Below are 288,358 nucleotides of genomic sequence, written 5' to 3'. Positions count from 1 at the left end.
TGCAGCCACACTTTAAAAAAAAAAGACTTTGATTACATGTCTATGGAGATTCTCAGTCATCCAGGTCGAGGTTGTCCCAAATGTGCTTTTTCAAAAGGCAACTGGACTTTCTTAGGGTTTTTTTTCCCTTGAAGACATTTTGTTTCTGGGCCTTATAAGTTAAGGGTACCTTCAAAAAGTCAATTGCTTTTGAGGCATTGCTAAGTGAATGGTGTTTATTAGCAAAGGCTGCCATCTTCCTCCTGCCCTCTGAAATCTGCATTGCTGCGAATCAGAAGCTACCCAGTAGAATTATGTCAATCAAAGGTTTTGTACAGGATAGATGGAAATGGTAGCAGTCTTCCAATATCTCAGGGGCTGCCCCAAAGAAGAGGGAGTCAAGCTATTCTCCAAAGCACCTGAAGGCAGGACAAGAAGCAATGGATGGAAATTAATCAAGGAGAGAAGCAACCTAGAACTAAGGAGAAACTTCCTGACAGTGAAAACAATTAACCAGTGGAACAACTTCCCTTCAGAAGTTGTGAGTGCTCCATCACTGGAGGTTTTCAAGAAGAGACTGGAGAGCAATTTGCCCAGAATAGTATAGGACAGTGTTTCTCAACCTTGGTAGCTTGAAGATGGGTGGACTTCAACTCCCAGAATCCCCCAGCTGGCTGGGGGATTCTGGGAGTTGAAGTCCACCCATCTTCAAGCTTCCAAGGTTGAGAAACACTGGTATAGGATCTTCTGCTTGAGCAGAGGTTGGACTAGAAGACCTCCAAGGTCCCTTCCGACTCTGTTATTCTGCTATTCTGTTAGATTTTACCCCACTAAAGAGTTTTCCATGGAGCAGAGCATAACCTCCTTTGCTAGACAAATATTATATTTCAGCCCCCGTGCAGCTTCTCGCTCGTTTTTTTAAAATATTTTTTTTATTATCATTAAAGAAGTTTTCAACAGAATGAAGACAATACAATGGTGAATCGAAGAATAGGGAAAAGTCATAAAAAAGGCGACAAAGAAGTAAAGCCTAAGAAAAAGAAGAGAAAAAAAAAGTAACAAAGAAGTGGCTTCTGATCTTCTTAACAGCAATTATAAGTACATTTATATTTTACTCTCTTGCGCTAGACTTACATCGTAATTTGCTTCTTTCCATAATCTACCCTTTCTAATCATCAAATCCATAAATCACCAATTCGGGGTTTTTGTTTTTTTTTTCCAAGCAGAAAAAATCCACAAGGAGTTTCCAGGCACTAATAAATGTAGTCACTGAACTTTCACTAAGCAAATAAGTCAGTCCCTCACTCATTTTTGAGAGCCCTAGAGCCCCCACCCATAATTTATTTTCTCCTGTTATTTTTTAAAAAAAATTAAACAAAAGCTTAAACAGCTACAGTAGTGGCCAAAATTGGGGAAACCTTTTGGGAAAAGTGTATTTTCGAGGTTTGATGGCTAATAATAGAGCCTTGGTAGTACAGTGGTCTAAGGCACCCTGTTATTAAGCTGGTTATTAAGACCAGCTGCCTGCAATTACTGCAGGTTCGAATCTCGCCAAGGCTCAAGGTTGACTCAGCCTTCCATCCTTTCTAAGGTAGGTAAATTGAGGACCCAGTTGTGGGGGCAATAAGCTGACTTTGTATAAATATATACAAAAGGATGAAGGCTATTGCTTAGCGCATTGTAAGCCGCCCTGAGTCTCCGGAGACGGGCGGCATATAAATCAAATTAAAAAAAAAAATCCTATTCCACTGCTGGAATAGCCCAGACCTTAACCCGATTGAAAATCTACGGAGCCGGCTAAAGAAACTTGTTAGTCAAAAGCGACCCAGCAATAAAACCCAGTTAATAGAAGCAATCTTTCAATCTTGGTTTCACATTGTAACAGCTGCAAAACTAAAAGACTTCGTTCGCTCCATGGGAAGAGGTTATAAGGCTGTAATTCATGCTAAAGGTTACCCAACTAAGTATTAACTGACGTGGTGATCATTTTTGTATATCTCGTTTTTTTCTATGGTGATAGTTTTTGCATATCTTGTTTTTTTTACGTGTTTCATTTTTCTTCTTTATACCGTAACTGCTATTCTAATAGCAAATCCTTCATAAAAGTTATTGCATTACATTCTTGATTAAATTATTTTTCCATTGATATATAATTTTAGAGTACTACTCCCAAAAAAAGTGGTGTTATGAGCTAGTTTTAGAAAATACACTTTTCTCAAAAGGTTTCCACAATTTTGGCCACTACTGTATGTAAATTCTTTCCTAGGCTTAACTATCCATACTGGTCCAATTTGGTACTTTCTTATGACTTGTTCTTTTGCTAGTTGAGAAGAGAGAATTTCCTTTTAAAATTGAAACCGTCAACCTAACCCTTACAAGGGAACCTGGGGAAATTCTCACAAGTGATGCTCTCGCATGGAATTCACTGCATTGGAATGGACTATATAGGCCACCTATATACGCTATATGTTTCTCAGCCTCAACATGGCAGACCTGTCCCAACTTGGTTCTCTAGGCATGAAACATCCTTGGCTCAGGGGTGAAATGCTCCCGGTTCGGACCGGATCGCTCGATCCGGTAGCGATGGTGGTGGGTGGGTCAGAGAACCGGTAGCAAAAATCCCTGCCCCCCCCAATGCCCAGCTGAGCCGCGCAATCAGCAGAGACTTTTTTTTTTACTTTTAAAAGCATTTTTTCTTCAGCCGAAAAAATGCTTTTAAAAGTTAAAAAAAAAGTCTCTGATGATCGTGCGGCTCAGCTGAGATCGTCAGAGCTTTTTAAAAGCATTTTTTCTACAACCCCGCGTATGCACGGCAAAGACCCGAAAACCAGCTGGCTGGTGGGAGGCACGCGCGCATGCATGATGGAACTGAGCTGGGGCAACAACTCGCGTGCCCGTAGAGAGGGCTCTGCGTGCCACCTATGTGTGCCATAGGTTCGCCATCACGGCTATAGGGTCTCCTGCTAGAGCAGGGGGTTGGACTAGATGATCTCCAAGGTTCCTTTCAGCTCTGTTATTCCATTAAGAGCTCCACCCTATCCCTCAGTTCAAAAGCTGAGTTTTAACTGACTCAGTTAAGCATGTTGCGTAGAGATGAAACTTTATAGTACATGAATATTATATATAATACATGGTCTACGGAGTGGCTGGGATAGAGCTGGATGGTAGTAGAAGGACTTGGTTACCTAAGAGCATTTTAACCTTCCAGGGCAGCCCTTTACTGAAGCTGTTCTTGTTCTTTTGTAAAAAGTTGGGCGCTGGCAATTTCTGAAAATGAGAAAAGTACTATGTATGTTTTTCCTTCCGAACTCACTAAAAATCTTGCTGGAACAATAGAGTGAGCCACATCTGTATTGATTCACATATTTCTACAGTACATTGACCGTTGCCAAGTATTTCCAAAGCGCATACTTGATGTAATCCTTAGCAACTGCATTTTTCTCCAAGCAAGTTTTTTCCCTTCAAATACTCTATAAAATCAGGTTTTTTTGTAATATAACAGCTCTGTGTGTGTGTGTGTGTGTGTGTGTGTGTGTGTGTGTGTGTGTGTGTGTGCCTGCCTCATGTAAAGTGCTGTGGAGCATTTTTAGCGGGTGGCTTTCAAATGCAACAGCAGGAGCTGATTTCAAGGTGTCAGTAAGATAAGTACTCCACTTATCCATAGCTTGAGATATATGTACAGTATGTGTATATTGAATGGCACCCATCTGAAACTTCAACCATACCAAAATGCCACTATAGTGAAAAATTAAATCTAAATTCTGCTGGAATGGATCCCGGGGAAGGCAAGAGAACAATGTTCTAAAGAAGTTTCTCCTTGATATTTTGTATTTCAAATCACCGGAAACTTCTCTTATTGTCACCAGCAATGAGATAACTAGGAATGTTCCCTTTAATTGTATTCATTTTATGTATTCCATACATGCTTATACTTATATATATTATCGAATATGTACTCAACAAAATAAATAAAACAAATGAAAAAATGCAAGAGAAAAATAGCTTTTCAAAGTGGTTGGGTAAACTTATTTTTGTGGCAGATTGTCTAGCCCAGATGTGTGAGACTCAATTTCATTGAGGGCCGCATCAGGGTTGTGTTTGACCTTGGGGGGGCGTGGCCAGGTGAGCGTGGCCAGCTCGACGTCACACCTGTCGGGGGCGCCTGTGGCAGCCTGAGCTCTCTGCCAGTGAAAACAGGATCCTGAGTTCCATTTTCACTGGCCGAGGGTTGCAGGAGGCCGTGGTAGCCGAAAATGGAGCTCGAGGAGTAAGTAAGTAAGCTTTTATTGTGGTCAGAGACCAAATTAAAATATACATAGAAGGGGAGTATATTTTACAAATATGACTAGATCATGCGACAGTACACCATCTACTGCCTCAGATACAGTCTGTACTGTCAGTACTAGTGATCCTCTACCGTAGGGGTTACCCGTCTCTTCCCCTGTTTTTTTTCAGCCACGACTGCAGCAAAAAATTTTGCCACCTTTGGAGTTATATTGGGGTCTGTGTCCTGGAGTAGGAAATAAAGGCTGAACAAATCGGGTGAACCAGGGAATCTCTGGGAAATAGGAGAAATGAATCTTGATCTTATGTCTCGGTAGTGGGGACATACAAATGTAATGTGGAACAGAGATTCCGGGGATCGGCCATCACATGTACAATAGATGGATTTTACTCTATCCACCACGAGCTGGTCCTTTGCTGTTTCCAGGGTGACCCCGTAGGCCAGATCTAAGTATCCCGTGGGTCATATCCAGCCCCCTGGCCTTAAATTTGATACCCCTGGTCTATCCTATTGAAGAGAAGGAAAGAGGAGGACATGATCGCTGTCTTCCAGTGCTTGAGGGGCTGTCACAGAGAAGAAGGGGTCAACCTATTCTCCAAAGCATCAGAGGGCAGGACATAAAGTAATGGGAGAAAGATCATTATAGAGAGATGCAACCTAAAAGTAAGGACACATTTCTTAACAGTTAGAACAATTAATCAGAAAGCTCAAATTGCCCAAGGAGCTGCTGATTCAGTTCTACAGAGGAACTATTGAGTCTGTCATTTGCACCTCTATAACTGTCTGGCTCAGCTCTGCAACCCAACAAGACAGACACAGACTTCAGAGGATAATTAGAACTGCAGAAAAAACAATGGCTACCGACCTGCCTTCCATGGAGGACCTGTACACTGCACGAGTCAAAAAGAGGGCTGTGAAAATATTTACAGACCCCTCGCATCCTGGACATAAACTGTTTCAACTCCTACCCTCAAAACGACGCTATAGAGCACTGCACACCAGAACAACTAGACACAAGGACAGGTTTTTCCCAAACGCCATCACTCTGCTAAACAAATAATTCCCTCAACACTGCCAAACTATTTACTAAGTCTCCGTTACTATTAATCCTCTCATCGTTCCCACCACCCATCTCCTTCCACTTATGACTGCATGACTGTAACCTTCTTGCTTGTATCCTTATGATTTATATTGATATTGTTTCCTGATTGCTTATTTGTACCCTATGACTACCATTAAGTGTTGTACCTTATGATTCTTGATGAACGTATCTTTTATGTACACTAAGAGCGTATGCACCAAGACAAATTCCTTGTGTGTCCAATCACACTTGGCCAATAAAGAATTCTCTTCTTCTCTTCTCTTCTCTTCTCTTCTCTTCTCTTCTCTTCTCTTCTCTTCTCTTCTCTTCTCTTCTCTTCTCTTCTCCTATTCTATTCTATTCTATTCTATTCTATTCTATTCTATTCTATTCTATTCTATTCTATTCTATTCATCAGTGGAATAGCTGGGAAGCCACTTGTCTGAAATGGTAGAGGGTCTCTTGCTTGAGTAGAGAATTGTTCTAGAAACCTCCAAGATCCATTTTGTTATTCTCCTGCCTCTGTTCCTATGAGCCATGGTGGCACAGCGGTTAGAGTGCAGTACTGCAGGCTACTTCTGCTGACTGCCAGCTGCCTGCAATTTGGCAATTCAAATCTCACCAGGCCCAAGGTTGACTCAGCCTTCCATCCTTCCGAGGTGGGTAAAATGAGGACCCAGATTGTTGGGGGCAAGAGGCTGACTCTGTAAACCGCTTATAGAGGGCTGTAAACACTGTGAAGCGGTATATAAGTCTAAGTGCTATTTCTTCTTCTTCGTCTTCTTTTTCTTCTTCTTCTTCTTCTCCTCCTTCTCCTTCCCCTTCCCCTTCCCCTTTCCCTTTCCCTTTCCCTTCCCCTCCTCCTCCCCTCCTCCTCCTCCTCCTTATGCTGACTCTGTAAACTGCTTAGAGAGGGCTGTAAAGCACTGTGAAGCAGTATATAAATCTACGTGCTACTGCTATTGCTGTAAACCCTTACAGATCTGAAACCTTTTGAAGATATCCCTGGAAAGAAGAAAGGAAGAAAAAATACAAGTAGTCCTCACCTAGTGACTTTCAAAGTCACTAAATGGTGCCAAAAATCCACTTAGCAACCAGTCCTCGCATGTATGACCTTAGCAGGTCCCCCCACTCTCATTTTCACTTGCTCATTTACCCCATTCCCAGATGCCCTCAAAGAGGAAAAACTAAAAACCTCAGTTCAGCCGAAGAAAGTAAGGAAAGCTGCCAAGGAAAACTGAAATAAAATTGCAAGCACTGCCGTAGTCACGTGACTTTCACTTAGCAACAGCTTCGCCTTGTTTCATAACAACTTGATTAAATGTTCCAAAATGTACACCTAAAGACTAACATGAGCTAAGAATCAAGCAAAAAAGATAAAGAGGAAAGAGACAGAGAGAGAAAAATAGCAGTGTGGAAAGATATAAAAGGGAAGGGGGAAAAAAGGAAAACAAAAATGCATACCGAAAATGACTTCCGGCTTCTTCCAAGGTGATTTTAAAATATATATATATATCAAACACAGAGTAGAAGAGCAGAAGGGATCACCACATCAATGACCCCGATGTGCCAAAATCTGGAGACCCTCAGGATTGGAGAAGATTGATTGCCAGTCCATTTACTTAGATGCAGCAAGAGGAAAAACAGTGCCCATATTTTCCATGTCATGATGCCAAAATGCCCAGAGCAGGCAATGCTTCCTGCCACCCATCCAGGATTTATATAGCATTGAAAGATTGGATTGAGTTCCTTTGAAGTTGCCAGCAATAGGTTTTTATAAATATTAGACTCTGGAGAAGTTTAGACAATGCCAGGATGCTATTTGTCAGAATCTTGGAGCTTAATTGTTTTGTTGGTTGTGTTTGGATGGAGTCACTCTGCTCAAACTATGCAGTCCATGCGTGACCAATCACTGAACACTCCCAGATTATGCTGCTGGTTAGTGGTAAAAGTGCTGATTTTGGGTAGCAATAGCAATACCACTTATATACTGCTTAGCGCTTAGACTTATATATCGCTTCATAGTGCTTTACAGCCCTCTCTAAGCGGTTTACAGAGTCAGCCTCTTGCCCCCAACAATCTGGGTCCTCATTTTACCCACCTTGGAAGGACGGAAGGCTGAGTCAATCTTGAGCCGGTCAGGATTGAACTCCTGGCAGGGGGCAGAGTCAGTCTGCAATACTGCATTCTAACCACTGCACCAGCATGGTTTCCCATGCTTTGAAGCATGGGAAGCATTTCAAAACAGACAGAACCTCCCAAGTTTTCTGAAGACTAAAAAAAGAGGGTGGGAGGGGGGAAAACTTTCCATCTTGCAAGTTTCTGTTAACATAATCTTACAATAAAGTAGGATTAGTTTATCTGGGTGTCCATCTGATCTGGATTACTTTGCAAGACTAACTCTTGGGTTACATTCATCTGAATTTGTCTCACGGAATTTAGACATTACTGTTACCCTATACAGGTAGTCCTCAATTTACGACCCCCAACTGAGCCCAAAATTTATGTTGCTAAGTGAGATATTTGTTAAGTGAGTTTTGTCCCATTTTACATCTTTTCTCGCCGCATTGGCTAATCTGAATCCCTGCAGTTGTTAATTTAGTAACACGGTCGTTAAGTGAAACTAGCTTCCTCATTTGTTTGTCAGAAGGTCGCAAAAGGAGGATCCCGTGACCCCAGGACATTGCAACCATCATAAATGTGAGTCAGTTGTCAATCATCCATAAATCACGTGACCGTGTAAATTACGTGACCATGGAGATGCAGCAACGGTCATAAGTGTGAAAAATGGCCGTGTTGCTTTTTTCAGTGCCATTAGAACTCCAAAACGGTCACTAAATGAACTGTTGTAAGTCAAGGACTACCTGTACTTTTGTAAAAATCATCATCATCATCATCATCAAAAACCAGCCATGTTAAAGGTAAACTGTGACATTTAAGAATGGAGATAATTCCCCAAGAATTTTGTGAGGTTGCTCTACTGTTGGAAGATATGATTCACTCTTCTCCTAGAAAAAGGAAAAGAAACTCAAGAAATATTAAAAGAACAGGAAGATTCCCCTAAAAGAAAATAAGCAGAAACTCAGGCAGAGTTTCAGCCCCCACCTTTATCAATGGGCCATTAAGAAGCTGAAGCCACCCTATTTTCCACAACAAAGGAAGGACAAAATTACAGGGGTCTGCAACATCCAAACAGGTATGGGACAGAGGGGGGAAAAAGGAAACACCCAAAAAGGAAAAGAAATCAAGCCGAAGTAATTAGAATTTTAAACTCATGAGAAAAGGAGATATTCACTGAAACACAGTAATAGCAAACTGAATAATTATAGGGAACGAACAGCTACAAAGGGCTAGGAAAAACAGAGGTTGGACTATAAAACAATTACTTATTTGCCAGATCCAGGACGGAAGAACCCAATCACAAAAAAGCAGGATTTAAACACCATAAAACAATCACACACACAAATCAAAGGATTCACATGCCAAATCAAAAAGAATTTCAAAGGACTTTAAAAGGTCGCATAGAAAATCAAAAGACGCTTTAGGATATTAAAAAGGGTTACTCTTACAGTTCAAACAGGCTAGCTTCAGAACTGTGCTTGTATTTGTTTCTTGCCTGCCTTCCTATAAACAATAAACTAATTCTGCTCTCAAGCAGCTGACCTCCAATCATTTCGAAGTTATCTCCCAGCTGGGAGTTTTGAATTCAAGAAGGGAAAGCTCTGCCTTCCAACAATCCTTAAAGGGAAAGGCTTCTTTTTCCTGCCAACACTACCTTAAAAAGGTAAAGGTTCCCCTCGCACATATGTGCTAGTCATTCCTGACTCTAGGGGGCGGTGCTCATCTCTGTTTCAAAGCCGAAGAGCCAGCGCTGTCCGAAGGCGTCTCTGTGGTCATGTGGCTGGCATGACTCAACGCCAAAGGCGCACGGAGCGCTGTTACCTTCCCACCAAAGGTGGTCCCTGTTTTTCTACTTGCATTTTTTACGTGCTTTCGAACTGCTAGGTTGGCAGAAGCTGGGACAAGTAACGGGAGCTCATCCCGTTAATGCAGCACTAGGGATTCGAACCGCTGAACTGCCGACCTTTCGATCAACAAGCTCAGCATTTTAGCAAACCCTCTAATCATCCTGCTTTGACCCATGACTTATTCTTAATTACCTGAGGGGTCCTTGATGCTCTTTTGAGCTTGGTTATTTTCTTGCAAACGTTTCATTACCCCAAACTAGGTAACATCCTGCTCTTAATTATCTTCTCAGCTATTAGAGAAGCACAGAGGGGGAAGAACAGGAACCAAGGATATGCATATTGCAGTAGACTTATTTTATTAACACAGATGTTACCTTTAGAAGATTTAATAAAACAAAACTGAGACATAATTTTTTTACCTGTTTAGAGACATAGGGAGGGGACAGATTCCTTGCTTTTAAAAATACATATTTTATTTTACTGGATCCATCTTGGGATATCCACGAGATCTGTTTTAATAGCAAAAATGACCTAAGTGACAGTGAAGGGATCATTTTGTGACCCTTCCTGGAAAGATCAGGGATTTCTGACATCCCATCATCCTATGAACAGATGCAGCAATATGGTTGTGAGGTGGGGGGGAGGTAAAACCTGGTTCCAATATTTGAGGGGCTGCCCGAAAGAAAAAGGGGGGGGGCAACCACTTCTCCAAAGCACCTGAAGGTTCGGACAAGAAGCAATGGATGGAAACTAATCCAGGAGAAAACTAACCTGGAAAATAAAGAGAAATTTCCGAACAGAAATAATTAATTAATGGAATGGTTTTCCTCCAGAAGTTGTGGCTGCTCCAACAATGGAAGTTTTTAACAAGAGACTGGGCACCCATTTGTCTGAAATGGCATAGAGTCTCCTGAGGGATGGGCTTCAAAAATTTTAGCAAGGGGTTCTCTGCCTGGTTGCTGAGTGGGCGTGGCCATGGTGAGCGTAGCCTAGTTGGCCTCCTGCACCACGACGGGGTGTGTGTGCGTTTTTGCCCTCCCCGGGCTCTAGAGGCTTTCCTCAAGCCTCCAGGAGGGCAAAAATGGCCTCCCCAGGCTCCGGAGGCCCTCTGGAGGCTGGAAACGGGCCCGTTTCTGGCCTTCCTGAACTTCCGGTAGGCCTGTTTTTCTCCCTCCCTGGGCTTCCGGATGCGCCCTGTACTTACCTGCATCCAAAACGGGCCGCGTGGCGACTCCTAGGAGAGGAGGGGCAGGGTGGGCAGAACCAGCCAGGAATGGGATTTGGGGGGTTCTCCGAACTGCACAGAATCTTACTTAGAGGTTCTCCCGAACCCCTGCAAACCCCCAGCAGCCCACCTCTGGGTCTCCTGCTTGAGCAGGGGGTCGGATTAGAAGACTTCCAAAGTCCCTTCCAACTCCGTTATTCTGTTATTTCTGTTAACCTCTGCGTTTTGTTTTTTTTTCAGTATGAAACAGGAATGATCCATCCCAGCCAGACTTCTTTCTTGTTACCAATATCACGTCCTCTCCGCGCACATTGCTGCTTGATTTAACCTGCTTACATCCTTTAGCAGCTACCATCAGTTGCAGTATTGCAAGGAGAAAAGGTGAGTTCTGCAGCACCCTCTAGCTTTCTGTTTTTACTCTCCAGGAGGGCCCACAGTGCGAGCTCACAAGGCCAATTTAGTCAAAGGCCGCTAATGGTGAAACAAAAGGAGTTATTCAACTTATTTTAAGTCTGCTAAAACCCTGGCTGCAGACTGCAATTTTCTGTACAACAGCCCTCCTGCCGATTCTTCTCATTTGGCCTGCAAGCACCCTGCTGATTTTAATGGATTGGGCTTGGAATCCACAAGGGTGAACTAGGAAACTCAGCAAGAAAACACCCTGGCAATAAAGCTTTAGATCTAATCAAACTTTGCAGAGGCCATAAATTAGCCCTTTAAATATATTAAGCTTTCAGGAGCTATTAACATAAGCATTCATTGCTCATTTATTGTCTGTTAGCTTGGAGCCTTGCCTTACCAAAAGCTTTCATTTTGTTCTTTTTTAAATATATATATATTATTTTATTAAAAGTTTTTAAAACAAAAAAGTAAAGCAAATTAATATAAAGTAAGGGAGGAAAAAAAGAAACCAAAGGGAAAAGTAAAAGGACAATAAAGAAAGAGTGGGAAAAAAGAGATAGAGAAATGGCTTCTAATCTTCTTTCCAAGCAGTTCTAAAGTCACATTGTGACTCTCTTCTCTCTATAATAAATCCCATCTAATCATCAAAAACATAAATCAAAAGTTCCTTTTTTAACACCAGAAAAGTCCGTAAGAGGTTTCCAGCCGGCAATAAACTGAAACTTCGTTGTTGTCTAATCAAAGAAGTCAATTTGGCCATTTCAGCAAGTTCCATCATCTCTTCCAATCACCCTTCCTTTGTTGGTAGCTATTGCCAAATCATTCCATCTTTCAAAGCCCTCCATTTCTGAGCGGCTTCTTAATTAGGGGAAGGAGGGAATCCAAGGAGGATTAAGCATCGCTAATGCTTGGTATAATCAAAGAAATGTTTCATTCGTTTCTGGAGAGAAATGGCAAAAAGAAAGGAATGAAAGAACATCCAGAAACTCAAATACATTGAAAACAAAGGGGATTTATTTCCAGTTAACTCCTGGACTGTTGCCTAAATGTTTTAGGAACTTTGCTACACGTATCCAAAAAAAGCAAACAAATGGATTGTCAAAAAAAAAGCAACCCAGAGAAGGTCTGTTTAGGTGGTTGCTGTGAGGCCATACCAGTGGTGAAATCTAAAATTTGTTACTACCGGTTCTGTGGGTGGGCGTGGCCAATTTTTTTTTTTTACATATAAAACCATTTTTTCTACAACCTCTTTGGCGAAGAGGTTGTAAAAAAAAATGCTTTCAAAAGGCTCCGACGATCCCAGCTGAGTTGCCTGATCGGCAGAGGCTTTTTTTCTTTTAAATGCCTCTGATGATCAGGCAACTCAGCTGGGATCGTCAGAGGCATTTAAAAGAAAAAAAGGCAATGCCTCTGACGATAAGGCAACTCAGCTAGGATCATCAGAGGCTTTTAAAAGTATTTTTTCTACAACCTCTAGAGAGGTTGTAGAAAAAATGCTTTTAAAAGTAAAAAAAAAGCCTCTGATGATTGTGCTGCTCATCTGGGCATGGGGGGGGGGCAGGGATTTTTGCTACCTGTTCTCCGAACCACCCGCCTCCATCGCTACCGGATCGGGAGATCCGGTCCAAACCGGGAGCATTTCACCCATGCGCCACACCAACTTGATGGCATATACAAATAGTTCTCAACTTACAACTGTTCGTTCAATGACCGTCCAAAGTTATAACGGCACTGAAAACAGTGACTTAATGATTGTTTTTCACACAACCATTGCTGCATCCCCATGGTCACGTGATCAAAATTCAGATGCTTTGGCAACTGGCTTGCATTTAAAATGGTTGCAGTGTCCTAGGCAGATGATCATTTGTGACTTTCCCAGGAGATTTCTGAGAAGCTAAGTCAATGGGGAAAGCCAGGCTCACTTAATAACCATGCAAGGGTGGGACTGAAAAATTTCGGCAACCAGTTCGCTGCCCAGTTGCTGGGTGGGCGTGGCCATGGGGGCGTGGCCTACTCGGCCTCCTGCACCACAGGGTGGGGCACGTTTTCACCCTCCCCAGGCTCCAGAGGCTTTCTTGGAGCCTCCAGGAGGGCGAAAACAGCCTCTCCCAGACACCGGAGGCCCTCCAAAGGCTGGAAGCATGCCTGTTTCCAGACATCCGATAGGCCCATTTTTCACCCTCCCAGAGCCTCCACACACACCCTGCACTTACCTGGCATCCAAAATGGGCTGTGTGGAGACTCCTGGGAGCGGTGGGGTGGGGTGGGCGGGGTCAGCCAGTCCTTGGAACAACCGGTTCAGCGAACCAGATTAAAATTAACATCCGATTCGCCCGAACCAGTCTGAACCGGCTGAATCCCACCCCTGCAACCATGGCAAGAAAGGTCATTGAATTGGGCACAACTTACTTAACGCTCGCGTTGCTTAGCAGCAAAATGTTTCAGTCTCAATTGTGGTCATAAATTGGGGATTACCTGTATGGAAACATTATGCTCTTATGGTTCAATCTAAGAGGGTTAGCACTGAAGACTCTTCTCAGATGTCTGCCAGGTTCCAAAAGGCATGTCAAGTCTACCGCAGGTGCCTTGTAAATGGGGTTTAGTGGTCTCCCCCCCCCAAAAAAACCCCAGTAGACCAGTGTTTTTTAAAAAGGGACTTCTGCTTTTTGGAAAAATTGTTAGTTCATCCCTGCACAAAAGGACAATCTGAACAGGAAAAGTTCTGCCAACTGTGTGTTGCCAGTTCTGGAATAAACACATCACAGATGTTTCATTGCTTCTGCTGATAAGAACAGCACGTGGGCTTCGCGCAGCTTTTATTACCTGGGACGATGGGTAGAGGAAATCAGTTAACAGTTTGCCTAGCCCAGAGGTCCGCAACCTGCAGCTCTGGAGCCACATGTGGCTCTTTCATCCCTCTGCTGCGGCTCCCTGTCGCTCAAAACATGTGTCACAACCACCAATGTCCGACACCTGCCCGCAGGCGATTTATTGAGCTTTTCGACGCATCTTTTTTTTGGGGGGAGGGGGGAGTTCAAAATGTTTTTGTTGCATGCAGAAATGAAAATGAGTTTTCTCTGTAGCAGTTCATTGATTACATAGCATTTTAATAATTTTAATATTTTTTAATATTTTTAATACTCAAAGTTTAAATTTGTTTTAAATTGATTGGAGTTTTAATCTGTCTGGGCCAAATTATTTAATTCGATTTTAATTCTGCTTTTTAAATTTTGCATATATGTATTTTATTGTTGGCTGTTCACCGCCCTGAGTCCTTCGGGAGTAGGGCGGTATATAAATAAATACAAAAAAAAAAACATCAATGCCATGCACTATTGTTTTTTTATACATAGCATAAAAGTAAAAATGATATATGCAGTGTTATCTTCATTTTAGATGTCAAAAGGTTTTTGTGGCTCCCGGTGTTTTCTTTTCTGCGGGAAACGGGTCCAAATGGCTCTTTGAGTGTTTAAGGCTGCCGACCCCTGGCCTAATCCATTCCAGCTCTGTCAGCACCACTGTGCTGTGCATGAGCAAATCACAACTGTGTGTTTTTCATGGCTACCCACTGGCAATTTCTAGGTGCCATCAGCTGTAAGGTCAGCTGCGTAACTTAGCACAGCCCTTCTCTCCCAGAAACAATGCTCCCACCTGCTTCACCCCATGCTTCTCCTCCTCCATGTCTGTTTCCATGTGAGCTAGCTTGGAATGTGGGTTTAGCATTCTTTCAAAAGACTGCTGGACTTATATTCAAAAGTAGCCCAATAGGCATGAAGGACGAGCATGCCAAGCAGCAATAGCAGCAGAGAGAGACTTTGTTATCATCCATGAATCCAGAATAACAGAGTTGGAAGGGACCTTGGAGGTCTTCTAGTCCAACCCCGTTTAGACAGGAAACCATTTCAGACAAATGGTTATCCACTCTCTTCTTAAAAACTTCCAGTGTTGGAGCATTCACAACTTCTGGAGGCAAGTGGTTCCACTGATTAATTGTTAGGAAATTTCTCCTTTGTCCTAGGTTGGTTCTCTTCTTGTTTAGAATAGAATAGAATAGAATAGAATAGAATAGAATAGAATAGAATAGAATAGAATAGAATAGAATAGAATAGAATAGAATAGAATAGAATAACAGAGTTAGAAGGGACCTTGGAGGTCTTCTAGTCCAACCCTCTACCTAGTCAGGAAATTCTACACCACTTCAGACAAATGGTTATCCAACATCTTCTTAAAAACTTCCAGTGTTGGAGCATTCACAACTTCTGGAGGCAAGTTGTTCCACTGATTAATTGTTAGGAAATTTCTCCTTTGTTCTAGGTTGGTTCTCTTCTTGTTTAGAATAGAATAGAATAGAATAGAATAGAATAGAATAGAATAGAATAGAATAGAATAGAATAGAATAGAATAGAATAGAATAACAGAGTTAGAAGGGACCTTGGAGGTCTTCTAGTCCAATTCCCTGCTTAGGCAGGAAACCGTACACTACTTCAGACAAATGGTTATCTAACATCTTCTTAAAAACTTCCAGTGTTGGAGCATTCACAACTTTTAGAGGCAAGTTGTTCCACTGATTCATTGTTCTCACTGTCAGGAAATTTCTCCTTAGTTCTATCTTGCTTCTCTCCTTGATCAGTTTCCATCCATTGCTTCTTGTCCTGCCCTCAGGTGCTTTGGAGAATAACTTGACTCCTTCTTTGTGGCAGCCCCTGAGATATTGGAAGACTGCTATCACTTCACCCCAGTCCTTCTTTATTATTATTCAGAGGTGGCAAAACTTTGTGTCTTAAATCTGTCGTTGTAAATGCCCACCTGCCTTCACCCAACCCAACCCTGCTTCTGATTGGGCAGAACGATTGGTGATAGTTTTCCTGCCCGCAGGTGGCAAAAGAAGCAAAACTGGGGGAAATCCATCTTGTCCCTTCTTTAACTTAACTTTAATGTGCCACCGTAGAGAACACTTAATGGTGAATGGTTAGGATGCAGTATTGCAGGCTAATTCTGCCCACAGGCAGGAGCTTGATCCTGACTGGCTCAAGGTGGACTCAGCCTTCCATCCTTCTGAGGTCGGTCAAATGAAGACCCAGATTGTTGGGGGCAAGAGGCTGACTCTGTAAACTTAGGGCTGTAAAAGCACCAAGAAGCGGTATATAACCCTAAGCTCTATTGCTATAGCTATTGCTATTAACTTGCAAACGATATGTAAGGATAACAATACCTTTCCCAGCCTTGTTATTGTTGTAGAACAGGGAACACCAGTGGAGGCAGCACAGTTTATGCCAGTGCTGTCTTAGGGCTGCTGCAGAGCCCTTTGATATAGCTGGCTGAACTCCCTTTTCAGCAGTTTTCCTTGGTTCTTATTCTGACTGTCAGCCGGAGAGTTTTCATGATTAAGGACATCAGAGAGATCCGGAAACAACTTTGGGAAGCTTCAGGGACAGAAGCCAGGCAATTATTGTCATTTTTAAAGCAGGGGGAGATGGGGGGGGAGAGATTGAGAGGTGGGGAGAGAGGGAGGGAGGGAGGCAGGGGGAAAGGGGGGAGAGAGAGAAAGAGAGAGGGGAGGGAGAGAGGGTGAGAGAGAGAAAAAGAGAGGGAAGGGAAGGGAGAGAGAGGGGTGGGAGGGAGGGAGGGAGGGAGAGAGAGAGAGGAAGGGAGAGAGGGAGCTAGAGACTGTAGATAGATGATGGATAGATAGATAGATGATACATAGGGGGAGAGAGAGAGGAGGGAGGAAGGGGGGAGAGAGAGATTGAGAGGAGGAGGAGATAGAGGGAGGGAGGGAGAGAGAGAGGGAGGGAGGGAGAGAGAGAGGGAGGGAGCTAGAGACTGTAGATAGATGATGGATAGATAGATAGATGATACATAGGGGGAGAGAGAGAGGAGGGAGGAAGGGGGGAGAGAGATTGAGAGAGGAGGAGGAGGAGATAGAGGGAGGGAGGGAGAGAGAGAGGGAGGGAGCTAGAGACTGTAGATAGATGATGGATAGATAGATAGATGATACATAGGGGGAGAGAGAGAGGAGGGAGGAAGGGGGGAGAGAGAGATTGAGAGAGGAGGAAATAGAGGGAGGGAGGGAGAGAGAGAGAGGGAGGGAGGGAGCTAGAGACTGTAGATAGATGATGGATAGATAGATAGATGATACATGGGGGGGAGAGAGAGGAGGGAGGAAGGGGGAGAGAGAGATTGAGAGAGGAGGAGGAGATAGAGGGAGGGAGGGAGAGAGAGAGAGGGAATGCTGCAACGGTCGTGTGAAAAATAGTCACAAGTCATTTTTTTCAGGGCCACTGTAACTCCAAATAGTCACTAAGCCAGTGGTGAAATTCATTTTTTTTTTACTACCGGTTCTGTGGGCGTGGCCTGGTGGGCATGGCAGGGGAAGGATAGTGCAAAATCCCCATTCCCACCCCACTCCAGGGGAAGGATATTGCAAAATCTCCACTCCCACCCCACTCTGGGGCCAGCCAGAGGTGATATTTGCCGATTCTCCAAACTGCTCAAAATTTCCACTACCGGTTCTCCAGAACCTGTCAGAACCTGCTGGATTTCACCCCTGCACTAAACCAATGACTGTAAACCAAGGAGTACCCATACAAGGCTTGACAAGAGGAACATCGAGTGTTATAGTACCAGAGTACGAGATACCTAAGTACCACAATCAGGATCTGATGGATGGTTAGAAAAATAAAACCCCATTCTGGATAGCCAGACCCGCCACAAAGCTCTTTCCACAGTGCTCCCAATTTAAATCCAAGTTTGTGATTATTTTAAATGCCTTCTAGCTAGAAGTCCCTGGTGGTTTTCCAGGGACAGGAATGGTTTGCAAGGTTAAGCTGGATAGGACGGCTCAACAGCAGATGATTATCCGTGCATCACGAGATGGTGGTTTTTTTCTTACTTTTCTTATCTAAGATCAGCTGTGATCCACTGCAATAATTTTGTAATACTGCTAGTGGATGCAGCCATCAGCTGTAGCTGCTTCCCTTGGAGAATTCTTCCAAAGGCTCACTCACATCCCAACCCATTCACAGTAGCATCCTTGCATTTCGATCTAAGCAAGGTGTACTTCATCCAGATGTACAACAAGACTTTTTTTAACTTTCACAACCCAGAGGAACATTATTGTGCGCCACGGTGGTATAGTGGTTAGAGTGCGGTACTGCAGGCCACTTCTGCTGATTGCCAGTTGCCTACAATTTGGCAGTTCAAATCTCACCAGACTCAAGGTTGACTCAGCCTTCCATCCTCCTGAGGTGGATCAAATGAGGACCCAAATTGTTGGGGTCACTCTGTAAACTGCTTAGAGAGGGCTGTAAAAAGCACTGTGAAGCGGTATATAAGTGCTATTGCTATTGGATTTAAGGCAGGGTGGGTAAGACACCAGCAGAACCTGGGTAGCAATATCTCCCAAGCCTGTTTGTGGCCCATCAAACCTGCTGACCATTGTGGCTGAAAATGGCCATCATAAGATCCTACCATTTGAAGCTAGCAAAAAAATAACAATAAAAATACAGAAAGTCCAGTGTAAGTTGTAAGTGTAAAAGTTGTTAATGCCTGGAATGCACTACCAGACTCTGTGGTCTCATACAGGGGTGGGTTCTACTTATCTTTACTACCGGTTTGCAACGGGATTGCACGCGCGCGATCGCTTCTGATGACGTCAGGGTCAGTGGGCGGAGCCTCCCACCGGTTTTACTACCAGTTCTATAGAACCAGTCCAAACCGTTTCTCATCCCACTGGTCTCATCCCAAAACCCCCAAAACTTTAACCTAAAACTGTCTACTGTGGACCTCACCTGATTCCTAAGAGGTCTGTAAGGGGCGTGCATAAGAGCACCAGCATGCCTACCATCCCTGTCCTAATGTTTCCTCTATTTGTATCTATTTTACGTATTCAATTCATGCTTATACTTATAGTTATTATCTAATATGTACTCGACAAAATAAATAAAATAAATAATAAAAGTTCAGCACACGATAAACACAGAGGACTATCCTGCAAAGTTCTTTCCCAAAACTTGGAAAATAGAAAATCCTGTTTCCCCCAAAATAAGACATCCCCTGATAATAAGCCCAATCAGGCTTTTGAGTGCGTGGCAATAAGGGTTCAAATAAAATATAAGACAGGGTCTTATTTTCGGGGTAACATGGTAGTTCTATCCATCTACACAGGAAGGCCCTCACCTCTTTGTAACACTGCCTCTCCCGTTATAGCCCACTTCTTCCCCATATAAAATCTTTACCTTCCCCATTAAAATTCCCCCACCTTGTAGCTCCAGCCCTTAAGGGCCGCCCAGGCTGGGAAAGATGATACAAAAAGAAGATGATCAGCCAAACGGTTTCTGCAAGGAGGCTAGAAAAATCTACAACCAACGCTGAGCCTCAGGATGACCCATTTGGTCTGTAATTTATTGCAATCTCATTGCCCGACATGAAATTCAAGGTGACGGGTATGCATTCTAGGGAGGTTGATATACAAGATGAAGTAGGGTTGGTTTTTTTTAGGACGAGTGTCTAAAGGAAGGTCAGCGTGGATAGTGATCGCATCTATTCAATAACACGGGGTTTTGTTTGTTTTTTCAGTGTACACATAACGCTACGGCTATAGGTCCCCACAATTAGCGGGTAGCTGTATTAATACACAAGTTGCAGGCTGGGTACAAAACAAGTCCGTAGAAGTGCAGGAGAACATCACAAGAGGAAATGGGAAGATTCAGGTCTGGTTCTGGAACCCATCCATGTCCATATTTTTGTTTCCCTAAGAATGGACCAGACCCTATGGCTTTTGGATATTTAAGACAACGAGGAGGAAGCAGCTGGGATCTCAAGCTCATTGAACAGATGCCAGAGAATGCTGTACATGCATCAGCTGGACAGTATGCAACTGAGTCTTATCTATGCCATAGGTATCATTATGGTTATGCTGGTCTTGGACCGTAACTGAGATTTGATTGTGATTTGATTGCTGTATCCTTACATTGAGAGGCGCAGGGTTTTGATTTGCTTGTTTTCATTTTTATGGCATTTTCTCTGAGGATGGCTTCTTTTTTTCCCCCTGATTTTTTATTTTTATTTTTATTTTTGAAGCAATTTTGTCAATGATAGCAGAGCAATAGATAGATAGATAAGATAGCAATGTCAGCAGCAAGTCTTCTGCAAACTGCCTACAAAACAGGATGTAAGGATTTTGTGAGAAGTCTTTGGGTCCTGGCGCGGATGAAGATTCCTGAAAAGCATCCGGTCGATCGCTTTCTCATCTCAGAGTCTTCCTGGACGCCTTGGCAATAAGTCCAAAGCATGGGTCAAAACTCCACATCCCCAACTGTGGGATTGCATGTCTTCAGGACAGCCGTAAAAGTCACTCTGCCTTTTCTTGGCAATCACAATCTCTTGCCATCTCCATCCACAGACCGCGGGCATCTCGATAACCTGAAATATGTCTTTGCCCTATACATCAATGTTGACTTCCCTCCATGCCTCCTAAAATTGACCATGGCATGGAATACTTGAGAACAAGACAGCCTAAGCAATGTCAGAGTTACAGGCTTCCTCCTCCCGAAAAATCTTTTTTTCCTCTAGCCGATGATGCATTTTCAGTCTGTACTACAAAGAAACTTTTAGTAGCCACGGTCCTCAGAGGATGGAAAGGACTGTGCCCCAATCTGTACTTTGCATTAATTCCAGTTAAATGGACATCTATCAATAATTCAACTATTGCCACGCATTCATACGGCTATAGTGCACAATAATTTCCAATAGTTTTATGTTTTCTACATTGATGAATTAAATCCTTGCCCTTCTTCGTGGGGTAGAGGAAGGACATATTTGGTTCTGGAAAACAGCATTCAGATGGAACCGATTCAATCAAAGACAGCAGCAGAAAAACAACTCATTTTGTAGAAATATTGCCCAATAGAGTACTAGAATACTGTCCAATGGGTTAAATTAGCATTAGTAGCACTTTCTCTTTCTACTTCAGAGTCCATTACAGGGATTAAAATATCCATGGGGAAAATTGGAAGCATTCTGCTTTCTTTGAGACCATCAATGAGAATGAAATGGGTTGTTTATTCAGAGTACGTGTGTTGCTGTGTATGGGTGTGTCTGTGTGTTTACATGCATACTTCAGAACAATGTTTGTGTGTGTGTGTTTGCTTGCATGTGCATATATATAATATATATAATGCAAATACGGGCCAGACTTTTTCAAACGGAATACAAAATCTAAATGACCTGAGTAAAGGATTGGACTAAATGGCCTTTGATTCCTCCAATTCCATAAAAGAAGAACGAGATTTGTTTATTCGGAGACAACAGGAGAAGAGGCTGAGCATCCCTCCCTGAAAATATAGGAAGGGTTACTTTAGGATCCCCTAAATAAGACTCTACCTTCTACCAAATGTGGGGCTGATGGCTGACATTTTTCCAAAAGAATTCTCTGAACCTTAGATGTGGGGTTGATGTTTCTCAGCTTTGGCAACTTTGAAGATGTCTGGACTTCCATTCCCAGAATTGAGTTTGGGGAGTTGAAGACCACACATCTTGAAGTGCCAAAGTTGAGAAGCACTGGTCTAGGGATTCAACTGCATGTCTAGTGCCTGGGACATCCAGGTTCAAATGTCTTCTCCGTGGAAATGCATGGGGGGACCTGAGGCCAGTGAGTCTACCTAAGCCCAACCTAAAAAAAAAAGAATTGTTTTTTGTGGGGGAAAATTGGAAGGAGTGTTATGTATTCTACCTTGCTCTTGGAGAAAGGAGAAGATAGATAAATGATGGATGATGGAAGATAGATAGATAGATAGATAGATAGATAGATAGATAGATAGATAGATAGATAGATAGATAGATAGACAGACAGACAGACAGGTAGATAGATAGATAGATAGATAGATAGATAGATAGATAGATAGATAGATAGATAGATAGATAGATAGATGATGGATGGATGGATGGATGGATGGATGGATGGATGGATGGATGGATAGATTAGATAGATAGATAGATAGATAGATAGATAGATAGATAGATAGATAGATAGATAGATAGATAGACAGACCATAGACAGATAGAGAGATGGATTAGATGGATGGATGGATTAGATGAAATGGATGGATGGATAGATAGAGAGAGAGAGAGAGAGAGAGAGATATGGATTAGAGAAATGGATGGATTAGATGAGATGGATGGATGGATAGATAGATAGATAGATAGATAGATAGATAGATAGATAAAAATTTCCTGGAAAACTCTAGAAATACAGATATCAAGCTATATTGATATCTACTGTAAATTGATGTTTATACATTCCTTTTAATGTAGAATTTCTCCAATCTAGTAGGCTGTGGTGGCTACTGATTAGAACTTTGCACATATTTGTCAGGTAAGGGGTGTATCATGCATTTTGACTGGCTGTGTGGGCTCCACCATCACTACACAATAGTCCTAGAATCAGGGTTTTAACCTTCCTTCAATAGAAGGTCTCTTCTTCTCCCCCTTTCCCCACAAAATATGAGGTATTGGCAGAGAAATATCGGTAGACGTTTTGATTTTCTTCTAAGCAGGTCTCTTCACCGTAGGCCGGTGTTGCGGTTCATCCTCCAGCTGCTCACATCAGGACTTGGTCCCGCGTGTCCGGCAGCCGCAGGGATAGGAGGCCCCCTACTACTAGAGCAGAAGAAGCCAGAAGAATGGGGATCACTTTGGTGATCCCAACAAAAGAGGCAAAGATGGAGTTTCCCAAGATGGCCCCAACTTTACAGACACCGGTGAGTATCCCAAAGGCTGTGGCTCTAGATAAGAAGGAGAGAAAAATCATAGAAAGGTTTCAGAATTCAAAAGTCAGAGATCCAAGGCTCAATTATTTTAACATATGAACATTTCAATTCCTTTAAACAGTGGTGGGATTCAGCCGGTTCGCACCACTTCGGGAGAACCGGTTGTTGACTTTCTGAGCAGTTTGGTGAACTGGTTGTTGGAAGAAATTATTAGGGCAGCGAATCGGTTGTTAAATTATTTGAATCCCACCACTGCCTTTAAATATTTATAATGAGTATTTCACCCTCAGGGGCATATAACTGGGCACACCAAGGAAGCCAGAACTAACTATCCAGACTTCAATAGGCATCTTACGTCAAGCACAGGAATCGTGAAACTTGCAAAAGGGATTTCCTAACTTTGTTTATGGTGAATTCATTATAGCGGATTGATCTCTTTGAACCAGTGGTGGATTTCATTTTTTTTTACTACTGGTTCTGTGGGTGTGGCTTGGTGGGTGTGCCTTAGTGGGCATGGCAGGGGAAGGATACTGTAAAATCTCCATTCCCACCCCACTCCAGGGGAAGGTTACTGCAAAATCCCCATTTCCTCCTGATCAGTTGGGAATTGGGAGGCAGAGAATAGATGGGGTGGGGGGCAGTCAGAATTTTTACTACCGGTTCTCCGGAACTGGTCAGAACCTGCTAAAACCCATCTCTGCTTTGAACGTTATGAAACATTTGTACAGAGGCAGGAACTGCAGACAGAGAAATTAAGAAGGAGATGACACAAAAGAGGAGGAAAAAAAGGGTGGAGAAAGATTTGAGGGTCCAGTAATAAACTAGACCCAACAAAATACAATGAATAGCTTTCAGAAGAGTTTGTATAGTACATAGAATGAGATGCCAGCGTTAACATTCCTGTGAATAGGCTAACTTTGTGTTATCACTGGTGGTTAAAAATGGGTTAATGTATAGCTTATCAATAGGTAGATTAGACTAGAAAATCAACTCTTACAGGAAGAGTAGAACAATGCTTTCTTGAGAATGGCTACAATAACAGAGGAAACAGTCTGTTACATGTCTGATCGTGTTGGACCTCTTCTCCCTTAGAACATAGAACAATAGAGTTGGAAGGGACCTTGGAGGTCTTCTAGTCCAGAAGACTCCTGCTCAAGCAGGAGACCCTATCCCATTACAGACAAATGACTGTCCAGTCTTTTTTTGAAAACCTTCAAGTGATGGCTTCCAGTTCTACAATTCTGTGATTCCAAAAGTCCAGACAGACATTAATCAATGGGTTAATCAATTAATTAATCAATGAACTGGTGGAACAGCTGGCCTCCCAGATTTTTGGGTGCTCCATCACTGGAGATTTTTAAGAATAGATTGGACATGGTGCCATATGTCCATACTGTCCATAGGTCCAAACTCCATAGTGATGGAGCACCCACAATGTCCATGTCAATTAGGGAGGCATCTGTTTGATCCACTTCCAACTATTATCTTGTTCTTCCTGGACTTAGAAAATGCTTCAACCCATTTTTGTCTAGGCAATGGTTCCTACACATCTCCATCAAGGTCATCTACCTTACCCTCTAGAGATGGATGTCATCTTATAACAGTTTAGAACAGTTCTTGAATATTTCCACCAAGGTCATCTCCCTTCCTCTCTACAAGAGTTAAATTAAGGTATCCCTCATGTCAAACTCAACCGTAATGTCATTACTGAACCCATCTGTAGTTTTCCTGGCAGCAAGAGGGAATTTGCTATTGCGTTCTGCCCAGGATTTTTGTTGTTGTTGTTGTCCAATCTAATCTGCAAGTGTGGTTTCCTCATCCATATCTACTATTGCTTGAGATCTTCCAGCATCCCTAAGTTTAGAAGGAAATAGTTTGGCTTTGTGGGAGGAATTAGGTGGATTAAAGAAATACGACTCCATTTTAATTAAAGGTAAACACATTCCAAATAGGACCACATCCATCTAATCTCTACATATAGTTTTGCAGCTGTAACTGGACAAGAATTGCACCAATGTTATCCAGCCTTATTTTTATCTATGTTTTGTTTTGTTGCAAATATCCCTACCTTTTATTGCACAGCTTACGTTTCAACTTCAGTTGCATGATCTTTACTCCTAATTCCATTAGCACATTTCTCAGAGTTCTAAAGGTTAGCTTTTGATCTCTTTTCCCAAGAGAAAAATGTCAGTTTTAGCCAACATTAGAATTTAAAAAGAAAGAAAAGGATGATCCCGTGTAATGAAAAGAAGGACCGGGGGTGACATGATAACAGTCTTCCAATATCTCAGGGGCTACCACAAAGAAGAAGGGGCCAACCTATTCTCCAAAACACCTGAGGGCAGGACAAGAAGCAATGGGTGGAAACTAATCAAGGAGAGAAGCAACCTAGAACTAAGGAGGATTTTCCTGACAGTTAGAATAATTAATCAGTGGAACGACTTGCCTCCAGAAGTTGTGAATGCTCCAATGCTAAAGGTTATTAAGAAGAGAGTGGACAACCATTTGTCTGAAACAAAATAGGGTTTCCTGCCTGAACAGGGGGTTGGACTAGAAGACCTCTAAGGTCCCTTAGAACTGTTATTCTGTTCTGTTTCTCTGTTATTCCTTCTATGATCATGTGTACCCATCCCACAAAACCCAAAGAAAGTCTGGAATAGTATGAGATCTCCTGCTCTTGGGCTGGGGGTTGGACTAGAAGACCTCCAATGTCCCTTCCAACCTTATTATTCTATGTTCTGTGTTCTTTTCTGGGATAGCAAAGTAGATGTGGGAAAGGGGAAGTTGGCCAGATTCCCGAGGGGAGCTTACAAGCAATACATTTTGCATGACTCTAATAACTATAGTCTAGGATAGAAGTGGCTGAAAGCTGGAAACTAGGATTCTCCCGAAAAGAGGACAGCGAAAGTGAATCACCTTTTATGTGTGGGATACAGCTCTACGGTGATGACGTTCAAAGCGTTCCAGGCAGCGATGCTCGTGCCGCAAAAGAGACACTGCCATCCGATCATGGCTGACTCGCTGTGGCCAAAGAACAAGAAGAAACAGCACACTGCCGAGATCAGCATGGACCCCCCTGCAAGGGAAAGCAAGAAAGAGGGGAGAAATATGAGCGTGGCAGTCAACAAAGTCAAAGATGGCATCCAGATCAGTGGTGCATTCAATTTTTCCCCCTACCGGTTCTGTGGGCATGGCTTGGTGGGGGGGGGGGGTTTCCTGTGACAGTGGGTGTGGCCAACTCAATGTCACTCACGCCCACACCCAGTCACATGACCCCCCCACCAAGCCACGCCCACAGAACCCGGTAGGAAAAAATATGTGTATGAGCACCAGAAGGGCTCATAGTGAATGCTGTGGCAGAGAGAAGCTGAACTTTTCTCCCTCCATTCACAGTGGAGCTGCTGCTCCCTTTATGATCCTCCCCCCCCCCACTGGTCCCCTCCCTCCCGAGGGTTGAAGTACCTTAAAGGGACAAGCTGCAGTAGTTCCGCTCTGAATGGAGGGAGAAAAAATCGGATTCTCTCTGCTGCAGCATTTAATGTTGAATGGGTCGAGCAGCCGGAAGGGGTGAGTGGTGACCGGGAGACTGGGAGGGCATGGGAGGGGCCAACCAGGGGTGGGTTTTACCAGTTCGGCGAACCGATTCAAATCGTCCCTACCGGTTCGTCCAAGCCAGTCCAAACCGGTCAAATTTCACCCCTGATCCAAATTTAGGTAATTAAAAGCCCGTCCTTTTAAAATGTGCACTGTACAGAAGGTTTAATTGCATGTTGGCTGTTTTGATGTCCCTGCACACACTTCTGTTGTGTCTGTCCAAAATTGAGTAGAACTTGCCATGCCCTTTCTGGATCAGGCCACTTCAAAGCAAAGAAGGTGGGATGAGAATTCAATGAGGGGGGGAAGGGGCTTAACGATGCAAAAACTGCCATCCAGAAATTATTTGCACTTCAACGGTTCGAGCCTGGCTCCAAGAGATTGGGTGAGCTCCCACCGCTCACTCCCTGGCTCCTGCTCACCCAGCAGTTCGAACAATTTGCAATATGGCAAGTAGATAAATGGGTACCACTTCCGTGGGAAAAACATTAGCTGTATTTGTGTGTGTGGAAAGCAGAAGCTGGCACTGGACTAGATGGACGTGAGGTAACGCAACATGAGGCGAGACAAGGCGAGACTGGCAGAGGAGCCTGGAACTGCCAGCAACCTGAGTGCCGCTAGTCAGCTGAGGAAAGTTAGTTCACTCCCTGCGATGCACCAAGGATAGGCACGCAAGCATAGAGCAGAATAAACTAGCAATTTAGGCTATCAGGACTGCATTGTGTCTAGCATTTGTAGATTTCCCTTATTTAGGTAAAGGTAAAGGTTCCCCTCGCACATATGTGCTAGTCATTCGGGACTCTAGGGGGCGGTGCTCATCTCCATTTCAAAGCTGAAGAGCCAGCGCTGTCCGAAGACATCTCCGTGGTCATGTGGCCGGCATGACTAAATGCTGAAGGCGCATGGAATACTGTTACCTTCCCACCAAAGGTGGTCCCTATTTTTCTTCTTGTTTTTTTTTTACCTGCTTTCGAACTGCTAGGTTGGCAGAAGCTGGGACAAATAACAGGAGCTCACCCCGTTACGTGGCACTAGGGATTTGAATCGCTGAACTGATGACCTTTCGATCGACAAGCTCAGCATCTGAGCCACTGCATCCCTATCTCCCTTATTTAGCCATACGCTAACTGATAGCTAGCTAGCTAGATGAGAGAGAGAGACAGACAGAAAGACAATAGATAGATAGATAGATAGATAGATAGATAGATAGATAGATAGATAAGATAAGATAAGATAAGATAAGATAAGATAAGATAAGATAAGATAAGATAAGATAAGATAAGATAAGATAGATAGATAGATAGATAGATAGATAGATAGATAGATAGATAGATGGATAGATGGATAAATAGAGACATAGAGATAGATAGAGATTGACAGACAGACAGACAGACAGACAGACAGACAGACAGACAGACAGACAGATAGAAAACTGATGGCAGCAAAAGTCCTAGTGAGCCAACAAGTCTGCCCTTTGAGGGTTTTTTGTTTTCCTTTTAATTTATGTATTTATGATTTGTTATTTTTATTTATTTATTTATTTGTCAGATGATGGACATGTGTTTGCCCCAAGGATGTTTAAACTCAGTTACTGACGACTGATCCACTACCTCTGGTTCCAAGCAACCATTCCTCTTTCTGTGAAGTTATACGTTCTAACATTACTTTTGAACTTCCCTCCTGTCGGTTTGAAGTTATGCAAATCCCACCCCCCCCCCCCAGTGTTCTTGATTTTTACTTAATAACTACCAAGGAGGAAATAGTCCTGTGGAAGATGATCGTTCCAGGAAGACAAATGTACAGCTCCACCTTCTTAGGAAGGTGCCATTTTTTTTCACCCAGAAGGATTTTGCATTGTTTTGTCGATTGTTTTAGAAAGGCAGGGAGATGTCTTCAGCTAAATGCAACCCCCCACCCCTTATTTGAAACCTGACTAGTCCCAGGAGGCTCTGTTGCTTGCCACCTCTAGATGCCTGGCTCTTGAACCAAGACATGGCAGTCATCACACGAAAGGACTGCCAGACACATCCTCCTCTTTTGATACCGTTCATCCCAGTGGTGAAATCCAATTTTTTTTAGTACCGGTTCTTGGTGGGCGTGGTGTGGCTTGGAGGGCGTGGCGGGGGAAGGATACTGCAAAATCCCCACTCCCTCCCCACTCCTGGGGGAAGGATATTGCAAAATCTCCATTCCCACCCCACTCCTGAGAGAAGGATATTGCAAAATCTCCATTCCCACCCCACTCTGGGGCCAGCCAGAGGTGGTATTGGCCGGTTCTCTGAACTACTCAAAATTTCCGCTACCGGTTCCCCAGAACCTGTCAGAACCTGCTGGATTTAACCCCTGGTTCATCCCCACTCACCGATCATCTTGATTCTTCCTAATTTGTCCATCAGCAGAGCTGAGATGATATTACCAGGCAAGACGGAAAGGCTGCCCAAGAAGCTGACAAGGTAAATGAGGAAATCGTTGTCTTCCTCAAAATCCAGCTGGCAACCCCTCTTCTCCCCAACGTAAGAGACATTCTCTAATTGGCAGTCAATGAATTTGTACATGTAGAGATCTGTGAGAAGGAAACAATGGATGGCCATCACTAGAACAGCTTTCAATGTGAGTGACAAATCACTAATGGCTCAGATTTCTGGAGACAACCGTTCACAGCGAGGGTGAGAATTATTGGGGAGGGGAGTGTTTATTTCTCATGGGGAGGGTCACAACATTCTGAATTTCTGAGAGAATTTTGATGAATGAGGGGATCGTGCAAACGATCTTCCAGGAGGTCTTGTGGAGTCTTGGAAAAATAGGTCTCCAGAATTCTTCAGACATTTATAACCTTTACCTAACTTCACAATTTGGCTGGCATTGCAGGACTGGTATTTAAAAAGATCATTGGGACCAGAGCTTCGTCAATCCCCAATCTAGAACCCTAATTCTATACGTTATTCTGAGAAGGAACGTCTTTCCGATTGAAAGTTGGAAAGCTAGAAATCATGTCATGGTGTGGCTGCAGGGAGGTTTCAGACCTGACAAGATGGTGATCATGGGTTCCCAATTCCAGCCTAACTCATGTGCACATGGCTTTAAGGCTACTTTGATTTAGATTTAGATTGTCCTGTTGGAACCTGAATCCTCTGCCCTGGTCTGATGGTCCTAAGTACCGCTGAATCAAACCCTTAGCATGAAAATTACAAGTAATGACATGGCCTTTCCATCCTTCAAAAAGAAAGAAAAGTGAATGTTTTGGACTCAGTCTCAGACCTGCCATGACGTAAACCTCTAAGCAGAAATGATCCTTGGCTCCATTTGTTGAGAAAGGCATAATTTTATGAGAGACCAAGTGTATTGCAGTCATGCATAGCCAGAACTGAGAATCACTAAGTTCTATTTCCTCCTCCTTATCTGCCCCTCTCTGCCCACCCCACTATAACCAATCAGGTCCATGCAAAATGTTTTCACAACAGTCAGTCTGACCACAGGTTGGTATGCAGCTTCCTTTTTCTTCCAGCTGGGTGACCTTGAAGCAGCTTCTCGGGATGGCACAGTATCTACTTTCGTTTCCCCCAAGCATTTCCCCCTCCGCCATCATTCCCTCTCCCCACAGTTCATGGCAGTCTGACACTGCATAATAAAGTGAAGTACAGCAAACGTAAAGTGGCAGCTGACATTAAGTCCAGGATTGTCTGTAGGGTTTAATCAAATTATTCAACATGGCAGCCATGATAGTGTCATCCAAATTCTGCTTAATTATGGGTTGCAGGTAGAGCTTGGATTCCACCACTGGAGCTGCCATCTTAACTATTTTGGCCACACTGTAGACCTTCCACTCCCCGGCTCTGCGGAGGGATTATTCTGCTTCTCTTACATGTTCTGCTCTAAAGACTTGGTTCTGTGTCCTCTGCTTTTACAGGGGAAAAAAAGCTCCCCTCCCCACGCATGCATGCCCAGGTGCTCCTCCACAGTACCTGTGTCATAGAAGATGGTATTTACAATAGTGCACTTTTTGAAGAAGGTCTCGCTGGATGTCACATCTTCAAAATGACAGTCCTCAAAGAGGGAGTTGTCAAAAGTCACATCACGCATTTTCATTTGAATGAACCTGAGGATGGACAAGAGCAGTGGTGGGATTCAAAAAAATTAACTACTGGTTCTGTGGGTGTGGCTTGGTGGGTGTGGCCAGGGGGTGTGACAGGCAGCACTTGGCCTCCTGCACCCCCCTGGGAGCAAAAATGGGTCGCAGGGGGATGTGTCGCCCCCCATGCCCCGTTTTGGGCCTAGGAGGCCTCCCTGCACTTACCTGAGAGCCAAAATGGGGTATGTGGGAACTCCTGGAAGGGGCGGGCAGGAAGGGGCAGGGTCAGCCAGCAATTTAACTACCAGTTCGCCCGAACCTGCGTGAACCGGCTGAATCCCACCACTGGACAAGAGCTATGACCTTGACATCATACTTCAAACCTTTTCATTAGCCAAGGGCAGAAGGTAAGAAATACAACAGGCTACTACAAATCTATCCAAGATGCAATGAGTTAAAACCAAGACTAGGAGCATCTTTAACCTTAGAATACAAACCTTCCCCCCGCCCCCCAGTTTTAGAAACTTTAGGTACTCATAGGCATTTTTGTTAGTGGAAGAGTTGGAGAAAATCGATGTAAGGAGGTCCATCAAGCCTTGCTAAGACTTCCTTTCAAGGCGTGGGGGGGGGGGGGTGTTGGGGAAATAACTGAAATCATTCCAGAAGAAGCTGCTGGGATAGGAAACCAGATGATTCTCAGAAGCTCCCATTTCTGAAATTATTTCATTATACATGACTGTGGCGATATTATTATATGCATAAAGGTGGAAAGATTCGACACGACCTACTGCGGAGGAATGGATGGTGAAGTTGATCGATGTTGGTGGAAAAGATAAATTTCTCGGTTAGAAAAACAGACACTCTAATGTTTATTGGTGACTAGAAGCCTCTTATGGTCTTTGTGAGCAAAAATGAGCTTGTGATCTATGATTTTAATGATTAGACAGGATAGATTATAGACGGAAGAGAGTCATGAAATGCAGCCCCAGCCATAAATTTCAACAGGAAAGGGCTACCTGAACTGCTTTCCCTCATATTGCCACAAGAGGTCAGCATGCCCCCAAATAGAGACCAACAAGTAGTTTTAAGGTGCAAAGAAATGGGGAAAGAAAGAAAAAATCTGACAACTAGAATAAAACAGGGGTGAAATCCAAAATTTTCCCTACCGGTTCTGTGGGCATGGCTTTCTGGGCATGGCAAGGGAAGGATACTGCAAAATCCCCATTCCCTCCCCATTCCTGGGGGAAGGATATTGCAAAATCTTCATTCCCACCCCACTCTGGGGCCAGCCAGAGGTGGTATTTGACAGTTCTCTGAACTACTCAAAATTTCCACTATCAGTTCTCCAGAACCTGTTAGAACCTGCTGGATTTCACCCCTGGAATAAAGGTAAATTTCCTTCAGGTTGAGCTTGATTTCTGGTGCCTCCTGGTCTCAGCCCAGAAATGACCTGGCAGTGAGATTCTCTGGAGTCCAGATCTTTAGTTCCTTACACTTAATACAATCTTGCCAAACTAAAGATATAACCTTCTAACTTAATAGATATACCCAGTGGTGAAATCTAAAATTTGTTACTACCGGTTCTGTGGGTGTGGCTTGGGGAGGGGTAATGTGACCAGGTAGGCGTGGCCAATTTTTTTTTTTACTTTTAAAACCATTTTTTCTACAACCTCTTCGGCGAAGAGGTTGCTAAAAAAATGCTTTCAAAAGGCTCTGACGATCCCAGCTGAGTTGCCTGATCGTCAGAGGCTTTTTTTTCTTTTAAATGCCTCTGATGATCAGGCAACTCAGCTTGGATCGTCAGAGGCATTTAAAAGAAAAAAAAGGGTTTTTTTCTTTTAAAAGCCTTTGACGATCCCAGCTGAGCTGCGCAATCATCAGAGGCTTTTTTTTTTTTTTTTTTTTTACTTTTAAAAGCATTTTTTCGGCCAAAGAGGTTGTAGAAAAAATGCTTTTAAAAGTAAAAAAAAAGCCTCTGATGATTGTGCGGTTCAGCTGGGCATGGGGGTGGCAGGGATTTTTGCTACTGGTTCTCCGAACCACCCACCTCCATCTCTACTGGATCGGGTGATCGGGTCCGAACCGGGAGCATTTCACCTCTGGATATACCCTTAGAGATTTTAGATTTTTTTTTAAAAAAAAATAACCTTTTCTTCTCTACATCAGACAGAATAGGACTCTACAGTCTCTTGTCTTGGGCACCTCAGAAAAAACAGAATAACAGAGTTGGAAGGGACCTTGGAGGTCTTCTAGTCCAACCCCCTGCTTAGGCAGGAAACCCTACACCACTTCAGACAAACGGTTATCCAACATCTTCTTAAAAACTTCCAATGTTGGAAAATTCACAACGTCTGGAGGCAAGTTGTTCCACCGATTAATTATTCTCACTGTCAGGAAATTTCTCCTTAGTTCTAAGTTGAAATGTGCTGCTTTCCTCCCTGGAAAGTTGCAGTGTGATTGTGGAGATTTCTCCCTCCCTCCACTCCTTCTCCTGCTGCACATTGCATCGCACATGGTTGGGTCCATGTGGCTTCTATAGCAATAGTATGGAAGTGCTTTGCTTGTCTTCCTCTGGGAATTTTTTTTTTTCTTTTAAACTTCTCAAATTTAATGGAGAGCTGCAGGATTTCCCAGTGGGGATCGTCAAAAAAAACTAAACTGATCTGACCTTGCTTGCTTGACCCATCTGGATTGAGATATGAAATAATCACATCTAAAAACCTCTAAAGCAGTGTTTCTCAACCTTGGAAGCTTGAAGATGGGTGGACTTCAACTCCCAGAACCTCCCAGCCAGCAACGCTGGCTGGGGGATTCTGGGAGTTGAAGTCCACCCATCTTCAAGCTTCCAAGGTTGAGAAACACTGCTCTGAAGCAATTTATATTTCATCTCTTCTGAACTAAAATAGTTGGGAGTGACGTAGCGTTATTTCTCCTGTTTTGAACAAACACGTGACATCAATCAGCTTACTCATGCAAGAACTGAGAAACTGGCTAGTACGAGTGAAACATTCAGATTCGGAAACGTGAGCTTCTGCACAGTTTCCATTAGTGGTGTGTTGCAGCTGAACAAAGGTACACAGCCAGGGGTGGGCTCCTGGGGGTTCGGCAGGGTTCGGGCGATCCTCTAGCCAAGGATCGCCGGGATTCGCTGAACCCCTAAATGCCACCCCTGGCTGGCCACGCCCACCCTGTCCCACCCCTCCCAGGAGTCTCCACAAGGCCCGTTCATCATTCCAGCTAAGTGCAGGGGATGTGCAGAGGGTCCGGAAGTCTGGAAATGCGCCTGTTTCCAGCCTCCGGAGGGTCTCTGGAGCCTAGGGAAAGCTGTTTTCGCCCTCCCGGAGGCTCAAAAAAAGCCTCCAAAGCCTGGGGAGAGCGAAAAACAGGCCTCCTGAAAGTTCTGGAAGTCTGGAAATGGGCCTGTTTCAGCCTCCGAAGGGTCTCTGGAGCCCAGGGTCAATGAAAGCCTCCGGAGCCTGGGGAGGGTGGAAACCCCCATCCCCACCCCTCCGCTGTGGTGCAGGCGGCCGACTAGGCCACACCCACCATGGCCACACCCACCCCAGCAACGGGGCAGCGAACCCATTGTTAAAGGATCTGAAGCCCATCCCTGTACACAGCATATGTCCCCAAATCCTTGTGTGCAAACTCCAGAGAGTCCTATAATGGTGCATGAGAATGACCTTGGGAGACAGGAGAAAGAGCTGCAGAGAGGTCAGGCAAGAGATAATCTCAGCCCACAGAAGAAATGGGGGTGGAAAAAGCATCTCAAATGGAACCCTTCCTAGTTTTCACTAGATTAAAAAATAAGGGAAGGCAGGATACTTCCCGATTTGCAAATTTCTATCACTAGAAATTTACCCATAAAGGTAGGCTTGGTGTTCATGGTTGGTGCTTCTTGTCTGGACTACCTCAAAGACCTGATATCTGAAAGTACCTCTCCCCTCCCTCCCTCTCTCCATTTCACTGTCCTGAAAATTAGGGAGGGTTCCTTCTGAGATGGGTGGCGTAATGGCTTCGTGGTGAAGATGCTGGGCTTGTTGGCTGGAGGTTCGAAACCCGAGCATTAGGTGACAAGATAAGCTCCCGTCCTTGCCCCAGCTCCTGCCAACTGAACAGTTCAAAAGCATGCAAATGCGAGTAGATAAATAGGTACCACTTCGATGGGAAAGTAACAGTGCTCCATGATGTCATGCTGGCCACATGACCATGGAAATGGACAGTACTGGCCTTGAAATGGAGATGAGGACCAGTCCCTATAGTCGGCAACAACTAACGGAGTCCCTCCTTCTGAGATGTTTTCTCCACCCCCATTCCTCCTTTGGACTTAGATTTCTTTTATCAGACCATTGTCTAGGCTGCAGCTCTTCTTCCTATCTCCAAGGTCATCTCCACCTTCAAAAGCATCACTTAATGGAACCAAGTCTCCAATTTGTGGCAACCTTGGGTGGTCTCCCAAAGTACTAAGCCACTTCAAACCTAGTTAGTATTTGGGTAGGACAGTCTGGGCAAAAGGCCAGACAATGAAGGAAGCAATTAAGAACCACTTCTGTATTGACAAAGAACTGTTCGTGTAGCCCCAAGAGTTGAGTTCAACTAGAAGGATTTTTTTTTAATCAAATAGAAGGGGGAAAGTATTACATCCATGCAGAATAATCACATTAAGTGGAGTTAAATTAATTTAAAGGCCTAATAGCAGCCCTTAACCCCTAAGTGGTCGCTGGCTGCATATCGGCCAAATGTGCAACGTATTTCATTAAAGATTTTTCTGACCATCTTTATTTTTGTTATCAGTTATATTATTATGTAATATACTGCTTTCTCTTCTCTTGGAATACACCGTTTGTTAAAACAGCAAATAGTGTCTACGTTGAGTAGGATAAAACCATGACAAGGTATGAAGACCCCCTGGAGGTCTTCATTTCTCCCTCCCACCCCACCCCCCAATTTAAAAATGAGTATCTCCCTGTGATCCTTAATTTATAAATGGGCTTTCTGGAGCCATTTTATCAATCTGGAGATAATATGAACCTTCTAAGTACAACCCATCAACTCATTCCAGCTCATTTTTCACACTCAAGCCTTCTCTGTCATGGCAGGAAGAAAGTAATTAAGTACTGTGTTTTCCGAAAATAAGACCATATTATTTATATTATTTTTTGCTCCAAAAGATGCATTAGGGCTTATTATTCTGGTTAGGTCTTATTTTTGGAGAAATACGGTACTAATTGCATCCATCTGGGTGATGATCTTAGCTGGGGCTTAGTTTTGGGGTAGGGCTTATATTACAAGCACCTTGAAAAATCACACTAGGGCTTATTTTTCCAGTTGGGTCTTATTTTCAGGGAAACAGGGTAGTAAAATTGATGGGATGCCTAAGAAACACACACACACCTCTTTTTTGTGGGTCCTTTCCAGGGCTTCAACCTCTATATCAGGACAATCAGGAATTAGTTAGCCCCTTGGTTAGTAAGATATGGCTGCTGGGGAGAAGTTGGTTTAACCAACTGGTTCCAGCTGAGTTGTGTTTCGGACAAGATCTAATTGCTGAACATGAATTGATTGGATCAATGAACTTCTCCGAATTGGACCCTATAGTCAGTGACTTCCCAAGAGCTGGGAGAGGATTCACATACAAAGGCTGATCTCCACCCACCTTGTATGAGTTCCACCATTTGGAATATTGGACAGAACGTCGGTCCAGCCCTAGAAGCTCAGGGGGCTGATCATTGCAGGCTAGGGCACTCACCTGTCATTCTTGAATGTCCAATTCAAGTAGAGCTGGTTTCGGAGATTGAAGTCAAAGGTGAAGTCCTTCACTAATTCTGACTCGAATATCTTCCTCTCAGACTTATATGCTTCCTCTTGGTAATACCGTATCATATCGGGGAACCAGACAATCAGGCCATAATAACTGCGGAGAAGTGGAAATATCAGTTGCATTGCTTTTCTTGGTGACTCAAAAGAAGTCTTCCACAGTTTTAGGAGTGGAAATAGAAGCTGGCTACTTGTCTAAATTCTATGAGTTCACTCCCAATCCTCCATTGTACACAAATAATAATAATAATAATAATAATAACTTTATTGTCATTGTAGGTGTATACACAGTATACCCATACAATGAAATTCACTTAACACCCAAAGACCAGGTCCAACACATATAACAATCCCCAAACACACCCCCACCCACCACCAATTCCCCACCCCTAAACCACCCAAACATCCACACAATAGACCAAGTCATGCTGTCCAACAGCTCACTGATGGTGGCCCTTTAGTTCATGGTTGAGTGCCATTATAGCTCTGGGATAAAAACTATTCAGAAAACGTGTGGTTCGAGTTTTAGTTGTTCTGTATCTTCTGCCAGAAGGCAACAGTCCAAAAAGATTGTAAGCAGGATGGGAAGAGTCTCTGAGAATGTTATGCAACTTTCTCAAACAGCCAGATTCGAAGATGTTGTCCAGGGCTGGTAGCTGGAGTCCGATGATATTCTGGGCAGTTTTAATGATTCTCTGAGCTTTTTTGTCTGTTACAGAGCTGCTCCCATACCATGCAAGAATGCCATATGTCAGGACACTCTCAAGGGTGCTGCGATAGTAGGACAGAAGTAGATGCTGAGATAGATTTATCTTCCTGAGCATTCTCAGGAAGTACAGCCTCTTTTGTGCCTTCTTCACAAGTATACTTGCTGCCCTCACCTTCATAGGCATTTTATTTTGTTATTATGGCTAATGGCTATAAAATCCAACTACGGTACATATAAAGAAGCTGCCCCCCCCAAAAAAAAACCCAGTTCAACCTTCCAAAATATACTGTATGTGTGAATCTTCTGTTTTTCATCATCCTATCCCCTCTACAAAAGCTTGGCTTCCCTTCCTTCCCTTCGATCCCAGAGAGTGACCTCAAGAAGGAACTCCTTGCAAAGGGATTTATTAGCTGTACTTATTAGTAGTGGTTCTACAGTAACACTAAGTAGGAGTCATGCCCTTAAGGGATGGTTGGAGAACTTCCTCTGGACATCACCATCATCATCTTCATTTAACGACCCCATAATCCCTTGCGGGGTGGAGACTGGGCAACTGAATGGAGCAAGCAGAGCGTTTGAATGGCCGGATGCCTTTCCTGTTGCCAATGCAGAGTTTTGTTCAGCAGATATATTCTCATTGTGCCCAGAGAGAGAAATATCTGCCTCTACCTAGCATCGAACTCACAGCCTCCTGATGGTGAGGCCAGAGCTCCACCTCTAGGCCAGCACACCACTCTCTCCTTCCTCTGGACATATGTAGAAAAATCATCCAGTCAATTTTCCTGTCCACTGATGCAGGGCAGAATTTTGAAAGGTTTCAATTTTGAAAAAATATGTAGGGATGCATCAATTAGAGTTGATTTCATAGCTGATATGTTGGACGTACTGACTGTAGATCAAAGAGCAAGGATAATGTTCTACAAACCTTAAAAAGCTTCTAAGACACCTACCTTAATGCCATTGAAAACCAGATAACTGACAGTAATAGTGTGTTCATTCTGTACTGCGCTGCCAGACAATAAACCACATTGTCTATTACCTAGAAAATCAAAAAAAAAAAAAGTTATCACGAAAAATAGCTAACTCTTGGTAAAACCAGTGACAATCTCAAATTAGTTCAACGAGATGGGTGACCTTAATTTATTCTATAATTTGTTGTGTTGTTTCTTTCATATTTCAAAAGGCATGTTCAGCTAAGCTATTCAACTAAGTGAAAATTCTTGTGTTTAATCAACATCACTCATAGGCTGACAGTTTTGCGTGAACTAATGTTTGTTGGATCACACACTGTGTTAGGATATACCGTATTTTTCAGAGTATAAGACGCACCGGACTACAAGATGCACCAACCTTTTTTGGTGAGGAAAAGAAGAAAAAGAAATCTGCCTCTGTCTCTGCCTCCCAGCAATTTTGCCTCGTTGCAGCAAACAGCAAACAGCCTGCTTTACTTTCATTTTCGTTTCAGCATAGCTTGATTAGCAGAAGGAAAAAAAAATCTGCTCCAGCAATTGCAGCAAGCAGCAGAGGCCGGGGCAAAACAGCTGAGAGCAAAACAGATGAGAGTCGGGAGGCTGATTCAATCAACTTGTGCTAATTAGGCTGTGCTGAAGCTGAAAGGAGCTGTTTTTTCTTGCTGTTTGCTGCAAGGAGGTAACTGCTGGGAGGCAGAGGCCAAAGGATGGGGGCCAGTGGGCGGGCGGGGCTACATTCAGTGTATAAAACGCACCTAAATTTTCAACCCCTTTTAGGGGGGGGAAAGGTGCGTCTTATACTCCGAAAAATATGGTAATTTGATTTGGTTGATCTTAGTTTAAGGCAATATATGGACCACAAGGACATATTCAACAAATCATGGTTAAACATTTATCATCATCATCTTCATTTAACAACCCCATAATCCCTTGCGGGGGTGGAGTTTGGGCAACTGAATGGAGCTACCAGAGTGTTTTAATGACTGGATGCCCTTCCTGTCGCCAATGCGGAGTTTTTGTTCATCTTATATATTCTCAGAATGTCCAGAGAGAGAAATATCTGCCTCTACCTAGGATCAAACTCACACCCTCCTGATTGTGAGGCGAGAGCTCCAACTCTAGGCCACCGCACCGCTCCTATGGTTAAACGTTAATGACTAAGCAAAATATGCAACCGTGTGGTCATAGATTTTCAAAATGCATTCCAGAATAGTTTCATCCCAAGGATTATTCATTGGAAGGAAAGCAGAATAAATTGTTGAATTAGGACATCATAGATAACGCACTAGATTGTGACTCAAGATGTCATAGGCCAGTGATGGCTAACCTTTTTGCCGTCGCTTGCCAAAAGCGGGGGGAGTGCGGGGGGTGTCGTGCGCACACGTGCCCACACCCATAATTCAATGCCTCCCCATGCCGCGCCCCCACCCATGTGTGTGCGACCCCCCCCCCGGACTCCCACCGCTTTTAGCACACAATGTCAAAAAGGTTAGTGGGGGGCCCAGTAGGCCCGTTTTTCGCCCTCCCCGGGCTCCAGAGGCTTTCTTGAAGCCCGGGGAGGCCGGAAACGGCCCATTTCCCAATTTCGGAAGACCCAAAAATCAGCTGGCCAGCACACTGAGCTCAGGCAACGCTCATGTGCCCACATATATGGCTCCGTGTGTCACCTGTGCCACGCGTGCCATAGTTCGCCATCATGGTCATAGCTACTTAGCCATTGTCTTCATATACTAAATGGGGGGGGGGGAATGTTGTTTCTTAAGCCATAAAATGGCTTGTTTGTTGGAACATTGCATGTTATGTGACGGTGGTAACTGTGTTTTGCTAATGCAGGTTGTTGGGTTGTACGAATCGAAATCCTGGATGTGTTTTGCGTAGTTACCCTTATTCCATACCTGTCTGATGGTGGTCATGACTCTAACAAAGCAACGTTGGTACCATGTTCCGGTGGAGCTCTGTATTTCAATAAATTCATCAACTTGCTTGGGAGTTTTTATCTGAGCTACCTGAAGAAGAAGAAAAAAAAAAAAGTGAAGTAGAATTTACAAAACTCATCATCACTAGGAGCCTCTTCAGACAGAGCCTTGTTTGTGTTAGCCACTTCACAAAGGCTACAGAAGGCAGAGGAGGGCCCATTCCCATCTCTGAACTGCTAATCCTCTGGAAGCCACAATTGTTTGTGTCACTACACAAAACAAAATGTTGCCATGTTCATTGAGGCTTTCCCCAAGATAAGCATATACATCTCTCTGGATCTATTCCATCTTTTAGAAAGGATGGATATGTGGCCAAGATTCTGTAGAGATTCTCAGTCATCCAAATCATGGTGGTCCCAAAAGTCCAAAAAGTTTTTTCTTTGAGGACTTTTCACTTCTCATCCAAGAAGCTTCTTCAGCTCTGACTGGAGGGTGGGAAATGGAAGGATTTATATTCCTTGCAGACAGCGGATCATTTGCATCCTTTTAGAGGGTCGTTGAAGCACTTGGAGGTTTATTTATTTTATTTATTTATTTATTTATTTATTTAATTATTTATTTTATTGGATTTATATGCCGCCCTTCTCCCAAGGACTCAGGGTGGCTCACAACAATAAGAAACAGGAAATACAAAAGTTAAAAGACAAATTAAAACAGAGTATCCAATAAATAAAGTTAAACGTGGAAATACCAATTCAAATTTAAGATTTAAGAATATAAAAAAGCCTAAAGAGTCTGGTGGCGCAGCAGACTAATAGCCTGTTATTAACATTCAGCTGCCTGCAATTACTGCAAGTTCGAATCTCCCCAGGCTCAAGGTTGACTCAGCCTTCCATCCTTTCTAAGGTAGGTGAAATGAGGACCCAGATTGTGGGGGCAATAAGCTGACTTTGTATAAATATACAAAAGTATGAAGGCTATTGCTTAACGCATTGTAAGCCGCCCTGAGTCTCCGGAGAAGGGCGGCATATAAATCAAATTTAAAAAAAAAAAAAAAGCTACAAAATTAGTATAGAATCAATTATGTGTTCTCAGGGTCACTGGAGTCATGCTCCTGGTTCCTGTGATCCTCAGGTGACCCTGAGGATATAGATAAACCTCCAAGTGCTTCAATGACCCTCTAAAAGGATGCAAAGGACCTGTTGCAATATTTTCAGGATCAGACTCAATAATATTAATGAGAGTTAAAGTTTTAAATATACTTCCTTTTATTTACAATAGGCATTCTATATTCACTGAATATTCACAGATAGAAGCAAGGAAAAGGGTGTAGGTGGCTCCTTATATATACAATGGGTGGAGCTATAAGTGGGAGTGGTGAATTATGAATACATTAAGAAGTGAAGAATAAGTTAACCCCTGATACCCCATTCTTATACTATTTACACATTAGAGAATAAGGCATTTACATCTGACAAATCCCCCTCTAAATGCCGATTCGTTATACAACACCAATTACATTCAGATTCAGGACAATACAAGACATACAATTTAGATGTTAAATATTTGTGTTGCTTAGAAGGTAAAGGCTTTGTCAATATGTCAGCTAATTGTTCTGAAGTATCACAATGCACTGCTTTAATAAATCCATCCTGAGATAATTGTCTTACATGTTTAAATTTTATATCTATATGCCTGGACCTTTGTCCAATGGCATCAGATCTAGATATTTCAATGGCTGCTTTATTGTCTTCATGCATAACAAAAGGCAAAGCAGGTTTTTTCCAAACATCCGAAATTAAATCATTAAACCATACAAGGTTATTTGCAGCTTTGGATAAACAAACATATTCCGCTTCTGTCGTTGAAGTGGCTACTAGTTCTTGTTTACCAGTATACCAGTAAACTGGACAGTCATTTAAAAGAAAAATATAACCAGATGTACTTTTTCTGCATGATGTGTCTCCAGCCCAGTCCGCATCTGCATAACATGTAAGCTTTGGTTCTTTATTATTACTAGGTTCTAATACTAAGCAAAAATCCAGTGTACATTTCAGATATCTTAAAATTCTTTTAACAGCTTCCCAGTGATACATTGTTGGTTTGTTGACGTGTCTGGATAATAAATTGAGTGGTAAGGCGATATCTGGTCTAGTCCAATTAGATATATAAAGAAGTGAACCTATGATTGATCTATAAAACGTGTTATCCTTGAATTCAGGTGAAGATTCATCAGTATTTCTAAGAAAATCAGTTTGCATAGGAGTATCACAGGGTTTGGCATTGTTTAAATTGCATTTATTTAAAAGTTCTATAATCTTATCTCTCTGAGTAAGTTTGAATCCCCTTCTAGTCTTATTAATTTGAACACCGAGATATTTGTTCACTTTACCTAGAGATTTCAACGAGAAATGTTCATTTAACTTATTTACAAAAATTTCTCTCCTCTCTTTGTGTTTTCCTATATATAGAATGTCATCTACATAAATCAACACAAATTCAGTGTAATCATCACCCTTTTTGACAAAGAAACAGTTGTCAGCAGTGGTAGCGTTGAAATCCATGGTCTTAAGTACTTTTACTAAACAATCATACCATCTTTTACCAGATTGTTTTAATCCGTATAAACTCTTGTTCAACAGCCAAATTTCATTTTTGTTGGTGTATTGACTGTGAGGTGCTCTTACGTATATTTCCTTATCTAGTTTTGCGTGTAGATACGCAGTTTGTATGTCATATTGAAATACATCAAGGTTGAGTGCTGATGCTACCACTAGAGCTGTTTTGACACTCTCTGTTCTTACAGTGGGGGAATACGTGTCAGTATAGTCCTCCGGATATTTCTGTGCGTAACCTTGTGCAACTAATCTAGCTTTATATAGAGTATTGCCTCCTTCTAAGTTCTTAATTTTATATATCCACCTGGTACCAATAATCGTTTTATCTTTAGGTGCAATTGCAGGTGTAAATACATTTAATCCTTGTAAACTTTCCATCTCTTTTTTCATAGCTAATTCCCATTTTTCTTTTTCTTCACGAGGGAGTTTTAAAACTTCCTCATAAGTATTAGGCGTTATTGGCTCACCATCCATATGCATTATGTAATCTCTGTATTTATTTGGCATTTGATTTCTGTTGTTTCTAATGGCTCTTTCAGGTTTGCTATTGTTATCATGCAAATATCTTGCTTCTTTTTTTGTTAGTGTGTCTGTCTTTATTTTGTGTTGGCTATTTGTCCAAGTTTTGGTTTTGCTTTTATATTTGTTGATATTCTGTTTTTCTATGGTCCCTTCCTCATGAGATTTTGTATCTTTACATTTATTTGGAAATATTTCATTAAGATGTAATTTAGACCAGTTGGCCTGTTCATGGAACACAGCTGTTCTGGAAACTATAAATTTGTTATTATTATCAATGAATCTGTACCCTTTGGTGCCAGTTTCATATCCCATAAATCTGAGTCTTCTGGATACGTTTTCTCCCTTTCTTCTCAACTGTTTAGGTATGTGTACGTCTGCAGTGACTCCAAATATGTGCATGTGTGCTAATTTTGGTTTCCTATTATACATTACTTCATATGGTGTCTTATTTACAATACTGGACCAGGTTCTATTTTGTGTGTAATTTGAATAATGTAAGGCTTCTGACCAAAATTGTTTGCTTAAGCCAGCATCCTCCAATGTGCATCTAATCATGGTTTGTAATGTGGAATTCTTTCTCTCTGCAATCCCGTTCTGAAACGCAGAAAATGGACTAGACGTGTAATGTAGCATTCCTCTATCCTTTAACCATTGGGAGAATTCTTTAGACATGAATTCACATCCCCTATCTGTCATAATTTGTTTTATTCTGATATTGTGTTGTGTTTCTATGCGTTTGTAAAATTCCTTAAATTTTTGAAAGGTTTCATCTTTGTGTTTTAATGTATAAACAAACCCATAACGGCTATAATCGTCTACTATTGTCAGGAAGTAACGTTTTCTATAGGTGATTGATGGAGTTAATGGGCCAACTAAGTCCATGTGTACTAAGTCAAAAATTTTGTTAGTTGATCTAGTAGATTTTCTTGGTCTGGGACTAGTTTTTAGTTTTGTAGATTTACATACTGAGCATTCCAAATAGTTTTCACAATTTTTTATTTTGACACCTTCTGCGTGTTCAGTCATTTTTTGTACTACAGGAAAACTGGCATGTCCTAACTTCCTATGTAAGATGTGAGCACACTCATCATGAATTGGTTTACCTATTTTTGGTTTTTTTTCATTGTGTGCATCTGCGTGATCATGAGATATTTTACATTCATCATTGTCACTGTTACTAATATTTTCATCATCTGCTTCAATACAATCTTCCATATTTGAATCAATGTTATGCAACCATTTTTCCTTTGCTATCAAATAAGGTAGGCCTCCTTTAATCATCACAGTGCCTATATTTATTTTATTCTTCTCCAAAGTCGCTTTTCCCTTTGAGAAAACTATATTAATGTCAGAATCTCTACTTAGTTTTATGGCACTTAGTATGTTATGAGGTATTTCAGGTATTAACAATACCCCCTCTATTTTTCCTAGACCAGGCAAGGTTACATTTCCTCTGCCTAACACTTGAACCTTTTCTTGGTTAGCTACTTTTATTACAAATTTATCTTCTGTAAATGAAGACAATATATTTTTGTTATTAGTGGTGTGATTAGTTGCTCCAGAATCAATAAGCCAATTATTGTTCTCATTTTGCTGTATTTTAATGTTGTCTTGTTTATTTAATCCATTCAGTGAACCAGATTTTCTATCCTTTGAATTATCTCTGCCCCCTCTATTCTCTTTGTAATTTGGTGGGCTTCTATATCTATGTCTATCTATGGAAGACTGTCTATAATTGTATTTGTTCCTATATTCTGACCTATGTCTTTCCTTTGAAATTTTGGGACAATCTCTTCTATTGTGTTCCCTGGATCCACAATTGTGACATTTAAATGTTTCATTATATTTTTCTTGGAAAGCTACTTTCCTATAAGGTTTGTGTTCTGTGTGATTGCTAGAACGATTTCTTCTTGAATTGTCTTCTGCTATCAATTTATTGGATAGACTTTCTATGGATAAATATCCTAGATTGATAGTGTCTAAATGTGACATAAAACTGTCCCATGATGAATCAAGTGAGTTGATAATAACACTTTTCATTGTTTGGTCTGAAATTACCTCCCCCCTCAAATGCAGCTCAGCTCTTATTTTGTTTAAAGATATTAAATGCTCACTTATGGAAACCCCTGGTTTCACTCTAGATGAAAAGAAATCCTTAGACATTCTTGTGGTGGTAGCCACACTATCGCTGTGAAACAAATTAAACATGCATTGAATAATTTCTGAAACAGTCAGATTAGGTTTGATGCTATGATACATTGCAGGAGACACACTAGATATTATTAAGAAAAATGCTGTATGGTGTAAACAATCTATTTTTAAAGTCCAAGGTCTTTTTGGGGGACTAGTGATAAAAAATAGTAAATTTTCCTTCATAAAGACAACCTGGAGTTGTTGATACCATTCTTGCAAATTAATGCCATCAACCCTTAGTTTTGGGAAGTCACTGGGTAAATTTCCGACATTATTTTGTCCATTACTTACGACCTGGGGCAGTCCGTGATCTCGCAAGTGTAGAAAATTGCAAAACGGCATGGGGATGCTCGCAACGAGTCTGCGTGGTTCTCTCGCCAGTTCATGTCTTCCCGGACCGTCTGCGTAGTTTCGCGCATGCGCGTTGTCCATTTCTTCTTTGTAGTCGTCGTGGAAGGTTCTCTCCATTGCGGCTCGCTCGCTCTGCTCTGCTTCAGACGAGTCGGTCTCTGGTTCGACCTTGGGAGTTCTGACGACGGCTGCTGCTCTCCTTTTTCTTTTGGGAGCGTTGGCACTTGCTTCGGTCTGTGGTGTAGGGCGGAATCGACAAGGCTCTCTGGGTTCGGGCGTCGGCGCTTTCGAAGTCAGGATAGGAGCGGGCAGGTCTTGAGGTATCGGCTTGCTCGCTCGCTTCTTCGGTGACTCTTTGGTAATTTTTAGTTTTGGCCCAAATGCAGCAAAAAGTGTTTTCATTGCTGATTTTATTTGGGATTTTGTTGAGTCATCTTCACTTTCTGATTCTGATTCTTCTGAGGAGTTCGAATCTTCTTTTTCATTTTCGTTGTCTGATAACGTTTTTCGCGCCAGAAATTTTGAATTGAGCATTTTGATTGGCTCTGCTTCGCTCACCTTGGAGGCCTGTTGAAACCAAGATGGCTGCCATTCAAAATTTCGCGCGGGATCACTGTTTTTCTTCTTCGTAATGACTTTTTCTGCAGTCATATCACTCACTATTTTTGGGTCTTTAGACTTCTCATTAGCGATGTTTTTCTCTCTCGCTGCTCCGCTGTTCTTCAGCATTTCTTGGAGGTTCGCGATGAGGCTTTCATCATTCTTCTGGCTTTTTAATAGTTTTAATATCTCTGACCTGAGTTCGTTGTTCTCTATTTCGATTTCTTCCTGGTCATCATTTTCGTCTATTATTTCTTCGTCTTCAGTGGTGTATTCTTCGGATTCTCTCGAAATTGCGTTTGTGGATTCGTTGATTATTTCTTGTTCTGTTTCCATTTCTTTGCTGTAGGCCCTGGTGTTGGGCCTATCTTTCTTAGACATTTTTAAGTTTTTATTGAGTCAATTAACCATCCTCTGCTACCAGCTTGTTGCAATATTTTCAGGATCAGACTCAATAATATTAATGAGAGTTAAAGTTTTAAATATACTTCCTTTTATTTACAATAGGCATTCTATATTCACTGAATATTCACAGATAGAAGCAAGGAAAAGGGTGTAGGTGGCTCCTTATATATACAATGGGTGGAGCTATAAGTGGGAGTGGTGAATTATGAATACATTAAGAAGTGAAGAATAAGTTAACCCCTGATACCCCATTCTTATACTATTTACACATTAGAGAATAAGGCATTTACATCTGACAGGACCTGCTGTCTGCAAGGAATATAAATCCTTCCATTCCCCACCATCCAGCCAGAGCTGAAGAAGCTTCTTGAATGAGAAGTGAAATGTCTTCAAAAGAAAAAACAAGAAAGTCCAGTTGCCTCCTGAAAAAAAAAAAATCACCTTTGGGACATGTGGCCAAGTTCTGCAGGAAAGGGGCATGTTTACCTCTCTTAGTTATCTCCTACTATCTTACAGCATCTTCTACCATCAGGTTTGATTGGGATGTACAAATGATAATGGGAGAAAAATTTAAAGAAACTACTCCAAGAGAGAGTTTGCAAATCTGTATATGTACACAAAGAATAATGAACAGGAAATGATAATGCCCGATGTGGCCAGTTATTCAGGTCCTGGGTGCCATCTCATTGTAATTTCCCATGTTGGATTGGATGCTCAAAATAATAATGATATTAATAATAAAAATACCAAATTGGAGCCTTCCCAAGCTCCGTTTTCATTGGCAGAGGGTTGCAGGAGGCATTGCAGCTGAAAACAGAGCTTGATGGCCCATTTTCACAGGCAGAGCGCTAAGGCCACCATAGGTGCTCCTGACATGAGTGATGTCAAGCTGGCCACACCCACCCTGGCCACGCCCCCCTGGCCTCCCAAGGTCAAACACAACCCTGATGCGACCCTCAATGAAATCAAGTTTGACACCCTGATCTAGAAATCACGTCGATCCAGCTCACCGTAAATACCCTTTCTGGCTCTCCCTTGGCCCTCATGTTGACATCATGGACTTGCTTAAGGATCATCCATGCTTCATCATGCTTACCAATCTAGAAAAATCAGAGGCGAGGAAGTCAGAAGTCCCATCTGGTACACCATCCTCACCCAAACGACTACTATCCAGATGAGATGAAACTGCAACTCCAGATGTCCACAGCTGAGGGAACACTGCTCTGGATGGAAATCGCTTCCATTCCTGAATAAGCAACTTTTACAAGTGAAGGCCAATATCCTGGGATAATGTTGGAGGATCCAATATGAGTCAGTTACCAGAACCAGAGGTTTATTCTTTCAAGCTTTCTGATTTGTGCTGGAACCCATCCTCAGGGATCATCTCTCTCTCTCCAGAATGACACATTCCTGAGGATGAGCCCTACCAGGAATCTGAAATCTTGGAAGAATAAAATTCTGGTCCCAGTGACTGAATAACTTGTACTTAATCAGCATTCTCTCCTCCCAGCTTTATGGGAATCGGGTGCGATTCAAGGTGTTGGTCACCACCTTTAAAGCGCTCCATGGCATTGGACCTGGATACCTTCGAGACCGTCTTCTGCCACCAATAACCTCCCACCGGCCAGTCCGCTCCCACAGAGAGGGTCTCCTCAGGGTGCCACCAGCCAAATTATGTCGGCTGGCGACACCCAGGGGGAGGGCCTTCTCTGTGGGAGCCCCAGCCCTTTGGAATGAGCTGCCCCCAGAAATTCGTAAAATCTCTGATCTCCGTGTATTTCGCTGTGCCCTCAAAACCTTGTTGTTCCGCCAGGCTGGGCTATCAAGGTAAAGATTTTAATTGGGTTTTTAAAAATGGGATTTTAAATTTGGGGTTTTAACTTGAGCCTATCATTTAATAATTTTAATTATTTTTAAATTTTGTCTGTCTTTGTGCTTTTAATCAGGCTGTACACCGCCCTGAGTCCTTCGGGAGAAGGGCGGTATAGAAATAAAATGAATAAATAAATAATAATAAATAAATATGGGAAGCCTCTACTTCCAGAGAACAACAAAGCTGGAGGAATGCTTGAAGAATTGTGGTTCTCTGGGGTTATCATGTCTCCCTTTTTTTCTGTGAGTATAATTTAAATGCAGGACTGTTTGCATTTCCATGAAATGTTGGAAATACCTCCAACAATATTTTAAGGGAAGAGAGAAAGAAGAAATAGAACACTGCAGAGCCATAAGACGTAATCATGTTCATCCTATTTAATTTGCTTTCATGTTAACTCTATCAATTGTATTTTACATTAAATCAAAATTAATCCGGCTTCCCCAGATTTGTTGAAGAGTGACAGTCAAAGGACAAGTAGGAAACTCACCACGAAGCAGTCGTGCACATGGCTTTGGTGTAAATTCAACTCAACTGCTGCCCTCCAAATAAACTCTCCCAATTTTCCTTATACCCCCAGCCCTTGGACATGGTGGACGAAGATCATTGGGAGCTGAAGACCAACACATTTGTTCTCATTGTTCTCACTGTTCCTATCACCCATCTCCTCCCACTTATGACTGTATGACTGTAACTTATGTCAACTTGCAAAGCTTTCAAGTTGCCATGAGCAGGAGGGAGAGAGAACTGAAGTGAATTCCATACATTCTTTCTGACCGCAATCAGAAGGAGGGTGTTAGGTTTCACAGCCAGCCAAAGCGGTTAATTGGAGAATGTGATTTATGACATGGCCAGAGAAGAGGGGAGAGACAGGGTCATAGGGGAACGTCAATCTACGTAGGATCAGTCCTAACTGCATCCGAGTATTGCCGGAATGTTGCTCCTAATAAATGGCTATATTTCCTTTGAAGTTTGGATCATGGCTCATGAATTAATTAAGGCATCTTTCAGACACTTGACAACGTGTTGCTGTTTCCAGTATGATTCGATTGCTTATTTGTACCCTATGACTATCACTAAGGGTTGTACCTTATGATTCTTGATGTATGTATCTTGTCTTTTTATGTACACTGAGAGCATATGCACCAAAGACAAATTCCTTGTGTGTCCAATCACACTTGGCCAATAAACAATTCTATCTGTCTATCTATCTATCTATCTATCTATCTATCTATCTATCTATCTATCTATCTATCTATCATCTATTTATCTATCTATCATCTATCTATCAATCATCTATCTATCTATCTATTATCTATCTATTTATCATCTATCTATTTATCATCTATCTATTTATCTATCAATCATCTATCATCTATCTATCATCTATCTATCTATCTATCTATCTATTTATCTATCATCTATCTATCTATCTGTCTATCTATCTATCTATCTATCTATCTATCTGGAGAGCTCACATCTGAATTTGTGGTAGCTACCTGAAATTAAAAGCGATTGCTTTCCAAGCATGATCATCTAAGAAATTCTCTTAAGTAAGACTTACTGCCATGCATACATGGGATTACAGAAATTCCAGCAACTGAACTATTTGTCTTTAAGAACCAACAAGTCATCGTGGAATTTGGAAGGAAACTTTCCATTTGTCCTGCTAACAGTCTTCTGCTGAAATGGCAAGGAGATAGACCTCTTCACAAATAACAAGGGAAGTTTGACACTGATGGTTTAATCATGGTCTCCTGAATTGTTACCATCTAGAAACCAACTCCTATAAAACAGGTTTTGAGGGGTAGTGTTTTTCTTGGACAGTCTCGCAGGGCTCTAAAGCAAATTGTAGGTCATTGAAACAAAGTATGTAACAAGAATGAAAACTGTGTGGATTGCCGCTGTTGACTCACCACACTTTATAAGCCTCAGCACAGAGTTATCCCCGTTTTTCATCCTGCCGTGTATCTGTATCTTTAGCAGCAAGAGAAAATCCTACATAACGATCTCTCTTTCTGACATGGAGAAATTCTGTGCACAGAACTTTCCATATTTTCATAGTTCGCGTAGAGTTTAAAGTCTGGTTATTTTTAGTCTATGTTAAGCCTTTTTCTGGGCTTCAGTCTAATTGTGTAGCCCTTTCAGCCTCAAAATAGTGAGAAAGCATGCTGCTGCTGCTGCTGCTTTGTAGCCCCGTTTTTTAAAAATCTGTGCCGAAAAAAGAGGAGAGGATTCCGAGTGATCCTGGGGTTGCCCACTCTGTGCAACTGTCTCCTTTCCCAGATCAGATGGGCTTACCTCTAACAAAAAACGTGGGCTTTCTGGCATGAATTTCAGAGCCACAAGGGATGCTATGCAAGGCAGGGAACAGACCACCACAAAAACCCTCCAGCTGTGGAAGTGGTAATGGGCCCCCATACTGAAGCCCCAACCTGTAAGGGAGAAAGAGGACAGGAAAAATAGAATACAATAGATCAGTGCCAGTACAAATGTCAGGCATCCTAGGTTGAAAATTCAAGGAGATGATAGAAACAGACGAGAGAGATGACAGAGATGAAAGGGAGAGAGAAGGAGAGAGGGAGAGAGAGGGAGAGGGAGAGAGGGAGGGAGAGGGAGAGAGATACTGTGTAGATAGATAGATGATGGATAGATAGATTACATAGAAATAAAGATAGACAGACAGACAGACAGACAGACAGACAGACAGACAGACAGACAGACATAAACTAAGTTCTCCCTTGCTCCATTGAAAGGCAAATTCCTGGGAAGATAGAGGACTGGCTGGATCGATAATAGATAGATAGATAGATAGATAGATAGATAGATAGATAGATAGATAGATAGACAGACAGACAGACAGACAGACAGACAGACAAGAAGATGGACGATAGATAGATAGATAGATAGATAGATAGATAGATAGATAGATGAGAGAGAGAGAGAGAGAGAGAGAGAGAGAGAGAGAGAGAGAGAGAGAGAGAGAGAGAGGGAGGGAGGGATATTCAGCCGGCAGGCTGGCTGGTTGGCTGGCTGGGTGGGTGGGTGATACTTATTGTGGTCAATGACTAGATAAAACAGAACATATATAAATTAAATAGAGCAAAGAAAAAGAATTTAACAAACCTCTAGCTATAAGATATGAGAAATAACCAGAAAGATGTCCAATCAGCATCAGATTTTTTTTTCTTCAGGTTTATTCACACTATGTGCAATGTCCAAGAGCCTTAAATTTAGGAGCTGCTGATCCAGCTCATTATTTTGCTGGACTAATCAAGAAAGCCACGGACTATCATTATTCAGCATTACGGCATACAGCATAGTCCAAGAGATCTGTTACATCCCCCTTTGTGAAGCAAAGCAGGTTTGGGTGGTCTAGAGATAAGATGACCTGTGGATGCTAGGTACATGTATATGCAATAAAATGCACCAATACATTCCAGATTATTCTAGAATCCATCCAGAATCCCAGAAACATCCCACAATTGGCAGGTTTAATTTGGGTTTAAACCTATAGCATTCCCCCAGGCCAGTCTACCGGATTGGCCTTCTTCAACTAGATTCCTTCCACAAACGGTTGGACTATGATACCTGGCTAAAGAAGGTGAGAAGTCTCATCATCATCTTCATCATCATCATCATCATCATCATCATCATCATCATCATCATCCTTTGAGTCAAGCATAACTCTTGATGATTTGATGGACATGTCCATGAAGATTTTGTGGTAGCTACTGTATGGAAATAGTCACAAAGTTTCTTCCAAATTCTGTTATGCAGAAGGTATTGGCCAAAACATGGAGGCCACCAAGTTGAATAAAGGTAGATTGCAGCCTGTTTAACCTAGTTTGGTATCCTGGTCCCACTAGGTCAGGGGTCGGCAACCTTAAACACTCAGAGAGCCATTTGGACCTGTTTCCTACAGAAAAGAAAACAAGGGGAGCCACAAAATCCTCTCCATGCCTGACTATTTCCTGAGCGGCCACAAAACTAGCATATATAGTTGAATTAAAGATTCTGTTTTCTTCTGAAACTTTTCTTTTCTTGGATTTATCCATGGTTGGCTTACCGGGGGTTGAAAAGCTTAATAAATTGTGTGTCAGTGGGTGTTGCACATTGGCAGTTGTGATGCATATTTTGAGCGACAGGGAGCAACAACAGAGGGATGAAAGAGCCACATGCGGCTCCAGAGCTGCAGGTTGCTGACCTCTGCACTAGGTGATTGGAAGCACATAATTTCAATGAAATAAAAGCTAGCCAACCACAGCCTGGAGACAAGACACAGAAGCAGGAAAATTCCCTCTAGGTCCTGGAAGCAGTTACCGTAATGTGGGATGATGCTCCAGGCCATGACCGAGGCGTACAAACCACCAATCATCCAGAACATGCAGAGCCAGCTCAGGTGTTCTCCTCTCTTCTCACGGGCTAAGAATTCAGAGAAATAGGCAAAGACGATGGGCAGGGAACCTCCGACACTGAAGAAAGAAAAGGAGGAAACTGGAAGGATAAAACAACTTAGAAACCATAGAAAGGGTTTCACAGTCTCTGTGGGGGCACCTACCCTCTGGAATCAGTTGCCCCCAGAGATAAGGAGAATCCAAGACCTCAGTGCCTTCCGCCGTGCCCTTAAAACCCACTTTTTCCAGCAAGCTGGGCTGGCTTAAGAAGAAATTTTTAAATGTTTTAAATGGTTTGTGATTTTTAATTTTTGGGCCAAATTTATATATATTTTAATTGTTTTTTTTTAATATTTGTATTTCATGTTCTTAATTCTGGCTGTACACCGCCCTGAGTCCTTAGGGAGAAGGGCGGTATATAAATTGGGAATAAAATAAAATAAAAATAAAATAAACAGTAACCTAGTAATATCAACTATGTTGTCTCTGTGTTCTTTTTTTTCTTTTTGTAAATCTATGTTGGACTTAACAGAATAACAGAATGACAAAGTTGGAAGGAACCTTGGAGGCCTTCTAATCCAATCCCCTGCTCAGGCAGGAAACCCTATACCAGTGATGGCAAACCACACCCGCACTTGTCTGGGACGCAACCCGGAAGAGGAGCTGCCCAGGGAGCATACGCACGCTGGAAAATGAACTTCCGGTTTCTGGGACGCACATGGGCAGTAACCAGCTAGTCTTCCGGTTAATGGCACGCATGCGGGCATGATGATCAGCTGGCCGGCACGCATGCTTGTGCCGGAAAATGGAAGACTAGCTCTTCCAGTTTCCGGCACTGCCGCACACATGAAGGCCAGCTGATTGCCGTGTGCACATGCACACCAGAAACCTGGAAGAGGAACGGGCAATGCCCCACGTGACAGGTGACATGGCTCCGCGTGCCACTTTGGGCAGGGGTGGGTTCTACTTATCTTTATTTATTTATTTTATTTATTTTTAATTTGATTTATATGCCGCCCTTCTCCAGAGACTCAGGGCGGCTTACAATACGCTAAGCAATAGCCTTCATTCTTTTGTATATTTATACAAAGTCAGCTTATTGCCCCCACAAACTGGGTCCTCATTTAACCTACCTTTACTACTAGTTTGCAACGGGGCTGTGCATGCACACTTCTGCGCATGCACAGAAACTTTTGCGCATGCACAAATCATCATTTATGACATCTGGGTGGGTGGGCAGAGCCTCCTGCCAATTTTACTACCAGTTCTATAGAACCAGACAGAACCGGGAGCAACCCACCACTGACTGCCATAGGTTTACCATCACGGCCCTGTACCATTTCAGACAAATGGTTGTCCAATCTCTTCTTAAGAGCCTCCAGTGATGGAGCACCCACAACTTCTGAAGGCAAGCCCTTCCACTGATTAATTGTCCTCACTGTCAGGAAGTTTCTCCTTAGTTCCAGGTTGCTTCTCTCCTTGATTAGTTTCCATCTTTTGCTTCTTGTTCTACCCTCAGGTGCTTTGGAGAATAGCTTGACTCCCTCTTCTTTGTGGCAGCCCCCGAGATATTGGAAGATTCCTATCATGTCTCCCCTAGTCCTTCTTTTCACTAGACTAGACAAACCTAATTCCTTCAACTGTTCTTCATTTGTTTTAGCTTCCAGCCCCCTAATTATCTTTCTTGCTGTTCTCTGCACTCTTTCCAGAGTCTCCACATCATTTTTATGATGTGATGACCAAAACTGGATGCAGTATTCTAAGCGTGTTCTTATTAAGGCTTTATATAACAGCATTAATACTTCACATGATCTTGATTCTATCCCTCAGTTAATGCAACCTAGGATTGCATGGGCTTTTTTTTTTTTTTTTGGTTGCCGCCATGTTCGTAACATTGCAAAATTTTACACTGCATTGTAAAAACTGCAACATGTTCAATTGCGGTTCCAAGGACCTTGCTTGGGAGTGAGAAGTGTAGGAAGCCAATCGGTTAAGCATTACTGTCAAATATCAGATGTCTCCCTTGGCCTGGAATAAGCTTGTCCTTCTACAGAGCGTTCAGTACATACCCAAAACCGGAGATCAGGCGGCAGAAGAGGAAGAAGCCGTATTGCTGAACGAAGGAGGAGAGGAACGCGAAGCTGGCGTTGATGGAGAGGGATATGATCAGGCACCGCTTCCGGCCCAGTTTGTCTGCCAGGCCACTCCAGAAAAGGGCCCCCACCATCATTCCAAAATAAACAATGAGTCCTGTATGACAGAGGGACACAAGACCTATTAGTCCCTGAACTTATTCTTGTCAGCAGCGGCATCTCTCCAGGTTTCCAGAAACGCCCACTTGCCAACTCTGCAGAAATGATGATCCAGGTACTACACTCCCCCCCCCACCACCACCAACAACAAATGCCACCAAGTAGCTTGTGCAAACGGCATCAAAAGCCTCCCTTCATCAAGTCAGCAAATGTCTATCACTGATTATTGGGGAAAAAAGGAAGGAGAAACAGTCATCCTCAAGTCCAATGCAGCTCATGGTGATGGTGATGGTGACACATCCGTCAGTTTTCTTCTGGCCATGAAATAGAAGATGTTTTTCATTGCCTTTTTCTGGAATATTTTCCCCCAAATTTCCTACTCTAGCCTGGAGGTTATGATGACCTGGTGATCCTTGATTAAGATGTGGAGGAGGATCAGCTACAGTTAACTAAGTGCTACCCTCTGATGTAATAGGAAAGGAGGGAGGGAGGGAGAGGAAATTGAGAGATGCTGTGGAAGAAAGAGAGGGAGAAACCAAGAGGGAGGGAGGGAGGGAGGGAGGGAGGGAGGGAGGGAAGGAAGGAAGGAAGGAAGGAAGGAAGGAAGGAAGGAAGGAAGGAAGGAAGGAAGGAAGGAAGGAAGGAAGAAGGAAGGGTGAGGAAATTGAGAGATGGTGGGGAAGAAAGGGAGAAAGAAACTAAGAGTGAGGGAGGAAGGAAGGAAGGAAGGAAGGAAGGAAGGAAGGAAGGAAGGAAGGAAGGAAGGGGAAATTGAGAGATGCTGTGGAAGAAAGGGAGGGAGAAAGCAAGAAGGAGGGAGGGAGGGAAGGAAGGAAGGAAGGATTATCTATATAGGCAGGTGCAAATATAAGTGACCAGCTGGGAACAGGACGGAATAATATACTGTAGTCCTTTTTTTGGCTCTAATCTCAGTTCTCATAGGAAGCAAAATATGCACAAATTGGCCAAGACAAAATGTACCGACTCACCCAATGTTCCAATGAACATCCCCAAAGCAGAACAAATAAACTGCCACCACAACAAGGTGCCTGGCTCATTGCAAGATCCCCAGTTTGCTAAACAAGCTCCTAGAAAGTCACAAATTCATGGCTGGCTCCCTTATTTTACCAAAGGAAAGTGGGGACTTGATTCATTCCCTCTCGTGGTAGACCAAAGGCCCTTGTGACATTAAAAGGCACTGCAGCATTAACAACAGCAGCAGCAGCAGCCTCCAGAATCTTTATATATCTATGGTAATCAGCTATCGGAGGAGTCCATAAATACAGTTATTTCTCCTAATCAAGACAAAAGCAAAGGCTTTGTAGTGAACAACACAACATTTAGATGAATTGGCTTCAAGGCTGCAAGCCAGCTTTCATGTGTATTCATTATTCCTTCTTTAGCTTAGTTTTCTTTTGTTTCGGAGGAGATGCCTTTTCTTTTCTTTTCTTTTTCTTTTTTCTTTCTTTTCCCTATTAAGCACGTGCATAACACACCAACACATATAAACACACGCACACATCATCATCATCTCCTTTTAAAGACCCCATAATCCCTTGCGGGGTGGAGTCTTGGGCAACTGAACAGAGCTGAGTGTTTATTGGCCGGATGCCCTTCCTGTCGCCAATGCGGAGTTTTGTTCAGCAGATAAATTCTCATTGTGCCCAGAGAGAGAAATATCTGCCTCTACCTAGGATCGAACTCACAGCCTCCTGATTGTGAGGTGAGAGCTCCACCTCTAGGCCACTGCACCAATCTATAAACACATGTACGCATGAATCACTGAGTCAAACTATAAACTCTTAAAACATACAGGGTGTCAATAGAATTCCTTTCTTGATGACCATATGGATTATTGGACTCCAGGGAGAGACTGTAGACGGTCCGGAAGCTGAATTTACCCTCAGAAGCATTGCATCTGCCCTGCAAGGCAGACACGGACTTCAACGGATAATTAGAACTGCAGAAAAAACAGTTGCTACCAACCTGCCTTCCATTGAGGGCCTGTATACTGCACGAGTCAAAAAGAGGGCTGTGAAAATATCTACAGACCCCTCGCATCCTGGACATAAACTGTTTCAACTCCTACCCTCAAAACGGCGCTATAGAGCACTGCACACCAGAACAACTAGACACAAGGACAGTTTTTTCCCCAATGCCATCACTCTGCTAAATAAATAATTCCCACAACACTCTCAAACTATTCACTAAGTCTGCATTACCATTAATCTTCCTATCACCCATCTCCTCCCACTTATGACTGTATGACTGTAACTTGTTGCTGGAATCCTTACGATTTATATTGATTGTTTCCTAGTATGATTTGATTGCTTATTTGTACCCTATGACTATCACTAAGTGTTCTATCTTATGATTCTTGACAAATGTATCTTGTCTTTTTATGTACACCGAGAGCATATGCACCAAAGACAAATTCCTTGTGTGTCCAATCACACTTGGCCAATAAATAAAAATACTGTCAAACTAGTTACTAAGTCTGCATTACTATTAATCGTCTCATCATTCCTATCACCTATCTCCTCCCACTATGGCTGTATGACTCTAACCTTCTTGCTGGAATCCTTAAGATTTATATTGACTGTTTCCCTATGACTATCATTAAGTGTTGTACCTTATGATTCTTGATGAATGTATCTTTTCTTTTATGTACACTGAGAGCATATGCACCAAAGACAAATTCCTTGTGTGTCCAATCACACTTGGCCAATAAAGAATTCTGTTCTGTTCTGTTCTGTTCTGTTCTGTTCTGTTCTGTTCTACTCTACTCTACTCTACTCTACTCTACTCTACTCTACTCTACTCTACTCTACTCTACTCTACTCTACTCTACTCTACTCTATTCTATTCTGAATTGTATCTATCTTTCTATCTATCTATCTATCTATCTATCTATCTATCTATCTATCTATCTATCTATCTTGTGCTCCTCTGGCATCATCTCCAGAGCTTTGGATATTCACAGCTCCTGGCTATTTCAAGAGACCTCGGGCTGAAATTTATCCTCCTTTTTCCTACCAGTTCCTATTCAACAGCATGAAGGAGGATTTTGCTTAAGAAAGTTCTTCTAAAGATGTGGATATGGAGATATTTTCCTAAGTGGATTTCAATGTACTTCTGCTTAAATAAGGACCAGACATTTGAAGAATTGCCTATTAATGTCACCTCATCCGCTATACCGTCATCCCTCCAACCATCTGCCTCCTCTCTGTATTCCAATGTTTCCATCCCATGCCAAGATGAGTCATCAGGACGAACCTCTACTAGGAAGTTCTCAGAGTTAACAGTATTGATCTCTAAGGTGGTGCCTTGTCCTCAAAAAAAAAATGATTGAGGTTCTCCTGCTCCTGGGGCAATTTGGAGAAATTATTCCACCAGATTGACTGCCTGTGGATTTTAGGAGAACTTCTTTTTTTTAATGGAATCTGGCCTGATAGTTGATGGGCTTCTAGCCACTGAAGTTATAGTAATAGCAATAGCATTGTCTTAGACTTATATACTGCTTCATAATGCTTTACATAACAATAGCAATAGCACTTAGACTTATATACCGCTTCATAGAGCTTTACAGCCCTCTCTAAGCGGTTTACAGAGTCAGCCTCTTGCCCCCAACAATCTGGGTCCTCATTTTACCAACCTCGGAAGGATGGAAGGCTGAGTCAACCTTGAGCTGGTCAGGATCAAACTGCTGGTGATAGGCAGAGTTAGCTTGCAATAGCAATAGCACTTAGACTTTTATACCACTTCATAGTGCTTTTACAGCCCTCTCTAAGTGGTTTACAGAGACAGCATCTTGCCCCAACAATCTGGGTCCCCATTTTACCCAGAATGATGCCACGAGGGGGGGGGGGAATTGTCCTTGTGTTGCGTTGTTTTGGCATGCAATGCCCTACAGCCCCGTCCTGAGGGAAGGAATTGAAACAGTTTATGTCCAGGGATGTGAAGGGTCTGTAGGTATCTTCTCGGCTTTCCTTCTGACCCATACAGGCCTTCTATGGAAGGCAGGCTGGCTGCAACTGTTCCTTCCGCTGTCTTAACTATCCACTGGAGTCTGTACCTATCCTATTTGGTTGCTGTACCCAGCCAGACAATTATAGAAGTTCTATCATCATCTATCATCATAATCACCAGTTGCAATGGATGGCTGTGAAAGTTGGACCATAAGGAAGGTTGAGCGCCAAAGAACTGAGGCCTTTGAACTCTGGTGCTGGAGAAGACTCCTGTGAGTCCCTTAGACTGCAAGGTGATCCAACCGGTCAGTCCTAGAAGGAGATCAACCCTGACTGCTCTTTAGAAGGCCAGATCCTGAAGATGAAATTCAAATACTTTGGCTACCTAATGAGAAGGAAGGACTCCCTGGAGAAGAGCCTAATGTTGGGAACGTTTTGAGGGCGTTTTGAGAAGAAGGGGACGGCAGAGAATGAGGTGGCTGGATGGAGTCACTGAAGCAGTTGGCGTGAGCTTAAATGGACTCCAGAGGATGGTAGAGGACAGGAAGGCCTGGAGGAACATGGTCCATGGGGTCGCGATGGGTCAGACACAACTTCGCAACTAACAACAACAAACCATCGTCTCCTTTTTATGACCGCATAATCCCTTGCAGGGTGGAGTCTGGGCAACTGAATGGAGCTGAGTGTTTACTAGCCGGATGCCCTTCCTGTCGCCAATGCAGAGTTTTGTTCAGCAGATATATTCTCTTTTTTTTTTATTGAAAAGTTTTACAAAAAGTTTACATATTTCCCCCCCCCCCTTCCCTGCCCCAGCCTCCCTCCTCCCCCCTCCTCTTCCCAGAACAAATTACAGGGTATAACCTTCAACAATCATGATCAATCCTAGTCTAAATAATAATTATAACATTCCACATCTCTTGTTCCTTCAATTCCCTAATTACCCACCTAACTTGATTACTTAAAGACACACCAAATATCTATATAGTCATTCATAACCTATCTGCAATTTCTTATTCCGGTATTTATTTTGAATATAATCTATCCATCTTCTCCAGTCTCTTAAATATCTTTCATTTGAATGATCCTTCAAGTACGCCGAGATTTTTGCCATTTCCGCTAGGTTTGTAACTTTCATTGTCCACTCTTGGATTGTAGGTAAATCTTGCTTCTTCCAATATTGTGCCACCAACAGTCTTGCTGCAGTTATTAAATTTAAAATCAATTTGGTCTCTATAACTGTACAATCCATAACTCTACCCAGCAGAAACAGCTGTGGTGTAAATTTCAACCTCTTTTTAAGAATATTTTATAAAATCCACCAAATTTTTATCCAAAATGCTTTAAGCTTTTTACATGTCCACCAAATGTGAAAATAAGTGGCAGATATATTCTCATTGTGCCCAGAGAGAGAATGATCTGCCACTACCTAGGATCGAACTCACAGCCTCCTGATTGTGAGGCGAGCAGTCCATCTTCTAGGCCAGTGCACCACTCCAATTATAGATTTATTATTTAATAATTGATGTAATATTTATTTAATAATGATTATTTCAAGGCAATTATTACAGACAAAAGAAAAGTTTTGTTAACTGAGAAGAAGGTTTGTTAACTGAAACATCAAGCCACGTGTCTCATCGTTCACAACCAGCATGGTCCATGTAGATCAGAGGTCCCCAAACTTGGCAGCTTTAAGACTTGTGGACATAGCTGGCTGGAGAATTCTGGGAGTTGAAGTCCACAAGTCTTAAAGCTGCCAAGTTTGGGGACCTCTGATGTAGATCAATGCATCAGGTTAGCTAAAATATTCTTGTAAGATCAATACAATCCCCAGGTCACAAACGGGAATGATTAATGCCATCAGGAAAGTACAGATGCCCTGCTTTGACTCGAGCCTTCGCTGACAGATTAAAAAGGGAAGGGGGGAGGGGGGGTAAACAACCTTTTCTGCAGAGAAAATCCTTCATGCCAGCTGTTCTCCAAAGCTTCTTAAAAGCAGAGGCCATTCTCCTCCTTCGCCCGGCACATATATAAATGCCTGTGATCCAACTTTTCCACGTCACTTTTAATAGGGACACATCATCATTCCATTGCTCTCTGCAAACACGCTTGATTAACGTAACAAGGGACATAGGGCTCCCTCAACCATTCTGAACTCTTGCCAAATATATTATATCCCAGTTATGGGACATAAAGGGACAGCCCCCATCCTAAAAAAATTTTTTTAATGCTCTTGAAATGAAATCCAGGTTATGCTGTTTCAGATAGTGAGTATAGTGAATTAGTTACCATATTTTTCGGAGTATAAGATGCACCTTTCCCCCCCTTAAAAGGGGGTGAAAATTTAGGTGCATTTTATACACCGAATGTAGCCCCGCCCACTCACTGGCCCCCACCCTTTGGCCTCTGCCTTGCAGCAGTTACCTCCTTGCAAGCAAACAGCAAGAAAAAACATCTCCTTTCAGCTTCAGCACAGCCTAATTAGCACAAGTTGATTGGATCGGCTTCCCGACTCTCAGCTGATTTGCTCTCAGCTGTTTTGCGCAGGGCTCTGCTGTTTGCTGCAAAGAGGTAAATTGCTGGAGCAGATTTTTTTTCCTTGTGCTAATCAAGCTATGCTGAAAACAAAAATGAAAGTAAAGCAGGCTGTTTACTGTTTGCTGCAACAAGGCAAAATTGCTCAGAGGCAGAGGGAGATTTCTTTTTCTTCTTTTCCTCACCAAAAAAGGTAGGTACGTCTTATAGTCCGGTGCGTCTTATACTCTGAAAAATATGGTACCTTAAGAATTAAGAGCTGTATGGGGAGGTGCTCATCTCTGTTTCAAAGCCGAAGAGCCAGTGCTGTCCGAAGACGTCTCCGTGGTCATGTGGCCGGTATGACTAAGCTCCAAAGGCGCACAGAACGCTGTTACCTTCCCACCAAAGGTGGTCCCTATTTTTCTACTTGCATTTTTTACGTGCTTTCGAACTGCTAGGTTGGTAGAAGCTGGGACAAGTAACAGGAGCTCACCCCGTTACGCGGCACTAGGGATTCAAACTGCTGAACTGCCGACCTTTCGATCGACAAGCTCAGCGTCTTAGCCATTGAGTCACCGTGTCCCTAATAAATAGTAATAAATAGTAAGATAGCTGCCTACCATTTCCTTGCAGCCAGTTTCTTTACATTTCTGCCACATGTAAAATATGAAACACTCAGCCTGCTCTTTGTAACAGTAACAGAGTTGGAAGGGACCTTGGAGGTCATCTAGTACAACCCCCTGCCCACGCAGGAGATCTGTACTAGGGATTCGAACCACCAAACTGCCAACCTTTCTGATCGACAAGCTCAGTGTCTTAGCCACTGAACTGCCTAGTCTGGCTTTGCTGGTGGCAGTGACCTAATAATACTAGACATTTGAAGGGGCAGGAGAGGGAGTCTCATAAATGCTAGATTATCACCAGCTACCAAGTAAAGAATGTTCTTGTATTGGTATTCCTCACTCTGTTTAAAAAAAAAATAACATCACCAGTCTTCATTCTCCTTTAAAAATGAAAGTAGAGCTTGTTTTGAATACTGTTCAGCCGATGGAGGAACTGCAAGAATTGCACCCAAGGTGTTAGATGAAGTTACTTCCTTAAATGGCCCCTGTTACAAGCATTCCTATGAACCACACCTAGATTTTTCTCCGATCTCTTAGCAAATGTTTCTGATGTCTTGGCAAAATGGATCTCCATTCTTTTCTTTTCTTTTTTTTTCCTTCGTCCATCCTTCAGGTTCAAAACCTAATGTCAGCATTCAAATGCTGCCATAGAGGGAAGACGAGGCTTGACTTTTCACCTACTTATTTTCTCTGTAGATAATATCTCCTAGGAGATGGGATGGGAGGGGGGAACATTCCTGTGGGTTGAAGTCAGGAGCTGGGGGGAGACTGACTTGGAAGATGGCCAATGAGAAGATGAGAATTGGGGAACGGAAAGGGAAGGGGTTGGGGTCAGAGGGTTAGTATCGGCTACGATGAGTCGAGGCCAGATCTGTCATACTCAATAAATGGAATATCTCAGCAAAAATTAATTGTTTGGGGGTGCAATTTATTTGAGATGACATCGAAACCTGACACCTAAATTCTTGCTGATGGGCATCTACAGGATCTGGTCAAAAAACTCAAGATGGCAGCTGAAGCTCTACTCCGTTGGGTTGCACCTTGATCACAACATTGGGGTGTTGTATTCAACACAACACATCATTTTTTATTTTTTTTGATGATACCATGTAGTCCAGTGGTGGGTTGCTCCTGGTTCGCACCAGTTTGGGAGAACCAGTAGTAGCAGTGGTGGAAGGCTCCACCCACCCACCCGGAAGTCATGAAATACACTCTGCGCATGTGCAGAAGCTTTTGCGCATGCACAGAAGTGGTGCAAGCACGAGCGAACTGGTAGCAAAGGTAAGTGAAACCCACCACTGATGCAGTCCCTCTGCTTACCATTGTTGTGACCCAGGCCCAAGTGAGTAGTAGGAAAATCAGTCAGTGAAAAAACAAACTTTATTCGAACAGCTGGGAATGACTTCATTCCCAGCGTCGTTCAACTAAATTAAAGCAAATTCCTCCCAACACAAATTCCTCAGTCCTATCACAAACCTTGGTCCAATTAGGCAAACTGCCAAAGGCCTTTCTTGGCAAACATTCAGAAGTCACAGATACAAAAATAAATGCAAGATGTAGATGCAGAAGACGAAGCTACCAACGTTGTTTTCCGGCAAAGCCCAAGAGCCGTTGCTGGTCTGTTTTAAGCCTTATGGGAGGGGCCAATCATCTCTTGGCCCTACTCCCGAGTTGTCCTCTTTGCTTGAGCTGCTCTTGCCTTCTGGCAGCTCTTCTCATGCGTGCATTAAGAACAGGCTCCTCCTGTTCCTCTGCCTCACTCCTATCAGTCTCTGGAGGCTCTGGAGTCCGCACCTCACTCCCCGATGGCCCTGGCCCCATCTCTGCCTCTGATGCAGAGCCCTCATCCGGGCCTTCCCCAGCCTCCAAGACTGGCCCATGTTCTTCCTCAGCCTCATTGCTGTCCAACTCCGCTGCCAGCTCCACAGGCTGCTAGCAGACCACAACAACCGTTGTCTCTTCCACCTCCTGCTATGCAGCCATGGCTTATAATTGAAAGAGACATCTGGACAAGAGGAACAAAAATTATCCCAGCTGGGACACAAACACCACATTGAATCACTTTCAGATCCTGCAGTACTGCCTGGATTTCGATTTACAAGACAACAGAAAGACATTTAAAGAAAAAGGAAAATGATGCTTTTCCAGTATCTATCAGCAGAAATAAACCAAAGTGAAGAACAAAATTAATGCAATTCAGGGGAAATAAAATTACATACAAATCACTTGAGGGGAGAAAACCAAGTCAAATGGTTTTCTGCTTGGCCCAGCAGAGTTTTCCTAATGTAATTACTGCGTAGTTTCATCTGGCAAAGTGTTTTCTCCAGAAAAGGAGACGTCATTGGAACTCAACAGACCTGCCAAGTTGACTTTCAGAGGGGCAGGGAGTCGGTGAGAAGAGCAGCAAATCTATTTTCACATATAGAAAAATGTCCGACATTTAACCACGTGGAACACAACATCTAGGACAACAAACTTCTCCAATTATGTGGATGTGCCATGGCCCAGGGGTGGGTTCTACTTATCTTTACTACAGGTTTGCAATGGGATCGTGTGCCATGCTTCTGCACATGCACAGATCACCTATGATGACATCCGGGGCAGTGGGCAGAGTCTCCCGCCGTTTTACTACTGGTTCTTGCGAACCGGTCCAAACCGGGGGCAACCCATCACTGGAGTGGCCTTAGTAGGTTTTTTAATTTTTCAATTTCAATAGTGGGTCTTTCTTTCTTTCTTTCTTTCTTTCTTTCTTTCTTTCTTTCTTTCTTTCTTTCTTTCTTTTTCTTTTTTCTTTCTTTCTTTTTTCTTTCTTTCTTTTTTCTTTCTCTTTCTTTCTCTTTCTTTCTCACTCTCTCTCTCTTTTTTCTTTCTTTTTTTGCTTGTACAAAGGGCAATTCCCATTAAAGCCGCTTGGTCTTCCTGGAAACCTACAGACTATTGCAGGGAGACTTATCCAGAAGAGTTCATCACTAAGTCCAAATTCTTTTTTTTTTCCCCTTTTAAGAAAATTCAAAAGCAAAATCTCTTTCATCCAACTAAATGAGAATTGATAGACCAAAGTGCAGAATTGCTCAGGATACCACTAGGAAATTCAGTGGCTGCTGGCGGCTGAAAGGATGCAGATTTAAATTTGCATTAAATTTCCCAAACCTGATTGTATGTCTAGATGCGTGTGAATGAATTTGGTTCTGTGGTCCAGCCTGAACCCCCTGACATATACAGTGGCTAAATTCACACAAGATACTTAACCAGGTTGGTGTCGCGTCAGCTTGCTGAATTCATGCAACAAGCTAAATTTATTTCGTTTTAATTTCAATGAGATTCCACATGCCTGCATTTGGGCTAATGTTGTGCTTATATTATGATTCCACATTGAGCAAACCCAGAAAATAGACTAAACAATAATCAAATTGAATCATAATCAGGGCAATCCTTTCAAACAAATGTGTAAAATAATTTATAGATAATATAACATGTGGAAACCATGCCTGAAAGTCTATGGATTCTATGGCTTCCGTTTGGTAAGATTTAATTTTTCTGGTTTACAAGTGATGTATTGTATTGATCCTACCCCCCGTCATCTGACAATTAAAAAAAACTATTCACATTTTGGTACCCTCAGATGTGGGTAGCAAGAATTCTCCAGTCTCAGCACTTCTTAAATAGATTGGGGAAGACTTAGGTAAGGTTGATCTACAATGAGAAATATGGAGAAGCAATTCACCTAACAGTCTTCTGCTTGTTCAGTTTTACCTCTCTATACTTCCACCCAAGAATGAGAGCAGGCAATGAAATTAGAAACTAAATATATAATCATCCCAAAGGTGCCGCTTCAAAAAACAACTGGGCTTCCTTTGTTTTTCCTTGAAGGTGTTTTGCTTCTTATCCAAGAAGCTTCTTTAGTTCTGTGGTCTTCTTTAGTTAGCTCCAGGGGTGAAATCCAGCAGGTTCTGACAGGTTCTGGAGAACCGGTAGCGAAAATTTTGAATAGTTCGGAGAACCGGCAATTACCACCTCTGGCTGGCCCCAGAGTGGGGAGGGAATGGAGATTTTGCAATATCCTTCCCCCAGGAGTGGGGTGGATATGGGGATTTTGCAGTATCCTTCCCCCAGGAGTGGGGAGGGAATGGGGATTTTGCACTATCCTTCCCCTGCCATGCCCACCAAGCCACGCCCACAGAATCGGTAGTAAAAAAAATTGGATTTCACCACTGGTTAGTTCTCTATTCTTCTTTAGCTCAGAACTAAAGAAGCTTCTTGGACGAGAAGCAAAACGTCCTCAAGGAACAACAAAGAAAGTCCAGTTGCCTTTTGAGAAAGCATCTTTGGGACCACCATGGAAGATCGAGAATGGAAGATTGAGAATCTCCATGGACATTTAAATATATTTAAGTGTAAATATATAATCAGGAAAAGTATACAACCTCCTTCCTAGTTCCTTAAGAGATGTAGGACAATTATGTTTGCACAAAATTGGAAGACAGAAAAAATTCCGTCAGAAGGTGAAGTAATAAAAAAGATTTTAGACTGTGCGGAAATGAATAGATTAACTCTAAGAATAAGAGATAAAGAGGAATCAGTGTATTTCAAGACATGGGGAAGATTTTATATATGGTTAGAAAAGAAATATGAAGATAAGAGGATAGATAAATGATTTAGATAATAGAAAGTTAAACGAGGGAGAGGATAAAAAAGAAATAGAAACCCAGATGACACCAGAGTAAATGAAAAATGGGGATGGGAGGGGGGAAAAGAAAGAAGATAATAAGAATAAGTGTACAATTATGATGATAATACTGATAGAATAAATCAGAAAAGAAATCGAAAGAAAGTATATACTATTAGAATACAGGAGTTGTTCGGATATGAAACAAGGAGAATATTCCACAGCAAAGAAGATAGAAAGGAGAGAGGAGGAGAGGGTAGGAAGAGGAGAGGAGAAGGAGGAAGAGGAATGGAAGAAAGGGAAAAGGAGAGGAAGGAAGGGTAGGGGATAGGAGTAGGAGAGAAGGTGAGTAGGGGGGAAAGAAGAGAGGAATGGGGGAAAGGAAGGGGAAGTAGGATGAGGTAGGAGAGGAGGGAAGAGAAAGTAGGAGAGGAGAGGAGGGAGGGAAGGAAGGAAAAGAGGAGAAGAAGGGTTGTTGCAAAATGAGGGAAGAAAGGGTAGAAGAGCAACTCTGAATGTAATTAAAATGCCTTATTTTAATGCTTTCTTTAAGGAAAACATGTATATGTAGGATTAATTATGTATTAGAAAATGTACATTTTATATTATGTGTATAAGAAATAAAACTGAAAAACTTTTCCAAAAGAGAGAGAGAGAGAGAGAGAGAGAGAGAGAGAGAGAGAGAGAGAGAGAGAGAGAGAGAGAGAGAGAGAGAGAGAGATGTAGGACTCACCTAGCATTCCTTTGTTGGAGCTTGATAAGCACATGTCCTTCTCAGCACTGGGCAAGACAAAACCAACCACGAACACTTCCACTCCATCCGCCATCAGGGCTAAGCCCAGCACAATGAAAAGCATCCATTGGAATCGTCCGTGCCCGCATTCCACAATGATATTCTCATACTGGTGAGCCAACTGCTCTTCATCTTCCATCTTTTCTGCTATAAGCTCATCATGATCTCTGAACTCATTGGACAGGCCGGCTTTCTTCTTCTGCTTGGGCTTGTCATCTGGGTGAGGAATGCCCTGGTACTCTCCTTCATAGACTTCATCGTCTTCATCGTGGCCTTCGGTAGCATCGCTCTGAGCATCTTCTTCCTGATTGGGCTCCTCCCCAGTGTGATAGGTTGGGTCGTTGGGGGCATAACTTGTGTAGCCACCATCCTGGTAGCGATAGTCACCAAGCCCATGGCTCCCCTGGTTTCTACGGCCATCATCCATTTTGAGCAAATACGTCTGGATGGACGGCTATATTTTATCAATGTTTGTTCTGTGTTTTGTGCAAGTGGATATATTTTAACCTGTTCAGTTAACTACATGGGCATAACTGCCTCTTCCTTTGAAGATGTGCTTTATAAGTGATCAGGCCACCACAATTCAGATGAAGCTTGAATTAAGGAACTGTATCCTTCCTGAAGCATGCCATGGTATTTTAGCACTGCCTTTTCGTGTCTTCTGGATCCTTCAGCTGTCAAGCGATGCTGCGGGAGGAAACCCAAGGGATCAGCGGCTCTTCTCATTCAGGCGCTAGTGAGTTTTGGCAGATCGTCTGCTTTCCTGGTCCATCTTCCTGTGGAAAGTCACATCCTAGAGAAGAAAAAAAGGGGGGAAATACACAATTAAATGCTTTGAAAGAGAGAGGAAGGTCACGCCGTGGTCTATTTTCTGACATATTTCTTTCAGAAAACCTGGCGGAAATACCAGAGGTATTTCAATAAAAGACATTTAACGCATCTGGAAACATCTTATGGAAGGGGAAAAAAGAGCAGCTAAAACATATTTAAAGACACCGTGGTCCCTAGAATGACTTTGTCTGTTCCATTCAGGGGTGGGCTTCAAAAATTTTAGGAAGGGGTTCTCTGCCTGGTTGCTGGGTGGGTGTGGCCATGGTGGGCGTGGCCTAGCTGGCTTCCTGCACCCTGGTGGAGGGGTCATTTTTGCCCTCCCCGGGCTCCGGAGGCTTTCCTCAAGCATCTGGGAGGGCGAAAACAGCCTCCCCAGGCTCTGGAGGCCCTCTGGAGGCCGGAAACAGGCCCATTTCTGGCCTTCACGAACTTCTGGTAGGCCCGTTTCTCGACCTCCCCAAGCCGCCGAGCATCTTGCAGTTACCTGCATCCAAAACGGGCTGCATGGGGGAGTCCTGGAAGGGACGGGGTGGGGTGGGAGGGGCCAGCCAGGAGTGGGATTTGGAGGATCTCCAAACTGCCCAGAATCTTAGCTAGAGGTTCTCCCGAACCCCTGCAAACCCACAGCAGCCCACCCCTGATTCCGTTTATATTCCATATTTTGTTCAGGTGCTCAGGCTTGGTTAGCCCTCCATCCTCTTCCTGCAGGGAGTTTCATGGCTGAGGATGGGCTAAAATCCGAGTCGCTATGCTCCTAGTCCAAAACTTTCACAACAACATCGCCTCGGTGCACAAGAGAATAAAAGCAAGTGATCAAGGCCAACAGATTTCTTACAGGTTTCTCCCACAAGTGGAATTGTTTCAGCTGAGTGCATAACAGCTGCCCTCTGAACCCTGGGAAAAAGTCCAAGTTCTACCAGAAAGTCACATTTTGTAAAGCAGGCTTTTGAAATGCTGTGTAACCCCCTGTATTCATCACATTTCTCCCTTTGTAGATGTGCGAGACCCTCTCCAAAATTCCTTAGCACAATCCCAAAACACTAGCATTGCTTCTCGCACTTTTGGGATGGTATAGTTCCTGAAACAACTATACCCATTGAAATGGATCTTCAAATTCTATTTGCTGCCAAGATAAGGTGGGGAAAGAACTGAAAATTCAAGCGCCACTCATGTGCCTCTCACTAAACACCAATTCCCAACTCCACCACACACATATTTGTTGCAATATTTTCAGGATCAGACTCAATAAAGATAATAGAAGTTATAGATTTAAATATAATTCTCTTTAATCATAATAGGCATTCTATATTCGCTGAATATTCAAGATAGAAGCAAGGAAAATGGGGAGGATGGCTCCTTTTATATACAAGGGGCGGAGCCAGGAATGGGAGTGGTAAAATATGAATACATTAAAGCTCAAGTAATAAGTTAACCCCTGATGTTCCATATATACATTATTTACACATTAGAGAATAAGGCATTTACATCTGACAAATCCCCCTCTAAATGCCGGTTCGTTATACAACACCAGTTACATTCAGATTCAGGACAATATAATACATATAATTTAGAAGTTAAATATTTGTGTTGTTTAGAAGGTAAGGGTTTTGTTAATATGTCAGCTAATTGTTCAGAAGTATCACAATGTATTGCTTTGATGAATCCGTCTTGAGATAGTTGTCTCACGTGCTTAAATTTTATATCAATATGCCTGGACCTTTGTCCAATTGCATCGGATCTAGAAATTTCAATGGCCGCTTTGTTATCTTCATGCATAATAAATGGTAAAGTAGGTTTCTTCCAAACATCTGTGATCAAATCATTGAACCATACAAGATTATTTGCAGCTTTAGATAAGCAAACATATTCTGCTTCTGTGGTAGAGGTGGCTACCAGTTCTTGTTTACCAGTATACCAGTAAACTGGACAATCGTTCAATAGAAAAACATAACCAGAGGTACTCTTTCTGCATGATGTATCACCAGCCCAATCTGCATCAGCATAACAAGTAATTTTTGGTTCTTTGTCATTATTGGGTTCCAATATTAAACAAAAATCTAATGTACTTTTCAGATATCTTAAAATTCTTTTGACAGCTTCCCAATGATACAAGGTTGGTTTGCTAACATATCTTGACAATAAATTGAGAGGTAATGCAATATCTGGCCTAGTCCAATTAGATATATAAAGGAGTGAACCTATAACTGATCTGTAAAATGTGTTGTCTTTAAACTCAGGGGAAGATTCATCATTGTTTCTAAGGAAATCAGTTTGCATAGGTGTGTCACATGTTTTGGCATTATTTAAGTTACATTTGTTTAGGAGTTCAATGATTTTATCTTTTTGAGTAAGTTTGAATCCCCCTTTTGTTTTGTTAATTTGTACACCAAGGTATTTATTCACTTTACCTAGTGATTTCAATGAGAAGTGTTCGTTTAACTTATTTACAAAGATTTCCCTGCTCTCTTTATGCTTTCCAATATATAAAATATCATCCACATAAATTAATACAAATTCAATATGATCATTACTCTTTTTTACAAAGAAACAGTTATCAGCAGTGGTGGCGTTGAAATCCATGGTCTTTAGTACTTTTACCAAACAATCGTACCATCTTTTGCCAGATTGCTTCAATCCGTACAGACTCTTATTTAGTAACCAAATTTCGTTCTTATTAGTGTATTGACTGTGTGGTGCTCTTACATATATTTCCTTATCTAATTTTGCATGTAAGTATGCAGTCTGTATGTCATATTGAAACACGTCTAGATTGAGTGCAGATGCTACTACAAGAGCTGTTTTGACACTCTCTGTTCTCACTGTGGGTGAATATGTGTCAGTATAGTCTTCTGGATATTTTTGTGCATAACCTTGTGCAACTAGTCTGGCCTTGTATAAGGTATTACCTCCTTCTAAATTCTTAATTTTATAAATCCACCTGGTACCTATAATTGTTTTATCCTTAGGTGCGATCGCAGGTGTGAATACATTTAATCCTTGTAAACTTTTCATTTCTTTTTCCATAGCTAGTTCCCATTTTTCTCTTTCTTCACGGGGAAGTTTCAATACTTCCTCATATGTATTAGGTGTTATTTGTTCTCCATCCATATGCATAATATAATCTTTGTATTTATTTGGTATTTGGTTTCTGTTATTTCTAATATTTCTTTCAGGTTTGCTATGGTTGTCATGCAAATATCTGGCTTCCTTTTTTGTTAATGTGTCTGTCTTTATTTTATGCTGACTATTTGTCCAAGTTTTGGTTTTGTTCTTACTTTTGTTAATATTTTGATTTTCTGTTGTTCCTTCCTCGCAAGATATATTATCTTTGCTTTTATTAGGAAAAATTTCATTAAGGTGCAACTTAGACCAATTGGCCTGCTCATGAAACACAGCTGTTCTGGATACTATAAATTTGTTATTATTATCGATGAATCTGTACCCTTTGGTTCCAGTTTCGTATCCCATGAATCTTAATCTCCTGGATACGTTTTCTCCCTTTCTCCTCAATTGTTTAGGTATGTGCACGTCTGCAGTAACTCCAAATATGTGCATGTGTGCTAATTTAGGTTTTCTATTGTACATCACCTCATATGGTGTCTTATTCACAATACTGGACCATGTTCTATTTTGAGTGTAATTTGAATAATGTAAGGCTTCTGACCAAAATTGTTTGCCTAAACCAGCATCCTCTAATGTGCATCTAATCATGGTTTGTAGTGTGGAGTTCTTTCTCTCTGCAATCCCATTTTGAAAGGCAGAAAATGGATTGGACGTGAAATGTAGCATCCCTCTATCCTTTAACCATTGGGAGAATTCTTTAGACATGAATTCACATCCCCTATCTGTCATAATTTGTTTTATTCTGATATTATGTTGTGTTTCTATGCGTTTGTAGAATTCCTTAAATTTCTGAAAAGTTTCATCCTTGTGCTTTAATGTGTAAACAAAACCATAGCGACTGTAATCATCCACTATTGTTAGGAAGTAACGTTTCCTATAGGTAATTGATGGAGTTAATGGACCAACTAAGTCCATATGTACCAAATCAAAAATATTGTTAGTTGATCTGTTAGATTTTTTTGGTCTAGGACTGGTTTTTAGTTTGGTGGATTTACATACTGAGCATTCTAAATAATTTTCACAATTTTTTATTTTTACACCTTCTGCGTGTTCAGTCATTTTTTGTACTACAGGAAAGCTAGCATGTCCTAACTTCCTATGTAAGATATGAGCACACTCATCATGAATTGGTTTACCTATTTTTGGTTTCTTCTCATTGTGTGTATTTTTGTTATCATGAGTTAATTTACATTCATCATTGTCACTGTTACTGACATTTTCATCATCTGCTTCAATACAATCTTCCATATTTGAATCAATGTTATGTAACCATCTTTCTTTGGTTATCAGATAGGGTAGACCCCCTTTTATCATCACAGTGCCTACATTTGTTTTGTTCTTTTCTATAGTTGCTTTCCCCTTTGAGAAAACTATATTGATGTCAGATTCTCTGCTTAGTTTTATAGCACTTAGTATGTTGTGAGGTATTTCTGGTATTAATAATACCCCCTCTATTTTCCCTAAACCAGGCAAGGTCACATTTCCTCTGCCTAATACTTGAACCTTTTCTTGATTAGCTACCTTTATCACAAACTTATCTTCTGTAAATGAAGATAATATACTTTTGTTATTAGTGGTGTGATTTGTTGCACCAGAATCAATAAGCCAATTATTGTTCTCATCTTGTTGTGTTTTGGTGCTGTCTTGTTTATTTAGCCCATTTAGTGACCCAGATTTTCTCTCTTTTGAATTTTCTCTACCCCCTCTACTTTCTCTGTAGTTTGGTGGACTTCTATATTTGTGTCTATCTGTGGAAGATTGTCTGTAATTGTATTTGCTCCTATATTCTGGCCTATGTCTCTCCCTTGGGACTTTGGGACAGTCTCTTCTACTGTGTTCCCTGGATCCACAATTGTGGCATCTAAAGGCTTCATTATATTTATCTTGAAAGACTACTTTCCTAAAAGATTTGTGTTCTGTTTGGTTACTGGAACGATTTTTTCTTGAATTGTCTTCTGCTATCAATTTGTTAGATAGACTTTCTATTGATAAATATCCCAAATTAATGGTATCTAAGTGTGACATAAAGCTATCCCATGATGGATCAAGTGAATTGATAATAACACTTTTCATAGTTTGATCTGAAATCACTTCCCCCCTCAATTGCAGCTCAGCTCTTATTTTGTTTAGATTTATCAAATGTTCACTTATAGAAACCCCTGGTTTCACTCTAGAAGAAAAGAAATCCTTAGACATTCTTGTGGTTGTGGCTACGCTATCGCTGTGAAATAGATTAAACATGCATTGAATTATTTCTGATACAGTTAGGTTTGGTTTGATGCTATGATACATTGCAGGAGACACGCTAGAAATTATTATGAAAAATGCTCTATGATGTAAACAGTCTATTTTTAAAGTCCAAGGTCTTCTTGGAGGACTAGTTATAAAGAATAGTAAATTTTCTTTCATAAAAATAACCTGAAGCTGTTGGTACCACTCTTGTAAATTAATGCCATCAACTCTAAGTTTTGGGAAGTCACTGGGTAAGTTCCCCACATTATTTTGTCCATTACTTACAACCTGAGGCAGTCCGTGGTCTCTCAAGTGCAGGAAATTACAGAACGGCATTGGGATGCTTGTAACGAGTCTGCGCGGTTCTCTGGCCAGTTCAAGTCTTTCGGGGCCGTCTACGTAGTTTTGCACATGCGCGTTGCTCATTTCTTCTTTGGCGCCGTTGTGGAAGGTTCTCTCCATTTCAGCTCTCTCGATCCGCTCCTCTTCAGATGAGTCGGTCTCTGGCTCGGTTTTTGGGGCTTTGGTGATGGCGGCGGTTCTTCTCTTTCTCTTGTGTGTGCTGGCACTCGATTCTGTCTGCGGTGTAGGGCGGAATCGGCATGGCTCTCTGGGCTCGGGTGTCGTCGTTTTCGAAGTCAGGATGGGAGCGTGCAGGTCTTGAGTTGTCGGTTTGATTTCTTGCTTCTTCGTCGATGTCTTGGAGATTTTCAATCTTGGCCCAAAAGCAGCAAAAAGCGTTTTCATTGCTGACTTTACTTGAGACTTTGTTAAATCGTCTTCACTTTCTGATTTTGGTTCATCTGAAGAGTTTGAGACTTCTTTTTCACTTTCTTCGTCTGATAGTGTTTTTCGCGCCAGAAATTTTGAACTGAGCGTTTTGATTGGCTCTGCTTCACTCTCTTTTGAAGTTCGTTGAAACCAAGATGGCTGCCGTTCAAAATTTCGCGCGGGGTCACATCTTTTCTTTTTTACAACTATTTTCTCAGTAGTCATTTCACTCACAGTTTTTTGATCTTTGGGTTTTTCTTTAATGACGTTTTTCTCTCTCGCTGCTCCGCTGTTCCTCAGCATCTCCTGGAGGTCCGCGATGAGGCTTTCATCATTCTTTTGGCTTTTTAGTATTTTTAATATTTCTGACCTGAGTTCGTTATTTTCTATCTCGATTTCTTCCTGGTCGTTATTTTCACTCATCAGTTCTTCTTCTTCAGTGGTGTATTCTTCGGATTCTCTCGAAATCGCATTAGTGGATTCGTTGATCATCTCTTGATCAGTTTCTATTTCTTTGCTGTAGGCCCTGGTGTTGGGCCTATCTTTCTTGGACATTTTTAATTACTTATTGAGTCAATTAACCATCCTCTGCTACCAGCTTGTTGCAATATTTTCAGGATCAGACTCAATAAAGATAATAGAAGTTATAGATTTAAATATAATTCTCTTTAATCATAATAGGCATTCTATATTCGCTGAATATTCAAGATAGAAGCAAGGAAAATGGGGAGGATGGCTCCTTTTATATACAAGGGGCGGAGCCAGGAATGGGAGTGGTAAAATATGAATACATTAAAGCTCAAGTAATAAGTTAACCCCTGATGTTCCATATATACATTATTTACACATTAGAGAATAAGGCATTTACATCTGACAATATTGATGCATGCAATTTCACCAGCATGTCTACATCCATCCTCATGTACTCTAAAATGGTATGCATGGCTCAGTGGAGAAATCCAATTTTTTTTACTACTGGTTCTGTGGGTGTGGCTTGGTGGGCATGACTGGGGAAGGATACTGCAAAATCTCCATTCCCACCCCACTCCAGGGGAAGGATATTGCAAAATCTCCATTCCCACCCCATTCTGGGGCCAGCCAGAGATGGTGTTTGCTGGTTCTCCAAACTACTCAAAATTTCTGCTACCGGTTCTCCAGAACCTGTCAGAACCTGCTGGATTTCACCCCTGGCATAGGTCTAAACAGCTGCTCGGCAATATTTGAAAAACCCACTTTTTACATTGTAAGCATAAAGTCATATTTTGCTCCTTCCATGCCAGATTATGATTGATGATCCTAGAATCCTACGCATACACCCAGATAAAATTCAGGAATTTGATCTGATTTTGGCTGATGCAAAGATCAACCACTGTCAGCCTAAGTCACCTTAGACCATACTCTTACACCATCTGAATGTTATCTTGGCACCCTTGAAAGCATCTTGCATGGGAGGGAAGACATCCCAGAAAGCAAAAAAAGTAGGAATACCAACTCCTTGCAGGTGAGAAGCATAGTCATGTTGTCCATTTCAGTTATTCGGAGATGGCTGCAAACTCAGGCCATCAGGATGGATAAGAGGAACTTAGTTTATGTCTGTCTTTCTGTCTGTCTGTCTGTCTGTCTATCTTTATTCCTATGTATCATCTATGTATCCATCATCTATCTATCTACAGTGTGTGTGTCTCAGTCTGTCTGCCTGCCTGCCTGCCTGCCTGCCTGCCTGCCTGCCTGCCTGCCTATCTATCTATCTATCTATCTATCTATCTATCTATCATCTATCATCTATCTCTATCTATCTATCTATCATTTATCCAGCCATCCACCTATCTTCCCAGGAATTTGGTTTTCTATTTCTGCCTTTCAAAGGAAAAACATTTAAATTCACATGTTATCCTGATTTGAAGGTCTATTACAAGCCTCCCAATATAGGAAGTATGTTTGAAATATTAGAGACACCTAAGCTTTGCAAAGGGAAAGAAAATGGGGCAGCGGTTGGGATTTTCCAGAAGTATGAGCTTTGCCAAGTATCCACTTATGCCAATCTCTGGCACTGCCACGAGCAACACGTACAGTACAACAGGATCGGTTTTCTTAACAGGCTTTCCTTTTATTTGCTCTTTTGGCATTCGCTTGCACACATAATTGTGCATTCCTGTTGTCTTGCATTCCCTGGCCCGCATTATTGTGCATTCCTATTACATTCCCAGGATCCCGGAGTCCCCCAAATCATGAATTTCAATCAGGATGTCGAAAAAACCTTGGAAGTGAATTGCACAGAAAACCAGTGAACAGCTTGCGACTCTTACAGTACAGACTTTTGGAAAGACAGAGGCACAAAAATTTATAGCTCTGACTTTCAAGATTTCCTCTCTCTCTCTCGTTCTCTGTGTGAGGAAGGGAGCATTAGCTAATGAGCCGTGATTCTCTTTTTCGATTCCACTTGGAAGGATAGTCATCTTCTGGATCCTCTTACAGAGCTTCAGGCCATCTTTTCCATTTCAATGAAATGGGGGGTGGGGGTGGGGGAGGCTCAAATGGTCTAGTTTGACTCAGCAATTGCAATGTTGCACTGAAATGCATTCCAATCCATGACGACTCCTGCAGAAAACTGTGTGAACTGCAGCTCACTTTATTCCTGCCTCTGATGAAGGGAGCTATCTACGGTCCCTGGAAATGGGTGCCTTTTTATAAAATAGGTCAATATAAAAAGTTACTACCAAACTCCTCCCAGTCTCTTGCCTTTCCCCTTCCTAGCACTGACTCCTCGCCTGCACTTTTGCATAGTTCTGTGGATGCATCTGGATTGCATCTGGATTAAGAGCATTGGTGGCGCAGTGGTTAGAATGCAATACTGCAGTTCTGCTGCCAGGAATTTGGCAGTTTGAATCTCACTGGCTCAAGGTGGATTCAGCGTTCCATCCTTCTGAGGTTGGTAAAATGAAGACCTAGATTGTTGGGGGCAATAGGCTGACTCTGTAAACTGCTTAGAGAGGGCTGGAAAGCATTATGAAGCAGTATATAAGTCTAAGTGCTATTGCTATCTTCCTTCCTTCCTTCCTTCCTTCCTTCCTTCCTTCCTTCCTTCCTTCCTTCCTTCCTTCCCTCCTTCCCTCCCTCCCTCCCTCCCTCCCTCCCTCCCAGTGGTTAGAATGCAGTATTGCAAGCTAACTCTGCCCACTGCCAGGAGTTTAAGCCTGACCAGCTCAAGGTTGACTCAGCCTTCCATCCTTCCGAGGTCAGTAAAATGAGGATCCAGATTGTTGGGGGCAATTCACTGACTCTGTAAACTGCTTAGAGAGGGCTGTAAAGCACTGTGAAGCGGTATATATGTCTAAGTGCTATTGCTATTGCTAAAAAAAATCTACTGTACTGTGATACGTTTAAAGAGATAAAGCTTCGTTGAAAGGAATCCGTTGCAAGGTGGCATTTCCTGTGACCTTTGCAAAATCAAATCTGTACTTTAAACAGATGGTTTGGTGGTGGTGATGCTTGTGATTTTAAAAGTGAGGCAATGTCTCAAAATCCATGTTATTTCTTTGGAACAAAAACTATCAAAAAAACCAGATTGTCCCATCTGAAAACTGGATTAGATTTATTTTTTTTATTTATTTTTTTTTAGATACACACTCCCATTGCACAGGAGAAGCTTTTTCTGCTGGCATCTCTGCTTCTCTCTCCAGGAAGATATTCAAGAATAATAATGCTCATTAACACCTAGAATGAGAAACTTTACTCAAAATTTTTACTATACAACACAAGGAATGTAATATTTCTATTATAAATCTAATACCAGTTTCGTCTACTGGTGAAGGCACCAAGCTAGAAACTGGGAGACAGTAATTTCTAGTCCCACCTTAGCTATGAAACTCAGCTAGGTGACTTTGGGCCAATCATCAAGAGACTTATGAATTCTAGTCTCACTTTAGCCATGAAGACTAGCTGGGTGACTTTGGACCAATCACTAGGAGATGTGAGTTCCAGTTCTGCCTTTGTCATGAAAGCCAGCTGGGTAACTTTGGGCCAATCACCAGGAGACTGTGAGTTTTAGTCTCACTTTAGCCATGAAGGCCAGCTGGCTGGATGATCAGGAGATGTGAGTTCCAGTCCCAACTTAGTAATGGAGACCAGCTGGGTGACTTTGGGCCAATCACATTCTCTCAGCCCAGCCCACCTCACAGGGTTATTGTTGTGAGGAAAATAAGAAGAGGAAGGAATATTAATTATGTTCACTCCCATTGCACAGGAGAAGCTTTTGAGTTATTTACAAAAATAATAAAGGAAGAATATAAACAAATAAATAAAATATCAATAGAATTGTACTTTGGAAACAGCTTATGGCAAAAACTCTGAAAGGCACATACTGTATATGTTCATGATGCCTGAGTTGGCTGTGAAGAAATAAGAAGACAACTTGTGGAAAAAAAATGTATATGCTGGCATAACTCTAAAAGGCCTATGAGGAACAGGAAACTACAACAATAGCAATTATATTGCTATTGTATATAATAGAATTATATACCACTTCACAGTGCTTTACAGCCCTTTCTAAACAGTTTACAGAATCAGCATCTTGCCCCCAACAATCTGACTCCTCATTTTACCTACCTTTGAAGGATGGAAGGCTGAATTGACCTTGAGCCAGTCAGGATCGAACTGCTAGCAGTGGGCAGAGTTTGCCTGCAATACTGCATCTTAACCACTATGCCACAATGGCAGAACTAGAATTATAAATCTGCTATAGATGAAAGATTGCAACGTTTGAGAATTTTGGCTCAGAAAAAAAAAAGGGAGGAAGGGAAATCAGAATTCTTTCTGAGCTTCCCCTGAGCATTAAGAGGCTAGAAAACATCACATTTTTTTTTCAGCTTGTGAAATAGTAACAAGAGCAAGAGTTTGGGCCAATGGATAGAGTTTCCCTTCCTTAAAGCCCCACCTCTTACATCATCTGATTGACAGGGGGGTGAGCAGTCAAACCCAGTCCCAGAGTAGATTCAATCCCAGCTCCTGGTTTTAACACCATCCTATAACAGTCCTCAATTCCAAGTTAGGTTCCTTCTCGATTCATTCAATATCCATTTCTCATCAGTGTTGACGTGAAATTACTTATTTTTAGTATTGTGATCCTGACCGAGTCTTAACAGATATCAATGTAAAATATTTGGTACCAAAGAAAAATACACAGAAAATAAAAACACACAAACAAGGTGCTTAAAAACAACCCAGGGATAAAAGCACATTCATACAGAATGGGTTTGACGTATTTACAAAAAATAAGCATGGTTGAGGTGATGTGCAACTCCAAGACTAGGTGATTGCCTGGCCTAGATTCCACAAATCTCATAGGAGGCCTTCGAATGTTATGCTCCACCCAGAATCACTTACTTGTGAGGTGGCCAACTCTATAAATTAGATGAATAAGTAAATAAATATCTTCCTTGCCATCTCCCTGTCGATCAGCAGATGGCTTGAGGGGTTTTTTTTTTGCTTTTCTGACTGCAGATGGAATGCTAATGCATGCACACACATTCCTTGGTATCAGCTTCACTACTACCAGCTTGTAATCTTTCAACTAAGTTGTAAAAGGCCTCTTTAAATCCTCTGCAGAGGGAGAGGATTCACTATCAGGGTTAACACTGAGGGCATCTTCCACAGTTGTTCACCCAAACCCAGGCACAGGGAATATAGATTTTAATAGTTGCAGGTTAAGGCACTGAATATTTCCATTCCAATATCTCCTGCTTGAGCAGTGGTCTGGACTAGGAAACCTCCAAAGTCCCTTCCAGCTCTATTCTACTCTTATTATTTCAGTCAGAGTGATTCTTTTTAATAAATAAATTTTTAAAAAACCACATCAACTCCTAATATTCCAAGAGAGCTTGAAAAGAAAAGAAGCAAAGAAATAAAATGACAGATGTGGCGTTGCAAGCTGCAGGAAATCCCAGTGGGGCTTATTAAGTGAGCTACCTGTAGATTCTATGCTAGGAGCTAAAAGGCATCTGAAAGTCATTGTAATGACAGGAACAGATGCTGCCGAACTGATTTCAGCACCATGGCCAGCGCCTACTCAGATTGAGAGAACCAGATAGGCTCCTTCCAAGTCCCAGTAATGTTACAACTTACTTTATGTGCAACTAGAATCTGAAAATAACATTTAACACAGCACAGTATTTAAGCAAAATGGTTCAGTTGAGATCTGCATAGGCGGGACTGATTTATTTTTATTTTATTTTTATTTTTATTTGATTTATATGCCGCCCTTCTCCGAAGACTCAGGGCGGCTTACAATGTGCTCAGCAATAGCCTTCATCCTTTTGTATATTTATACAAAGTCAGCTTATTGCCCCCACAAACTGGGTCCTCATTTCACCTACCTTAGAAAGGATGGAAGGCTGAGTCAACCTTGAGCCTTGGCGAGATTCGAACCCTGCAGTAATTGCAGGCAGCTGGTCTTAAGCAGCTTAATAACAGGGTGCCTTAAACCCTTGTACTAGATTGTAGTAAACCCTTGGGGTAGATTGTAGGGTTGACATCGAAGTATAATTTTATCATATTTTATCTATGCCTTAAATTACTGTATTTTATTCTAATTTCATTTTAGACTGTATTTTATTCCAATTTCATTTTAAATTGTATTTTATTCTAATTTCATTTTAAACTGTATTTTATCCAATTCCATTTTTAGATTGTTTTTATCAAAGTAATAGTAATAATTTGCTTCTGGAACGCTGCGCTTTGATATGGCCCAAGGGCTAATCAATAAATAAAGATAAGGAGGTAGTCCTTGACTTAAGACTACAATTGAGCCCAAAAATTTCTCTTGCTAAGTGAGACCTTGGCTAAGTGAGCTTTGCTCAATTTTACGACTTTTCTGGCCACCGTTGTTAAATGAATCACTGCCGTTTTTAAGTTAGTAATAAGGTTGTTTAAGTGAATCTAGCTTCCCTACTGACTTTGCTTGTCAGAAGGTCGCAGAAGTTGACCACACGACCACAAGATACTGCCACCATCATAAATATGAGCCAGTTGCCAAGCATCTGAATTCTGATCCCCTGACCGTGGAGATGCTGCAACCAGTGGTGGGTTGCTCCCAGTTCTGTCTGGTTGTATAGAACCAGTAGTAAAACCAGCACCCACAACGTCATCATTGGTGATCTTCACATGCCCAGAAGCTTCTGCGCATGTGCAGAAGAGCGTGCGTGCGATCCCGCTGCGAACTGGTAGTAAAGGTAAGTGAAACCCACCCCTGGCTGCAACAGTTTTAAGTGTGAAAAACTGTCGTAAGTCCCCTTTTTCCAGCCCCGTTTTAACATCAAACTGCCACTAAGTGAATTGTGTAAGTCAAGGACTACCTACAGTCACCTATTTCCTTGATTCAGATTGTGCATTTGGCACAAAGGCCCAAAAAAACCCCATTCATTTTTTTTTTTTGAAAAACAAGCTAGAAAGGGGGGTGGGGGAAAAACGCAGCTCCATGTCTGCAGAAATCCATGCAGCCACTGACCACGTGAATTATTTAAAGGGACCATTTTGCTGCCAGTTGTATTGTTGCAAAAGTTTTCCTTTGCGTGCACAGGTAAAAGGGCAAATGATGCTATTGCTTCGTTAACAAGCATCTGTTTTCTCCGAGGAAAAGTGAGCAGACCTGAGGGTGAGTAATTTCTTCCTATGAATAACTGAGGGGAGGAGTTACTTCTCATCTCAACAGGCTTTGCTATTTTAAAAAAGAGAAAACCGTACTGTAAGCGATGAGGAAGTCATACATTCTTCTACGGTTCTACTAAAGTCTACTGAAAATAGATAATAGTGGAGGTAGGGTTGCTGTTTTCTTTAAGAGAAGGGAATAAAAATAGTTTCTCAAATGGGTAGCTCTGCCCCTTAGATTTCTGAAAAATCCTTTGATACGCCAGCTGACGTATCAAAGTGGGTGGGTGAAAATCTTTTTTAAAATATTATATTTTAGCATTTGCTCTTGTACCAACAAACAGTATTAGAATAGAATAGAATAGAATAGAATAGAATAGAATAGAATAGAATAGAATAGAATAGAATAGAATAGAATAGAATAGAATAGAATAGAATAGAATAGAATAGAATAGTTGGAAGGGACCTTAGAGGTCTTCTAGTCCAACCCCCTGCTTAGGCAGGAAACCCTACACCACTTCAGACAAATGGTTATCCAATCTCTTCTTAAAAACTTCCAGTTTTGGAGCATTGACAACTTCTGGAGGAAAGTTGTTCACTGGTTAATTGTTCTCACTGTCAGGAAATTTCTCCTTAGTTCTAAGTTGCTTCTCTCCTTGATTAGTCTCTACCCATTGCTTCTTGTCCTGCCCTCAGGTGCTTTGGAGAATAGCTTGACTCCCTCTTCTTTGGGGCAGCCCCTGAGATATTGGAACACTGCTATCATGTCACCCCTAGTCCTTCTTTTCATAAGACTAAACATACCCAATTCCAGCAACCGTTCTTCATATGTTTTAACCTACAGTCCCCTAATCCTCTTTGTTGCTCTTCTCTGCACTCTTTCTAGAGTCTCAACATCTTTTTTACATCGTGGTGACCAAAACTGAATGCAGTATCCCAAATGTGGCTTTACCAAGGCATCATAAAGTGGTATTAACACTTCATGTGATCTTGATCCTGTCCCTCTGTTTATACAGCCTAGAACTATGTTGGCTTTTTCTGAGAGAGGAAAGATTGGGCTCAGTGATTGGCAGGCCAGTTAAGTCCCTTCCAACTCTATTATTCTGTATTATATTCTGGTGTGTGTTTTTTTCAAATCATCATTATTATTATTATTGTCATTCCCTTTTTACTCATTCAGACCTTAAAGGAAAATGTAACACTTACATGCCAATTTCTGTTAAAAATTTCATCCATTATCAATGATCTAACTTTCCAGCAAACAAGCTTAAAAATAAGAGTTTAACAAAACATGTAGCTAAGAACCCCTGCTCCAGTTTCTGAGATTTGCTCTACTTCTTGTCCATGTAAATCCTATTCCGATAAACCCCCAATTTCTTTACGTTTTTCTCATGCTAAATTAGGGAAGGATGCTCAGGAATTGGGCCAAGACCACCAACCCAAGGCTGCTTTCCAAAACTATAAATTGGAAGGAATGTGGGTGAGGTGTTATTCGCAGAAGATTGCAAAAATAAGAAAAAAATAGAAATGAGAATTTAAAGAATGCAAGTATAACTTGGACATTTTTTAGAAGAGCTTCAACCTGGCCTGACGTACAATAACAAAGAATGGGGGTAAAATATCACAACTGCTTCTATCGCACAAGGAACATTGACTTGAAAACTGTGTGTTCCCATATTGATGGGCTGAGTTTGCACAACACACACGCGACCGTTGTGCAAAATAGGGCTAGAGCAGTGGTGTCAAACTCGATTTCATTGAGGGCCGCATCAGGGTTGTGAATTGTCGATCAGAAAGGTCGGCAGTTCGGCGGTTCGAATCCCTAGCATAGGTCTCCTGCGTGAGCAGTGGGTTGGACTAGATGACCTCCAAGTTCCCTTCCAACTCTGTAACTGTTACAGTGGGCGTGGCCAGGGTGGGCGTGGCCAGCTTGACATCACTCGTGACGGGGGGCATCTGTGCTGTCCCGAGTGCTCTGCCAGCGAAAACAGGCTCCCGAGCTCTGTTTTTGGCTGGGATGGCCTCCTGCAACCCTCTGCCAGTGAAAATGGAACTCGGGGGGGCCTCAAGTTTTGCGGTGGCTGTGGGAGGCTCCACCCCCCTGCCCAGATGTCATCACATCACATTTTTGATGCTCTGTGCATGCGGGGAAGGCCCTGCGCATGTGTGGAGGTGGTTCAAGCGTGCCCTCGCGCTCGCATTTGCAAACCGGTAGCGAAGGTAAGTGAATACCACTCCTGCACCAGTGATGGGTTTCAAATTTTTTTACTACCAGTTCTATGGGTGTGGCTTGGTGGGTGTGAAATAGTTTGGTGGGCGTGCTTGGAGGCATTGCAGGGGAAGGTTACTGCAAAATCCCCATTTCCTCCCGATCAGCTGGGATTTGGGAGGCAGAGAATAGATGGGGGCAGGGCCAGTCAGAGGTCGTATTTACCGGTTCTCCGAACTACTCAAAATTTCTACTACCGGTTCTCCAGAACTGATCAGAACCTGCTGAAAACCCACCTCTGCCCTGCACCACAAGCCAGTCCTTCTCTGTTTCCAGGGCAGCCTCGTGGGCCGGATCTGGCCCCCGGTCCTTGAGTTTCACACCCCTGGGCTAGAGAGTTTGAAATTCCAGATATTATTAGTAAGAGCAGCTTCTGTACTTCCATATGGTTGCCAAAAACATGGATCTGTCTGATATAGGCATTCGGATCGGAGCTCAGCTCAGCTCAAAAGAGACGTTTCCTTTCCTTCAGGGCAACCCAAAAGCCACCCATCTACCTGGGGAAATGATGGGAAGACTATCCTTTTCTCCAAGAAAACAACTAAGCTCAGAGAGCCCCCCAAAGGACCCCTCATTTCAATCCTGAGCTACAGGCATTCTCCTTCATTGCTTTTGGTTCAGCATTTCCAGGTGGCGCAGTGGTTAGAATGCAGTATTGCAGGCTACTTCAGCTGACTGCCAGCTGTAGTTCGGCAGTTCAAATCTCACCGGCCCCATTTAATGACTTTAATTGCCACCGTTGTTAAGTGACTCAGTGCAGGCGTGAAGTGTTAACACTTGTTAATTGAATCCGATTTCCCCCTTGACTTTGCTTGTCAGATAGTCGTAAAAGGGGATGATGTGACCTTGCGACTGTCATAAATATAAGTCGGTGACCAAGTGTCTGAATTTTGATCACCTGAACATGGGAATGCTTGAATGGTCGTAAGTGTGCCATTGTAACTTGGAACGGTCACTAAATGAACTGTTGGAAGTTGAGGGCTACCTGTATCACACAGGATTCGAGTGTCTCATTCTGCATAATGTGTATGCATTATACAATAAGCATGTACTCTCTCTCTCTCTCTCTCTCTCTCTCTCTCTCTCTCTCTCTCTCTCTCTGTGTGTGTGTGTGTGTGTGTGTGTGTGTGTGTGTGTGTGTATAAAAGTAAGGAACCCAAAATCCAGACAAGATGCAGTAGGAAAGATGGATAGATTGTTCCTTCTGCATGTGATTGAACTTCCCCCAGCAAACTGCAATGCTCAGAGTTACTGGTTTGTACTTGGAAAAGCAACTGGCAATAAAGCAGGGAACAGCAGCAGGCTTTGCCTCCTCCCTTTCAGCTTCTCCCCCCACACACACACACACCCCTACCTACACACACACACACACACACACACACACACACACACACACACACAGAGTCCCCTGCAACTGCAGCACTGAGGGTGCCTTCCTAAAGGAAGAGCTTGGTTAGCAGGGCACGTGGTGGGTTCTTGCTTTCCAGGCTGCTGGCCCCACCCTCTCCCCACGGTTGCAACCTCCATCCTACAAAGCAGCTGGTGCTTTCCTGTTCCATGATGCTGTTTAAATATTGGAAGGAGCTGTCATCTGGGACAGAGGAGAGCTGCAAAAGGATGAGTCACACCTAGCGGGAGCCTCCAGGCTGCCACCTGGAAAGCTCCATCATTTGAACAGCTCACTATTCAATACTCCAGCCAGCCCCAAAAAGGACTACAAATCAATCTCTCTCTCTCTCTCTCTCTCTCTCTCTCTCTCTCTCTCTCTCTCTCTCTCTCTCTCTCTCTCTCTCTCTCTTTCTCTTTCTCTCTCTCTCACACACACACACTTCAACTTAGCTCTTTCAGTATTGCTGGACTGGAGAAGAAAGTTGAAGTGCTTATACCTGCAAGAGAAATCTATCTACTTTGGCAATGTTCAAACACATTTTTCAAGGATTATTGTTCAAGATTCATCTTTTCTGAATTTTGCATTACATTTTCCAGCCTCAGTGAACATATTTCAGGGAAAAGTTGGCCTGTTAAGTGATCAAAAAGGTCTCGTGGCAATTGCAACAGTGCAATCAAAGCTCTGCCTGGATTTTATGTGTCTGTGCAAGGAGGGGATCCCACCAAAAAAGAGGGGGTCAGGGCTTTGACTGCATGGCTGTGATTGTCATTGTGCCTTTTTGATACCTCTTCTCTATGAACACACACACATACACACACACACCATTATTAAGGCTACACAATGGCCAATATTTGAAGAATTGACTTTACTATTAGTACTGCTGGATGAGAAGGTATATGATCTGGCCTGAGATTTAGCATTTACCAGCTCTTACATAGCAACATTGCTAAAACTGCATGCAGTTTTAAAGTGTAGTTAAATGGGGAGTGAAAGTCAGGAGTCTACTTGAAAAAAAGAAAGATTGGGGAAATCAAACACCCCAAACATCGACCCAACCCAGGGTTGTTCTGAGATTTAGGAATGTTGAAAAATGGTCTGATGACCAGGAGAAGTTAGAATCCTATGGTATTTCTGTGACATGGCAAGGTACTATGGATTTAAGACTAATGGAGGACTACTTTTGCAATTGTGTGAATGTGTGTGTGTGAAATTTCTGGATTATAAGAGAAGGTTGTGTTGTGGTTGGCTTTTTTCCCTTTCTTATTGGATCAGAAAATTGACTGAAGACAGGAAAAAACCAGACATCGTATAATGCCTCCTGATGGGCGGCACTAAGTGCTGTCTCTCTAGGGATAGCACTCACTTGCTTTTAGAGCACATCAGGAATTCTCTAGGTTTCTATCTTTTATCTCTTTTCCACATTTGCTATGATTCACAGGTTTAATAGTTTAATGAAAATAAGGACTAAGGCAGAGGTGGGTTTCAGCAGGTTTTGACCAGTTCTGGAGAATCAGTAGCGGAAATTTTGAGTAATTCAGAGAACCAATAGTGAAAATTCTGACTGGCCCCGCCCCCATCTATTCTCTGCCTCCCGAGTCCCAGCTCTGTCCCAGCGGACGAAATGGAGATTTTACAGTATCCTTCCCCTGCCATGCCCACCAAGCCATGCACACCAAGTCACGCACACCAAGCCATGCCACGCACACCAAGCCACATCCACAGAACCGGTAGTAAAAATATTTGAAACCCACCCCTGGATCAGGGGTTATATGATATCAGTGTTCCAATATCTCAGGGGTTGCCACAAAGAAGAGGGAGTCAAACTATTCTCCAAAGCACCTGAGGGCAGGACAAGAAGCAATGGGTGGAAACTAATCAAAGAGAGAACCAACTTAGAATTAAGGAGAAATTTCCTGACAGTTGGAACAATTAATCAGTGGAACAACTTGCCTCCAGAAATTGTGAATGCTCCAACACTGGAAGTTTTGAAGAAGATGTTGGATAACCATTTGCCTGAAGTGGTGTAGAGTTTCCTGCCTAAGCAGAGGGAGGGACTAGAAGACTTCCAACGTTATTCTGTTACAGGTCCTACAATTTCTTTCCATCTTCCCTCCCAGCCTCCTGAAAAACCACAGCAAATAAGCAAACTTAAGAGCACTTTCTCTGCAACAGTTCGCAGTGATGAGACTTGGATTGTTAACCATGTTTAATCAAACCCAGTTTATTGACCACAGAACAGGAAAAGTTTGAAGTTGGATATAGGTCCAATGTTCAATTTAAATGTTCCAAAATTCCCCCAATGAAATGAGAATTCAGAAGGAATGGAAGACGAATTGACATTAGGGAATTTGGGCTTCGAATAAGCTGGCTTTTTCTTTTTTCCATTTCTAGATGAAAATCTTCTGTGCCAAATAAATTATTAAGAGGAAGACACAGCAAAGAGGAAAAGCTGCCTGGAGAGACTACAGATGGGGGAGGAGAGAGAAAATAAACAGCAGAAGAACTGAATGTTCATGGCAGAAGGTTTGAAGGATGTATAGAAGAGAAGTAAAAAATGAAGCATAGGATTTGGGTTTAGCTTAGTCTAGCAAAAAGAAGGACTAGGGGTGACATGATAGCAATATTCCAGTATTTGAGAGGCTGCCAGAAAGAAGAAGGTCAACTTATTTTCCAAAGCACCAGAAGGCAAGACAAGAAACAATGGATGGAAAATAATCAAGGAGGGAAGCAACCTAGAACTAAGGAGAAACTTCCTAACAGTGAGAATGATTAATCAATGGAACAGCTTGTCTTCAGAAGTTGTAGCTGCTCCATCACTGGAGGCTTTTTAAGCAGACACTGAACAGCCACTTGTCTGGAATGTAGAGGGTCTCCTACTTGGGCAGGGGGTTGGACTAGATTCTAGAAGAACTCCAAGGTACCTTCCTGCTCTGCTCTGCTCTGTTCTGTCCCATTCTTATCCTATTCTAATTCAAATTCACTCTACTCTACTCTACTCTACTCTACTCTATTCTACTCTTACTCTTACTCTTCTCTTACTCTACACTTACTCTACTATTACTATTACTATTACTATTACTATTACTATTACTATTACTATTACTCTACTCTACTCCTCCACTTCACTCCACTCCACTCCACTCCACTCTACTCTATTGTCTGAAACAGGACTGTATTTCTGGCTGGGAGAGAGCATTTTAAGAATTTAAGGGAGTGTGAGAAAACTGGATAAAGGAATTTATAGGCTGTTCATTCCTTGCATTAACAGTTTTCTATGCCTACACCCAGAGATCAGGGGGGTGGGGTCCACAAAATATCATCCAAAAAGCCAACATGGTGTCTTTGGGAGTGTGATCAAAGCATCGCCCATTTAAAGAAGTGAAAGTGTCATCTATTAACAACCAATAGAGATGCTTTTCAGTGGAAAAATGTGAAACTATCCACAGTGGTGGAATGATTGGTGAAAATAACGGTGATAGGGAAGTTAACTTATTTAACTTTTTTTTTTTTAATTTTATTTATATGCCGCCCTTCTCCGGAGACTCAGGGCGGCTTACAATGCGTTAAGCAATAGCCTTCATACTTTTGTATATTTATACAAAGTCAGCTTATTGCCCCCACAAACTGGGTCCTCATTTCACCTACCTTAGAAAGGATGGAAGGCTGAGTCAACCTTGAGCCTTGGAGAGACTTGAACCAGCAGTAATTGCAGGCAGCTGTGTTAATAACAGGGTGCTTAGACCACTGTACTATCAAGACTCTTAACTTAACCTTGCTCCCACAGAGAGGGCCTCCTCGGGGTGCCATCAGCCAAACAATGTAGGCTGGTGACCCCCAGGGGGAGGGCCTTCTCTGTGGGGGCACCTACCCTCTGGAATCAGCTGCCCCCAGAGATAAGGAGAATCCAAGACCTCGGTGCCTTCCGCCGTGCCCTTAAAACCTTCTTTTTCCAGCAAGCTGGGCTGGCCTAACACTTTTTAAAATGTTTTTAATTGTTTGTTATTGTTTTTAATCATGGGGCCAAATGTATATATATCTTTTTAATTGTATTTTAATGTTTGTAGTTTATGTTTTTTACTTGGCTGTTCACCGCCCTGAGTCCTCAGGGAGAAGGGCGGTATACAAATTTAAAAATAAATAAATAAATAAATTTGATTAGAGAAATGACAGTATCTACATTTATGGTTGACTGGAATCCCTTTATTAGACATTTTGCATGACACAGAAAAAAGATAGCTTAAGATCTGTGTCCCCAAGGTGCTTTTTCCAACAGTAACTGAACTGAAGAAGCGAAACATCTTCAAGGAAAAACAAAGATAGTCGAGTTGCCTCTTGAAAAAGCACCTTTGGGACAACCACGACCTGGATGACTGAGAATCTCCATGGACACTTAAGATCTGTGCTCTTGATGATTAGGGGGAAAAATGGGATAGTAGGAAAAAGTGAGCTTTTTTGTAATAAAAATAAGAGATAACTTCGTAATCATACTAGTATTCCAAAGAAAATTGGAAACTTCTTTTTCTATTTCTTCTTATCCTTCCTTTTCCCAGTCTTCTTTTCTTCTTTCTCTCTCTCTTTCTTTGTTCACTTTAGTCTGTTTAAGTTTCTGTTAGTTTTTATGTTCTTTTGATATAAAATTTATATGAAAAATAGAGATGCTTTTCAAGACATGTGGATGTTACGCTATGCCTCACATATGAATAATTCAGTAATCTGCATTTTTCTTTTGACAGAAAGCACTTTCATTAACCAGTCAGCTTGCTCTCTAGATATTTCCAATTAAAAACAAAAATTGTATTACTCTTGACACAGCATCATAAATCTGGCTAGCTCACAACCGTTCTCAAGAAAACGTCAAAATGAATTTCGGCAAGTCCCTCTTTCTCTGTCCTTGGCTACCGATATTTGATGTTTTTGCATAGAGTGGATAAAAAAGGCAAAAGTTGGAAGTTTTGATTGCATTTGACTGAGGCCATTGCAACACACCCCGTTTTAGGCTTACTTCAAAGATTACACAATCTGCATTAGCACAACTTTTGTTTCTGAGCCAAGCCCAAAGTGCTGAGCACTGTATTCAAAGCTCTAAATCATTAAAGCCTCGGGTATCTAAATCCAGGCAAGTGACTACTTTGTGTTTTTTTTTTCCCCTCTAAAATATTAATTGGTAACCAAGATCACATAGAACAGACTGCCGGAGGAATCTAAAGAATTTAAGCTGGCTTCTATGAACTTTTTCACAGTCTGAAGCCTGTAAAAAAATCGTTCAATTATCTGATCTTAAACGTAAGAGTAGTTCTTTGTTTTCGGGTTCTTTCAGACCATACATTGTCTGGAAAGGTTGGTACCACTGCAGAAAATTAGACTGGGCAACCATTTGACTGGTGTAAGACTCCTGCCTTGAGCAAGGGGTTGGATTAGAAGACCTCTGAGGTCCCTTGTAGCCCTATGAGTCTATGAAAACCAAAGGGGGTCAACCCCAAGCAAAAAAGGAAAGCCATGGATCCACAAACTTTTGGAGGTGAGTGTCACGTAATGCTCAGTACTTAGACTTCTCTGAAGCTCAAATTTCCCTTGCAGCGACAATTTTAGATCAGATTAACAGAGTTGGAAGGGACCTTATAGGTCATCTAGTCCAACCCACCCCCCACCCCCACTCAAGCAGGGGACCCCACACCATTTCTGACAAATGGCAGTCCAAACTTTTCTTGAAAGTCTCAAGTGATGAAGCTCCCACAACTTCTGAAGGCAACTTCCGTTCCATGGGTTGATTTCTCACTGTCAGAAAGTTCCTCCACATTTCTAGGTTGAATCTCTCCTTGGTCAGTTTCCATCCATTATTCCTTGTCTGGCCTTCAGGTGCTTTGGAAAATAGCTTGACCCCCTCCTCTCTCTGGCAGCCCCTCAAATATTGGAAGACTGCTATCATGTCTCCCCTGGTCCTTCTCTTCACTAGACTAGCTATGCCCAGTTCCTGAAACTGTTCATCATATCTTTTAGCCTCCAGTCCTCTAATCATCTTGGTTGCTCTTCTCTGCACTCTTTCTAAAGTCTCAACATCTTGTTTATAGTGACCAAAACTGGATGCAGTACTCTAGGTGTGGTCTTACTAGGGCTTTATAGAGTGGTATTAGTACCTCACTTGATCTTGATTATATCCCTCTGTTAATGCAATTTAGGATTTCATTGGCTTTTTTGGCTGCCGCTGCACACTGTTGGCTCATATTTAGCCGGTTGTCCACTGTGAGTGGTATCCACTGTAATCCCTCTTAGAGTCACTGCTTTTTCTTCAGCAGTTGATGCAGTGACCACTTTTTCTGCAAAGTCTCACATTTGGAACTGTGGAGACGTGATTGATAAACGATATTAGGAACCATAAAGATGCAATTAATAAACTAAAAGCAATACATTTCTAAAGAGAGGATCTCAGTCTGGGTGGTGCTCAAAGTGCATTCAGCAGCACATGCACCAAAGCAATGAACTGATAAGGCAAGCCGGAATGGATAGCTGCTTAAACTACAGTATAAAGCTGTTGTACTACAGTATAAAGACAATGACCTTGATAGAGATAGCCCAGATCTGTTACCAAAGCAACAAGTGGAAAGAACATGGCTTATGTCCAAAGTAAGCAGTAAGTATGCAGAAGCAGCTCAGAGGGACCCCCTCCCTAACTCACATGGGTATAAGGAGGAGGAGGAGGAGGTGGTGGTGATGATGCAACACAAGCAGGCACACAAAATTCTGATATTACAGTGACTCTCAACAAAAGTAGTCTGGTGTGATCTGTCTTGTAGGGTTGACACAAAATAAAATGTTGAGCAACAGCAAATTTCTTTAAGCCGCCTAGAGAAGATTTGCTAGCCAAGAAAGTAACTTGCCAGAAGCACCAGTGGAAGCCTTTCTCAACCTCCTGAAACCTCCTTCCCAAAAAAGATATGGGGGATTCTTCCAAGGATGCCCATACTGGGGTTAAAGGTAAAGGTTCCCCTTGTACATATGTGTTAGTCGTTCCTGACTCTAGGGGGCGGTGCTCATCTCCGTTTCAAAGCCGAAGAGCCAGCGCTGTCTGAAGACGTCTCCTTGGTCATGTGGCCGGCATGACTCAAGGCCAAAGGCGCACAGAGCGCTGTTACCTTCCCACCAAAGGTGGTCCCTATTTTTCTACTTGCATTTTTTACCTGCTTTTGAACTGCTAGGTTGGCAGAAGCTGGGACAAGTAACGGGAGCTCACCCTGTTACACAACACTAGGGATTCGAACCGCTGAACTGCCGATCTTTTGATTGACAAGCTCAACGTCTTAGCCACTGAGCCACCGCATCCCTTTTATTCTGGGGTTAAATAAAGTCAAAATGGCAGCCACACAATCATGCAATGCAATCCAAGCCCTATCTTGTAATGGAGAGGCACATTCAGATGTGCAAACTTGATGTCAGCTCTTTGAGGCAGACCAGGCTTGAAAGCAAAGATACAAGCCCTAATACTACTCTTTACTACAGGTAGTTCTCAACTTGCAACCATTCCTTTAGTGACCATTCAAAGATACCAAAAAAGTGACTTATGACTGCTTTTCACATTGACGACCATGTCACGTGATCAGAATTCGGACTCTTGGAACTGGCCTGTATTTGTGACAGTCTCAGGATCATGTGACCCCCCTTTTGTGACCTTCTGACAACAAAGTCAATATGGAAGGCAGATTCACTTTACAAACATGTTATTAACTTAACACCTGCAGTGATTCACGGTGGCAAGAAAGGTCATAAAAGGAGGCAAAACTCCCGTAACAACTGCCGCGCTCAACAACAGAAATGTTGGGTTCAACATTTGAACCGTAATCCTAAATCGAGGACTAGCTGTATTGGTTTACACTAACAGTAATTTTGAAAATCTGAATGCTGCTTCCTCCCCTTCCTCCCTTTATCTTTGTGAGAACTAGAAAAGGTCAATCCTGAGATGTTTTCTCCAATTACATTTCTACCCTGGGCTCAAATTTCAGCTCTTCCTCCTGCTCCTCAAGGTTACCGCTATAGCCCCCTTTTTTTTTTTATAGCCACTGCAAGGGTTCAATCACACGGATGTGATGCCATCTTGACTTTTGCAAGCCCTTCCATGCAGGCATCCTGGACTTACCCCAATCACCTCATTCCTAGTAGAAGCAAGAATGGTGAGATCTTTTCTCACTCTAAAACTGCAATGGGAAAGGAAAGGAAAGGAAAGGAAAGGAAAGGAAAGGAAAGGAAAGGAAAGGAAAGGAAAGGAAAGGAAAGGAAAGGAAAGGAAAGGAAAGGAAAGGAAAGGAAAGGAGGAGGGGGAAGAGGAAAGGGAAGGGAAGGGAGGGGAAGGAGAGGAGAGGAGAGGAGAGGAGAGGAAAGGAAAGGAAAGGAAAGGAAAGGAAAAGGAAAGGAAAGGAAAGGAAAGGAAAGGAAAGGAAAGGAAAGGAAAGGAAAGGAAAGGAAAGGAAAGGAAAGGACAGGACAGGACAGGACAGGACAGGACAGGAAAGGACAGGACAGGACAGGACAGGACAGGACAGGACAGGACAGGACAGGACAGGAAAGGAAAGGAAAGGAAAGGAAAGGAAAGGAAAGGAAAGGAAAGGAAAGGAAAGGAAAGGAAAGGAAAGGAAAGGAAAGATCTAAAGCAGGAGTGATGTTCAACCTTGGCAACTTTAAAACCTCCCAAAATTCCTCAGCACAGAATTCAAGGAGTTGAAGTCCACAGGTTTTTAAATTCCAAGGTTGGACACCCCTGGTTTAAAGACTCAGGCCAGACTCAGGTTTTTACTGTCTTGGAGGGGAAAACAGGAGTCACCCTCTCCCTCACAATCAGCGCCAGTCAAGATTTTTAATACCATTACTGCTCTTCCTATAAATCACGGCCTTTCCTCACTCCCAGCACACAATGAGAGCCGAGAGCAGATTAATGTCCTTTGGGGTGAAGACGGGACTTGCAAAGTATGTTCACTCTTCATCTTCATTTCTCAAGAGTGAATATATTTAGTTCCCCGAGTATTTCCTCCTAGGAACTGGTTTCCAGTCTCTACAAGCACACAGCATATGTGGGAGAGTTCTGTGGAAAAAAGGAAGAAGAAAGAATACCCCAAGGAGACAGGATTTTGTTTAAAAAAAAAAAAACACAAGGATTGGGGGGGGAGGAACTCATTTCCTTGAAGGTAATAATTTTAGCCGAGCGTCAACAGATGTTTTTGGAGGCCGAAGACAAGACACGTCTTTTCTCTTTGGTTCTCTTCCTTCCATCCTATTTGTGGATTTTCTTTGGCATCAATCCTTTCTTCACCACTGGGAACTGATTCCATCTGTTGCTTCAGGTTGAATGCACAACTCAAGCCTGTCTCTGCTTTCAAATGGCCAAAGAGGGAGAATTGTTTTATGAACCAATTTCAGAGCGCTTTGATTTTACTACTTGTGGGTATGCTTTTTTTCCCTCTCAACTGCAGTGAGAGACTGAGAAAGATGTGGACTGTGTCCTTGTTTGCACCTAACCGCGGTGCATTCATACCTTGGCAACCTTTTCCCCCAGGAGCCCGCCTTTCATGTTGCACCTTTGGGTAAGAGAGGCTTCTCCCATCCTTAGCTGCACCAGGGAGAAAGTAGCATTTCCCCGCCTGATTTCAGGGCCTCCAACGACAGACTTAAAAGTGCATGGATCAATTGGGTTTTGTTGCAGGGAAATCAGATGACTGGCAGTGACCAGGAACAGAAGCAATAAAGACAGCAGAGAGATTGGTAATTGAGGGCAGCCAATTTCATGCCGGTGTCATTTTTTCTGCTAAGTTAAGGATGGGTGAAGAGCACTTCAAAAGGCTAAGAAGGATGGCACCCTGAAGCAGCAGTTGATAAAATTCCCACCAAGAGATTTCTCGAGTGGTCAAAAGAGGGAGGGAGGGAGGGATGTAGATAGATAGATAGATAGATAGATAGATAGATAGATAGATAGTGATGCTGGTGATGATGATGATGTCATCCCAGGATAATGTTGCAGGATCCAATCTGGGTCGGTCAGAGGGTTAGCTTTCTGAGCTTTGGACTCATGCTGGAGCCCATCCAAAGGGAACTTTTCTCAAATGAAGTATGAGATAGATGATAGATAGATAGATAGATAGATAGATAGATAGATAGATAGATAGATAGATAGATGATGATAGATACCCTGTTTCTCCCAAAAATAAGACATCCCCTGATAATAAGCCCAAACGGGCTTTTGAGCACATGCTCTAAAGTAAGCCTCTCCGAAAATAAGCCCTCCCTGAAAATATTTAAACACAGAGATGAAAATCAGGTAAGACAGCAAGAGGAGCCTTGGTGGCGCAGCAGACTAAAGCACTGTTAAGTAACACCAGCTGCCTGCAATTACTGCAAGTTCAAATCTCACCAGGCTCAAGGTTGACTCAGCCTTCCATCCTTTTGAGGTAGGTAAAATGAGGACCCGGTTTGTGGGGGCAATAAGCTGACTTTGTATAAAAAAAGAACACCGCTTGGGGGCCCCAAAAAGCCCTACTAAGCAGGTATATAAAAAAGTATGAAGGCTATTGCTTAACACATTGTAAGCCGCCCTGAGTCTCCAGAAAAGGGCGGCATATAAATCGAACCAATAAATAAATAAATAAAATCTTGCTCCACATGCCCCAAAATAATATCTCCCTGAAAATAAGGCCAAGCGCTTATTTCGGGCTTCAAAAAAATATGAGACAGGGTCTTATTTTCGGGGAAACACGGTAGGTAGGTAGACAGGCAGGCAGGCAGGCAGGCAGGCAGACAGACAGACAGACAGACAAATTGTACATTGCTCTGAGTGCAAGAGCAATTAGTCAATGGAATAGCTTGTCTCCCAGGGTTGTGAGTACTCCATCACTGGAGGTTTTCAAAAATAGACTGGAAACCATTTGATTGGGATGGTATAAGACTCTGGTTTTGAGCAGGGGGTTGGACTAGAAGATCTCTGAGGTCCCTGCCAGCCCTATGATTCTATGATAGATAGATAGAGATTAATCAATTGCTTGATCTATCGGTAGATAGGTAGGTTTTCTTTCTTTCTTTCAATTGTTTCCAGTTCTCAGAGATTGCATGGACAAGTCCCTACAGTTTTCTAGGCAACATTTCCAGAAGTTGGTAGAGCCTTGGTAGTACAGTGAGAGCCTTGGTAGTACAGTGGTCTAAGGCACCCTGTTATTAAGCTGGTTATTAAGACCAGCTGCCTGCAATTACTGCAGGTTCGAATCTCGCCAAGGCTCAAGGTTGACTCAGCCTTCCATCCTTTCTAAGGTAGGTAAATTGAGGACCCAGTTTGTGGGGGCAATAAGCTGACTTTGTATAAATATACAAAAGAATGAAGGCTATTGCTTAATGCATTGTAAGCTGCCCTGAGTCTCCGGAGAAGGGCGGCATATAAATCAAATTAAAAAAAAAAAGTTGTTTGCCGTTGCCTTTTTCCTAGGGCTGAGAGAAAAGGACTGGTCCAAGGTTGCCCAGCTGGCTTTGTGTCCAAGGTGAAACCAGAACATGTGGTCTGCTGATTTCTAGCCTAATGCTTTAACTGCTACACAATAGTTAGATAGAAAGGGTGAGTTGTGGGTGGATGGTGGATGAATGTGTGAATGTGGGAGAGAACAGATGGACAGACTGAAGAATAGAGAGGCAGATATTTTTGTCAGAATCATAGAGTGGCACAAATACAATACGTAATTGTTAATTTGCCGCCCATTCAATACACAATCTTTGCTATAAAAACCTGACTAGACTAAAATATAATCAAATCAGGGAAAACAGTGAAAACAGCACTAACTGTAAGGATTCCAAGTAATACACCCATAGCAAACAGAACTCCGAGGTAGGTAGATTCCTCAAAGAACTGTTTTATTGGATATATTATATTGGCATAGACTGGTGAAAACCGACTCTAAAGGTTCCCGCGGTTTTCACCTAATTAAAAGTTTTCCCCCCATTTCTCCAAACAATCAGTCATATGGTCCAATCGAGGTGCTGTCTGGTTGCTTGGTAACTTCACTCCTCTCTTCATCCACCTATGGGAATGTCCTTGATTCCCAGGAGAAACGATTTTGCTTTGTCTACAAACTCCCAATTCTCTCTCTCTATTCCCCTGCTCCCTATCCCCTCATCTCCATTGTGGCAACACTGAAGCCTCAAAGATGGCCTTAGTCAGGCCAGCCTCGGAGTTGACACTACCATTAATATAAAACATTATGTCAATGCAATGAAATAAAAGTGAAATCTAAAAAGCTATAACAACTAGAGTGATAGAGAAGGACGGAGTACAAGAAGACAACTGAGCTAGCTTAATCAAATTCCGCAAACCTCAGAATTAAAGTAGAAAATACAAAAAAAAAAAAACCCAGTTACATCAATTAGCAAGTAACATTAATCGTCACTAGTCCATTCTGTTTGGGTTCTGCAGACATTTAAATCAACGTAACCACTTATCAGCCAGCAGGTATTGAAAATAAAACTAAGGGGGTTTACCCATTTCATGGTATCAACAGCTGGAAATGCTGACGGAGGCCAAGCACCATATAATTTCAATGATTAATGAGAGAAAATAGACTGAAGACTGGCAGCCTGATTTCTTAGTGTTTTTTTTTTTAACAAAAAGAAGTTGACTTGCTGTCTGATAAATAGTAGTGTAGAATATTTTTAATATGCCGTAGAGTTACAGCAATTCCTACTTCTGACGGTAATCGAAGCTGGATGCCTGCAGAGCACACACAAAATTTAACTGACTGCAACTCAAGAAGCCAATCGATAGTGCTATTTTAAATGGAATTCTGGAACAGGGAACAGCAGTACAGTAAATGATTTCTGCAATGATCAGAGTCTCTAATTCCCTTGGAGCAAAGGGGGAAGGGAAGCTAGGGCAGAGATGGGGCAAGGATGCTATACGTACCCCCAAGAGGCCAGCGCCACCAGGCCTTCCCTTCTCCCTTTGGCCCTTCAACAGTCAATTCCCCAGAAGCTGTGTTCACACAACACACCGATCCAGATCATGATCCATAAAGGCATTTCCCTAAGAGGTTATATGCTGGTTTAGGGCAGGGGTCGGCAACCTTAAACACTCAAAGAGCCATTTGGACCCGTTTTCCACAGAAAAGAAAACACTGGGAGCCACAAAAGCCTTTTGACATCTAAAATGAAGATAACACTGCATACATCATTTTTTACCTTTATGCTATGCATTAAAAAAACCTATTGTGTGCTGCATTTATGAAATCAATGACCTGCTACAGAGAAAACACATTTTTATTTCTGCATGCAACAAAAACATTTTGAACTCCGGAAAAAAAAAAAAAGATGGGCCAAAAAGCTCAATAAATCACGTGCCAGCGGGTGTCACACATTGGTGGTTGTGACGCATATTTTGAGCGACAGGGAGCTGCAGCAGAGGGATGATAGAGCCTCATGCGGCTCGAGAGCTGCAGGTTGCAGACCCCTGGTTTAGGGCAATGGTTAATGCAGTTCCTTGTGGCTTGTTGTGTTAAGCCAACATAGTCCTTTGGGTTTCCATCCCCAGGATTGCCCATCTCACAAACACAGCTCTGGGTGATTGATAATTTAAAAAAAAAAAGTACAATGTGGAAAATAAATCTGGCAGTTAGAACAACTAATCAGTGGAACAACTTGCCTCCAGAAGTTTTAAATGCTCCAATACTGGAAGTTTTTAAGAGGAGATTGGATAACCATTTGTCTGGAACGGTAGAGGGTCTCCTGCTTGAACTGTGGGTTGGACCTCCAAGGTCCCTTCCAATTCTGTTATTCTGTTCTATTCTAAATACATCCCACAACCAACTAAAACACCAAGCAGTTGACAAAGACACCATACCAACAGGGTGGGCTCAAAATCCAACAGATTCTGACAGGTTCGGGAGAACCGGTAACAGAAATTTTGAGTAGTTCGGAGAACCAGCAAATACCACCTCTGGCTGACCCCAGAGTGTGGTGGGAATGGAGATTTTGCAATATCCTTGCCCCAGGAGTGGGGAGGGAATGGGGACTTTGCAGTATCCTTCCCCTGCCATGCCCACCAAGCCACGCCTACCAAGCCACACCACGCCCACCAAGCCACGCCCACAGAACCGGTAGTAAAAAAAAATGAATTTCATCACTGGCTCAGTTACTCTCTTGCCCCTATGACCAGGAAAACACGCAGGGCTTCAAGCTTTCTGAACGGTGAGCAGAGTCACACAATGGATGAAGACCCAATTACAGGTGCTCCTCAACTTACGACTACAATTGAACCCAAAATGTGTATTGTTAAGCAAGACAGCTGTTAAGTGAGTTTTGCCCCATTTATAACTTTTCTTGCCACAGTGGCTAAGTGAATCACTGCAGTCATTAAGTGAGTAACATGGTTGTTAAGTGAATCTGGCTTCCTCATTGATTTTGGTTGTCAGACGGTCACCAAAGCGGATCACATAACCAGGGACCACTGCAAACGTCATAAATACGAGTTTGTTGCCAAGCATCTGAATTTTGATCACATGATCACGGGGATGCCGCAACGGTCGTAAATCTGAAAAATGGACATAAGTCACTTTTTTCAGGGCTGTTATAAATTTGAACGGTCACTAAATGAATGATCGTAAGTCAGGACCAGAGGTGGGTTTCAGCAGGTTCTGACCAGTTCTGGAGAACCGGTAGTGGAAATTCTGAGTAGTTCGGAGAACTGGTAGTAAAAAATTCTGACTGGCCCCACCCCCGTCTATTCTCTGCCTCCCGAGTCCCAGCTGACCGGGAGGAAATGGGGATTTTGCAGTAACCTTCCCCTGGAGTGGGGAGGGAATGGAGATTTTACAGTATCCTTCCCCTGGAGTGGGGAGGGAATGGAGATTTTACAGTATCCTTCCCCTGCCACACCCACCAAACCATGCCACGCTCACCAAGCCACGCCCACAGAACCAGTAGTAAAAAAATTTGAAACCCCCCACTGGTCATGACCTACCTACTTGCTACCTAGTGAGAAGATTACCTGCAGGCATGGAATTCGTATGGCCAAATATAATATGGGACTCATTTATACACAATACTGTGTTAAAAAGCAGGATAATTATACAACGATCAAAATTCAGATGCTTGGCAACCAGTTATGTATTTTTGACAATTGCATGTCCCAGGGTCATATAATCACCAGTTGTAACCTACCAGCCAGCAGAGTCAATGGGGAAGTCAGATTTGCTTTGCAGCTGCAGTGATTCGCTTAATAACTGTGGCAAAAAGGTTGTAAACTGGGACACTTAGCAACTGTCTCACTTAGCAATGGAAATTTTGGGCTCAGTTATTGAGAACAATCTGAATATTTGCATTAGATGAGAACTATAAGTTTCCTAAAATGATAACACAATATTGTTGGTTGTATTTCCCCCCCCCCTTTTTTTTTTTTAAAAAAAGCACCTTCTTTGTGTGTGTTTCTCTTTTCTTTGACAATGTATGCATTTGTATTATAATTCATCTTGTGCTTTGCTCCTTTCCCCCCCCCCCCCTTTTCTTTTTAGTCATTATTTTAAAAGCGATTTTAGAAAGGTGAGCCAAGACAGGCAGCCGGCTGTTCCCAGAGGCGACTTAAAATTCCCTTCTATTCTGCAAATTCTTGCAGTTGGGAATCCTGTTCTTTGGTGAACTTAACAAATTGGTTAATCCCCCAATGATGGATTCCAGCATTTCGTCTTTCTGGAAAGGCAAAAGGAGACTTAAAAGAAGAACAGTTAAGGGAGAGTTTTTTTAAAAAAATGTCCAGGGAAGTATATTATTTTGTCTCTTGGCAGATGAGCACTGGTTCCTCTAAGGTAATTCTTTTCTGGAAAGAGAGCCCAGCCAGCCAGGACCAGGTAAAAAACTGACTTGTCATTGTCCCTCTCTTTCTCCAAGGACCGAATCCAGACTCTGCAAAGTCTGGAGCATCGTTCCCTTTTCTCATAAAACAATCAAACAGCCATAAACATGATTCATGGTTAAGGAGGAGCAACAGCAGCGGAGACTCAGCTCTATGTGCCAAAGGGAGATCGGCCATTTTCTTTTCCTCCCCAGACAAGGTCATCTCTGAAGGCCAGAGTGTTGCGGCCCGCCAGCAGCCAGCAGAGTTGGCAGCAGTGTCAGTGTCGAGTGTCACAGCTCCCCTCAACACCATATGGACCGGAGGGGCGGGACATGCGGCGAGCCAGAGGAATATGACATGCAACATTGAATACGACGACAGGCGATGCCGAAGACAATGGCAATAAACACGGGTGTTGGTGGCGGTAACATGGCTAAGGTAAATGCGGTGAGGTCACTTAGATGTTGGTGCTAGATGGCTAGTGGGTCTCGGTGAGTCAGGCTGTGAGCAGGCGGACAGCCCGATTCCCATACTTTGATGGCAAGCTGACAGAGCTGTACAGACAGATGACGTAACAAAGGAGGGGCTCACACAGCACCTCTGCGGCGGATTCAAACAGCAGCTGAGAGCAATCAGGAAATCGGAACACAGAAGACAGTATAAAGCGAGCTGAGAGACAGATGCCCTCAGTTCCGACTTTAATCTGCTCTAGCAGTCCGACTTTCACCTGATGCTGTCGAGTAACTACCATTAAAACCAGGTTTGCATCACTTTCATTGTTGGTTTGCTTACCTTGCCCAGTGCTAGCACAGACACTGAGGGATAGCTGAGAGTCAGAGAGTGAGGAGGTTGGGGAGGAACATGGGCCAGTCCTGGGGGCTGGGAAAAGCTCGAACGAGGGCTCTGCATCAGAGGCAGAGAGGGAGCTAGGCAGCAGTGAGGCAGAGGAACAGCTGGAGCCTGTTCCCAGTGTGCGCATGCGCAGAGCTGCCAGAAGACAAGAACAACTCAGAAAGCAGGGTTGATTTGGGAGTAACGCCACACCTTGGAGGTGCTTGGCCCCTCCCATAGGAAGCAAAAGAGGAGTGAATGGGGAGGGGGCTTTTGCAGGAAACAATTAGTTCGGTCAGTTGTTTCAAGAGTGGGACGATCTGTCCGTGAATGCCAGAGACTCTGTGCCAAGTTTTGCCTTGCCCTGTGTTTGGAAACTAGTTACCTGGCAGCTTTCCAAGCGAGATAAGGTCTGTGTTGATAAATATTCCTTTGAAAGACTGTTTGGACAGGCCTTGCTGACTGTGAATGAAAGGAATTCACAGTTGTGTAAATAAAAGGGGTTTTGCCAGGACCAAGACTCTGCTTCCTGCTTTTTAAGGGAGCCTAGGTCAGAACACACTGGGGCAAGGCCCAGCCAAGGCCCTGTGATGTCATTCTTCACAAACAGAAACAGAGGAGGTTGCAATGCTGCCTTGGCAAAGCCAGGTGAGTTTGGTGTCTGAAAGATGCGAGCAAGCAGAGCCTCTCGTGAATAGCAAAAGTCAGTAAGATCTACCTACCTATTTACAAGAATCTCCCCCAGACTTCTTGCCTTCCCCTAGGAATGCTGAGATGAGGCTTCGGAGATCTTGGAGGAGATCAAGCTTATGCTGCTTGCAGTGGTGCATGGATTCCAAGCTAGGCCCTCTCTTGACCCCCTCATTCCAGTTTCCCAACATAGCGCCAGGCATTAGGCTGTGTGGGTTAGGCCTTAGTGCAAAGGCTGAGCCTTCTCAAAGGTGGTTTATTCAATCGGGGATAATTAAATGCAAACCAGGCCAGGGAAAGCAATACAACTGGCTGAGGCAGGCAAGAAAAACATTCAGCCTAGTCAGGAAAAGGGAGACCAGGGCCATCTTGATTTGAACCATCCAAAAAAGGACCTTCATTTCAAGAAGGCAGAAGAAACCGAGGAGTTAAGCCAGAATATAAAGCAGGCATTGGGGAAGCAAAGGATCTAGTCATTCTTCATTCTCCCCCAACGTCGCCCTGATGCGGGCAGGCAATGTTCCTGCCAGGCTGATCAAGCTTTAATGAGGCAGCTTTCCTGACCAGCTGCTCTCTTCCGATCTAAAGAGAATGGGGAAATTTTCAATTTGTCTTTCTAGTCTCACCTTGAGAAGAAAGAAAAATAACAGGCTGATAAAAGGCGCTTGACAGGCAAAGAAACATCACCCCAGTGAGGGTACATTGGAGCCCTAAAGGATCCCATTCCTAAAATTCACTTCACCAGAAGGAAAAGGATAGAGGTCAAGGTAGCTCCCTCACCTGAGAACTCCTTGGTCAAATCCTAGAGTCCTGGAGACCAAATTCTACAGTTCTACCTATTGGCCAAATCCTAGAGTTCTGCATATGCTCAGAAGCACTCCTGCAGAGACAATCGATTTTGGGGATTCCTTGCTAGCAGGACTACCAGATTCTGTAACAGCTTTGTTCCCTAGGCCATCCGTCTGGTAAACTCACAAGATTCGTTTTTCTCACCATAAACATGTATACATCCGAACTAGACTGGGTTGTTTCTCTGTGCAATATAATATATGTGGCTATATACATAATTTTGTGTTTATTTATCTTGTCATGTTTATATAAGGTAAAATTGGAGGTGGTGATCCTGTTTGCAACAAAATTTCATTTTTAATGTATGCCAGTTAGTGTACATTCAAATTGACAATAGTTATTCTATTCTGTTCTGTTCTGTTCTGTTCTGTTCTGTTCTGTTCTAAATTCCAAAATTCCATTCCAATCCATTCCATTCCATTCCGCTCCGCTCCGCTCCGCTCCGCTCCGCTCCGCTCCGCTCCGCTCCACTCTATTTCTATTCTATTCTATTCTATTCTATTCTATTCTATTCTATTCTATTCTATTCTATTCTATTCTATTCTATTCCATTCCATTCCATTCCATTCCATTCCATTCCATTCCATTCCACTCCACTCCACTCCACTCCACTCCACTCCATTTCTATTTCTATTTCTATTTCTATTTCTATTTCTATTTCTATTTCTTCTATTTCTATTTCTATTTCTATTTCTATTTCTATTTCTATTTCTATTTCTATTTCTATTCCATTCCATTCCATTCCATTCCATTCTATTCTATTCTATTCTATGTTAGATTTCTCTTCTGCCTTTTGCCTACAACCTCAAGATAACTGTAACTAAAACTGTACAAATCATCTTTGGAATATGATTGTCTCTAGTCTTGCAACCCTCTAGATCTTTTTGAATGCACTCCAGAGATCCGGATTAATCAGTTTAGATCCTTGCATGTCGAGTCGCCCTGCCTCGTGAAATGAATTACTGGTACAGCGCAGATGTATTCTGAATCACCCAGTATGAAACTCTGCCCAGTTTCTGAAGCTCCTGAGTTGAAATGCAAATATATTGTTAAATTATTGCATTACAAACAGGGTTTGTCTTCCTAGTAAACATTCAAAAGATCAGCCTGATAGCTTGTAATGATTCCCTCAAGCTTATTTTTAAGATTATAATTGTCTTAAAGATGCAAATGTGTGATTTGACACTGAACTTCCCAAAATGTAAAGAAAAAGATCTAGTTCCACAAAACTTGTATATTTCGTCATGATGTTTGTTTGGAAACAGATTCACTGCATTCTAAATGTTAATAACCCTTTGTGGAAAAAGGAACCGCTCTCACAGCTTTCTTTGTTAATTGGGTCAAAAAAGAGAATTTCAGTATGAGTAATTAAAACTACACAAATGGAATTCAGGCTCCTACACAGCTATTAAAAACAGACAACTTTTCCCTGACATCTGGCTTCCCTATTTATTCTCCTACCTGCTCAACAGAAGAGTTTTGTATAATATAAGAATTATTTTCCAGTTGATTTTTTCACACGCCCCAAACTTTACACTGAAGATGTTACCTAATCAGCTAGTGAAGCCTCTGCAAACAAAGAAGTTCTAAGCAGCAAGGAGTCCACCAGCTTTTCCTCTGCAGAAAGATGCTTGATGGTGTAATGTTGCACACACCAAAGACTCAAAAAAGAGGCCCACAAAATCAACAGAACTAATACCCAGGAAGCAGAAGAAAGTTCTGACTATTCAAGATGGATATCAAAAGTGTTTTTGAAACTCTTCTCCACCTGATTTAGAGGTGGTCACTTAAAATCCAGGTGGCTTCAGGTGGTTCCAGGTAGATAGTTGGATAGATGGATAGATGGATAGACGGATAGATAGACAGATGGATAGATAGGTGGGTGGGTGGATGGATGGATGGATGAAGGACAGACAGATAGACAGACAGAAGAGAAAGAGGGAGGGAAAGAGAAAAAGAGGGAGAGAGAGAGAGAAGAGGGAGGGAGGGAGGGAGGGTGGGAAGGAGGTTAGGATGGCAATTGAGGCTATGGAGCCTTAATGGCAAACAAGTGTCAGATGCCCTATAGCCGATGCCCCTTCTGAATGCTTTCCATTGAACCCCAAACAGACAATAATTTTTAAAAAGCAGACTATTCATAGATAGCCTTCAATTACTCTCTCTCACTAAGCATGTGGAAAAACATCACATCATCTCAGGGAATTTCTCCAAAATGTCCATCTCCTTTGAAAGGATTGTAAAAAGGACAAACGCTGTTTCATGAGGCTTGAAAGAATTGTAAAACCTCTTTTCTCCAACCTCATGAGACCAGTTCAACATAAAAGTGCAAGGGGTGGGGATTCCCTCTAATGCTATCTGAAATACTTCAGTTAGATATTTTTCTGTATCTCCCACTCATCTGAGAGATCCCATCCAAAAGAAGATGTTCCCATAAATAGACATCCCAACTATAGTTTTGAATAAATAATTCAAATAATCCATACTTGCTTACTGATGGCTTTTCAATAGAAACCAGTTTGGCTTTAATAATTTAACCATTTTTGTTACATTTGTAAGTGAGTCAACTATTAGCCACAATCCTGAGTACATATCTCTAGTTGTTCAAGACTTTGCTGGTCTTGGTCAATGAAATAACAATAATAACAACAATTACCTCAACAACAAACTTTTTAAAAAGGGAAACGCTGCATTTTCTATGCTGGGATGCTGGCAGGTGTTTTTATGGCATAGATACGCAATGTTTAGTAGTCTGGGGGAATTAATAAAGCCTGATTTGTAAATTGGCAAGACAGATGCTTAAAAAAAGTTTAAAATGAAGCAATTTCTCTATACATTCTTTGCAGGCCTGTTGAGGGTAAATTGCCCTCTGCAGAACACAGCGGTATACCAGGCAGAATTGCAACACAGATACTTCCAAACTCTGAACGTTTTAGTAAAAAGAATAGTCTTTACTGTGATAGTTCAAACAAAGCTTCTCGTAAACAAAGATAAAGCTTTCAATACAAAACATTGTTGCTTACATTTCTAGTTCCGTAACTCCGACACAATATCTCTCAGCAATAACATCACGAGTAGGAGTGAGCAGTATCAGCAAAGCATAAGTGAGTGTGCGAAAGAAAAAGGGGAAGGGGAATTGCTGAGCTTACTGTCTTCCTTATATTTCTGTTTCAACCAATTATTCAATTAGTTACTTAACAGTAGTTAAAGTCATAGTACACATTTTTGATATATTATCTACCCAACTGAGGGATGAGGATCCAACAAGGCCAAATATATAATCATCATTTTATGGACCCCTCATTTTGTAGGTTTCCTTTTATCTATGTTTTTTTTAAAAAGAGTTTTATAAGTTATAACCATTTCCATCTGATTCACAGTAAAATAATGGCCCACAATCTTTTCTCTTTCACTTTCTCTCTCTCTGCTCCCTCCCTTTTATTTAATTTTCTTTTTCCCCAACAGAGTTACCAAGTCTGTTTTGCAGAGCCCCGTTTGAAATAACCACTGCAAGAATCAGCAACATCCAGCAGCTTAATAGAAAGGAGTCCATTTTAAATGAAGGCATATAAGCCTGTAAATGCTGTCTCTGAGCTTCCTGAAAACCTAGTACAAATTTTCCCCCAACTAGGTTCAACAATCAGTAGTGAAAATGTGGAGAGAGAGTGGGGGACAGAGGGACAGAGAAAGAGAGAGGGAAAGAGAGAGAGAGAGAGAAAAGAGAGAGAAAGAGAGAGAGAAAGAAAGAAAGAAAGAAAGAAAGAGAAAGAAAGAAAGAAAGAAAGAAAGAAAGAAAGAAAGAAAGAAAGAAAGAAAGAAAGAAAGAAAGAAAGAAAGAAAGAAAGAAAGAAAGAGAACTTGGCTTGAGATGATCATGGGAACCAATCTGTTTCTGGCTACTTTTTCCTTTGCATTTAATTCTCCATGATAGACTTTAAAAAGCTGATCCTTTATCAAACCCCTCACACGTAAAAGGGGTTCTTGAGTGAGTATATAACTTGCCTTCATTTGGATCAGGCCTGGAACAAAGTCTTTCTGGAAGGATTACCCCCCCACCCCCATTCTCACAGTGATCTGCTATCTGCCAACTGTGGTTTCCAGAGTTGGACTGAAGCATTACAGTGTCTTCACTGAGTTTAGGTCTGTTCTGCCTTCACTCAGGCAGACTTTTGCCATCTCAGGACAGATCGAACATTCACTTTCAAGTTGTTTCTGCTTTTAAAAATCACATCTATGCAATTCTTGTGTAATGCAATTTTAAAACATCCATTTGAGGTTTCTAGGCATGGTATTTTCCCAACCCCACACCCCACCCTCCAAAATAAAACTTATAAATTGGACGTTGGTAGCAATTTTAATCTAAAGCCGAATGGCATTCAGTTTGTGGGAAGTTTCCTGAGATGGATGACCATTGTGTCGACTTCCTGCTTCCCCTAACACTTTTGTTTTCCACCTAAACTGCACGGATTAAATCTCCCCTAAATACAAATGAAACTGCAGCAGCCGAAAGTTTATTCGTCTTTAAAAGAAAAACAGGTTTGTGGCATTTTGTCGCCGAGATTAACAGGTGACCTTTCGCCAAGGCATTCACTAAACTCCACCGTTGAGCTGCTAACAAAATGCACCAAATTGCAGCATCGTAGTTTTAAGAGCCTGGTGCTGGTATCTCAACGCATTGTGCAGCAGTCCTTAGCGAGTAGCAGGGAAGCCTCAAATTACACACCCATCGGCTTTCTCAAAACCCAGATACACTTGGAGCCGTTTGAAAACTGTGGTCCAAACTGCCTGCTTTGACCAGATATCAGTTTAAAGCCCCGTTATATGTTTTTTTTGCTATCCAAACCGTTTCCTGGAGGATCTTTAGAGACTTGGCAAAATCTCTCCTGCATCTCTCCACCCTGCTGCCTCAGCAAATTTTTTCCAGTCCCTGCTACCCCTGATGCGCTCATGCAGAAAAAAAAGGAGAAAAAGAAGCAATACAGCTCACAAAAGAAGAAATATTTCTTACCCAAAGTAGCAAATGCCTCCTGCCTGACAGCCAACCCGTCCGTTCATTTGTTCCTCGGTTGTTTCTCCTTCTGTTTGTTCAGCCGTCGGCTGTTCAGATGGAGCAGCCGGGGCGGGGTGGGGAGAGAGAGAGAGAGAGAGATTAGGAGGAGTAAATCTCTGGGAGAGGATTGAACCCACTGAGGATGCGCGACCAGGTAAGGCGAGATGGAAAAGTGAGGGAGGAGGAAGTCCAGCCACTCACTGGAGAGCAAAAAAGGGAGATTCCCCCCTTGTCAGATCCACTCCCACGCCACCCACTCAGTTGATTGTGGGTGGGTGGGTGGGGGAGTGACAAAGAGTCTGCTGGCAGATCGGATGAGGCAGGGAATTATAGCAGATGTGCAGCCTTGAACTTCGTCAGGAAATTGATGGTGCTCAGCGTGGGAGGATGGCGGGGAGAGACAATAGCCCATATTAGAAAAGGAAGGCGCTTTTAATGCATCGGCCATTCTGGGTTTCTCTTTACTAGTCTTCAGAGGGGGAGGAAATACTAGTGCCAAGCAGGGAAATACTCCTGCAGAATATTTTATTGTCGGAGAATGGGGAAATATGTCAACTAGCCAAGTTTACGGAGGCAAAGCTGAGGGATGGAGTGGAAGGGGTGTGACTCTTCACTTTTCTCTGATATTATACCTAATTTTTTTTTAAAAAAGTATGGCTTTTTAAAAAGGACAAACACTTTGATCAGATATTGTTGAACTCTGATGAAAAATGAATTAAGAAAATATATAATTTTTTTTTACTAAACTGGAAAATGGAGGACGGACAAGTAAAAGACACAATGACACAGTGGGTAAAAAAAAAAAACCTTTGGTTATAATATACAATTAGAGAAATGGCAAAATTTATGGGAAAGTAACAAAAGTGCGTATAGTCAAGGCTATGGTTTTCCCAGTTGCAATGGATGGCTGTGAAAGTTGGACCATAAGAAAGGCTGAGCGCCAAAGAATTGAGGCCTTTGAACTCTGGTGCTGGAGGAGACTCCTGTGAGTCCCTTGGACTGCAAGGCGATCCAACTGGTTAGTCCTAGAGGAGATCAACCTTGACTGCTCTTGAGAAGGCCACATCCTGAAGATGAAACTCAAATAATTTGGCCACTAATGAGAAGGAAGGACTCCCTGGAGAAGAGCCTAATGCTGGGAATATTTTGAGGGCAAAAGAAGAAGGGGAGGACAGAGAACGAGGTGGCTGGATGGAGTCACTGAAGCAGTAGGTATGAGCTTAAATGGACTCCAGAGGATGATAGAGGACAGGAAGGCCTGGAGGAACGTGGTCCATGGGGTTGCGATAGGTTGGACACGACTTCGCAGCTAACAACATGGGAAAGGAACTATAAATTGACAATGGCACCTTCTTATCAAGAAAATTTGTGTAAAATGTTTTATAGATAGCATTTACCATCTGCTAGGTTAGCTAAAATGCTTAAAAATATGTCTAGCAAATGTTGAAAAAACATAACCAAAAAAATGGGCACTTATTATCATATGTGGTGGACTTGTGTAAAAGCAAAAAAAAAAAATTGGGCAAAAAATACATAAGTGGTTAAAAAGGATAATAGTGAAAACATGCAGATTTTAAATCTGCACTGTTTTTATTAGGTATAATATCAAACTGTTGGCTTTTCTCTTTCAGGATGCCACCTTCTCGCCAAGGGTCTGCAGCATCCTTCCTTGCTCAAGTGAAGAGCCTGGACTGCCATCTGTCAAAAATGGTGTAGGGTCTCTTGCTTGGGTAGAGAGTTGGACAGAGTCCCTTCCAACTCTGTTAATCTGTATCTGTATCTAAATTTCGGCTCAATCCCAAACCAGGGGAGAGGGAGACCTGGATAACTCTTCCATGGGTTCCATATCTAATCACAGTCATTTCCAAGGGAGAATTCTTGACTTTAGAGACGGTTAGCAAAGTTCACCTACTCCTGAAAACAATGTAGAGAAATTGCCCACTCCATCTAGCTGGGGCATAATATCTAAAGATATTACTACATCTTAGAATACAGGGAGTCCTCAATTTACAACAAAAGGTCATTTAGTGACCTTTTCAAAGTTAAAACGATACTGAAAAAAAGTGACTTGTGACCGTTTTTCACACTTACGACCGTTTCAGCATCCCCGTGGATACTAGATCAAAATTCAGATGCTTGGCAACTGACTCATATTTATGATGGTTGCAGTGGTCATGCGATCGCCTTCTGGCAAGCAAAGTCAACGAGGAAGCTCAATTCACTTCAAACAACCAGGTCACTAATTGCAGTGATTCACTTAACAACTGTGGCAAGAAAGGTTGTAAAATGGGGCACGTTTTACTTAAACAACTGTTTAATTGTGGTCGTATGTCGAGGACTATCTGTAATGGTGTCTACATATCTAATCAAGACCAAGAAAGCATGAACTATACAGAATTTAAAAAGCTGTGTTTAATGCTAGTTGTGAGATAAACAGGAAATTTTGGAAACTGCGATAGGAATTTTCCAGTCTCAGTTATGGACAGTTAATTATTATTTACAAAGTCTCTTCAAATGACTTAAATTAGTTCTTCGCAGATGTCTCTCCACCTGGAGATAGCTAGAGAGAGGGGGGGGGAGAGAGAGAGAGATGGATAGAAAGAAATCTAATGCAAACTAAGCTTAGAGAAAAGATATTAGAAAGGATCAAAATGTGTAAGGAAAAAGAGAGAAGAAAAAGAAAAGTAAAAATACAACAAGGAAAGAGAAAAGAAATAAAGGAAGAAGTGACTTCCAACCTTTATCACAAGTAGAAACAAATTTGTTAACTCTTCATGGTCTCTAAAGTTACAAACACTTATTTCTTCATTCTATATTCCATCTCTTATCTTTTAAAAAATCCATAAAACATTATCTTTTCAGTCCTGCTGTCAACAGATAGTCCATAAAGGGTAGCCAGAAGTAACGGCATATCTTGTTTTAACCTTGATCAAATAAACCAACTTTATATTCCTTCCTTTGACTTCCAACAGTCTTAATTTCTAGTCTGTTGTATCTCTTAAAAATCTCCTCTCTTTTTTTTTTCTATTGGCCTTCTCTAGCCATTAACAACCCACTCACCCTTACTTTTTATTTTGCTTGTATTCCACAATCATCTTTTTTCATCATTGTTTTTGTAACTATTGTAAACAGCCTCCAGATTTTTTTAAAAATGAGCAGTACATAAATCATGTTAATGATGAAAATGAATGCAGAAATGCTTTAAAAAATGGTACTTTCGGAACTACAGGAGTAAATGTTTGGCTTTGCAATTCTGACAGTCATGAAAAGAGAGCAAAGATTTCTTGATAAGTTGTAAGAAAGAAATTTGGAGAATCAATGGGTGGGATTAGATGGTAATTACCACTGTAAGAAGATTCTCCCTTTTTACCTGATAACATGGACCAGATTGTCCTTCTGTCTAATCCTCACACCCACATATAAAATGGATCCCTAAGACATCAAGTTACAGCTCTCATTGTTATATCCAAACCCTCTGTAGCTGCTTCACATAAATGCCTAAATGCTACCTTCTTTCCGAATGACCTTATCAGACAAATCTTGGCAACAAGTTAAGAGTCCCTAATCCCTCCAATGAAATATGTCAGATAAAAAAGGATTACCTTGGCTAAAATTAGACCTGCTTTTTTGCCTCTTCTAGGCATAGAAGTTCTCATGCCTGGATGTGTCTACCCTGTTTCCCTGAAAATAAGACCCAACCGGAAAATACCAGGATAGACAGATAGTTGGATAGACGGATAGATGGATAGACAGATAGACGGATACAGATAGTTGGATAGATGGATAGATGGATAGATGGATAGAGAGGTGGGTATATGCGTGGATGGACAGAAAGACAGACAGATGAGAGAGTGGGAAGAGAAAGAGGGAGGGAAAGAGAAAAAGAGGGAGAGAGAGAGAGAAGAGGGAGGGAGGATGGGAAGGAGGTTAGGATGGCAATTGAGGCTATGGAGCCTTAATGGCAAACAAGTGTCAGATGCCCTATAGCCGATGCCCCTTCTGAATGCTTTCCATTGAACCCCAAACAGACAATAATTTTTAAAAAGCAGGCTATTCATAGATAACCTTCAACTACTCTCTCTCACTAAGAATGTGGAAAAACATCACATCATCCCAGGGAATTTCTCCAAAATGTCCGTCTCCTTTGAAAGGATTGTAAAAAGGACAAATGCTCTTTCATGAGGCTTGAAAGAATTGTAAAACCTCTTTTCTCCAACCTCATGAGACCAGTTCAACATAAAAATGCAAGGGGAGGGGATTCCCTCTAACGCTATCTGAAATACTTCAATTGCTTATGCAATCCCGTTGCAAACTGGTAGTAAAGGTAAGATGAACCCACCCCTGCTACACATGTGCACAGAGAGAGAGCTTCCCTCTCATTCCTGGACCTAAAATATTCCGTTTGTATCTCCCCATCCTGATATTTTCTAGGATGGTATATTTTGCACACCTCCACCTAATCGTAGGAAAAGCTGGTGGCACTAGAATAAATGCAGAACTTATACAGTTTTATTTCGTATATTTGTAGACCAAATTTGCATCACCCACAGTGATTGACACAAAATAAAAAATATATAAGCCATAGCACAAACTAGAGAATAAAACATTTATGGTCCAAGGCCTGAATATCTATAGAATTGCATTCTCCCAATAACATCTGGCAAGGGTGGGCTGTTTGCATGTCATCTGGTTTTCTAATGGTCAACTCAAGTTACTTCCTCATGTTTTCCATTTTTAACATCCATTTTCCTTCTACAAATTATGCACAAGTCCAAACAATGTTTTCTACACATTTACTGTACATTAGTATTGAAAAAGCATCAATATTCTTTTGATTGCTAATCTTTAAGGAAACAGAGATTGAAGGAGCCCCTTTCTCCCACTTTCCCTGTGGGCCTTTTGCTTGCTCTGGTGTCAATTGGACAAGACCACCCTGTCAAAGAATCCTGTGTTAATCCCACCAAAAGAGATTCATGATTGTCAGGCACTAAGAACCAAGAAAGACACAGAAACTTAGTTCTGAGCAGTTTCCTTTATTGTTCCTCACCAATAGACAGAATCTTGCCAAACTAATGTCAGATTCCGATCTAAACGTGAGGGGAAAAAACCCCAAAACCAAAGTTCTGAAATGAGTATTTTTTATCTCCCTCACAAACAGCGGCATGAACTGATATCCATCCACAGGAAATTCAAAGTCAGGACTAACTGTCCAGTAACTGTCCCACCGTTTTAAACTGTTTGCGAGCCCCGCCCCGCCCAGCCACCCACATGTTCGCCCCACCCTCTATTCTTCCCTAAACCGAGTCAGTAGACAGTGAGCAGGGAGGCCAGCGGAGTTCCATTATCAGCCACACTTGGTGCCCCTGCATGCAAGCATCCATTTTGGTTTCAGCCGCTTGGCCACCTATCAGCTGTTCAGTGTTGATGTCAGCAGTGGCGACAGGTCTAGTGTGGGCTCTGCGGTTTTCAGTGGGTATAGCGTCATAGTGGCTGTATGTTGTGGTTCGCCAGCAGTCTGCGGAGCTGGCAACGGAGTCGGACAGCAATGAAGATGAGGAAGAACATGGGCCAGTCCTGGAGGCTGGGGAAGGCCCAGATGAGGGCTCTGTGTGGGAGGCAGAGATGGGGCCAGGTCCATTGGCGAGTGATGTGCAGACTCCAGAGCCTCCAGAAGAGACACAGAGGAACAGGAGGAGCCTGTTTCTAGTGCGTGTATGAGAAGCATTGCCAGAAGGCAAGAGCAGCTAAAGCAAAGAGGATGACTCGGGAGTAGGGCCAAGAGATGATTGCCCCTCCCATAAAGCTTAAAAGATGGCAACGGCTCTTGGGTTCTTTGTCAGAAAACAATGTTGATAGTCTTGCTGCACTTATCTCTTGTTGGTGTCTTCTGCTTTTGAACTTTTGTCAAGAGAAGCCTTTGGCAGTTTGCCTAATTATACCAAGGTTGGTGATTAGACTGAAGAATTTGCGTTATGAAGAGTTTGTTTTAATTTAGTTTGGACTACGCTGAGAATGAGTTAATACTCAGTTGTTCTAATAAGGTCGGTTTGTTTTGGAACTGTTTGCATCAATTACTACCTACTTGGGCCTGGGTCACAACACCGTGTTGTTTTCGGGTCCTTGCATAAAAGGCAATCCTGGCTTCTCGGTTCCCTGCAGAAATGGCAGCCCCGGGCCACCAGACACACCAGGGCTGACAACTAAAGCAACTACTTGCATCATTAAATAAATTCTCTGACAATTGCTAGGGAGGAGCCATTCCATTCCATTCCATTCCACTCCACTCCACTCCACTCCACTCCACTCCATTCCATTCCATGTTAGATTTCTCTTCTGCCTTTTGCCTACAACCTCAAGATAACTGTAACTAAAACTGTACAAATCATCTTTGGAATATGATTGTCTCTAGTCTTGCAACCCTCTAGATCTTTTTGAATGCACTCCAGAGATCCGGATTAATCAGTTTAGATCCTTGCATGTCGAGTCGCCCTGCCTCGTGAAATGAAATACTGGTACAGCGCAGATGTATTCTGAATCACCCAGTATGAAACTCTCCCCAGTTTCTAAAGCTCCTGAGTTGAAATGCAAATATATTGTTAAATTATTATATTACAAACAGGGTTTGTCTTCCTAGTAAACATTCAAAAGATCAGCCTGATAGCTTGTAATGATTCCCTCAAGCTTATTTTTAAGATTATAATTGTCTTAAAGATACAAATGTGTGATTTGATACTGAACTTCCCAAAATTATGTAAAGAAAAAGATGCTCTCTGGTTCCACAAAGCTTGTATATTTCGTCATGAAGTTTGTTTGGAAACAGATTCACTGCATTCTAAATGTTAATAACCCTTTGTGGAAAAAGGAACCGCTCTCACAGCTTTCTTTGTTAATTGGGTCAAAAAAGAGAATTTCAGTATGAGTAATTAAAACTACACAAGTGGAATTCAGGCTCCTACACAGCTATTAAAAACAGACAACTTTTCCCTGACATCTGGCTTCCCTATTTATTCTCCTACCTGCTCAACAGAAGAGTTTTGTATAATATAAGAATTATTTTCCAGTTGATTTCTTCACATGCCCCAAACTTTACACTGAAGATGTTACCTAGTCAGCTAGTGAAGCCTCTGCAAGCAAACGACCAAGTTCTAAGCAGCAAGGAGTCCACCAGCTTTTCCTCTGCAGGAAGATGCTTGATGGTATAATGTTGCACACACCAAAGACTCGAAAAAGAGGCCCACAAAATCAACAGAACTAATACCCAGGAAGCAGAAGAAAGTTCTGACCATTCAAGATGGATATCAAAAGTGTTTTTGAAACTCTTCTCCACCTGATTTAGAGGTGGTCACTTAAAATCCAGGTGGCTTCACGTGGTTCCAGGTAGATAGTTGGATAGACGGATAGATGGATAGATGGATAGTTGGATAGATGGATAGTTGGGTAGATGGTTGGACAGATGGATGGACAGACAGACAGACGAGAGAGTGGGAAGAGAAAGAGGGAGGGAAAGAGAAAAAGAGGGAGAGAGAGAGAGAGAGAGAAGAGGGAGGGAGGGAGGGAGGGTGGGAAGAAGGTTAGGATGGCAATTGAGGCTATGGAGCCTTAATGGCAAACAAGTGTCAGATGCCCTATAGCCGATGCCCCTTCTGAATGCTTTCCATTGAACCCCAAACAGACAATAATTTTTAAAAAGCAGACTATTCATAGATAGCCTTCAATTACTCTCTCTCACTAAGCATGTGGAAAAACATCACATCATCTCAGGGAATTTCTCCAAAATGTCCATCTCCTTTGAAAGGATTGTAAAAAGGACAAACGCTCTTTCATGAGGCTTGAAAGAATTGTAAAACCTCTTTTCTCCAACCTCATGAGACCAGTTCAACATAAAAATGCAAGGGGAGGGGATTCCCTCTAATGCTATCTGAAATACTTCAATTGCTTGTGCAATCCCATTGCAAACTGATAGTAAAGGTTAAGTTGAACCACCCCTGCTACACATGTGCACAGAGAGAGAGCTTCCCTCTCATTCCTGAACCTAAACGTGAGGGAAAAAACCCCAAAACCAAAGTTCTGAAATGAGTATTTTTTTATCTCCCTCACAAACACTGGCATGAACTGACATCCATCCACAGGAAATTCAAAGTCAGGACTGGGAGGAAAACATATTTTTAAAAGAGAAAATAGCATCAGCAAGATGATTAAGAGGAGGTGTTATGTTCTTCATGAGTAAGGCAGTTGACATATTCCAAGAATATAACACCCATACATATCACATCAATACTGGTGCGTATCTTAGTTAACAATCGCTGCATGTACTTCCATGAATCTGGGAGTGGTACAAAGCATTTTATGTGTATACAAATTTAATGCACTCTATTGTGCTTTTAGGTCCCTTAATATCTCACTAAATATTTATATCTGTTCTGACCCGGCTCTCAAACACGACAAACCCTCTGTAGTTAAGCAGCCCCAGCAAGAAGTCTCTTTCTCTCACACACATAGCAGGCTAACAAGTCTGTCCGTCTGGGAGATGAATAGTTGTCTGCCACACCTATTCATCCCCGCCCTCCTGCCTTTTATCCCCAGAGCTAGGGTAGGGCTTCACTAGCAGCGGTGGCTCTTCCATCCCAAGGATCGGCCCATAGATTTCCACTGCTCTCCTCTCCTCTGCCTTCTGTGCATCCGCACATCAAGCACTGGACCCAGCTGTTCCTCCTCTTCCTCATCAGCCGCCTCCAGATCTGGGGGCTGTTGACTCTCCATCTGTGGGCTGATGGATGGCCCAGGCTTCACCTCTGTCTCTATCTCTGACAGCTCCATTCCTTCTTCCCCTTGGAAGCTCTCAGGTTGCCTTGATGCTGGTCCTGATTCCCACGCCGCCTCCTCATCTGATTTGGCTGCTGGAGGGGCCTGCAGCCAAAAGGCCACAACAATATCTTTTGTGCATAGTAGGCACTAACCTGCCCTCTGGGTTCCAAAATGATAGGGATAGGGATAGGGATCACCAGCATGCAAAAGACAACCATCTGATATTAGCATCAAATAGAACCTATTCAAATAGAATAGTGACAGGCACCTTGGATGCAATCCCAAAACATCTGAAGCACCAACTGAACGCCATTGACAAAAACCAGGGGTGCTATTCAGAAGGTTCTGATAGGTTCTGGAGACCCGGTAGCAGAAATTTTGAGTCCTTTAGAGAACTGGCAAATACCACCTCTGGCTGGCCCCAGAGTGGGGTGGGAATGGAGATTTTGCAATATCCTTCCTCCAGTAATTGGGTGGGAATGGGAATTTTGCAGTATCCTTCCCCTGGAGTGGGACGGGAATGGAGATTTTGCAATATCCTTCCCCCAGTAGTGGGGTGGGAATGGGGATTTTGCAGTATCCTTCCCCTGGAGTGGGATGGGAATGGAGATTTTGCAATATCCTTCCCCCAGGAGTGAGGAGGGAATGGGGATTTTGCAGTATCCTTCCCCTGGAGCGGGATGGGAATGGAGATTTTGCAATATCCTTCCCCCAGTAGTGGGGTGGGAATGGGTACTTTGCAGTATCCTTCCCCTGGAGTGGGATGGGAATGAAGGTTTTGCAATATCCTTCCCCCAGGAGTGAGGAGGGAATGGGGATTTTGCAGTATCCTTCCCCTGCAATGCCCACCAAGCCACACCCACCAAGTCACACCACACCATGCCCACCAAGCCACGCCTACAGAACCGGTAGTAAAAAAAAATTGAATTCCACCACTGGAGAAAAACCACCATCAGTCAGCTGCGAAAGGCAGCTTCACTTAGAACAGGCTACACTCTGAAACAATACCTTTTAACACCATCGAACAAGAACATCTGCCTGTTTCAGTCCTTGGGAAAGACTCATTAGATGAATAAATCTAAAGTCCAATCTAAACACCTGGCTGACTGTGCAACCAACCATAATATTCCTATGAATTAGTCATGAGGCTTTATCAGAATACAACATGCAAGACAATAATAAGCCAAAACGTAACACAATGGAGCAAAAGGCAAAACTAAAAGAAAATGTAATTCGTATTTCTGGATCACCGCTACAATTTACCTTAAAAAAAATCCAAACATACGGTTTCCAATTGCGCTGCTTTATATATATAAAAGACCATATTCATTTATTTGTATCCCGCCTTTATTTTTAAGAATAAAGCAATGGACACATCTAATATTTCTTCCTCCTCCTATTTTTCCCACCACAACCCCGTGAGGTGGGTTGGGCTGAGAGAGTGGGACTGGCCCAAGGTCACACAGCCAGCTTTCATTATGTGTACGATTTGGGTTCTGACCACATGTAAATATATGTATTTTCCTCATTTGCTGGACACCATACCGCATGCCAGGTTGATGCATGTCCATACATGTCCAGATGATCAGGGGACTGGAGGCTAAAACATATGAGGAATGGTTGTAGGAACTGGGTATGTCTAGTTTAATGAAAAGAAGGACTAGGGGAGACATAATATCTCAGGGGTTGCCACAAAGAAGAGGGAGTCAAGCTGTTCTCCAAAGCATCTGAAGGTCGGGCAAGAAGCAATGGGTGGAAACTAATCAAGGAGAGAAGCAACTTAGAACTAAGGAGAAATTTTCTAACAGTGAGAACAATTAATCAGTAGAACAACTTGCCTCCAGAAGTTGTAAATGCTCCAATACTGGAAGTTTTAAAGAAGAGATTGGATAACCATTTGTCTGAAATGGTGTAGGGTTTCCTGCCTAAGCAGGGGGTTGGACTAGAAGACCTCCAATGTCCCTTCCAGCTCTGTTATTCTACTCTACTCTAATCTTCTTCTTTTTTTTACTACACCCAGCAGACTGTTTCATTCTATACATGATCTCTTCTTAGGGAACCTCCATTTTGCATTACTGCTGTTAAAGAAAGCAACCTAGAACTAAGGAGAAATTTCCTGACAGTCAGAACAATTAACCAATGGAACAATTTGCCTCCAGAAGTTGTGAATGCTCCAACACTGGAAGTTTTTAAGAAGATGTTGGATAAACATTTGTCTGAAGTGGTGTAGGGTTTCCTGCCTGGGCAGGAGGTTGGACTAGAAGACCTCAGAGGTCCCTTCCAACTCTGTTATTCTATTCTATTCTATTCTATTCTATTCTATTCTATTCTATTCTATTCTATTCTATTCTATTCTATTCTATTCATACCGCATGCCAAGCTTCAGGTGTTCCTCGACTTACAACAGTTTGTCTATTAACTGTTCAAAGTTCCAATGGCACTGAAAAAAATGACTTATGACCATTTTTCAAATGACAACCGTTTGCAGAATCCCCAGGGTCACGTGATCAAAATCCAGACTCTTGGCAACTGGTTCACATTTATGACGGTTGTACCACCCCGGGGTCATGGGATCTCTGTTTTGCAAAGTCAATGGGGAAGCCAGATTCACTTAACAACCATGTTACTAAGTTAACAACGGCAGTGGTTCCCTTAGCCACTGTGGCAAGAAAGGTCGTAAAATGGGGCAAAACTCCCTTAACAAATAGCTCGCTTAGCAAAGTGAGATACATTTTGGGCTCAATTGTGGTCGTAAGTCAAGGACCACCTGTACAGTCTGAGTTCCTTGTTTGCAGCTTCGTATTGTGTGAACCCAATCAATTGCAGTTTATTCAAAAATCCATCAAAAGGACCCCACGGCTTAGCATGCTGTGTAAACCGGTGGTGGGATTCAATTTTTTTTACTACCGGTTCTGTGGGTGTGGCTTGGTGGGCGTGACATGGCTTGGTGGGCGTGGCAGGGGAAGGATACTGTAAAATCTTCATTCCCTCCCCACTCCAGGGGAAGGATACTGCAAAATCCCCATTTCCTCCCGATCAGCTGGGACTCAGGAGGCAGAGAATAGATGGGGGAGGAGCCAGTCAGAGGTGGTATTTACCGGTTCTCCGAACTACTCAAAGTTTCCGTTACTGGTTCTCCAGAACCTGTCAGAACCTGCTGAACCACCTCTGTTGTAAACATGGCTATTGCTTTCTGTTCTTGTTTCTCAGATTGTTTGTAAAGACACTGTAATAGGAATAGCTGTTCATAAAGATTGTGTTTCTCTTGGAAATCTGCACCACTGCTATAGCCCAGCCTACAACAGTCCCTTCCCAGCCTCAATAAATTCATTTGTTTTGCTGGCACGTTCAGAGATTTACTCCTTGCAGAAATCTCCTCCAGGATGGATTACTGCTGCATCAGCAGAGACGTGGACGATATACTAAAGAGGGCAGAGTGAGTTAGCAAGTAGAAGGCGGGAAGAGAAGCAAGGAACAGGGAAGGAAGGACAGATCCTGCTGCACTGACACGCCATTCCTGCCAAGCAAGATCATTGCCAATAGCAACTTGTTTTTGGCTTTGTAAACAGAATCTACCTGTTGTAGTTTAGATAGATGATAGATGATAGATAGATAGATAGATAGATAGATAGATAGATAGATAGATAGATAGATAGATAGGCAGGCAGGCAGGCAGGCAGGCAGGCAGGCAGGTAGGTAGGTAGGTAGGTAGGTAGGTAGGTAAATGATAGATAGATGATAGATGGTGAGAGAGAGAGAGCTGAGATAGATAGATAGATAGATAGATAGATAGATAGATAGATAGATGATGATGATGATGATAGATGATACATAGATAGATAGATAGATAGATAGATAGATAGATAGATAGTTGATAGATAGATGGTGATAGAGAAAGAGAGAGATGATAGATGATAGATGATAGATGATAGGTAGATAGGTAGATAGATAGATGATAGATTGGTGATAGATGGTGATAGGTAGATAGGTAGATAGGTAGATAGGTAGATATATGATAGATAGGTGATAGATGGTGATAGATAGATAGATAGATAGATAGATAGATAGATAGATAGATAGATACAGATAGATAGATAGATAGATAGATAGATAGATAGATAGATAGATAGATAGATAGATAGATAGATTTCTTTAAATGCTTTAAATCTTGCACTATGCAAAATGCCATCATTGGATTGTCAACTCCAGATATTTATGCACCTCTATAACTGTCTGGTTTGGCACTGCAACCAATCAAGACAAACACAGACTTTAACAGATAATTAGATCTGCCTTCTGTTGAGGCACGCGCCAGAATAAGTGCTGTGAAAATATCTACTGACCTCTCGCATCCTGGACATAAACAGTTTCAACTTCTACCCTTAAAACAACAGTATATAGGGCACTGCACGTGAGAACAACTAGACACAAGGACAGTTTTCCCCCATGCCTTCACTCTGCTAAACAACTAATTCCCACAACACTGACAAACTATCTAAAAAGGCAGAATTACCATAATTATTCTCATCTTCCCTATTACCTTATCTTCTTATGACTATAACTTTGTTGCTTGTATTTTCCAATTTATATTGTTTACTTAGTATCCTAGTATGACTGATTCTGAGTGACTCTAAGGAATTTTGCTATTCTTGTTCAACAATTCAAAGATGTCAGGCAATAACAGCAATATTTGATACAACCAGTATTTTCTTTTTAAAGCATTGTTTTAAAAGGTGGCCCACAATTTACTTATGAATATTGGATGGCTGTTTAGTTTTTAAGTTGCACAAACCTCCATTTATAGCAGTTTGCTTGGATCCCACCCAGCAAGGACTTCGTTTAAGAACTTGTGTCTAAACCCAAACATATCTTAGAATAATCAATGCCAGAATTAGGCTCCAATGTTTTTGCTTTCTTTAATAGCAGTAATGCAAAATGGAGGTTCCCTAAAAAGAGATCATGTATAGAATGAAACAGTCTGCATGGTGTAGTAAAAAAGAAGAATAGAGTAGAGTAGAATAACAGAGCTGGAAGGGACATTGGAGGTCTTCTAGTCCAACCCTCTGCTTAGGCAGGATACAATACACTACTTCAGACAAATGGTTATCCAATCTCTTCCTAAAAACCTCCAGTATTGGAACATTTACAACTTCTGGAGGCAAGTTGTTCTACTGATTAATTGTTCTAACTGGCAGGAAATTTCTCCTTAGTTCTAGGTTGCTTCTCTCCTTGATTAGTTTCCACCCATTGCTTCTTGTCCTGCCCTCAGGGGCTTTGGAGAATAGCTTGACTCCCTCTTCTTTGTGGCAGCCCCTGAGATATTGGAAGACTGCTATCATGTCTCCCCTAGTCCTTCTCTTCATTAAACTAGACATACCCAGTTCCTGCAACCGTTCTTCATATGTTTTAGCCTCCAGTCCCCTAATCCTCTTTGTTGCTCTTCTCTGCACTCTTTCTAGAGTCTCCACATCTTTTTTACATTGTGGCAACCAAAACTGGATGCAGGATTCCAAGTGTGGCCTTACCAAGGCATTATAAAGTGGTATTAACACTTCACGTGATCTTGATTCTATCCCTCTGAGTAAAGATGACAGCCATAACAGTATCAATAAAGAAGAACATTTGTAGCTCAGGTTTGAAATGATGTTACCTAGTTTGGCTAATAAAACATCTGCAAGAAAACAACCAAGCACAGAGAGTACCAAGGACTCCTCATAACGGTATCCCATTGGCTTTCTTGTCCACATCCCGAAGAAACCACAGCCCACTATTTCAACTATTTCACAGTTCAACTATTTCACAGTTCTCCCTTCATTTATTCTATTTATTTTATTACTCTCTTCTTTAAGTGGGGGAAAAAAAAGATTTCAAGAGTGTCTGGCTCTCTGTGAAAGCTAATTTACTCGCTCACTAGCTTTCCCTTTGTCAAATTCTTATCAGGCTTAAGTCAATTAACTAGCAGTTTTAAGGTCAGGACTCTAAAGCAAGCAGAGGCCTGGTTGTAAATCCCATTCAGCTTCCAACGCAACAGAGATCTTACTAGAGCTGGCAAAGTTCCTAGGGTAATGCAAGACTATAAGGCCAAGGTTATAGTGCAGAAGTCTTCAAACTTGGCAGCTTTAAGACTTGTGGACTTTGAAGTCCACAAGTCTTAAGGCTGCCAAGTTTGAAGACCTCTGTTATAGTGCAAGGTGAAATACATACCACCCAGGCTAGGCTCATTTTTCAGACAGAGTCCATCCAAGACTGCATTCAGGAGGAAGAACTTCAGCTCAGAAAGGTCTCCAGCTGCAGGCACTGATTGTCCTTGATTTCCTGCATCAAACTCCTCCTGTGCAGACCTTCCTGGATCAGGAGGTCCCTTCAATATGTCTCCACTTGTCTGCTTGCTGAGTCTTTGCACAAAATGGATGGCCCTCTTGCGGGTTGGGGGATGAGCCGCCTGTTCAAGGTTTGAGTCAAAAGATTTGGATTCTGAGGGCCTCTCACCTCTGTGTCAAGTCCCTGTTTCTTCACTGTGGTCTCCCTCATTCAAGAAAGCTTTTTGATCCAGGATTCAGGACATATAAATCCCATAGCTGTTGGATTAATTCAGTAAATCACGCATTAAATAAATCATGAGTTTATTATGAGCAGGGCCCCCTACAGTTCTAAGAGCCCTGCTGGCAGTGACAGCTGAACAATGGAAGGCATGATTTCCTACCCATTTCAAAACAGTATACTAGTAGTAATGCATACTACTGTTTGTTTTAAAAACACACCAACAAAATGAATTTCCAAACTTGCAAACCTGCCTCCACCCACACCTGGAATCTGCTCTCCGTCCACTTTGCAACCCTCAGCTGCACACCTGATATTAAAAACGAGTGCTGAGTTTGCACGCTGGGTGCATATCGCGCCGTTCTCTGGAGTCCCAAAGGCCCCCACAGATGAGAGGCAGGAGGCAAGGCAGATAAATTGCAAAGATGGAAGACGGTAAGCAGTACACGGGCTGAGATTTTTCAGGAAAGAAATCCCAAAGCAATCAATAGGAACAACATAGGAATTTCTCACCTTTGCTGATAGATCCGAAACAGACAAACAAGTCTTCCTTCCATCTTGTTTTTCAAACTTGCAAAATGGATGCCAGCCTTGTGAGGTGGTCTAGACAAGAAGCTGACATTAGGTTACATTAACAGAATTTTGCAAGTCTAAAAATGCTGTCAAGAACTGTGACCAAAAAAAATTGTAAAATTGGGCATGACTCACACAATGCCTTACTTAACAATAGTAATTGTGGTTCCAATTCTAGGAATAAGTCCATAAAATGAAAACAGCCGTAGAGATTCACTTAACCACCGTGGGAAGAAAAGTGGTAATAATTGGGCAAAACTCTCTCTAACAACTGTCCGGCTTAGGAACAGAAATTTGGAGCTCAATTCTGGTTGTAAATTGAGGACTCCCTGCATATCATGGCCATTCTGTGGTTTTACCCAGTTCCTCAGGTCTCCTGCTTGAGCAGAGGTTGGACTAGAAGACCTCCATGGTCCCTTCCAACTCTTATTATTCTGTTATTCAAATTCCGGGCGGGGTGGAGGGGTTTGCATGCAGACCAGAAGGTCAGCACAAGATCCCTTTCAATCTTCATTCATCACAACTGCCTTACTTAGCCCTAGTAATTCTAGGAATAAATCCAGGACTACGAAGGTTGGTGTTTTCTCCGCTGCTTTCAGAGGAGGGGAGGATGCAGCACAGAAGGAAAAATAAAATAAAATTACAAAAGCTCTCCCATAGCTTATTTTTTTTCTCTTTACGCCCCATCTTGGAAACACTCCCACAAAGATCACGTCCTTCTATTGTTCTACTTCGTTTGAAAAGCGACACGAAGCGTGATCAGCAAATAAATACCGAAATATGACCTACTATCTAAATCCTCTCCCTTTCTAGGTGGTAATTTGTGGGGAAAGAACTGTTTATATGACTCATTGCAGTCGAACAACACTATAATAAGTCACATTAAGGGACGTACAAATGGGCTGTGTGTTTCTTTGTTTTGTTGTGACTTTCTTGTCTAGCCCACCAGCCTGCCATTGTAAGTCACTCTGAGTCACTTTGAAACATTTGTGGCGAGTTTCGCCCCATTTTGCCACGGTTGTTAAATGAATCACTGAAGTTGTTAAGTTAGGAACATGGTTGTTAAGTGAATCTGGCTTCCCCGTTGACTTTTGCGCAGCCGGTGTCTGGATGGAGTCAGAGACGCTGGCAAGAATTTGTGGTTTGATATGAATAAATACACTTAGAGTAAATAAGAGAGGCAAATAGGAGCATAGTCAGGTAAATCAGCACAACGGGAGCATCATCAGGTAACTCACAGGTCAAAAAGGCGGGAAACCAGAAAACTCCCCCTTTTCACTCAAGGCAACCAATCACAGCTTAGATTGCCTCACGCAGTAGCCAGCTCTCTTTAATCTATCAGCTATAACTTGTGTGTTGTGACTTTTTACACAAAATTAAATATTTTGACGACTTTGCTTGTCAGAAGGTCACTGCCACTGTCATAAATATGAATCCGTTCCCAAGCCTTTGAATTTTGATCACGTGACCACAGGGATGCCACAACGGTCATAAGTGTGAAAAACGGTCACGAGTCACTTTTTTTCAATCCCGCTGTAATTTTGAACGGTCACTAACCGAACTGTTGAAAGTCAAGGGGTACCTGTATAACTCTTTCCCTCTCACCTTTACAGCTCAAGAAACTGGAGGGGGTCCATTTTGGTCCACATTTGCTACACCCCATTGCTTCTGTGGGCTCAGTTACCTCTTATCCGACCATTGTTCCGGCTTTGGTGATTCCTCCTGTCTCTTAAGGTCATTCCCACATACCATTATGATTGATTATCCAGTCTTGGCCACTATCTTGATTTGTTTTATCCTGCTGTCAGAAATGGTATAGGGCCTCCTGCTTGAGCAGGGGGTTGGACTAGATGACCTAAAAGGTCCCTTTCAACTATTCTATTCTATTCTATTCTATTCTATTCTATTCTATTCTATTCTATTCTATTCTATTCTATTCTATTCTATTCTATTCTATTCTATTCTATTCTCAGATGCCCCTGAGCTATCTCATATTTTTCTTTACTGTATTTTGAAAGGGAAGGTGGGGAACTGAAGCTTACTTCTGATCTTGCTCACGAGCACTAGACATTAATTGTAGTGGCCAATTTTATTTTTATTTTATTTTATTTAAATTTATATACCGCCCTTCTCCCTGAGGACTCAGGGCGGTGTAAAGCCAGATAAAAACATATAATACAAACATTAAAAACAATTAAAAGAAATATCTCTGTTTGGCCCCAAATTTAAAAAGACAAAACCAATTAAAATTATTAAAAGAATTTGTTAAGCCAGCCCAGCTTGCTGAAATAAGAAAAGTTTTAAATTGAAACAAGCATTCAGCCTTATTTAAAATGGACAACCCTCCAACCCAGTCTCCATAGCATTGCCCTTCCCATGAACAGAGTTTTATTGGGCAGCCAGAGAATACAGGTTTAAGACCACAATTGACACCGCAATTTCTGTTGCTAAGCAAGACAATTCTTAAGTGAATTTTGCCCCCATTTTATGACCTTTCTTGCCACAGTCGTTAAGTGAATCACTTCAGCGGTTAAGTTAGTAACACGCTTGTTAAGTGAATTTGGTTTCCCCATTGACTTTGCTTATCAGAAGGTCGTAAAAGGGGATCACATGACCCCAGGTCACTGCGGCCGTCATAAACATGAGTCAGTTGCCAAACATCTGAATTTTGATCACATGACCATGGTCGTAAGTGTAAAAAACAGTCGTAAGTTTGAAAAATGGTCATAAGTCACTTTTTTCAGTGTCATTGTAACTTTGAATGGTCACTAAATGAACTGCTGTAAACCGAGGACTCTCTGTACCATACACAATAGCAAGTGAAAGCATCTGAGGTCCCTGTTGTGGTCCGCCAGCAGCCTGCGGAGCTGGCAGCGAAGTCGGACAGTGAGGAGGCTGGGCAGGAACATGGGCCAATCCTGGAGTCTGGGGAAGGCCCGGATGAGGGTTCTGCACTGGTGGCAGAGATGGGGCCAGGGCCATCTTGGAGTGATGCGCAGACTCTGGAGCCCCCAGAGTCGGACAGCAGAGAGGCAGAGAAATAGGAGGAGCTTGTTCCTAGTGCACGCATGTGCAGAGCTGCCAGAAGGCAAGAGCAGCTAAAGCAAAAGGGACGACTAGGGAGTAGGGCCAGGAGATGATTGGCCCCTCCCATAAGGCTTAAAAGAGAAGCAAAGGCACTTGGGCCTTTTGCAGGAAAGCAATGTTGCTAACTCTGTTTCCAGTTGGCATCTCTTGTTTGTTTCTGAACTTCATGGGGCTTTGCCAAGTAAGGCCTTTGGCAGGGTGTCAAAGAAGATAAAGGTTGGTGATTATCCCGGAGGAATTATTCCAGAGGACTTGTTTTGGAACTCAGCTGGGAATGAACATAATTCTCAGCTGTTACAATAAAATAGGGTTTTGGGGGACTAATTGTGTATTGTAATGACTCAGTAAGCCTAGGTCACAACAGTCCCCAAAAGAACTATTCTTAGACTATTCTCCATTCAGTTCCCAAGACAGAGTATCTGCCCCTTACCCAGGCCCTCTCAGTCCCACGTTCCTTATCATCAGGTGTGGTTTTCAATCTTTCCAGCTTTAAAAGCCACATTTGTTTTTCATTGAGTTTAGCAGCGGTGCTATTGCAAATGTTTTCCTGACAATATAAACAGGCTCCAAAAGATTAAAATATCACAGGAGAGACATAATAGAGAATATGTTTCTTTAATGGGTGGCTTTAAGATGTAAATAATAAACAAGAAGACAAGAAAGTTAGGGATAGTCTTTCTCTACTCAAGAATTCTGGCTGGGCTGGAGAAGAACTTTCTGATTCCATCCCACAGCAAATACAATTCTCAGATGACACAAATTTCCAACATCTGGTAGGGTAGGGCAATGGGAATCATAGCAGTTTGTCTCTCAAAGGCCTCCTGATCTCATTCCTAGCTGTTGCTGCTGCTCTTGTTACATATTTTCCTACAAGTTTGCATGATTCTTGTACAAAGGCATCTCAAAGCCATTTACAACACATAAAAACCCACCATCAAATTTAATAACAGAATATAATGCCGAAAGCCTATGTGCAATAAATATGGAGAGAGGAAAACAAACGTTGGATGAAAGGGCATTCGTCCAGCAATTTATTCAGAAAAGGTCAAGAGGATGACCTTCAACGGATACCCCCCAAAAGTGTACATGGAAGCAGAGCAACAATTGTGCAAGGAAGCACAACTCCAATTGCAGGTCAAAGAGCATTTAGAAATGAAGGAGACGCGATAGAGAAGACCTTCCCATGAGCACCTATAAAACAGCAATTATTGATTCTCAACACACTCAGGAGAATTATTTATAATATTCTTAATAATCAACCTTGTCTATAATGGGGAAGGTCGTTTCCAGGCAGGAATTCAAAAGGCTATTACAGATAGTCCTTGCTTAATGATGATATTTGGGACTTGAATTTCCACTGTTAAGAAATGCAGTTAGAAAGTATGATATCATATGACTGCATCGCAGGGGTGAAATCTACTTACCTTCCTCACCGGTTCGGAAATGCTCACTTTGCTCACGCATGCGCACAAGTCACATGCACGCACACAACTTCTGTGCATGCGCAGAAGGTTAAAAAACATTACTTCCTGGTTAAAACAAGGAAGTAATGACACCTGGGCGGTGATCGCTACGGGATTGCCAAACCACAGGGAAATATCGCTACCGGATCAAGCAATCCGGTCCGATCCAGGAGCATTTCACCCCTGCTGCATCGCATAAAGACAGCAGTCCCAGCAGTCTCCAAGCTGCCATCATTAAGCAAGAATGTCACGTGATTGCAACTTTTGATTTCCTGCCAGCTTCCCCATTGACTTTGCTTGTGGGAAGCAGGCAGAGACATCGCAAATTGCATTCACGTGACTGTGGGATGCTGTGTGACATCATTAATCAGGCACCAAGTATCCCTATCACAATGATGTGACTGTGGTGGGGTCTGCAAATGGCTGGAGCTTCAAGGACCAGTTGCAATTACCACTTATCATCACAGGTTCAAGTGGTTGCTGAACAAGTGGTTGTTAAACAAGGACCATCTCTATATAAACAACTGCTACAAGTGTCTTTGTTGTCAGAGAAGGCTCTTAGAAAAAGGAGTATAGCTTTTATCCTAATATACTCAGGATATATTGGCTCTAAATGGGAAAGTTCAGTTGCTGCATTCTCTTAACGCAATTGTTTCAATCTCAATAAACCTTGTTAAAGAGAACTCTGAAAGAATTGTGCTTGGAAAGTACTTGAAATTACTTTTAATTTAGGCAACTGTCAAGGAGCTGCATAGAAAGGAAGTCACATCCGTCTCCTTAAATCCAGCCAAAAGATTGTGGCTGCACACTTTCCAACAATCACTAGATTTGTTTCCTGTGGTTATTCAGAAGATTGGAGGCTGTTTTGTGGCTCTACCCTCAAAGAGGATGCCCCACACCTATCTGGATATTTGAGATCGGTCTCCAATATTCATTGATATCTTACATTTGTAGCTTCTAAAAACATTAAAGGATGCTAGTTTTTGTATTTCTGTCTGTTATTGTCTCCAATCTAATAAAATGTTTTGGCATCCCTTCTGTCCAGCTCCTTGAGCGTTGCCTAAATTAAAATTAATTTCAAGTACTTTCTGCAAAGAGACTTAAATGATGCAGTATGAGTTGGCTAAAAAGTATATCTAAAATATCTACTATGACTTTGCTTCTTTCGGTGGTGGGAAATAATAGGAGAAGGAGTGGGATGGTTTTAGTCACACACTGTGCTGAGCTACAATTTATTTAATAATGCTTTAGCAAGTGAATCACAACTGGCTGATAAACTGTGGTTTGCGAGCCTTAATAATTAGGTGGCCAGATATTAAACCAAATTCTAAAAAAAAAAAAAAAAAAAAAAAAACACCCCACACTCAGAATTAATTCAGTTTGCAAACTCAGCCATTGAATGATCTTTGTGTTTATGATCCCTTCAAGTTATTGGTGACTCCTGGTGGCCAATTGGATTAGTTCCTGCAGACTTCTTAAGATTTTCAGAAGTGTTTGCCACTGCTTACTTCATAGGGCTGAGCGAGAGTGCCTGGCCCAATGTCACCCAGCTGTTTTCATGCCTAAGGAGGCACTAGAACTCATAATCTCTAAGTTTCTAGAGGTACTTTAATCACTATTTAAATAATAATAATAATAATAATAATAATAATAATAATAATAATAATAATAATAATAATAATAATTTAATTTAATTTAATTTAATTTAATTTAATTTAATTTAATTTAATTTAATTTAATTTAATTTAATTTAATTTCCAATTTATATACTGCCCTTCTCCCTGAGGACTCAGGGTGGTGTACAGCCAAGATAAAAACATAGAATACAAATATTAAAAACAGTTAAAAATATATATACATTTTGGCCCGAAAGTTAAGAAATCACAGACTGATTAAAAGAATTTAAAAATTTCTTCTTAAGCCAACCTGGCTTGCTGGAAAAGATGGGTTTTAAGGGAATGATGGAAGGCATTGAGGTCATGGATTCTCCTTATCTCAGGGGGCAACTGATTCCAGAGGGTAGGAGCCCCCACAGAGAAGACCCTCCCTCTGGCGGTCACCAGCCTACATTGTTTGGCTGATGGCACCCTGAGGAGGCCCTCTCTGTGGGAGCGCACCGGTCGATGGGAGGTCGTCAGTAGCAGCAGGCGGTCTCGCAGATAGCTAGGCCCTATGCCATGGATAATAATAACAACAACAACAACAACAACAACAACAGATTAAATAGATGGAAAACCAAAGCTTTGCATGGACAGCACTTGAAAAACATTGAAGGAAAATGTGATGATGACAACTTTACATGGGCATGGCTTAAGATGGGAACCATCAAGAAAGAAACGGAAGATTAATACTGGCTGCTCAAGAAAAAAGCACTACAAACTAATGCCATGAAAGCAAAGATACAAAAATCCACCGACAATCCAAACTGCCAACTTTGCAACAACAAAGTCAAATGTGTTTCATATTTAATATGTGAATGCAGCAAAATCGCACAAACTGATTACAAAGCTAGACACGACTGAGTTGCTAAATTAATCCACTGGTCATTATATTAAAAAATACAACTTTCCTGTATCCAAAAAGTCATGGGAACATAAAGTGGAAGAACTTATAGAAAATGAGAAGGTGAAGATCTTGTGGGACTTTCGAATACAGACGGATCATCACTTGGAACACAACACGCTGGATATCACAGTTATCAAAAACCAAAACGTACAATTTATTGATATCGCGGTACCAGGAGATGCCAGAGTCGAAGAAAAAGAACTGGAAAAAATCATGAAATATTGTGACCTGGCCATTGAAACTACACGGCTACGGGTGAAACATGTAACAATGATACCCATTGTCATCGGGGCACTTGGTACCATGTCCAAGAATTTCACAAAACACTTCAAGAAATGGCAGCTTTCTGCAATAACACCAGTGGAACTGCAAAAAACTGTGCTACTCGGAACATCATATATTTTAAGAAGGTACTTGGTTGATACCTAGGATGCTGGCAGCAACCTGTATCAACCATTAGCACCAGTCAGTGGTATTTGTGACACATTTTTAAATGTCCAGTTGACTGAGTTTCATTTTTAATGAATAAAAGAGAATAATAATGATAATAACTAAATCTTAAGAAGGTACTTGGTTGATACCTAGGACGCTGGCAGCAACCCATATCAACCATTAGCACCAGTCAATGGTATTTGTGATGCATTTTTGAATGTTCAGTTGACTGAGTTTCATTTTTAAGGAATAAAGATAATAATAATAACCACCTTTATTGTCACTGCACAACATATGTACAATGAGATTGGTGGAGCTTCCTCAGTGTACCTCCCCAACACAATAGTACCTCCTCAACTCACAGTGGAAACAGAAAATCCCTAACCCAATAAATCATATTTATTTATCTATATAATATTTACTTTATAATATTTATATTTATGTTATAATATAACATATTTATAATATTTACGTTATAATATGTATAAAAGTAAATATGGAATTATGTAATTATATTTCCCTCCTTTCCCTTTTTTTCCCTACTATGCTCATTTTAAATGTACTCCTAGCTATTTCTTCTAGTGCACTCCCTCTCTTTCTCTCACTCACTCACTCTCTCCCCCCACCCAGTGTGTGAGTGTTACAGATACACAGAGGGGGTGTGATCCATTTCAAAAATGAGAGCACTGCAGACTGCAAAGAAATGCCAGTGCATTTTAGTACTGTTGGAAGTTTGGCCATCTGGCCTTCAGCATTTCCAAGCCTTTGCAAATGTCCATCATATCCCACCAACCTTCCAATATCAAATTGTCCGCTTTGCAGACTTTCTCGCCCCCTGGTGGGAAGGAGAACTGAAAAATGAAGAACTTGGGAACTTATCCAGAGAGCTGGCCAGAGTGGAGAAGACTGAAGGAGTTACCCATGAAGAACAGAGAATAATAATAATAATTTTAAAAATAATAATAAAAGGGCTGGGCTCCACGAAAGTTTCAGGACCCTGGAGAGCGCAAGGCTTAACTGGGGGGCTCGGCGGGAATCCGGAAAAGCAAAGGAAATGGCCACGCCGAAGTTTTCCTTGAGTTGGAAAGAAACGAGCTGAGTCGAGGGACTTCACGCAGGAGCAGAATCAAAGAATCAACAACGATATAAATACAATTGCATTTGATGAGTAATGATTACACGTCGTTAATCTGTCCAATCTACTCCTCTTAGGTACCACACAGATAAATTTTCTCCAAGGTGATCTGCCCCTTAACTTGGTCCTTCAGCTCTTCCAACGGGACAATTAAATTAGCATGTCTGTAACAACGAAGGATGCAGCAATGTGCACGGCGTCCAAAAGGAAGATCAAATTAATCTATTCGCCCCCTCTAGGATGCATAAAGATATTCTCCCTGCAACTTTCGGTCCAGGGACATTGTTCGTTCCGGTTCCAAAATCAACCCGTGCAGGGTTCAGTTCAAAGCTGAGGGCGAGGAGACAAGTCGGTGTCTGCCTTCTGGGTGTCTTTTAACCTGGTTAACGTTATCTTGGGTCTTTATCAAGACAAAGGGAAGGGGAAGAGAAGAGAAAAGGGAAAGTCTGGGGGAAACGAATGGAACCGGTGGAAAGGGGAAGGGGAAGGAAAGAGGAAAGGTTAGGGGAAGGGAAGAGGAAGGGGAAGGGGAAGGAAAGAGGAAAGGGAAGGCTAGGGGAAGGGAAGGGAAAGGGTAGGGGAAAAGAAGGGAAGGGAAGGGAAAGGAAGGGGAAGGAGAAGGAAATGGAAAGGGAAGAGGGAGAGAAGGGAAGGGAGGGGAAGGGTAGGGGAAGAGAAGGGAAGGGAAGGGGAAAGGAAGGGGAAGGGGAGGGGAAGAGAAGGGAAGGGAAAGGAAGGGGAAGGGAAGGGAAGGGAAGGGAAGGGAAGGGAAGGGAAGGGAAGGGAAGGGAAGGGAAGGGAAGGGAAGGGAAGGGGGAGAGAAGGGACGGGAGAGAAAGGGTAGGGGAAGAGGAGGGGAAGAGAAGGGAAGGGGAAGGAAAGGGAAAGGGAAGAGGGAGAGAAGGGAAGGGAGGGGAAGGGTAGGGGAAGAGAAGGGAAGGGAAGGGGAAAGGAAGGGGAAGGGGAGGGGAAGAGAAGGGAAGGGAAAGGAAGGGGAAGGGAAGGGAAGGGGGAGAGAAGGGACGGGAGAGAAAGGGTAGGGGAAGAGGAGGGGAAGAGAAGGGAAGGGGAAGGAAAGGCAAGGGGAAGAGAAGGAAAGGGTAGGGGAAGAGAAGGGAAGGGAAGGGGAAGGGAAGGGGAAGAGGAGGGGAAGAGAAGGAAAGGGAAAGGCAAGGGGAAGAGAAGGAAAGGGAAGGGAGGGAAAGGGTAGGGGAAGAGAAGGGAAGGGAAGGGGAAGGGGGAGAGGCAAAGGGAAGGATAGGGGAAGGGGATGGAACGGAGGGAAAGGTGAACAGGAAGGGGAAGGGATAGTGGAAACGGAAAGGCAAAGGGAAGAAAAGGCGAAGGGAAGAGGAAGGGTAGGGAAAGAGAAAGAGAAAGGGAAAGAAATAATATTATATCATGCACTGTATCTAATTTGTGGGAAGACTCGGCGGAGAAATTGCTGCAGCGAAAAAAACAAAAACAGCCAGCAACCGCCGGCCGGGTCTCCTCCGTGTTCACCTTCCTGCCCTTCCCTGCTAGCCCGTCGGGTCCCTCGGGCACGGCCACAAGACGCCCCATTCGAGCTAAGCGGGTGCCGCCCGCCCGGGCGCGGGCGCGGCCACGGGAGCGCGCGTGGAGCGCGGCCGCGTGCAGCCTCGTCCTCGGCGCCCCCCCCTCCCCCCGTCCCCATCGCCTCCCTTTTCTGGGCGACGCTTAAGCAGGCTATTTTTAGCCCGGCTCCGGCTGGGGACGGAGGGACGGAGGAGGCCGGAGCCGCAGCCGCAACCCCGGGCGGACCAAGCGCGTGCCTAACCCGGCTTCGGCCGCGTCCGCCTCGAAGGGGCGTCCCCTGGAACGACGGGGATGCTCGGGCGGTGAGCTTGCCGGCGGCATGGAGGACGACTTGGCTTCCGAGGAGGACACGCGTGAGGATGGGGCGAGGGAAAGGCGCGCGTGGGGAAGGGGAAGAAGGAAGGGGGTCCCTCCAAACGGTCCCTGCCCCTGGCTGGGGAAGAGAGGGAGGGAGGGAGGGAGGGAGGTGAAAGGTGTCCCTTCCAAGAGGCATTGGTGGGGCGAGAGCCGGAGGAAGGATGGTGGGTGGCCCGAAGCAGCGACCAGTAACTGGAACAGAATTGGAAGGGACCTTGGAGGTCATCTAGTCCAACCCCCTGCTCACGCAGGAGAACCTGTACCAGGGATTCGAACCGCCGAACTGCCTACCTGTTCTGATCGACAAGCTCAGTCTCTTAGCCACCGAGCCACCTAGCTAGTCAGGCAACCAGATCCCTGCTGGGTTCCAGCACAACCGCCCAGATCTTCAGCCTGCTTGTCATCCGTGAAAAGACGGGTGTGTGTGTGTGTGTGTGTGTGTGATCCATCCAACTCCTGCAACTCCTAGAAGCAAAAAGCACACAACCTTTTCGGATTGGGGCGAAGGTGGGGGGGGTGGCAATTAGAAGACTGGGGAAGGGGGGTGGGGCGTTGCCCCCAAACGGCTTTAATTCAGGGTCAAAAGCCTACAAGGGTCTGCAGAAACTCCTTGGTTTCTAGGATGGTGGGTAATAATTTGAGTATTTGGGGTCCCACCCCCCACCCCTCTTCCAACTCCCCGCCCTGTGTTATCAAGCCATTGACTTCAACGGATAGAAAATTATGACCCGGGGTGGATGGGTTGGGGAGTTGGAATCATATTGGCAATGTTTAGAGCAGTGTTTCTCAACCTTGGTAGCTTGAAGATGGGGGGGACTTCAACTCTCAGAATCCCCCAGCCAGCGGTGCTGGCTGGGGGTTTCTGGGAGTTGAAGTCCCCCCATCTTCAAGCTTCCAAGGTTGAGAACCACTGGTTTAGAGGCTGGTATGAATGGCTTGTCCCTTTGCCCTGTAGGGCAGGGGTCTCCATCCTTGGCAAATTGCTGGCTGGGGAATTCTGGGAGTTGAAGTTCGCCAGGCTTAAAGTTGCCAAGGTTGGAGACCCCTGCTGTATGGCACAACTGTCCGGTTTGCAAACTTTAAGCCAAATGTTTCATTTTCAAATCACAGGGGCTGAACTAACAAGCTAAACCCATTGGATGAGTTAAAATATACTTCCTCCCTCCCTCCCTCCCTCCCTCCCCCCCCCTCTCTCTCTCTCTCTCTTTTTCTTTTCTTTTTTTCTTTTTTTCTTTTTTACTTTCTCACTTTCTTATTTGTTTGATATCAGCAATTGAGATGATTGCCAATCTCACCAGAGGAGTGATTCTAGGTGTTGTGGTTGCGGTTGGTTTAGGGCAGGGGTCTGCAACCTTATACACTCAAAGAGCCATTTGGACCCATTTCCCACAGAAAAGAAAACACCGGGAGCCACAAAACCCTTCGCGTGCCTAACTATTTCTTGAGCCGCCATAAAACTAGCATATGTAGTTGAATTAAATGTTCTGTTTTCTTCTGAAACTTTTCTTTTCTTGGATTTATCTATGGTTGGCCTACCAGGGGTTGAAAAGCTCAATAAATTGCGTGCCGGCGGGTGTTGCACATTGGCTTTTGTGACACATATTTTGAGTGACAAGGAGCCACAGCAGAGAGGTGAAAGAGCCACATGCGGCTCCAGAGTCACAGGTTGCTGACGCCTGGTTTAGGGAGAGGGAGGAGGAGGAGAAAAGGAAGAGGGGGTTGTTGTAGATTTATATCCTGATGGTACAAGAATATTTTGGATTTTATTTATTTATTTATTACGTTATATTATTACATTTATACAGGTAATCCTCGTCTTATGAAGTCCTAGTAGCACTAAAAAAAAAAGAAGTGACTATTTTTCACACTTACGACCATTGCAGCATCCCCGTGGTCACGTGATCAAAATTCAGATGCTTGGCACCTGATTTGTATTTATGACGGTCACAGTGTCCAAGGGTCACGTAATCCGTTTTTGCGACCTTCTGACAACAAACCCAGTTTCACTTAACAACCATGGGACTAACTTCACAACGGCAGTGATTCACTTAACAACTGTGGCAAGAACGCTCGTAAAATGGGGCAAAACTCACTTAACAGCCATTTTGCTTAGCAACAGAAATTGGGGGGGGCAGTTGTGGTCGTAAGTCGGGGACTATCTGTATGCCACCCGTCTCACTATTCAAAGTGTCTCGGAGTGACTTAGAACGGCAGGCTGGTGGGCTAGTCACAACAAAACAAAGAAACACACAGCCCATTTGTATGTCCCTTAATGTGACTTATTACAGTGCTGTTCCACTGTACTCAGCAATGAGTCATATAAACAGTTCTTTCTCCATAAATTACGACCTAGAAAGGGAGAGGATTTACAATACATAGTAGGTCATATTTCTGCATTCATTTCCTGATCATGCTTCATGACCCTTTTCAAATGCAGTAAAACAATAGAAGGACAATTGAGAGAGTGTTTCCAAGGTGGGGCGTAAAGAGAAAAAAATAAGCTACGGGAGAGCTTTTGTAATTTTATTTTATTTTTCCTTCTATGCTGCACCCTCCCCTCCTCTGAAAGCAGCAGAGAAAACACCAACTGTCAGGTTTTGAGGTCGTCTCAAATAAATTGCATTTCAAACAAAGTCTTTGAAGAAAAACTCCCATTTATTAAGCACGACATTCTAACTCCGACTACATCGCAGCCAACGCTGACTTCCAGACCCAAAACCCTCCCTTTCCGTTCCCCACTCCCCTGCATTCATTGGCCATCTTCCAAATCACTGTACCCCTAATCTACTACTCCAGCTCAAAGGAATTTCCCCCCTCCCATTCCATCTCCTAGGGGATATTATCTCCAGGGAAAATAAGCAGGTGAAAAGTCAAACGTCCCTTTCCAGATGCCTCCGCTTCTCCTTCTTATGTCAGCACTAGAGTAAATGCAGCTTGAAGTGCTGACATCAACCTTGGTAGTCCTGGATTTTTATTCTTAGAATTGGGGCCAGAATTACTAGGGCTAAGTAAGGTGGTTGTGATGAATGAAGATTGAAAGGGATTTTGTGCTGACCTTCTGGTCTGCATGCAAACCCCTCCACCCCGCCCAGAATTTGAATAACAGAATAATAAGAGTTGGAAGGGACCATGGAGGTCTTCTAGTCCAACCTCGGCTCAAGCAGGAGACCTGAGGAACTGGGTAAAACCACAGAATGGCCATGATATGCAGGGAATCCTCAACTTACAACCAGAATTGAGCTCCAAATTTCTGTTCTTAAGCCAGACAGTTGTTAGAGAGAGTTTTGCCCAATTATTACCACCTTTCTTCCCACGATGGTTAAATGAATCCCTACAGCTGTTTTCATTTTATTAACCATCTTTAACAAGCCCTTTCCTTCTCTCCAAGTGCTCCTTTCGGAGAAGTTGTTCCATGATGCAGCCAAACGAAACGACACAGCGTCCATGGTCGAGCTGATCAAGAGAGGGGTTGACGTCAAAGCGAAGAATAACGTGGGTATTTCACTGGGCGCGGGAGGTATAGAATGGGGTCATTCATTGGGCAAACATTTGTACCTCTCCGTCTCCCTGTTTCTCGAAATTTAAATCCCAAAGCGTGATGCTTCGGGTGACTTGTGGAATGCACTTTGGCAAATTGGGATGGCATGGAAAAAGAGACGGGAAGAATAAACGGAGGGGACAAATTCTATTGAGAGATTGCTGGTCTCCTATCCCAGGTGTTTCAATCAATCAGAATAGAGCTGGAAGGGACCTTAAGAGGTCTTCTAGTCCAACCCTCTGCTCAAGCAGGAGACCGTATACCGTTTCAGATAGGTAGCTGTCCATCTGTCTTCTTAAAAACCTCCAGTAATGAAGTACACACAACTTCTGAAGGCAACTTCTGTTCCACTGGTTAATTGATAATAAAGTGCCAGGATCTGGTAACCAATGCTAGATTCAGGAAATAACGAGGGTAACTCTATAGCTTGGAGGACAAGTTGTACTTTTTCCTTTCCAAAGCAGTCCTACCAGGGGTGAAATTCAAAATTTTTCCCTACCAGTTTTGTGGGTATTGCTTGGTGGGTGTGGCAGGGGAAGGATACTGCAAAATCCCCATTCCCTCCCCACTCCTGGGGGAAGGATATTGCAAAATCTCCATTCCCACCTCACTCCAGGGAAAGGATACTGCAACATCTCCATTTCCTCCCCATTCTTGGGGGAAGGATATTGCAAAATCTCCATTCCCACCTCACTCCAGGGAAAGGATACTGCAACATCTCCATTTCCTCCCCATTCTTGGGGGAAGGATATTGCAAAATCTCCATTCCCACCCCACTCTGGGGCCAGCCAGAGGTGGTATTTGCCGGTTCTCCGAACTACTCAAAATTTCCGCTACCGGTTCTCCAGAACCTGTCAGAACCTGCTGGATTTCACCCCTGAGTCCTACCCCACAAACAAGTGGAATGTAAGTGTGGTTGTAAAAATGTCTTCCTGTGGATTTACAAGATCTGGGTTTTCATCTCAGGACTGCAGATAGCTGATCAGCCACTAGGTGGGAGCTAAGAGATATGGTCTGCATCACATAGCTACTACCTAGTGGTCATGCACGGATTTACAGTCCACATATACTGTCCCTAACAGCAGAGTGGTGCGGTGGCCTAGAGGTGGAGCTCTCGCCTCACAATCAGGAGGTTGTGAGTTCAATCTTAGGTAGAGGCAGATATTTCTCTCTCTGGGCACACTGAGAGTATATGTGCTGAACAAAACTCCGCATTGGCGACAGGAAAGGCATCCGGCCATTAAATGCTCTGCTAGCTCCATTCAGTTGCCCAGACTCCAGCCTGCAAGGGATTATTGGGGTCGTTAAATGATGATGATATACTGTCCCTAACAAAAGACAACCAAGAGATAGATTTCACTCAGAAGTTGCCATCAGGTTTCTGCCTTTGTAAATTCCAGGGCTCTTTCAGATCCACCAGTGTTACTACTGAGTGCTCCTAATTTGTCTTAGTTGGATAGGAGCAGAGACTAAGGAGAGGGAACTGGCACTGGCAAGTCCGAAAAGATGCCTTTTCAAAAAGCAACTAGACTTTGTTTTTCCTTGAAGACATTTCGCTTCTCATCCAAGAAGCTTCTTCAGTTCTTGGATGAAACGCAAAACATCTTCGAGGAAAAACAAAGTCCAGTTGCCTTTGGAAAAAAGCATCTTTTGGGACAACCGTGACCTGGATGACTGAGAATCTCCCTAGACATTTGGCATTAGCAAAATCACCATTGTGGTGATCCAGGCTCAGCAGCCTCTTTTAGCTTGCTCCTTAGGAGTGTGTCTATTGGGGGGGCTTGGCCGGTATTGAGCGATACGGTGTGGATTCTGGAGCTCCAGGAAAACACCAATATCCTAGCCGATTTTGGGGATCCCCAGGGATCATAGCTGTCTTGTGGAGACAGCGAATAAAGAAGACGCTGGCTGGCACGGATAAGGAATGAGCAAGTTCCCTGAAATGCCAGCATTAGTCTTCGACCCGTCGGCGAAGGAAGGCAACCATTAAGGAGCTGTCACAAGCCAGAATGGCCACGATCAGAAAGGGGGAATGTAGGAGTGGTAATCGAACAGAGTATTGTTACCGGGTGAGTAATTGGCCAACTCACAGGTAAAAGAAAAAAAGTCTTTGACTGCTTGAAAAAATTGTAGAGGAAGATTGGCGACTAATTGGCACAGAAGGACTAAAGCGGAGAGAGAAAAAAACCCGGAACTTTATTTTTTTTTTAATTTAGATTTATATGCCACCCTTCTCCGGAGACTCAGGGCGGCTTACAATGCGTTAAGCAATAGCCTTCATACTTTTGTATATTTATACAAAGTCAGCTTATTGCCCCCACAAACTGGGTCCTCATTTCACCTACCTTAGAAAGGATGGAAGGCTGAGTCAACCTTGAGCCTTGGCGAGATTCAAACCTGCAGTAATTGCAGGCAGCTGGTCTTAATAACCAGCTTAATAACAGGGTGCCTTAGACCACTGTACTACCAAGGCTCTTTAAAAATCAAACCTAAAGCCTTGGAAAAAATCTTCCATTCGGATTTAAAACTGGATTTGGGGGGGAAAAATAAGACAAGGAAAAGAAGATAGAAAAACATTTTAAACAGGAGTGTGCCTATTGACAGAAAGACTAAGCTAATGAAGAAAATAATGCAGGTGACTTTAGACCTGCGCAACCTTGGCAGAGACAAACAAGGGGCACAAAATGGCTCTCCCTTCTCCTCCCCTGCTTAATTTCTCTTTCTTTCCAGATAGACAGGACCGCTCTCCACTGGGCTGCAGGAGCTGGACATGAACAGGCAGTCCGCCTTCTCCTGGAACACGAGGCCGGCGTGAATGATGAAGACAGTGTGAGCTTTTCTCCATGCTTGGTTTACTAGCTTGAACGTAATGACTAACATGCCTTTATTTGGAGTGGGGGTCTGCTTATAACACACTAGTCCAGTGATGGGCTAGTGGCACTTGTCTGGGCCGCAACCAGGAAGAGGAGCTGCCTAGGGGGCATGCGCACACCAGGAAATGAACTTCCGGTTTCTGGTGTGCACATGCGCGCCGGCCAGCTAATCTTCCGGCGACTGGCACACATCTGCGTGCAATGATCAGCTGGCCAGCATATATGCTCACACCAAAAAATGGAAGACCAGCTCTTCCAGTTTCCAGCACTGCCACACGCACAAAGGCTAGCTGATCATCGCTCATGCATGCGCGCCAGAAATCCAGAAGAGGAACTGGCGATGCCACACATGCCAGATGACATGGCTTCCTGTGCCATTTTGGGCACGCGTGCCATAGGTTCGCCATCACGGCACTAGCCGATATCCACAGCAGCCTTAGAGTGAAAATGATGCATGTTGTGTAATTTGCATCCTTTATACAACAACAACAACACGGCACACAATAGCAATTAGACTTATATACTGCTTTACAGTGCTTTACAGCCTTCTCTAAGCGGTTTACAGAGTCAGCATATTTGCCCCCAACAATCTGGGTCCTCAATTTTACCCACTTTGGAAGGATGGGAGGCTGAGTCAACCTTGAGCCTGGTGAGATTCGAACTGTGAAATTGCAGGCAGCCGGCAGTCAGCAGAAGTAGCCTGCAGTACTGCCCTCTAACCACTGCACCACCACGGCTCAGTCATTCCATTCCTGTCCAGGTGCCTTTGTTCGCACTGAGTTGAATTTACTACACATCTTTAATCCCGAAGAATCCCGAAGGGTCTTTATTTGGGGGGGGGGGAACGAGATTCTTCACAGAACATAGGACCATTCAGATAGAACAATAGATTGTTCATCTGTGGAGATTCGCAATCGTCCAAGTCATGGTTGTCCCAAAGGCAATGGGACTTTTTTTGTTTTTCCTTTGAAAACAATTCCCCACCATTCCTCACCAGTCAGTTAGAACTGAAGAAGCTTCTTGGAGGAGAAGAGAAATGTTTTCAAAGGAAAAGAAAAAAAGAAAAAGAAAACCTAAGAAAGTTGAATTGCCTTTTGGAAAAAGCACTTTTGGAATAGACTATTCACCACTGGACTGTTTTTCCCCTCCTTCATTTTTCATTACCTACTGCTGCATTATAGAATTTCCCAGACAGGGCATCAGATTGGATTAAATTGTCTTTTTCCCAAGAGCAGTGATTTGTTGTAATCAAAACTTCCACCAAGTGGGATATTTAGCACCTGCTTTCACTCTAATGAACATCGAGTTGAGACAGAACAGCGAAGAAAGCAAGATGTACACACTGAAAAAACAGGGGAGGGAGGAGGGAAATAAACATTTATTTTTCCTTTTTCCTTCTCACCCAAAAAATGTCATTTAAATTCAGAGAATTTTTCTAGCTTCTCAAACACTTTTCAGTGTTTGAGAAGCTAGGAGAGTACATTTTTAACGTCATAACTATTTTGAAGCAATCCTTTTTTTGGGGGAAAACTGCCGGAACTTTAATCCTCCGTCGGCTTGTTTTCATGCTCTTTCTTTCCAAAGCTTGTTTTATTGACTTTTTGGGTGTGGAGGAAAATGAGATTATCTTGTCATTTGCATTCCTTTAACACTGTACGTTTCTCTGGAAATCAAGATCATTTGACTTTCTGCTTCTTTGGCCAAGATACAGTTTTGTTGCTGAAAAGCAACAAAGATGATATAGGGCAGTGATGGTGAACCTTTTCGGCACCGAGTGCCCAAACCGAAACATGCGTGGCTATGCATGCATGTGCATCAGGGGTGGGTTCTACTTATCTTTACTACTGGTTCGCAACGGGACCAAACACACTTCTGCGCAGAAGCTTCCTGACAAAGTCCGGGTTGGTGGGTGGAGCCTCCCGCCAGTTTTACCACCGGTTCTTGCAAACCGGTCCAAACCGAGGGCAACCCACCACTGATGTGCGTACGCCGGAGCATTGGAAACCTGAAGACCAGTTGGCCGGTGCACACATGCCTGGTTTTTTACTGGTTTTTGGGCTGTTTTCAGGCCATTTTTTTGCCTGAAAACGGCCCTGAAAACGGTCCAAAAATGACCAGAAAACAGCCCGGAAAATGGCCTGAAAATGTCCTAAAAACAGCCTGTTTTTTGGCCATTTTTCTGGTGGTTTTCCAGTGCTTCAGTGCCCATGAAGACCAGCTGGCGCACCGGAAACCAGAAGAGCAGCTGGCAACAGCGCGCATGGAAGCTTATTAAAGAAAGATCCAACCTAAGGAGAAAATTCCTGACAGTAAGAACAATTGATCAGTGGAACAGTTTGCCTCTAGAAGCTGTGGATTCTCTATCACTAGAGGCTTCCAAACATAGATAGAGCCACCATTTAAGCAGGATGGTATAAGGTCTGCTGCCTTGAGCAGAGAATTGGACTAGAACATGGGTCGGCAACCTTAAACACTCCAAGAGCCACAAAGGTCCTAACCGGAAGCCCTGCACCCCTCACCCCCCATTCAATTCTGGAGCCAACCAGAAGTCCGGTTCCTGCCACCATAGTGTCTCCTCCTAGCGCGGTGTCCTTTTTCCTCTACCTATCCTAACTGAAAGCCCTATCAATTGTGGAGCTTACTGGCGACAGGGAGCCGCAGCAGAGGGGTGAAAGAGCCACATGCGGCTCCAGAGCCGCAGGTTGCTGATCCCTGGACTAGAAGATCTTTGAGGTTTCTCCCAGCCCTATAATTCTATGTTCTAATTTTCTTTTTCTCATCTTCCTGTTTTCCAGTTTGGGATGAGCGCACTTCTTCTGTCTGCCTGGTTTGGTCATTTACGTGTCCTTCAGGTCCTGGTTAACGCTGGTGCTAAAACCAACTGTGTCAATAAGGTAAGGTAGTTCTTTTTTCTGGCTTGGGGGCCTCCGCTGACATATCTGGGGGCTCCATAGGAAGAAGTGAATGCAAGAACATGGATATCCAAAGGAGGCAATCACGACATCGGGATGCAAACTCCCTTCTTAGCATACTTCCGTGCAACATGACAGTTGTCAGGTTTCAATGTCGTCTCAAATAAAATAAATTGCATTTCCAAACAGATAGTCTTTGAAGAAATCTTTCATTTTATTAAGCACGACAATCTGGCCCCAATCGTGGCGTAGCCAACTCTGACTTCCTGATCCTAAACCTTCCCTTTCTGTTCCCCAATTCTCTGCGTCTCATTGGCCTTCTTCCAAATCACTCTCCCCATATCTACTACTTAAGCTCCCAGGAATGTCCCCCCTCCCATCTCATCTCCTAGGGGATATTATCTTCAAGGAAAATAAGTAGGTGAAATGTCAAGCGTCCTCTTGCCAGCTGCCCCCTCTTCTCCTTCTTATGTCAGCACTAGAGTAAATGCAGATTGAAATGCTGACAACAGTGACATTATGAGAGGGTGAATGTGCATTGTGTGGACACAATGCACATTCCGTCATGGTGGCATCAATAAAATTGGGAACAGGCTCGTATGCCATCAAGATCTGCAGGGGGAAAAATATATTGGGTCTTCTGGATGTGAAAACACCATGCTTTGTCCATGCACCATATCCAGCCAGGTCTGTTTAACAGATTAACAGAGTTGGCAGGGACTTTGTAGGTCATCTAGTCCAACCCCCTGCCTAATCAGGAGTTCCTACACCATTTCTGACAGATGGCAGTCCAGTCTCTTCTTGAAAGCTTCCCGGGATGAAGCTCCCACAACTTCCAAAGGCAACTTCTGTTCCGTGGGTTGATTCTTCTCACTGTCAGAAATTTTCTCCTTATTTCTAGGTTGAATCCAATTATTTTTAAATTTTAAAATCTAATTTTTTGTTACTACTGGTTCTGTGGGTGTGGCTTGGTAGGCGTGGTCTGGTGTGGCTTGGTAGGCATGGCAGGAGAAGGATACTGCAAAATCCCCATTCCCTCCCCACTCCTGGGGGAAGGATATTGCAAAATCTCCATTCCCACCCCACTCTGGGACCAGCCAGAGGTGGCATTTGCCGGTTCTCCGAACTGCTCAAAAATTCCGCTGCCGGTTCTCCGAACTGCTCAAAAATTCCGCTACCAGTTCTCCAGAACCTGTCAGAACCTGCTGGATTTCACCCCTGACCTATACCATTTCAAATAAGTGACTGTTTAGTCTCTTCTTATAAATCTCCAGTGATGGAGCACCCACGATTTCTGGGGCCAGCCAGAGGTGGTATTTGCCGGTTCTCCAAACTGCTCAAAATTTCCGCTACCGGTTCTCCAGAACCTGTCGGAACCTGCTGGATTTCACCCTTGGTTGAATCTCTCCTTGTTCAGTTTCCATCCATTATTCCTTGTCTGGCCTTTGGGTGCTTTAGAAAATAGCTTGACCCCTTCCTCTCTGTGGCAGCCCCTCAACTTTTGGAAGACTGCTACTATGTCTATGTCTCCCCTTCTCTAGGGGAGACTAGACTAGCCATGCCCAGTTCCTGCAACCGTTCATCATATGTTTTACCCTCCAGTCCTGTAAACATCCTGGTTGCTCTCCTCCGCACTCTTTCTAGAGTCTCAACATCTTTTTTATCATGTGGTGACCAAATCTGGATGCTTTTACAACTGACTCAATAGTGGCTTCTCGATATTATATTTATTGAGAAGTGTAGAAAGCCAAACCCATTCTCCTCCATATCTCTCCGGGTAGCATAAAATAAAAACAATTGTACCAAAAAAAAACACAAAATGCCAGAAGGAAAATAGCTATTAAAGACAATCAAGGACAAACTCAAACACAAACACAAACTCAACCCAAGATCTGGGAAAAGAGCCAAGTTTTCAGAGCTCTTTTGAACACAGCTTAGGGTGGGGTCTAGATGGCTCTACATTTTGAGCGAAAGAGAGCAATAGGAGATGGATTGGGTTGATTCAAGTAGCTTTGAGACAACATCCAGCTGAAATATGAGGAAATTATTCTAAAGGTAGTTTCAGGAAAGAAAATTTGGGGGCTGGGGCATTCAAGACACGCATGTCGGCAGTGTTTGCTTAAGGGGAAAGCCTAGGAATTGTTTTCATCCCCAAAACTGTACGGAGCCAGCAAATGCAACCCTGCGCATGTTTTAATCATTGCTAACTCAGAAGGAATAAAACATGAGCTGACAGTTGCAAAGCATAGAAAAAGAAAACGCTTCTTTCATGACAGCTTTTCATGTGCTTGACAGCAGATGGTGAAATTTCACACTTGGGGGAAGGAACTAATTTAAAAATATATATATATATGGACAGCTGCTTTCTAAATACGCGATCTCCGCTTCTGAAAACTCAATCTTGGAAAGTATTTTTCAATTCCCCTTATTTTAAGACAAGACCTCTAATAAAGTTAAGAGGGGCAACTGATTCTAGAGGGAGCGGCCTTAGCAAAATGGGGGTGAGGGCAGCAGTGGGGGAATTCACATTTTTTTACTACCGGTTCTGCGGGCGTGGCTTGGTGGGCGTGGTGTGGCTTGGTGGGTGTGGCTTGGTGAACGTGGCAGGGGAAGGATACTGCAAAATCTCCATTCCCTCCCCACTCCAGGGGAAGGATATTGCAAAATCTCCATTCCACCCCACTCCAAGGGAAGGATATTACAAAATCTCCATTCCCACCCCACTGCTGGGGGAAGGATATTGCAAAATCTCCATTCCCTCCACATTCCAGGGGAAGGATACTGCAAAATCCCCATTTCCATCCCACTCCAGGGGAAGGATATTGCAAAATCCCCATTTCCATCCCACTCCAGGGGAAGGATATTGCAAAATCTCCATTCCCATCCCACTCTGGGGCCAGCCAGAGGTGGTATTTGCCGGTTCTCCAAACTACTCAAAATTTCCTTCTGGATTTCACCCCTGGGGGACAGAGAGATTTTTTAAAAAGTTAAAATGTCTGCTGCAATTGCGTAATTGAAGCCCCACCTCCTTTTTACCAGCATTCCAAATGGGAGGGGCCTCAACCTTACTATCCTCCATCTTGACTTTTCTGACTTTTCCCTAGGAGGACATTCCTGCTTAGAGGTCCCAGCTTTAAACGGGGGTGTTATCTGGGAGTTGAAGACCAAGATGGGGCAGGTGGCTGATTTATTCCTTCATACCTTGAATCCCTCATCCTCATTTTTTTTTTCAGAATGGCCACAACCTCCTACACTGTGCTGCCCAAAGGGGTCATCTCAGGTTGATGAAGTTCATCGTGGAAGATCTGGAAGATGTGTGGCTGGATAAGAAAGATAAGGTAAACCTTTAATCTGTGTGTAGACTCCCTTTCCCCAGTTAGATGAACTGGGAAGGCTGATAGATCCCATTAGGCCATCATTTTGTTCTGGGATCCCCAAAATGGTGCCTTTAAGTTCTAATGTACCCATAAATTCTCCTCCTCCTTCTTTTTCTTCTCCTCCTCCTCCTCTCCTCTTCCTCCTCCTTCTTTTCCTCCTCCTCCTCCTCCTCTTCCTCCTTCTCCTCCTCCTCCTCCTTCTCCTTCTCCTCCTCCTCCTCCTTTTTCTTCTCCTCCTCCTCCTCCTCTTCCTCCTTCTTCTCCTCCTCCTCCTTCTCCTCCTCCTCCTTCTTTCTCCTCCTCCTCTTCCTTCTCTTTCTCCTCCTCCTCCTCTTTCTCCTTCTCCTTCTCCTTCTCCTCCTCCTCCTCCTCCTCCCCGACACATTTCTTGCCCAATAAGACATTTTATTTATTAAACCAGGATTTAATGGTAAAATTGGGATTGGGTGGGCCTATGTAGTTTGGAGCTCCTAATATGAAACCAGATGGATATTTCTGTTCACTTCCAACTTTGTAACTGGTTACGTCTTCCTTGGTGGCCGTTTTCTGAGAGCACCCTCAACACCTTCTCAAAATTCCAGAAGGCCCCATCAGACCAAAAGGATCACCTTCCATAGACTGTTTCATTTGATGCTTGGCCACAGGGCAGTGTTGCTAAATGTGTCCTAATGTTGGGGCTCCAATTGGCTGATCAGAAGGCCAGAAAGATTTTCCAGAATGTTTTGCCATAGTTGCATCTATGGGGAGTGGGCAATCAGCAAACTATTGCAGCCAGGACTGCTAAGATGCAGCCTCTTTGTGTATGCATCATGATATCCCACACAAGTACAGAAAGGACAATATTTGGCACCATAATGATGTCATGCTGCTTTGGTCATTTTAACAAAAACATCAAATCTTGCAACTAAATCTCAGCATTGTGATATACTGGCTATCATGGCAGACACCTAGAGGTTTTAATTTCCCAATGTGGAAAGAATCTCTGAGGCTTAGAAAGCTTGAAAACTACCAACTTTTCCTCTCTTATCAATAGAGTAGAATAGAAAATAGAAAATAATAGAAAATAGAAAATAAATAGAAAATGGAAAATAATAGAAAATAGAAAATAATAGAAAACGGAAAATAATAGAAAATAGAAAATAATAGAAAATAGAAAATAAATAGAAAATAATAGAAAATAGAATAGAATAGGAGTTGGAAGGGACCTTGGAGGTCTTCTACTCCAGCCCCCTGCTCAACCAAGAGAACCTATACCAGTGGTGAAATCCACATTTTTTTACTACCGGTTCTGTGGGCATGGCTTAGTAGGTGTGGCAGGGGAAGGATACGGCAAAATTCCCATTCCCTCCCCACTCCTGGGGGAAGGATATAGCAAAATCTCCATTCCCACCCCACTCTGGGACCAGCCAGAGGTGGTGTTTGCCAGTTCTCTGAACTACTCAAAATTTCCGCTGCCGGTTCGCCGAACTGCTCAAAAATTCTGCTACCGGTTCTCCAGAACCTGTCAGAACCTGCTGGATTTCACCCCTGACCTATATCATTTCAAATAAGTGACTGTTTAGCCCCTTCTTAAAAATCTCCGGTGATGGAGCACCCACGATTTCTGAAGGCAAATGGCAAACCATTCCACGGTTATCCAGAACCAAAGCTAAAACAAAACAATCAGCTTTGAATCGGTTGATAATATTTTGCTCGGAGCAAAAGGCCTCTTGAGGCAAAATTCCTTCAAGCCCATTTTATCATCTTTCATTGACACGAACATTAAATGCAGGTAATACAAGAGGGTTTTTTTTAGTGACCGTTCAAAGTTACAACCGCACTGGAAAAAAGCGACTTATGACCATTTTTTCACACCTACGACCATGGCAGCATCCCCCCCCCCGTGGTCACGTGATCAAAATTCAGATGCTTGGCAACTGGTTCATATTTATGACGGTCACATTGTCCTGGGGAAAGCCAGATTCCCTTAACAACCATATTGATAACAACAGTTAAGTGACTTGCTTAAGAACCGTGGCAAGAAAAGTTGTAAAATGGGGCAAATCTCATTTAACAGATGTCTCACTTAGCAACGTAAATTTTGGGCTCAGTTGTGGTCGCAAGTCGAGGATTACCTTTATATGCAATGATCATCATCTGGTTTTTCTCTTCCTCCCCCCTCCTCCCTCTTCCCCCCCCCACTCTTTCTCTCCTTGAAGATGGGCAGGACAGCCCTTCATCTGGCTGCAGAGAAGGGGCAGCTGGAGGTGGTGGAGTTTCTGCTGGGCCTAGGCTCTTCTCACAGCATCAAAGACAAGGTTTGCAAAAAGGAGTTGGGAATTGTCTTGTCAAAGATCTAGGAATCTTCTGGATCCTCCAGCTTTCTATCTTTCTCATAAACGTTGATTATGCGCTCCACAATTAACAGAAAAACAGGCTTGGAAGCAGAGGCGGGCTTCCAAAATTTTAGCAAGGGGTTCTCTACCCAGTAGCTGGGTGGGCGTGGCCATGGTGGGCATGGCCTAGTCAGCCTCCTGTACCATGGCAGGGCGCTTTTGCCCTCCCCAGGCTCTGGAGGCTTTCTTCGAGCCTCCGGGAGGGCGAAAACAGCCTCTCCAGGCTCCAGTGGCCAGAAACGGGCCAGTTTCCAGCCTTCTCGAACTTCTGGTAGGACTGTTTTTTGCCCTCCCCGAGCCTCCACGCAGGCCCTGCACTTACCTGCATCCAAAACAGGCTGCGTGGGGACTCCTGGGAGGGGTGGGGTGGGCAGGGCCCAGTGGTGGGTTCCACCAGGTTCCGCCGAGCCGGTAGAGGTGACAATATGATGTCACTGAACCAGTTCTACTCCCCCCCGCCCCCCCCCCCCCCGCGTTATTCTTACCTTTTATTTGGCCCCACCTCCAATCTATTGCTGCCTCCTGAGTCCCAGCTGATCGGCTAGAAGGAAAAAAAACTGTTTAAACTCTTGCCGCGGGGCTTCAAAGGGCCGCCCTACAGCTGATCAGTGTTAAAAGGCAGTGTGGCAGTAGACCGGTGCCTCCAAAAACAAATGAGTAGACTGGTGCCTCCAAAAATAAATGGGTAGACCGGTGCCTCCAAAAATAAATGGGTAGACCGGTGCCTCCAAAAACAAATGAGTAGATCGGTGCCTCCAAAAATAAATGGGTAGACCGGTGCCTCAAAAAATAAATGGGTAGACCGGTGCCTCCAAAAACAAATGAGTAGATCGGTGCCTCCAAAAACAAATGAGTAGACTGGTGCCTGCAAAAATAAATGGGTAGACCGGTGCCTCCAAAAACAAATGAGTAGATCGGTGCCTCCAAAAACAAATGAGTAAAGGATGACTGTCCGAAAATCACCCAGCTAACTTTGTCCAAAAGATGGGAGACTAGAATTCACCGTCTCCCAGTTTTTACCCTTAATCACCTCTTAATCCCATCTTAATCACCAGACTAAACTGGCTCACTTATTGCCATATTTAACATAGAACCCATCCATCTGCAAATGATTTTGGGTGGCTTAAACTTTAACAGCCAGAACAATCCAGGTAAGGAACTGTGGTTCAGCTGTGTTAGCTGCAGCCAGCTTTATTGAATTACTAGCTGGACACCCGTGCTTCGCTACGAAACTATGTGCTCGGGCTTCATCAATTGACACTTAAAGCCTGAAACTTAATGTAGAATGTGTAATCTGTAGCATCAGAGCGTGTTAATATAAGGCAACTGGCAGTTGGAACAGAGGGAGAGTGGGAGTAGAATGTCCCAGCCCGCAGGCCAGATAAGTCACGTGCTGGCCATGCCCACGCCTGGTTTAGCGAAGGGGTAGCATCAGAGTGTGTTAATATAAGGCAACTGGCAGTTGGAACAGAGTTCTTTTCAGGTGGGGAGGGGGAGTAGAACGTCTAGCATCAGAGCGTGTGAATATAATACTGTATATGAAATACTAATGATCTGATGGTCATTTTGAAAAATCCTTTCTTAGTAAGCACCTGGAAGCCAAGAGAAACATACGTGCCAAATTTCAAGTTTGTAGGCTTTATCGTTCTGGAGATTTCGTGATGAGTGATTGGCTTTTATATATAGAGATAAAGTTTAGAAAATATATTGTTATATTGTATGCCTCCTGGAGAGGCTTGGTATGATAGAAGGCAAATAAATTGTGTAAATAGACATGTATAGCTCTGTTTTCTGGTGCTTAAACAAGTCACATCTACAATGGAACCTTCAGGAGGCTGATTGAGATAAACAAATCAAACAATCATTCAGAGTTTGATCCAAGTCCAGGTTCACATGTACAAGGAAGAGAATTATTCCTGGATTTCATCTCTTTGTGAGCCGTTCAGCTTCCAAGCAATAGAAATCCCTGCTATAATTTTTGATTTATTTAGCGCAGGGGTGAAATGCTCCCAGTTCGGACTGAATCGCCTGATCCGGTAGTGATGGAGGTGGGTGGTTTGGAGAACCGGTAGCAAAAATCCCTGCGCCGCCCCCCACCCCCCCCCCATGCCCAGCTGAGCCGCACAATCATCAGAGGCTTTTTTTAAACTTTTAAAAGCATTTTTTCTACAACCTCTTTGGCAGAAAAAATGCTTTTAAAAGGAAAAAGAAAAAGCCTCTGATGATTGTGTGGCTCAGCTGGGATCATCAAAGGCTTTTAAAAGAAAAAAAACCCTTTTTTTTCTTTTAAATCCCTCTGCCTGATCAGCAGAGGCATTTAAAAGAAAATAAGTCTCTGCCAATCAGGCAACTCAGCTGGGATCGTCAGAGGCTTTTAAAAGCATTTTTTCTACAATCTCTTCGGCTGAAAAGGTTGTAGAAAAAATAATTTTAAAAGTAAAAAAAAAATAGGCCACGCCCACCCAGTCACATTACCCACCACCACCAAGCCACGCCCACAGAACCGGTAGCACCAAATTTTAGATTTCACCACTGATTTAGCGTCTGAAGAGAACATGACAAAAGAGAAGCAAACGTATATGGCGGTCCTCGACTTATGACCACAATTGAGGGCAGAGTTTATGTTGCTAAGTGAGACGTTTGTCAAGGGCCATGTTACGACCTACGTGAAACATTTGTTAAATGAGTTTTGCCCCATTTTACGACCTTTCTTGCCACCGTTGTTAAGTGAACCCCTGCATTTGTGAAGTGAGTCACATGGTTGTTAAGTGAATCTGGCTTCCCCGTTGAATTTGCTCATCGGAAGGGCGCAAAAGGGGATCCCATGACCCCGGGACACTGCAAACATCATAAATGTGAGTCAGTGGTCAAGCATCCGAATATAAATCATGTGACAATGGGGATGCTGCAACGGTCACAAGGGTGAAAAATAGGCATCAGTGTTCTGCCCCAGCTACGGACCCCAAAGAAGGCAGCACACAAAAACTCTATACAAAGCTTATTTTTCTCAAATAACTTAGTCTTTATCATTCAAAGGCTGTTAATGAACTGTCTTAACAGCCTACCAGAATTCTGAGATAAGGTAATCATAGTCCTACTAGAGTTGTCAGAAAGCCCAGAAGCAATTTTGCAGACGTGAAGGAGAGTGAACTAAAGTTGTTCCCTACAGCTTGCTGCAAGTGGCGTTCCTTCTTAAATAGGCTAAGGGAGAGGCCAATTAGCTCCAAGCCTTACTCTCGAGGAGACCTCCTCCTGAGGAGCCACTCCTGAGAGCCTTTGGCAGCTCTGCGCGCCCATGCATCGAGAAGAGGCTCCTCCTCTTCGTCCTCTTCACTTAAAGGAGCCTCTGGAGGTTCTGAAGGCCCTGGCTGAATCCCAGCCTCTGGCACCACATCTTCTCCAGCCTCCTCACTGTCCGACTCGAGTGCCAGCTGCACAGGCTGCTGACACAGCACTACACCAGCCTCCTCATTGTCGGAATCAGCTACAATCTGCACAGGCCGCTGACGGGCCACAACAATCAGTCACTTTCTTCAGTGCCATTGTAACTTAGAACAGTCACTAGATGAATTGTTGTAAGTCGAGGACTCCCTGTACACAGAATCCACGTAATTATATACAAGACCTCCCTGGGGGATATGGCAGTGGCCTCATCACTGGATGTCCAATTCAGCGAGATGCAGCCGTACTGCCCTCTTGGGCTTCACCGCCATGAAAAACAGAAGTGTATAAAACCAAATGGCCCTTTTGGGGATTTAGCATTACTGCCGTAATGGAACATAAAGATGATCTTAATAAAAGTATTTGAGAACTGTTAAGTGAAAAATAAAAGAGAACTCAGTTTGGGAAAAGGCACAAGAAAGAAATTGGAAATACCCTCCTTTTCTCTGTTTGTTTGTTTTTTTAATAAAGGAGAATATTTGTAGCTCAGGGTTGAAATGTGGGGTCCTTGCTGTTCTCTGAGCCTGGTTGTTTTCCTGCGGATGTGTCATTACTCAATTAGGCGACATTATCAGCGCTAGAGCGTTGACTAGCACTGATGAGGTTACCTAATTTGGGTAATGAAATGTCTGCAAGGAAATAAGCTCAGAGACCAATAAGGACCCAACAGTCCTCCTCCTCCTCCTCCTCCTCCTCCTCTTCCTCCTCCTCCTCCCTATAAACCCTCCTCCCTTTTTACCAGGGGTGGGCTTCAAAAATTTTAGCAAGGGGTTCTCTGTTCAGTTGCTGGGTGGGTGTGGCCTAGTCAGCCTCCTGCACCATGGCGGGGGGACATTTTTGCCCTCCCCAGGCTCCAGAGGCTTTCCTTGAGCCTCTGGGAGGGCAAAAATGGCCTCCCCAGGCTCCGGAGGCCCTCCTCCAGAGGCCCCCTTCCTGAACTTCCTGTAGGCCCGTTTTTTGCAATCCCCAAGCCTCTGTGCGTGCCCTGCACTTACCTGCATAGAATAGAATAGAATAGAATAGAATAGAATAGAATAGAATAGAATAGAATAGAATAGAATAGAATAGAATAGAATAGAATAGAATAGAATAGAATAGAACATGGAATGGAATGGAATGGAATGGAATGGAATGGGAGCTTGAAAAACTTCTAGTTCAACCCCCTACTCAAGCAGGAGACCCTATACCCCTATTCCCCTTTTTAAATGGAAATTTTAAATTTGGTCTTAAATTATTGGAGTTTTAAATTTTCAGCCAAATTATTTAATTCGTTTTACTTTATTTTAAAGTTTGCATTCATATGTTTTATTCCATGGCTGTTCACCGCCCTGAGTCCTTCGGGAGTAGGGCGGTATACAAATTGAAATAATAAATAAATAAATAAATATACCATTTCAGATAAGTGGCTGTCTGATCTTTTCTTCAAAACCTCCATTGATGGAGGGCCCATGATTGCTGAAGGCAAGCTGTTCCACTTGTTAATTGTCTCCACTGTTAGGAAGTTTCTCCTCAATTCCAGGTTGCTTCTCTCTTTGATTAGTTTCCAACCATTGTTTCTTATCCTGCCCTCTGGTGCTTTGGAGAATAATTTGACCCCCTCTCTTCTTTCTGGCAGCCCCTCAAATACTGAAATACTGCTATCATGTCACCCTTAATTCTTCTTTTCTTTAGACTAGCCAAATCCAAAAACGGTAGCCGTTCTTCATATGGTTTAGTCTCCAGGCCTTTGATCATCTTAGTTGCTCTTCTTTGAAGAAGTTGAAGTCCATACAACTTAAAGTGGCCAAGGTTGAGAAACTGCCAAAAAAGCCAACACAATTCTATGCTGCATAAACAGAGGGATAGAATCAAGATCACGTGAAGTGTTAATACCACTTTATAATGCCTTGGTAAGGCCACACGTGGAATATTGCATTCAGTTTTGGTTGCCACAATGTAAAAAAGATGTTGAGACTCTAGAAAAAGTTCAGAGAAGAGCAACCAAGATGACGAGGGGACTGGAGGCTAACACATATGAAGAACGGTTGCAGGAACTGGGCGTGTCTAGTTTGATAAAGAGAAGGACTAGGGGAGACATGACAGCAGTGTTCCAATATCTCAGGGGCTGCCACAAAGAAGAGGGAGTCAAGCTATTCTCCAAAGCACCTGAGGATAGAACAAGAAGCAATGGGTGGGAACTAATCATGGAGAGAAGCAATTTAGAACTAAGGAGAAATTTCCAGACAGTGAGAACAATTAATGTGGAACAACTTGTCTCCAGAAGTTGTGAATGCGCCAACACTGGAAGTTTTTAAGAAGATGTTGGATAACCATTTGCCTGAAGTGGTGTAGGGTTTCCTGCCTAAGCAGGGGGTTGGACTAGAAGACCTTCAAAGTCCCTTCCAACTCTGTTATTCTAAATTCTAAACAATGTATTAGAGGAACATTTCTGCTTGTTCTCCCATGGATCCCCATGAGGACTCTTCTCATTTAATGTGGAATGTCATATTGGTTTGCAGGAGAAGAACATAGCTCTTCATTTGGCAGCCATGAATGGACATGCAGACGTATTACAGAAATTTCTAGAAGTCGGTGTGGACCTAGATGACAAGAATGCAGTGAGTATAAAACAGAAAAATATGTTCCCCCCCAATAGGAAACATGGAAATTTAATGCCAACTCTTTTTCTTGAATTTTAGTAATAGCCAAAGCAGGCTACATAACATAAGGCAGGTGTATAACACAGTCATCCTTATCTTGACCCCTTGCCATGATTTAGTTGTTTGTGGAGTTCTTGGTGGTCTCTGAGCTTGTTTGTTTTCTTGCAGATGTTTCTTGGTTGTTTTCTCCAGAGCTAGCACTGAAGATGTTACTTGATTGGGTAACGAAACATTTGCAAGGGAACAACCAAGATCAGAGAGCACCAAGGACTTTATTGAAGATTTAAACTGGTCAGGTAACAAAACATCTTCAAGAAAACAACCAAGCTCAGAGAGCACCAAGGACCCAACTGAAGATATAACCTGGTGAGATAACAATACGTCTTCAAGAAAACAAACAAGCCCAGAGAGCACCAAGGACCCAAATGAAGATATAACCTGGTGAGGTAACAAAACATCTTCAAGAAAACAACCAAGCTCAGAGAGAACCAAGGACCCAACTGAAGATGTAACCTGGTGAGGTAGCAAACCATCTTCACGAAAACAAACAAGCCCAGAGAGCACCAAGGACCCAAATGAAGATATAACCAGGTGAGGTAACAAAACATCTTCAAGAAAACAACCAAGCTCAGAGAGCACCAAGGACCCAACTGAAGATATAACCTGGTGAGATAACAATACGTCTTCAAGAAAACAAACAAGCCCAGAGAGCACCAAGGACCCAAATGAAGATATAACCTGGTGAGGTAACAAAACATCTTCAAGAAAACAACCAAGCTCAGAGAGAACCAAGGACCCAACTGAAGATATAACCTGGTGAGGTAGCAAACCATCTTCACGAAAACAAACAAGCCCAGAGAGCACCAAGGACCCAACTGAAAATATAACCAGGTGAGGTAACAAAACATCTTCAAGAAAACAACCAAGCTCAGAGAGAACCAAGGACCCAACTGAAGATATAACCTGGTGAGGTAGCAAACCATCTTCACGAAAACAAACAAGCTCAGAGAGCACCCAAAACTTCACAGCTCAACCCTGAGCTACAGAAATTCTCTTCTATTTAGTTGTCTTTCCAGATTGCATCATCCTAAACTGCCCCTAAACTAAAATCCTAAACCAAAAAGACGCTTGCTCCTGGGGAGGAAAGCTATGGCAAATCTAGATAGCTTACTAAAAAGCAGAGACATCACCCTGCCAACAAAAGTGTGTATAGTCAAGGCTATGGTTTTCCCAGTTGCAATGTATGGCTGTGAAAGTTGGACCATAAGGAAGGCTGAGCGTCAAAGAATTGAGGCCTTTGAACTCTGGTGCTGGAGAAGACTCCTGCGAGTCCCTTGGACTGCAAGGCAGTCAAACCGGTCAGTCCTAGAGGAGATCAACCCTGACTGCTCTTTAGAAGGCCAGATCCTGAAGAGGAAACTCAAATACTTTGGCCACCTAATGAGAAGGAAGGACTTTCTGGAGAAGAGCCTAATGCTGGGAACAATTGAGGGCAAAAGAGGAAGGGGACGACAGAGAATGAGGTGGCTGAATGGAGTCACGGAAGCAGTCGGCGTGAACTTAAAAGGTCTCCGGGCGATGGTAGAGGACAGGAAGGCCTGGAGGAATGCTGTCCATGGGGTCGCGATGGGTCAGACATGACTTCGCAACTAACAAAAACAACAAAACTACCCCATTCCATCTTCTTCCTGAGAAGGCTGTTTTGCAGTTCTCATAGATATGCTACTATGTTGTGTTTCCCTGACTGTGTGAGAACTAATTCTCACGCATTAAAAGGACAAACAGGGCTTATTTTTCCTGTCTTTTTCCAGGAAGGGATGACTTCCCTGCATTTAGCTGCTGAGGGAGGACACAATGATTGCATCCATCTGCTTCTAGAAGCTGGCTGTGAAGTCAATGCCCAAACGCAGGTATGGTTAATTGATTCGAAAGATTTGGTCAAGACATATAGGAGGAATATTTATTTGTTCATTTATAGAATAGAATATATTATATATATCATAATAGTATGTAGAATAGAATATATAGAGAATAGAATAGAATAGAATAGAATAGAATAGAATAGAATAGAATAGAATAGAATAGAATAGAACAGAACAGAACAGAACAGAACAGAACAGAATAGAATAGAATAGAATAGAATAGAATAGACTTCTTTATTGGCCAAGTGTGATTAGACAGTGTACATAAAAAAATACACTCATCAAGAATCATAAGATACAACACTTAGTGATAGTCATAGGATACTAAATAAGCAATCGACATAAATCACACTAGTATCAACGGCTAGATAATAAAACATGGAAATGAAATTTGAAACATGAAATGAATGTTATAAATATAATACTTGAAAATATTTTTTTCGAAGCGACAAAGCCATAGTTAAATAAATGATAAATGAGGATGTTGATTTGACAATATGAGAAATTAGATAATTAGTAAATTCTGAATATGGGGATGAAGCACAAAAGATTTGTAACCGACTGACACACTGTTTGCAATTGTAATAGATGATGGATTTGTTTTATGTTTTGTTTAAAAAATAATTTAAAAAAAAAACATAAATCATACTAGGAAACTAAATAAAACAATATAATTGTAAAGATACAAGCTACAAGGTTACAGTCATAAGCAGAAGGAAGTAGGTACTAGGAAGGATGAGAAGAATAATAGTAATACAGTCTTATTAAATAGTTTGACAGTGTTGTGGGAATTAGTTGTTTAGCAGAGTTATCTATTTATTTGCATCATTTCTATACCCCCGTTGATCATGGGGAGGCCAGAACGGTCATAAGGATGAGAAACATTCATAAGTGACTTTTTTCAGTGCCATTGTAACTGAATGGTCGCTAAATAAATGGTTCTTTCATAGGTAAAGAACTAGCTGTAGTAGATTTTTGTGAGCTTGCGTTGCCTGAAGATGTCCCCCTGATTTTTTTTTCCAGAAAAAAATGACCTGCCTTCATTATGCTGCACTGAATGGCTATGTAGACATGGCCAAAACCCTCCTTGGTGCAGGAATCCTGACAGATGCTCTGAATTACGTAAGTGACTGATTTCATCATCTCCAACCAGAATATCTTCATACCTTCATAAGTGCCGCGGTGACGCAGTGGTTAGAATGCAGTACTGCAGGCTACTTCTGCTGATCACCGACTGCTATCAGTTTGGCAGTTTGAATCTCACCAGGCTCAAGGTTGACTCAGCCTTCCATCCTTCCAAGGTTGGTAAAATGAGGACCCAGATTGCTGGGGGGCAAAAGACTGGCTCTGTAACCCACTTAGAGAGGGCTATAAACTGCTATTGCTATAGCTCTAAATAGAAAGAATGGGCACATCCTCCGAGTTCAGCTGGGTTTCCCTTCGAAGTATCACATAGGAGCCATTGTGGTGCAGTGGTTAGGATGCGGTATTGCAGGCTAATTCTGCCGACTGCCAGGAGTTCGATCCTAACGGGCTCAAGGTTGACTCAGCCTTCCATCCTTCCGAGGTCAGTAAAAGGAGGACCCAGATTGTTGGGGGGCAATATTCTGACTCTGTAAATCGCTTAGAGGGGGCTGGGAAGCCCTATGAAGCATTATATAATTCTAAGTGCAATTACTATTGCTATTCTACCCTACCTCTATCTGGAACATCCCCTGGTGCAACCAGAGGATTGGCAGCTGAGAACTCCAGTAGTGTCAGACTTCTGGCTACTATTAGAATCGGACCAGGGGTGAAATCCAGCAGGTTCTGGAGAACCGGTAGTGGAAATTTTGAGTAGTTCAGAGAACCGGCAAATACCACCTCTGGCTGGCCCCAGAGTGGGGTGGGAATGGAGATTTTTCAATATTCTTCCCCTGCCACGCCCATCAAGCCACGCCCATAGAACCGAAAAGGAAAAAAAAATTGAATTTCACCCCTGAACCCAACACTGCGTGTGCAATGATTCTGGGATGCAGCTCTGAGATGCGTTAAGATTATTACAAGAACAAGGAACATCGTAAAGAAAAGAAACTCAGCAGCATCTGCCAAGTATGAACTGGAAGCCCTATTTATTGTCAAAGCAAGGTTTGGTTCCTCTTTCTGTTTCTCCCACCTGCGGGGCACAACTGACGAAAGATCTCCCACATTTTGGTGTGGAAGGAAAGTTTATTATTGAATAAACCAGCCTGAGGACGGATTGTTTGCATTTGTCCTGTTTGAACCCAACAGCAATCAAGATGGCGTTTCTAGAGAAATTTTTCCCAGGGCTTTTCTCTATGACTTTAACTCTGTGTTGGGACAAGGAGAAGACCATTAACCTCACTGCATTCACAACTGACCAGAGAGCATTGTTTTAATTTGTGGGGTACCGTATTTTTCGGAGTATAAGACACACTTTTTTCCCTCCTAAAAGAGGCTGAGAATTTGGGTGCATCTTATACTCTGAATGTAGCTTTTTCAAAGCTTTTTTTTTCAGCCTTAAGGAGGTGCTAGCCAGCGATCTACGTGCTTTGCCTGCTCCCTCCAACTCTCAGCTGTGCTTTAGAAGCATTTTTCAGTGAAGCGATCTTCCCCCGCTCTCTCCGACTCTCAGCTGTGAACTTTTTTTTTTAGCCCTAAGGAGGCACTAGCGAGTGAAGCAATCTCCCTGGTTTGCCTGCTTTTCTCATTGCTTCTCTCTCCAAAGATCGGTTGTGCTTTAGAAGCTGTTTTTTATCCTCAAACAGGGGATAAAAACCAGCAAACTAATGTGCTGAAGCTGACCAGACTAAGGATGCTAGCCAGATAGCTGACGGGCCACAACAATACCTGGTAGGCAGATTTTTCCCCCCCTATTTTCCTCCCCAAAAACTAAGCTGCGTCTTATACTCTGAAAAATACAGTACTTTGGGATTAATGCTGAGTCTTCTGAATTAGTCATCTGGGTCTGTTTTCTCCCCATGGCCGAGAAGAATGTATAGGTAGTCTTCTATTTAGGACCACAATTGCGCCCAAAATTTCTGTTGCTAAGCGAGACAATTATTAAGTGAATTTTGCCTTGTTTTAGTCTTGCCAGGATGAAAAGGATAAGAGACCGATGGACAAAACAAGAGGAAGAAATTGGAAGGGCTGTGTTAAGCTAAGGATGGCCAACTCTTTGTCTTTAGGCAGCAATCTGAAAGCCAGATACAGTTAGTCTCTAACGTATGGCCATTATTGAGCCCCAAATTTCTGTTGCTAAGCGAGACGTTTGTTAGGTGAGTTTTGCCCCCATTTGGTGGTTTTTCTTGCCATATTTGTTAAATATGACTTAACACTGACGTTGTTAAGACAATAACACGGTTGTTAAGTGAATCTGGCTTCCCCACTGACTTTGCTTGTCAGAAGGCCACAAAAAGTGATCACATAATCCCGGGACATGGCAACCGTCATGAATAATATGAACCATTTGCCAAATACTATGTTTCCTCGAAAATAAGCCCTTCCCCGAAAATAAACCCTCCTCTGAAAATAAACCCTCCGCTGATAATAAGTCCTCCCCCGAAAATAAACCCTCCCCCGAAATAAGTCCTCCCCTAATAAGCCCTCTCCTGAAAATAAGCCCTCCCCTGAAAATAAGCCTACCCCGAAAATATTTAAGCGCATGCATAGCTGGTCCCCACCATTTTCTCTGGTTAGGATTAGGGAGACAGAGCTGGAAATCAGATAAGACGACAAGAGGAGCCCCGTCTTGCTCCACGTGCCCCAAAATAATAAGATCTCCCCGAAAATAAGGCCAAGCGCCTATTTCAAGGTTCAAAAAAAATATAAGACAGGGTCTTATTTTGGGGGAAACACGCTATTCAAATTTTGATCACGTGTCCATGGGGAGGCTGCAAGAGTCGTAAGTGTGAAAAACAGCTCTAAGTCATTTTTTCAGTGCCATTGTAAGTTCGAGAGGTCACTAAATAAACTGTTGTAAATCAAGGACTACCTACATTATGCAACCAAGGTCAGCAAATAATGGCAACTTGCATGAAGTTCCAGTATGGGTTTTTCCAATCGGCAGAATGCAACTTCGAAGCCTAGATTTGCTCAATGCTCCAAGTATTAACACTGCTTTTCTTTTTCCCCCCACAGCAAAATGCATCAGCTATGCACATTGCGGTGCTACGGAACTACCCAGCCATTGTCAAACTTCTCATTGATGCTGAATGTGATCTTGATGTTCCTGATAATGTAAGATTTTTTTAAATTATGGTAACCAATGTGTTTAAGATCTAACGAAGCTTTGGCAGCAGATTAGAGTACTTGCAAGCTCTTCACCTAATTCATCATCAGCATCATCCTCTTTTAACGACCCCATAATCCCTTGCAGGGTGGAGTCTGGGCAACTGAACGGAGCTGAGTGTTTACTGGCCGGATGTCCTTCCTGTCGCCATGGCGGAGGTTTTTTTTCCAGCAGATATATTCTCCGGTGTGCCCAGAGGGAGAAATATCTGCCTCGACCTAGGATCAAACTCACAGCCTCCTGACTGTGAGGCGAGAGCTCCACCTCTAGGCCACCGCACCACTCAAGCTCTTAATTGATGGCATTTTAATGAGGTCGAAGCAATTGTGGAAAAGGAGACGCTTGGTTTAAGGGATGGTGTGTGCGCTTCTGTGTGCTTTGAAGCAGTGATGAAATCCATTTTTTTTTACTACCGGTTCTGTGGGCGTAGTTTGGTGGGTGTGGCAGGGGATACTGCAAAATCTCCATTCCCTCCCCACTCATGGGGGAAGGATATTGCAAAAACCCCATTCCCACCCCACTCTGGGGCTGCTACCGGTTCTCCAGAACCTGTCAGAACCTGTTGGATTTCACCCCTGCTCTGAAGCATAGCTCTTCTCTTCAAATCCTCGGCGCTGCACCACTTTCATTTCTTTTAATTAAATTATTTATTTGATTTAGTCACTACTCCACTCCGGAACATCTCTGGGCAGCTCGGAACATAAGGAGGATAAAATTTAATATGAATAGGGAAAGAAAGAAAAAAAAGCAAGTTAAAGAGACGACAAGGAAAAAATTGAGAACGAAATGGCAATTCTGGCCAACAACCCAACAAACACACAGAGATAATAGCACAGTCACCTTAAATGAATGTCTGGGAGAAAATAATGCCATCTGAGCAGGATCCACCTGGATCTCAAGGAGATCTCATTCCAGAAGGCAGATGCCATGACAAGAGAAAGGGCACTTCCTGGGTCTTTGCAGATGGCATTGCATGGTTGAATATTCTTGGAGCTCTATGCCATTGGTTATAAACTGAAAATTAAGTTCACTTGCTGGAATTCTTTGTCTGATAGTTCAGGCATCAGGTTAGAAACTGGGAGTCTGGAAGATTTAGTCCCGCCTTGGGCATGAAAGCTGGCTGCGTGCCTTTGGGCCAGTCCCTCTCTCTCCTCCCAACTCACCTCACAGGGTTGTTGTTGTTGTTGTAAAGACAAAAGGAGGAGTTGTTGTTGTTAGTTGCGAAGTGGTGTCTGACCCATCGCGACCCCATGGACAACCTTCCTCCAGGCCTTCCTGTCCTCTACCATCCTCTGGAGTCCATTTAAGGTCACACCGACTGCTTCAGTGACTCCGTCCAGCCACATCGTTCTCTGTCGTCCCCTTCTTCTTTTGCCCTCCATCGTTCCCAGCATTAGGCTCTTCTCCAGGGAGTCCTTCCTTCTCATTAGGTAGCTAAAGTATTTGAGTTTCATCTTCAGGATCTGGCCTTCTAAAGAGCAGTCAGGAGTAGAGGGAAGTATTAAATAAGGTAGTTGTCTTGAATTATTTATAAAAATAATAACAGTGGAATATTGAACAATTAATTAATTAAATATCTAAATAAGATCTCTTTGAGAGAAATGGGCAGTTCATAAATGCTAAATACAAATACATACATACATACATACATACATACATACATACATACATACCCTGTTTCCCCTAAAATAAGACATCCCCTGATAATAAGCCCAATCGGGCTTTTGAGTGCATGCACTAAAATAAGCCCTCCCCTGAAAATATTTAAATGCATAGGCAGCCAGTCCCCGCCATTTCCTCTGGTTTCCTCTATGCACCCCAAAATAATAAGACCTCCCCAAAAATAAGGCCAAGTGCTTATTTTGGGGTTCAAAAAATATAAGACAGGGTCTTATTTTTGGGAAAACACGGTACATACATACATACATACATACATACATACATACTTTTATACCTATAGCTCTTTTTGTTTTAGCACATCCTTGTTGTGCAATCCAAGTTGGAGAAAAATTCCCTTTGAGTTCAGGCACCTGCCCCAAAGTCCAAGGAATTATTGCAGGGGTCTCTCATTTCTGGGGTGAAATTCGGCAGGACTTGGGAGCTAGCATTGGGGGCCACCTAACAAGATTTTTCCGCTATGTATTCAAGATAGACTGTGATTAGTGTGTGTGTGTGTTAGTTTTGTTGTCATTTTGTATAACTTGCCACTTTTGGATGCTGATGCTGCTACTATTATATTACTGTTATTTATTTATTTTTTATTTTATTTTATTTTATTTTATTTCCAATTTATATACCGCCCTTCTCCCTGAGGACTCAGGGCAGTGTACAGCCAGAATTAAGAACATGAAATACAAATATTAAAAAAACAATTAAAATATATATAAATTTGGCCCAAAAATTAAAAATCACAAACCAATTAAAACATTTAAAAATTTCTTCTTAAGCCAGCCCAGCTTGCTGGAAAAAGTGGGTTTTAAGGGCACGGCGGAAGGCACTGAGGTCTTGGATTCTCCTTATCTCTGGGGGCAACTGATTCCTTGGGATGTTGACATTGGTGGGTGGGTTTTTTTCTCCTTCCTTCCTTCCTTCCTTCCTTCCTTCCTTCCTTCCTTCCTTCTTCTTTCTTTCTTTCTTTCTTTCTTTCTTTCTTTCTTTCTTTCAAGAGTGGGCATTGGAATTTGGCATTGGAATTGAAATACACAGAAAAATGACAGTAAAGGCTACTTATCTCTTATCTATCCCTTTGAGTCAGTTGGCTCCCTCCTGCTGGAGCTTCTTGTCCCCATGAGGTGTCAATGATGGAAGAGAAGGCCTCCTTGAGGCTACAGGAAAAGCTTTTAACTAGTTTCCCAAAAGCGGTTTATCTCAAGGCTAAAGAACGGATGCTTCTCCCAAATTCTTTGCAGTGCCGATTTCTGATTCTCCTTTTTTGTCTCCAGAGGCGACAGAGTCCTCTTCATATTGCTGCAGAGCACGGAAGGCAAGATATTGCTGAGTTGATCCTCATGGCTGGGGTGAATTTAAAATTAACCGATAAGGTAATGCCGCTGTCTGAACGCATGAAATGTTACCTCTTTGCAAACCCGTGCCAGCCGTAGCCATGGGGTTTTAGCATGGGAATGCACAGAGGATGTTTTAAAGGGAATTTACCTCATGCCTCCCGCATTTGATCTACAATAGAATAGAAGAATACAATATTGGCCAAATGTTGGACACACAAGGAATTTTTCTTTGGTGCATATGCTCTCAGTGTACATAAAAAGAAAAGATACATTCATCAAGAATCATAAGGTACAATAATTAATGATAGTCATAGGGTACAAATAAGCAATCGAATCATACTAGGAAACAGTCAATATAAATCTTAAGGATACCAGCAACAAGGTTACAGTCATACAGTCATAAGTGGGAGGAAATGGGTGATAGGAACTATGAGAAGATTAATAGTAATGCATTTGATCTACAAAAACATTTTTTTCAGTGCACACCCTGTCCCCATTATATTTCTTATTCCTAGAAATTCAGATGGCCTAGTCCCTGACACTCTTACGTAAGACAGTCAAAATAGCACCCTCCTGTAAACAACATATAGATGATAAACCAGAAATACTTTTGCTAGGGATAATACCTGAAAAGTATGATAAAGGGACCTTATACTTAATATTACATGTCTTGACAGCAGCAAGAATTGTACTTGCACAGTACTGGAAAAATAAGGAAACACCTACAGAGGATGATGTAATTAAAAAAAATTTGGATTGTGCAGAAATGGACAGATTGACAATAAAAATAAAAGAAAAAGAAGATAGCGTGTATTTTTGAACATGGGACTGGTTTTATAAATGGTTGGATAGTAAAGGTAGAAATTAGGAGTGGAAAAAGTATTATTGTGTAAAAAAAATTTGATCCAGACAATACGCTGTTCACTAAGCACTTATATATGTAACGTGAAAATATATAAATAAACTGTTTAAAAAAAATAGCACCCTCCTTCGGGGGATTAGGTAGTAGATGCCCCTGAGCTTCATGCTAGGGGTGGTAGTCAGGGGTGAAATGCTCCCAGTTCGGACCAGATCCCCCGATCTGGTAGTGATGGCGGTGGATGGTTCGAAGAACCGGTAGCAAAAATCCCTGCCTACCCCCATGTCCGGCTGAGCCGCGCGATCATCAGAGGCTTTTTTTTTTTTTAGTTTTTTTTCTTTGGCCAAAAAAATGCTTTTAAAAGAAAAAAAAAGCTTCTGATGATCGCGCGGCTCAGCTGGGATCGTCAAAGGCTTTTAAAAGCATTTTTTTCTGCAACCTCTTCGGCCGAAGAGGTTGTAGAGAAAATGCTTTTAAAAGCCTCTGACAATCCCAGCTGAGTTGCCTGACCGTCAGAGGCTTTTAAAAGCTTTTTTTTCTGCAACCTCTTCGGCTGAAGAGGTTGTAGAAAAAATGCTTTTAAAAGTTTTTTAAAAAAAAGTTGGCCACGCCCACCCAGTCACATTACCCCACCCACCCACCAAACCACGCCCACAGAACCGGTAGTACCAAATTTTACATTTCACCACTGGTGGTAGTATTGTTGTTGCTCTTATGAGTAGTATTAGTTTTATTTTAGAATCTTAACCCAGCTCCTGGTGGTACATAAATGAAAGGAAGTTTGCAAAATGGGCTCATGTGATTAATGATTGTGGTGATTTGTTTAACAACTGTGGCCAAAAAATTTTTTTTTTAAAAAAATCAGTTGTGGTCAGAGGATGCTTCATTTAATGACCGAGATCCTTAACAATGAATTTTCTGGCCCCAACGGTGGTCGTAAGTCGAAGACAACCTGTACATACAAGATAGGGGAAATGTTTGCATCTGCTGGTCAAAATCATTGAGAGCAAAGCCTCTAAGGGTTCCAGTGTGAGGCCTCTTTTATGTAATAACACTATTTGAAGATAATAAATAGTGGATATATGAGGCCATTGTAGCAGAAATGTCATGGATTAAATCTGTCCTTCCGGACCTTAAGATCAAAACTTCTCTGCTAGACTTCGTTTTAGGTTTGGTCTAAGCCTAATATAGAGAGATTCTGGGGAGCGAACCCAGAATGGATCATATCAGGTGTTATTTGCTTCAACGGCAGGGAATTATCAATACAGGATGGACTGGAAACCCGTCCATATAGATATTTTAGTATTTTATCCTCTGTGATAATAGATTTTACTGAATCTGGCTTCCAAATATTCAGCTCAACAAATATTGCTTTTCCAAAAAGCAATCAGACTTTCTTGGTATTTATTTTTCCCTTGAAAACATTTTGTTTCTCATCCAAGAACCTTCTTCAGTTCTAACTGACTGGTGGGGAATGGAAGGATTTATATTCTTTGCAGTCATCTGGTCATTAACATGAAATTTTTCCTTTCCCCACCAGTCAATCAGAACTGAAGAAGCTTCTTCGATGAGAAGCTGAAACTTTTCCAAGGAAAAAACCCAAGAGAGTCCAGTTCTCTTTTGGAAAAATCACCTTTAGGACAACCATGATCTAGATGATTGAGAATCTCCATAGACATTCAGCTTGCTTGACAGTAAAATATAAAATGTTTGTGAATTCCTCCATGCTTTAAAAATCACAGTATAAATTTGGTATCTAATAATCTACACTGCATCAGCTACAAAAATGTGATTCCGTTTTCCTTGTCATCAGGCAAAATGAAATCTCTACTAAAAATGCTGCGATGGTTATCCTTCAATCACTGGAGTAAACACAGTCACGATATGGCAGGAGTTAAATATTTGCTGCCAGTTAATTTTAAAAAGCCCCAAAGTTTTGTCCTGTTCAACTCAGGGGATTTATATATATATTTTTCCTGCAGCAAGGAAAAACATCTCTGGACGTAGCTGCTCGTGGGAACCACATCAGTTTGGCTGATATGATCATCAAAGCGGACAGATTTTACAAGTGGGAGAAAGTAAGTTGGTTTGGTGGCTCTGAGGTGACCGAATGAGGTGAAGGAAGTTGGGGGCTGAGGAAATACGGGGCCCCAAATGGAAAGAAATTAACTGGGCGGAAGGGGAAGAGCACAAAATAATTTTCGGTAATAAAGATAAGCAGTTAATTGTGCAGAGGGGGAAAAAAACCCAGGGAAACAGGAAATTGTAGCTGTGGGATGCAGTCAGATGCAAAGAACTCGTTGAAATTTTCTGTCAAAACTGGGAGAATTTCTCCAGAGGAAACAGAAACCCTGCAATTGTTTCTCAAGGACAGAAATCTCTTTGCGGCAACAATCATGCTTGTATTGGAAAAAGCCCAGGGACTTGATTGATTGATTGAGCTGTATGGCTTCCCATCTCATTTAAACACCTCTGGGAAGGTCACAACAGGTAAAAATCTATATATATAAAAGTGAAATACCACTCACGCATCATCACGAAATCTCCAGAACCATAAAGCCTACAAACTTGAAATTTTTGCACGTATGGTCCTCTTGGCTTCTAGGTGCTCGCTAAGAAAGAATTTCTCAAAATGACCATCAGATCATTGGTATTTCTTATATTATTATTAACACGCTCTGATGCTAAGAAGTTAGATATTCTACTCCCCCTCCCCACCTGAAAAGAACTCTGTTCCAACTGCCACTTGGGCATGGGTGTGGCCAGCGTGTGACTCATCCGGCCTGTGGGCTGGGAGTTTAGACATTCTACTCCCCACCTGAAAGGGAGAGAAGGGGATAAGATAGGAGAGGCTTCTATGGGGCATGCCTGAGGGAGAGAAGAGGATAGGAGAGGATCATTGGGGCCAGCCTGAGGGAGAGAAGGGGATAAGATAGGAGAGGCCTCTGTGGAGAAAGCCTGAGGGAAAGAAGGGGAGAGGAGAGGATCAATGGGGCCAGCCTGAGAAAGAGAAAGGGATAGGAGAGGAGAGGCTTCTGTGGGGAAAGCCTGAGGAAAAGAAGGGGAGAGGAGAGGCTGATCTAACTACTCATTAATTTTCAAGCTGTAAATGTCGATTTATCAAACCCAATCACATAGTTTCCTAGCGGAGCATAGGTATCCAGCTCCAGATACCCTAGCGGAGCATGGGTATCCAATAAAACGGAGGGAAATATGAGAAGCCAGAGAGACCGTAGAAGAGTGGGGAGAGGATGGCCAATAGTAGATAGAACATTTATTGGACATGCATCGCGTGTCCACATTGATGTTAAATAGCTGCAAGAACATGCAGCACCTTCCTGGGGTATTTTTACCATTATCCTCTTTCCTTTGAATAGTTTTTTGAAAACCACTTTGTTTTCATCAAATGGAGTAGTAAGATAGAATAGAATATTCGTAGCTCAGGGTTGAACTCTGGAGTCCATGGTTCTCTCTGAGCTTGATGTTTTCTGGCAGACATTTCATGACCCAACTAGCTAACATCATCAGTACTAGACAGGAGTAGGGTTGATTCTTATTTTTATATGCAAAAGGCTTGCCCTGTCACTGATGGTGGGAGTGGATTTGGTGGCTCTTTGGTTGTGCTGTTGTTTACTTTAAGGCTTTACTGCTGAATCATTGTAATGCTGAGTCATGCTGTAATTAGGTAATCACTGGTTGTGAGGGTATTTAAGCAAGGTATTGTAACATGTTCAGTTGCTGCTATGATATGCTGCCATTGATGATGCTGATGTGGTATGCTACCAGAGTATGATAAGCTACCATTGAGAGGAGTTGCTATCTGCTATCATCGTTTGATGGATCTGCTACCATCGTGGTTTGTGAACCAGAGTAGATTTGTTATTCTAACCAACTACTGTTTGTTTGGTAAGAAGATATCTGTAACTACTGGACTGATTTAACTGGCAAAGACTTGGAATTTGTTTAAAGACTATGAGACTGTTTTTCTACTATAAAGTAAACTTTTGATAAACCAGTTTGCATATCTCTTATTCATCGCTCTCAGCAACGTTTCCTTGTGCATTTACTCTGCTGGTTGGTAACACAACACCAATATCCTTAACATTGTGTTTGTCTGAGCTGGCAGTTCCTTGTTTGGGATATTGTTGGCTTCTTGACTGTTGATCTAACGTGAAACTTGGTGTTAATTTCTGCTCATCAGGATGTTGATTGCTTAGTAAACACCACTCCCTACTGGCACTGATGATGTTACCTAGTATGGTAACAAAATATCTGCAAGAAAACAACCAACCACGGAGAGCACTACAGACTCCACCAAGTAGTAGGATCTGGTAGATGAAATGCAGGATAATGAGCAACCGGATAAAAGAGATCTGAGGACTGAAGGCCAAGAGGTTTTAGAAGGAAAGAGAAAGGATGTGATAGCAAAAAAAAAAAAAGCAGTGGCAGGAGGCATCCTCTCTTTATGGTCCATGTCAATCTCTGTGTGGCTGCCACATTAAATGGTTATGGTTGGTGGACATCTTACTCTAATCCATAGAGAAGAGAAGAGAAGAGAAGAGAAGAGAAGAGAAGAGAAGAGAAGAGAAGAGAAGAGAAGAGAAGAGAAGAGAAGAGAAGAGAATACAGTACAGTACAGTACAGTACAGTACAGTACAGTACAGTACAATACAATACAATACAATACAATACAATACAATACAATACAATACAATACAATACAATACAATACAATACAATTCTTTATTGGCCAAGGGTGATTGGACACACAAGGAATTTGTCTTGGTGCATACACTCTCAGTGTACATAAAAGAAAAGAAACATTCGCCAAGAATCATAAGGTACAACACTTAATGATAGTCATAGGGAACAAATAAGCAATCAGGAAACAATATCAATATAAATCGTAAGGATACAAGCAACAAAATTACAGTCATAAGTGAGACGAGATGGGTGATAGGAACGATGAGAAGATTAATAGTAGTGCAAACTTAATGAATAGTTTGATAGTGTTGAGGGAATTATTTGTTTAGCAGAGCGATGGCGTTTGGGGAAAAACTGTCCTTGTGTCTAGTTGTTCTGGTGTGCAGTGCTCTATAGTGTCGTTTTGAGGGTAGGAGTTGAAACACTTTATGTCCAGGATGCGAGGGGTCTGTAGATATTTTCACAGCCCTCTTTTTGACTCGTGCAGTATACAGGTCCTCCATGGAAGGCAGGTTGGTAGCCATTGTTTTTTCTGCAGTTCTAATTATCCTCTGAAGTCTGTGTCTGTCTTGTTGGGTTGCAGAGCCAAACATATTGCGGTTTGTGGGATTTGGGTTTAGGACATTGTGTGAACTGAGCCCTCAGTGTATGTTGAATCATAATTCATAGTTTACTGGTTTCGATGTAAACCCTACTTAGTGGTTAAATCGGTATTTCTCAACCTTGGCAACTTTAACCTGTGTGGATGTCCCAGATTTCCCCAGCCAGCTGGGAGTTGAAGTCCACACAGCTTAAAATGGCCAAGGTTGGGAAAAACTGGGTTAAATGAACCATAGCAAACCAGGTTTGTGTACTGCCCAGAGGTAGATGAAGAATTAGAAGTCAATTAATAAAGATTATAACCCATTCCATGTTTGGATCTGTGGGGGTGATTTACCACACGGCTCCTCCATTTCCCCCCTATAGAAGAGCAGTTACAGGAATCAAATCTCGCCCGACAAGACAGTGATACTAAGGGATTGTACTCAATCATTACACTAAGCTTGGGGTGTTTTAACCATGATTTATTGAATAACCACAAGCATCTGGATTCGTAACATGAACCGTGAAGGAAATGGTGATCTTTTTTTCCCCCAGGATAACCTCAACAGCGACTCTGATTCCTGGATAACTGAGCGTTTAACTTTCAAGCAAGACCATCGGCTGGAAACGCAACATATCCGTTCGGTGCTGTGGCGGCTCGCAACCAAATACCTCAAGGCCAATGAGTGGAAGAAACTTGCACATTATTGGAAATTCACGGAGGCGCACATCCGTGCAATCGAACACCAGTGGACAGGTAGGTGACAGAAGTAGCCTTCTTCCCAACTGCTGCTGAGTAGGAGTAGGAGCAGGGGTGGGCTGCTGGAGGTTCGCAGGGGTTCGGGAGAACCTGTAGCTAAGATTCTGTGCAGTTCAGAGAACTCCCAAATCCCACTCCTGGCTGGCCCGCCCACCCTTCCCCTCCCAGGAGTCCCCAAGTGGCCTGTTTTGGATGCAGGTAAGTGCAGGGTGTGTTTGGAGCGAAAAATGGGCCTACTGGAAATTCAGGCCTCCGGAGTCTGGGGAAGCCGTTTTCGCCCTCCCGGAAGCTCAAGAAAAGCCTCCGGAGCCCGGAGAGGGCAAAAGTGGCCCCCCTTGCCATGGAGCAGGTGGCTGACTAGGCCACACTCACCATAGCCATGCCCACCCAACAACCGGGCAGAGAACCCCTTGCTAAAATTTTTGAAGCCTACCCCTGAGTAGGAGACCGGGGACCGAGATCTCCATTCCAGTGGTTCCTGAACATATGAGAAGGGTGCCATGTGTTTAGCCAAAGATCTGGTCTATAGGAAGTCCTCAACTTACAAGTACAACTGGGACCAGAATTTCCACTGCTAACCAAGGAGGACACTAAGTGAGTCGTATCTGATTTTACAAAAAAAACAAAACAAAAAAAAAATTGCCACGATTGTTAAGCTAATCACTTCAGTCAAGTGAATCGTGCTATTAAGTGAACCCAGCTTCACCCATTGACTTCGCTTGTTGGAAACCATCTGAGAAGGTCACAATTGGCCTTGGATGCTGTAAACCTTATAAACATGCTGGTTGCCATGGCCCCAAATGTTGATCTCGTGACTCTGGGGATGCTGCAACAATCCAAGGACTGATCATGAGTGACTTTTTTCAGTGCCGTTATAACTTTCAGTTATCACTAAACAAATGGTTGTAAGTCCAGGACCATCTGTATTATGAAGAGGGTCTAACCAGCAGTTCTATCCAGCCGGTTCCATCTGGCTCATGAGAACCGGTAGCACTGGTGGCAGGAGGCTCCGCCCACCCGCCAGGACGTCATTACGTCCCGTTTTTACCCTCTGCCCATGTGCAGAAGAGGCGCATCAGTGGTGGGTTGCCCCCGGTTCGCACCGGTTCGATAGAACCGGTAGTAAAACTGGTGGGAGGCTCCGCCCACCAACCCTGATGTCATCAAAACGCTTCTGCACTTGCGCAGAAGAGCGCACGTGTGCCCCCCGCTGCGAACCGGTAGTAAAGGTAAGTAGAACCCACCCCTGAGGCACATGCACGCATAGTGTGCATGCTCCCGTTCCCAAACCAGTAGCAAAGGTAAGTGGATTTCACCACTGGGTCTAACTTCCTTAGAACATAGAGTAATAAGGTTGGAAAGGACCTTGGAGGTATTCTAGTCCAACCCCTTGCTGAAGCAGGAGATCCTATACTATTCCAGTTTTTTCTTGGAAATTTCTGGTATTGGAGCACCCACAACTTCTAGAGGCAAGTCGTTCCACAGATTCATTGTTCTCACTGTCAGGAAATTTCTCCTTAGTTCTAAATTGGTTCTCTCTCTTAATGATCTTCCACCCGTTACTTCTTCTTCTACTTTCAGGTGCTTTGGAGAATAAGTGGACTCCCTCTTCTTTGTGACAGCCCCTTAAATATTGGAAGGCAACTATCAGATCCTCCCTAGTCCTTCTCTTCGTTAGACTAGTCATACCCAGGTCCTTCAATCCTTCATCCGATGGCTTAGCCTCCATCATCTTTGCTGCTCTTCTCGGTACTCCTTCTAGGACCATGATGGCGAACCTATGACACACGTGCCAAAGGTGGCACGCAGCACCCTCTCTGTGGGCACGCGAGCCGTCGCCCCAGTTCAGCTCCACCACACATGCGCACGTGCCCCCCACCGGCCAGCTGGTCCTTGGGTCTCTGCCGTGCATGCACGGGAGTCGGGGGTGTGGGGGGCGCATGCATGCGGGAGATGGAGCGCTGTTGTGGCCCATCAGCAGCCTGTGCAGCTAGTAGCTGATTCGGACAGTGAGGAGGCTGGTGTGGTGCTGCGCCAGCAGCCTGTTCAGCTGGCACTCAAGTCAGGCAGTGAGGAGGCTGGAGAAGATGTGGTGCCAGAGGCGGGGATTCAGCCAGGCCTTCAGAACCTCCAGAAGTTCCCATAAGTGAAGAGGAAGAAGAGGAGGAGCCTCTTCTCGATGCACGGGCGCGCAGAGCTGCCAAAAGGCAGGAGTGGCTCCTCAGGAGGAGGTCTCCTCGAGAGTAAGGCTTGGGGCTAATTGGCCACTCCCTTAGCCTATCTAAGGAAGGACGACGACTGAGGCAATTTGCAGGGAACAACTTCGTTCATTCTCCTTCGCGTCTGGATCTTAGTTCTCTGCAAATTGCTTCTGGGCTTTCTGCCAACCATAGTAAGATCACGATTATTTATTCTTTGGATTCTTGTAGGCTGTTAAGAAAGTTAATTAACAGCCTTTGTTTGAAAAAGACTGATTTAATTTAGTAAACTAAGGTTTGTACAGACTTTGTGTGTGCTGCGTTCTTTGGGATCCGTAGCTGGGGCAGAACAGGCGCATGCGGGGGACGCATTTGTGGTGACTTGCATGCATATTGCATTTTGCAGGTTCAGGCGTGCACACTTTGAACAACTCGGTCCGGAAAAAGTTAGCCATCACTGTTCTAGGGTCTTTCAGACAGGCTAAAATAGCCGTCGCCCTTGGTTTTAAAAATGCAAGACTAGCGTTTTGACTCTGAGACCAGCACTGGAGGAAAACATCTCATGAAATATGAACGATGCGTCTGCTTCAGAGAGAGGAGACCAAACCAAGAAGCGGTTTGCGAGAAAAAAGAAGAAGTAAAAATCAAAAACCGCTTTGCTAGCCGGTATTTCTCTAACCTGGCTGCCATCCAGCCCATATTAGAGATAGCTGGCTCAGCTGTGACCGACTATTCATGTTGAAAAAAGCTGAATGAAGCATGTTTAAATTGGATTTTCTGTTCTCCCCAACCCCAGACAGCTTTTTAAAGAGAAATAGAGCTGCATCAGTGAGCGAGCCCAGCCTAACCCTCTGGGGAAGCGGTATTACTACTGTACCCCCTTCATCATCTCCAATGCAAGCCAGTGTTTTCTTTTCAGTGTTAAAAAAAAAATAATAAATCCCCAATGGAAAGCAATTGAGAAGAGTTACAGCAAATTAAAAAGATATCAAACATTGGCAATTCAGCAAAAGCCTTGAGCAGTGACATACTCAAAGACACTGTAGGAGGACAGCTATGTTGGTCCCTAGTGGCACCTTTTCAAACTATTCCATTTTATTAAAAGGCAGAAGCTTTTTCTTAATATATATAACACAATTTGTTAGCCCAGAGGCTGTATCTGAAAACAGCCAGTGCTTATTTACCCGGTTCTACTCATCAAAATGCAAACTGTCTGGTCTTTTCCCTTTCCCTTTGCTGGGATTTTCAATGCATTTACAATGAGGCCCATTCAGGGGATAAAAAATTTATTCTGAAATCAAATTAAAGGTAAAGGTTCCCCTCGCACATATGTGCTAGTCGTTCCCGACTCTAGGGGGCGGTGTTCATCTCCGTTTCACAGCCGAAGAGCCAGCGCTGTCCGAAGACGTCTCCGTGGTCATGTGGCCGGCACGACTCAATGCCGAAGGTGCACGGAATGCTGTTACCTTCCCACCAAAGGTGGTCCCTATTTTTTCTACTTGCATTTTTTACCTCCTTTTGAACTGATAGGTTGGCAGAAGCTGGGACAAGTAATGGGAGCTCACCCCGTTACGCGGCACTAGGGATTCGAACCGCTGATCTGCCGACCTTTCGATCGAAAAGCTCAGCATCTTAGCCACTGAGCCTCGGCGTCCCTTATTCTTACGTATTCTTATGTATTCTTACGGCAGTTTTATTCTTCTGTTAAATCATGTCTAATTCTCAGAGGTTGCCCAGACAAGTCCCTACAGTTTTTCTTTGGCAAGGTTTTTCAGAAGTAGTTTGCCACTTCTCCTTAAGTAATTCCTGGGTCTGAAGAGAGGAAGTGGCCCAAGGTTATGCAGCTAACTTGGTGCCCAGAACAAGACTTAAACTCAGGGTTTCCTGGTGAGTTCATTCTAGCTTGATGCTTAAATACGACACAACATTGGCTCTCTACAACAGTACAAGAACCTATAAATCAACTTGACTTGACTATTGAGATTTGAAAACACTGTTCTGATCAGTTAATCAGTTGTACACTAATCAACACTATTATGTGATTCCAAAGCCTAGTCATAGTACACCTGCCACAACAGGAAATTATGCATCTCCATGTGCATCAAGTTCCGCGCATCATGATGTCATCAATCAAACTGCTTACAGTACATCATGAAGTGACATCGTTTGGGTCATTTGTTGATGATGATATTATGACACATGATATCATTATGACATCCATAATCCATAACCTTGGAATATCTCACTTCAACTGTGTTCTTCCTTTTTCGCCAGGCACCAAAAGCTACCGAGAACATGGCCATCGGATGCTGCTGATATGGCTTCATGGGACCATCATGGCAAGAGAAAATCCAATCAAAGGATTGTATGAAGGGCTGGTCAGCATCGGGAGGAGCGACTTAGCAGGTATGGTGACTCCTTGGCCCTTCTCTTTGGTCTAGTGGGCTGGTTCAGCCCAGGATCAGAGCCGCTGTGGCGCAGTGCTTAGAATGCAGTACTGCAGGCTCCTTCTGCTGACTGCCACCTGCCTGCAATTTGGCAGATCGAATCTCACCAGGCTCAAGGTTGATTCAGCCTTCCATCCCTTCCAAGGTGGGTAAAATGAGGGCCCAGATTATTGGGGGAAATACGCTGACTCTGTAAACCACTCACCCTGTGAAGCGGTATATAAGTGTAAGTGCTATTGCTATTGCTATCAGCTGGATCAAGCCAAAGTCCAGCTTAGACACATCCGTATGTTTTCTCTTCCGACAGAAAGTATCCGGAAACAAGCGAATGCAGAGTCGCCCGCATCTCCACGCAGGTGTTCAGCAATGTGAGGTCCGAGGTGCTTCAGAACATGACTCCATGCGACTCTGCCAGAGGTTTCTTTCAGGACTTGCATCCAAAGGGACACCATTTCCAAGGGCTTCTTGCCATCTTGAATGGCAAGCTTTCCAATCCAGGTCAGGGCCACGTAAACCGTCTTATGGGCAGACTCTCAATCACAGCAATGCATCCGTAGGACCTCAGTTGGAGAAAAGGGGACATAACCGGATTTTATTCTCCCCCCTCCCCACCCGAAGGTCTGAGATAAGGTCTAAAGCTGACTTTACAAGGGATTTTTATCTGTTCTTATCATTGCCATTCGATCCCATTGATTTAATGTTTATGGAGATTCTCGGTCATCCCATTGATTTGATATCTGGAATAACGGTAACAACGAAAGCAGGTTTATACCTCTTTATACATGTCCTTAATTGGAAAAAGTTAACACGGGGGGGGGGGGCGGTTCAGCATCCACCCAGCTTCTTGTTCTTCTGTATTGTAGTAACACAGCTAATGCCTCTAAAACTCTTGGCTACGCCTCACACCACAGCCACCAGATTGCAAACCAGCATCTCTAAGGACGATCATCCCTCTGGTTGCTAACAATCTCTTCTTGGTCCAGAGTTAACTTTTTTCTGTCCTCTTCATGTTGCTATCTTGTTTTCAAATTAAGAGTTCATAAAGATGCGTTAAGGGAACGCAGTGGCTCAGTGGCTAAGACGCTGAGCTTGTTGATCGAAAGGTTGGCAGTTCAGCGGTTCGAATCCCTACTGCCGCGTAACAGGGTGAGCTCCCGTTATTTGTCCCAGCTTCTGCCAACCTAGCAGTTCGAAAGCATGTAAAAAATGCAAGTAGAAAAATAGGGACCAATAGCGTTCCGTGCGCCTTCGGTGTTCATGCCGGTCACATGATCACAAAATTGTCATCACAGTGCTGGTTCTTCGGCTTAGAAACAGAGATGAGCAACGCCCCCTAGATTCGGGAACGACTAGCACATATGCGTGAGGGGAACCTTTATCTTTAAAGACGTGTTTCCTTCAATGGAATCTGCCCACCCATCTTATCCTAAGAGCATGCTTTGTAGGCAGACACATGATCGGAACATTCTGCCAAAGGGTTATTCTGGCAGTTCCACTTCGGATTAATCTTGAGTTTCAAAAGTTGTGCAATGCTTGCTTTTCAAGTGACTCTTCTAAAATATGGAGAAGCAGGGATTTTATGCCTCTCCCTCCCAACAGATGTCACCCATATACCGTATTTTCCAGAGTATAAGATGCATCTTTTTCCCCCTAAAAGGGGGTGAACATTTGGGTGCGTCTTATACACCAAATGTAGCCCTGCCCACTCACTGGCCCCTACCCTTTGGCCTCTGCTTCCCAGAAATTTACCTCCGTGCAGCAACAGCCTATTTCAGCTTCAGCACAGCCTAATTAGCACAAGTTGATTGACTGTTGGATCGGCCTCCCGACTCTCAGCTGTTTCAGGCTGCAGGGATTGCCATTGCCTATTGCTGCGCTGGCCACTGCTGCTTGCTGAAAGGTAAATTGCTGGGAGCAGATTTTTTTTCTTATGCTAATCAAGCTATGCTGAAAACGAAAATGAAAGTAAAGCAGGCTGTTTGCTGTTTGCTGCAACGAGGCAATTGCTGGGAGGCAGAGGCAGATTTTTCTTGTTTTCCTCATCAAAAAAAGTAGATGCGTCTTATAGTCCGGAACATCTTAAACTCTGAAAAATATGGTACTTGTGCAGACTTGGGATACATCGAGATGAATATGCTACTTGGCATCACGCTGGTTTGCATGGGAAAATTTTCCAGTTCAAAAATTTCCTAGAAACTCACATCTTTTGCTTCTAAGTTTCATTCTTTCTTTCACTTCCTCCCAAAATCTTTGGAAAGCTCTTCTTTGGCGAAATTTCTGATGGCTGTAGATATCACAACATCCAGTTCTCATTATAGATTATAGCAGAATGATCCTCTTAAGATTCAACGGATCCGTTTTGAAAACTCTTTTTGAGTTCACACAGGACGTTCCACCTAGTTATTATCTCATGTGCTGTATTAACTGAACCATAAGCCTACCCAAGGTGAGCCATCGAGCAAAACTTAACTGTGGTTAAATCTGACCGCAATTAGAATGGAAGGATTTATCGCTGCTAGCTTTCACTAACCTGGTTCAGGGTGCCGTGTGAACAATCACGGGATATCTCTCTTCTGGAAACAGAGCCAAAATTACACTTGCACTAACACAACAGCACAAGGTCTCACTAATACAACAGCAGCTTAGGTCTCTATGGAGACCTGGCAACTTCTGCTTAGTTCACCGCATCCTTTTGTTGAACATTACTCCAAATCTGGATGTCCACATCTGGGGAGAACAGCTGGCACAATCCAGAGGTGGATTCACTTACCTTCCCTACCGGTTCCCAAATGTGACCACTCGCTCTGCCACCTCTGCGCATGCGCACGGCCTTCTGCGCATGTGCAGTAGTTGCGCATTATGTCCGGGCAGGTGGGCGGAGCCTCCCACAGCCGCTGCTACCGGTTCGCGCGATCCGGAGAGAACCAGCTGAATCCGACCACTGGCTCAATCCATGAGACGTTTAATGCTAGGTGGCTTATGGATGCAAAGGGGGGAACCATTCTACTGTTTCAGCCAACATTTTTTGTGGTCCATGTTATTTTTATTTTTATATATCTCAACTATGCACACGGAGCTAGCTAGGGTAGGTGGCTGGCTTCTGTGCCTTTGGCTGGGCCTCTTCAGCCTGGCCTTTTTCAGCCTTGGTGATCTGTCCCCGTCCACACACACACACAAACACAGCCAGCCGAGGGTTAAGGAAGCACTTGGAACACACCCAGCTCTTTATCTCCAACTTGGCAGCGATATACACGCCGTCTGCCAAGTGCTTTTATTTCCACAGAAAACAGAAAGATAAATACTCAGCTTCCAAACGTCCAACAACAATAAATATTCCTCCCAGCAGTTCCGAACGAGGCTTTAGTGACTATCCAAGGTTAGTTTTGTTCGTCACAAGGATCACTGGCCACCACCCCTCTGGGGTGTGGTCCAGTGACTCAGTTCTAATCCCTAGCACGCCTCCTGAGCTGCTGCAATCGTTTATCACGCCTTCGGAGGCGTGCGTCCAGGAATGATGTTTCTCCTTCGCTCTCATCCAAGCCACCTGTCTCTCTGTTAATCTCCTCTCCCTCGGCCGGCACCTGAGACAGTGCCAGAGGGGAGGGGCCTGGAGAGGGAGGCCTGGCTGACTCCTCTTCCTCATGCTCGGAGCTTTCTTCCTCCGATGGGACAGGCTCAGAGGGCGGGGCCACAACACTTGGGACATTTCCCTTTGAGGAAGAGATTTACACACCAGCCTGCCTACGCTGTGATCTGTCAGAAAGGCAGTGGGTGAGAGGATACAGCTCTAAGATTGGTGCCTGGAGGTGCATTACACACTTTCTTTGGGCATTGGTTACTCGTCTCTGCCGAAAGGTCCAGGTGATGGATGATACCAATTGCAGGGGAGAAGCTTGGGACAGTCTCCAGACTCCATCGTTGTTTGCCCTGATCCCAAAATCCTGAAGAGGACTCTGGGCCCCAGGATTCACACACACACACACACACACACACACACACACACACACACACAGTTTCCAGCTGTACAAATATGCACTTTCAACTTCAAAACAGTGTTCTCACCAGTGCTGATACGACAGTGTTTTATCTACAGGACAGTACACTTTTCTTAAATTTGTCCTTAAGGTTTTTGTATTTTTAAAGCAATGTCGAAACATCTGGTTTTCAAATAAATGGTTTTTTCCCCCCCTCTTACGTTTTTGTTTGTAGTTCCTGAAAACTTGGAAACTGTCACTTCGTGGAAAACCTGAATCATTTTAGGTCTCAATAACCCATCTCCAACTTTCAATGAATTTTAATCTCCCGGAATTATGAAGAGCACAATTGGAAATTCTGTATTTGTAAAATTTCCAAAATTCTAATCTAACTGGAAGGCTCCAGATCAGGCAGGATATTACAAACTCCAAATCTTAAAGATGAAGCAAAGCTATTACCTTGCAAATTCTTAATAGCAAAATAACTGGGGCCCTTCCCACGGCCAGTTAAAATTTTATTCAAAAACAAAGTACGATAGCAAATTAATTTTACAAAAAAAACCCTTTGATTTCAAGTCATTAAGCGGCAACAGTATATAAAGAAACGTAACAGCAACATTGACACTTCCAACATAGTTTAAAACTAAATATTCAAATTATAAATGACCTTACAGGCATCTGTAATTTGTTCATAGTAGCCCCTCTCTGCATGGAGATATAGATTTGTATATATATATATATATATTAAAAAGATTTATTCTCGGTAAGAGCACAGTAATGAAAGCTTTGGTACCAAAAGTTTGTCTCTGAGAGTTGCATTTGTTTTGTTTTTGTTTTAAACAAGTCTTCCAAAGTTGCATCCTTAACTTTTATTATCCAAACTTAGCTTGTGAAACAGAAATGGGAGCGAGCGTCCATAGCCTTATTTCAGGTAATGAAATCCATCCAGCTGAGTTTAAGGACACCATTCTAACCAGTTTAGTGGGAAAAGAGAAAGACAAGAAGGTGGTCAGATGTGATTGGGTAGGACATCTGCCAACAAGGAAAGAGGTGAGGCCCTCCAGATGAAAGAACGGCCAATCGTCCAATTACGATGCTTGTTCTTGTTCGTTGCTAGATTGGAGGTTGGCTTTCTGGACTTCTAGTTCTTCTGCGCTGATCATGGAGGGGTCAATGGCAGCATATCTGGTCCCATGGAACTGAAGCAAGTGTATCTATAGGACAGATGGACAGAAGTAGAATCTATTCATTCCTTTTTTCCCCCTCTAAACCATAAAACATTGACATTGACTCTACTGTCACCCATGAGGGAGGAAAAAGTTGCAGTTGCCTAAACTGCGAGATGGGCGGCATACATCGTATTTTTTGCTCCGTATGACGCATCTGACCATAAGACGCACTCCCGTTTTTGGCCTCCGCGCACCCCATTTTCAGCTTCCGCATGTCTGTTTTCGATGGCTTTCACATGTCCCGTTTTCGATCTCCGTGCACCCCATTTTTGGCTTCCACACATCCCGGGGCGCACAGAGGCCAAAAATGAGATGCGCAGAGGTCAAAAACGGAACACATAAAGGCTAAAAACGCAAAAACGGCTGGCAGGTGGGGGCCGGGGCTTCGGCAATATTCACTCCATAAGACGCACAGGCATTTCCACCCATTTTTGGGAGACAAAAAAGTATGTCTTATGGAGCAAAAAATACAGTAAATTGGATGGATGGATGGGTAAGTGAACGAACGAATGAATAAGCAGAACTTACTTGGATATAAAGGTTTACTTCAGCGCTTCTGCAGAGATACGGAAAATTTCCTCCTGTTTTCAGATGAGCTCTCCTGGCGTTGGGATACAATTTATACATCTCTTCCTTGGCTTCTGTAGACAGGGCACTCTGATCAAATACCTAAAAGTCAAAAACAGCATCAGCCTGAGTTTTGCCACCCCTTATCATGGAGCCCAGGGTCTTTCCCTGAAGCAGTAGGTCTCTCCTTTTATTCCAGAAGGTCCCAAGGCATGGTGGAAACGGTGCCGGCGTAACCACCATAGACACAGGTCCTCCTGGATTGGAGACTCCCACAAATCAACAACCAGCCAAACCAGTTTCATCTCATCCTTATCGGCTATAGGAATATGCCCAAGATTGCTCACGTCCATGATGGTGACGGGGACATCTCGGATCTTATGAGGTTCAACGTAGGAATTCTGGCAATTGAGAGTCAGTCTTGAAGCCAGTTCGCTCTGGCCCAAACTTTCCAGCTGTCAGACGTTTAAAAATAAAATAAAATAAAAAACACTGTCAATTTGGGTCTGAAATCTGGTGACCAAGAAATAGAATACAGAATACAAAAGTTGGAAGGGATCTTGGAGGTCTCCTAGTACATACATACAGGCAGGGGTGGGGCTGCTGGGGGTTCGCAGGGCTTCGGGAGAACCTCTAGCTAAGATTCTGTGCAGTTTGAAGAACCCCCAAATCCCACTTCCGGCTGGCCCTGCCCACTCCACCCCTCCCCTCCCAGGAGTCCCCACACGGCCTGTTTTGGATGCAGGTAATGGCAGGGCGTGCGCGGAGGCTCAAGGAGGGTGAAAAACAGGCCTACCGGAAGTTCAGGAAGAGGGCCTCCGGAGCCTGGGGAGGCCATTTTCACCCTCCCGGAGGCTCAAAAAATGTCTGCAGAGCCTGGGGAGGGCAAAAACCTCCCCACCCCCACTGTGGTGCAAGAGGCCAATTAGGCCACACCCACCATGGCCACACCCACCCAGCAACCGGGCACAAGAACCCCTTATTAAAATTTTTGAAGCCCATCCCTGGATACAGGTAGTCCTCGACTTACGACCACAATCGAGCCCAACATTTCTATTGCTCTGTGAGAAAACTCTGTTAAGCGAGTTTTGCCCCATTTTATGATCTTTCTTGCCACGGTTGTTAAATGAATCACTGAAGCAATTAAGATAGTAACATGGTTGTTGAGTGAATCTGGCTTCTCCATGGACTTTGTTTGTCAGAAGGTCACCAAAAAAAAAGTGATCACCTGATCCCAGGACACCTGCGACCTTCATAAATATGAGCCAGTGGCCAAGCATCTGGATTCTGATCATGTAACTATGGGGAAGCTGCTACGGTGGTTAAGTTATGAAAAATGGTCAATAAGTGTTCTGCCACAGCTACAGACCCCAAAAAACGCAGCACACACAAAGTCTGTACAAACCTTAGTTTACTAAATTAAATCAATCTTTTTCAAACAAAGGCTGTTAATTAACTTTCTTAACAGCCTACAAGAATCCAAAGAATAAATAATCGTAATCTTACTATGGTTGGCAGAAAGCCCAGAAGCAATTTGCAGGAAGCTGATAAGAGAACTAAGATCAGGACACGAGAGTGAATGAAGTTGTTCCCTGCAAATTGCTTCAGTTGGCATTCCTCCTTAAATAGGCTAAGAAAGCCCCAAGCCTTACTCTCGAGGAGACCTCCTCCTGAGAAGCCACTCCTGCCTTTTGGCAGCTCTGCGCCCCCGTGGATCGAGAAGAGACTCCTCCTCTTCTTCCTCTTCACTTATGGGAGCTTCTGGAGGTTCTGAAGGCCCTGGCTGAATCCCCGCCTCTGGCACCACATCTTCTCCAGCCTCCTCATTGTCCGACTCGAGTGCCAGCTGCACAGGCTGCTGGTGCAGCACCACACCAGCCTCCTCGCTGTCGGAATCAGCTACTAGCTGCACAGGCCGCTGATGGGCCACAACAATAAGTCACTTTTTTCCAGTGCTGTTGTAACGTCAAACGGTCATTAAATGAATTTGTCAAGATTTGAAACTTACTCATGCTGCTTTCACTTTTATTGCTTCTCAGCTTGCCAACAAATTATGGGGGCGAGGGAAAGGGGAATTGGATTGTAACCATCAAGCACTCAGCCCTGAGAACCAAGGTCACTTCAGCAGGCGTTTGCCAGAGCTTCCAGACATCTTCTCACCATCATACTTTGACACTTAATTGGACAATGTGACCTGCACTAATTGGAGGGAGGGAGGACTCTATACTTTAATTACCATATTTTTTGGAGTATAAGACCAAACAAGAGGGTGAAAATCTGGGTGCGTTTTATACTCCGAATGTAGCCCCACCCAGCCTCTCACACAGAGATTTCAGAGGCTGAAAAAAGCCTCTGAAAGAAGCTTCAGAAAAAAAGCCTCAGAAATGAAGCTTCAGAAAAAAGCCTCTGAAACAGCTTCAAAAAAAAAAGCCCCCAAACAGCTTCAGAAAAAAGCCTCTGAAAGAAGCTTCAGAAAAAAAGCCTCAGAAATGAAGCTTCAGAAAAAAGCCTCTGAAACAGAACTTCAGAAAAAAAGTCTCCAAGCAGAGCTTCAGAAAAAAAGCCTCTGAAAGAAGCTTCAGAAAAAAAGCCTCTGAAACAGAGCTTGAGAGGCTTTTTTCTAAAGCTGTGTTTCAGAAGTTTCAGAGGCAGAAAAAAAAGCAAGGCACAGAGCTCACAACCAACGAACCTGTTGCTAAAATTCACCTCTGGGAACAGCTGATTGGGGGGTATTCCGGGAGGCCGATCCACCTGCCAATCAGCTTTTTTCTTATTTCCCTCCCCAAAAACTAAGGTGCGTCTTATACTCCAGTGGGTCTTATATATTGAATTACGCGGGAATTAGCCAGAGTTGGTTTTCCTTTCATTCTGTGTCAAAATGATGTACTCAATAAAGTTCTGCATTAAGAGATCGGATCATTTCGATAGTGCTTGTTGGGTTGGGTTCCATCAGTAGGAACCCTGACAGAACTGTTGTAAGTCGAGGACTACCTGCGTGCGCGCGCACACACACACACACACTTCACTGAACAGAAAAAAGGAAAAGAAAAGACAATTCAAAACACCCAGGACAAACTTCAGAACACCATCAAGCAACCAACTTGACTGTTATGGATCTTTACCCTATCCACCATGAAATCAATTCCGTCAGCCATTTCAGGATCTACGGGACCAGAGGCAAAATTCCCAAGGACGATTTTCTTCAACATGAAGGCAGGCAACAACCAGAAGCTGGAAAGAGAGAGGAATATAAAGGTAAGTTAGGGCACCAAGTTCAGGAGAAGCCCTGCACTATCAAGTTACACATTAAAAGAATTTCTTTGCACACAGCCTCTGCTTACCTGATTTCACAATGCTAGTAAGGCCGATCTGTCCATCTTCTAACAATTCCCAGATGACTATTAAATTATCCTATCCATTATTGTAGACAAAGGCATCCTACATAGAAGGTTGCTAGAGTTTAGGCTAGGATTGGCCATTTCAAGTGTTAATGACTACCATACTTAATGTTGGGTAACAAAGCTTTTTTACTCCGTAACTTCGAATTTTAAAGGCAGCTGATAACTGGCATACGGCTCTGGCCCCCTCTCTGCCTCCGACGCAGAGCCCTCATCAGAGCCTTTCCCAGACTCCAGGACTGGCCCATGTTCCTCCCCAACCTCCTCACTGTCCGAATCTGCTATCAGCTCTGCTGGCCACTGGCGGGCCACAACAAAACCATCAAAACCAAACTCCACAAACCAAACTCCAGGACACCAGAATCTATGGATGTGGCTTGCAGAGTAGATTCCCTCCGACTCACCATGATGGCCCTCAGCTCTCCCGAAGAACAGAAGCCATCCCAAAAATCTGCTTTTGTGAGCTGGAGAAAGTAAAGGTCTATTCCAAAACAAGGAACGTGGATCCCAAACAAAGGTTCTGCCTTCAAAAGTGAGCACACAACCTAGAACCGTCTCCCAATGGGAGAGATGCAGGGGTGAAATCTAGTAGGTTCTGACAGGTTCTGGAGAACCGGTAGCGGAAATTTTGAGCAGTTCGGAGAACCGGCAAATACCACCACTGGCTGGCCCCAGAGTGGGGAGGGAATGGGGATTTGGCAATATCCTTCTCCCAGGAGTGGGGAGGGAATGGGGATTTTGCAGGATCCTTCGCCTGGAATGAGGTGGGAATGGAGATTTTGCAGTATCCTTCCCCTGCCGCGCTCACCAAGCCACACCATGCCCACCAAGCCACGCCCACAGAACCGGTAGTAAAAAAAATTTGGATTTCACCACTGGAGAGATGGACAAGTACGCAAAATGCTTCAAACTCAAAACCCCCTGGAAGAAAAGGAACAGCATCTGAACCCTTAGTAGTAACATCACATCTGAGCTTCCACCCGCCTTTCCTACTTCCACCAAGAGACTCTCGCCCTCATTTGGCCTCACTCCAAATTTCACAGCCGGGATGTTCTGACAATCGCCTAACTGAGTTTGTCTCCTAAAAAAAAAAAAAAAAGGCAAATGCGGATTTATTGACTGGCGTCTCACCTATTCGCTGTCCACGTCTGATTGAAAATCGAGGTATCGCTGAAAGAGTTGCACAGAATCAAAGATTGGACCCGGGGAGATTTGTGCGTGTACTCGGCAAATTTCTGAGCAAGGAAACCTCCTAACGAAGCACCAAAAAGGTGAACCTAAGATTAAAAGCAATGAAAGAAAAATACCCTTGATTATTTTTCTTTTGATCGAACGCATTTTACCGTTTCCAAGCCTTTGGGAAATTAGATCCTTTCCCACCTACTGGCAGACCTACTGGTAAACCATTTACAGCAGGGATCTCCAACCTTGGCCACTTTAAAGACTTGGGAACTTCAAGTCCCAGAATTCCAGAAAAACATGGCTGGCTGGGAATTCTGGGAGTTGAAATCCACAAGTCTTAATGTGGCCAAGATGGGAGAAATACCCCCCCCCCCATGTACAGCAAATTCGGTGATAAGATTAAAGGGTCAGGCAATGGTCTTTCCAATTAATCTCTCATTTTCATTCTATAATCTTTGCCATCTCCTACTGGCTTGCTCCCATCCGCAGAAACGAACCGTTTCCAATAAAAACGCTTCTTCCCATTCCATTTGTATTTTCTGAAGTTTTATCAGTTATGATCCGACGGAATGGTCCTCCAGGAAATGAAACAACTTCTGCTTGGTTAAAATATATTCCTTTTTATCAGTGAACAAACCCTGGATCTTACATAAATGCCCTTTTAAGTCGATGTACGCTTTTTTTTTTAAAAAAAAAAAATCATTGATGCAAATCAGTTCAGAAGCTATGTGAAACCGTTATGCAATTTAGGGGCAGGTACAGAGGTGGGTTTCAGCAGGTTCTGACCAGTTCTGGAGAACCGGTAGCGGAAATTTTGAGTAGTTCGGAGAACCAGTAGTAAAAATTCTGACTGGCCCCGCCCCCATCTATTCGCTGCCTCCCAAGTCCCAGCTGATCGGGAGGAAATGGGGATTTTGCAGTAACCTTTCCCTGGATTGGGGAGGGAATGGAGATTTTACAGTATCCTTCCCCTGCCACATCCAAGCCACGCCCACCAAGCCATGCCATACCCACCAAGCCACACCCACAGAACCGCTAGTAAAAAAATTTGAAACCTACCACTCGGCAGGTAAAATGTTTTGAATGAAAGCTTCTTAAATTTAAAACCCCTTTTCAAATGCAAGGCAGGCAGCTGCAGTATTTGAGATGTGCCACTCAAAATAGCTCTGCTTTAGGTGAGGAATGCTCTGTCTGGGGCTTGAAGTACTATTAAAGGTAAGAGTCTGTTTTCATACCCCTATAAAACGTGTCTTTGGTTTTAAGTCTGTTACAAGAAAGACAGAACAAGTATTCCAAGGCGTTCCACTTCTTTTTTCCAAACAACATCAGTTTTCTTTCGTTGCGCCCATGTGACATCTCTCCTGCACGAGCTGCACTGGCTCCCAGTGGTCTTCCGGGTGCAATTCAAGGTGTTGGTTACCACCTTTAAAGCGCTCCATGGCCTAGGACCCGGGTACTTGCGAGACCGACTTCTACCACCAATAGCCTCCCACTGGCCAGTCCGCTCACACAGAGAGGGACTCCTCAAGGTGCCGTCGGCCAAGCAATGTCAGCTGGCGACACCCAGGGGGAGGGCCTTCTCTGTGGGAGCTCCTGCCCTTTGGAACGAACTGCCCCCGGAAATACGCAAGATCTCCGACCTCCGTGTGTTTTGCTGTACCCTTAAGACCCTACTGTTTCGCCAGGCAGGGCTAACTATGTAATTATTTTAAATTGGGAGTTTTAAATTGGGGGTTTTAATCTGGGCCGAAATTGTGTAATATTTTTAATAATTTTAAATTTGTATATTTGTATATTTTTTGTTTTAATAGGCTGTACACCGCCCCGAGTCCTTCGGGAGAGGGGTGGTATAAAAATAAAATAATAATAATAATAATAATAATATTATTATTTAATACTTTTTATTGCTTTCGATCCTACTGTTCTTAATATTTGTGTCTGACTCTGTACGTCACCTAGCCAGGGGCTGTTTAGAAATCTTGTAAGGAAACAAACGCCTAAAATTAATCTACTAGTGACTCAGTACGGACTAAGGAGCTTCTCTCTCGGTTGAGCCAATGAACATGAATAAACTCTAGGCTTTTTACCTAACATTTTATTGTAAGCACTAACTTTATCCAGTTGTAGATGATCTAATAGCTTCCGGAATCCATCGCAGAATTCAAAGATCTCCCAATAAACTGGATACTGTAGCTAAAATGTTAAAAAAAAGAAAAGAAAAACAGAGGAAAAGATGCAGTGTACCATTACAGAAATTCAATGGCAACTTCGAACGATTTTCAGCTGATAAACTTGAAGGAGAGGCATCCCCTCCAAGCCTCTGCCCCTGCCTTGAAGGCAAGTTCAAGAAACGAAACGCAGGATGGTCCGAAGACACTCACAGCAATGACTCTGTAGCCCCATCCAGAGAGGGCTAGAATCTGTTGGAAGAAGACGTCCGCCGTTCCACTGACGGGTGGGAGAAATATGAGGGGGCATCGGATGTTCCTGGGTCCTGCGTCGTAGAGCGACCAGATCTTACTGTCGTCGTCATCTACAATGATCTGCAAAACAGACATGAGAGAGGACCAAAAAGTGATTCCTTAGCGGTCATGACCCTTGGCAAGTACAACTGAAGACTGTCAGGGGTGCAAGAAGCCAGAAACAGAGTAGAGTTTTTTTTTCTGAAGCTCTGTTTGGGGGCGTCTTTTCTGAAGCTTCGTGTGAAGTTTCCGAAAGATGCCCTAATTAATTCATGAGCCATGAGCCGAACTTCAAAAGAAATACAGTCATTTATTAGGAGCACCATTTTGGCAATATTCGGATGCAGTTAGAATTAATCCCACGTAGATTTACGTTCCCCTATGACCCCGTCTCTCCCCTCCTCTCTGGCCATGTCATAAATCACATTCTCCAATTAACCACTTTGGCTGGCTGTGAAATCCAACACCCTCCTTCTGATTGCGGTCAGGAAGAATGTATGGAATGCACTTCAGTTAGGGAAATCAATCAGCTCTATCGGTTCTCCCTCCCTCCTGCTCATGGCAACTTGAAAGCTTTGCAAGTTGATGCTTCGTTTCTGATGCTTTTTTCAGCCTCTGAAACCTCCGTTTGAGAAGCTGGGCGGGACTACATTCAGAGTATAAAACGCACCCAGATTTTCACCCTTTTTTTGGGGGGGGGAAGGTACGTCTTATACTCGGAAAAAAATGGTACTTCTTGTGAGTATCTTCATTATATTTCTCTTTTAATAAACTGACCGCATTTTGCCGTCAAAGATTGCCCAACACATTCTGACAAATATTTGCCTGATGGACAGGCTGGGCCATCCTTCCCAGCTGGTATGGCCAAGCACATGGGAGTGGCAGTTGAATAAAACCTGAAAACCCAAGGATGAGAACGACAGAACAGGTAGTCCTTGACTTACAACAGTTCGTTTAGTGACCGTTCAAAAGTTACAACGGCACTGTAAAAAAGTGACTTATGACCGTTTTTCACACTTACAACCATGGCAGCATCTCCAGGATCAGGTGATCAAAATTCAGGCTACTGACTCGTATTTACGACGGTTGCGGTGTCCCAGGGTCACGTTATCCCCTGTTGCGACCTTCTGACAAGCGAAGTCAATGGGGAAGCCCAGATTCACTTAACAACCTTGTGAGTAACTTAACAACTGCAGTGATTCAGTTAACAATGGCAAGAAAGGTCGTAAAATGGGGCAAACCTCACTTAACAACCGTCTCATTTGATATAATAAATGTTGAGCTCAATTGTGGTCGTAAGTCGAGAACTACCTGAACTCCTACGAGACAGGAATGTCTCCATTCAAAGAGAGGTTCCAAAGAGGCTCCATTCGGTTCACATCAGCATTGCTATATTTTGCTAAGGGTAAGAGAACCTTCATTTAATTTCTCCCACTTGCTTCCCAAAGGAAATTAGACAAAAAAAAGAATCTTGTTTGCTTCTATTATCATCCTCTTGATGAATCTAAAACAATCCTCCTGTTTTAAAATTACCGTATTTTTCGGAGTATAAGACTCACCGGACTATAAGACGCACCTACCTTTTTTGGTGAGGAAAAGAAGAAAAAGAAATCTGCCTCTGCCTCCCATCAATTTTGCCTCCTTGCAGCAAACAGCCTGCTTTACTTTCATTTTCGTTTTCAGCATAGCTTGATTAGCACAAGGAAGAAAAAAATCTGCTCCAGCAATTTACCTCTTTGCAACAAGAAGCAGAGCCCTGAGCAAAACAGCTGAGAGCAAATCAGCTGAGAGTCGGGAGGCCGATCCAATCAACTTGTGCTAATTAGGCTGGGCTGAAGCTGAAAGGAGCTGTTTCTTCTTGCTGCTTGCTGCAAGGAGGTAAATTTCTGGGAGGCAGAGGCCAAAGGGTGGGGGCCAGTGGGTGGGCGGGGCTACATTCAGTGTATAAGACGCACCTAAATTTTCACCCTCTTTTAGGGGGGAAAAAGATACGTCTTATACTCTGAAAAATACAGTAAATTATTTGGGGAAGAGGCTGTTCATCTTTTTCAGAAAGACACACACACACACACACACACACACAAATGGCAGTGGACACTTTTCACTTCCGTCTAACCTGGAGGAAACAGTGAAGTTGTGAAATAAAAATCAACCGCTTTTGTAACTGAAAATCACAACTTTGCCCATTCAGGTCGCACCAACTTGCCAATCCTAAAAGCAATCCACTGTCTAGACAGCATCTCATTATCTCTTCTGTAGCAACAAGACATGAAATATTAAATTATTATGATCTACAATGTGCTTGCAACGGTGGGTTTGCAACGGTGTTTTAAGGATTTATTGACCTCCTTGCATCTGGCCACAATGACATATCAAGTTTCCTTTATCCTGCATTGTTTTTCACACTCAAGTGTTCTATTTTTTTCTAACATGCTTACAATTCAACAACAACAACAACAACAACTAATGTAACCAATCGGAGCTACACTTCCGCTTATTCTTGGAAATGGGTGATCATCACATGAACGGCAAAACCGTTCCACTTTGAAAGCGACGGTATTAAGAAACAAGCAAGCTTGAAATAGTAATCCACTTTTTTTCCCAGCTGCCCAACTGCTGCTTGTCACTGGCAAATCATAAGTCTAAAAGCACAAGAAGGTTTCACCCTCCAGGGTAGATCAGAAACGGCCGACTTCCCTTCCATTGAACAAGGAAGTTCCATGGCTCAATGGACATTTGTTCTCAACCTCAAACCGCTTCGGCAGAAAACCAAGCAGAAAGTTAATTTTCATCCTCAGTAGCCACGCGAGAGCAATTCGACAAATGTGCCCCACTCGTAAAAATTCACAAAACATATATTGCTAATTGAGTTGGAAAAATAAAGGGAAAAGGAAAGGTTCCCCTCACACATACATGCTAGTCGTTCCCGACTCTAGGGGGCGGTGCTCATCTCCGTTTCAAAGCCGAAGAGCCAGCGCTGTCCGAAGACGTCTCCATGGTCATGTGGCCGCCATGACTCAACGCCAAAGGCGCACGGAACGCTCTTACCTTCCCACCAAAAGTGGTCCCTATTTTTCTACCTGCATTTTTTACATGCTTTCGAACTGCTAGGTTGGCAGAAGCTGGGACAAGGAACGGGAGCTCACCCCGTTACGCGGCACTAGGGATTCGAACCGCTGAACTGCCAACCTTTCGATCTACAAGTTCAGCGTCTTAGCCACTGAGCCATGGCAGCCCAATTTACATTGTTTCTGAAGATGAAAACAAAAAAAAAGGCACTTAAGGTAATCAATCGACCCAGGACGTTTAAACGTTCCATAAATACATGCCAGTTGCCGAGCTTCCAAATTTTGATCATGTGACCACGGAGAGGCTTCAACTGTCGTAAGTGTGAAAAATGGTCATAAGTCACTTTTTTTCAGTGCCGTTATAATTTCCAATAGTCACTAAACGAATGTTTATAAGTCGAGGATTGCCTATAACAATGATGACTAACCTTTTTCAGACCGAGTGCCCAAAGCGCACACGCACAAATGTGCCTAAACCCCCAAAATGCAATGCACATGCATCCCCTGTGCATGTGTCCCTCCCGCACATGTGCAGGTGGCCCCCCTGCAAACGCCCCACTCCCTGCGCATGCGCAGCAGAGACCTGAAGACCAGCTGGGGGGGCAGAACCGGTTCAGTGACGTCATATCGTCACCGCTACCGGCTCGGGAGAAGCGGCCGAACCGGAAGGAACCCACCACTGCACAGATTCATTATCCTCACTGTCAGGAAATGTCTCCTAAGTTCTAGGTTGCTTCTCTCCTTGATTACTTTCCATCCATTGCTTCTTCTCCTGCCTTCAGGTTCTTTGGAGAATAGACCCCCCCACACACACTTCTTTGTGGCAGCCCCTCAAATATTGGAACACTGCTGATCTTCTTTTCATTAAACTAGACATACCCAATTCCTGCAAGCGTTCTTCATCATATTTTTAGCCTCTAATCCCTTAATCATCTTTCTTGCTCTTCTCTGGATCAAAATGAACTCCTCTACAAAATGAGTCAATGATAAAATGGCCCAATATAAGTTAGAAGCAGCTGCCAAGAAAGATACGGAGGTAAATAGCAACACAAATGTGCCTTTTGTCGTGCAAAGACAAGTATTTGCTTAACTGGCTGGACTGAATCAGCTCTTGCTCCATAGTTAGCTTACTGCTAAATACAAATCCCAAATCCAGGTTTGCTCATCTCTGAATTAAGAGTTATTAGCCGAGAACAAACAAAGGAGGGTTACTCTAAACGGAGGCCGATCATATGAAGATCATGTGGCCCACATGGGGTTTGCCCTTCACTTTAGATCTGTTTCCCGAGATTCTATCAACTGAGAAATATAAAGAGAAATGTGACTATTTCTCAGACAGGATATACAAATCAACGCCAAAGGTTCTGGAAACGAAACCAAAAAAAATTTTTTTTGCAGATGTTCAGACTGCAGGTTAAATGAGCACAGAATATTTAAAGACCTTTTTGGTGCAAATGGGTTGAAGTCCTGTATTTCATTAACCTTTTCATTATTATGCCAAACTATTAGCTGTTAGATGTCATTTCTCTGGAAACCTGTGCATGTCCTTATCTCGCTCAATGCGGGATAAATTAAAATGTTCCGGCGAGTGATTGTTTGAACAGGTACAGCAAAATAGAAGCCGACCCCTTTCTTGTATTGTTGAGCTACAGTTCTACACTTCAGATATTTTACCTAACATTCAAGCGAAATGTTACCTGTAAAGTAATCTGCTCTAGTCTGAAAAAAGAGGATTTAGAAGGTTACTTTTATTTAAGCAAGTATTGCAGTACCCTAAAAACTTAACAATTGTTTTCAAATTTCAGTGGATTACTTCTTTTCTTGTTTATTTATTTTTAATGTATGTATATTTATTGAGGATAATGACTTCTTCTCCAACAAATGCATACATGATTACACCATGGTTCAAGGGGCTACTTTTTACCTGAAAGTAAATAAATGTTTTTTTTAAATGAAAACGATTCCTTTGTATTTTTTTCTGACCGCAGCCATAGAGACTAATGAGATTTTCCTCTCTAATCTTCCTTTTATATGGGGATTATCTTCCAATCAGGGTCACCTTCCTTTTGGGCAAATTAAACACTCTTAACCTGGCCCATCATGTGTTTCTGATGTATGGAGACATTTCATAAATATACACCACTGAAATACTGCAACATAACTGCAAATATCTTCATAGGAGCCTTCTTAAAACAATGGCAACTAGCATCCTTCTATTTTTAATGTATAAGATGTATTTATTTACTTATTTAGATATTGACATTGTATACCACTCAGAGCCCATCTCTGGGACGGGCTGTTAAAAAAATAGGAGGTATAAATAAATATTTACAGTGCATGATATACAACCAAGAATGTCCATAATCAATTAATTAAACCAGGAGGGATTCAAGGAAAACACAGCTCTAGAAGATAATGCACTTGCCAGAAAATTCCTACAGACACATCCTTTGGCAAAAATAGTATGGTTTTGTTTTATGCAATCACAGCAAAAGAACAAATAGCGTCGATGCCCTGCAATCTCTGGTAGAAGACACCCCAAAACTAGCATCTTTAATGCACCTAGTTTCCAGGAGTTTAGCAGGTGCAGTTATGCTAGGACTCCCGTTCCCAGAATTCCCAGCCAACACGCACCTTTGCTGAGCATCTCGGGAGCTGCATACAACTCGAGACAATATCAAGCTCAGAACAGTTATTACAATTTTTTTTCTGATGGTTGGAAAGGCAATCCTTGCCACTTACACAACATAATAACAGACTAAATATTTGTTATACTGCAGGATTTCCTGGATAAAAAGGTTGCGCAGAAACAAGGGAAATATTCTCTTCCTCCTTTTCCTTTGAATGCCTTGGTTGACATTCAGAAAACAAACCGTTTAACAGATCTTTGGAGATGGAGAACAGCATTTGATAGAGCATGTGAGAAATCACATGGTGGGAGAAACGGATGCCCACTTCAAATTTAAGCTCTCTCTCTCCACTGCTCCCAGGAAAAGCTTATCAGGCTCGTGTGCCCGAAACCCAACGGCTAAGTGCCTGGTTTCATGCTGAAAAAAAGAACTTAACATTTATTGGTGGGACCAGAAAGCAACGCTCAACAAAAAGAGCTAATCTCATTTTGAAAAACAGTGGTATCTCAGTACTTAATAGTTAATTGGTTCCAGAAGGTGCAATGAGTACCAAAAACAATGAGTACTAAACAATATTTTTCTCCTAAGAAATAAGTGAGTCATAATGCAGTCGACCACGACAAATTCTACCTTGTGTGTTGAATACCAAATAACAATAGCGCTTAGACTTATATACCGCTTTACATTGCTTTACAGCCCTCTCTAAACTATTTACAGTCAGTATTTTGCCCCCCCCCCAATAATCTGGGTCATTTTATCGACCTCAACGTTGAGCCTGGTGAGATTTGAACTGCTGAATTGCAGGCAGCCAGCAGTCAGCAGAAGTAGCCTGCAGTACTGCACTCTAACCACTGCGTCACTGTGGCTCAAACAAACTGAGTATTGCATCAAAATGTGTTGAGTACCAAGTTTGATGAGTTTCAAAGCAATTGAATACCAAACTACCAGTGTATGATACTTTGGCAGGGAGTATTTTTCTATGTAAGGGATGCGGTGGCTCAGTGGCTAAGACGCTGAGCTTGTCAATCGAAAGGTTGGCAGTTCAGCGGTTCAAATCCCTAGTGCCGCTTAACAGAGTGAGCTCCCATTACTTGTTCCAGCTTCTGCCAACCTAGCAGTTCGAAAGCATGTAAAAAATGCAAGTAGAAAAATAGGGACCACCTTTGGTGGGAAGGTAACAGCGTTCCGTGCGCCTTTGGCGTTTAGTCATGTCAACCACAGGACCACGGAGACGTCTTCGGACAGCACTGGCTCTTTGGCTTAGAAACGGAGATGAGCACCGCCCCCTAGAGTCGGGAACAACTAGCACATATGTGCAAGGGAAACCTTTACCTTTATTTTTCTATGTACATGAAATTATTTTTAGATCTATATGTATATAGATGAGCTGTGGTGGTATGGTGGTTAGAATGCAGTATTGCAGGCTACTTCTGCTGTCTGCCTGTTTTCAGCAGTTCGATTCTCACCGGCTCAAGGTTGACTCAGACTTTCATCCTTCCCAGGTCGGTAAAATGAGGACCCAGACTGTTGTTGGGGACAATATGCTGACTCTGTAAACCACTTGGGGAGAGCTGTGAAGCACCGTGAAGCGGTATATAAGTCTAAGTGCTATTGCTATATCTGCCCTGCAACGTCTCCTGATGCCTTTTGTGGCCACTAAAGTCTCTGCCAACTGCACTCTGACTTTCCATTTCCTGCCAGTGACAGTGACAAGAAGACAGTGATCCAGAAAGCGTAACATGAGCTAAAAAGAAATTCCCTTTAACAGAAAAAACAGGAAAGAAATTAAATTCTTGCTTGATCCACCCACATGAAACTGTTCCACCAATTCAGCATCACCACCCCACGGCCTCTTCCTACCAGGTAGGTCAAGCACAAAGCTTCGCTTCTCTGATGTAAACCTACATGAGACTTCGGTGGTCTCTTTGAAACATAAAAGGCAAAGGTTTCCCCTGTCAAGTTGTGTCTGATTCTAGGGGTCAGTGCTCATCTCCAATTCTTAGCCGAGGGATCCAATCTTGTCCGAAGACACTTCTCTGGCTCTTGTAGCCAGCATGGCTATACGCTAAAGGCGCATAGAATGCTGTTACCTTCCCACCAAAGTGGTACCTATTTATCTACTTGCAGTTGTGTGCTTTTGAACTGCTAGGTGGGCAGGAGCTGGAGCAAGGAACAGGAGTTCACTCCATTGCACAGTACTCGGAACTCAAACTATCAACATTCCAGTTAAGCCCAGCATCTTAACCGCTAGGCCACCGTGCCCCTTCTCTGAAACATACAAGAGTTCTTATCCACATTTCCAAGGGTGAGAGCTCACTCTGTCCTATGAAACCACCCATTTGTCATATGTTGTAATTCAGAGGTAGAACATTTGCTGTGTTCTAAAAAGCATCACGTTCACATTTTGGTAGGCCGTCAGAGGCAAGGAAACGCTACAAGATTTTCCACACATTGCATGTGAATTAACCACCTTAAAAACAAAAATTAAGAGTCATCAGAAGGCTGTCAGTCAGGTCTAAATTCTAGAGACCCAGACGTACTTTGACTTCTGTCAGTCTCTCTTTCTCTCAGTTCCCATATGGCGTTTCTACAGCATGACACAGAAGGGGTAACCGGAAGTTCATTAGCCTGGGTAAACCACACGGGGAAACTCAAAACTCAAGAGCCTTGGTGGCGCAGCAGACTAAAGCACTGTTAAGTAACACCAGCTGCCTGCAATTACTGCAAGTTCAAATCTCACCAGGCTCAAGGTTGACTCAGCCTTCCATCCTTTCGAGGTAGGTAAAATGAGGACCCGGTTTGTGGGGGCAATAAGCTGACTTTGTATAAAAAGAACACCGCTGGGGGGGGGGGGCGAAAGCCCTATTAAGCAGGTACATACAAAAGTATGAAGGCTATTGCTTAACGCATTGTAAGTCGCCCTGAGTCTCCGGAAAAGGGCAGCATATAAATCCAACCAATAAATAAATAAATAAAAGGCAAAAGCACTAAAGACCTAATATCCGAGAAATTCTGAAATTCTGAAAAACAAACAGCCTTGACTTGCTTGCTTGTTCTTTTTTTTTTAATAAAGCACTCTGAAGCAGTTGGCCACGTGCTTTTAAATGGCTCTGATCCTTTTATTTAATTGCCCTGTTGCCATTCAGGTTGAAGAACAACTGAATCAGGAGGAAGTTAAGGATTTTGTAAAGGAACAAAGGCTTCTTGTGAAGCGAGAGGGAGGTTAAACTCACCATCGAAACACTGAACTGCAAAAAAACTGCTGCGTAGTTTATTCCTCTTTCCTGCATGTCTCTCTAAGTGCGAGTTCTAAAAGGTGACACATATTTATCCATGCGAATGGGCCGATACTAGATTGCAGAAAACTTTTAATTATGCCTTTTAGGGGTTTTTTTCTTAGCCTAGAAAACTACTTAAATGTTAGGCAAAACATCTGTTGTGATCCACCAGAAGCCTGCAGAATCGGACAGTGAGGAGGCTGGTGAGGACAATGGGCCAGTCCTGGAGGCTGGGGAAGGCCCGGACGAGGGCTCTGCGTCAGAGGCAGAGATGGGGCCAGGGCCATCTGGGAGCAATGCGCAGACTCCGGAGCCTCCAGAGGTGGATAGCAGAGAGGCAGACGAACAGGAGGAGCCTGTTCCTAGTGCACACATGAGAAGAGCTGCCAGAAGGCAAGAGCAGCTAAAGCAAAAAGGACGACTCGGGAGTAAGGCCAGGAGATGATTGGCCCCTCCCAGAAGGCTTAAAAGAGCAGCAAAGGCTCTTGGGCTCTTTGTAGGAAAGCAACGTTGCTACATTTGTTTCTTGTCGGCGTCTCTTGTTTCTGAACTTCGTGGGGCTTTGCCAAGAAAAGCCTTTGGCAGGGTGCCAAAGAAGATAAAAGACTGATTGTGTCTGGTAATAAGTACATGGGCCTAGGTCACAACAACGTCTAAGTGGCACAGTTCTCTCCAAAGCCAGCCATTAAACGATACAGCTAGCAGTTGTGAATTTCTCTGCACAACTATTTAAAATCACAATTGCCAAAACATCTCAGGGAGGCATTTACCCGAGCAAGATTCGAATAGCTTGATACAACAGTTAGATTTGGGAGATTCCATTCTATCCCAAACAATGAACATACATGTAACAGTGGAATTGAAGAGGTACAAGATCTGACTCATATATTATTCGATTGCTGTATATATAAGAGAGTGACAGATAAGTATTTTGATTCACATATGAAACGTATGCCCAGTAGGAGGCCCATGTTAAAGCAACATACCGTGTGGACAGAATCTGAAAACGACATTTAATACAGCACAATTTCTGACTAAAATAGTCCGACTGAGATCGGCATATGAGGGCCTGATTGGGGTAGATTGCAGGGGTGATAAAGAAATATAATTTTATGTCATTTTATTCTATTTTACATGTTTATGTATTACATTATTGTATTTTAGCCTATAACGATTGTATTTTACCCTACTCTCACTTTAAATTGTTTGTTCAGAGTTTTATTGTAATATGTGTTTGAACCTGTACGTTGATATGGCCTATAGGCTAATCAATAGGTAGGTCGGTCGATAGATAGATATGAGGTAGATATTAAGGAGGTATTGAGAGGTGATACTGATATAGAAAGAAAGATAGATAAAAAGAGATAGATAGATAGATAGATAGATAGATAGATAGATAGATAGATAGATATGAGGTAGATATTAAGGAGGTATTGAGAGGTGATACTGATATAGAAAGAAAGATAGATAAAAAGAGATAGATAGATAGATAGATAGATAGATAGATAGATAGATAGATAGATAGATAGAGATATATAGTTATAGACAGAGACAGAGACAGAGACAGAGACAGAGACAGAGACAGAGACAGAGACAGAGAGGGGGGGAGAGTGAGAGTGAGTTAGAGATATATAGATATAGAAGCCACTCAACAAAAAACAAGGCTGGAGGAGAAATGCATCCCTCAAGCAGACTGCAGAAGATCAACACAAATAACAAATCTTGTTTGTCTGAAAGATATGCAATATAATTATAATTCTAACGGTGGAAGCATACCTCATCTAGGTTTACAATGCTTGCAATGTATAAAACAGTGCTTCTGAACTAAATTTGAGCAGAGAGAGAAATTAATCTGCACCCACCTTTTTGAGAGGCACAGTACTCCTGAACCAGCTATAGTCTGGAGAGATTTTAATCTCTCCCATGATGGTGACAAATTCCAAGGTAAGGAAGACCTGAAATACACAGAGAAAGCATTTCAGATGAACAATTCAGCATCGGAGAAGATACAGAGAAGAAGCAAAAGACTCCTTCAGGATAAATCTTTCTAAACCTGTCGTTCTATTATGCTTGCTCTCCAAAATGTTTTGCTTTAAAAGCAGTGAGAAATATTTAGAAGTGATGCAGGCAGAGACGAAATGCGGAAGTTTTAAAATGGGAAGTATTCTGATCTATGCTTTAACCCAACAACGTGGAATTAAAAATCCAAAGAGTTTGAGAGCAATCTTTTTTTTCTAGCTAACAAGTTTTATTAAAAGGCATAAACTTTCATGACGAAAGCTCTGCCTTTCAACCAAATTTGTTAGTCGAGAAAGGTACAACCATACTCCTGATTTCTGGCTAAAGAATTCTGGGAGCTGAAGTCCACCCACCTTAAAAAGTTTTCAAGGTTGAGAAACAGTTCTATAGATTAACGCAGCTCTCCTTCTATAGCTCAAGTTATAAGACCACCTACATTTTTCCTTCTAGCTACAAAATTAAAACGGAGGCAGTAACAGAAACTGAAATACTGAAGCCCATGGATACATGCCAAGTCTTACTCCCACAACAGCAAGCAGGACGGCACGATGCAAACTTTAAAAATAAATTAACATTTCAGAGGAGCTACATCCTAACAGGAGTTGCATGTCATGGATTTCCCCAAGATTACAGCTCCATGAGTCATGGAGTTTGCAGCATCAACTTTCAGGATGTTTCAGGGGGTTTTCAAGAATGGACTGGATAACGTTTGGTCCAGGATGACATAAGGTCTCCTGCCTTGACCAAGGGGTTAGACTAGCAGGCTTCCAAGGTCCTTTCCACCCCTATTAGTCTATGATTATATATTCAGAAATGAACACAGAATCATAGGGCTGAAAAGGACGCCAGAGGTCTTTGTATTCTAGTATTTGGAGGGGCTGCCACAAAGAAGAAGAGGGGAAGTCAACTTATTTTCCAAAGCACCAGAATGCAAGGTAAGAAACAATGGGTGGAAACTAATCAAGGAGAGAAGCAACCTGGAATTAAGGAGAAACTTCCTAACAGGGAGGACAATTAATCAGTGGAATGGTTTTTTTTTCCAGAAGTTGTGGGTGCTCCATCACTGGGGGTTTTTAAGAAGAGACTGGACAGCCACTTGTCTGGAGTGATGCAGGGTTTTCTGCTTAAGCAGGGGGTCGGACTAGAAGACCTCCCAGGTCCCTTCCAACTCTATTCTGATTGATTGATTGATTGACTTTCTCATTGAGCCCCCTTGTTGTTGTGGCCCGTCAGCGGCCTGTGCAGATTGTAGCCGATTCAGACAACGAGGAGGCTGGTGTGGTGCTGCACGAGCAATCTGTGCAGCTGGCGCTCGAGTCGGACAGTGAGGAGGCTGGAGAAGATGTGGTGCCAGAGGCAGGGATTCAGCTCTTTTAAGTGAAGAGGACGAAATGGAGGAGCCTCTTCTCAATGCACGGGTGCACAGAGCTGCCAAAAGGCAGGAGTGGCTCCTCAGGAGGAGGTCTCCTCGAGAGTAAGGCTTGCGGCTAATTGGCCACTCCCTTAGCCTATTTAAGGAGGAACGCCACTTGCAACAAGCTGTAGAGAACAACTTTAGTTCACTCTCCTTCACGTCTGGATTCTCTGCAAAATTGTTTCTCGGCTTTCTGCCAACTCTAGTAAGACTATGATTACCTTATCTTAGAATTCTGGTAGGCTGTTAAGACAGTTCATTCACAGCCTTTGAATGATAAAGACTTAAGTTATTTGAGTAAAATAAGCTTTGTATAGAGTTGCGTTCTTTGGGGTCTGTAGCTGGGGCAGAACATCTGCTCAAGGCAGAAGAACTTATACCATCCTGGTCAAATGGTTATCTAGTCTATTTCTGAAAACTTCCAGTGATGGAGCACCCTCAACTCAAGGAGACAAACCGTTCCATTGATTAACTGTTCTTGGTGTCAGGAAATTTCTCCTTAGTTCTCCTTAGGTTTGTTTTGGAGATGCTCTTTTGAACATCTGAAGCTCCAAAAATCCGGTTTTGTTTTAAAGCTGTGTTGCTGAAGCTTAGGAGCCTGCAATGGAAAAAAATCAATCAAACCGACTACACCTTAGATGTCTCCAGTGCTTGCTTTCTAACCCCCTGCAAATGTTAGTTAGCTCCCCACCTCCACAGAGGGAGAATACCTTGAACAAATCCATCTGATCCAACACAGATTTCTTTTATTTTTATTTTCTTTTTAAATGCTTTTTACGGTTGTATATCTTTCATGGCTTGTAAAGGTAAAGGTTCCCCTCGCACATATGTGCTAGTTGTTCCCGACTCTAGGGGGCAGTGCTCATCTCCGTTTCAAAGCCGAAGAGCCAGCACTGTCTGAAGACGTCTCTGTGGTCATGTGGCCAGCATGACTCAATGGCAAAGGCGCACGGAACGCTGTTACCTTCCCACCAAAAATGGTCCCTATTTTTCTACTTGCATTTTTTATGTGCTTTCGAACTGCTAGGTTGGCAGAAACTGGGACAAGTAACGGGAGCTCACCCTGTTACGTGGTACTAGGGATTTGAACCGCTGAACTGCCGACCTTCTGATCGACAAACTCAGCGTCTTAGCCACTGAGCCACCACATCCCTATATGGCTTTCACAGCTTTTAGACCTCCCCCAATTCTTCCTCCCCTCCCCAGTTCCTAAGTAGCTTGAAAAGGTGTATTTCATTGCAACTCACTCAACTCAAGTCTGTTAATCAGCTGGAGAATGTGAATTAAAACACATTTTTGGTACATTCTGCTCATCCCCACAAAGGATTTGCACAAGCTATTTAAACGCAGAGCTTAAGGAGGGAACCTTAATTCTGCAAGAACGAAACCAACCAACCTTGAATGCCTTTGAATTATAACCAAGACAGAAGTGCAGGGTAAAATCTGAAAGTCAGCGATGGAAGGAAATGTCTTAAGACAGCGGAAACATTCACCAATCTGCAAAACACAGGGTAAAACAAATCCCAACAAACCATTGTTATCTGCAAACACAATTACGGTAAAGAACAAGTTGAACTATTTACTCGATTTTCTCCAGCAAGCATGTCATGAATTCACTGATTTATGAATCTGGAGACATATAGTACTTTTGCATCCTGAAATATGTGATGGATACTTGAAATGGCAGGAACCATGTTTACACCTCACCATAAACCATGATGTAGTTTTTCTGTGATTTTCAATGAGTTGTGAGCATCGTGTATATTCCTCTGTATTTTCGCTGTTACATTTTGTAACATTTTTCTAGAAGAGTATTCTTGCTAAAGTAGCTTTAAGGAAGAAGGCTTCCTTTCATTCCCCCTGGATTTTTTTAAGCCCATCGAGAGTTTTAGGAAAGAACCCATTTACAGATTGTCCTCGATTTATGACCACAATTGAGCCCAACATTTCTGCTAAGTGAGACATTTGTTAAGTGAGTTTTGCCCCATTTTATGACCTTTCTTGGTGCAGTAGTTAAGTGAATCACTGCAGTTGGTAAGTGAGTAACCCGGTTGTTAAGTGAATCAGGCTTCCCCATTGACTTCGCTTGTCAGAAGCTCCCAAAACATAATCCTGGGACACTGCAACCGTCATAACTATGAGTCAGTTGCCAAGCATCTGAATTTTGATCACATGACTATGGGGGTGCTTCGACGGTCATGTGAAAAATGGCGATAAGTCTTTTTTTTCCCAGTGTTGTAACTTTGGATGGTCACTAAATGAACTGTTGTATGTCAAGGACTACCTGTATTTTCTTCCTTCTCGTTCCCCTCATTTTGAATTTTTATTCCTGCACTTCCCCTGTTATTTCAACGCCTGCCCAAGTGAATCTTTTTCCCACCACTGCAGAAATTAAATTTCTCAGATGGAGCTGAACTAAGACTGACAGTTACCTGATCAGAAACATAACCTGTTTAAAATCCTTCCTGTCTATAACAAAAGTATTTCTATATCAAACGTAAAGGTATGTGACCTTGTTCTGGACTGCTGATTATAGCTCAACCACTTGAACACTGAAGAATGTTCCCTCCGTTCATTTTTTTTCCTGTTTCCTTTTGTATTTTTATTGAACGTTAAAAGAAAATGTATAAAAAGAAGACAAGAAGGGTAAAGAAAAAAGTTTTTTAAAAGGTAAAATACAGATGAATGGACAAGGGGATTTAGATCAGGAGGCTATCATTTTCTAGTATAATATAGCTTTAAGTAAACGAACATATCCAATTGGTTAACAGTAAAAAAAAAAGTCACTATTAACCTCTAAACCCAGAATTCCCCAGCCAGCCTTCTGGAAGTTGAAGTCCACACATCTTAAAGAGGCCAAGTTTGAAAATCACTGCTATAAACTAAGAATGAATATTGAAAACTATGATCAACCTACTATAAACCACCAGTAAAATTATAGTCTTCAATAAAACTAATCCATATTAGTGAAAATTTCTGATAGATTTGGGAAATTAAAATATACTGCTCAAAAAAATAAAGGAAACACAAGCAGAAGACATCCGAGATCTGAATGAATGAAATAGCCTTATTAAATACTTTGTTCTTTACATACAGTAGTTTATACACTGCTCAAACAACTAAAGAGAACACAAAACTACTTATGTAACGAACAAAGTATTTAATAAGGCTATTTCATTCATTCAGATCTCAGATGTCTTCTGCTTGTGTTCCCTTTATTTTTTTGAGCAGTGTATATACTCATAAGAGTGCATAAGAAACACACATTTTTGATGGGGTACAAATCTGCTATTCTAGGAATTGATTCTAGTTTGAACTGAATTCTGAGCTAGGTTTGCTTTTAAGATATGAAGTCATTCCAAACACTGAAGCATCCTTCCCACACTTAACCATTCTTCTGCTAAAGAAACCAAGAAACCTTTCCAGGAAAAAGCAGACAATACAGTACCGTATTGTTGTAGCAACACACAAAGCTAATTCAATACACTTTGAAAGGTATCAATGATTTATCAAAAGTTCCTCTGTCATTTCTAATGATTTTCTCCCCTTTGAACTGACTTTGAGCTTGCTTATGTTCAAAAAAGTATTAAAAGCTTGCATCAAAACGCTGCGTACAGAAAGGTACACCAAGAAACAACCTGTCAATGCTAACCTTCTAACAATTCCAGAATTTAAAATAAGGCATCGTTCCCTTTTGCCCTGACTGCAATTGCTGCTAATTTCCTTAACAATTGATGGGCAAACCTAACCACGATGATTTTTGTAAATTATTTTCATTGTTTAGTATTGTGTGAAACCAAACACGGTGGCTTTTTCCAATACATCGTGATTTAGTACAAGAAGTAGAACTTGCTACACAATTTGGGAAACGAGCTTGTAATCTTATTGAACCATTAAGACTCTTCAGATACCACTGTATATCAGTGTACTAAATTAGAGCCGAGAATACGGTAAGGAAATCTATTTTGAAATATTCAATACAGTTAATGATTGGGCCATTCCTTTGATCCTCCAACTTTGGCCATAAATCTTCCACGATCATCCAAGCTTGGAGAAGTGTAGTCAGCTGTCCCATTTGGCTGTAAATTATATAAGAATAACGTTTATGAAATAAGGACCATCTCCAGTTTGTATTAATAGGTCGCTCCATTCCATAACTTGCTACAGTTTGCTTATAATCCTACAGCTGCTACATATTTAAAAGATAGTTTGAATTCATTTACCTACGTATTCCATATTAAAAAGTATTCGGTAATCAAGACACATTCCTAATATTTTCAATCCATAAAGAATGCTGTAGCATCACTAACAGAGATTGTAGCTTTTGCACTTAGTGTCAGCATTCTGATGCTGCCATAAAAAGGAGACGAGGCTTGACTTTTCACCTACTTATTTTCTCTGTGGATAATATTCCCTAGGAGATGGGATGGGAGGGGGGAACATTCCTGTGGGTTGAGGTCAGAAGCTGGGGAGACTGACTTGGAAGATGGCCAATGAGAAGATGAGAATTGGGGAACGGAAAGGGGAGGGTTTGGGGGTCAGAGGGTTAGTATCGGCTACAACGAACTCGGGACCAGATCTGTCGTACTCAATAAATGGAATATTTCAGCAAAGATTAATTGTTTGGGAGTACAATTTATTTGAGATGACATCTAAACCTGACACTTAGACTTAAAATGAATGAGGTAGAAGGGACCTTGGAGGTCTTCTAGTCCAGCCCCGTGCTCAAGCAATTCCTTAACAGTTGCACAATGTGTTATACTGAGCTATACACACACAGACACTCACAAAGCAGAGAGACAGTCACCAGCAAAATCAGAGAGGAATGAAATACACAAAAAGATGTACAGCAATACATGTATTTACCTAGCAAATCTCTACTTAAAAGCACGCCTCATTTCATAAGCTCCTTCCCACAAGACTGTTCCTCAAAGCAGTTTACAATAAAAATTAAAATACAGTCCGATATTGCATATGTTGTAAAATAGCTCATTCAATGGCTTAGGACCTGGGTTCCTACGAGACCATCTTTTGCCACCAATAGCCTCCCACTGACCAGTTCGTTCTCACAGGGAGGGACTACTCAGGGTACCGTCAGTCAAATTATGCCGACTGGCGACTCCCAGGGGGAGGGCCTTCTCTGTGGGGGCTCCAACCCTTTGGAATGAACTGCCCCCGGAGATACGGAATATCCCTGATCTCCGTGCTTTCCGCCGTGCCCTCAAGACCCTGATGTTCCAACAGGCGGGGCTAAACATATGAACATGTGAATGTTTTTAAAATGTTATCTAATTTTAGGTTCTATTTAATTGGGCCAAACTATGTTATAATAATAATTTTAATTAGCAATTTTATGATGTTTGTGTGTCTATATTTTTCTTGACTGTACACCGCCTTGAGTCCTACGGGAGAAAGGCGGTATAAAAATATAATAAATAAATAAATAAATAAATAAATAAATAAATAAATAAATAAATAAATAAATAAATTGATGGGGATGGAACGATGAAAGCAAAACAGAACTATTCATCTGAATAGACGGGAAAGGCCTGGATAGAAGAGAAAACTTCAACAGGTGCCTTAGAGTCGTGAACGGAGGTGTTATATGGATATCTGCAAAAAGAGGATTAATAGTATTGGAGACAACACAGAGCAGCTCTCTAAGGAGCAACCACAGGTATCTCTCTGTGGCTCTTGACGTGCCCAAGAAGCCCTTCACCGGATGGTCTGCATCAGGAAGGTTGATCTTCATTTATCCTGATCCCAAATAAAGTCAACAAAATCAAGATAGAAACTGTGAACGCATCCTACATAAAAAGCAGGCAAAGTTTTAATGGTGTGGCCAGAGGTCCATCATAAGCAAAACTTTGAATATTGCCAGCACATTTACCTCAGCAAAAGTGCAGCTGATACACAACAAATTAACAGCCTTATTCCACACCAGACAAACTTTGAGACCCCACATGAAGCACATGGGAATAATCACAATGTGAGGCTACTACAACATACTTTCCCTGTATAAGAAGAAGTATAATGGTACGCATGCCACTTGAAATGGATAATTAGGACCTCGGGCTGGAAAGTCCCTTAGGCCTCCAATGGGAACTGCAGGATTCTCTTTCCCTTTTCTGAAATGCAAACAGCCTTTCCAGGAATCATTTCCCTCTCCATGTTAAAGCAGCACTTGATCTCTTATTCGCATACCAAGACAATTGCCCAAGTTTTATTTAATTGGGCAACACAGCTTGATTCCTACAGATTTTCAGGGTAACCAGGAATAAGTTTAAACATGCACTGTTCCATAACAACACATCTCGTACTACATATCCAGCAGGCTGAAACCCAAACCCAGTTATTATTATACCACAAGGAGGGCCCAGATTGTTGGGGGCAAGAGGCTGACTCTGTAAACCGCTTAGAGAGGGCTGTAAAGCACTGTAAAGCGGTATATAAGTCTAAGTGCTATGGCTATTTTCCTTCCTTCCTTCCTTCCTTCCTTCCTTCCTTCCTTCCTTCCTTCCTTCCTTCCTTCCTTCCTTCTTCAGTGGTGCAATGGTTAGAATGCAATATTGCAGGCTAACTCTGCCCACTGCCAGCAGTTCGATTCTGACCGGCTCAAGGTTGACTCAGCCTCCCATCCTTCCGAGGACAGTAAAATGAGGACCCAGATTGTTGTGGGCCATAGGCTGACTCTATAAACTGTTTAGAGAGGGCTGTAAAGCATTGTGAAGCGGTATATAAGTCTAAGGGCTATTGCTATTAGGTCTTCTGAACACAGTCCTCTGCCACAAAACAATGGGCATATCTAAAGTTTTTGAGAGAAGACGAGGGCAATAGGACTAGAATTAATGAGAAAAGAACCAATTAAAAACTAGATTAAGCCCCAGGCACAGTGAAGAAACAGATGTGGCCCTGTCGTATTTATTATAAAGGTAATCCTCGACTTAGAACAGTTTGTTTAGTAACCCTTCGAAGTTACAATGGCACTGATAAATGTGACTTTTGACTGTTTTTCACAGTTATTTTCACACCATTGCAGCATCATGATTACATTATCAAAATCCATGCACTTGGCAACCGATTCATACTTATGACCGTTGCAGTGTCCCAGGGTCATGTGATCTCCTTCTGCGCCAACCAAAGTCAATGGGGAAGTCAGATGTCACTTAACAACCGTGTTACTAAATTAACCACTGCAGTAATTCACTTAACAACTGTGGCAAGAAAAAGTCGTAAAATGGAGCAAAACTCGCTTCACCGATGTTTCACTCAGCAACAGAAACTTTGGGCTCAATTGTGGTTGTAAGTTGAAGACTACCTGTATTTATTATACTTCTCTAGCATTCTATCCCCCTCCACTGCAAAAAAACCCTCTGAAAAGTATATACATAAGAAAAGACTTTAAACAACCATTAATGGAACTGACAACTCTTAAAAAACAATAAATTGTAGTTATCATTTGGAATTAGGGAGTTGGAAATGAATCCAAGCAAAAGGCTCTTTAACTGATGCCTTTGCAGTCCCTGCATGAACACCTGCAGAAAAATGACACTCTCTATTATTTGTTTATGGAAGTTCTTCAATTTGTAACACCACCCAACTCCCAAGGGAGGGGAAAAAAAACACGAGAACCACAAAAGAAATACAAAAAAGAAAAAGAAAACCCTTCGCTGGGGTTTCCGCCCTCCAAACAGCTCTCATGTGAGGAAGCCTTTCGCAACAGCCAACCGAAATGGCATTCCTTTACCCGGAATCCAAGGGCTTTGTGCATCCAGCCCTTTGCAAACCAGCAAACCGACAAGAGGTATCATGGTCTACATGAAATATGCACCAGATCAATACACCCTTAACTGAGATTGAAGCCCCCTTTTTTTTCTTGGCAAACCAGCTTTCCCATTAAAGGGTCTGGTGTGTGGTTGTGTGGGCATTGGGAAAGAAACAAAAGCATAAATAAAATGCTTTCAAAGAGTAGTAAATAAACAAGGTTAGACGCCCACTTTCCTGCCCCCTCCTCGCCTCCTTAGCCCCCCACTGCCTTTCCTTCTTGGAGGGCAGAGAGCCCCCCCTTCCACTCCCATCTCTTTCCACCCAGGGTCTATTCCACTACAATTTACACAGCTGCACAACTTTCACACCAGCAACCCAGTTAGAGAGATTTTAGAATTTAAGAGCAATTCATGTGATCTTTACAACAGTCCTGCAAGGTAGACCTGTCTGGGAGCAGGTGGCCCAGCACGCCTTCCCAATGAGGCTGGGGGGGGGGAGTTCTCAAGGCAATTCCCACCATTCCTTCCTCCCAGGTGAGATGCCCCCCCACACTCCTTTTTAACAGTCCCATTCAACAGAGGAAGCCTGGGGACAATAGGACACCCCCACCCCACCCTCAGCCCTTTATTTTACCCCAGCCCCATGTATAATTTCAGGGTCCCTCCAACGGTCCGCTACGAGCCGCGCCAAACCCGTTCCTCAATGCGGGAAAGCAACATGCAAAGCCCCCCGTGCTCACCAGGCGTGGGTCAGCCCTGCGGACGCGAGGGAGGGCTACGGTCGCCCCCCTCCAGCCATCAAAATGGTACCGTCCTCCCCTCGTTCCGCGAGCCCTAAAGCAGCCCGACGCTAAACAGCCCCGCCTTCCCAGTGGGCGGGGAAGCCCGGCGGCACGCCGATCTCTGACGTCACGCCCAAAAGGGGACGGGCTTCCAAGTGGAAGCGGATTTGCTGAGCGAGCTCGGTGACGATCGAGCCGGAAGAGGAGAAGGTACGCGAGGCCACGTGACGAGGTGGAGATCTGCGCAGGCGCGTATCTGTCCTTTTAATGCGGAAGTGCAGTAGTTCTCCACCGCCTAATAAGAAATTTGTCTATTGCCCCCTTCCATTTCTTATTCGTTCTGCATAATCCTGCCTGTATTATCTATTTTCTACAATTCAGTATCCAATTCAGAGATTTATAGTTCTTAAACATTGAAATATGCCCCTCAACAGAGAATGTTGAACTACAACTCCCAGAATCCCCCGGAAGCATGGGCTTGTGGGAATCAGTTGCAGTCTTTTGCAGCTGGAGAGCTGCAACTGAGTCTCCAACTTTGGCAACTTTAAGCCTGGAGGACTTCAAGTCCCAGAATTCCCCAGCCAGCAAAGCTGGCTAGGGAATTCTGGGAGTTGAAGTCCACCAGGCTTAAAGTTGCCGAAGTTGGAGACCCCTGATCTAGAGCTCTCCAGCTGCAAAAGCTGGGGATTATATTTTTAATATATTTTAATATATGGGGATGGCCTTTGCTAGAAATTTCAGCTCAATGCTGAAGGGTATAAAAGCATGTTTTCTAACATTAGGACTGAACAAGGAGGCTTTAAGTATTTGCTAAGAGATAAGATATGGAAGAAGAGATGGTTTGTTGTATTTTAAGAGACGGTAGTAAGTTACTAAAGTTACTAAAATTCTTTATACTTGTGATGAAGGTGGGATGTTGCTTCTTTATGCATTCTTTTAATTTTTCTTTTCAATTTTTTATCCACATTCTATTGTTTCTTTTTATTCTTCAGTTTGTATTAATTTGTACTATCATAAATGGTTATCTTTAATAAAATTACTATAAAAAATACAACTGTGCTTTTTAAACTACTTATTTCAAGATTGCTCTCTTACCAAAGTAGCCTGTTGGTTTTACTGCTAGAATGTTACAGAATGTACCATGCTGTAATTCATTTTAGATTGAAATTTGTTCTCCCAATATATTCCATTCCAGTTTTTCCCTTCTGAAGCCTGGACATTGCCTGCCACCCTGAGGTGAAGGTTAGTATTTACTGACAGAGATATAAACTGCTTTTTATACATGTCAGAAATAAATATTTGAATTCCATTTAGGAATAAAGGAGAATAACCTCCATTATTCTTAAAATAGTGATGCAGATGTCAGTACAGTATTCTTTCTCCTGTCTTTTTAGTAGAGGAAAGGCAATAACTTAAGGTAAACTCAGTAAGTAGGAATTCTCAGATGAGTCAGTTGCCAAAAGAGAAAGATCAGAGTATCTGAAATTCTAAAGAATTTATAAGCTGTCAGCACAATCAACAATAGATCAATGGACCAAGGTTTAGTATACTGGCAATTCCTACTGGAAACCCCAAACAAACATCAGGTAGCTATATTATAATAATAATGCAAGAACATATATTCTCTTTATAGTAATAGAGGAATTGCTATCACATGTGAACATTAATTACAACATGCATTGAAGATCCCAGGCTTGGGAAGAATTGCTGCAGAATATAGCCTGGATTACACAATTTAGCAAAGCTAAAATGGTTTGGTCAGTTGGTGATTTAATGCTTTGTGGGGAAGAAGCCACAAACTTTGCATATTGATTGTTACCAGACCATCCCCAACTTTTTGAAACAAAGCTTCTGCTTTTTTGTTGATGCAGGTTTTTATGCAAAAACAGCCACTTGTTCAATCATGGTTTAACAGTGGCTGAGTTCTACCACACAAAGAAAAACAATCTATGATGGTTTAATGTCTATGGAGATTCTCAGTCATCCAGGTCATGGTTGTCCCAAAGGTGCTTTTTATTTTTCCAAGAGGCAACTGGACTTTCTGGTTTTTCTTTGAAGACGTTTCGCTTCTCATCCAAGAAGTTCAGAGCTGAAGAAGCTTCTTGGATGAGAAGCGAAGCATCTTCAAAGAAAAATCAGAAAGTCCAGTTGCCTCTTGAAAAAAAGAAAAAAGCATCTTTGGGACTATGATGGCTTAGCATGCAGCAGTATGTGGCCAGGTTTGTCATCAATCCATCCAGCCACCTCATTCTCTGCTGTCCCCTTCTTCTATTGCCCTCAAAACGTTCCTAGCATTAGGCTCTTCTCCAGCAAGTCCTTCCTTCTCATTAGGAATCATTCCTAATCATTAATCTAAAATAAAAACTATTAATAAAATAAAAATACATATGTACATTAAATAAATAAATAAACATAAAATAAAATAAATAAAATAAAAATAAAATAAAATAAAATACAATAAAAATAAATAAAAATAAAATGATAAAATAATAAAATAAAATAAATAAAAACTAATCATTAGGAATCATTCCTTCTCTTAGGCTACTCATACCCAATTCCTGCAACCTCAGCTGGCTTGAACCTGGTGAGTAAATGGGAAAAAGGACCACTAGGAAATCCCATCCACCCACTTTTCTATTTCCACTCTTTTCTTCTCCTCCTCCTCCTCTCGCGAGACTTCCTTTCTCCCGCGCGACCGGCAGGCGGCGCCGCTCTCTCTCTCTCTCTCTCTCGTCGCTCGGGAAAAGGGTGGCGCGGTGCCTGCCGGGAGGCGTAGTTCCGCGCCGCCTTCCGTCGTCTGAAGCGGCCGTAGGCCCGTGACGCCACACAGGCCGTCGAGCGCTGCCGAGGCGGCGGATAGGCCGAGCGGCGGAGAGCGGTTCTTGGGCGGCTGTTTCTCTCGCTCTCCTCTTTCCCGGCCGGGGAGAAGCGGAGCGGAGCGGGGGAACATGGCCGGATGCAGCACCTGCGCCGCCGCTGCGGCGCGACTCGTCAGCTCGTCGCTGCCGTCGGCGTGCCGAGGTAACCTGCCCGGCCGGAGGAGGACCCTCCCTCCCCTCAGTCGCGGTGTCCCCCCTCAGCAAACCCGGCCGACCGCCTTCCTTCCCCCCCCCTTCTTCCCCTTTTGTCGTCCCTGAGGCGGGGACTCCAACACCCATCAGTCCCAGCCGCGCATCTGGAGGCCCGGGGTGGGAAGGAGGCCCTTAAATCTGATCCCCTTTTCTTGGAGGGATTAGAGGTTCCCCTCAGTCGCGGTGTCCCCCCTCAGCAAGCCCGGCCAACCGCCTTCCTTTCCCCCTCACCTTCCCCTTTTGCCGTCCCTGAGGCGGGGACTACAACACCCATCATTCACAGCCGCGCATCTGGAGGCCCGGGATGGGAAGGAGGCCCTTCAATCTGATCCCTTTTCTTGGGGGGCGGTGTGTCTGACAGGAGGGGGCTCACTTCGGGGTGAGCCCAAGGAAGGACAACAACCCCCCAACTTCAGCCTTTGGATTAGAAGCACCTGATTTGCTTTTTTTATTTGGGGGGGCGTGGGGGGGCAGGTGTGCCTCTGCGTGTGCAATCACGCCCACCTTTTGCACGTGCAAATTTTTCTGTCACTTTTTGGTCTCGAGCAAAGCCCCCTCGTCTGTCTTTCCTGTGTCCCCCCCCCCCAAAAACAACAACAACAACAACAACTGTGCAGCATTTGTTTAACTTTTCTGGTGGTTGTTTGGGGCCTCAGACACCTCCATCCAGCAAGGGGAGTTTAGTTTAGTTTAGTTTAGTTTAGTTTAGTTTAGTTTAGTTTAGTTTAGTTTAGTTTAGTTTAGTTTAGTTTAGTTTAGTTTAGTTTAGTTTAGTTTAGTTTAGTTTAGTTTAGTTTAGTTTATTATATTTCTATACCGCCTTTCTCCCGTAGGACTCAAGGCGGTGTACAGTCAAGAAAAATATAGACACACAAACATCATAAAATTGCTAATTAAAATTATTACTTAGTTTGGTCAATTAAATAAAACCCAGAATTAGATAACATTTAATTTAACATTTTAGTTTAGTTTAGTTTAGTTTAGTTTAGTTTAGTTTAGTTTAGTTTAGTTTAGTTTAGTTTAGTTTAGTTTAGATATGGGTTATGGTATGGTATAGTATAGTATTTATTGAATTTTCCAACATTTAAAACACAAAACACACATTTACACTTAAAGCAGCTTTTCCATATCGGTGTCCATATCTTTCGTAACAATCATATTTACAAAGGTTCTATGGATATACATCCCTATGTTATATCCTATTTAAATTATAATAATATCTATTCACAAATCAATGTCATATATTTCTTAGAAATTTTACATTCTATATATTATACTCTCTACGACTTATGCCTTAGGTTTTACATTTGCTCTCGAGCCAGGAATACCATCTATTCCAAATTTGATAGTACTCGGATTCTTCCCTCTCCTTCATTTCCATAGACAGTCTATCCATTTCTGCACATTCATAGATTTTCCTTATTTTCATGTGGTCTGGAGGAGTGTCAGTTTCTAATTCTGTGTTTAACGGCAAGTAGAATTGCTTTAGCACAGAGTTTAGTTCAGTTTAGTTTAGTTTAGTTTAGTTTAGTTTAGTTTAGTTCATTGCACATGGTACAATGAAATTAAATGCCGTCTTCAGTGTACATTATAACTATAAAAAATAAAAAACACAAACACGCATCCTTTATATTCTATAGAATTGAAATTGAAAACCCTATATTGCGCTATAACATTCAGCATAGAATTCAGTATGGTTATTGCCCTGGGATAGAAGCTGTTTTTCAGCCCATTTGTCCTTGTTTTTATTATCCTTGTCTTCGAAGGTGGATGGGTTTTGTTAATTAAAAATTTAAATGTATTTTCAGTTTGCTCCATTTTGCTGTAGGCGTGGGAAAGTCTGGGAAGTCGACCATTACAAATGCAAGTAGTCCTCGACTTATGACCACAAGGGAGCCCAACAGTTCTCTTGTGAAGTGAGACATTTTGTTAAATTGAGTTTTGCCCCGGGTTTTTTATGACCTTCCTGGCCACCGTTGTTAAGTGAATCCCTGCAGTAGGATAAGGTTGTGAAGTCCCCATTGACTTCTTTTTTGCTTGCTGGAAGGTCGCAAAAGGGGATGATCGCGTGACCTTGGGACGCAGCAACAGTCCTAAGTATGAACCGGTTGCCAACCATCTGAATTTTGATCACGTGAACATGGGGAGGCTGAAAAAGTCGTAACTGTGAAAAACGGGCATAAGTCACTTTTTTCAGCACCGTCATAACATTGAACGGTCACTAAATGAACTGTTGTAAGTCGAGGACTACCTGTACAATAAAAACATACGCTGAAAAGTAGGGTCTACCTGATAAGGTAACCCTGTTTAAGGTGGGGCTGCTCTAGGATGAGGAATGCTCCAGTCTTGAGTATTTCACGAATGAAGGCGAACGCAGGTAATCTTCACGACCGCAGTTGAACCCAAAATTTACTTTGCTAAATGAGAAATGTGTTGAGTTTTGCTCCATTTTACAACTTTACTTGACACATTTGTTAAGTGAATCCCTGCAGTTCTTAAATTAGTAATACTGTTGTTAAGTGAATCTGGTTTCCCTCATTGACTTGGCTTGTCAAAAGGTCACAAAAAGTGAGCATATGACCCCGGGGACACTGCAACCGTCATAAATACGAGTCAGTGGTCAAGCATCTGAATGTAAATCATGTGACTCTGGAGATGCTACAATGGTCATAAGCATGAAAAATGGTCATAAATTAACTTTTTTCAGTGCTGTTCTAAGCTGTGTGAAGTCACTAAGCAAAGTCTTGTAAGTTGAGGACTACCTGCATACGTGTCCCAGGATAATATAGCATTATCTTAGCATTTCCCCCAGTAGCCAAGCAAGTGGAATTCTATTATGGTAAAATATATAGGTAGTCTTTGATTTGCAGTCATTGGTTTAGTGACAGTTTGAAGTTACAACATCACTGCAAACAGTGATTTACGACTGGTCCTCCCACTTACAACCATTACAGCATCTTCACAGTCAGGATGTGGCACTTGACAACTGACATGTATTTAGGGTGGGTCATGTGATTGCCATTTGCAACTTTCCCAGCCAGGTTCTAACAAGCGAGTGGGGAAGCTGGGTTTGTTTAACAACCATGATTCACTTAATTGCAGTGATTCACTTAACAACCATGGCCAAGTTTGAAAAATTGGGCGCAACTCTCTTAACAGCTTCCTTAGTTAGCAATGCCGTGGAGAGACCTGGCCATAGAATTGCCAAGGGTTTGACACAACTGAATTAATAACTTCACTTAGCAACAGAAATTGTGGTCCCAATTGTGGTCATAAGTCAAGGTTATTTAGGTTTGAATTTTCTTGAGTGGAAACTCCTCTTAACCCAGTGAGAACTTGACAATTCCATAGACATGTCTAGATTTGCAGTGTGATTTCTGAGAAGCCCTTTTTTTGGTTGACTTTGTTTTTGTTCACAGTATTCTGTTTTGCTAGATCTGTGCTTAATTTTGTTAAGATCTTGTTTGCTTACGTGTAGCTGTTTTTTGTTGTCATAAAACTGATAATTGTACCCTGGAAGGATGTTAAATCTATCATAAGATTCTTTAGTGTCTTAACACATATTACTCATTGGCAATTTCAGGTATTTCAAATTCGGATTAATGAGCAAACAATATTAAAGGGAAGGTCATTCATCAGCCGAGCAAAGTTTTACTTGTTTCTTATCCTCATAGAGTTGTAGAGAAACGATGCCACAAATATAATTCTGCTTGTTTATTTGTATATTTTCTCTTCTCTACTTTATTCTGACAGGACAGATCTATGCCTATCTACCCAGAAGTAAGTCCCCATTGATTGATGTTTCCATTAGACTTAATCTTGGATAAGTATATACCAATTTGCCCTTAATAATGTTTATGTCTTAAATAGTCTTGCCAGAATACTACGTGTGGAGAAGAGAACTTTGTAACGTTGCTTCGGATTGATCAGGGTTCATGTTCACTGCAAAATAATGCCCAGTCTGTATCCTGAGCTTTGATTGCTCATGAACTATTGTGTAAGCACTTTGCTCTGTTGTGCTGATGAAAGATTTTTCAAGGATTTAGTGTTGGGGCATTGCTTGACAGGCATTGCCCGATCGCTGCGGTGATCTGGGTGAAACAAACATATTTTGTTTGGCCTGTAATGTCTCCAATTTTTAAAAAAATGAATAAAAATTCTGCTTCTGTAGGATTTAGTTGGCATATCTGTAAAGTGTTCTGTGTATTCATACTTTCATGTTATTTGCACAGTCAAGCAACATATTGCAACATATTGACTGGTTCACACATTTTGCTAGGCCATTGGGGTTTTTTTCTGCCTGACTTTATGTGTGCAAAAATAACATGAGTATGTGTTTTTTTTATTAGTTCCTACCAAAACACATCTGCACAATGAACATTCTAACATCCATCATTGGTAATTGCTCTGTTACAGAGAAGCAACTTATTGTCTTGAATTATTTTAACATCAAAGCTGAAAATAAATATTGTTTTCTATTACCATATCTCAATCTTTTATTCTGCCTTCATGTACTTATAAGCATTGTTCTCAGATTCCCTATATGTCTTTTGCTATCACATTCCACTGGGCTTAAAATTAACCTTTTTTCATTTGAGTATATCATTATCTGACCTTATAATTATACACCAGTGTAGTATTATTAGGCATATTATAATTATACACTTGAAATATTCAAATATACTTCAGGTATTATTAGTATAAGAATAGTAAACATCTAAATAAGTAGTTGCAAACCTAGCACTGTGTATAACCAAGTTGTTATGCTTTCTGCTAAATAGCAGCTTAATTTTTAAAAAATGGGAAAGTGTACATTTTTAAAAAACAGAAGTTGAAAATGTCCTGAGCAATCTTTTTTTTTTAGAATTGCAGACATGGACCAGTTCAGTTATATTACTTTGCCTTTATGTTCAAAGCATAATTGGATATTTACTAGTACAGTACTCTAAAATTCAGAACTGCCTAGTTCTTAAGCATAGAAAACAGGCACAATCTATTCTATCCAGATGTCTCTGCAAGATTTGGGTTGTAAGGGCCAAAGTAGCAAATTGAATCTGAATTTGCAAAGGAAGAATGTTGTATAATGACATCCTGGCACTAGCATCCTGGCATCTGAATTAATAGGTACTTTCACAAAGACAGACAGGCTTCTGAAATTAATTTATGCAAAGAAGAGCAAGCCAGACTCATGATTTGAGTTCGTTAGAATCAAAAGGCACAAACAGAGCAGCATTCATGAAGAAAACAGAAATTTAACTTATTATCCTGCAAAGGCAGCCATTGTGTGATTCTGAGTTAATGCTGGAACTCAGACAATTTGAATGCCAATAGTCTACAAATCCAGTTAACAAGCTGTAATTGAGGTAAATAAACTTTGGAATGCTGTCTAAATTCTGCTAGGGAAAAGGTTGTCAACATCCTTGACGTTTCACTGTTGTCCTTTTCCTAAGGTCAAGGGTACACTCCCTGGCAATTTATTTTTGTAAGCATTTATGTTGCTCTTCTTGTTATGATAAATTGCTTTGGGACTGTTGGTCATCTTAAAATTTTCCATAATAAAAGAAGAAGAAAATACCTTTTACAGGGAAATAATGCTTGGGGCTTAATATATAACAGATGCTATTCCTCAGGTCTATGGAGACTCTCAGTCCTTCAGGTCACTGTTGTCCCAAAGGTGCTTTTGCAAAAAGCAACTGGACTTTGTTTTTTCCCCAAAAACAAACAAAGTTCATTTGCCTTTTGAAAAAGCCCCTTTGGGATGCCATTCCTCAGCACAAATTACTTTGTGAAAGTATCCCCCATTATGTGTTGTATAAACTTGGTCTGCCTTTTGAGCACAGGCAGGAAACCATTTGCCGTAGAAGGAGCGGACTTGATTGTATATCTTTAATTCAGGGGTTTTCAACCTTGGCAAGTTTAAGAGGGTTGGACTTCAACTCTCAATCTCGTGATCCAGGAGGGGCTGGCTGGGGAATTCTGGGAGTTGAAGTCCATGCGTCTGAAGTTGCCATCGTTGAGAAAGTCTCTTAAGGGAATGAGATCCAATGACTTCTTAGATTCAAGGTTCAATAAGTAGACTACATGAAGTGGGGGATAAGTTATTTGAAAAGATACACAGAATAATCAAAAATCTCTTGTTTCTTTTTCCTTTTTCAGGAATTTCATGTGGCCGTTCCTGCTTCCCTGCTTTAGGAATAATTGGGACTTGTGAAACTCAGCCTCTAAGAATTATTCCTTTTAGAACTTTTTCTGAAACACCAGCATACTTTGCTTCTAAAGATGGTGCAAGTAAAGATGGTTCGGGAGATGGCAGTAAGGTATACACTTTTTGTGCTTCAAAAAACACAGCCCTTTCCCACATGCCACAGGTAGTCCTTGAAATTGTGTCTGGAATTATAGCTCTATGTCAGAGGTCTTCAAACTTGGCAGCTTTAAGACTTGTGGACTTCAACTCCCAGAATTCTCCAACCAACTATGCTGGCTGGAGAATTTTGGGAGTTGAAGTCCACAAGTCTTAAAGCTGCCAAGTTTGAAGACCTCTGCTCTATGTCATGACGGTTGTGAAGCAGGTCATCACATGACTGACCCAAGTTTATAGCTATTGGAACTTTGAATCATCAGGCTCATAAGTACCATTCCGGGAGGTCCGTTGTAACTTTGAATGGTTGCTAAGTGATCATTCATAAGTTGAGGACTACCTGTAAAGCTAAAAAATGTACATGTTTTAAGTGACATCTTGAATCATGTCATCTCCCATCTAATTCAGTACAGAGAGATAGACACAGGGACCGGTCAGAGGCCATAAACTAAGTCACTGATAAAAAAAAAAAACCTTAACTGTGACTTGGAATGCAGTTGTCTGAATTTAAGCAACATGTTCATGCTGTCAGAGGACTTTTGATCTTATAAAGCTAAGTAAATGAAAAACTAAACACAGACAAATTACTGGTACTTTAAACCCAAACTTGCTGTCTGGAGTTTTTTAAAAGCACAGATCGTGATTTGGAGCATAAATTATGTTGAAATATTCAATGTAATGGTTAAGTTGAGCAATCAGTGTTCATGTTTAGAAATCAGTGCCTTTTAAAATTCAGCAAAGGTACTTTTCGGATTAAATGCTTGATATATTCTGCATGGATATTATCTTTGGCTTACAAATATGGCTGGCTTGTTGAGGAAACAACAGCACCGAGCATCTGCTACAGCTGGCACCTTCCACTTGAGCTTTTTGCCAACGATGAGAGTTTCCTGGCCCCATTTCCCTTGGCTGTGTACTGAAAAAGAAAATGGAGAAGTGTTCTCCGCTTGTTCCTGTGCACTCTTTTTGACAGCCTGGCTTGACTGACTTGAGGAGGAAGCAAATGAGTAGGTTTAACAGTAGGGAAAGGAAACTGAAGGAGATTCCCTAATACATACATTACTATTTACAGAACGTGAATTGTTGAATTTTGGGCAGGTTTAAGAACTTTTTTTTCCCTTGATCCATTTGAATCAGAAACATCTTCAAGTGAATGATGACACTTAAGCATTCACTGAGGATGCCAGTTTCAGTGACAGGTGGAGGTCTCTGCTTCACTGTGGACATTTGCTGTTACGTTTGTGTTGTGGCCCGTATGTGGCCTGTGCAGGTAGTAGCTGATTCCGACAGCGAGGAGGCTGGTGTGGTGCTGCGCCAGCAGCCTGTGCAGCTGGCACTCGAGTCAGACAATGAGGAGGCAGGAGAAGAGTTGGTGCCAGAGGCGGGGATTCAGCCAGGGCCTTCAGAACCTCCAGAAGCTCTCTTAAGTGAAGAGGAAGAAGAGGAGGAGCCTCTCCTCGATGCACAGGCGTGCAGAGCTGCCAAAAGGCAGGAGTGGCTCCTCAGGAGGAGGTCTCCTCGAGAGTAAGGCTTGGGGCTAATTGGCCACTTCTTAGCCTATTTAAGGAAGGAAATTTGCAGGGAACAACTTGGTTCACATACCTTTGTGTCTTGTCTTGCTTATCTTATCAGCTTCCTGCAAATTGCTTCTGGGCATTCTGCCAACCATAGTAAGCTTTCAGTTATTATTCTTTGAATTCTTGGAGGCTGTTAATGCAGTTAATTAACAGCCGTTGTTGTAAAATACTGGTTTATTTAGTAAACTAAGGTTTGTATAGACTTTGTGTGCTCCGTTATTTGGGGTCTGTAGCTGGGGCAGAACAGTTTGGATTTTAAAGAACACAACACGCAGTTTGAGAGAGAGAGGGAAGGCAAGGTTACAAGTAGAGATCACAATCCTTTGTGTGGAGGGGAGGGTAATTGCTGATCTCAAAGTAGCGAAAGATGTACAAGTGGTCCGTCACTTATAACCATTCATTTAGCGACCGAAGTTACAACAACACTGACAAAAAATGACTTATGCTTAGTTTTTGCACGTCTGTTGGAGTAAGCCCATGGTCATATGATCAAAATTTGGATGCTTGGCAATTGGTTCATACTTATGACAGCTACATGTCTCGGGGTCATGTGCTCCCCTTTTACGACCTTCTGACAAGCAGAGTCAAAACTGTGTTAACTGTGACAAGAAAGGTTGTAAAATAGGGCAAAGCTCGCTTAACTGTCTTCAGCAAAAGAAATGTTGGGCTCAGTTGTGCTCATCAGTCGAGGACTAGCCGGTAGCTAATTATAAATCTATTATCTGACTTTCAAGGTCCTGTTTCTTTTTTTTTTTCTTTCTTTTAATTAGAAAACTGCTGGGGAAGGCGGTGGTAAAAAGTCAAGTTCCGGAAGCTCAGGAAAAGGTGGAAGCCAGCTGCGATGCCCAAAATGCGGTGATTTATGCACACACGTGGAGACTTTCGTCTGTAAGTTCTAGAAGACATATCTTCTGACATATCTCCGTTTTTGCAAAAAAAAAAAAAAAAATGCACTATTTGCTCAAGGTGCTACACTTAATCCGTCCTGAATGCCAGTCATTTTGCAAAGAAGTTTAGACATTGATTCCTGAATGCAGTGGAAATAAGTACCATACCGCTTAACATTCAGAGTTTAGAATAACAACTACTGTGTTTCCCCGAAAATACGACCTACCCCGAAAGTAAGTCCTAGCTTGATTTTACACGTGCGCCCAATATAAGCCCTACCCCGCAAAATAAGCCCTAATTAAGACTCCGCCCACTCCAGAGTGCACAGGTAAAAATTAAGCTAGGGTGAGGATGTGTGTGTGTGGAGCTACTACTTACCTTCAGACAGTTGCAGCCAGGCCTCGCACACCTCGGCACCTGCCTTGCCGGCCCATTTCTTCTGCAACTAGCAAGGCCTTCCTGAAGGCCCCTGCAGCTGATAACAGAGCTCCGCATTGATCCAGAGTTCTGTTATCGGCTGCAGAGGCCTTCAGGAAAGCCTTGCCGGCCGCAGAAGAAGAAATTCCTGAAGGCCTCTGACAGCAAAAAGGAGGCCAGGAGCAATGCACGCAAGTGAGGTGAGTCAGTGGAAGATCCCCCCCCCGAAAATAAGACCTAGTGCATTTTTTTGGTAGCAAAAAAAAATATAAGACATGGTCTTATTTTCAGGGAAACACAGGTACTAACAACACAGCTTCATATTACCCTTTAAACAAACCACGCCCTTGTGCTGTTTTGGTCCTTCTCTTTTATTTGCTGATTCAGCAGGTCCTAATCAAAGAGATTAATGGAGGGTAAATACTCAAGCTTGTTTATCAACTGCATAGTCATCAGCCATCTGATCTTCTTAAGAGTTGTCAGTGCAACCTGCATCAGAAGCCCTGATGTTGGGTAATCTTTATAATGTGCTTGGATCTCGATCTCTTAAATCATTTTTTTCCTCTTTCTTGCTAACTTCAGAGTGATTTTGTTCTACCATGCAAGATATCGGCTTTGTGTGTGATACTCTGCAATTTGTGGAGTCATGTTTATTAGCTCTAATTACTGGTGTCTTTGCATTAATTGCTACGTGGCAGTTTCCTTCCACCCAAGGGGTGGGACATGTATTGCACGTCCCAAAATTGTGCTTTATCACTATGGAGGCTTACTCACTAACCAATCTTTCAACATGACCAGAAAAAAATCTTTTATGTGATTTTTTTTCTGGTATCTCAAGTGGCATCATAAATCGAAATTTATGTCCTCCTGGAGTTTAAGATTGTTGGAAATAGATAAGTTCAGGTTTTAGAAACTGATTATCTGCGAGAACTAGCTTTTTTTTTTTTAACACAGGACTTTAAGCTACATTTTAATGAAATGAATTTTAAGGGTTTTTTTATCTATTTATATTCCTACCTTCATAAGAATTCAGGGGACAAACGAAAGTTTATCTCATAGCAGCTTTCTGAAGTAGATCAGTATGTGAACAAGGCAGCAGATTTGCTAAAGTCCTCTGACTGATATGGCATATTAAAAATGTTAAAGCACACCAGATTTTCTTTAAAGCATGTCATAAATATTAATGTTAATCCAAGCAGCAAGAAAAAAAAAAGCTGTGCTAATGACAGCCAGCTAAATGGTTTGAATAGAAGGCTGTGGTGACCTCTTATCAAGAAGCAAGTAATAAAAAACATTTTTAGACAAGACCTTGTACCTGAATGAGATCTCCTGGTGCATATCGGCAGTAACCTAAACTCCATATTTGTTGGTCACTACCATGTACAGTCAGGATTTCAGGATTAGCAAGCTTTGTGCAGCATTGTGGTGTAATACAGAGTTTCCAGCAGAGATCTGTGGTCTTTGTTTTTGCCAGTCTCTTTTGGAATAAGATTCGAAACATTAATCTGGACAATGGCTATTGAAGGACCATTTTTCCCCACTTCAGCGTGTTCAGCTGGAAAACAAATCCCATACCCAAACCCATGGTTCTCAAATGAATAAATAAAACTGAATTTCACTTAGAAAGTAGAATAGATTTGGTGTTCCATATTATGCTCGACTTCATGGAGTTGCCTAAATTATCTCCAAATAGTTCACTTATATCCCCCTCATTTACAGGAAATATCTGGTATGCAAAATTAATTATTTAACCATACAGTGTACCACATTATATAATCAGTAATCACGTAAGATATATCTAACCCTTGAACCATAAAGGCAAGTAAAGAATTCCAAATGTAATACCAAAATTCCATTAATGTTTACAACAAGCCATTCTAGTCTTCCAAATGTGTTAAAGATCCTATCAAAATTTAGGTTTGGTCAGTTTTGCGTAGAAGAGGCACAAAAGGCATCCTAAAACCATTAAAGGACATAGTGCCAAACCTGCAATGATACTGAGGAATGTTTTTTCTTCCTTTTAACTTTTAAGTTCAATCTCCAGATGAGCTAGAGAGCAAAGTCCTTGTGATCCTAGAGGGAGTTATATGGGAATAAATTGAGTTAGTCCCCAAATACTTAGATCTTTAAAAGTTAAGCTCAGGTCTTGAATTGAACTTAAAAGCATTTGGGAAGGCAGTGGAAATTCTGGATAATCAAGAGTTAAATTTTCTGATTTATAAGCACCAGAAAAAAAGCCTGGGGGTGCCTCATTAGGTCCAACTGAAGGTTCCAAATGTTTTGGGAATTGTTTAAAATATTTGGGAATCATACTTTATGATAACTTTAAACAATGGGAAAGGGAGTATTTGCTTGCCGTCTCAACCATCACTTAGAACAATGGCCATTGATCCTGAAAATTGCTGTACAGAAGTCTGTGTAAATATATATGATGTCATCCCTTTGTCTAAGAATGTGCATGGCACAGTAGGAATAAATACACTGCAGTCACAACGTACGTAGTTTTCAAGTAGATGAAAAGCCAATTTTCTGGGTGATCGTTTTCAAAAACCTTATGAAAGTACACAGGTATCAAACAGTAGTTTTCCTGTGACTAATCTCTTATGTGCAGAAAGGCAGTGCTACACGGCCTGGGGCTTTTCAGGAGAAACTGGAATTGGGATTTGCATGGCTGGAACTTAGTCTTTGTCTGTTATTAGAAGTTTGTGAAATTGGCTCGAGGAAGTTTTTTAGTTAGGGAGGTTCATACTAAGAAAAATCAGTGCTTTTGACATCAAACCTGTCAAACTGAGTTTTGAGGGGGCCATCTGTGGACCAAGGTCTATTCTCCTTCTTCCTACCAGGGTTGTGGAGTTGGGAGATAAATGTTCCGACTCCGACTCCTCAGTTTTTTGTACTTCCGACTCCGACTCCTCTGTATTAATATGCGAATGTATTTTAATGAAGTCATTAATTATAACTTTTTGTGAATTGGGACATTTAAACTTGCTTTTTTTTTAATTCCAATCTAAATTTAGTAGGAGTCGGAGTCGGTGCATTGTTCTCTGACTCCGACTCCAGGTACCCAAAATTTCCTCCGACTCCGACTCCACAGCACTGCTTCCTACCCTTATTTTAAAGGGACTTGTTAACTCATTTTGTAAGCACTGTATTTCAAACCAACTGTTTATCTTGCCTGGTTGGAAAACCAGCTGTTGCCAAGCAGGTTCTAATTCTACTTTTTTGCAGCTTCCACCCGCTTTGTGAAATGTGAAAAATGCCACCATTTCTTCGTTGTGTTGTCAGAAGCCGACTCCAAGAAAAGCATCCTTAAAGAGCCAGAGACAGCGGCAGAAGCTGTAAAATTGGCCTTCCAACAGAAGCCACCACCTCCACCCAAGAAGGTACAGTCAATTAACCGTAGCTGAGGGGACATCACCTCTTTCATATTGTAAGCTTTTTTTTAATTTAAATGGATCATCTAAATTACCCTAGCCTGTGGCTGTCCATCCTCCTTAGTTGGGCCCTTAATCTACCATCTCTTGTGAAATCATACTACCCTTTCTTCTAGACATTGAGACTCTACAAAGAGTCCAGAGAAGAGCAACAGAGATGATTAGGGGACTGGAGGTTAAAACATACAAAGAACGGTTGCTGGAATTGGGTATGTCTAGTGAAAAGAAGGGGACACGATAGCAATGTTCCAATATCTACCACAAAGCAGCTGAAGGCAGGACGAGAAGCAGTGGATGGGAATTAATCAAGGAGAGGCCAATCCTAGAAGTAAGGAGAAATTTCCTGACAGTGACATCAATTAATCAGTGGAACAGCTTTCCTTCAGAAGTTATGGGTGCTCCATCACTGGAGGCTTTTAAGAAGAGACTAGACAACTATTTGTCTGGAATGGTGTAGTGCAGGGGTGTCAAACTCATGTCATCATGACATCATCACGTGACTTTTCGGGACTTCTTTTCGCCCTTCACTAAACCGGGCATGGGCGTGGCCAGCGCATGACGCAACCAGCCCGCTGGCCGGGAGTTTGACAGCCCTGGCGTAGTGTCTCCTGCTAAGCAGGGGGTTGGACTAGAACACTTCCAGGATCCCTTCCAATTCTATTCTGTCCTGTTTTTCTGTTATATTTTATGTGACACTTCATGTCCATCCCAAAGTTTGTTTCCATTCCTCACGTTTTCCAAGACCCGTTTTAAAGTACTGGTGCCATCTCACACTTTCTCAGTTTTTCTAAGAATTGCACTTTGAAAGAAGAAGAAGAAAAGGCTCTCGGATTCCAAAAATACCTTGTTGGCTTTCCTAGTTTTGTAGGCCCCCCCATAGCTTCCCTGAAATATTTTAAGCTCTATAGTTTTGAAAAATCTTTAGAAAAAAGAGTCTTTGGTGCAGTTCCCATCTGAGAGCCTTCCCATCATTTTTTTTAATTAAAAAAAACACATTGTCAACTCCCTACCCCAAAGCAATGGTGGAGACAAGGAATCTTAAAAGCTCACAGTTGCGAAGAAAGGAAATCATTGAATCTCAACAGAAGCTGAAAGGTAAATAACAGTCCTGAAGCCTTAGCAGTCAGGTCTCCCCTCCCCTCTCCCCTCCCCCTGAATTTTTTATTGCTTATCTCTATTAATGAAGCCCCTTGTTGAGGATCTCTTGGTTTTTTTCTGCTAGATTTATAACTACCTCGACAAATACGTTGTTGGTCAGTGTTTTGCAAAGAAGGTGCTTTCAGTTGCCGTGTACAATCACTACAAGAGAATCTACAACAACATCCCTGCCAACCTGAGGCAACAAGCCGAAGTTGAGAAACAAGCTTCTCTGACTCCAAGAGGTTGGTAGAGTATTTTTACGTTGCGTTCAGGAACAGTTTGGCACAATCTTCCCTACTGTGGTCCACGTGCAAATGACTGTTTAAAAAGAAGTGCAAAGACTGTTGCTATTAATAGCTCACTTACACAAGGAGGAGATAACTGGTACTGGTTATTCCCCCCCCCCTTTTTTTTTTTGTTTAATTTTGCAAGTTAGCCCTTAAATAGTGCTTGTTTTGTTAAAACGGTTGTCCCCCTGATTAGCCCTAAGGCTTGCTTAATAACTTAAAATAAAAAATAAAATAAAATAAAGCAGAAAAAAGGTAGAAAACATCTATCTAAAAGAGGCCACAGAAAAGAAAATGAGGGGAGAATTTATTTTATTTTTTTGAAAAAAATCAAATTGAAATACAGGTTTTTTGAGGTAAAAAAAACAGATCTTCAAATGGAATGATAGCAGTCCAATTTTTTTTTACTGCATTCCTCTGTTGCAGTTTTTCTTTCTCATTTTTTAAAAATATCTTAAAAGCTGCTTTAAATATCTATATTAGTTTTCTGTACTTCCAACACATAGGAACTAACGGCTGGAATTCTTTTAGGTGTTTGCAAATAAATCCACCTTAGGAATTTATGGATACCGAATGCCGAATAGGAGGCTATTCTCTTAATGGATAAGCAGTTCAGATATCTTTGATTCTACTATAAGCAGTAATAAAAAGTGTATACGGCCAAAGCCAACACAGCTATTTTCAGCATGGCATACATACTATTATTAGCAAATTAAAAAAACAGATTAATACAAATCTTCTTTCTGGCCACAAGGAAGGACAGAAAACAGTACTACCATTTTAAAAATTCATGGAATTGTTGCGGCCACCACGAGAGTAGATGACTTTATTATTAAGGAGTGTGGTTTAATCGAAACATTTGATTTCCTATAATTATGCTGATGTTAAAAAGGGCATTAGGGATTTGCTATAATATAGAAGTAGAACTACTAAATTCTTTAGACTTCAATATGAAGGCTTCTTTGGCACTATCTGATACCACTATACAGTAATATTTTCCCATTTTTATGCCGTGTGGCAGACTGAAATCTTGGGAGGAAATCCTTTTGAATTCAGCAGAACGTTTTTTTTCTGGGTAGACTTTTATGACAGATAGTTCTCGACTTACGACCAACATTGAGTCCAAAATTGTTGCTAAGCAAGACAGTTGTTAAGTGAGTTTTGCCCCTTTCTACGACCTTCCTTGCCACCATTGTTAAGTGAATCACTGTGGTTGTTAAATTAGTCACACGGTTGTTAAGTGAATCTGGCTTCCCCATTGACTTTGCTTGTCAGAAGGTCGTAAAAGGGGATCACGTGACCTCCGGGGACACTGCAACCGTCATAAAACGTGAACCAGTTATCAAGCATCCGAATTTTGATCACATTTTTGACCATGGATTGTAAGGGTGAAAATGGCCATAAGCCACTTTTTTCAGCGCTGTTGTAAGTTCGAACGGTCACTAGATGGATGGTTGTAAATTGAGGACTACCTGCACACGATAAAATGCTCTAGACTTTTCTTTTTTTTTTTCATTGCTATTGCCATGGCAAAACTGTAGATGCTTGTATTAGCAAGTCTTCTGTGTCGTTATAAGCTGCTTTATAAAATTGTAACTTATTTCACTGGTGAGTGTATATGTGTGTGTGTGTGGGTGTGAGCATGTCTTTTCCTAGCTGTCAGTGAAGTCCGTTGTTCCATAAATCTGTATTCGGAAGAGGGCAAGAGGTGAAGAAAATGTAGTGCTTTTTAATATATTTCTATCTCTTGTCTCCATCATATTACTATTTTCATCCTGTCTCTTAGAATTAGAGATAAGAAGACGGGAGGATGAGTACAGATTTACAAGTAAGTGGTCTCTCCTCATGGCCTCCTCTGCAATATCTCCCCCCCCCTTTATTTTAACCACGAGTAGCATTTAAACTGTAGCTGTGAAGAAACATTACAACTCCATCATGTGTTCATTTTGCAAGCAGACACCTGAGCCCCATTTTCGCTGTGAAGGTGAATTTGTGTCTCAACCTTGCCACTTTTTAACCCGCAGGTGATAAAAGGGCATTGATGTGAAGAATGATTCCTCAGCATTCATATGTATACAAAGAGACCAGATTATGTATTTACCTAATTGCTTAATTTCCATGCATAAAGACACACTTATTGGCTAGTAAAGCATTTAATTGTGAACCTTTTTCTGCAGACTCCACTGGTTCTATTCAGATACAGATACTTCAGTGATGTTCAGAGCTCTGTGTTTTTTGAGAAGGTTCTCAAGTGTAATCAGAATTTGTCCTCTTTACCCCACTGTAGTAAATGTTTACTTGGGGTAAATAAACACAAAGTAAATAACAAGGAGAAAGAAAATGAATAATTCCTCAGGTTTATACCAGCTGAAATCTGTTAAGGATTTTATTTTTTTAAATATTTCCATGTAGGCTATGGAACCTATTATCCTGTTGTTGCTGTTTTCTCATTTTACATTAACGATGCCCAAACTGGAATGCGAGGACACTCCAGGGACCTGTGATGAATGAATGGAAAGGCACAAAGTTCTGAATTAATCTTTAAAAAAAGGATGCAATATTACATGTATAGGGTTGCCAGGAATATTTGGGCTTCTTAAAATGTTTCCCCTAACTTTATTGTGAAAGATTTACACGATTTGAAGAGAAACCAGAGACGTGTTTTAATTTCTTGCAGAATAAATATTTGAATGTATTTCGTAATGGCATAATGCCTAGCAGTCATTTTTGTGGAAATCTGAATTATTTATTTGGTTTAAATAGAAGATCCTTGCGTTGTTAAACCGTTTGTTAGAACTTAAATCCTCCCTTGACCTGAACCAAACGTTTGTTTGTCTGTGAGTTAGCATGTTTTGCAAGCGCAGCTGTTGTGGTTAATGAACCACGGTTAATGGCTTAGCGTTGAATGTGAACTGCACTGTTACCCCCAATTCAAACAGTCAAGGTTAAAGCAATCCATGATGTTTTGAGGTGTCTTAACTAAGCTATTGTGCGGCAAGACTGGCTTCTAATGGTCTTCTCTCTGGTAACTTTCAGGCAAATGGAAGAATGCTTGGAATTGCAAATGTGCACACCGTATGGCCCATCAAGTCACTTCATTTCTCAGTTTGTGGAATGTTTGTGTATTTCAGAACTTCTCCAGATTGCTGGCATTAGTCCGCACGGCAATGCTTTAGGGGCATCCATGCAGCAGCAGGTGAATCAACAGATGCCTCCAGAAAAACGAGGTGGCGAAGTATTAGATTCTGCCCATGATGACATCAAGCTCGAAAAAAGCAATATTCTGCTGCTTGGACCAACCGGCTCAGGTGTGTAGGCCCTGTCGGACCGTAAATCAAATTTAGAAAGTATTGTACAAAGCGCAATAAGTTAAAAATATGGGAGTTGCATAAATGTACTAGAGATATGCAGTATTACTTGAATAATAATTGCATTAGTTAACTTTATACAGAATTGTAAATAGTTATTGTTAAAATGATATACTTTTTTCTTTCTCTTTTTTATTTTAAAAACATTGTGTGGTTTTTCTTTTCTTTGACAGTGTATATATTTTTATGTTGTTTTGTTCTGTTTCTTTTTGGTCAACATTTTTAAAGCAGTAAAAGAATGAATAAAAAAACATGCAAAGTATGAAGCACATTTAGTTGAAAGCACATAAATAAATGTATAGAAAGCACATACAGTAAATGTATATTTATTTATGTACATAAACATGTACATTTAATAAAGTAAATGAAGTTTGAATAAACTGGCAGAAAGGAACAGGAGCTTTCCTGTAGCATGAGTGAGTCAGCTGGCCCTAATACTACTCAGCTGGCCTTATAGATATTTGGCAGCACATTTTTAAAGATTTTTTTCAATTCTGTGCAGCTTCCTGCATCCCTATCTCTCTGCTGCTGGACAGTCTCCCTCCCCAATTGCAAGAAGCGATTGGAAAGCTTCAGTCCACTATAGCTACAATGATACCGTTAGCCCACACAAGACAGTTTTCCACTATGCGCTGAGAAAAATAAATACCTTCCAAACTGAACAAAATTCTTCTTTAGCCCAAAATATAGGAAAAAAATGTTTATTTCTGCTGCATGAAGAATAATTGATGATGTTTTTATGATCGTGCAGTTTGCCTTTTAAATAATAGTCGCCTCTGCTTCCCTGCGTTTCTCTGCCTATAAATCATACCATCTCTTTTGCGGCTTTCTAAACACCTCTTGTTCCAGAAATCCAATTAGGATTTGCTCCTCTAAAAGCTAATTTGGATTTAATACAAAGAGCTCGTAAACCTTGTAGTTTTTTTTTTTTTTTTAATTTGATTTATATGCCGCCCTTCTCCGGAGACTCAGGGCGGCTTACAATGCGTTAAGCAATAGCCTTCATTCTTTTGTATATTTTTTTATACAAAGTCAGCTTATTGCCCCCACAAACTGGGTCCTCATTTCACCTACCTTAGAAAGGATGGAAGGCTGAGTCAACCTTGAGCCTTGGAGAGATTCGAACCAGCAGAAATTGCAGGCAGCTGTGTTAATAACAGGGTGCACTAAACCACTGTACTATCAAGGCTCTTCGTATTTATCGGGGGCCCTTCGTATTTATCGGTCAGTGATAAACAGGATTGGCATGGCTGATCAGCATAGGAGAAAGAAGTCCTCTTGAATACCAGAGTGGTAGTGATAACTTAAAGTTCAAGAACTTAGATGTGATATTAAGAATATATATATATAATTTTGATTTATATGCTGCCCTTCTCCGGAGACTCAGGGCGGCTTACAATGTGCTAAGCAATAGCCTTCATTCTTTTGTAAATTTATACAAAGTCAGCTTATTGCCCCCACAACTGGGTCCTCAATTTACCTGCCTTTGAAAGGATGAAAGGCTGAGTCAACCTTGAGCCTTGGCAAGATTCGAACCTGCAGTAATTGCAGGCAGCTGGTCTTAATAACAGGGTGCCTTAGACCACTGTACTACCAAGGCTCTTGCTATATCTACTGCTGTATATGTAGATGACAAACGTACATGACAAATCCCTGTAATTTTTTTAAAATCAGTGTGTGCTGTTAACCATGTTAATGCAGTGGTTCTCAACTTTTTCTTCACTATGGATCCCGTTTTAAATACCTTTTGTGGCCACAGACCCCCAAGACTTAACTCAAGTTTTAAATCATCACACTTTTTCAAGCCTTTGCAGACCCCCTGTGATGACATCACACACGCACCCCCCCGGAGTCCATGGACCCCAGGTTTAGAACCACTGCTATAATGTATTGGGTTGTTTTGCAGTTAGAATAATTGCAGCCCCAACTAGTAATTGTTATTTCCATGGCAAAATAAAATGCGTTTGAAACTCCAATTCTGTGATTTGCACTAACAGATTTTTTTTTTTTTAAATAACAAATAGGTAAAACTCTGCTGGCCCAGACTTTGGCCAAGTGCCTGGATGTCCCTTTTGCAATCTGTGATTGTACCACTTTGACTCAAGCTGGTTACGTCGGAGAAGATATTGAGTCTGTCATTGCAAAGCTGCTGCAGGACGCAAATTACAACGTAGAAAAGGCTCAGCAAGGTAAAACCACTTCCCGTGCTCTTCCATCAAAGCATAGCTAAGGGCTACTCCTTATGCCTGTGGAGTTTCTCAGTCATCCAGGTCATGGTTGTCCCAAAGGTGCATTTTCAAGTGGCAACTGGACTTCCTTGTTTTTTATTTGAAGATGTTTTGCTTCTCATTCATTGTTCACTTCTGAAGAGATTTTTGGCTGAGAAGAGAAAGTCTTCAAAGAAAAAAAAACAAGAAAATCTAGTTGCCTCTTGAAAAAGCACCTTTGGGTTGCACCTTATAACTGTGCTATTATTGAACCAGAATTTTTTAACGGTTTTTTTTTTTCCCGTTATCTTTGACCACCTCTTTTTATTTCAAGCGTATGTCCCAGGCAGTAGTGGGTTTCAATTTAGTTTGCTACCAGTACACTCGCGCGCATGCACAGAAGCGTCCGGGTGGGCGGAGACTCCCACCACTGCCGCTACCGGTAGCAACCCCCCACTGGTCCCAGGGAGCATTTTCTCTCCCCACCCCCCAGTCACTACCATCCTGGGGGGAGGGGGAAAAGGGGTTCCCTGTGTGCTAATTGTATTTGTGTAATTCAAAAGCTCCTCACTTCAACTGCCTCTAATTTTCAGGCATTGTTTTCCTGGACGAAGTGGATAAGATTGGCAGCGTTCCAGGCATTCACCAGTTACGGGATGTGGGAGGAGAAGGGGTTCAACAAGTAAGTATGGAGACTTTAGCTTTTCAACAATGAAGTAATTCCAGTTATTATCAAATTCCCGCCCTGATTGAGAGAAGAACCAGTTTTATTTCCCTGGGAGGTGCAAGACTGAGGCAGAAGTTATTTTCTAAGCTACCTATCAGGTTTTTCCCCCCTTCTTAACACTCTCATGGGAGTCAACACTAAAAGATGAGACACTTGGCACTGATGATGCTTATGGCAGTTCATCACTCCCCTTCATGCACCTTTATGTAGGAGAAAACCACACGCCTACCAAAACTGGCAGAGCAAGCTTCTGTACCTTGAGCAAATCCTTCACTCACTCCCACTGAAGATATTACCTAGTTGGGTAATAAAACGTCTGAGAACAACTAAGCTCAGAGAGCACAAAAGACTCCATAGTTCCCTGAGCTACACACATTTTCTACTGTTGGAACTCTCTGATTTGCCTCAAGGCCTGTTGCAGGAAACGGAAGGACAATTGTGTAATTACATTCATTCAGTGCCTGTTCGACAGGTTCCCATAGGCCCCAATTAGTCACTATTGTAAATTCCCTGAATTTGTAAGGTGTTCAGTGCATGTTTTTAAGAATGAATGTGTTGCTTAGGCCTCTCCTGTCTTTACACAGGGGTTGTTAAAATTACTGGAAGGTACCATTGTGAATGTTCCAGAGAAGAATTCCCGCAAATTACGTGGTGAAACGGTGCAAGTTGATACAACCAACATCCTCTTCGTTGCTTCTGGTGCATTTAATGGTCTGGATAGAATCATCAGCCGGAGGAAAAATGAAAAGGTAAGGAAATTGCATGCTTTAGCTGTATAAAGAATAGAACTCTGCTAATATCTTCCGGAGATCACCATTAAAAGGCAAAGGTATCATTCAGTGCAGCTCACATGGAAAAAACTAGGTTTGAGGATCATTCAGTATGGGTTCAAAGCTCTCCTGTTTTAAATGCAGTGGGTGCTGGAGTTCATTTTGGAGACCACTATTAAAAATGGGATATTGAAGCTTAAAAGGCTGTATTTTCACCCACAAATTTATTGTCAAGCATCCAGATTGCTCTAGAGCACTGATGGCTAAGCTTTTATTTATTTGTTTGTTTGTTTGTTTATTGGTTCGATTTATATGCCGCCCTTCTCCGGAGACTCAGGGCAGCTTACAATGCGTTAAGGAATAGCCTTCATACTTTTGTATATACCTGCTTAGTAGGGATTTGGGCCCCCCCCCAAGCGGTGTTCTTTTTTATACAAAGTCAGCTTATTGCCCCCACAATCCGGGTCCTCATTTTACCTACCTCGGAAGGATGGAAGGCTGAGTCAACCTTGAGCCTGGTGAGATTTGAACTTGCAGTAATTGCAGGCAGCTGGTACTACTTAACAGCGCTTTAGTCTGCTGCACCACCAAGGCTCTCTTTTTGTTGTCACGTGCCGAAAGATAATGCAATGCGCACGTGACCCCGCACATGCACATGTGACCCCCCCCTGCACATGCCCCCCCCTCCCTGTGCCCCATTTTGGGCCTGGAAGGCCTCCTGCACCAACCTGGAAGCCAAAACAGGGCACAGGAGGCCGCGTGAAGCCCCAAAATGCAATGCATGCGCCTCCTGAGCATGCATCTCGCCCCAGCACATGCGTGCGCATCCCACTCATGCACCCCATGCATGAGCGGCAAAGACCTAAAGACCAACTGGCTGGCGGGAGGCGCGCATGCATGCGTGGTGGAGCTGGACTGGAGCGACGGCTGACGTCCCCACAGAGAGGGCCCTGGGTGCCATCTGTGGCATGTGTGCCATAGGTTTGCCATCATGGCTCTAGAGTAAACAGACTGTACAATGGCCACGTTTTAGAGTATTGCAGTCTGTTTTGCTAAAAGCATAATGCAATGCATTAAATAATTATGTGTAATATCAAAGGTTTTTAAATTTTAAATATATATGTCACTTAGGGGAAAAAATAGATGTGTTATAAGAACAGGTGAATAAAGGAGGTGCTGCGCCCTTCATGAGGAGAATAAAGGTTTACAGAAATAGTCCAATTCAACATTGAAAATGTTATGCCAACTTTTTAATATTGTACATTAATTGAAACCATCAAGCATCCATTTTTTGTTGCCAGGTATTTTTCCCAGACTACCTTATACCACAAAGAGACACCAGAACGTAACAAAATTGTACACTTTTCATGTGATCAGTAGGCACTGTTTGTACAAAATTATCTAAATTATAAGCTTCCAGCCAGAAATGTCTTCAAGATGTCACGATGCCTGACAGTTTGCATCCAGCACTCTAAATATTTGTTAATTCGACAGAAGAGAATATTTGTTAATAACCATATCCTTTTTAGGAGAAATGCTGTCATTGTCTGGAAGATGAAAACTATCTTGTACTTTAGTTGCTGTAATGACTTCTTTTGGACATAAGTTGTTTATCTATGGCTTTCAGATGGAAAAATTGGATTTGAATCCTGCTGTGAAGTTTCTGGACAAGCTAATATCCAATTTAGACTGATTTGTTGATTTTGTTGAAAGCTCTCTCTAAACTTCTCATGAAAAAACAAAAGGAATGACAACAATTAAACCTCAGTTTTGCAAACCAAATAGGGGAAAACATTGAATATTACATTTGAATATCTGTGTATGTAAATTTACTAATTATATGAAGTCTATAAACATACAGTCTAATTTATAAACCGGTGGATTTTATGATTCATTAAAACAGGCTTGCCTTCATGTTCTCTCGGTTGTGTTCAAAATCTACTGAAAGGGGTTACGTACAATAGAGGATTTCCTCTATCCCATCAGTTTTGGAAAAGATCCTTAGCTAAATGCTGATTCCTACCAGATTCGCTTCGTATAATTTCCTGCATTGTATTTTCACACACCCCAAAATGAAACATTAGCTTTGGTTTTGTTATTAAAAGCAGAACGTTTTGCCTTGCAGTATCTCGGCTTTGGCGCCTCGTCAAATCTGGGGAAAGGCAGAAGAGCCGCAGCTGCCGCCGACTTAGCTAATCTGAGCAGTGAGTCCAGTTCTGAGCAAGAGATGGAAGAGAAAGACCGCTTGCTTCGGCACGTCGAAGCCCGGGATCTGATTGAATTTGGCATGATCCCTGAATTTGTGGGACGCTTACCGGTGGTCGTTCCCCTTCACAGCCTGGATGAGAAAACTCTTGTGCGGATACTTACAGAGCCCCGGAATGCAGTCATTCCCCAATACCAGGCGTTATTCAGCATGGACAAGGTTGACTTCCCTTTTGCCTCTTGGGGTGTCTTCTTACGATAGCAAGTTATTTCTTTTGGATCAAGCTTGGGTGTGCTCGTAGAGTGGATTGATTTTAAGTGAGGTTGAAGGGTAATAGAATAGAATAACAGAGTTGGAAGGGACCTTGGAGGTCTTCTAGTCCCACCCCCTGCTTAGCCTGCTTAGGTAGGAAACCGTACACCACTTCAGACAAATGGTTGTCCAATCTCTTCTTAAAAACTTCCAGTGTTGGAGCATTCACAACCTCTGGAGGCAAGTTGTTCCACTGATTAATTGTTCTAACTGTCAGGAAATTTCTCCTTAGTTCCAAGTTGCTGCTTTCCTTGATTAGTTTCCACCCATTGCTTCCTGTCCTGCCCTCAGGTGCTTTGGAGAATAGCTTGACTCCCTCTTTTTTGTGGCAGCCCCTGAGATACTGGAAGACTGCTATCATGTCTCCCGTAGTCCTTTTTTTCATCAGACTATAATTATAATCCCTTATGATTCATAATCCCCTTTTAAAGTAATATAAAAATGTAAGTATAATTTAGGTTTATCTTTATGTCTATTATTGCTGTTTTCTGTTATTTTTGACTATGCCATGACTGATGGACATCGGTTTTTCAGGGCAGCCGATCAGCATCTCCTTCTTTTGAGTTCTTATGAAGTTGTTCTTGTGTCATTACAGGCGGTCCTTGACTTACAACATTTTGTTTAGTGATGTTTTTCAAAGTTGAAACAGCACTGAAAAAAGTGACTTATGACTGTTTCCCACACTTTTTAGGACCGTTGAAGCATCCCTGTGGTCACATGACCAAATCCAGACGCTTGGGCAACTGATTCATATTTATGACGGTTGCAAAGTCCCGGGGTCACGGGATCCCCTTTTGCGACCTTCTGACAAGCAAAGTCAGTGGTGAAGCCAGATTCACTTATAACCGCCATATAATAACTACAGCGACTCACTTAACAACAGTGGCAAGAAAGGTCATAAAATGGGGCAAAATTCCTTGAACAACTCTGGCTTAGCAACAGAAATGTTGGCCTCAATTGTCATAAGCTTAAGAATGACCTGTAGTGACAGTATCTATTTTGCCTTTATGTCCATTACAATTCTCATGGGAGAGGGGGAAAAAATCAAAGCATTAGAAAATGCAGCATTCTTCAAATGTCTATAATCTTATGTCTTACAGTGTGAATTAAACGTCACGGAGGATGCTTTAAAGGCAATTGCCAGATTGGCTCTGGACCGCAAGACGGGAGCTAGAGGCCTTCGATCTATAATGGTAAGAGAGTGGCTTTTGCCCTATTGCTGCTTAATTACCGGTTATGCAGCCATTAATCCTCCATATAATAATTTTAAGTGGATGAATGCAGAATGTTTTGCACTCCCTCTCCTGTTCTGTATGTCTGTATATGAAATCTCTGGAAGTAATTGGTGAGTCAACAAAGGGACCACACTAATACAGAAAAAAACTTCCTTCTTGATAGGAGACAATTCCATGGTCATTGGTTTTTCAATTTCTTCCCTGTGAAATGAAATATATCTATAATATGAAGAGAATCCATATTTGGCTATCGTCTTAGATACAATGATGTAAAAATCTGGCTTAGGAAAAAATACATTGAAGCTTGCATGACTTCAGTAAGCAGAAGGTTTGAAAGGCAAGGGATACCTTTGTGCATTCATCCTCTCCATTTCAGGAGGGGGTGTCTGCCATGGATCAGATAAATGTATCTTTCAGTCTATGCCTATTGTCCTCATTTCCAAAACTTCTCTTTCTAAGAGCTGTCTCACCTTGCCTTGTGGCTAACAGCACTGCTTTTGGGATTGCAAGGCCAGGATTAGGAGGAAATGGTTTTATTCATAATCATGAAACCAGGGAGTAGCATTTTGGTATGTCTCCTTGGCAAGTGAACACCTCATGCAGAATCAGAGCTTGAGTGACAAGCTTTTGCACTTTCGTTCAGACCCAGAAACAGCCCAAACAACTGCCTATTGTTCAGGGGTGAAATCCAGAAGGTTCTGGAGAACCGGTAGCGGAAATTTTGAGTAGTTCGGAGAACCAGCAAATACCACCTCTGGTTGGGCCCAGAGTGGGGTGGGAATGGGGATTTTGCAGTATCCTTCCGCCAGGAGTGGAGAGGGAATGGGGATTTTGCAGTATCCTTCCCCTGGAGTGGGGAGGGAATGGGGATTTTGCAGTATCCTTCCCCTGCCACACCCACCAAGCCACGCCCACGGTAGTAAACATTTGGATTTCACCACTGCTATTGTTACATCGTCGTTAAAACAGAAATTGTGTACAGTGATTTAGAGAGGAAAAAAAAACCTGAACTCTTCTCTTCATCCCCCAACTTTAGGAAAAGTTACTGCTGGAACCCATGTTCGAAGTACCCAACTCTGACATAGTATGTGTGGAGGTGGACAAAGAAGTTGTGGAAGGGAAGAAAGAACCAGGATATGTCAGGTAAAGTTGAGTTTCAAATTAAGAGTTAGATCGGGTTGGCTGCTGACTTAGACGAAGAACTCTTTCTCGAGAGCCTTTCAGACAATTTTCTAGGTAAGCGGTTATTCTGTAATTAAGTCTAGTTGCTAAGGACAATTTAAAGGAACTATGGCAGCGATGGCGAACCTTTTTGGCACCGAGTGCCCAAAAGGTCGCGCGGAAATGTCTCACACGTGCATGCGTGCTCATCGGGGCTGCGCTCCGGAAAAGCCGAACTTCCGGGTACTAGCGCACATGTGTGGCCAATGATCAGCTGGCCAGCACGCATGTGCAGGCCGGTTTTCAGCACTGCCATGCGTGCAAAGGGATTGCGCTCCGGAAAAGCTGAACTTCCGGGTTCTGGCACGTATGTGCACCCAACAATCGGCTGGCGTGCATGTGCACACTGATTTTCGGCACGAAGGACAGCTGATTGTGGCACGCACATGCGCACTAGAAACCCAGAAGACAAACAGGAAAGGCTGAACGTGCCGGGCGACATGGCTTCTCGTGCCACTTTGGCCACGCGTGCCATAGGTTTGCCATCACGGAACTATGGAGACTATCGTTAAATGTTCATTTCGGTATTAATAAGAATTCAGCTTGTTTTCTTTTTGTTTTCTGATGAGTTCTCTTGTTTCGATAATTTCAGGCATTTGACATTACTTCCATTTCAATTCTAGGACTCCAACTAAAGATTCCTCGGAGGAAGAGTACGACTCGGGAGTAGAAGAAGAAAGTTGGGCCCGCCAAGCAGATGCCGCAAACCATTAAACAGTCAGAATGTTCTTCAGCAAAAGCACTCGGTGTGTCTGTCTTTGTTTGAGACCATACGTGGCCCTGGCAGCCTGTTGCTAACATCGGATTCCTCCTGACTATAGGACCCATGGTTGAAAACTTTGGCCTCTCTCATGGGAAATCAGATCATGAGTTTCTGTAACATCACCCTGGGTCTGTTCAGTGGACACTTGGACTAAAAATGATATAATGTTGAGAAAGTGAATTGTATATTAAGTTTTGTTCAATTAAAAAAAAAAACCACACAAAAACGTGCTTTTTAAAGTGGCTGAAGAGGGATGGTAACGCAAAATACATTTTCCCCTTTAACCCCCATTCCTAAGACGTCCCCCCCCCCCCCCGTCCCAATTAGAACCCTGTTCACTTCAGGACCTTAACATATACACTAAATACTTTAGGCAGCCTGCAGTCTTTCCTAAAACCAAGATGAAGTGAAACAAACAAACAAACAAACCACTGATCTTGTGGTTTATCACGATCGTAAAAAAAAGATTTCGGTGGTCATTGGGCAAAGGCAAATTTTCTAAGAGCTGGTTAATTTTGCTCAGTCTTAAGTTGAAATGCAGTGCTGATACCAGCAATATTTAGATAATATTTTTGCAAAGTAATTGAAAAATGGGGAAGTTATTTTATATATAAATACACAATTTTGATTATCTTGGTTTGAGGATCATTCAGTATGGGTTAAAAGCTCTCCTATTTTAAATGCAGTGGGAGCTGGAGTTTCTTGTTATGTTTATTTTGGAAACCACCATTAAAAATGGGATATTGAAGCTTAATTTTCACCCACAAATTTGTTGTCAAGCAGCCAGGTTGCTCTAGAGTAAACAGACTACAATGCCATATTTTAGAGTATTGCAGTCTGTTTTCCTAACAACATAATGCAATGCATTAAATAATTATGTGTAATACCAAAGGTTTTTAATATTTAAATATATGTCACTTAGGAAAAAATAGATGTGTTATAAGAAGAGGTGAATAAAGGAGGTGCTGTACTCTTCATGAGGAGAATAATGATTTACAGAAACAGTCCAATACAACATTGAAAATGTTACGCCAATTTTTTTTTTAACATTGTACATTAATTGAACCTACTGAAACCATCAAGCATCAGTTTTTTGGTGCCAGATATTTTTCCCAGATTACTTTACACCACAAAAAGACACCAGAACATAACAAAATTGTATATTTTTCATGTGATCAGTAGGCACTGTTTGCACAAAATTCTTATTTAAATTATAAGCTCAAATGCCGATACGGCATCCTGTTACTTTTAAATCTCTTGTTTTTCAGTTAACTTGATCCTTTAATATTTGTAAAAACATAGAAAAAGGACCGCTAATGTTCTTGATTCATTTCTGAAAATTAAAGTCTCTACCTACAAATTTGATGTCTTTCCTCTGTGTGAGATGTAAACCTGTTACCAAATTATAACCTCTGTTTTAAGCATATAATTAAACTGGTTATTATTTCAACCAGTTGGTTAAAACAAATGGAAATCTCCATCACAACCGGTAATGACTGATAGTGGATGAGGGACATCTCAATTTCAAGTTCCTCAACCTGTGTTTGGATATCAGTCATCAGGGGTGGGTATGAGTTTAAAAAGAATTGATTTTTGGTGTTCTGTAGATTTGTTGTGCACAGCTCCTCACTTTTTAATGTGACAGTATAAATCAATCAGAATAGAACTGGAAGGGACCTTGGAGGTCTTCTAGTCCAATCCCCTGCTCATGCAGGAGAACCTATACCTGTGATGGTGAACCTATGTGTGCCAGAGGTGGCACGCGAGCCGTCGCCAGCTGCTCCTCTGCTTTCCGGCACACACATGCACGGCAGCTAGCTGGTCTTTGTGGGTGCTGGAGCGCCTGAAAACGGCCCAAAAAAAGTTTTTGGGTCCTTCCTTTTTCAGGACTCTTTTTCAGGCTGAAAATGGCCCGAAAAACAGCCAAAAATGCCTCCAAAATAGGAATGTGCGCACCGGCCAGCTGGTTTTCGGGTTTCCGGTGCTCCTGCATGCACCCATGCACGTGCATGCACACGCGTTACGGTTTGGGCAGTTGGTGCCGAAAAGGTTCGCCATCACTGCCCTATACTATTTCAGATAGGTGGCTGTCCAGTTTTTTCTTAAAAACCTCCAGTGATGAAGCACCCACAACCTCTGAAGGCAAAATGTTCCACTGGTTAACTGTTCTTACTGTTAGGAAGTTTCTCCTTAATTCCAGGTTGTTTCTCTCCTTGATTAGTTTCCATCCATTGTTTCTTGTCTTGCCTTCTGGTGCTTTGGAAAATAAGTTGACCCCCGCCATCTTTGGGATAACTCCGCAAACACTTCAATGCTTCTATCATGTCACCCGAAATCTTATTTATTTATTTATTAGTTCAATTTATATGCCGCCCTTTTCCGGAGACTCAGGGCGGCTTACAATGCATTAAGCAATAGCCTTCATACTTTTGTATATACCTGCTTAGTAGGGCTTTCAGCCCCCCCCCCAAGCGGTGTTCTTTTTTATACAAAGTCATCTTATTGCCCCCACAATCCGGGTCCTCATTTTACCTACCTCGAAAGGATGGAAGGCTGAGTCAACCTTGAGCCTGGTGAGATTTGAACTTGCAGTAATTGCAGGCAGCTGGCAGCTAAGTACTACTTTAACAGCACTTAGTCCACTGTGCCACCAAGGCTCCTTTTCTCTAGACTGGCCATACCCAATTCCGGCGATCATTCTTATTTTGGTCTCCAGGCCTTCTAATTAAAAAGACAAAATACTGTTGGCTCGCAGGGCTGCCATCTTCCTAAGTCTATTACTTTTCCATAGATTTCTGACCACCTCTGCCTGATCCGATGTACAATTATATTCCAAAGGCTATTTGTAAAAGATGGTGTCTATTTTTTTAGATGTCCTGTAAGCTTCCAATAGGTGAATATGGCTTTACATTTCAGATAACATGGTGCAGAAATGGCCATCGGTGCTGTGATCGTGCAGGATGATAATTATCCAAAAGATACTGTATTTGGAAGCAGTCTGGCTGATGCTTGCAGTGGTGCTGTACCTTGTCTGCTTTTTAAAGTGGGACAATCCTGCTGTCCTGAAAAGCTGTTACCTGGAGCAGGCATTTATGTAAATGTTCATTGTATACCCTTGTTTCCCCAAAAATAAGATCGGATCTTATATTAATTTTTGCTCCAAGAGACGCATTAGGGTGTATTTTCAGGTGATGTCTTATTTTGGGGAAAATACAGTGCTAAATGTGTCTGTCTGGCTGACGATCTTAACTGGGGCGTATTTTTGGGATAGGGCTTATATCAGGGGTCAGCAACCTGCGGCTCTGGAGCCACATGTGGCTCTTTCACCCCTCTGCTGCGGCTCCTTGTCACTCAAAATAAGCATCACAACCGCCAATGTGCAACACCCACCGGCACACGATTTATTGAGCTTTTCAACCCCCGGTAGGCCAACCATGGATAAATCCAAGAAAAGAAAAGTTTCAGAAGAAAACTACATAGGCTAGTTTTGTGGCCACTCAAGAAATAGTCAGGCACGGGAAGGGTTTTGTGGCTCCCGGTGTTTTCTTTTCTGTGGAAAACAGGTCCAAATGGCTCTTTGAGTGTTTAAGTTTACAGACCCCTGGCTTATATTATGAGCATCCTGAAAAAACATGCTAGGGCTTATTTTCCAGTTGGGTCTTATTTTCAGCGAAACACGGCATACATATCTGTCATGATAGGTCCAGTCATTCCAGTGTTCCATCTGTCCACAACCAGAATTTATACTCAAACTAGTCATCCCCGTTTCAAAGAAATGCAGCAGAGGTTTTAAAAAGTGCAACCAATCCCTGCAAGGAGAAAAGCATCACATACCCTGCCCTGCTAACTCTACACCCCTGTCCTGTCCCTCCCCTCTCCGAAGACTGCAACTTGGGAAGGCTTGTGCAGGGTTCAGCTCTTATCAAAAGCTGGGCTCGCTTTATTTATTTTTTTTAATTTGATTTATATGCCGCCCTTCTCCGGAGACTCAGGGCGGCTTACAATGCGTTAAGCAATAGCCTTCATACTTTTGTATATTTATACAAAGTCAGCTTATTGCCCCCACAAACTGGGACCTCAATTTACCTACCTTAGAAAGGATGTAAGGCTGAGTCAACCTTGAGCCTGGTGAGATTCGAACTTACAGTAATTGCATGTAACATGTTCACACTTGTGCAATAGGACCAGGTGTTTTGTTAATATGATTTATTGGCTTAGGGATTTTCCGTCTTCACTGTGAGTTGTATTCTGTTGGGGGGTGTGTGCGGGTGTGCACTGAGGGAGCTCCACCAATCTCATTGTACACATGTTGTGCACGACAATAAAAGATTTGAAATTTTGAAACTGAAGAGGTTTCGCTTCTTCATCCGAGAAGCTTCCTCCGTTTCTGGCGCAACAGCCGCCCCAGGAGCCACTCCCAGGGCAGAGAAGCTCCTCCCTGCCGATGCTCTTCCAAGCCTGCAGGGGGCGCCGCTCTTCCCCACAGCGCAGGACGAGGCCCTTGTAGAGAGGAGACGGCGCGGCCTACTCCGACGATGGCTCAACCGCCGCCTCCTCCTCACTTCGCCTCGCGCTTTGCGGGGCCGCCGCAGGCCGCCGGCTTCCCGCCGCCCGCGCTACCTCCCCCGGGGCCTTTCCGGGGACCGCCGCCTCAGCCTTTTCCGAGGGGCCTCTACCCGCCGTTCCCAGGCGGAGGCCTCCCGCCTTTCCTGCCGCCGCCGCCGGCGCCTCCTCCTCCTCCTCCGCCTCAGTGGCCGCCGACCCTGCCAGAGAGGCCGCCGTTGCCATGGAGACCGGAGGGCCCGCCGCGGCCTACTCCTGAGGCCTCAGACGCGCCGGGCGACGAGGCCTGCGACCGCGACGAGGCCTGGCTCAGCCGCTTCGTCAGGCGACGACGACGACCGACCGCCGTCTCCGCGGCTCCGCCTCGGGAGCGGGGACTGACGGCGGACGAGGCGGCGCGGGCGGCGGCAGAGGCGCTGCAGGCGGTGGCGCGCGTGGCCGGGCTGTGCGCGACCTGGCGGCGGCGGGGCTATGAAGCGACGCCGGGAGAGACGGCCGAAGCCGAGGCCGGCTTGGAGGAGCTCCGCGCTGTGGTGAGGCCTCTACGCGAGCCCGGCGCCCTGAAGTTGCTGAGGGCCCGGCTGGATCGGGCCCGTCAGAAGAGGCTGAGGCGGCGGCAGCGGAGGCAAGAAGCCCGCGTCGCCCGGCAGGAGGAAGAAGCCCGGCGCGCCGAGCGCGAGGCCCTCATCGATCGCTGGAGGGCCCGGCGAGCCCAGGAGGTGGAGGACCGGCGCCTGGTGGGTCCGGGAATTCACGGGGGGAAAAGAAAAAAAACGAATAAGGCGCCCTCGGGTCATTGGGAGAAGAGAAATGGCTGCCCGGGCTTTGGGAAGCAGAGGGATCCCCATGCTCTGCTCCTTTTTGCTGCATGGATGGAACCTGGGTGGAAATGCAGGGAAAATACAGGTAGTCCTCGACTTACAGCGGCTCACTTAGTGACCGTTCAAACGGCAGGGAATGAAGAGACTTGCGACTTGCCACTGGGATTTTAAATTGGGAATGCCGATGATTTAATTTATTTTAGTTTTTTTCTTAACTTTTGTACTATATGTGTTTTAAGTTTGGCTGTCCACCGCCCTGAGTCCCCCCGGGGAGAAGGGCGGTATATAAGTTGAATTAATAAATAAATAAATAAATAAATTTGTCACACTTTACGACCGTTTGCAGCATTCCCCCCCCCCATGGTCACCCGATTTTACATTCATTCAGTCGCTTGACAGCTGACTCACATTTACGACTGTCGCGGCGTCCTCGGGGATGGGTGGGTGACTGGATCCCCTTTTTGCGACCTTCTGACAAGCAACGTCCATGGGGAAACCAGATTCTCTTTATAAACAGTTGTATTACTTAATTTAACAATTGCGGTGATCCGTTTAACAAATAGTCAGCAGGTGCCATCGCTGACTATTGGGGGTGAATCCCTGCCCCCCACAGAGAGGGCTCGCAATCTGGGTGTCCTCCTGGACGCACGGCTGTCTTTAGAAGAGCATATGACGGCCGTGGCCAGGGGGGCCTTTTATCAGGTTCGCCTGATCCGCCAGTTGCAGCCCTTTCTGGACCGGGATGCCTTGCGCACGGTCACTCATGCCCTTGTCACCTCCCGGCTGGACTATTGTAATGCTCTCTACATGGGGCTCCCCTTGAAGAGCACTCGGAGGCTCCAACTGGTCCAGAATGCGGCCGCGCGGGTGGTTATGGGCGCAACCCGCTGTGCCCGCGTGACACCCCTCCTGCGCGAGCTGCACTGGCTTCCGGTGGTCTTCCGGGTGCGATTCAAGGTGTTGGTTACCACCTTTAAAGCGCTCCATGGCACAGGACCCGGGTACCTTCAAGACCGTCTTCTGCCACCAATAGCCTCCCACCGACCAGTCCGTTCCCACAGAGAGGGTCTCCTCAGGGTGCCATCAGCCAAGTTATGTCGGCTGGCGACACCCAGGGGGAGGGCCTTCTCTGTGGGAGCCCCAGCCCTGTGGAATGAACTGCCCCCGGAAATGCGCAAGATCTCTGACCTCCGGGTGTTCCGCTGCGCTTTGAAGACCTTGTTGTTCCGCCAGGCAGGGCTGTCAATATAATAATTTTAAATTGGGGTATTTTAAATTTTAGAGTTTTTAAAGCAGCCAAATCTATTTAATTATTTTAATTTTTAATTATTGTTGTGTCTTGTGTTTTAAACTGGCTGTACACCGCCCTGAGTCCTTCGGGAGAAGGGCGGTATAGAAATAAAATTATTATTATTATTATTATTATTATTAAATGTGGGAAAGGAAGGAAGGTCGTAAAATGGGGCAAAGCCCACTTAACAAATGCCTCTCTCAGCTGCAGAAGCTCTGGGCTCAGTTGTGGTCATAAGTCGAGGACTACCTGTAGAGGCAGCCTACTCTGCCGCCATCACTTTGCTGAACACCTAGCTCCCACTGTCCTATATCTGAAGATATTAAAACCCTGTAGTAGGGCTGTTATTGCTATTATCCTTCTCCTCTTTCTCATCTATCCTACCACTTTCTCCTGTTGGCATCTTATGATTTATCGCTTGTTTGCATGTTATGATTTATTATTGTAACTAGGATTTATGATCTGTGACTTAACCACTTTGTTGTTTGTGGGTAGACTTGAGAGCTTACGCACCGGAGACAAATTCCTTGTGTGCCCAGTCACACTTGGCCAATAAAGAATAGTTTATTCTATTCCTATTCCTATTCTTATTCCTATTCCTATTCTTATTCTTCCTCAATGCAAGTTTATAGAGTAATGGATTTCACTGACAGCGAGGAACAAGACATGCACACACCCACTCACATATACACTCAACAGGAAATATTTATAATTTTACAATAAAGCTTATGAATAGAATAGAATAGAATAGAATAGAATAGAATAGAATAGAATAGAATAGAATAGAATAGAATAGAATAGAATAGAATAGAATAGAATAGAATTCTTTATTGGCCAAGTGTGATTGGACACACAAGGAATTTGTCTTGGTGCATATGCTCTCAGTGTACATAAAAAGACAAGATACATTTGTCAAGAATCAGAGGGCACAACACTTAATGATAGTCATAGGGAAACAGTCAATATAAATCTTAAGGATACCAGCAACAAGGTTACAGTCATATAGTCATAAGTGGGAGGAGATGGGTAATGGGAACGATGAGAAGATTTATAGTAGGCAGATTTAGTAACTAGTTTGACAGTGTTGAGGGAATTATTTGTTTAGCAGAGTGATGGCGTTTCGGAAAAAACTGTCCTTGTGTCTAGTTGTTCTGGTGTGGAGTGCTCTATAGCTTCATTTTGAGGGGAGGAGTTGAAACAGTTTATGTCCAGGATGCGAGGGGTCTGTAGGTATTTTCACAGCCCTCTTTTTGACTCGTGCAGTATACAGGTCCTCCATGGAAGGCAGGTTGGTAGTAATTGTTTTTTCTGCAGTTCTAATTATTCTCTGAAGTCTGTGTCTGTCTTGTTGGGTTGCAGAGCCAAACCAGACAGTTATAGAGCTGCAGATGACATTGAAGTCTTGCTAATACAAACCTCTATGGTTTTGCCATGGCAATAGGAGTAAAAAAAAAGTTTTACAGGTAGTCCTCGATTTATTCATTTAGTGACCATTCGAAGTTACAGCAGCACTGAGAAGAGTGACTTATGACTGTTTTTCATACTTAGGACTAGGGCTAAAGAAGCTTCTTGGATGAGAAGTGAAGCATCTTCAAAGAAAAACAAGAAAGTCCAGTTGCCTCTTGAAAAAGCACCTTTGGGACATACTTAGGACAGTTGCAGCATCCCCATGGCCATGCAATCAAAATTCAGAAGCTTGGCAAGTGGCATGTATTTATGACGGTCGCAGTGTCCTGAAGTCACATGATCGCCTTTTGCGACCTTTTGCCAAGCAAAATCAATGGGGAAGCCAGATTAAGTTAACAACCTTGCTACTAACAATAACTAGTGATTCACTCAAGAATTCGGGCAAGAAAGGTTGTAAAATGAGGGAAAACTCATTTAACAACTGTCTTGCTTAGCAACAGAAATTTTGGGCTCAATTGTCGTAAGTCAAGGACTCCCTGTATTTACTTATTTTGCAAGTTATAAGTATGACTGACAGTAGAAAGAAACTAAACAACGGGGGGGGAGGATTATTTCTGTGCCATTGCGCTTTACTTTGGGGATGAAGGCAGTATGTCTCAGAGAGAGAATGTCATTTGTTCATTTTTTTGCTCATATTAGCTTGAACTGCCCAAGGGGTGCCTTTCATATGGTGTTGCTGAGCAAAAAAAGTTTTCAACAAAGATCTCTCTCTCCTTGCGCCTAACAAACCCACTTTTACCTACTGTTTGCAAGGTTGTTGTGTGACTTCCTATTCTGTTTTCTAATTGATATTCTTTTAATTTAGGAACAAGAACTTAAAGCTGCCGCCGATAGTGTGTTATCAGAAGTGAGAAAAAAGCAAGCAGACACAAAGCGGATGGCAGAAATTCTGCGTGGCTTAGAAAAGCTTAGGAAACTAAGAAAAGAAGCAGCAGGAAGAAAAGGTAAATTCCTGGACTTTTTTTAATCATTCATAATTGTGACTGTGTGTGTGTTTTACTTTGTGTTTACTCCTTTTGGTGTACAGTACTCTGTATGGTTGGGAAACTTTGTGCGAAAATCCTAACATTACTGCCAGTGGATCTCACACTGCTTTTTCTGATTTTCTTGTTAAAATCTGCTTTAGATATTAATGTTCATTATAAACTTAGAAGACTTGCATAGTGAACCAATCCAATCTTGGAGCATAGAGGGTAAGAGACATGCAATAGTCCTTGACTTACAACCACAATTGGGACAGGAATTTTGGTTGCTAATCAGTATAGTCAGTAAGAAAGTCGTCATGTGACCAGACCTAATTTTGTTACCCCCTTTTTTTTTACTGCAGTTGTTAAATGAATCACTGCACTTGGTAATTGAATCTGGTTTCCCACATTGACTTTGCTTGTCAGGTAGGTTCCACATTGTATTCATGTAGCTGCAGGATGCTTCAACCATTGTAAATGTCATCTGATTGCCAAGTGCTCAAATTGCAAGCACATGACCACAGAGATGGTGTTACAGTTCCAAGTTTGAGGATGGGTTATGAACTAAGTTTTTCATTGCCATTGTAACTCCAAACCACTGTTAAACAAGTAATCACAATTCGAGGATAGCCTGTTTAGTTATTCTGCTGGAAATAATTGAGAAACAGAAGAGGTAGGAAAAAAATCCTAGAGATCACATTAATTTTTTTCTAAGGCATTGATTTAAATCAAACCCAGAAATCTAGGCGAGAAAATATGTTATTGAACTAAAACCTACTGTAAATGAGAAAAAGGGCCCATAATAGCAATAGCACTTATTTACTGCTTCACAGTGTTTTTACAGCGTGCTTTAAGCAGTTTACAGAGTCAGCATCTTGCGATCAACAATCCAAGTCCTCATTTTACCCACCTAGGAAGGACGGAAGGCTGAGTCAACCTTCAGCCGATCAGGATCGAACTGCTGGCAGTCAGGAGAATTAGCCTGCAATACTGCATTCTAACCACTATGCCATCACAGCTCTTATAAACTATATAAATGTCCTTCTTAGAAAGAATTGGGTTTTGTTTTGTTTTTCTTTTTTTCATGCTGAGGCCTAGGTTCTTCGACCGAACGTTTGATGGGATTTTAGCTTTGGAAAGTTGAGAACCACTGGCAAAATGAGCTGTGGGATTCTTCTGAAACAAAAAAAGAAAGAAAACAGCAGTAAACACTTGTGTGTGTTCGGTGCAGGTGTTTGTCCGCCGCCAGCTGCAGATGAAGCCTTTGAAAGTGAAGTTCAGAATTTAAAAGCATCAATTAAAAAACGCACAGAACTCTACGAAGCTGAAGAACGAGCTCTCCGAGTCATGCTGGAAGGAGAGCAGGAAGAAGAAAGGAAACGAGAAATGGAGAAGAAGCTGAAGAAGGAAAGGGAAAAACTCCTACAGCAGAAGCGTGACATGGACTCCAAACTGTTTGGGGATCCAGGTAACGTTCAGAATGCTGATGCTCATTGTTTGGGAGAAGCTGATTTACCCTTGAAATCCAGGAATGTTCTGCTTCATTTATGTAGCGACTTTGGGGTGGGAATAGTTACATTAAAAGTGTTTATTTTTATTTCAGTTGCAAACAAATGAAAAGTAACTGTTTCACAAAATGTTTATTTATGTAGTTCTTCTATGTCAACATAAGAACTGACTTATTGGATTTAAAACAAAGTTTCATCTTAAAAAAAACAACAACCTAGGAGATCTATTCTTACAATTAAGGGAGGCTTTTATTTCTGTGACTGTAAAGATTTTCTTATTTATATTTTTAGAAGAATTTCCATTTACCCACATCTTGGAGCCATTCACACAATACTATTTGCAAGCTGAATATTCCTTGCCAGCTCTCCTCCAGATCAGGTAAGAGTCATTCGTTAGTAAATAAAACAAATTGAGGTGTTGGTGTACGTTGTTTTGCATAAAAACCTGGGAATTCTCAGCTGTCTTGGCTGTCTTGAATTCAGGCTGCCACATGAATTCCTTTTTAATCCATTTGTTACAGATGTTAATGTTCAGTTGCAACTGTTGAGTCTGCACAACTCAGGTTGTATAACTGTCAGTAGTTGTGTAAAGCATGTTTTATTGTCCTATAAACTTTTGCAACAAAGTTGTCGGTTGGGGAAGCTGTAATGAGAAACAGTAAAAGAATGATTTATAGTCCTGTTTAATAAAACCTGTTGAGGTTTTAACTAGACCCAGGAACTGGAATGGAGGGAAAAGACAATTTTTATGTGTCTTCCTTCCCATCTAATTTCCTTGTGTGCTTTCTTTATTTCCTTTTATATTAGGAGAGATCATTTGTTTTTGTGATAGATAAGCATTGTTCTAATGAAAGATGTAAAACCTGTCTCCAGCATCATTCAGCCCCTCTGGCCATAGTAGAACCAGTATTGGTATCCATCACAGACTATAAACTTGAGATTTTGATTCAGCCCACCACTGAGACTCAGCAGGTCACTCAAAAAACAGTGTTGCTTTTATACCCTATACTGAACTGAATCATTTATAAACCTAAGGGCTGCATTTGCACAACATGCTAAGTTTGACTAGTACTTTAAGACTTGTTATACAAAGCCAGCCATTTAATTTATTGTGCAAATCCACAAAATAAGTTAATTCAGTAAACCTATTGTGTTAATGCATCCTATCTCTTAAATTAATCTACCTCACAAGGTAATTGTGAGGATAAAATTGGAGTGGATCTAATCTGTACCATTGGATGCTCTTGAAAGAAAGATGGGACATAAATAGAACAGCTTTTTTAATGGTCCCTTGAGTAGCCACCATTCATTCAAATTGTCTGTAACCATGTCCCTACAATATTTTGTACCTATTAGTCAACTCCATATTCAGCTGCAGTTGTCTGAGTACATGCTTTGGGTGAAATAATTCAGACAAGGAATAGATACAGTGCTCAGTGTGTTGTCTAACTTTTTCCCTTAAAGGCATGAATGGGATCAATACTTGGTGCCTGCAGGTCACCCAGAAGGAGATTTCATTCCACCAGGATGGGTCCTTCCAAGTCCTCCCTCCAGTGATACCTGGGCCACTGCTGTCAGGTGATGACTTTGAAGCACCATTGAAGACAAGACATGGCGTGATTTGCCAGTTTGGAAAGGCTGCCATAATAATGTGTGATTGACAACTCACATTAGAAGAGTTCTTTGAGTTTAAAATACGTTATAGGTGGCTAAAGGATGTCAGAAAATATTGATTGAGAAGACAAGCGTTGTCCTTAAAGATGCTGTTAAAAGTATAGCATTGATACTTATTGTAGTGCTTGTAAGTCCTCTCTAGCATCTGGTTATACTTAAATATCAAAGGATTTTGATCATGAAAGAAGTGTCAATGAATCACTGCTGTGCATGTATTGGAGTTTGTGGGATAGATCCATACTTTAAAACAACTTTCCTTGGAAATTTATCTGAGTTTACCTTAAATGGGATGTAAGTCCTACAAAATCAAAAGTGTAATCCCAGCGATAGAAAAATAAGTACGCCATGGATCTGCCGGGTGACATTGGCTAATAGAGGCCAGATATAAAACTCAGCTTATCTATGGAGCTTATATAGTTCAGAGACCATGCAATCAATGCATCAGCTAAACATTATTCTATGTGTTCTTAATGTAAAGTAAACTCTGGGAAGCCAGAAGTTATTGCCCAAGGCAACATCAAAGATAATTTCTTTGGAACAGTATCCAGATGTTTAAATTCAAGCTATTTTCCAAAACACCTCTGTAGTTATCTTGGCCTTACATGGCAGGAGTTAAGTGAATTGACAGATGTGGCTGATAGTCATTTCCTTTGAAGTTTGAGTTACAGTACTGCTTTTAAAAACTATGGCGCTAAATTGGAGTTGTATGGAGTGAATTAACTAGCTTTTTTCCATGTTGCCATAAAAAGTGCCTTTCATTTATACACACATATGTGATTCACACACTTAGAGAAGCATTTGTTTTATTTTGTTTTTCTCTTAAACTAGGATAATAGAATAGGGATATAAGCTAACGGGGTTTTGCCTCTTCATATTTTCATTATAACATCAAAGCGTGGTTTGGTGTTCAAGAAAGGAGTCTTGAATTTACGTGCTCTCCTCCCCTTTCTGTGTTTTAATAAATGACCTCTTGCCAGCGTAGCTTACAACCCTAGCTGAAGAGCACATTTCCAGTTTAAATAAATGACAAACTCTGCAGAAACAAAATTCATTCCTTGAAGGGAAAGAATGTAAAGAGGAAGATAGAGATTTTGTTACCTGTGAATTACCAGCTGCTCAGGAACTCTGTGTGCTCGTACAGATTTCCTATAAAAAGTTCTTGAGAACAGTACTCATTCTGCATGAATTCTGTGATTCATAAATTGCAAAAAACTAGAAATTACTATTGTTGACCAAAAGAAATGTATTCATACCAAACCTTGCTACATTTCTCCACTGCTCAGCGAATACCGTTTTGATACTCAGTTATTTTACATTCACTTGCTCCTTCAGATCTGTTTACTTCTGAAACAAAAGTTCTAAGTATTTAATACCACTATTTACACTGGAAAGACTGAATGTTCTCTAATCTCATACTTTTTCCTGCATTTCTTTAAGAAAAAGTTACTATTATTTTAACACATTTTATTTGCATAGTTACTCCCACAAACCCTGTTAAGTCATCTTTTTCTCAGATCTCAGAAAAATTGAAACCCCAGGCACAACTGTTAATGGCATAAAAGAGCAAGTTGTACCCAAATTGCTAGTACAAACCATAGCTTTTGTCTGGTACATACATGTGTGCAATAAATAGACTTGTTAAACGTTTGTTGGAAGATAATTGTCAAATCATCTGCAAAGCTTGCTTTATTGTCTTGTAAAGTTTGCGACAAAGTCTTGAGGATGCTGTAATGGGAAACTGTAAATTGTCGGAGTGACTTATAGCCCTGTGTAATAAAAGTATGTTGCCTTTTGTTTCTACTTAATAAATTATTAGCATTTCAACGCTTGTATCTGGCATTTATTTTGCTTCCTTTGTGGCACAGAACCTCCTTAAGCAAAAAGCCCAAGATGCAGCAGTGGCCACTGTGGGAAACAAAATTGTTGCACATTTTTCTTCATAATATCATTGAAAATACAGACCACCCACCAAAAGCATCTTCTCGCTTCCAGACGTTTTCAGCTGAGACAGTCGTGATTATATGTTTTCACAGGGCACAGTGACCTATATATGGATTTTAGAGCTGATTAGGCTGCTTACCCCATTGGAAAACCTGACGACAAACGCTTATTCAACCAGCTCTAATCATTAGGCTTGGCCAGGGCTCCCTCTGCAACAGCAGAGGTGACTGCCAGCAAGACGTCTTCCACTGGCAAGTGCCTTTCTAATTCCTTGCTAAGGTGAGTTTACCTAAGAAATAAATGTATGTAACCTGGAGAGTTGAGTGTTAAGCTGAAGAAATAGTTAAGAGGTTCATAGGTGGGTTTCTTGTTTACAGACAGAGATATAAATCTAACATTTCTTTAAAGAATATTTTTTTTAGCTCAGGGATTCCAGTCCTTACAAAAGAATTTAATGTACTTCTTTTTTTATCAATAGTTCATGTACTGAGCACTAGGATCCTTAGTAATTCCTTTCTCCATTTAATAGATTTCTTTCTAATTTTTTTTGCTTGTATGTTCCTTGTTTTTTTAAAAAATATTAATATTTTTTTAATTAAAAATAACTAGCTGTGATAACACTTAAAGTTGGCATTTTAAATTGCAACCAGAGATAAATATCTCATGCCTAATATTCCAGTTGTGATCAATTCTGGGATCATAAACTTTCTAGACAGTACTGGTACTAGACAGTTCATGAACTCTATTATCTTTTTCCATCTAGGAGTTGCTAATTCAGATTTTTATCTTATATCCTTAATTCAAACTGGCAGAACAAAAGGGCCGTCATCATTTTAATTGGCACTTTTACATTACCCATATTCAGCTGTTAAAATTACTTTGGGGCAGCTTTTTCTTAACTTGATGGCTTCCGCATCGCTCTTGTTAGGTGTTATGGGAACTGTAGTGCTGAATTGGGAGGAAATATGATGAATTCTGTTCCATGTTGCTTTACAGATCAGAGCTGAAAATACTAGTTGTTAAATGTTTTACAAAGGAAAGTTGTGAGTTGTAAAACAATTACAATATTTAATAGATACCTGGAAACAGATTTCTGGAAATTGACAGTTTGGTTTCATTGCCTTGAATCTTCTGTAACTTCCACCTGAAGTCATTAATTATCTTAACTGATTTTAATGCCTAAAAGGTTCCTTAAGATGACTGTCGATTAACTCAAGACAGATCTTGCGCACCATGTGCATCTGAATTAGATCAATATATGGAGTTCTCTGGATTTAAGAACAGGTTTCCTTGTCTTAGTTTCTCTTTGTGTTGCAGAAATGACTGCAGAGTGTGGCACATTAGTGTCTCTACTCTGAAATGGTATGCCAGGAGCCTAGAATTTGAGAATGTCTAATCTTGGCTTGTTAACAAATACAGATAACTTGCAGATGGGAAGGAGCTTGTACACAACTTCCTTTTCCAACTTTTACACAAACCAAATCGAGAAGGCAGAAACGTTAAGTAATAGATGATCTGGAATACAGTTGTGCTTGTACTTTCAGTTCCATATTTCTGATGGGAAGCAGACCCCGATACCATAAAATATGTATTTTTTTAATTTTGCGTCTTTATTGAAATTTACAATTAAACTCCTGGCGAAAGCAAGCAGATTGATGGTGGCTGTCCTCCCTTAGCTGACTCTAAGACAGGGCAAAATAAGAACGTGATTCATCACTTCCTGCTTAGTTTGTTCAGTCCCTCACCTTCCCATGACACTCGGGCTTAATAAGCCTTTTGTGTTAGAGCAACACATGGCTAATGTTCTGGGAATGCAACAGTGCCACATACGGAACGAGTTAACAAAAATATACGTGCAGCACATGGTAGCTGGCTACGGTGCCCCTGGCTTTTACGTTAGCACTAAGTGATTTAATCTCTGCATTAGGCATCTGGCAGTAAGTCCTTCGAAATACCCCGTAGCAATTAAACAGGGTCTTAAAAAGTCCTGAGAACACCTTTTGGTTTCTTTTTTATTAGAATAACATAAGTCGGGGACGTAATGAGCTACTTGGAAGATGTACCGTTCAGAGTGACCGTAAGCTTTGTGGACGATCCTGTGGGAGATGCCAACTTAGCCGACCAGCCGGAGATTGAGCTGCCCGAGTGTGCAGAGGTCTTAACATGCACAATGGTAAACAGATTAATTGCTGTAATACCTTTCAATTACTACACTGATGGGCCATTCACCCTCTTCCTACACCCGAGCAACAAATATTCGCCATTATTACAAACAAATATTTTTTTCCTATACTAACTAGAAGTGGAAATCTCAGTGGGTGTCTGGATTCTCGCTGTAATTTGCAGAACAAGCTTGAATCACAGTTTGTGGGGTTGAAAAAGCTAGTTGGTGTTGGCTTGCCTTAAAATCAAGAAAAGAGAACTGAATTACCAGAGGGGGAATTGGACACGAATCTGTGCAAAAATATATTATTCACTTAGCAGAAATATTGTATTTCAGCTAATCCTAAAAATGCAATTGCTAGATCACTATCAACGCAGTACGTTTTTCTTGTTTTTTCTCTATTGTACATGCAAGTCCATCTGCAAAGGATTAACTGTCTCCTGAGCCTTTTTGAAGTGTATTTCCATAACAATCCCCATAGCAGTTTCAAAATAAAATGCCTTTATATCTATTTGTCTCTCTCGTCATCCATCCACCCATCCTAGCTTACAGTTATTCTCAAAAGATTTCTGACACAGTACAAGTAAACCTCGACTTATGACCATAATTGAGCCCAAAATTCCTGTTGCTAAGGAAGACAGTTGTTCAGTGACTTTTGCCCCATTTTACGACATTTCTTGCCGCAGTTGTTAAGTGAATCACCACAGTTGTTAGCTTAATAACATGGTTGTTAAGTGAAGCTGGCTTCCCCATTGACTTTGCTTGTCAGAAGGTTGCAAAAGGGGATCACTGACCCCAGGACACCGCAACTATCATAAATATGAGCCAGTTGCCAAGCCTCCAAATTTTGATCACAAAACCATGGATTGTAAGTGTGAAAGTAATCATAAGTCACTTTTTTCAGTGCAGCTGTTAGTTTGAACAGTCACTAAATGATTGTTGTAAATTGAGGGCTACCTTTAGCAATAGCACTTAGCACGTAGACTTATATATCACTTCCTAGTGTTTTACAGCCCTCTCTAAGTGGTTTACAGAGTCAGCATCTAGCCTCCAAGAATTTGGGTCCTCATTTTACCAACTTTGGAAGGATGGAAGGCTGAGTCAACCTTGAACCGGTCAGAATCGAACTGCTGGCTGTCGGCAGAGTTAGCCTGCATTACTGCATCCTAACCACTGCGCCACTATGGCTCCTATATAGAGGCAATCTTCAGTAACTTAGAATTTCGGGCTTGGACATTTCAATATTTTTCTTTCTCCTATTGTGTTGTGCAGGGGTGAAATGCTCCTGGTTCGGACCGGATCGCCTGATCCGGTAGCAATGGCGGCGGGTGATTCAGAGAACCGGTAGCAAAATCCCTGCCCACCCCCATGCCCAGCTGAGCCGCGTGATCATCAGAGGCTTTTCTTTTTTTTTTACTTTTAAAAGCATTTTTTCTAAAACCTCGGCCGAAGAAGTTGTAGAAAAAATGCTTTTAAAAGTTTTTTTAAAAAAAGTATCTGATGATCGCGCAGCTCAGCTGGGATCATCAGAGCCTTTTAAAAGCATTTTTTTCTACAATCTCTTGGGCCAAAGAGGTTGTAGAAAAAATGCTTTTAAACGTTAAAAAAAAAAAAGTTGGCAACGCCCACCCAGTCACATTACCCCCCACCAAACCATGCCCACAGAACCGGTAGTAACAAATTTTACATTTCACCACTGGTGTTGTGTCTTCAGGGCATTCCCACCAGCAGAGAGCATCATTGCATTTTTGGACTTCTTCAGAAATCATCTAAACAGCCTTTTTTGCTGCTATACGGCAGCGTACATTTTCAGAACGCCTCTCCTTATTGTCACTTTGTGTGTGCATTTGCTTATGTTTCTCAGGCTTCCTATTTAAAACACTCAAATCTATAGATGCCCAAACTAGGGAAAGAACTGGCGTTTTGGGTGGCCCAATCTATTTTGTGTGTTGAACTACGCAGGTGAATTTGCAGCTGGAAAATATTTATTTATCTTCAAAGCCCCAACCCAAAGAAATTAATCATCAGTTCAAGTTAAAAATCGACGTTGAAAGTATCGAGTGGGACTTTATTTGAAGGCAGAATTGAAACATTTGGGATTTGCTTCTCTATAATAAACTGCAGTCAGATGAGCAAAATTTGACTAAACAGTACAAAGAAGAAACTACAGTGGTTAAAGTTCAGTGATAACAGCTGGAACCCTTATTAATCTTAATTTACCGTACAAAACTTTCCTGAAGAAAAAGCCACCTTCTTTTTTGAAAGAAGGTTGAGTAAAGTTGGAAGGGGGGAAAATTACGTAGCTGCATTAATATTCAAATTCTGGGAGCTTGGCAACGATGGGGGGAAAACTGACAGGTTTCTAAATGAAGCAGATTTATTTATTATCATAAAAATGCAGTGTCAGTATGATGATTTGATCCTGTGTTAGTGTTTTGGTTTTTCATATCTACAGTATTGGTTTTCCGTTAACAGAATTTAATTTAGTCCACCTTAAATTAGGTTATGATTTGTTTATAATCATTTGCTTTAAGTTTGTCTTAGGTGGGACATACCCTACAGTTCAACATTCATTTAATTCATTTGATTCCTACCTACTTAAGACATATACATACAGAAAGAATCATTTTCAGATTGATTTTAGATATCTCCTCTACACTGAAGTAGTGAATTATTAGTTTTTGTTTGCTCCACTATTGATTAATTGCATTATTTTACTGTTTTTTTATTTTTAATGTTTTTAGAAAGTTTTAATATTTTCAGTAACATTCTAATCTGCCAAAAGAATTTAAGATATTGGATGAATTAGAACCATCATCATCTAAAGGCTCGACTTACAACAATTCATTTACTGTAAATTCAGATTTACAACAGTGTGTAACTTATGACCGTTTTTCGCACGAGCGACCCTTGCAAGATCCCCATGGCCACATGATCAAACTTCAGATGCTTGGCAACCGACTCTGATATTTATGACAGCTGCAGTAGCCCAGGATCATGTGATCCTTTTTTGTGACCTTCTGGCAAGCAAAATCCATGGGGAAGCCAGAGTCATTTAACAACCGTGTTACTAATCAACTGCAGTGATTCACTTAACAACTGTGGCAAGAAAGATTGGGGGCAAAATTCACTTAACAAATGTCTCACTAAGAAACATAAATTTTGGGCTCAATTATGGTCGTACATCGAGGATTACCTGTATTTGTAAGCAGGGGTGGGATACTACCGGTTCGGACCAGTTCTGGCGAACCGGTAGCTCCGACGATCAGCTGGGAGCGAACGGGTTCCCCCCGATGATCAGATGGGCCAGTGGTGAAATGTAAAATTTGTTACTACCGGTTTTGTGTGTGTGGCTTGGGGGGGGGGATTAATGTGAGTGGGCATGGCCAACTTTTTTTTAAAAAAAAAAACCTTTAAATCCATTTTTTCTACAACCTCTTCGGCTGAAGATATTGTTAAAAAATGCTTTTAAAAGCCTCTGACGATCAGGCAACTCAGCTGGGATCGTCAGAGCCTTTTAAAAGCATTTTTTCTACAGCCTCTTTGGCCGAAGAGGTTGCAGAAAAAATGCTTTTAAAAGCCTCTGACGATCCTAGCTGAGCTGCACGATCATCAAAGGCTTTTTTTTTTTTTTTTACTTTTAAAAGCATTTTTTCGGCTGAAGAGGTTGTAGAAAAAATGCTGTTAAATTTTTTTAAAAAGCCTCTGATGATCGCGTGGCTCAGCTGGGCATGGGCGGGGAGGGCAGGGATTTTTGCTACCGGTTCTCCGAACCACCCGCCACCATCGCTACCAGATCAGGCGATCCAGTCCGAACTGGAAGAATTTCACCCCTGAGATGGGCCTGCCCACCCACGCTGTTTTCCTACCTTTATCTTCTCAGCTGATTCACACGGCAGAGCAGATTGCTGCGCCTCAGCTTTGTTTTTCCTCCGAAGAAATGCAGAAGTGAAGATTTCTTCAAACTGTACATGTGTGTGCGGTGCGTGTCAGACTTGCACGCGAAGCGCGCAATCACTGAACCGGTTGATAGTAGAATTTAAGGTACATTTTGGACTCAGCCAAAATGGTTCCTTTAAGGTGTTTTCTTTTTCCTTTTATTATCAAAGTCATATTTTCAAAATGACCCCAATGGGTTTGATGGACATAGGATAGTTTAGGATTTGGCTCAAGGAAAGAGAAGCTCCAGACGTTGTGACATTGGATATCGGAATGACATCATATATTCTGTCTCATCTTCTCTACGTGCTTAGCTTGGCTGGGAAGATGCTAACATTTCATCTTCTTGCCTTTCAACAGCATGATTTTTCACTCGAGAAAAAGGTCCTTTACTGGATCGACTCGGCCTCACGGCAAGAGATTCCCTGGTTTAACGTGACCGCCAATACGTACCCCACGGCCCCTCCTTGTTGGCTTCTGTTGGTGGACACTAAAGAAAACGTGGCTGGAAGCCACAAGGCAACCAATTGCAAAACCAACGAAAGAACACGTGTCCGAAGCTGTCTGAATCTGGGCACCAGGTTTGAGAGGCGCCACTTCCCTGGCAGCAGAGAGAAGACGATGAAAAGCGAGGATTTAGACCAGGGTCCTGAGGAACAGGAAGGTTCAGACGGCAAGGAGTCTTCCTCAGCCACCTCTGAAGAACCTGACAGTGAAGAGCCTTTAGCGCCAATGCCCGGCGTTCTACCTCAGCTTTTTGATCTTCCCCAAAACAGGCCAAAGACTTCCCCAGGGCATCTAACTGCCGCGTCGGAAAGCAGCTGCTCGAGGTCCCTTTTGGGCAAGCAGAGGCAATCCACACATTTTTTAAACAATGTGAAGAACGAGTTGGAAGGTGCCAAGAAGAAGCTGTTGGCCATCATGCATCCCTTAAACCGAACGTCCACGGACTCTGCCTTGGTTTCGAACGCTTTCTCTCTCCACCAGCACTCCAGAAGCAGCAGGAAGTTCCGATTCGGAGCCGGTTCCCCTCCTCGCTTAGCACAAACTTTAATCCCATCCCCACCACCTACTTCCTGTGGTAAGCCAAGTCGGCTTCATTCCGCAGGGCTTGTCCGTCCCATCCAACACCATAAACCTACCGTGGCAGTAAGTAACAATCTTTCTTTTCTTTTCTTCCCCCGCTTCTTCCTGAGTCATGGTGTTATACAATCACAGGATCTGGGAGCCAAACATCAGAACCTGGAAGGTCTTCTAGTGCAACCCCCTGCTCAAACAGGAGAACCTGTACCAGGGATGGCTAAACTTTTTGCTGTCGCGTGCCAAAAGTGGGGGGAGCATGGGGGTCACGCGCATCTGCCCACACCCATAATGCAATTCCCCCCGAGTGCCCTGCCCCACGTGCATGCATGCACCACCTCCCCACTCCCCCTCGCGCATACATGCGTGACCCAGGGGTGGGTTCTAAATTTTTTTACTACCGGTTCTGTGGGTGTGGCTTATTTTGTGGGTGTGGCTTGATGGTCATGTGACAATTCTTTAGGATTTAGCAGAGGTACTGGTCTACCAGGCTTTTAACTGCTTGCAGAGCTGTACCGGTCTACCCATTTATTTTTGCCGGCACTGATCTACTCATGTATTTTTGCAGACACCGGTCTACTCATTTGTTTTCTTTTAACACTGATCAGCTGTAGGGCGGCCCTTTGAAGCCCCAGGGCAAGAGTTTAAACAGTTTTTTTCCCTCTAGCCATCAGCTGGGACTCAGGAGGCAGCAATAGATTGGGGGCCTGGCAGGCCTCTCTGAAGTCTCCTGGGACCAAAAACTGCTCCGCTTCCCCCCATGCTCCCCCACCCCCCGCGCATGCACAAGTGCCCCCCCCACACATGTGTCAAGCCCCCACGACAGAGACCCGAAAATCAGCTGGCCACCGGGAGACTTGCACACATGGGCGGTGGAGCTGAGCTGGTCGATGGCTCGCGTGTCAGCAGAGAGGGCTCCACGTGCCACCTGTGGCATCCGTGCCATAGGTTCGCCATCACAGACCTATACCATTTCAGACAAGCAACTGTCCAGTCTCTTTTTAAAAACCTTCAGTGATGGAGCTCCCATGATTTCTGAAGGCAAGCTGCTCCACTGGTTAATTGTCCTCACTGTTAGGAAGTTTCTCCTTAATTCCAGGTTGCTTCTCTCCTTGATTAGTTTCCGACCATTGCTTCTTGTCCTGCCCTCAGATGTTTTGGAGAATAAGTTGATTCCCCCCCCCCCCCGCCCGTCTTTTTGGCAACCTCTCAAATATTGGAATACTGCTATCATGTTGCCCCTAATTCTTCTTTTCTCTAGACTAGCCAAACCCAAATGCATGAACGTTTCAAAATAATGCTTTAAAGACGATGTGAGAGAAATGTATATTGCATTCTGGATTAGATCCAGTGTTCATAAACGCCGTGTGCATGAATGAGCCAGCTCATAATTCAGATACTAGGTTGAGACTGTGGCTAAATCAGCCTGATTCAGCATCGCTCCTGTTGTGCAAAGACATGGTTAACTAGAATCAAAACATCTGCTTCAGAGGGGCAAAAAAAGCAAATAATATAAAAATAAAAAAAAAAGGTGAGTCTTACTCCTTGCTTTGTCAAAGTCAAATGAGAAAGAAGACACCATTCAGAGATGGACTATTAGATCCCATCGCTATTTGCAATTTTGGGGTAAAACTTCATGGACCCTGGCCCCTTTCTACAAAACTCCACATTTTTTAACCTTATATACATTCCAGTTTGCAAATCACTCAGGTGATTGGCAAAGGAGGTAAGGTAGATACAGATCACTGAATCACAACTACCGTGTTTCTCTAAAAAAAGACCCTGCCTTATATTTTTTTGAACCCTGAAATAAGCACTTGGCCTTATTGCCATGCACTCAAAAGCCTGATTGGGCTTATTATTAGGGATGTCTTATTTTGGGGGAAACAGGGTAGCTGTATTTTACGTGAACCAGAGGTGGGTTTCAGCAGGTTCTGACCAGTTCTGGAGAACTGGTAGCAGAAATTTTGAGTAGTTTGGAGAACCGGTAAATACCACCTCTGACTGGCCCCGCCCCCATCTATTCTCTGCCTCCCGAATCCTAGCTGATCGGGAGGAAATGGGGATTTTGCAGTAACCTTCCCCTGGAGTGGGGTGGGAATGGAGTTTTACAGTATCCTTTCCCTGCCACATCCACCAAGCCATGCCACGCCCACAGAACCAGTAGTAAAAAATTTTGAAACCCACCACTGGTATGTTTGTACTAAAAATGGACCTGCTTAAAGCTGAAAGTGCCAATGTGAAAACCAGTGATTCCCAGGCTAGAGAGGATCATTGTTTAAACATCTCAGCTGCCCAAGGGAGACACCAAATGTCCATGAACTTGGCAGCGCAGGAGGAAGAAACTTAAAAGCTGCAGGGGAGACATAGGAAAATTCTGCTCTCTGTACACTGATATGGGCCATCATCCACTGGGTTATGGCTTCATTCTTCTCTGCGATATATATATATATATATTTTTTAAAGTGATGTATGGGAGCTTTCTGAAAAGTCTAGCCAAGAGCTGAGTAAGGATTAAGTGTCTGAAGATCTATAGTTTATTGCCTAGCTTGAATATGGTATCTGTATTGTATTGTACTAAAAAGGGTTCAGTGTTAACTGACTTGGATGTAGCTTAAAGGCAGAGATGGGCAACCTTTGTGGACCAGTGGGCAACTAGAGCATTTCAATCTCACAAAATGACCGTTGGGTTTGACTGATCACAAAATACCCATTTAATAAAAATGAACCCGTCAGTGGTAGGTTTCAAAAATTTTTACTACCGGTTCTGTGGGTGTGGCTTGGTGGGCATGGCTTGGCTTGGTGAGTGTGGCTTGAGAGGTGTAGCATGGGAAGGATACTGTAAAATCTCCATTCCCACCCCACTCCAGGGGAAGGATACTGTAAAATCTCCATTCCCTCTCCAATCCACGGGATGGTTACTGCAAAATCCCCATTTCCTCCCGATCAGCTGGGACTCAGGAGGCAGAGAATAGATGGGGGTGGGGCCAGTCAGAATTTTTACTATTGGTTCTCCGAACTACTCAAAATTTCCACTACCGATTCTCCGGAACTGGTCAAAACCTGCTGAAACCCACCTCTGGACTAGATAGGATACATTACAAATTTTTGTCTTTTCCTATTGTGTGATAATCAACCCACAATATGCATATATGATAATGAAGCATATAAAATGAAGCAGTCTGAATTATATATTGAAGTCATATATAGGCCACCCAAGGCCAGGTGGTGCTCACTTGGGATCTGACTTTAATTTCTTTTCATTTATTTTAAGAAATAATAAAACGAAACAAAGCAAAACAAATCAGGAACTTTGTATGCTGGAAAGCAAGAGACCATTCTCAAGCAACATTTGTACAGATAGTCCTCAATTTATGACCACAATTGAACCCATACAGTATCCTTCCCCTGCCATACCCACCATGCCATGCCATTCCTACCAAACCACGTTCACAGAACCGGAATTTTGAAACCCACCACTGATCTAGTCCCTATTAATGTCATTCAAGAAGAATCTTCCCCAGGGAAGGAATATCGTTTCTTGGTCTTTTCCTTCCTGTTTTTTAAGCCGTTAATGAGGAGTTGATACTGCTGATGAGTCATCTTTATCCCTGAGCCTTTATCCTTCTCGATTTCCAAAACTCCATAAACAAGATCAGTTCCAAAGCTTCAAAGAGGCCTTGCATTTGGATGACTTTTTCAGCATCTTGGAAAAGAAATGAAGAGCTGATTCGGCAACGGCTTCCTTGTTGACTTATCCTTATCTCCTTGGTTCCTCCAACCCAGATAACAAGGCTTATTCTTAAATTATGCCCAGAAACAATTCATGCAACACATCAAATAGGAATTGGCTTGACAACCTTAAGATGGTCTTGATTTTAGCTCCATCTACCTTAACATCTGTATAACATTTGAGACTTTCACCCAACTCACCCAACTCAAAACTCTCTGTATACGCTAAACATTATGTTGGAACTTAGAATAATAGGGTTGGAAGGAATTTTGGAGGTCTTAACCTATACTATTCCAGACAAATGGCTGTCCAATCTCTTCCTGAAAGCCTCCAGTGATAAAGCACCCACAACTTCCACTGATTAATTGTTCTCTCTATCAGGAAATTTCTCCTTAGTTTTAGGTTGGATCCGGGGGTGAAATGCTACTGGATCAGACCGGATCAGCCGATCCGGTAGTGATGATGGCCGGTAGTTCGGAGAACCGGTAGCAATGGCAGCTGGAGGCTCCGCCCACCCTGGAGCCGCCGCCTGCTCGCCACCTGCCTCAACCAGGTTGGGGAATGCACCATTCCCCGATACCAGCCTTGCCCTGGAGCCGCTGCCTGCTCGCCCTTCACCACGCGGTGTATCCTACTGCTCACCTTTCTCCCGCGGCTGGCTGTCAGGGAAGGCAAGCGCCCAAAAGTTACCGGAGTCGCTCACTCTCCTTCTTGAATGTGCCGCCACCATCGCCACTCTGGTCCATGCGCCGGTTGTGCAAGTGAACACCGTTTATTTAATTCACTCATCAGCGGCAGGTTGGGTGTGCGCTTGCGAAGCCGGCGCGTGGACCAGGGCGGCGATGGTGGCGGCACATTCAAGAAGGAGATTGAGTGACTCCGGTAACTTTTGGGCACTTGCCTTCCCTGACAGCCAGCCGCGGGAGAAAGGTAAGGACAAACCGCTTGGTGATGAAAGAGCAGGCAGGGGCTCCGGGGCAAGGCTGGTATCAGGGAATGGTGCATTCCCCGACCTGGTTGAGGCAGGCGGCGAGCAGGTGGCGGCTCCAGGGCCCCAGGGAATGGCGCATCCCTGGGCCCTGGCCCACGACCCAAAGCGAAGAGAGAGCGGGTGGCGAGTGGGTGGCAGAATAGAAATTTAAAAAGTTTTCCTAGGGGTTCTGTGGGCGTGGCTTGGTGGGAGGGGGTCTTGTGACTGAATGGGCGTGGCTGTGAGTGACATCGAGTTGGCCATGCCCACTCAGTCACAGGACACCCCACACACACCAAGCCACGCCCACAGAACCGGTAGGGAAAAATTTTAGATTTCACCCCTGGTTGGATCTCTCTTTAATGATCTTCCACTCGTTACTTTTTGTCCTGTCCTCAGATGCTCTGGAGAATAAGTCAACTCCCCACTCTTCTCTGGGACAGCCTCTCAACTATTGGAAGATTGCTACGATATCACCCTTAGTCCTTCTCTTTGTTAGACTAGACATAACGAGTTTCCTATTTTTCTGCTCATATTATTATGACATTTAATACCCCCGAGGAAAATCGCTTATTTCTCTGTAGGATAGTTAGAAGGAGGCAAGAGTTAAACTAGGGTGACTTAAGGTAATATAAACATCACTCGTGTGTGCCAAACTATATGATGAAATTCTTTTGGACTCTTTATCAGTTTAGCATGGAGAATGAACGGAATGGAATGTTTTAATTCTTTGTAAGCCCCATCATTCAGAAGTTTTTGTTTTTCGTTTTGTCGAGGTTTTGTTTCGTGTGGTTTTATTTGATGAGGGTTTGGCTGCATTGCTTGTTGTTACTTCGAAACGTGGGGCTGTATAAGATTTACAGAAAAGTCCTGTACATTTTGAGATGCGACAGCTGAAGCCCAGTTAAACACAACTTATAAATAAACATAAACGAATGAATGTTTCGGTCCTATAATGTAAATAATATATATGAAATGTGTTTGAGAGAGAGGGAGGGAGGGAGAGAATCCAAACTCTTGTAGAGTGTTTGCATTTTAAGGTTTGATTTGTGCAAAGGTCCTTGGCCTGCCTTTCTTCGACCAATGCTGTTTTGCAAATAGTCGTTCTCTGTAAAATTCTTCCACTGTTTTATCCCTAGTGAGTGTTAGAAATTTGAAGTATGTTATCAAGGAAATGCATTTGGCTGTGTGTTTCTGATCATATAGACAGAAAAGGGGAAAAGCTTGGGAATTTATCTCATCCACAAAATTACTCTTAGATGTTGGTTGAATTGCTTATTCCTCTTTCTTGCCCCTTTTTCATATCAAAATCAAAGTACTGTATTTTTCGCAGTATAAGATGCGCCTTTTTCTCCCAAAAAAGAGGGTGAAAATCTGGGTGCATCTTACACTCCGAATGTAGCCCCGCCCAGCTTCCCAAACGGAGGTTTCGGAGGCTGAAAAAAGCATCAGAAACGAAGCTTCAGAAAAGAAGCCCCCAAACAGAGCTTCAGAGGCTTTTTTTCTGAAGCTGTTTCGGAGGCTTTCAGAGGCAGAAAAAAAAGCAAAAAAAAGGCAAGGCACAGAGCTCACAACCAAGGAACCTGTTGCTAAAATTCACCTCTGGGAACAGCTGATTGGGGATATTCCGGGAGGCCGATCTAATGCCAGTTAGCTTTTTTCTTATTTTCCTCCCCAAAAACTAAGGTGCCTCTTATACTCTGAAAAATACAGTACTCTTAACTCAAATCCACATGTCAGCAACCCATTGCTGCAAATCAGGTACATATTTGTCCTTACAATATTTTAAAATAATTATTTTTGGCTGTCTCCCATGCGTAAAAGAGCCGTATTTCTCAATGTCTTGACAGATTCCAAATGCTAGGGGGGTACAGCCAAGCAAAACATCGCCATTCTTTAACCAACCAAGATCAATCTAAATTCGTGTTAGCAATCCTATGGATCGAAGTCCAAAATGTAACAATAATCAGACAAATCCGACCATATCAGTTAATATTCCAAATGTCTCCATTGCAATTCCAGCAACAACTCTTAAACATTTTTAGAGGTATGCATACCAAATGAAATAGAGTTTACTATTATATTACCCGCATGTTTTATAACCAGGGGTGAAATCCAGCAGGTTCTGACAGGTTCTGGAGAACCGGTAGCGGAAATTTTGAGCAGTTCGGAGAACTGGCAAATACCACCTCTGGCTGGCCCCAGAATGGGGTGGGAATAGAGATTTTGCAGTGTCCTTCTCCTGGAGTGGGGTGGGAATGGAGATTTTGCAGTATCTTTCCTTTGCCATGCCCACCAAGCCACGCCCACAGAACCGGTAGTAAAAAAAATTGGATTTCACCACTGTTTATAACCCTTGCTGTATAAAATTCAGCAACGATGGGGACCCAATTTGTTCTTTGGGCTCGGGTCAAGTCAGTTTGATGGGGTTTAGGAGCATGTGAGAAGGGTTCCTAAAAAGAGCTTGGATGAAATTAGATTAATGGGTGGAATCAATTAATTAATAATTAGTGGGTGGAAGCTTGTTAAAGAGAGACCCAATCTAGAAGTAAAGAGAAATTTTCTGACAATGAGAACAATTAATCAACAGAACAGCTTGCCTCCAGAAGCATATATATGATAGTCAGGGTATATTATTCCCAGCAGTTCCCAGCAACAGTAGTTCTGAGAGATAGATAGATAGATAGATAGATAGATAGATAGATAGATAGATAGATAGATAGATAGATAGATAGATAGATGATAGATAGATATTGCTGGGAACTGCGGGGAATAATATACCTTGACTGTCATAGCCAGAGACAGCCTTAAGTGAGGGTTTTAATGATGACTAGGAAAAAAAAACAGTTATGGAAGGACTTCACCCCCGTCTGAAAACTGCACCAAGGGAAGTTTTCCAAAACCACATCAACCATATCTTTGAATGATATGAAGATGTTGTTTTAAGTTAAAAGCGTCAATGTTTTATTTCCCAAGACTCAGATTCCCTGTCTTCATTATTGTTTTACCAGCCTTTGTCATCTCCATGGAAACAAAATAATCTTTATTCCAAATCAGGATAGTTCTGAATCAGCTTCAGAAAAACAGAAATGAAAACAGGATGTTAGTAGGTGTGGGGGTGGGGGGAAGATCATTCTAACTGTGGGAATTTTCCTGGCTCGCTTTATGGCTGGGGCTACATTAATTTTAATATGACAAAAAGACTTGAAGCGTTTTCTTGGCGTCCCCACAATGGCTGCACATATTCCAGAGGGGAACAACATCCTTCTGAAAAGTCTCGTGAAAGAGCAGATGGCTCATAAAGATTTCTCCAAGTTAACTGATGTTAAACGCTCTGTTTTGTTTTATTTTTCAGTCTCTCAGTCCGTATTCCTGCCTCCCACCCCCACCAGAGACCCAGCAACCTCTTAGTCCCCACAGAGCTCACCGGGACTCCAACGCCGACCTGCTCTCGGTGCTGAGCCAAGAGGAACGCGAACTGATTGAACCGATGGTCGCCTTGGGTTATCCGATCCGCCGAGCGATCCTCGCTCTCCAGAAGACCGGGAGGCAAAGCTTAGGACAGGTCAGGCAGAGCTAGGAACTGGTTCTCTTCCCAAACAAGGGACATCTTTGTTGGTGCCAGAGAAGAGGTGTCCTCTCCAGGTGATACAACATGATTTCCAGAGCTTTGTCCTGGGTGCACCTGATTGCCAAACGTGGAAAGAACCATGAAGATCAGAGGATTTGGGGTTCAGTTTCCCCTCTCCAAATAAGATGGGGCCAAATTCTGCTCCCCCCCAAAAGCTGAAGGTGTTTCCAACTCTCTAGGTCTAGGTAAAGAACTTCCTCAGAAAGTATTGAAGCGGGAAAACCCACTTTCCCAAATGCAGGAGACAAGACCACAAAAGTTGGAGAACACAGGTTTATTTGCTAGCAAAGGTTCGGAGCATTCACATGTCAGATTCCGAACCTTGGGCTATGCCCAAGGTGTACCTTTTATACATTTTGCAATTCTAACCACGCCAGAGGCGTTACGCTTCTGACTCTATTTCCATATATATGGATACTATCTTACACAGTCTGTTACTTTCCGTGAACACTTCTGCTAATATGTTTCTTAATATAAGTTCATTACAGGGATGATATAGAACAGAGGTCATTAAGCTCATCGGTACATTTAACAAGTTCCTTATTTCTGTTCCTTGTACTTTCCTGAGGTTTGCAACATAACTTCTGCTCCAACATCAGTATCTCAGAAAACAATATAATACTGTGCATGATACAATACTTTGATTTATATTGGTATAGTATAAGACCCTTCTGTCTCAGTATGACTATACCAGGGATCGGCAACCTTAAATACTCAAAGAGCCACAAAGGTCCTAACCGGAAGCCCCCATTCAATTCTGGAGCCGACCGGAAGTCCGGTTCCCCCATCATAGTCTCCTCCTAGCGCGGCGTCCTTTTTCCTCTGATGACCAGAAGTCCAGTTCCCCCACCATAGAATCTCTTCCTAGCACAGGGTCCTTCTTTCCTCTGCTGACCGAACTCTGATTCCCCCACCATAGAGTCTCCTCCTAGCACAGGGTCCTTTTTTCCTCTGCTGACCGGAACTCCGGTTCCCCCACCATAGAGCCTCCTCCTAGCGTGGCATCCTTTTTCCTCTACCTGTCCTAACCGAAAGCCCTATCAATTGTGGAGCCGACCAGTGACAGGGAGCCGCAGCAGAGGGATGAAAGAGCCACATGCGGCTCCAGAGCCGCGGGTTGCTGACCTCTGAACTATACATTATGTGCTAGTAGGGTGGGCCCATCGGTTTCATGTATTTTCTCTCTCTGGTACCTCCTTCCTTGCCAACTCAAATTCTGGAGAGACAGATGGCTCTGTCTCTCTCTTTTTTTTTTTTACAAACTGGAGTTTTACTGCAGACTCTTGAAATTGAGCTGAGGTTTGTGCATGGCTTTAGGGCAGAGGGGAGAATGTTGGTTTTTTTCCCCCTATGGTGCCATAATTTGGGGGGGGAGGGGAGAGAGAGCTCTGAAGTCCCATGGGAGTATGGCTTCTGTTGTGATAACCCTAAAGACTCCAGGAACAACAGTCGCTGGCTCCTTGTTGAAAGATTTGATGGAGCAGTTCTTAGCCACGGAAACGTAACTTGGGTTAGTCAAGTTTTCTTCAGCCTTGTGCTAAAATACAACCTGAGCTGCTTCGAAATAACAGCAGCACCCCATGCATGGTAGAGATGTAATGCAACTGGGAGTAGGGAAGATAGTCAACAAAGTTAAGATGGCAACCACACAATTCAAGCTCTGCCCCCTTTTACATCCCCTCCGTGTAAAGAAAAAAACAAAGAGTGGGGTTTTGATTGTGTGATCATGGCCAACATCTTGACTTTTTTGACACCTTCCCACAACCGTTTCTGGTTTGCCACTCAAAGCATAGCAAACCAGAGTCTTTGGCTGGGACGGGTGGTTATAGAAATTGAATGAATGAATGAATGAATGCCTCGAGATCGAAAAAAATCAATAGGTCATTACATTCTGGTAGTGCAGCTTTATGTACATCTGTATTTGCCAGGCATGCGTACTGCACAACCCCCAGTCGGGTGAAATGCTCCCGGTTCGGATCGGATCACCTGATCCGGTAGTGATTGTGGTGGGTGGTTTGGAGAACCGGTAGTGATTGCGGCACGAGGCTCCGCCCACCTGCCCCATTGTCGTTACTTCCTGGTTTTAACCAGGAAGTAATGTGTTTTGTACCCTCTGCGCATGCGCAGAAGGTTTTGCTTTTTTTTTTTTTTTTGCTTTTAAAAGTAAAAAAAAAGGCTCTGACGATCACAGCTGAGCTGCGCGATCGTCAGAGCCTTTTTTTTTACCTTTTAAAGGCATTTTTTTACAACCTATTCGCCCGAATAGGTGGTAAAAAAATGCTTTTAAAAGTAAAAAAAAAAGATTGTGCGCCACAGCTGATCACAACCACCACCACCCCCGCACGCTGTTCTGCTTACCCCATGCCTCCTTTTGGTGTGCACCACCTGCGCCCGCACACCTCGCATTTGGTGCATGGTGCACACCGCACACACGCAGTTCCTGTTTGGCACAAAGCATGTGTGCGTAGCCAGCGAACCGGTAGTAAACCGGTTCAGATTTCACCACTGCAGTGGTGGGTTCCTCCCAGTTCGGCCCGGTTCGGCAGAGCCAGTAGCGGTAACGATATGATGTCACCGAACCGGTTCTCTTTGTTCGGGAGTTGCCCGCCCCCGCGTTATTCTTACCTTTTATTTGGCCCCGCCCCCAATCTATTCGCTGCCTCCCAAGTCCCAGCTGATGGCTAGAAGGAAAAAAACCTGTTTAAACTCTTGCCGCGGGGCTTCAAAAGGCCGCCCTACAGCTGATCAGTGTTAAAAGGCAGTGTGGTGGTAGACCGGTGCCTCCAAAAACAAATAGGTAGACCGGTGCCTCCAAAAACAAATGGGTAGATCGGTACAGCTCTGCAAGCAGTTAAAAGCCTGGTAGACCAGTAGCTCTGCTAAATCCTAAAGAATTGTCACATGACCATCAAACCACGCCCACAAAATAAGCCACGCCCACAGAACCGGTAGTAAAAAAAATTAGAACCCATCCCTGCACCACTGGTTAGGATAATTTGCAACAATCAATATATGACCAACAATAAAATAAGCAACATTAGACAAATAACATAGTCAGAAGCATAACCATTAAACATTTTGAAAGGCTCTGGGTCTGGGAATAGGGAGTAGGTGAAGACTATCAATGATCTTTCATTCAAGGGAGCAGCTTATATTTACAAATAAATACATACTTACAAATACTAACTTGTAAATAAACCTGCATCTAAAAGTCAGCTTCCCCAAATCTTGCCTTCACCAGGGTCATCGTTGTGATTGCATGATTTACGTTTATGCTTATTGTTCGTATTAACAACTTCTAATTTTTCATGCAGAAATTTCACCCAGCATGTCATTATAGAACTGAAAGTTTCATTTTTCCTTCTGCTGCCACCGCAACCAAAGGAAAATGATTCACGGTCAAAACATTTTGACCCTAATCACCATTTGCACGCCCCTCAAAAGGATACCCATCCCTCTTAATGAAAAACAAATATGAAAGCAAGGTTGCGATTAAACGGAGAAAAGCCAAGCTAACTGAATAGTTGTATGCTTTAGCTGTATTAAAATTTCTCCTTAGCCTTCGAATAATTATTCCTCTCCAACATCAACATCATTTATTTTCCACGGTTCATAACTGGAAACTCTTTATTTTTATTAGCTTCCATTTGAACTCCATGTTTATCCCTCTCGACAACCATTGAGTTTAAGGCTGATTTTTAATCCCCAATTCCCAAAATGAGACCCTTGTGCACTTGCTCCCAATTTGGGACTGAGGGCAGAGTTGTGATCTCGGGGCCTATTGCTGGGTCCCTTCACTAGCTGTACCCATTTCAGACCTGGAAGAACGTACTGTTTCCACGAAAATGGGTTTTTAAAAATAGGACGGAGGCTTTCGCTGGCCAATCACGGATTCCCAAGGGATCAAAGGCTGCTGTGGTATTTAAAATGCTTTGGAGAACTATGCAGTCAGTTCTCCAAGAATAAAGTCGAAAATAATTCTAGGCTTTTCCATGACAGACTCCATTTCGCAGACTCGTAAGAAGGGGACTTTTGTCTCTCCCGAGATGCTGAGTTAAGCTATCTTAGATCTGGAGAGTCATCTAATCAGCCAAGCAGTCTTAATCCCAAAGGTGCTTTTTTTTCTCAAGAGGCAACTGGACTTTCTGGTTTTTCCTTGAAGACGTTTCGCTTCTCATCCAAGAAGCTTCTTCAGCTCTGACTGGACGGTGGGAAACGGAAGGGTTTATACTCCTTGCAGACAGCTGGTCATTTGCATCCTTTTTAGAAAGTCATTGAGGACACTTGGAGATTTGACCAGCTGTCTGTAAGGAGTATAAATCCTTCCGTTCCCCATCATCCAGTCAGAGCTGAAGAAGCTTCTTGGATGAGAAGCGAAACGTCTTCAAGGAAAAACCAGAAAGTCCAGTTGCCTCTTGAAAAAAAAAGCACCTTTGGGACAACCATGTCCTGGAGGACTGAGAATCTCCATAGACAAACAGCCTTAGCTTTCTCCAAGATCTTTGCCCTGAAAAACTAGACAAAATCTGTAAAGACTTTGCATGTGCATTACAGGAAGCAGTGATTAGATTTATATCTGCAAATGTGCCAGTCTTCAGATTCCTTACACTTCAGTAGACATATTTTAGACCTTAGTCCATGTGGGTGAACCTTGCCAAACATGGCTTATTCAACAACTGAAGATTAATTTGACAGATGAGCACAGCCTGTAATGTATGAATAGCCAAGCTTTTTCAGCTATTGTGATACAACTGGACCACTTAAAAAGCTTCTGCATGCGTCTTCCTATGGTTGCTTTAGTTTCCCCCCCCACACACACCACCTGTTAAAATTTTACACGAAGGCCAAATGTTTACTTTACATGACCCCCGATGGTGAAATCCTGGAGCTTTGCTTCAGAAATTCAAGGCTTAGAAATTGTTTCTCCCGTTGCCAGCAGTGAATTGTATAATCCTGATTCTGCCTGTTCGGATATTCTGCATTCAAGATATATAATACCCTGTTTTCCCCCAAATAAGACATCCCCTGATAATAAGCCCAATTGGGTTTTTGAGAGCATGGCAATAAGGCCAAGTGTTTATTTCAGGTTCAAAAAAATATAAGACAGGGTCTTATTTTCGGGGAAACACAGGAGTTTCAAAGATATAATGCACTTCATGGTTTTTTTTCCTGCTAAAACAAGATGAAAGAGACTGATAACACCTTAAAGTCTAGAAAGAAATTTATTAGTTGACCATTGCAATGGTATGCATGAACTCTTGCTCTAAATCTTGTTTCAAGTTATTCTCTTAATCTGAGGAAGAAGCCAAGGGCAACTCACTCCCAAAATGATTGCCAACAAAACCGTAGGACATAGCCAAGCAGTCCACACAGTCTTGAAGGCCAAAAAAAAGAGGAAAGAAGTGTTTTATATACAAAATATACATTCTATATACCGTATTTTTCGGAGTATAAGACGCACCAGAGTATAAGACGGACCTACCTTTTTTGGTGAGGAAAAGAAGAAAAAGAAATCTCCCTCTGCCTCTGAGCAATTTTGCCTCGTTGCAGCAAACAGCCTGCTTTACTTTCATTTTCATTTTCAGCATAGCTTGATTAGCACAAGGAAAAAAAAAAATCTGCTCCAGCAATTTACCTCCTTGCAGCAAGCAGCAGAGCCCTGCGCAAAACAGCTGAGAACAAATCAGCTGAGAGTGGGGAGGCCGATCCAATCAACTTGTGCTAATTAGGCTGTGCTGAAGCTGAAAGGAACTGTTTCTACTTGCTGTTTGCTTGCAAGGAGGTAACTGCTACGAGGCAGAGGCCAAAGGGTGGGGGCCAGTGGGTGAGCGGGGCTATATTCGGTGTATAAGACGCACCTAAATTTTCATCCCCTTTTAAGGCGGGGAAAGGTGCATCTTATACTCCGAAAAATACGGTACATTCTATATACAATAGAAGCATGGGTGAAATCCACTTACCTTCGCTACCGTTTCACAAATGTGAGCGCGCCTCCTCCGCGCATGCGCAGAGGGTCAAAAACAGGACATGATGATGACGGGGGTGGGTGAGTGGAGCCTCCCACTGCCGGCGCTACCAGTTCGCTCGAACCAGATAGAACCAGCTGAATTTCACCACTGAATAGAAGAGAAGATTTGTAGCACGAGGTTGAATTGTGTGGTCCTTGGTGCTCTCTGAACCTTTTTTTTTTTTTTTTGCAGACATTTAATTACCAAACTAGGTAATATCATCAGTGCTAAAATAGACAGCAAACCTCAATCCCCTTCTAGTAGTGATGATATTATCTAGTTTGGTAATAAAATATCTGCAAGGGAAGACACCAAGCTTATAGAGCACCAAGGATCCTACAATACATATAGACTCCAGCACCGTTGCATAGGAACTAATCAGAAATATTTTTAAAATGTGAAAGTGATCACTAGTGACACTAGAAAAGAGCTGCTGAGTGTGACATAGGGGGTTCTGCATCTGTGCTCCCCAAATTCTTGATTGCCACATGATGGACTCTTCTTTCTCCACAGTGGTGGCTTTGAATGCAGTCTCACCTTTTCAGAGTTAGTCTTAAAAAGACAATTCCCTTTTTTTAAAAGAAAAAACCTATGTGCACCAGTGGAAGAGAATTTATTTTGCAGAGAAAGTGGTTACCCCACATTTTCTTGAGAAGAGCTCAGCGCAGCCCATCTAGTTCTCCCTTTCTCATTTTGTATTCATAAAAAATATATGGACCCCAAGGGAAGTGACGCTGCCATGAAGCAGATTTCTGGAAAGGGAGGAATTTTGATGACATTGTAATTGAAACGAAACTATAATGGAGGAGAATTCTGCTTATTGGAAGAATCGGAATTCAAATAATCTTAAAAAGATACGCAGGCAGAAAAGGGGACCTTACCATTCCTCCAGGTCAATGCTTCAACTGCTTTTAGACTCGGGAAGTTTGTTCTTAATTCAACTGGAATCTGCCTTCCTATGGCTGCAATCGTGGTCACCTTTTACCTACTTCCTAAGCTTGGTCAACTGGTCAGCTTGGAATTCTCCAAATATGTTGGGCTGTGATTCCCATTATCCTCATCATGCAACCGATATAATTACTTGGGTTGGGAAGTGTCAATCACAAGGAATCAGGACCATAGTTAAGTTGCAGTTCAGAAGATAAGGGTCAACAGAATTCAAGAGGGATTGGATGTAGATCATTTCTAGGAAGGTAAGGACTCTAAGCTAATAACTCATTTAACTTCATCTCCCTCCTCCTGTTCTGCCCCAGCTACGGACCCCAAAGAACGCAGCACACACACAGTCCATTCAAACCTTAGTTTACTAAATAAACCAGTTTTTTACAACAACGGCTGTTAATTAACTGCATTAACAGCCGCCAAGAATTCAAAGAATAATACCGAAAGCTTACTGTGGTTGGCAGAATGCCCAGAAGCAATTTGTAGGAAGCTGATAAGCAAGACAAGACAGGAAGGTATGTGAACTAAGTTGTTCCCTGCAAATTGCTTCATTCGGCGTTCCACCTTAAATAGGCTAAGGGAGTAGCCAATTAGCCCCAAGCCTTACTCTCGGGGAGACCTCCTCCTGAGGAGCCACTCCTGCCTTTTGGCAGCTCTGCGTGCCCATGCATCAAGAAGAGGCTCCTCCTCTTCTTCCTCTTCACTTATGGGAGCTTCTGGAGGTTCTGAAGGCCCTGGCTGAATCCCCGCCTCTGGCACCACGTCTTCTCCAGCCTCCTCATTGTCCGACTCGAGTGCCAGCTGCACAGACTGCTGGCGCAGCACCACACCAGCCTCCTCACTGTCCGAATCAGCTACTAGCTGCACAGGCCACGTACGGGCCACAACACCTCCAGCTCTGTCTGCTATTCTGTAGGAAGGCTGCCATCACTAGTTTGCTTGCATGGATCTGGTTGCCCTTTGCAAGTGATGATCCCAGGGTTCCAGATCATATTACTGGTTCTACAAAGTAAGGGAGGGGTTGTGTTGGGAAAGGTCCTGGTTTAGGAAGTTGGATTGGTGCCTTTTTGCTGAAATCGTGCTTGGTTCATTAACAGCACTTCAATTTCTTCTGCTTTCCCGTAACAGTTTCTCAGTTATCTCAGTGCCTGCGACAGACTTCTGAAACAGGGTTATGATGAGGCCCAGGTTATAGAAGCCATGGAAATGTTCCAGAATTCAGAGAAAAAGGTGAGAGCCCAACTTCTGTTGAAAAGTTGACCAAATGAATGGGGGGGGGGAATAGCTGTCTCCACCTTCATCGGGTTTTTTTGTATGTGTGTGAATGTTATTAGCAATTGATAGAGAGCATTAAAAACTAATATGAAGAAGAAACAGAGAGCGAGAGAAAGAAAGAAAGAAAGGAGGAAGGGAAGGGGAAGGAAGGAAGGAAGGAAAGGAAGGAAGGAAGGAAGATCAGAAGAACTGAAGAAGCTTCTTAGATGAGAAGTGAAATGTTTTCAACATTTCAACCTAAGAAAATCCACTTAGCTTTTGGCTCAAAATACCTTTGAGAACAACCCTGACCTGGATGATTGAATATCTACAGGACAACTACCATATTTTTCAGACTATAAGACGCACCTAAATTTAGAAGAGGAAAACAACAACAACAAAATTTTTGGCCTCTGCGCGCCCCATTTTTGGGTCATTTTTTGGCCCTTTTGCAGCCTTTTTTCGGCCTGCTTTCAAGGCTTTTTTCGGCCTGTTTTCGGCCCATTTTTTAGACTTTTTTGGCCTGTTTTTGAGGCTTTTTCAGCCCATTTTCAAGGCTTTTTTCGGCCCGTTTTTAAGGCTTTTTGACCCATTTTCGAGGCTTTTTTTTTTGGCTCTTTTTTTTTTTTTTAGAAAAAACTGGTCAAAAAAGCCTCAAAACGGGCTGAAAAAAGCCTCAAAAATGGCCCCAAAAGCCTCAAAAACGACCCCAAAAAAGCCTCGAATACAGCCTGGAAAAAGCCTCAAAAACAGCCTGGAAAAAAGCCCCAAAATGGGCTGAAAAAAGGCTCGAAAATGGCCCGGAAAAAGCCTCAAAAATGGCCCGAAAAAAGCCCTGAAAACGGCCCAAAAAAAGGCCTGAAAAAGGCTGAAAAAAGGCCTGAAAACAGGGCAAGCGGAGGCCAAAAAACAGCTAGCAGGTGAGCGCAGCTTTGGCAATATTCGGTCTATGAAAAATACGGTACTTCCAAATGTAATGAAGCCAAGGAGGCTGCAGGTGGTTGGAGAACTAACAGTCTGGAGATGTCCCCGAGTTTAAAGCAGGTTCTTTTTTTATGGGAATGCTAGAAACACAATGCAGGAATTTGGAAGTAGGGGAGGGGAAACACAACACAACTTGCTGAAAGCCAATTGCCAGCATCTCTTCCTTTTAGCCATGATGTGGCTTATGCTTTTCCATGTTTGCTTATTGATGGTTCACTGATGTTACGGACAATTCCCTGCTCAAAAAAAAAAAAAAATCTGGTTGTCATTTAGCAACTGGTCTTTCAATACAGATTGGTATTCTGGGAGAGATATAGTCTCCTGTGTAATGTTCGATTTTTGTGTTGTTTTTTTTAAGAAAAAGCTCCTTTTTATTGAACCATTCCTGGATAAGCATGAGGACGTACAAGCCAGCATGAATGACTTGCTTAGAATCCTGAAGGCTCTAGTCCTCATGATTTTATAAAACTGGGTTTCTCTCTTATGGGGGTTTCACAGCACTCATGGAAATGCACACTTCATTCCCACAGTGGTCTCACCAGTGGTGAAATACATTTTTTTTTTTACTACCGGTTCTGTGGGCGTGGCTTGGTGGGCATGGTATGGCTTGGTGGGCGTGGCAGCGGAAGGATATTGCAAAATCCCCATTCCCACCCCAGTCTGGGGCCAGACAGAGGTGGTATTTGCCGGTTCTCCGAACTACTCAAAATTTCTGCTACCGGTTCTCCAGAACCTGTCAGAACCTGCTGGATTTCATCCCTGGGTCTCACACTTCCTGTGCTTCCTTCCCATCGCAGGCATCAGAATTCCTTCGCCTCTTAGCCCAATTCAACGACATGGGTTTCCAACAAGCTGACATCAAAGAAGTCCTCCTGTTGTGTGAAAACCACCGAGACAGGGCCCTGGAGGAGCTCATGACACAAAACCAATGAAAATGGCCCAGATCCTCCCCTTCCCTCCCTGCCTCTCTCCTCCCCTTCCCAAATGAGCCTTTAAATATTGTACTCTCTCAAACCTTTATCTTATGATTCTCTTTAATCACCATTTGGAAAGCTCACCTTTGTGATTTGTTCTAATCTTTTTTTAAAAAAAAGCTCCTTGTTATTGAACTATCCCTGGATAAACATGGGGATGTACAAGCCAGCATGAACGACTTGATTCTAGTTGGTTCATATGTTGCCTGAAAGGCTTGGTTTATTATTATTATTATTTACTTTATTCATTAAACATGAAACTCAGTCAACTGAACATTAAAAAATGCATCACAAATACCAAATACAATGACTGGTGCTAATGGTTGATACAGGTTGCTGCCAGCATCCTAGGTATCGACCAAGTACCTTCTTAAGATGTACGATGTTCCAAGTAGCTCAGTTTTTTGCAGTTCCGCTGGTGTTATTGCAGGAAGCTGCAATTTCTTGATGTGTTTTGTAAAATTCTTGGACATCAGTACCCCGATGACAATGGGTATCACTGTGACATGTTTCACCCACAGCCGTGTAGTTTCGATGGCCAGGTCGCGATATTTCATTATTTTTTCCAGTTCTTTTTCTTCGACTCTGGCATCTCCTGGTACCGCGATGTCAGTAAATTGTACGTTTCGGTTTTCGACAACTGTGATATCTGGCGTGTTGTGTTCCAAGTGACGATCTGTCTGTATTCAAAAGTCCCACAAGATCTTCACCTTCTCATTTTCTATAACTTTTTCCACTTTATGTTCCCATGACTTTTTGGATATGACTTCATCATCATCATCATCATCATCATCATCATCATCATCATCATCATTATTATTACAATAGCAATAGCAGTAGCACTTAGACTTATATACCACTTTACAGTGCTTTACAGGCTTCTCTAAGCAGTTTACAAAGTCAGCCTATTGCCCCCAACAATTTTGGGTCCTCATTTTACCCACCTCGGAAGGATGGAAGGCTGAGTCAATCTTGAGCCTTTATCAAACATTTTATCAAACATTTCAAGCTGACACTTTAACATTTTAAAACAATTTAAAAAAAAAGCAAGTAAAGAATAAATTCAGGTAAGTACAGTAGTAGTAATCTTTCCTGAAACGACCAATTAGAATAGAGGTGGAAGGGACCCTTAGAATTAGAATAGAGGTGGAAGGGAGATCTTCTAGACCAACCTCCTGCTCAAGCAGGAGATCTATGCAATTTCAGACAAGGGACTGCCCAGGGTCCTTAAAAACCTCCAGTGATGAAGCACCAGATGTGGTTCTTACAAGTGCAACCTTCTCCCTGTGATATTAATTATTCCACCAATGTAGGTGAAATGGGATGCTTTGATCGATTTTTATTTATTTATTAAATTTATATGCCACTTATCTCACCAATAAGGAGACTCTAGTCATTTAACAACACTGCGATATTTTCCAGTTTCTTGGGCAGTGCTCACGCTGGGCACTTAATTTTGGTATTTAGAATCATAGGGCTAGACGAGACCTCAGAGGTCTTCTAGAATCTAGATCAACCCCCTGCTCAAAGCAGGAAACCTTACACCATCCTGGTCAAATGGTTGCCCAGTCTATTCTTGAAAACCTCCAGTGATGGAGCACACACAGCTCCAGGAGGCAAGCTATTCCATTGTTCTCACCGTCAGAAAGGCTAGACCAGCCTCTTCGATAGGGTAGACTAGGGGTCAGCAACTTGCGGCTCTGGAGCCGCATGTGGCTCTTTCACTCCTCTGCTGCGGCTCCCTGTCTCTCAAAATATGCGTCACAACCACCAATGTGCGACACCCGCCGGCACACAATTTATTGAGCTTTTCAACCCCCGGTAGGCCAACCATGGATAAACCCAAGAAAAGAAAAGTTTCAGAAGAAAACAGAACGTTTAGTTCAACTACATATGCTAGTTTTGTGGCCGCTCAAGAAATAGTCAGGCACGGGAAGGGTTTTGTGGCTCCCGGTGTTTTCTTTTCTGTGGGAAACGGGTCCAAATGGCTCTTTGAGTGTTTAAGGTTGCAGACCCCTAGGCTAGAAACCTATTTCTACTGCAAGTCTGCCTTAAAAAGTTCCCATGGAAGCGTCACATGCCATGATTAGATCCCTCTTATCTCTGATTAGCCTACGATTCCAGCTTTTGCCCTCGCATTAGACGCTGATTAGAATTAGAGCCACGTTCTTTTAAATAAGGCCGTCCGGATCGAAACAAAATCATTTAGTGCAAAAGAAGAAACCCTGTTAAAAACCCATCTCCAAATTGGCTCAATCTGCACTTATTTTGAAGCCATTAATCCCCTACCAAGGGTCTATTTATAGCCTGTCTCAGCTTTAATTGCTGAGAATATAAATTCTATAAACACATACACAGGACTTGTTTATATCACCACAGGAAACGGGTTGCTAGCTGAAGGAACAAATCTGGCAAGAGGTCCTCAGCACCATGGAAGGGCAAGCGTTGTTCCTCTCTAAAGCAATGAGACTTAAATACTTCGCGTTGAACTGAAGTCCGACGCTGCATTCAAACGGAATAAAAACCAGCCAAACTTTCCTTAAAGTTTAGCCGGTTTCTTCCCGGTACACTTTTAATTTTTTATTATTATTTTTTAAATTAACCTTTTACATTTCCTGTTGAAATGCCTGAGCTCTCAAAGCAGGATGTTAATGTTGGTGCGATTCAGAGATGACATAACCCAGAGCAGTTCATCCATCTCACTTTTCAGCAGATGCAGAAGGTCATGGAGAAGGTCAGAGGTTCAATCCCACAGGTAGAGTCGGGAAAGTTTCCTGCCCGTGCCTGAAAAACAGCTGTTTCCTCTACTGAGACAGAGAGATCTGTGGTCTGCAGAAGGCACTTTCTCCCCGACTTTAAAGACTTTAATCCTTCCGTTTGGAGAACATATCAAGAGAAGTTTAGCCTGTCTAGGAAGAAAGTGTTCTGACCTAGGCTTCCCCAGCAGCACGAAGCCAAGTCCTCATCCCAATAAACTTCTTTTATTTAATTTATAGTGAATTCCCCTCCAACAAAGTCTTTCAAGATAGTTCACAATTACCGACCTTTATCAGACTTGGAGAGTGGCCAGGCTGATACCTTTCAGACACCTGTAATACTTGGCAAGAATGCAGGAATGAACTAATTGTCTCCTGCAAACTCCACTCCCCTGTCGCTCCTCTTTTATTCCCTCTGGGAGGGGCCGTTCATCATCCACCTGTGGCCTTACTCCCAAGTCGACCCTTGTTCTTTAGCTGTCCCCTTCGTGTGGCAACTCTGCGCTTGCGCACGCTGGGAGCAGGCTCCAGCTGTTCGTCTGCCTCACTGATGTCTGACTCCGAAGGCAGCTGACAACTGGCATACGGCCATGGTCCCCTCTCTGCCTCCGACACAGAGCCCTCCCCAGACTCCAGGACTGGCCCATGTTCCTCCCCAACCTCCTCACTGTCCGAATCTGCTGCCAGATCCGCTGGCCACTGGCGGGCCACAACAGAAAGGTCTCTTCTCTGTAAAACCTATTTAGCAAGGTGGAGGCCTCACTCTCAGTGCCCTTCAGGGGTGGAATGTATTTTGGGCAGGCAAAATTCTCAGGATCAACCCCCTAGCATCGTCGGCAGCATCTGGAAATGTTCCTTCTTGAAGCCCAAGAAACGTTCAGGGAGAGGGAGTGGCACCGTGAGTATGATGTATCCTAAGGTATTTCCTCTGCAACATCTCCCCTGGGTTTGGCACTATGTGGTAGATGGAGATCAGTAGTTACCAGTTCAGAGCGTTCTCAGTACCCTACCGTAATGTTGTAATGAACCTGGCTATCACCTTAAGCCAAAAAAATACTTAAAATTCAGATAGGCCAGGAAAAGAGAACTTTGCATCTCCCCAAATATTAAACAGTTAATTTATGCTTCTTTTTTTTTATGATTTAGAGAGATGCACAAATCCAGCCTATTTGTTTAATTTCTCATTCATTATTACGCCTACCTAGAAAATGGATGAATTTAACAAGCAAATTAAATGTATTGCCTGAACCTAGCCAGTGTTAGCCAGCTTCTGTTTACCAGGTGATTGGACTAAACAAACCTGGGCAAAATTTCAGGAAACATTATCCCAAACATATTATCTCTCTCTCTCTCTCTCTCTCTCTCTCACACACACACACACACACACACACACACACATGCACCTTTCCCTTCAAACCCTTCCTTCCTTCCTTCCTTCCTTCCTTCCTTCCTTCCTTCCTTCCTTCCTTCCTTCCTTCCTTCCTTCCTCCATTCATTTTCTCTCTCTCTCTCTCTCTCTCTCTCACTCACTCACACACACACACACACACACATGCAAACCCTTCCTTCCTTCCTTCCTTCCTCCATTCATTTTCTCTCTCTCTCTCTCTCTCTCACACACACACACACACGCATGCACCTTTCCCTTCAAACCCTTCCTTCCTTCCTTCCTTCCTTCCTTCCTTCCTTCCTTCCTTCCTTCCTTCCTTCCTTCCTTCCTTCTTTCCTTCCTCCATTCATTCTCTCTCTCTCTCTCTCTCTCTCTCTCTCTCTCTCTCTCTCTCTCTCCTTCCCTCCATCCCTCCCTCCCCCCCCTCTCTCTCTCCCCCACTCTTCCTCTCCATATTTTTCCTCTGGGTATCCCTGGACTTCTGATGGATTATTGGCTTTTTCTGCTTATAGGTCAGAACCATCTACTACCTCTACTGAGACCTGACCTATCAGAATAACCTTGTTGCCACAAACGGGTAGATGAAAAGTTCATTGCTCACCATTCATAAATCCTCAAAGCCATCTACAGTACCAAGAAGATAAGACGGTGGTTCATGCAATGGCTGAAGCTTGCCCCAAGCACCTTCTTGAGACGTTCTTCACTTTGCATGAACCATCATGATCTCATAACGGTTAGATCACAGGAAGTCTGGAACAATTAAAAAGCGGACTATCCAGGTAAAGTCCAGATGTGATGTCAGACGGCCACCACCCAATAATCCATGGAGTTGCCACGTTTACGTTGCGATACTGTGATCTGTTCTTGGAAACCTGAGAAGAAAGGTTTGCAGAGATCCACTTCTTGGGAAGCCAGCTTTCTCCTTTTTGAACTTCCACGTGCTGTCCTCTATGGTGTACAGTAAGGTCAGCATCTTGTTGACCGTATAAATCGTGTCCCCCTTGACGATGGCGGTGAAGAGCGCTCCTTTGCTGTTCATGTACTGGCCAGGTAAAGAAGTCCATTGCATTGTGGTGAGATTGAAACGGTCTATCATACATCGCAGGAAGTCATCAAAAGGCCCATTGCGCATGATGTAGAGATTGTCCCTGTGAGACACCATACAGTGGCCGTAACTCTGAGGCCGAGTCAGAGTCGAGATGGAAAGCCATTCATCCTTCTGGGGCAGATACTCATAGACAATGGTGGTGTCCAGAGGCTTCCACAGACAAACAAAGATCCGCCCCATGGCTTGGGCACAGGGTACGGCCGCTGCTGGCTGAGGCAAATCCGACAGGAAGTCCCACTTGTTGGTGGACAGGTTGAATTTCTCTACTGACTTCAGCGGTATCTTCTCAAATTCACCACCAATAGCATAAAGAGTATCTTCCAGGGCTGTCAAGGTGATATCGTACCGAAGTTGCTGAGGGCTAGGAAATTCACTCCAGACGTTGGTTACTGGATCGTAGCAAAAGCTTTGGTCCACAATCTGCTTGTTGTAGCCGTAGACCCCGCCCACGATGTAAATTTTGTTATCCAGGGTCGTCATGCCAGCTAGAAAGGTGCTGGCAGTGAGCGGCAAGTAAGAAAGGGTCCTCCAGGTGTTGGTTTCCTCATCCAGGTAGCAAACGGAGCGCGAGACGTCCTCCAGGAACTCAAAGGTGGGTGTGTGAGCTCCCACAGCCACAAAGCTACTAGGGAGAAGAGACTCGACATAATCCAAAAGATCTGGAGAAAGGCAGTCCAGATATTCCTCCAGATCGGAATAACTATCCCTGATGTAGAGGGCAGCTTGGTGGAAAAGGTCCAGAAGGCCAAACATTGCCGCAGCTTGGTACAGGATGATGCAGTTGTCAGAATCGATGGATGCAATCAGATACTTGGCCAGGGCTGTCACCTGCAGGAAGGAGGCGCATTCCACCGCCTTGAGGTTCTCCTCACAGCTCAGCAGAGGATGGTCCCCTTCCAGAACTTTTAACAGGACGCAAAATCCAGCGGCGCTCAGATTCCTGATCCGGATCTCCTTTTGAGTGCTTTCCTTCATGCCGGACTGGAAGAGAGCACGGAAATATTCACTGTGTTCCACCAGGAGTTCCTTGTCCACCGAGAAAAAGGTGTCTTCCACCTGGATCCGGACGCGATCCACGAGCTGGGACTGCATGGCCCCGTCTTCTTTGACAGGATCGCTTTTCTCCCTAAGTCCATCCACCCCAGCGTGTGTGGCTGGGGGCAAAGCAGCAGTCCCTGTTAAACTTCTAACCTCTTGTGTTGGCTTCGAACGGCTAAGGTATGCTTGCACGCTCTATATATAAATACTTCCCTTCTAAAGATAACCGGCCTCCATGTGACCAGAGGAGACAGCAACATGAGCAGGATCAGATCCTTCCAATGCCATTTGCAAGTTGATAGCAGTAGCATTTTTTCGGTTCCGTGCGAAAGAAGAGCAGCTAAAACGAAACAAAGCAATACCCTCTTCGGATCAGACAGAACTTCAGAGGCCACTTTCAACCTAGGTGATGGCAGGGCTTAGCACGATGGCCCTCACTGCCTTCTAGAATGGGGGTGCCCCATTTTCTATGGGGGTACAAGGGCCCTTGGCTTGTGGATGGAATGCCAGAGGTCACACTCTGAAAATGCAGGCAGTGTTTGATGGAGGGTGGGGGTGGGACAGGACAAATACTACATTTGATTCCAGTTGGTTTATGTCCTAGCTAAGGTTGACTTAAATTTCTTTTCATATCCAGCCACCTATTTAATGATCTCTTCTCCCTTTCAGGTCAAAACTTGCCAATTTGATACAGCTTTTGAAGATCAGTGGGGGCTGTACCTTGAGGGGAAGGAATTTCCAAATGACACAAGACCTTCTCTTGTAGGCTTTTGCCATTGGAGGGGGGCCTTCAAGAATTGTTTAGCAGGGGTGAAATCCAGCAGGTTCTGACAGGTTCTGGAGAACCGGTAGCGGACATTTTGAGCAGTTCGGAGAACCGGCAAATACCACCTCTGGCT

General features: G+C 42.7%; 6 protein-coding genes across 13 annotated transcripts; 3 read left to right on the top strand and 3 right to left on the bottom strand.

The window, feature by feature from the left end:
- Positions 1-22,460: 22,460 nt before the first annotated feature.
- SV2B (synaptic vesicle glycoprotein 2B) lies at positions 22,461-54,973 on the bottom strand. The gene is made up of 11 exons (XM_070953405.1): positions 54,813-54,973; positions 52,670-52,821; positions 50,648-50,781; positions 47,484-47,573; positions 39,764-39,874; positions 37,848-37,936; positions 36,121-36,285; positions 30,265-30,398; positions 28,665-28,865; positions 25,625-25,784; positions 22,461-22,723 (listed from the first exon to the last, which is right to left on the bottom strand). Exons 1-11 carry the CDS (start codon positions 54,971-54,973, stop codon positions 22,540-22,542), a joined length of 1,581 nt encoding a protein of 526 aa, XP_070809506.1. The 3' UTR covers positions 22,461-22,539.
- An 80,574-nt stretch (positions 54,974-135,547) lies between these two features.
- Positions 135,548-177,880, top strand: ANKDD1A (ankyrin repeat and death domain containing 1A). The gene is made up of 17 exons (XM_070953812.1): positions 135,548-135,581; positions 138,974-139,081; positions 141,858-141,952; positions 144,191-144,244; positions 144,792-144,890; positions 148,142-148,246; positions 150,484-150,582; positions 156,600-156,698; positions 158,552-158,650; positions 159,686-159,784; positions 162,803-162,901; positions 165,896-165,994; positions 168,800-168,895; positions 169,712-169,739; positions 172,699-172,860; positions 177,336-177,467; positions 177,816-177,880. Exons 1-17 carry the CDS (start codon positions 135,548-135,550, stop codon positions 177,878-177,880), a joined length of 1,572 nt encoding a protein of 523 aa, XP_070809913.1.
- A 4,104-nt stretch (positions 177,881-181,984) lies between these two features.
- SPG21 (SPG21 abhydrolase domain containing, maspardin) lies at positions 181,985-211,317 on the bottom strand. 3 transcript variants are annotated; one of them, XM_070953474.1, is made up of 10 exons: positions 211,236-211,317; positions 204,126-204,226; positions 201,159-201,251; positions 190,240-190,401; positions 189,971-190,051; positions 187,808-187,953; positions 186,401-186,509; positions 183,626-183,733; positions 183,240-183,380; positions 181,985-182,696 (listed from the first exon to the last, which is right to left on the bottom strand). In XM_070953474.1, the coding sequence occupies exons 3-10, from the start codon at positions 201,219-201,221 to the stop codon at positions 182,571-182,573; spliced, it is 936 nt and encodes a 311-aa protein (XP_070809575.1). In that variant the 5' UTR covers positions 201,222-201,251; positions 204,126-204,226; positions 211,236-211,317; the 3' UTR covers positions 181,985-182,570. The 3 variants fall into 3 exon arrangements, with proteins under 3 accessions (XP_070809575.1, XP_070809576.1, XP_070809577.1); XM_070953475.1 differs by lacking the exon at positions 211,236-211,317 and adding an exon at positions 211,130-211,193; XM_070953476.1 differs by lacking the exon at positions 204,126-204,226.
- A 2,742-nt stretch (positions 211,318-214,059) lies between these two features.
- On the top strand, positions 214,060-242,605 carry CLPX (caseinolytic mitochondrial matrix peptidase chaperone subunit X). Of its 4 annotated transcripts, XM_070953519.1 has the most exons (15): positions 214,060-214,298; positions 218,102-218,128; positions 220,505-220,665; positions 223,054-223,171; positions 226,817-226,971; positions 228,245-228,404; positions 230,236-230,277; positions 231,581-231,757; positions 233,842-234,006; positions 234,618-234,706; positions 235,336-235,500; positions 237,647-237,946; positions 239,140-239,232; positions 240,311-240,417; positions 241,119-242,605. In XM_070953519.1, exons 1-15 carry the CDS (start codon positions 214,226-214,228, stop codon positions 241,207-241,209), a joined length of 1,923 nt encoding a protein of 640 aa, XP_070809620.1. In that variant the 5' UTR covers positions 214,060-214,225; the 3' UTR covers positions 241,210-242,605. The 4 variants fall into 4 exon arrangements, with proteins under 4 accessions (XP_070809620.1, XP_070809621.1, XP_070809622.1 ...); XM_070953520.1 differs by lacking the exon at positions 218,102-218,128; XM_070953521.1 differs by lacking the exon at positions 230,236-230,277.
- Positions 242,606-245,767: 3,162 nt separating this feature from the next.
- PDCD7 (programmed cell death 7) lies at positions 245,768-281,199 on the top strand. 3 transcript variants are annotated; one of them, XM_070953640.1, is made up of 7 exons: positions 253,455-253,524; positions 255,581-255,767; positions 257,508-257,661; positions 261,952-262,740; positions 270,730-270,939; positions 279,084-279,185; positions 280,991-281,199. In XM_070953640.1, the coding sequence occupies exons 3-7, from the start codon at positions 257,530-257,532 to the stop codon at positions 281,123-281,125; spliced, it is 1,368 nt and encodes a 455-aa protein (XP_070809741.1). In that variant the 5' UTR covers positions 253,455-253,524; positions 255,581-255,767; positions 257,508-257,529; the 3' UTR covers positions 281,126-281,199. The 3 variants fall into 3 exon arrangements, 2 of the variants coding, with proteins under 2 accessions (XP_070809742.1, XP_070809741.1); XR_011601043.1 differs by lacking the exons at positions 255,581-255,767; positions 257,508-257,661; positions 261,952-262,740; positions 279,084-279,185; positions 280,991-281,199 and adding exons at positions 245,768-246,558; positions 250,206-250,344; positions 251,597-251,833; positions 252,165-252,252 and having other exon boundaries at positions 253,338-253,524; positions 270,730-270,779; XM_070953641.1 differs by lacking the exons at positions 253,455-253,524; positions 257,508-257,661; positions 261,952-262,740; ... (1 more) ...; positions 279,084-279,185; positions 280,991-281,199 and adding exons at positions 245,768-246,558; positions 250,206-250,344; positions 251,597-251,833; positions 252,165-252,252; positions 253,338-253,451 and having other exon boundaries at positions 255,581-255,735.
- Positions 281,200-286,151: 4,952 nt separating this feature from the next.
- Positions 286,152-287,513, bottom strand: KBTBD13 (kelch repeat and BTB domain containing 13). Its single transcript, XM_070953734.1, has one exon. The coding sequence runs from the start codon at positions 287,511-287,513 to the stop codon at positions 286,152-286,154; it is 1,362 nt and encodes a 453-aa protein (XP_070809835.1).
- Between the last annotated feature and the right edge of the window lie 845 nt (positions 287,514-288,358).

This window comes from Pituophis catenifer, unplaced genomic scaffold (genome assembly GCF_029215685.1).
Source record: "Pituophis catenifer annectens isolate HBS135680 unplaced genomic scaffold, rPitCat1.0.hap2 SCAF_14, whole genome shotgun sequence".
Classification (NCBI taxonomy): Eukaryota; Metazoa; Chordata; class Lepidosauria; order Squamata; family Colubridae; genus Pituophis; species Pituophis catenifer.
This window is presented reverse-complemented; position numbering and strand designations above follow the sequence as displayed.

Coding starts and splice junctions, on each gene's coding strand:
- ANKDD1A (XM_070953812.1), top strand. CDS start 135,548: ATGGAGGACGACTTGGCTTCCGAGGAGGACACGC. Junction 139,082..141,857: donor CAAAGCGAAGAATAACGTGG/GTATTTCACTGG, acceptor CTTTCCAGATAG/ACAGGACCGCTCTCCACTGG. Junction 144,245..144,791: donor GGAAACCAGAAGAGCAGCTG/GCAACAGCGCGC, acceptor CCTGTTTTCCAG/TTTGGGATGAGCGCACTTCT.
- KBTBD13 (XM_070953734.1), bottom strand. CDS start 287,513: ATGCAGTCCCAGCTCGTGGATCGCGTCCGGATCCAGGTGGAAGACACC.
- PDCD7 (XM_070953640.1), top strand. CDS start 257,530: ATGAGCTACTTGGAAGATGTACCGTTCAGAGTGACCGTAAGCTTTGTG. Junction 262,741..270,729: donor ACCATAAACCTACCGTGGCA/GTAAGTAACAAT, acceptor TTTATTTTTCAG/TCTCTCAGTCCGTATTCCTG. Junction 279,186..280,990: donor TCCAGAATTCAGAGAAAAAG/GTGAGAGCCCAA, acceptor TTCCCATCGCAG/GCATCAGAATTCCTTCGCCT.
- SPG21 (XM_070953474.1), bottom strand. CDS start 201,221: ATGGGAGAGATTAAAATCTCTCCAGACTATAGCTGGTTCAGGAGTACT. Junction 187,954..189,970: donor ATCATCTACAACTGGATAAA/GTTAGTGCTTAC, acceptor TTTTAATCTTAG/GTTCACCTTTTTGGTGCTTC. Junction 183,381..183,625: donor TCCCCGTCACCATCATGGAC/GTGAGCAATCTT, acceptor TTTGACTTTTAG/GTATTTGATCAGAGTGCCCT.
- CLPX (XM_070953519.1), top strand. CDS start 214,226: ATGGCCGGATGCAGCACCTGCGCCGCCGCTGCGGCGCGACTCGTCAGC. Junction 214,299..218,101: donor GCTGCCGTCGGCGTGCCGAG/GTAACCTGCCCG, acceptor TTATTCTGACAG/GACAGATCTATGCCTATCTA. Junction 228,405..230,235: donor AGCTTCTCTGACTCCAAGAG/GTTGGTAGAGTA, acceptor CCTGTCTCTTAG/AATTAGAGATAAGAAGACGG.
- SV2B (XM_070953405.1), bottom strand. CDS start 54,973: ATGATGGTGGGGGCCCTTTTCTGGAGTGGCCTGGCAGACAAACTGGGC. Junction 30,399..36,120: donor TGGACATTCAAGAATGACAG/GTGAGTGCCCTA, acceptor GTCCATCCTCAG/GTTCATTCAAATGAAAATGC. Junction 22,724..25,624: donor CTGTATCCCACACATAAAAG/GTGATTCACTTT, acceptor CTTCTTATCTAG/AGCCACAGCCTTTGGGATAC.